The 278387-nt window shown below is 39.8% G+C and overlaps 50 protein-coding genes, 3 non-coding genes and 2 pseudogenes across 70 annotated transcripts; 35 read left to right on the forward strand and 20 right to left on the reverse strand.

Moving 5' to 3' along the window:
• Window positions 1-36836: 36836 nt before the first annotated feature.
• On the forward strand, window positions 36837-39056 carry BDCG_07876 (oxidoreductase). The gene is made up of 5 exons (XM_045423653.1): window positions 36837-37288; window positions 37362-37457; window positions 37547-37941; window positions 38015-38102; window positions 38184-39056. Exons 1-5 carry the CDS (start codon window positions 37003-37005, stop codon window positions 38393-38395), a joined length of 1077 nt encoding a protein of 358 aa, XP_045272536.1. The 5' UTR covers window positions 36837-37002; the 3' UTR covers window positions 38396-39056.
• Window positions 39057-39079: 23 nt separating this feature from the next.
• BDCG_07878 lies at window positions 39080-41814 on the forward strand. Of its 2 annotated transcripts, XM_045423654.1 has the most exons (7): window positions 39080-39899; window positions 39972-40200; window positions 40274-40420; window positions 40474-40591; window positions 40664-40732; window positions 40793-40819; window positions 40937-41790. In XM_045423654.1, exons 1-7 carry the CDS (start codon window positions 39684-39686, stop codon window positions 41421-41423), a joined length of 1293 nt encoding a protein of 430 aa, XP_045272537.1. In that variant the 5' UTR covers window positions 39080-39683; the 3' UTR covers window positions 41424-41790. The 2 variants fall into 2 exon arrangements, with proteins under 2 accessions (XP_045272537.1, XP_045282349.1); XM_045423655.1 differs by lacking the exon at window positions 40793-40819 and having other exon boundaries at window positions 39086-39899; window positions 40673-40732; window positions 40937-41814.
• Window positions 41815-42270: 456 nt separating this feature from the next.
• On the reverse strand, window positions 42271-48895 carry BDCG_07879 (uncharacterized protein). The gene is made up of 3 exons (XM_045423656.1): window positions 48692-48895; window positions 48560-48634; window positions 42271-48469 (listed from the first exon to the last, which is right to left on the reverse strand). The coding sequence occupies exon 3, from the start codon at window positions 43748-43750 to the stop codon at window positions 42818-42820; it is 933 nt and encodes a 310-aa protein (XP_045272538.1). The 5' UTR covers window positions 43751-48469; window positions 48560-48634; window positions 48692-48895; the 3' UTR covers window positions 42271-42817.
• Window positions 46502-48490, forward strand: BDCG_07881 (HPP family protein; the record flags this gene model as incomplete). The annotated part of the gene is made up of 3 exons (XM_045423657.1): window positions 46502-46851; window positions 47488-47710; window positions 47891-48490. Exons 1-3 carry the CDS (start codon window positions 46595-46597, stop codon window positions 48488-48490), a joined length of 1080 nt encoding a protein of 359 aa, XP_045272539.1. The 5' UTR covers window positions 46502-46594.
• A 225-nt stretch (window positions 48896-49120) lies between the features above and the next one.
• BDCG_07882 (ABC transporter ATP-binding protein ARB1) lies at window positions 49121-52885 on the forward strand. Its single transcript, XM_045423658.1, has 4 exons — window positions 49121-49415; window positions 49612-50307; window positions 50391-51532; window positions 51633-52885. Exons 2-4 carry the CDS (start codon window positions 49693-49695, stop codon window positions 51757-51759), a joined length of 1884 nt encoding a protein of 627 aa, XP_045272540.1. The 5' UTR covers window positions 49121-49415; window positions 49612-49692; the 3' UTR covers window positions 51760-52885.
• BDCG_07883 (cyclin Ccl1) lies at window positions 52126-54769 on the reverse strand. Its single transcript, XM_045423659.1, has 2 exons — window positions 54063-54769; window positions 52126-53920 (listed from the first exon to the last, which is right to left on the reverse strand). The coding sequence occupies exons 1-2, from the start codon at window positions 54474-54476 to the stop codon at window positions 52838-52840; spliced, it is 1497 nt and encodes a 498-aa protein (XP_045272541.1). The 5' UTR covers window positions 54477-54769; the 3' UTR covers window positions 52126-52837.
• BDCG_07884 lies at window positions 54770-58056 on the reverse strand. 2 transcript variants are annotated; one of them, XM_045423661.1, is made up of 5 exons: window positions 57517-58056; window positions 56870-57404; window positions 56105-56642; window positions 55696-56000; window positions 54770-55566 (listed from the first exon to the last, which is right to left on the reverse strand). In XM_045423661.1, exons 3-5 carry the CDS (start codon window positions 56363-56365, stop codon window positions 55392-55394), a joined length of 741 nt encoding a protein of 246 aa, XP_045272543.1. In that variant the 5' UTR covers window positions 56366-56642; window positions 56870-57404; window positions 57517-58056; the 3' UTR covers window positions 54770-55391. The 2 variants fall into 2 exon arrangements, with proteins under 2 accessions (XP_045272543.1, XP_045282350.1); XM_045423660.1 differs by having other exon boundaries at window positions 56866-58056.
• Window positions 56707-57860, forward strand: BDCG_07885 (uncharacterized protein; the record flags this gene model as incomplete). The annotated part of the gene is made up of 3 exons (XM_045423662.1): window positions 56707-56747; window positions 56873-57027; window positions 57558-57860. The coding sequence occupies 3 exons, from the start codon at window positions 56707-56709 to the stop codon at window positions 57707-57709; spliced, it is 348 nt and encodes a 115-aa protein (XP_045272542.1). The 3' UTR covers window positions 57710-57860.
• A 132-nt stretch (window positions 58057-58188) lies between the features above and the next one.
• Window positions 58189-60814, forward strand: BDCG_07886 (26S protease regulatory subunit 4). Its single transcript, XM_045423663.1, has 4 exons — window positions 58189-58470; window positions 58557-58622; window positions 58718-59786; window positions 59877-60814. Exons 1-4 carry the CDS (start codon window positions 58468-58470, stop codon window positions 60125-60127), a joined length of 1389 nt encoding a protein of 462 aa, XP_045272544.1. The 5' UTR covers window positions 58189-58467; the 3' UTR covers window positions 60128-60814.
• Window positions 60815-60827: 13 nt separating this feature from the next.
• On the forward strand, window positions 60828-64317 carry BDCG_07888 (AMP-binding enzyme). Its single transcript, XM_045423664.1, has 4 exons — window positions 60828-61810; window positions 61921-62655; window positions 62788-63209; window positions 63328-64317. Exons 2-4 carry the CDS (start codon window positions 62233-62235, stop codon window positions 63887-63889), a joined length of 1407 nt encoding a protein of 468 aa, XP_045272546.1. The 5' UTR covers window positions 60828-61810; window positions 61921-62232; the 3' UTR covers window positions 63890-64317.
• BDCG_17682 (uncharacterized protein) lies at window positions 60905-61186 on the reverse strand (the record flags this gene model as incomplete). The annotated part of the gene is made up of 2 exons (XM_045426771.1): window positions 60905-61086; window positions 61138-61186. 2 exons carry the CDS (start codon window positions 61184-61186, stop codon window positions 60905-60907), a joined length of 231 nt encoding a protein of 76 aa, XP_045272545.1.
• A 698-nt stretch (window positions 64318-65015) lies between the features above and the next one.
• On the reverse strand, window positions 65016-67737 carry BDCG_07889 (uncharacterized protein). The gene is made up of 3 exons (XM_045423665.1): window positions 67002-67737; window positions 65594-66845; window positions 65016-65467 (listed from the first exon to the last, which is right to left on the reverse strand). The coding sequence occupies exons 1-2, from the start codon at window positions 67059-67061 to the stop codon at window positions 66195-66197; spliced, it is 711 nt and encodes a 236-aa protein (XP_045272547.1). The 5' UTR covers window positions 67062-67737; the 3' UTR covers window positions 65016-65467; window positions 65594-66194.
• Window positions 67423-69982, forward strand: BDCG_07890 (sporulation protein SPS19). The gene is made up of 6 exons (XM_045423666.1): window positions 67423-68190; window positions 68294-68552; window positions 68699-68862; window positions 68943-69136; window positions 69272-69422; window positions 69568-69982. The coding sequence occupies exons 1-6, from the start codon at window positions 68136-68138 to the stop codon at window positions 69693-69695; spliced, it is 951 nt and encodes a 316-aa protein (XP_045272548.1). The 5' UTR covers window positions 67423-68135; the 3' UTR covers window positions 69696-69982.
• A 137-nt stretch (window positions 69983-70119) lies between these two features.
• BDCG_17683 lies at window positions 70120-70200 on the forward strand. The gene has a single exon. It is a non-coding gene; the product is annotated as a tRNA-Thr (tRNA).
• Window positions 70201-70766: 566 nt separating this feature from the next.
• BDCG_17684 lies at window positions 70767-70839 on the forward strand. Its single transcript has one exon. It is a non-coding gene; the product is annotated as a tRNA-Thr (tRNA).
• Window positions 70840-72835: 1996 nt separating this feature from the next.
• BDCG_07891 (uncharacterized protein) lies at window positions 72836-75892 on the forward strand (the record flags this gene model as incomplete). The annotated part of the gene is made up of 1 exon (XM_045423667.1): window positions 72836-75892. One exon carries the CDS (start codon window positions 72836-72838, stop codon window positions 75890-75892), a length of 3057 nt encoding a protein of 1018 aa, XP_045272549.1.
• A 360-nt stretch (window positions 75893-76252) lies between these two features.
• BDCG_07892 (uncharacterized protein) lies at window positions 76253-78495 on the forward strand. Its single transcript, XM_045423668.1, has 2 exons — window positions 76253-76861; window positions 76957-78495. Exons 1-2 carry the CDS (start codon window positions 76640-76642, stop codon window positions 77761-77763), a joined length of 1029 nt encoding a protein of 342 aa, XP_045272550.1. The 5' UTR covers window positions 76253-76639; the 3' UTR covers window positions 77764-78495.
• Window position 78496: 1 nt separating this feature from the next.
• Window positions 78497-82752, forward strand: BDCG_07893 (GTPase activating protein). The gene is made up of 3 exons (XM_045423669.1): window positions 78497-79710; window positions 79769-80120; window positions 80183-82752. Exons 1-3 carry the CDS (start codon window positions 78894-78896, stop codon window positions 82326-82328), a joined length of 3315 nt encoding a protein of 1104 aa, XP_045272551.1. The 5' UTR covers window positions 78497-78893; the 3' UTR covers window positions 82329-82752.
• Window positions 82753-83313: 561 nt separating this feature from the next.
• On the forward strand, window positions 83314-91690 carry BDCG_07894 (CNH domain-containing protein). Its single transcript, XM_045423670.1, has 4 exons — window positions 83314-83857; window positions 83919-88728; window positions 88802-89065; window positions 89153-91690. The coding sequence occupies exons 2-4, from the start codon at window positions 84292-84294 to the stop codon at window positions 89897-89899; spliced, it is 5448 nt and encodes a 1815-aa protein (XP_045272552.1). The 5' UTR covers window positions 83314-83857; window positions 83919-84291; the 3' UTR covers window positions 89900-91690.
• A 2424-nt stretch (window positions 91691-94114) lies between these two features.
• Window positions 94115-97428, forward strand: BDCG_07895 (AMP dependent CoA ligase). Its single transcript, XM_045423671.1, has 5 exons — window positions 94115-95315; window positions 95450-96106; window positions 96188-96350; window positions 96436-96758; window positions 96822-97428. The coding sequence occupies exons 1-5, from the start codon at window positions 95040-95042 to the stop codon at window positions 97149-97151; spliced, it is 1749 nt and encodes a 582-aa protein (XP_045272553.1). The 5' UTR covers window positions 94115-95039; the 3' UTR covers window positions 97152-97428.
• Window positions 97429-97493: 65 nt separating this feature from the next.
• Window positions 97494-99565, forward strand: BDCG_07896 (uncharacterized protein). Its single transcript, XM_045423672.1, has one exon. It carries the CDS (start codon window positions 97516-97518, stop codon window positions 98434-98436), a length of 921 nt encoding a protein of 306 aa, XP_045272554.1. The 5' UTR covers window positions 97494-97515; the 3' UTR covers window positions 98437-99565.
• A 29-nt stretch (window positions 99566-99594) lies between these two features.
• On the forward strand, window positions 99595-101731 carry BDCG_07897 (60S ribosome biogenesis protein Sqt1). The gene has a single exon (XM_045423673.1). It carries the CDS (start codon window positions 99843-99845, stop codon window positions 101388-101390), a length of 1548 nt encoding a protein of 515 aa, XP_045272555.1. The 5' UTR covers window positions 99595-99842; the 3' UTR covers window positions 101391-101731.
• A 457-nt stretch (window positions 101732-102188) lies between these two features.
• BDCG_07898 (uncharacterized protein) lies at window positions 102189-102567 on the reverse strand (the record flags this gene model as incomplete). The annotated part of the gene is made up of 2 exons (XM_045423674.1): window positions 102189-102342; window positions 102470-102567. 2 exons carry the CDS (start codon window positions 102565-102567, stop codon window positions 102189-102191), a joined length of 252 nt encoding a protein of 83 aa, XP_045272556.1.
• A 607-nt stretch (window positions 102568-103174) lies between these two features.
• Window positions 103175-104807, forward strand: BDCG_07899 (CCR4-NOT core complex subunit Caf1; the record flags this gene model as incomplete). Its single annotated transcript, XM_045423675.1, has 2 exons — window positions 103175-103699; window positions 103791-104807. 2 exons carry the CDS (start codon window positions 103175-103177, stop codon window positions 104805-104807), a joined length of 1542 nt encoding a protein of 513 aa, XP_045272557.1.
• A 1146-nt stretch (window positions 104808-105953) lies between these two features.
• Window positions 105954-108258, forward strand: BDCG_07900 (primary-amine oxidase; the record flags this gene model as incomplete). Its single annotated transcript, XM_045423676.1, has 6 exons — window positions 105954-106217; window positions 106250-106409; window positions 106522-107358; window positions 107397-107506; window positions 107575-107767; window positions 107870-108258. 6 exons carry the CDS (start codon window positions 105954-105956, stop codon window positions 108256-108258), a joined length of 1953 nt encoding a protein of 650 aa, XP_045272558.1.
• Window positions 108259-108374: 116 nt separating this feature from the next.
• Window positions 108375-111278, reverse strand: BDCG_07901. 2 transcript variants are annotated; one of them, XM_045423677.1, is made up of 4 exons: window positions 109892-111266; window positions 109554-109831; window positions 109210-109458; window positions 108426-109093 (listed from the first exon to the last, which is right to left on the reverse strand). In XM_045423677.1, exons 1-4 carry the CDS (start codon window positions 110389-110391, stop codon window positions 108702-108704), a joined length of 1419 nt encoding a protein of 472 aa, XP_045282351.1. In that variant the 5' UTR covers window positions 110392-111266; the 3' UTR covers window positions 108426-108701. The 2 variants fall into 2 exon arrangements, with proteins under 2 accessions (XP_045282352.1, XP_045282351.1); XM_045423678.1 differs by having other exon boundaries at window positions 108375-109458; window positions 109892-111278.
• An 825-nt stretch (window positions 111279-112103) lies between these two features.
• BDCG_17685 (uncharacterized protein) lies at window positions 112104-112924 on the reverse strand. Its single transcript, XM_045426772.1, has 2 exons — window positions 112399-112924; window positions 112104-112372 (listed from the first exon to the last, which is right to left on the reverse strand). The coding sequence occupies exons 1-2, from the start codon at window positions 112730-112732 to the stop codon at window positions 112119-112121; spliced, it is 588 nt and encodes a 195-aa protein (XP_045282353.1). The 5' UTR covers window positions 112733-112924; the 3' UTR covers window positions 112104-112118.
• A 1381-nt stretch (window positions 112925-114305) lies between these two features.
• On the reverse strand, window positions 114306-116448 carry BDCG_07902 (uncharacterized protein). Its single transcript, XM_045423679.1, has one exon. It carries the CDS (start codon window positions 116169-116171, stop codon window positions 114654-114656), a length of 1518 nt encoding a protein of 505 aa, XP_045272559.1. The 5' UTR covers window positions 116172-116448; the 3' UTR covers window positions 114306-114653.
• Window positions 116449-119798: 3350 nt separating this feature from the next.
• Window positions 119799-121124, forward strand: BDCG_07904 (tetratricopeptide repeat domain-containing protein). Its single transcript, XM_045423680.1, has 2 exons — window positions 119799-119895; window positions 119970-121124. Exon 2 carries the CDS (start codon window positions 120081-120083, stop codon window positions 120714-120716), a length of 636 nt encoding a protein of 211 aa, XP_045272560.1. The 5' UTR covers window positions 119799-119895; window positions 119970-120080; the 3' UTR covers window positions 120717-121124.
• A 153-nt stretch (window positions 121125-121277) lies between these two features.
• Window positions 121278-121349, forward strand: BDCG_17686. The gene has a single exon. It is a non-coding gene; the product is annotated as a tRNA-Glu (tRNA).
• A 77-nt stretch (window positions 121350-121426) lies between these two features.
• BDCG_07905 (GRAM domain-containing protein) lies at window positions 121427-127608 on the reverse strand. The gene is made up of 3 exons (XM_045423681.1): window positions 125969-127608; window positions 123214-125867; window positions 121427-123154 (listed from the first exon to the last, which is right to left on the reverse strand). The coding sequence occupies exons 1-3, from the start codon at window positions 126394-126396 to the stop codon at window positions 122430-122432; spliced, it is 3807 nt and encodes a 1268-aa protein (XP_045272561.1). The 5' UTR covers window positions 126397-127608; the 3' UTR covers window positions 121427-122429.
• On the forward strand, window positions 126855-127553 carry BDCG_07906 (uncharacterized protein; the record flags this gene model as incomplete). Its single annotated transcript, XM_045423682.1, has 2 exons — window positions 126855-126987; window positions 127032-127553. 2 exons carry the CDS (start codon window positions 126855-126857, stop codon window positions 127283-127285), a joined length of 387 nt encoding a protein of 128 aa, XP_045272562.1. The 3' UTR covers window positions 127286-127553.
• Window positions 127554-130686, forward strand: BDCG_07907 (uncharacterized protein). The gene is made up of 3 exons (XM_045423683.1): window positions 127554-128342; window positions 128415-128540; window positions 128609-130686. Exons 1-3 carry the CDS (start codon window positions 128319-128321, stop codon window positions 130439-130441), a joined length of 1983 nt encoding a protein of 660 aa, XP_045272563.1. The 5' UTR covers window positions 127554-128318; the 3' UTR covers window positions 130442-130686.
• Window positions 130687-131112: 426 nt separating this feature from the next.
• Window positions 131113-134584, reverse strand: BDCG_07908 (uncharacterized protein). Its single transcript, XM_045423684.1, has 2 exons — window positions 132805-134584; window positions 131113-132738 (listed from the first exon to the last, which is right to left on the reverse strand). Exons 1-2 carry the CDS (start codon window positions 133841-133843, stop codon window positions 131237-131239), a joined length of 2541 nt encoding a protein of 846 aa, XP_045272564.1. The 5' UTR covers window positions 133844-134584; the 3' UTR covers window positions 131113-131236.
• Window positions 134585-134598: 14 nt separating this feature from the next.
• Window positions 134599-136760, reverse strand: BDCG_07909 (WD repeat protein). Its single transcript, XM_045423685.1, has one exon. It carries the CDS (start codon window positions 136664-136666, stop codon window positions 134867-134869), a length of 1800 nt encoding a protein of 599 aa, XP_045272565.1. The 5' UTR covers window positions 136667-136760; the 3' UTR covers window positions 134599-134866.
• Window positions 136761-138246: 1486 nt separating this feature from the next.
• On the reverse strand, window positions 138247-140356 carry BDCG_07910 (the record flags this gene model as incomplete). 2 transcript variants are annotated; one of them, XM_045423687.1, is made up of 9 exons in its annotated part: window positions 138247-138270; window positions 138335-138464; window positions 138538-138886; window positions 138962-139075; window positions 139133-139222; window positions 139281-139311; window positions 139522-139546; window positions 139924-140080; window positions 140259-140356. In XM_045423687.1, 7 exons carry the CDS (start codon window positions 140354-140356, stop codon window positions 138571-138573), a joined length of 831 nt encoding a protein of 276 aa, XP_045282355.1. In that variant the 3' UTR covers window positions 138247-138270; window positions 138335-138464; window positions 138538-138570. The 2 variants fall into 2 exon arrangements, with proteins under 2 accessions (XP_045282355.1, XP_045282354.1); XM_045423686.1 differs by having other exon boundaries at window positions 138325-138464.
• A 1893-nt stretch (window positions 140357-142249) lies between these two features.
• Window positions 142250-144354, forward strand: BDCG_07911 (X-Pro dipeptidyl-peptidase; the record flags this gene model as incomplete). The annotated part of the gene is made up of 6 exons (XM_045423688.1): window positions 142250-142478; window positions 142637-142776; window positions 142824-142910; window positions 142954-143111; window positions 143341-143411; window positions 144137-144354. 6 exons carry the CDS (start codon window positions 142250-142252, stop codon window positions 144352-144354), a joined length of 903 nt encoding a protein of 300 aa, XP_045272566.1.
• A 1109-nt stretch (window positions 144355-145463) lies between these two features.
• On the forward strand, window positions 145464-147361 carry BDCG_07912 (inositol oxygenase; the record flags this gene model as incomplete). The annotated part of the gene is made up of 2 exons (XM_045423689.1): window positions 145464-146342; window positions 146432-147361. 2 exons carry the CDS (start codon window positions 145464-145466, stop codon window positions 146486-146488), a joined length of 936 nt encoding a protein of 311 aa, XP_045272567.1. The 3' UTR covers window positions 146489-147361.
• Window positions 147362-149102: 1741 nt separating this feature from the next.
• On the reverse strand, window positions 149103-152553 carry BDCG_07913 (parasitic phase-specific protein PSP-1). Of its 3 annotated transcripts, XM_045423692.1 has the most exons (4): window positions 151718-152033; window positions 151577-151637; window positions 150835-151513; window positions 149602-150760 (listed from the first exon to the last, which is right to left on the reverse strand). In XM_045423692.1, the coding sequence occupies exons 3-4, from the start codon at window positions 151123-151125 to the stop codon at window positions 150074-150076; spliced, it is 978 nt and encodes a 325-aa protein (XP_045282358.1). In that variant the 5' UTR covers window positions 151126-151513; window positions 151577-151637; window positions 151718-152033; the 3' UTR covers window positions 149602-150073. The 3 variants fall into 3 exon arrangements, with proteins under 3 accessions (XP_045282356.1, XP_045282358.1, XP_045282357.1); XM_045423691.1 differs by having other exon boundaries at window positions 150835-151637; window positions 151718-152553; XM_045423690.1 differs by having other exon boundaries at window positions 149103-150760; window positions 150835-152419.
• BDCG_07914 (uncharacterized protein) lies at window positions 151854-154542 on the forward strand. Its single transcript, XM_045423693.1, has one exon. It carries the CDS (start codon window positions 152696-152698, stop codon window positions 153356-153358), a length of 663 nt encoding a protein of 220 aa, XP_045272568.1. The 5' UTR covers window positions 151854-152695; the 3' UTR covers window positions 153359-154542.
• BDCG_07915 (uncharacterized protein) lies at window positions 154431-155509 on the forward strand. The gene is made up of 3 exons (XM_045423694.1): window positions 154431-154454; window positions 154559-154833; window positions 154931-155509. Exons 2-3 carry the CDS (start codon window positions 154741-154743, stop codon window positions 155273-155275), a joined length of 438 nt encoding a protein of 145 aa, XP_045272569.1. The 5' UTR covers window positions 154431-154454; window positions 154559-154740; the 3' UTR covers window positions 155276-155509.
• On the reverse strand, window positions 155419-157720 carry BDCG_07916. Of its 2 annotated transcripts, none has more exons than XM_045423696.1 (3): window positions 156364-157720; window positions 156118-156253; window positions 155419-156031 (listed from the first exon to the last, which is right to left on the reverse strand). In XM_045423696.1, exons 1-3 carry the CDS (start codon window positions 156554-156556, stop codon window positions 155902-155904), a joined length of 459 nt encoding a protein of 152 aa, XP_045282359.1. In that variant the 5' UTR covers window positions 156557-157720; the 3' UTR covers window positions 155419-155901. The 2 variants fall into 2 exon arrangements, with proteins under 2 accessions (XP_045282359.1, XP_045282360.1); XM_045423695.1 differs by having other exon boundaries at window positions 156118-156259.
• BDCG_07917 (uncharacterized protein) lies at window positions 156770-157910 on the forward strand. The gene is made up of 2 exons (XM_045423697.1): window positions 156770-157268; window positions 157359-157910. The coding sequence occupies exons 1-2, from the start codon at window positions 156992-156994 to the stop codon at window positions 157631-157633; spliced, it is 552 nt and encodes a 183-aa protein (XP_045272570.1). The 5' UTR covers window positions 156770-156991; the 3' UTR covers window positions 157634-157910.
• A 574-nt stretch (window positions 157911-158484) lies between these two features.
• On the forward strand, window positions 158485-161954 carry BDCG_07918. Of its 2 annotated transcripts, XM_045423699.1 has the most exons (3): window positions 158485-158577; window positions 158660-159374; window positions 159437-161897. In XM_045423699.1, the coding sequence occupies exons 2-3, from the start codon at window positions 159345-159347 to the stop codon at window positions 161228-161230; spliced, it is 1824 nt and encodes a 607-aa protein (XP_045282361.1). In that variant the 5' UTR covers window positions 158485-158577; window positions 158660-159344; the 3' UTR covers window positions 161231-161897. The 2 variants fall into 2 exon arrangements, with proteins under 2 accessions (XP_045282361.1, XP_045272571.1); XM_045423698.1 differs by having other exon boundaries at window positions 158485-161954.
• On the forward strand, window positions 161954-165731 carry BDCG_07919 (poly(ADP)-ribose polymerase PARP). Its single transcript, XM_045423700.1, has 7 exons — window positions 161954-162480; window positions 162601-162714; window positions 162836-162974; window positions 163074-163366; window positions 163436-164284; window positions 164356-164438; window positions 164533-165731. The coding sequence occupies exons 1-7, from the start codon at window positions 162411-162413 to the stop codon at window positions 165106-165108; spliced, it is 2124 nt and encodes a 707-aa protein (XP_045272572.1). The 5' UTR covers window positions 161954-162410; the 3' UTR covers window positions 165109-165731.
• Window positions 165516-171404, reverse strand: BDCG_07920 (WD repeat protein). 3 transcript variants are annotated; one of them, XM_045423703.1, is made up of 5 exons: window positions 171157-171195; window positions 170370-170430; window positions 168954-170270; window positions 168004-168305; window positions 165516-167946 (listed from the first exon to the last, which is right to left on the reverse strand). In XM_045423703.1, the coding sequence occupies exons 3-5, from the start codon at window positions 170032-170034 to the stop codon at window positions 166756-166758; spliced, it is 2574 nt and encodes an 857-aa protein (XP_045282363.1). In that variant the 5' UTR covers window positions 170035-170270; window positions 170370-170430; window positions 171157-171195; the 3' UTR covers window positions 165516-166755. The 3 variants fall into 3 exon arrangements, with proteins under 3 accessions (XP_045282363.1, XP_045272573.1, XP_045282362.1); XM_045423701.1 differs by having other exon boundaries at window positions 165567-167946; window positions 171153-171391; XM_045423702.1 differs by lacking the exon at window positions 170370-170430 and having other exon boundaries at window positions 165605-167946; window positions 171153-171404.
• A 4588-nt stretch (window positions 171405-175992) lies between these two features.
• On the forward strand, window positions 175993-179247 carry BDCG_07922 (MFS drug transporter; the record flags this gene model as incomplete). 3 transcript variants are annotated; one of them, XM_045423704.1, is made up of 6 exons in its annotated part: window positions 176351-176483; window positions 176542-176853; window positions 176944-177479; window positions 177551-177872; window positions 177957-178099; window positions 178277-178495. In XM_045423704.1, 6 exons carry the CDS (start codon window positions 176351-176353, stop codon window positions 178493-178495), a joined length of 1665 nt encoding a protein of 554 aa, XP_045272574.1. The 3 variants fall into 3 exon arrangements, with proteins under 3 accessions (XP_045282364.1, XP_045282365.1, XP_045272574.1); XM_045423705.1 differs by having other exon boundaries at window positions 175993-176483; window positions 177957-179247; XM_045423706.1 differs by having other exon boundaries at window positions 175998-176483; window positions 176542-177479; window positions 177957-179247.
• Window positions 179248-186437: 7190 nt separating this feature from the next.
• On the forward strand, window positions 186438-193159 carry BDCG_07926 (chitin synthase activator Chs3). Of its 3 annotated transcripts, XM_045423709.1 has the most exons (5): window positions 187089-188956; window positions 189030-191264; window positions 191343-191567; window positions 191668-192972; window positions 193132-193159. In XM_045423709.1, the coding sequence occupies exons 2-4, from the start codon at window positions 189314-189316 to the stop codon at window positions 191703-191705; spliced, it is 2214 nt and encodes a 737-aa protein (XP_045282366.1). In that variant the 5' UTR covers window positions 187089-188956; window positions 189030-189313; the 3' UTR covers window positions 191706-192972; window positions 193132-193159. The 3 variants fall into 3 exon arrangements, with proteins under 3 accessions (XP_045272576.1, XP_045282366.1, XP_045282367.1); XM_045423708.1 differs by lacking the exon at window positions 193132-193159 and having other exon boundaries at window positions 186438-188956; window positions 191668-193034; XM_045423710.1 differs by lacking the exon at window positions 193132-193159 and having other exon boundaries at window positions 187149-188956; window positions 189023-191264; window positions 191668-192697.
• On the reverse strand, window positions 188357-188800 carry BDCG_07925 (uncharacterized protein; the record flags this gene model as incomplete). The annotated part of the gene is made up of 2 exons (XM_045423707.1): window positions 188357-188578; window positions 188670-188800. 2 exons carry the CDS (start codon window positions 188798-188800, stop codon window positions 188416-188418), a joined length of 294 nt encoding a protein of 97 aa, XP_045272575.1. The 3' UTR covers window positions 188357-188415.
• Window positions 193160-193580: 421 nt separating the features above from the next.
• Window positions 193581-197117, reverse strand: BDCG_07927. 2 transcript variants are annotated; one of them, XM_045423712.1, is made up of 5 exons: window positions 196273-197117; window positions 195695-196210; window positions 195538-195613; window positions 195168-195478; window positions 193581-195055 (listed from the first exon to the last, which is right to left on the reverse strand). In XM_045423712.1, exons 2-5 carry the CDS (start codon window positions 195908-195910, stop codon window positions 193964-193966), a joined length of 1695 nt encoding a protein of 564 aa, XP_045282368.1. In that variant the 5' UTR covers window positions 195911-196210; window positions 196273-197117; the 3' UTR covers window positions 193581-193963. The 2 variants fall into 2 exon arrangements, with proteins under 2 accessions (XP_045282368.1, XP_045272577.1); XM_045423711.1 differs by having other exon boundaries at window positions 195695-197117.
• Window positions 197118-204572: 7455 nt separating this feature from the next.
• BDCG_17687 lies at window positions 204573-204661 on the reverse strand (annotated as a pseudogene). The gene has a single exon. The product of its transcript is annotated as a tRNA-OTHER (tRNA).
• A 16049-nt stretch (window positions 204662-220710) lies between these two features.
• Window positions 220711-221306, forward strand: BDCG_17688 (uncharacterized protein; the record flags this gene model as incomplete). Its single annotated transcript, XM_045426773.1, has 2 exons — window positions 220711-220732; window positions 220801-221306. 2 exons carry the CDS (start codon window positions 220711-220713, stop codon window positions 221304-221306), a joined length of 528 nt encoding a protein of 175 aa, XP_045282369.1.
• An 18736-nt stretch (window positions 221307-240042) lies between these two features.
• Window positions 240043-240131, forward strand: BDCG_17689 (annotated as a pseudogene). The gene has a single exon. The product of its transcript is annotated as a tRNA-OTHER (tRNA).
• A 17056-nt stretch (window positions 240132-257187) lies between these two features.
• BDCG_17690 (uncharacterized protein) lies at window positions 257188-257418 on the reverse strand (the record flags this gene model as incomplete). The annotated part of the gene is made up of 1 exon (XM_045426774.1): window positions 257188-257418. One exon carries the CDS (start codon window positions 257416-257418, stop codon window positions 257188-257190), a length of 231 nt encoding a protein of 76 aa, XP_045282370.1.
• A 1445-nt stretch (window positions 257419-258863) lies between these two features.
• Window positions 258864-259225, forward strand: BDCG_07929 (uncharacterized protein; the record flags this gene model as incomplete). The annotated part of the gene is made up of 2 exons (XM_045423713.1): window positions 258864-259044; window positions 259098-259225. The coding sequence occupies 2 exons, from the start codon at window positions 258864-258866 to the stop codon at window positions 259223-259225; spliced, it is 309 nt and encodes a 102-aa protein (XP_045272578.1).
• Window positions 259226-278387: the final 19162 nt, after the last annotated feature.

Raw genomic sequence — 278387 nt, forward strand, 5'->3', positions numbered from 1 at the left:
TTGAATCACATCTGATAGCATGTTTAAAAACTAGTGAGAAGTGCAGGCTTCTTCAGAATATGATAATTTCATCTATAAAGTAATTTATAGTTATCATGTCAGTGTGGTTTAAAAATATCTTAAAAAGATAGTGTATAAAGAAGTAATAATGTAAGAAATTCCGCTCCTTGCGGATTCTTTACCTCTATTTCTATCTCTCATGTAATCAATAGAGCTAGCGGCTCTTGACTACACACAACTATATAGACTGGAGTTCATGAATACTATTTATAACTCAGCTTGAATGCTATTATATATTTGATTTCTACATTTTATCTTTCTACTGTGAATATTTCTAGTAGTTAACAGTATATATCACATCAAGCTGCAAATATCTGAATAATCATCTGTGAGTACTTATTCTTACATTTCAAGCTCAGTCAGTCAGTAACTGTCTATTATAACTGAAAGAACTAGAAACTTATATACTCTCATCTCTGCAAACTCTACTGCAAATACTCAGAAGCAGTTATCTGAATCATGAATAACTTCTGTAAAAGAAGTCTCAGAGAACTTATCAATTATTTACAGAATATCATTTTCTGCATCTGTGACAGAGAAATTCTCTGAATCTATGAATAAATCAATCTCAGTGAAGAATATTCTTGAGCATCTTTCACAGAATCAAGCTATTTTTCTATAAGAAATACTTACTGCTTACAAACATTTTCAAACTGAGTCTCTAGACATAATCTTCAGAGATACTTATAAACTGAAAAGAAACTTTCTTAAGCTGTAATTACTTAAGATCATCTATTGAATCACAATCTATAAAAGCTTTTACAAGTTTGTATTTGAAATTAACTCACAAGCTCAGCTGTGTGATATGAAAGATGAAGAAGCTGTCATCTATATAATGACAGACCTCTATTACACTAAAGTCAAGAACTGGCTGAATTATCTAGAGAATGATTATAAGAGATCTCACTAATCTGTTCTCAAGATCTATCTAGAGAATAAGTTGAGAGACTCTGTAAGCTGAACAGAGAACACCTGAGCTGTGATCATCAATATTAAAAAAAGAGGTGAGAAATCTGATAAAGACTACTCACAGTGCTTCATGAAATTATAATATGAATTGAGATCTGTGAAAACAGAGCCCTGAAACAAGACCTGAATAATAATATTTATAAAGAGACTGAATAAAGACATGCAGAATAAGCTCATTGAGTAAGACTCTAAGTTCTTAATTCTGAAGAAACTGATAACTCTTATTCATTACTTACAGATCACTGTGAGAGTCACAGATCTGTGAAGAGCAGATCATCAACTGACTCTGTGAGAGTCAGAATAACAGAGAACAGGTTTATCAGAAAAAGATGATAAGATACAGAGAGATTCATATCTGACTGCTGAGTAGAGAGAGAGAGCTTCATAAGCTTCTATGAACAGAGTGTATAATAGAGAGATTAAGAAAAAGAGACTCTGTTTTATCTATTCTAAATCAGAACATCTCTGCACAAACTGTCTGAATAAATTAAAATAGAAATTTGAGAAGTCACAGACAGAGTCAGTAACAGTCTTCTTAAGAGCTCTAAAGCTGATACCTGAATCTGTTACTTCTCTGATGAAAATGCTTACTTATAAGAAGAGATTATACTGTGATACTACTGCTCTGCAAGTATGAAAAGTATTGATGAACTCAGAATCTCAGATCACTGTAATGTCTCTAAAGCTTACAGAGTAAATGAGCTGAAAGATGAAGACTGAGAACCTGCTCTTATAACAAGCAGAGTGTGAGAACTCAGATCTGAGAACTGAGAGACTTACAAGAGTCATCTTTGAATTGCAAGATCTCTCTGAAATCTGAAGAAGATTTATAGAAACTGTGATTATCACAGATATTACAGATAATATATATTTGAGACTTGTATAACTTCAAAGACACAATCTGTACATAGCTGTTTATGAGTTAGGTTTATACTTCTGATCAGTGTTGACAGACTCACTCACAGAGATAGAATCAGTTAATACTGTAGAGTTAATTAGAGAAGACAAGCTCATCTATATAATAACTTTGCAAGTGTCTGAGAATCTCATAATCATAAAAACTGAGCTTCAGATATCAGAGAAATACTGAGATCTTACAGAGATGTTCAGCTCAGTAAAAGCAGCTGAGCTTTCTTCTCACTGTAAGAAGAATCTGATAATAGATTTAATAGAAGAGTAGAAACTCTTCTGAGAATCAATCTATAAGCTCTCTTATTACAAGACAGAGATCTTGCAGATCTATGTAAAGAAGAATTTGAAGAATGACTTTATTCAATCTTCACAGGCCTCTGTGAGAGCCTCTGTGATGTTTGTAAAGAAGAAGAATGAAGATCTCAGATTATGTGTAGATTATTATAATCTGAACTTCAAGATAACAAAGAGCTGCTACTCTCTGTCTCTGATTGAGAATGTGATCAACTGTCTCACAGAAGCTGTCATATTCATATAACTGAATATAATCAATGTATATGCATAACTGTGAATACAGTCTGAGAATGAATGAAAGACTGTCTTTAGAACTGCACTGAGATTATTTGAATATCTAGTGATGTCTTTTAATCTGACTAATATCTCTACAGCATTTCAGTCTTTCATTAATAAAACACTTTATATATATCTGAATATCTTTGTAATAATATATCTGAATAATGTGATGATGTACTCTGTGAAGAAGAAAGAACACACTGAGCATATGCAAAGTGTGTTGAAGGTCTTAGATAAGACAGAACTGTATATTAAGCTCATGAAGTGCAACTTCAGTATCTACTGAATTAATTTTCTAGAATATGAAATCATTATAAATGATATTCAGATGAAATCTTTGTGAATTGAGACTATTCTATCATAACTGAAGTTAACTAGTATTCATGAGATTCAGATCTTTCTGAGCTTTGTGAATTTCTATAGATAGTTTATCTTTGTATTCACAAGAATCTTTTTAATTCTTACAGACATACTGAAGAGTGAAAATAAGAAGAAGTCACTCTGTAAATAGAGAATGAAAAGATTATTAAGAAGAAAGAACTGTAAGGACTTTCTTATCTCAGAAGCTTATGAGATCTTTATAAGATTGAAATAGATATTCATAGATACAGTAATACTGTTTTACTTTGATTTCTTACTCTTAATCAGATTGAAGACAGATATCTTCTTCTTTGTGATTTCAGAAATAGTCTTATAACTATAGTTAAATGAGAACTGAGTTTCAGTGGTCTTTTTCTCACAGAAGATACAACTCACAGAGATCAACTATAGCATTTATAATCAGAAGCTTCTTATAATAGTGAAATTCTTCTATCACTAGTGTCACTACTTTAAGAATCTTGTAACAGTGATTACTGTTAGAACTGATCATAATAGCTTATAACAGTTTACTTCAATTAAGAAACTCTCACAGCAGTAGATTCACTGAGCTCAGAGACTGAGTGAGTTCTGATTCAAGATAGAATATATCAAGAAAACTAAGAACTCAGCAGATAGACTCTCTCACAGATCAGACTATGTTAAGAAGATCAGAGCAACAGACACAGAGAGACTAGAGAAGACAGAAAAGCTTTGTAAGATGCTCAGACTGAGTGTTGTAAAGAGTAGACTGGCCGGCGGGACCATGAATTTCACATTTAGTCCCATTTGGTCTGGTCTCATACATTTCTTGGCGTGAGTCCCACCAGGACCAAGCCTCAAAAAAATCTGAAAATGGACCATTTCTGAGAGAAATGGCGTGAAAAATGACCAGATTTAATTCAAGAACAGTGAAATGGGAGTAATTTTCCAGGATAAACTGTGAAAGATGATCATTCTTTCAAAATCAGAATGAGACTGAGACTGAAGATTAAAATCAGTCTCATTCAGTTCATTCAGTGATTGCTTATATAATCAGAATTTAGTAACAATTATTAATAACACTCATGAAACAACTAAATACATTCTTGTGCAAGTTTATTCTTCACTTTCTCATCAAAACTACACTTCTCTGATATACTGTGATCAGAGGTATTAAACTGTCTGATAATTCCATGTTTTACAATTATGAGTTTCTTGATTGTTTCTCCTTGTAATTGTCCTCAGTGATAGTGACAAATATCTCAACTTGAGTTGAACTTTCACTTCATTCTCACCTCTGTCAATGGAATTGCTAGAATATCACACGCCATCAGTGCAACAGTTGAATATATACTCTCAACAATTTTTCATAACTCTAGAATTGATTTGACACATAAATTTGTCAGATCATCTTGAAGATAGCAGTCAAATTCAGTTTTACAAGCATGTAGTTTTGCCTGATTTTCAGTTGCAATCAATGTATGTAAGTCCTGTTTCAAAGTTAGTATTATAGTTCTATGTGATATGAAGTGTTATCAAAGATTGTTACTTACTAGAGAATTGTATTCCACTGTCTTCACATCTCAAACATCTGCTCATTCAAATCTCTGATAGTTGACATTGTAGTAGTCTCAGGCTAATTTGACATATGAGTCTCATTTCTCCTCTGTCCAATCTTGAGAAGTGTAGATGTTAACTTGATGAGAGGGATCTAGTAGAGCTGCTACAGCATAGTACTCTGCAAAAGATTATTCTGTTTTGCTGTAGTAATATACCAGTTTATCCCTTGCAGCAACAATAGCCTGCACTATAGCATCATTCCAGACTGAATTTCTTTTTGAGTGATTCAACTGCTTCTCAAGATGAGTAAATAAACTGTTATACACTCACCAGGCTGACTGCAGCATTGGTGTACAAGTGATTGAGACTGTCTTTGTTGTCTTATAAAACTGAAACAGTAAATCAATCACATATTTCAACTGAGTTCACTTCATATCAGAAAGTTTCAATATCTGAATCTTTTCTCAATCAGAGTGTTGCACTCAATGATCAATCATCTGACACAATCAAAGAGTCTGAACAGCTATCTCATATATTGAACTTCACCATGTTCTAACATTCTGTATCATATTCAGTGATGTGACTGATTTGTTTGTTTGTTGAATATCATGAAATCATTGTTGTTATTTAGAAGAGATACAAATCACATTAGCAATGTTTCAAATCTATGATATTTAAATTATTAGTCAATCTATTCAAAATTAACAGTAGCATTATCAAAAAGCATTATCAAAAAGCAATATCAAAAAGTGTTGTCAAAAAACATTATCTTTTGCAAAGTGAATGCAAAAGTTACTTGAGTAATCACTTTCATCTCATTCTCATCTCAAGAATCAGTCATCTCATTATTCTTCATCTTGATGTTAAGATTCTTTATCAGTGTTTGCATCACAAGTTGAACCACATGAGCAATGCAGAGAATATGACCTTGTTTATCATTCCAGGAATGCAAAGCCAATTTTTGCTTCAAGCTCTTCATCATAGTGTAGTTATTTGCAGCATTGTCAGTTATAATTGTAAGAAGACTGAGACTAATATCTCAATAGTCATTTTTAATCACAGTCATTAATACCTCTGTCATATAATTCTCAGTATGACTACTGATCAATGATTCAAATTCAATTAATGTCTCTTAATAAGTTCAGTTCTCATTAATGTAATAACATGTAACTCTCATAAATGCAAGATTGTTTGTACTAGTTCATGCATTCACTGTGAGAGACACTCTTTGATGATTCTTCAACTCTGATTCTAGATGTTGCATATTGACTTTGTAGTGTGTCTCAAGGTTGGACTGAAGACAGGATTGATGTGAAATATGAAGATTTGAATTAAGCATTTGAAGAAGTGTTCAGAATTCAGGGTTTTCAATTGATCAAAGAGAAAGATTCAGAGATATACACATGCAAAGTAATTGTTCACAGAAGTTATCAGATGAGAGTTGTGAAATCAGAGTACTGATACAGGGTCATTTTCACATGATTTTCTTCAAATTAGAAAGTTAGTGTTATCAAAAATCATTATCTGATAGAGTAACTTACCAGCTCAGTAGTAATTTTCTGATTATTTTTCTTTTGTTGTCTGCATTCTGATGACTTCAGATGTTGAGAAATTTCTTCAGAGCTATGATCAGTTCATGATAAATGTTTCTGAATGAAGTTGCAGTGATTGCAGTAAAGAGATGACTCTTCAGTAATCTGCAATACAACCTGTTGATAATTATTTCATAGTTCATCTTGATATTTGTGTTGAGTTTTTCATAAATTTCATGACCTGAAATCAGATGTGAAGAATGAAGTGATTATTCATCATGATTGAAAGAGAGCATTCTGTGTTGAATTGTAAACAACATAGACTTTGTGATTCACAGTGATTTCTTAAAGAGTTTGTGAATCTTCAATAGAAGTAAAAGAAGTGAAAGAAGTGAATTCAGAAGATATGATAATAATTTGAGAAAGATGATAATTTATTTTCAATAACTGATCACTGATGTGTGTAAGAAGAATTAATATAAGAGAAAATAATCTTGTTTCTTAGCTTAGTTATAATTTTAGTACTAACTCAGATTGAATATCATTGATGTATAAAAGTAAACAAATAATCTTGATTAATCTCTATCATATTTCTTGAAATATATTAATATTGTGAAAGAGAGCATTATCAAATTACATTATCAGATGATATCATTAAAAATATATTAATATTGTGAATATCAATGTTGAAAAAATGTTGATACTTATATATTATAGTGATTTGTGAATCATGATAGTTAAATATATATATATATATATATCATTCCTGACTTGATTACAACTTGTACAATAATTTTTGAAAACTCAAAATCAATTTTAATTATTAATAATTAAAAACTTAAACTTACAACTAACTAATATAAAAAGAAAAAAATCTACTTCTTCTCTTCCTCATTCTTCTTATCATTCTTCACAATTCACTTCTCATTCTTCTTCTTCTTCTTCTTCTTCTTCTTCTTCTCCTTCTCATCTGAGGTGATAATCATCTTAAAATCTCCCTCTGCTGTCTTCTCAGAGGAGAATTCTCACTGCTCTCTCTCAGCCAGGTCAACCTGTGCCTCAAAATCCCGCATTTCCTGGTCTGCTGCCTCGGGTTCCACCCCAGTGACAAGCAGATTGACATGCTCAGAGAGCAGGGCTGTCTTCTCAATGTTCTGAATCATGAAGTGTATTCAAGACCTGAACAAGGCCTCAATTCTCTTCTTCTCTGCCAGCTCCTGCTAATCAATTAGAGAACAGAAGTGTTATCAAAAATCATTACCTCTCAATAAAAAACTTACCAGTTTTGACTTCTTTGTCTCTCACTTCAATATCTTCTCAATCTTCTTCTATCATCACTTATTTACAGCAACACTCTTCTTCTCTCTCTCTCTCTTCATCTTGGTCTCAAATCATTCTTAGAACTTCTCCTGGTCTCACTGCTGCTGCATGAGGCTCTTCACTATCTTCTTTTTCAATCTCTTACAGACAGTGTCATCTGTATTATTTCTATACTTAGTTCAGTCTAAATCTATCAGAAGTGTTACTTAAAATTGTTATCATTCTACTCTCTTACAGAGCCTCTTCAAGGCATTATAATGTGTCTTGCAATCTGTCTCCCCGCACTTGAATGCCTTCTTCTTCTCTTCCTTCAATCTGTGACAGTGCTCACGCGCCTTGATAGTTCACAGAACCGCAGAATATTTGAAGAGAGATGACATGATTGGTTTTGATGAGCATTGAGAGAGAGGTGAAGGCAGGCAATGATATGATAATAATGATGATGATAATGATGATAATGATGATGATGATGATAATAATGATGATGATGATGATGATGATGATGATGATAATAATAGTGATGATAATGATGATGATGATGATGATGATGATGATGATGATAATGAAAGAGAGAGTGCATTGAAATATATTATTGACTTATCAAACATAAAGAGACAAAGAAACTATTAACAGCTTTCAGAGATGTATAGAAATGACTATAGTGTTGTATAGCAACATTATCTTCATTCAATGCATGCACTATTGATATTCTTTGTATGCATTTATCATATAATCTATATCAGAGATACATGCAGAAAACAGATCTTTGTTGCTAGAGAGAATGATTGCAGTGATTCTCTGTTTTCATATTATAAAGATAAGTTATTCTCATTTCTTTCTTCTCTCTTTTCTCTTCTTCTTCAACCCATCACTAAGTCCAAGCTGGTATGAAAACTATTAAAACACTCATAGAAACCCTCAAATTGAAGAGTATAAACTAATCAAATTTTAAATGCAGATGAATCAAATTAATTCAACAATACTAATTATTCATCTCTCTCTCAATAAAACAACAGTTGTGTCTTCCTCTTCCTCCCCTCTCAAATGAAACATGGCTTGTGAAAAGTGAGTATCACACCAGGCCATAATGACCAACACAGCCCCAGCACGCAGGGCTGCATACACGCAGTGCATGCTGAACTGAGAGACTGTCTGAGTTGCAAACTGACAGCAGCATCCCAGGGAGAGCTGTGCAGTGTGGGAAAGCTATAACCCTCAGTCATGTGTGCAGAGGGTGGATCACCGCAGTAAGTGCATGTGCATTACATGAAAGTAACACTTTTTGATAACACTCAGTCTCTGATATCATGAAAATAGAGTCTCTTTGTGAGATTCATTTTTATCAGAAGTCAGAGAATCTTATATTCTTCAAGGCCATCTTCACATGTCTTGTCTGTGAAATTGATGAGGGAAATCATTGATTCCAGTATTCTGTTCTTGATGTTATTCAAGTGACAGCAGAGTCCACCCTGGCCACACTTTTTAAGTGTATATTTTCTAATTATTCACATTTATACAGATATATACTGATTATTTATTAGATGATGTTAAGACAATGACTCATCACAGTCATGTTATTCTCACTGTGAGAGATACACAGTTGGTAATAAATATTGTAAAGACTCTGAAGAGTGAGTATTTTGAAGATGCTGCAGCCCTGCAACCTTGATTTTTTTCATTTTTATTTTTTGTTTTTTTCTTTTCCTTTTCTTTTTTTTTTTTTAATGTGATTTTTTCTTATGTTTGTTTTGTTTTTTATTTTTTATTTTTTTTGTATTTTATGTTTTTTTCATAATTAAAATTATATGAATTATGATCTGTGTTCAGAAAAGTAATGATATTTGATAACACTCTCTGTTGAATTTTCAACAAATGAGCACTATGTTATGATATTATGTAAGTGAGAAGTGATTTCATGATCTCATTTAATGCCATTCTCAATAATGAGATCAGAATGAAAATGTGACTAAGAATTCAAACATATTCTTTATTCAGAACTAGATTTTTATTTGAAAAGTGAATCTGAGACCTTTAATATTTGAAATAACATGATTTGGGATCAATGTGATGAACACAAACCATGACCAGGAGTAATGCTTTTAGGCAACATGACAACTGTAAAGTTTGGTTCTGGTCCCAGACACGGTCACACGGTCAGTCTAGTAAAGAGATTAACTGAAGAGTCTCTCAATCCTCTATAAGAGAAGAGAGAAAAGAGAGAGAAGAAGTCTGTATAACTACTCTCTATAACACTGAGAGTCAACACTCTGAGAATCTTTACAAGAATTCTTGAAGAGAGTATCTATAATCTGAAGAGTTTGCAGACTTCAAGAAGTGCTGTGAAAGACCTGATGTAAGAAGAAACAGAGTATAAGTCTTTGCAAGATCTTCTATTCAGATTGTCTGAACTGCAACTGAAGAATGAATATGCTCAGTATATTCAGAAACTGCTCACAGCAGAGATCAATTCTGCAGAAATAAAGAATTAAAGAGACTTAAATAATCTCTTATGAAGAGAGAGCTAGATTTATATGCCTGTGAATGAGTTTCTATGTGTAGAACTTATTAAAAGATATCATGACTCTTCTCTAGTGAGTCATTTTATAGATACTAGAACTCATGAGTTGCTTACAAGAAAATACTTCTAGCTGAAGATGTGAGAACTTGTAAAGAAGATAGTGAATTCTTGTGCTATTTATCAGGATTTACAGATAGTGTGATTTAAATCATATAAAGAACTTACTTCTCTATTCATTCTGTAGAAATCTTGGAAACAGCTAGAAATGAATGCTCTTGTGAGCCTCTCTGAAAGTAAGAATATATATAATGCCTGCTTTGACAGTGTGCTGATGATAGTGAATCACTTTATCAAGATAACACACTTTATACTCACTCACAAGAACTTGAAGTCAAAGGATTTGACTCATATCTTTGTCTGTGATGTGATTCAATTGCATGAGTTGTTTATGAACATTATCTCAGATAGAGAATCAATCTTTACAGAAGAGTTCTGATCTGATCTGATAACTATACTGAAGATCTCATGAGATCTAAGCACAGCTTTTCATCAACAGACAGATAATCAGATAGAATACTTGATAAGTATATTAAAACAGTATCTGCAGTGCTTTATCAATTATAATCAGAATGACTGAGTACATTGATTATCACTTACAGAGTTCATATACAACAACTCAAAGCATGTCAGCACAGGTAAAACCCTCTTTGAGATGCTCACTGAGACTCATTCACAGATGATCTTGATAAACCTGTAAGAGTACACTATAGAGTGTGATGATATCTGTGAACAGGCTGAGAGAATTCAGAAGATTTGAGAGAAAGTCTGTGAATTCTTGAGAAAGACTCAAGAGTATCAGAAGAGATACTATGACTTCAAGCATATTACAAAGAGTTTTAAGAAAGATGATAGAGTCTGACTAAGTCTAGAAAACATTATTATATAGAGATCTAGTAAGAAGCTGAATCTCTTACAGACAGAGCCTTGTAAGATTATGAAGAAAGTTAGCTTACAGTTCTACAGATTAGAACTGTCATCTGAGTTGTAAATACACAATGTTTTTTATATCTCTTTGCTTCACAAATATAAGAAATTCTCAGAAGAGAACTCTGTGACTCATCACTCTGTCTATAAAGCACTAGAGAGTGAAAGAGAATATCAGGTCAAAGAAATTATTGACTCAGAGAAGTGAGATCACAAGCTCTGATTCAAGGTTCAGTGATAAGAATATTCTGATAAGATGAATGAGTTTACTTAAGAATCATTCAGACAGATAAGACATCTGCAGAAGCTGAGACATGACTTTCATACTACAAATTCTGATAAGTCAGAATAATGCAGTCTTCACTAAGAATCTGATTGTAATAAAGATATTAACACTGTCATTTGCAAATCCTAGTCTACAAGATAATAAGTTTCTACTGGGATGAACAGTCTGCAGTATACATAAGAAAAGAAGAAATCATATTCTCATTAAAGTTAAAAAACAGAAAATAAACAGAGTTATAAACATAATTTAGAGATTAACAAAGAAAAAACAAAGAAAATTCATATTCACATTCTCAATATCTGTGACACTCAATCTCCTTATAACTATCAATTTCTCTCTTCAAAGAAGCAGAAAGCATCATGCTCATAGTACAGATAATTGTTGTATTTGATATGAAGATCATCAGAAATGCACAGACTTCAGAGAAGTCAGACATCAAAACACACACAGTTGCAGCAGAGTCTTAAGAGCTGACTGTCTGTATATGTGATTAGATACTTCTTGTAAAGCTGTGTCTGCTTTTTCAGTTATGCTGAAGTATTCAGTCTGAAAATAATTGAGATATAGAGAGAAGTAGACTGGCCGCCAGAACCATGAATTTCACATTTGATTCCATTTGGTCTGGTTTCATACATTTCTTGGCGTGAATCCCGCTGGGACTGACTATCAAAAAACCATGCAAAGTGACTATATATCAGATTTTAAAATGAGACCATGACATGAAAAAAATGAGAAAGTGATCTCATTTGATCCCATTTAGTCTCATTCTTAGCATAAAGTTACTATTTTTAGACATTTTAAGGTTTTTTTTAGACTATTTTTAATTTTTTAAAAAGTAACACTTTTTGATAACACTCAAATGAGATTTAAAGTCATTTAAAGCAATAAAAATAATTTAAATTGAGAAGTGGAAATCATGATCTCATTTGAAAAATGTGATAAGAGTAGACAGTCAGTTTCACTGAGACAGTATGAGACTACTATCTAATGTTAAAACCGTGTAATGGGATCAGTCGAATTGATAATGAGACTATCAAAAAATCTGGTCCTGGTCTCAGACACGGTCACACGGTCAGTCTAGAGAGAAGACTCATCTGTTCAGATTAACTTTCATCATGAATTCATGACATTCACATTGCCTTGATTATCTGGATTTTGCAGGTACTCAGAGACTCATCTCTTATTGATAATGAAATTGTGGAAATGCGCCGCGGTGTGAGAATCATTGATAGAAAACCTAGACATATTTGCATATGTCTGGTCAGAGATTGTGCAGGCAGAAAGAAGGTGATCATAGGCTCACAGAGCTGTAGAAGACACTGACAACACTGAGAGCTTTGCAAGAACTGTCAGCTAGAATCTGTAAGAAATTACTTATAAGAAGACTTACAGCAAAGAGAAGAACTGCACTGCTTGAAGTCAGAGACTGATCTGAGAGAGAAATGAGATAAGCTGCTGACCTGAAGATTGAGTGTGATGACAGAGCTGAGAAGAGTGAAGATACAGTTGTGAACAGCAGTGTCTCTGCTTCATCAGTCAGTAAAAAGTAATCAGAGAAGTCACAGAGACACTCATAAGAAGCTCAGTAGTAATCAGACATCATTTATAAAGATATTAAAATTGAAAAAATTTTTATTCTTAAGAAGTTCTTAAATCAATATGTGAACATTATCAGAAACACTCTCTCTCTGTCATCTGAGTGAAAACACTTCACAGATGAATGAGAATACTCACAGTTTATAAAGATAAGAGCTGTTACAGAAAAGAGAAAAGAAGATGAGATTTCATAAACAGATCTGAGATATTTATACTACTCTAGAGAGATTTGCTTACACTATAAGTGATTCTGTGAAACAGCTAGATCACTCTAGTAAACAAGAGTGATTATGAATTGCAGGCCTGAATCTTTCTATATAACTACAAAGAGTGATTGCAGATCATAGACATCTTGATTCTACAATTCTATAGAGTTAATGAAAGAATGAAAAATTCCTCACAATTCTACAGTGTCAAAGAACAATAATTTATGAGAATGAGTGAAAGATCAACTCATGAATATTTCTCTTTAATGAAGATAATCTCACAGAGAGTAATTCATCTGTAAGATGAATCTGTGTGATAATTATATAAGAATCTTATAAAAATGATTGAGAGTCAATCAGAACTCTTCTGTATAAAAGATATGAGATAAATCTGTGTGATAGTTAGAGAAGAATCTGTAGATTATAAAGAATCTTATGAAATAAGAAACTGAGTAACAGACTCTTTTCTCTTCATGATAACAAGGGATTTTTTCTCACTGAGGTTTTTTATAGATGTGAAGAGTTTTTAGTAAGTATCACTGCAGTGCTGAGCTGATTCTATGAAGTTACTCAGTGAAAGACTTCACAGATGAAGTCTTAGAGAGAAGAGAGTATATAAGAAATCTCACTTCTTACAGATTCTTTATCTCTATTTCTATCTCTTATGTAATCAATAGAGCTAGCGGCTCTTGGCTATACACAACTATATAGACTGAAGTTCACAAATACTATTTATAACTCAGCTTGAATACTATTATACATTTAACTTCTACATTTTATCTTTCTACTGTGAATACTTCTAGTAGTTAACAGTACATATCACGCCAAGCTGCAAACATCTGAATAATTGCCTGTGAGCACTTATTCTTACAAATAAGTGAAAGAGTATCTAATTAATACTGCTCTACTTGTTGAGAGAAAACTTCACACTCAGATAAATATTATGTATGCAAATGTAATAAGATATAAGAAAAAGAAAATAAGAGTAGTAAATCAGATTCAAAGAAGTCTGCTCTTTTGTAAGAAATTCCGCTCCTCGCGGATTCTTTACCTCTATTCCTATCTCTCGCGTAATCAATAGGGCTAGCGGCCCTTGACTACACACAACTATATAGACTGAAGTTCATGAATACTATTCATAACTCAGCTTGAATGCTATTATACATTTAATCTTTACATTTTATCTTTCTACTGTGAATACTTCTAGTAGTTAACAGTACATATTACATCAAGCTGCAAACACCTGAATAATTATCTGTAAGTACTTATTCTTACATTTCAAGCTCAGTCAGTCAGTAACTGTCTATTATAACTGAAAGAACTAGAAACTTATATACTCTCATCTCTGTGAACTCTACTATAGACACTCAGAAGTAGCTATCTAAATTATGAATAATCTTCATAAAAGAAGTCTCAGAGAACTTACTAATCACTTATAGAACATTATTCTCTACATCTCAGACAGAGAAACTCTCTGAACTCATGAATAAATCAATCTCAGTGAAGAATATTCTTAAGCATCTTCTACAGAATTAAGCTATTTTTCTATAAGAAATGCTTACTGTCTGCAAACATTCTTAAACTGAGTCTTTAGACATAATCTTCAGAGATATCTGCAAACTGAAAAGAAACTTTCTTAAGCTATAATCACTTAAGATCATCTATTGAATCACAATCTATAAAAGCTTTTACAAGTTTGTATTTGAAATTGACTCACAAGTCTGACTATGTGACATGAAAGATGAAGAAGCTGTTATCTATATAATAACAGATCTCTATTATACTGAAGTCAAGAACTGACTGAATTATCTAGAGAATAATTATCAGAGATTCTGCTAATCTGTTCTCAAGACCTATCTAAAGAATAAGTTGAAGAACTCTATAAGCTGAATAGAGAACATCTGAACTGTAATCATCAATATTAGAAAAAGAGATAAGAAATCTGATAAAGACTACTCACAGTGCTTCATGAAATTGTGATGTGAATTGAGATTTGTGAAAACAGAGCTCTGAAATAAGATCTGAATGATAATATTTATAAAGAGACTGAATAAAGATATGCAGAACAAGCTTATTAAGTAAGACTTTAAGTTCTTAACTCTGAAGAAACTGATGACTCTTATTCATTACTTATAGATTACTGTGAGAGTCACAGACTCACAGAGAGCAGATCATTAACTAGCTCTGTAAGAGTCAGAATAACAGAGAACAGGTTTGTCAGAAAAAAATGACAAGATATAGAGAGATTTATATCTAACTACTGAGCAGAGAGAGAGAGCTTCATAAGCTTCTATGAACAGAGTGTATAATAGAAAGATTAAGAAAAAGAGACTCTGCTTCATCTGTTCTAAATCAGAATATCTTCACACAAACTGTCTGAATAAATTAAAATAGAAATTTGAGAAGTTATGAACAGAGTCAGTAACAGTCTTCTTAAGAGCTCTGAAGCTGATACCTGAATCTGTTACTTTTCTAATAAAAATACTTGCTTATAAAGAGAGACTGTGCTGCAGTACTGCTGCTCTGCAAGTATGAAAAGTATTAATAAACTCAGAATCTCAGATTACTATAATGTCTCTAAAGCTCACAGAGTGAATAAGCTGAAAGATGAAGACTGAGAATCTGCTCTTATAATAAGCAGAGCATGAGAACTCAGATCTGAGAGCTGAGAGACTTATAAGAGTTATCTTTGAATTGCAAGATCTCTCTGAAATCTGGAGAAAATTTACAGAAACTGTGATTATCACAGACATTACAGATAACATGTATTTGAGACTTATATAACTTCAAAGACACAATTCACACATAGCTGTCTGTGAGTCAGGTTTATACTTTCAATCAGTGTTAACAGACTTACTTATGAAGATAGAAGCAGTTGATGCTGCAGAGTTAATTAGAGAAGATAAGCTCATCTATATAATGACTTTATAAGTGTCTGAGAATCTTGCAGTCATGAAAACTGAGCTTCAGATATCAGAGAAATATTAAGATCTTATAGAGATGTTTAGCTCAGCAAAGACAGCTGAGCTTTCTTCTCACTGTAAGAAGAATCTGATAATAGATTTAGTAGAAGAGCAGAAACTCTTCTGAGAATCAATCTATAAGCTCTCTCATTATGAGACAGAAATCTTGCAGATCTATATAAAGAAGAATCTGAAGAATAACTTTATCTGATCTTCACAGGCCTCTGTGAGAGCCTCTGTGATATTCACAAAGAAGAAAAATGAAGATCTCAGATTGTATGTAGATTATCACAATCTGAACTTCAAGATAATAAAGAGTCACTATTCTCTATCTCTGATTGAGAATGTGATCAACTGTCTTACAGAAGCTGTCATATTCACACAACTGAATGTGATTAATATATATACATGACTGTGAATACAGTCTGAGAATGAATGAAAGACTGTCTTTAGAACTGCACTGAGATTGTTTAAATATCTAGTAATGTCTTTTGATCTGATCAATGTTCTCACAGTATTTCAGTCTTTTATTAATAAAACACTTCATGCATATCTGAATATCTTCATGATAATATATCTGAATGATGTGATAATGTACTTTACAAAGAAGAAAGAACACACTGAGCATGTACAAAGTATATTAAAGATCTTAGATGAGACAGAACTGTATATTAAGCTTATGAAGTACAACTTCAGCATCTGTTAAATTAATTTCCTAGAATATGTAATCACTGCAGATGATATTTAGATGAAATCTTCACAGATTGAAACTATTCTATCATGATCAGAGTTAACTAGTATTCATGAGATTCAGATCTTTCTGAGCTTTGTGAATTTCTATAGATGATTTATCTTTATATTTATAAGAATCTTCTTGATTCTTACAGACATACTGAAGAGTGAAAACAAGAAGAAGTTATCTTATAAACAGAGAATGAAAAGATTGTTGAGAAGAAAGAACTATGAGAACTTTCTTATCTCAGAAGCTCACAGAGCCTTTACAAGATTGAAACAGATATTCACAGATATAGTGATACTGTTTCACTTTGATTTCTTACTCTTAATCAGATTGAAGACAGATGTCTTCTTCTTTACAATTTCAGAAATAGTCTTATAACTACAGTCAAATGAGAACTGAGTTTCAGTAGCCTTTTTCTTGTGAAAGATGCAACTCACAGAGATCAACTATAACATTTATAATCAGAAGCTTCTTATGATAGTGAAATTCTTTCATCACTGATATCACTACTTTGAAAGTCTCATAACAGTGATTACTGTTAGAACTGATCATAACAGCTTATAATAGTTTGCTTCAATCAAGAAACTCTCACAGCAGCAGGTTCACTGAGCTCAGAGACTGAGTGAGTTCTGATTCAAGATAGAACATATCAAGAGAACTAAGAACTCAGCAGATGAACTCTCTCACAGATCAGACTATGTTAAGAAGACTAGAACAACAGATATAGAGAGATTAGAGAAGACAGAAAAGCTTTACAGAATACTCAGACTGAGTGTTATAAAGAGATTAACTGAAGAGTCTCTCAATCTCTCATAAGAGAAGAGAGAAAAGAGAGAGAAGAAGCCTGTATAACTACTCTCTATAACACTGAGAGTCAACACTCTGAGAATCTTTATAAGAATTCTTGAAGAGAATATCTATAATCTGAAGAGTTTGCAGACTTTGAGAAGCACTGTGAAAGACCTGATGTAAGAAGAAATAGAGTATAAGTCTTTATAAGATCTTCTATTCAGATTGTCTGAACTGCAACTGAAGAATAAATATACTCAGTATATTCAGAAACTGCTCACAGCAGAAATCAACTCTGCAGAAATAAAGAATTGAAGAGACTTAAATAATCTCTTGTAAAGAGAGAGCTGGATTTATATGTCTGTGAATGAGTTTCTATATATAGAACTTATTAAAAGGTATTATGACTCTTCTCTAGCAGATTATTTTACAGATACTAGAACTCATGAGTTACTCATAAGAAAATACTTCTGACTGAAGATATGAGAACTTGTGAAGAAAATAGTGAATTCTTGTACTATTTATCAGAATTCACAGATAGTGTGATTCAGACTATATAAAGAACTTACTCCTCTACTCATTCTGCAGAAACCTTGAGAACAGCTAGAAATAAATACTCTTATGAGTCTCTCTGAAAGTAAGAACATATATGATGCCTGCTTTGACAGTGTGCTGATGATAGTGAATTGCTTTATCAAGATAACACACTTTATACTCATCTGTAAGAACTTGAAGTCAAAGAATTTAACTCACATCTTTGTTCATAATATAATTCAGTTGTATGAGTTGTCTATGAACATTGTCTCAGATAGAGAATCAATCTTCACAGAAGAATTCTGATCTAATCTGATAACTATACTGAAGATCTTATAAGATCTAAGCACAGCTTTTCATCAATAGACAGATGATCAGATAGAATGCCTAATAAGTATATTGAAATAGTATCTGTGATACTTTGTTAATTACAATCAGAATAACTGAGTGTATTAATTACTACTTACAGAGTTTATATACAACAACTCAAAATATATCAGCACAGATAAAACCCTCTTTGAGATACTTACTGAGACTTATTCACAGATGATCTTGATGAACTTATAAGAGTATACTATAGAGTGTGATGATGCCTGTGAACAGACTGAGAGAATTCAGAAGATTCAGAAGAAAGTCTGTGAATTCTTGAGAAAGACTCAAGAGTATCAGAAGAGATACTATGACTTCAAGCATATTATAAAGAGTTTCAAGAAAGATAATAGAGTCTGACTAAGTCTAGAAAACATTATTATATAAAGATCTGATAAGAAGCTGAACCTCTTGCAGACAGAGTCTTATAAGATTATAAAGAAAGTTAACTTGTAGTTCTACAGATTGAAACTGTTATCTGAGTTACAGATATACAATGTTTTTCATGTCTCTTTACTCTGTGAATATAAGAAATTCTCAGAAGAGAACTCTGTGACTCATTACTCTATTCATAAAATACTAGAGAGTGAAAGAGAATATCAGGTCAAAGAAATTATTAACTCAGAGAAGTGAGATTACAAGCTCTGATTCAAGATTCAGTGACAAGAGTATTCTGATAAGATGAATAAGTTCACTTAAGAATCATCTGAGTAGATAAGATATCTGTAGAAGCTGAGACATGACTTTCATACTGTAAATTCTGATAAGTCAGAATAGTACAGTCTTCACTAAGAATCTGATTATAATAAAGATATTAACACTGTTATTTATAAATTCTAGTCTATAAGATAATGAGTTTCTACTGAGATGAACAGTCTGTGATATACATAAGAAAAGAAGAAATCATATTCTTATTAAAGCTAAAAAACAGAAAATAAACAGAGCTGTGAACACAATTTAGAGATTAACAAAGAAAAAATAAAGAAAACTCAAACTCACATTCTTAACATCTGTGACACTCAATTCTCTTATAACTACTAATTTCTTTCTTTAAAGAAGCAGAGAGTATCATGTCTGTAGTACAGATAATTGTTGCATTTGATACAAAGATTATCAGAAATACACAGACTTCAGAGAAGCTGAACATCAGAGTATATACAGTTGTAACAGAGTCTTGAGAACTGACTGTCTATACATGTGACTAGATATCTCTTATAAAACTGTGTTCACTTTCTCAGTTATACTGAAGTATTCAGTCTGAAAACAATTGAGATGTGAAGAGAAGACTCATCTGTTCAGATCAACTTCTATCATGAATTCATAGCATTCACATTGCCTTGATTACCCAGATTTTACAGATACTCAGAGACTCATCTTCTATTGACAATGAGATTGCAGAAATGCGCTGCAGCGTGAGAATCATTGATAAGAAACCTAGACATATTTGCATATATCTGATCAGAGATTGTGTGAGTAGAGAGAGAGTGATTGTAGGCTCATGAGACTGCAGAAGACACTGACAACATCAGAAGCTTTACAAGAACTATTAACTAGAGTCTGTAAGGAATTACTTATAAGAAGACTTACAGCAAAGAGAGAAACTGTGCTGCTTGAAGTCAGAAGCTGGCCTGGAAAAGAGATGAGATGAACTGCTGGCCTGAAGATCAGATGCAGTGACAGAGCTGAGAGAAGTGAAGATACAGTTATAAGCAGTGATATCTCTGCTTCATCAGCTGATAAAAAGTGATCAGAGAAGTTATGAAGATGCTCATGAGAAGCTCAGCAGCAGCCAGACATTATTTATAAAGATATTGAAATTGAAAAATTTTTATTCTTAAGAAGTTCTTGAATCAATATACAGACATTGTCAGAAACACTCTCTCTCTATCATCTGAGTGAAAACACTTCATGAATGAATGAGAATACTCACAGTTTATAAGAATGAGAGCTGTTATAAAAAAAGAGAAAAGAAGATGAGATTTCACAGACAGATCTGAGATATTTATACTACTCTAGAGAGATTTACTTACACTGTGAGTGATCTCACAGAATAGTCAGATCACTCTAGTAAATAAGAGTGATTGTGAATCACAGATCTGAATCTTTCTATATGACTACAAAAAGTGATTATAGACTGTGAATATCTTGATTCTACAATTCTACAGAGTTAATGAAAGAATGGAAAATTTCTCACAATTCTACAGTGTCAAAGAATAATAATTTATGAGAATGAGTGAAAGATCAACTTATAAATACTTCTCTTTGATAAGAGTAATCTCACAGAGAGTGATTCATCTGTGAGACAAATCTGTGTGATAATCACACAAGAATCTTGTAAAAATAATTAAGAGTTAACTGAAACTCTTCTATATAAAAGATGTGAGATGAATCTGTATGATAGTCAGAGAAGAATCTGTAGATTATAAAGAATCTTACAGAATAAGAAACTGAGTGACAGACTCTTTTTTCTTTATAATAACAAGGAATTTTTCCTCACTGAGATTTTTTATAGATATGAAGAATTTTTAGTGAGTATCACTGCAGTGCTGAGCTGATTCTATGAAGTCACTCAGTGAAAGGCTTCACAGACAAAGTCTTAGAGAGAAGAAGATATGTAAGAAATTCTGCTTCTTATAAATTCTTTATCTCTATTTCTATCTCTTATATAATTAATAGAACTAGCAGCCCTTGACTACACATAACTATATAGACTGGAGTTTGTAAATACTATTTATAACTCAGCTTGAATACTATTATATATTTGACTTCTACATTTTATCTTTCTACCATGAATACTTCTAGTAGTTAACAGTACATATCACGCCAAGCTGCAAACACCCGAATAATCGCCTGCGAGCACTTATTCTTACATCTTTACTCAGAAGAATAAAAGAGAGATAATTATCACTGAAGTTATATAATAATAACAGAAATTATATAATAATATAATAATAGATATTGTATAATTAATGAGAAATTATTAAAATAAACATCTTTTCTAATTAATATAAATAACACTTTTCTCTACTATCTGAACTGAAAGATATACAGAATCTCTCAGAAGATTTACTCAAAGTAGTGAGAAAAACAGTAAAAATTATCAAACTGAAAGTGAAACTCTGTATATATAGAAGAATTTAAAATAAGATTGAAGTCTTATATACACAGTGACAGACTGAGATGAAAGTTAAGTAACAATTAATATTTATTATAAATCAAGTATTAACTATGAAAAGCTTTACTGATGTAATTATCCCTATTAATAAGAATAGAGAAAATCAGGTCATAGATCTGCAGTAAGAGATTGAATGTTTATACAGACAGATAATTACACTGAATCTGAAGATCTTATTATAATTATTTACAAGTATTAAACGCTTGCTTATACTTGCTTTGCTGCGTTGCGCAGCCTCTTCTATTACTTTCACTCTACTCTCTCTATCATCTCTATTACCTCTTTCACTTCTTTTCTTCTCTATCATCTCTTTCACTCTAATCTCTCTATTATCTCTTTCACTTCTTCTCTCTTCTATCACTTCTTTCACCTCTTTCTTTCTCTTCATCTCTACTCTCTCTATTATTATTATTATCTCTACCGCTCTGTAGTTCTCTCTACTCTCTTTATCATTATTACTGCCTCTACTGTCTCTATCATCTTGCAGCTCTCTCTATTACTTTCATTATACTCTCTCTTATCACTTCTTTCACTTCTTTCACTCTCTTCACTTCTATTCTCTCTTACTACTTCTATCACTTCTTTCACTCTTTATTCTCTTTATTATTATCACTGCTTCTACCGCTCTGCAGCTCTCTCTATTACTTTCACTCTCTATCTCTATCTCTCTATCTCTCTTTTATCACTCTGATCATCTCTATCACTCTAATCACTCTCTTTCACTCTGTATTATCTTTATTATTATTATCAGATTAATCAGAGCTGTACAGACTACAGAGTCACTCTTCAATCTTATCTGAATTCAAAGAAATATGTATAATATTACATGAGATTATATTACAGAGAATTTGATACAATGAATATAGAGAAGAGTATAAGAAATGTAAGTACTGTAGAGAATGTATAAAAGAAGCAGAATAAAAAAAAGAATGAAGATTAATATCAGAGCTGTATAGACTGCAGAGCTAGCTATTCAATTTCATCAAATGAATTTGATAAAGTGTATATAATATCATGTGAGATTACATTACAGAGCATTTTACTCGGAAAAGTTAATTTTTCTAAAATATATAGAGAGATAATCTTTTCAGAAGTGTATACATTATCTAAGACTACTGCATATAATAAGAATTTAAGCATGAAATATATTAAGTCAGATAATCTGCTAAAGTTATTAAGTATTAATAGTAACTGAAAAAATAATGCTCTAATTAGTTAACTAAGTCCGATGTGATCATATTATCAGATTAAGTATAAACTCACAGATAGATAGTTAATAGAATTTTAACAAGTCTTAAGATCTGCTATATTTCTACATAGAAAAGTGAAGTTATTATAAATAACTGATGAAAAGATAAATCTTATAGACTCAGAGCAATATTCATTCTTATAAATATATAACAAGTTTTTCAAATGAATGTTGTATAACTTTGAAAAAGTGAATATATAGAATGAGTATTATAAACACTTTACTGAGTGTAGATAAGTAAGTAATCTTATATTATACTTCACAAACTTCAGATTATACTATCTCACATTAAATGAGAATTATTATTATTATTATTATTATTATTATTATTATTATTCAATTATAGATGTATATAGTCAGAGACTATAACATTTACCTGAGAACTTTTAGTTCTCAGAGTTTTTCTAATATCTATAGAGTTAACTATTATATATTTATTAATTTCAGATATGCAAAATCAGAAAATTTCAGCTCAGAATATAAAAACTCTTTATAAATTACAGTATTTTAACACCTTCTGATACTTTGAAATCATTTGAAAATATCATGATAAAAGAAATGAGAATAAACTCTTAAAGATAGACACATTAAATAAGTAGATAAAAAAGAACAGAAAAGAAAAAAAATTAAAGTAAAGAGAGACTATAATAAAACAAAATTATTAAAAGATAGTGTATAGCTGTTTTAACAGACTATATCTGATTAATTTTCTTCTCTTCATATTCAGATATTTCTGAATTTAGCTATTTTCTTATAGCTGCTTGAGTTTCTGATAGAAAGTCTATTAAGTATTTAATTCCTGTCTCAGTTAAGAATAAGAATCTCATATTTAATTGATTTAGATCATACTTCTCTTTCAAACTGACTGTGAGACTATTGTATAATGTACAGTGTATTATAATATACTCAGAATTCTTATTTGTATTACAGAATGAGCATTCTATTGAATCAAATCTATCATCAAATCTTTGTATATAAAATTTGAAATAGCTATGTTCTAGTTTCAGCTGTATTATAGATGAGAATATTTTCTTTTTACATTTGATTGAACAAGATTTTCACTTGAGTTTTGTTTCAAATCTTGAATAATGTATACTCTTCTTTTGTTTCTGTCAGCTTTTATTTCACTTGTTTAAACAAGATTCTTTTATCTTTCTCTTTATAAAAGACCAGGACATAATTTTTTGAATATATTTGCTTAATTCTGAACTCTTTTTTACAGCTGAATCAGCCAATTGATTGTCATGAATGTTCATATAAGCAGGAACTCAGTGCAGATGAATTATCAGCTTTAATATTCTTCTCTTTTAAATTTTTAAAACAGAGTTTAAAATCAGTTCAAGATTCATTTAATTATTATAAATCTGACTATTTCTAAGTCTTTTTAAAGCAGCTTGACTATCAGAGAATATTCATATCTCTTACAAACTATTTTATCTTTTATAAGATTTTATTTCAATGAGTTTGAAAGCTTTTACTATTATAAATAGTTCAGTATTAAAGACTTCAGATTCACAGTCTAAATTTCAAAAATCTGAGATAAAATTGATATTATCTTCAGTATAAGCAATGTCTGTGTCTAATCTATTTAAATTCTCATTTTTTGAGTCATCTGAATAAATCAGAATAAAGTCTTTTATATTAATTATAGAGATTCTCTTTAAATACTATTCATATTCTCTCTCTTTTAATAGTTCACTTATTTATAACTTTATAAGAGATTCAAGCTTTTCTCTTCAGAGAGATATCTTCTCATGATTAACTTTTTCAACATTTAATGAAGAAAATTGATTTTTAATCAGTGAGTATAGTCTGTATAGTTAAGAGAATATTTTCTTTAAAGAATCATTTTCATTTCAATCAAGAAATCTATTTCAATTCAGTTCATTTTCTGAGTTAATTAATGAAAATAAAGAAGAGACTCTTTCTCTGATTATATAATTTAAGCTTATCTTTATAACTCTCAGAGTACAGTTTATACAGGTCTTTTCAAATCTAATAGTAGAAGAAGATGTAACGTGCGGAACCGAAGTGATGGCTAGTCAGCGGCATTACATAGAGATAGTTGTTTAAGAAGCTGTATGAGTGAGCTTGACTATCTTGCTTGAATAGTGAGCTTGTAGACTACAGAGTTATTATGAGAATATCACAGATGTGATACTTAGTATACTAAGAAAATTGTATAAGATATACAGTAACTCTTGTATATATTTCTCTAGAAGAAAAAACAAATTACTGACTTCTTTTATAAGAAGTCAGTATCTAGCTATTCTATATAGATAATGAGTGAATACTCTTCTCTCATTTCATGAGTGAGAATAGTCAGAGTAATACCTCAGCAGTATCTCACTGTTAAGAAAAAGTAATCTGCTGATCTTGTATAGAAGTAGAGTTCTTATATTTATTAATTAGATCTTTTCATGATATATCTGAATAATGTCATAGAATGGTTGAAAACTGGTTCAAATGAAATGAAATCATCTATATGAAAGCAATGAGCTGTGTGAAATCACAGCAGAGTCTTGACATAGCTGAGAGTATAACAATACTCTTCTCTTTAAGAACATAGTTCTGATGCTCTCAAGATTACTGAATTAGAAATTATCTTTATTATATAGTAATAGTTATTAATTAATTTAACAGTGTATATACTATACATAGTATAAAGAAATAAATGAGTTTTTCTACTGACTGTATAGATCTTTCTTTTCTCATCTTCATTCAAATCAAATGCATGATAAGTGAGTTTCTTATATATTAATTTAAAATATAGAAAATGTAGTTAATAAGTAACTTACAGATCTCTTATTATATTCTGTTCTATATATGAAATTCTCTGCAAAAGTAATATATTTTAGAGACAAAGTTAACAGTAGTGATAGAATTTTTTAAAAAGATCTCTCTCTCTTATAATATATTTTTCTCTTCTCTCTCTCATCTATAATAGTGAGTGTATGAGAGCATTATTCTTGAGAGATAATAAGAGACTTATTCTGATGTTTTTTAGTGAGTAATAAACATCTTTATAATGCAGCTGCAGTCTCTGTGACTGCTAAGAAAGTCAGGTTGAAGACAGAGACAGTAGTATTAATGAGCTGTGAAAGCACTACTCTTATTGTTATATCTTCTCTCTCTTCTGCATTTCTTACAGTTATGACAGTAGTAGCTGTTTCTTGCAGTGAGGTGTTATTTCTTCTGCTGACTAATTCATCTATGTCTGATCTGTTCTCTGCTCTCTTCATCATCATTGCAATGCTGTCTCTCTCTTCAATTAACACAGTGATGTATGACTCTGTGTAGTCATTTGAAGAGAATCTCAGAGAGAGCTTGATTTCAGAGACAGTGACTCTGAGAAGCTTAATCTGTAGTTTCTCTTTCATAGTATATCTGAGCTCTGCTTAAAATACTACTGAGTTGAGTCTGCAGAGTTCTGTGATTTCTTTGTCTTCTCTCTGTAAGAAGGCTTCAGTGCAGTCTCTGACTGACACTGTTACTTATCTGTACTGTACTAAGTAACTGAAGAAGAAGAGAATCTTATATATCTATCTCTTCTCTCACTTTTATTATTTTCATTGTATCTGTAATAATGACTTCTTTCTCTCTATAAGTATTATCTACTCTATAAGAAGACATTATATTAGCTCTGATAAGAAGCTCAGATACTCAAGTAGTACAGAGTAAGAGTCTCAGAGCTTTAAGTATTGATAAATTCTGTTAAGACTGAGAAGATTCTTCTTACTTATCTGTAAAAGAAGATGAAAGTATGAGTCTCTGAGATGAAAAAATATCTCAGAATAACTGATTTTAAGAAGAGATCAGTCAGTACTGCTGTTGAAAGTATTATAAAGATTAATTACTGATTAAAGAGAATCTCACTTTAATTAAAGCAGATAACTGAGATACTTTATAAATTAATAAGTTAATACTTTAAGTATCTCTTATTCTCTTCTACAGCATGCTTCTCTGCAGTACTGCAGTACTAACTTCTTAGTAGATAAAGATATCAGTACTGAAGACTTCAACAGTGAAGAATGAGTTTAATAAGAATATAATTATTAATAAGTAGATTCTGAGATTCTCTCTTTTTACTTTTTCAGTGAGCTACAGTCTTATTAGAATAGCAGCAGCTCATGAATTAATAATATTAATCTTTTTTATTAATTTTAAATATCTCTTTTCTCTAATCACTTCAGGAATTTTATACTTGTATAGTCTCATTAAACTTCTAAAAAATTCTTTAAGAGAAAATAGAAGAAGAGTGCTACAGAGCTTATAAGACACTGACTTATTATTATAAGATTATCTCTAAAAACTCTTTAAGAAAAAATAAGAAGTCTTAAGTAGTATTTCTTATTTAATATCTCTGATATATAATAGAACAGTCTCTACTAGCTGTCTTATAGCTTACAATCTCTTTCTCAGTATTTTTCAAATGCTCAAGCAGTTTCTATGAATTCTCTGATAATGAATAATCTTCTTATTTTATAAGATATTGAAGCTTACTGTAGTATATTCACTTATTTAATATTTTCTTCACAAAATATTCAGTATCACTCTCAATCTCAATATCATTTAGTTAAGACAGCTTCACTTCAGAGTGTTACTTATAGAGCTTTAAATAGAAAATGTAAAAAACAGAATGAATTGATTTCAATTCTGTGAGTAATTTCAACTTATATATCTACTTACTTATTACTCTTATTACTGAGAAAGATTCTAGTCATTACTTACTGAGCTTCTTATACAGTCTTATTATCTTGATATTCTTTGCTGAAAGTAGTACTTGATTCTCTATCAAGAACTTCATTAAAAGATGTTTTTAATTATAGTATTTCATCTACTACTTCTGAACATAGTGAATACTTTTCATCATCTTCTTATAAATTTTATTTAAAAGTTTTAATCTTACTTTTACTTCTGATACTGAGAGATACTCTGTTCTCTGTATCTGTTTAATATTCTGACTGTCTATTCTCTTCTTTGAAATGTTGTTCATAATATCACTGAATAATGAAAAATTATATTTATAATAAGTATAGAAAGAAGATATCTTTAAGATTGTATTCTTTACATTATTATATACAAATTCAGTGATTAGAAGATGTTTGAGTTAATTATTCTGATAATATAAATAGAATATTTGAAGATGCTATTCTAGTATCTGATTCTGATATTCAGTCTGATTATCTATCTGTGAATGAAATATGATACTGAGAAGATATTTTATTATAAGATAATAGTAAAAAGTCAATCAGTATTTACTGATAAAGAGAAATTCTTAATCTGTTATCAATGATTTCAGAGCACTGTGATTATGAATGATAATATCTAAAAATAGATCAGTTAATTCAGAGGCTTTAATCTTTTTATAAGTAGAGATATATCTGATCATCTTCATGAAGCAGTTAATAATAACTAAAATTAAGTTATATTCTTTGACTCTTGTTAACTTCAGCAGATCAACTATGAAATTCATTAATAGATTCTATTATAAGCTCTTTGAAACAGACAGTGATATTAACTCATTATATTATATATACTGTAGAATCTTTATTCTTTGATAGATATTATAAGTCTTAATACACTCTTTGATATCTGTCTGAAGCTTGTCTTAAATATATTTATATTTTAGAAGCTTCTCAGTCTTCTCTAATCTGAAGTACTCTGCATGAGAATTATTATAATAAATTCTCAATAACTTCTAGCATATCATTCTACTATAAGAGATGAAGACTGAATTATTTAGCAGTAGAAGTTTATATTCTTCTAGTTATCAGTGACTTAATTTCTTAGCAGTACTATCTTACTCAGAGTCTGTCTCTTTCAAGTTTAAATCAGATTCTTTCTTCTTTAACTTCTGAATTCAAGCTGCAGTAGAGACATTTCTCTTCTATAATTTATTAATAAATTTCAAAAGTAGTCAGATTGAAAGATTGTAAACTGTTTTATTCTTTATCAATTCAATAATAGTAAGATATAATATGAGAAGATTATGATCTTCAGTGTCAGTTCTCTGCAGAGACTCAGGTTTTCTTTCATCTTCTATACTGAGTTACATAGCTGTCTTATCAGTGTTATTTCTGAGCTTCAGATAATCTCAACTCTCTGCAGTCAGCTTTATTATTATTATTATTATTCTTCAATTATAGATGTATGCAGTCAGAGACTATGACATCTACCTGAGAACTTTAGTTCTCAGGGTTTTTTCTATGTCTGTAAAGTTAACTATTATACATTCATCAATTTCAGATATGCAAAATCAGAAAATTCCAGCCCAGAATACAAAAACTGTTTACAAATTGCAGTGTTTTAACATCTTTTGATACTTTGAAACCATTTGACAATATCATGACAAAAGAAAAGAGAAAAAGAACACAGTCTTAAAGATAGACATATTATCTGCAGTCAGCTTCTTCTGCAGTGATAACAGAGATTCTTTTATAGAATTCTTCTCTGTATTAATAATATTATAATCAGATCATTTAAACAGTGTATTAGCAGAGTTAAGCTAATCTGAACAGTATTGAATATAGAAATCATACTCTGAAAGCAGCTCTGCTCATCTGACTTGATATTCTATCAAGCTCTTTATTATCAAGAAGTAATACAGATTTGTATAATTAGTAAGAACTTACACTGAGTACTTACTACTCTGAAGATAATATTATCAGATGTTAAAGAATTTGATAATTATTAACATCTTCTAATCATGAATATCATATCTTCTCTGTATGAGTGATAACTTCTTAAAGAAGAAGATCACTAATCTTTATTCATAGTATCTTATAGACTCTGTGAAAAAGTCTTCTCTTACAGATAATTTATTATCTATATTCTTAGAAGTGATTATTCTCTGATTCTTTTAATATTAAAAGATCTTCAGTGTTAACTGTGAAAAGATTTCACAGATTTTATTTCTGAATACATCAGTCTCACACTGACTGAGTAAGTTAAGATTAAAGTGATTCAGTATTATAACATCTGTAAAAGCTTATTTCAATTCTGCAAATATCTGTATAATATCTTGAGTGAGAATAAACAGTCTTATTTTCCTGTCTTTCACACTTTTCTTTAACAGATCTGTAAGAGAGACAGTAATCTATGAATATGTATAAATGAATCATCTGTAGAAATTCACAAATTCTAGAAACATCTGCATCTCATGATATATCTGTGATACTGATCAGTTCTTAATGACAGAGACTCAGCTTCTGTTCATTGAAATGCTGTTTATCTTAATAATATAATCTAAGAAATCAATCTCCTGCATGTAGAATGAGCATTTTTCAGTGTTTATATAGAGTTAATACTGTCTCAAGTAACTCAACACTTCTTGAATATGAGTATCATATTCTTTCTCTGATTTTGAGAAGATTAGAATGTTGTTCAGATATACTATACAGAAGACATTGATAAGGCCTTATAATGTTTTATTTATATAGATCTGAAAGATGACTGAAGTGTTACAAAGATCAAAAGATAAAACAAGATATTTAAAATTACTGTACTTGATATAAAAAGCTGTTTTTCAAACATCATCTTCATTAACTCTGATTCTATAATAGATATTCTGTATATCAATCTTTGAGAACATCTTTACTTCAGATAATTGATCAATTATCTTATTAATTAATGATAATGAATAGTAATTCTTAACTGTCATCTTATTGAGATCTCTGTAGTCTATACATAGATGTAGTCTATTATTCTTCTTAAGTATAAAAAGTATAGACATCTCTATTGAACTGTTTGATGAATATATTCAGTTCTTTAATTATACTTCTTCAAGATATTTGTACAGAACATTCAATTTCTTTATAGATAAGTTGTAAAGAGATCTGTACAGTGTCATTACACTGTCTTCAAGACAAATCTTATATTATATCTTGATGTTAGAAAACTTCACTGCTTCTCTTTCTTAAAAGACATTCTTATAATCTGTAAAGAGATATTATATATATCTGTCTTCAATGATGAATACTGCTGCTAATCTTGCAGTGAGAATGATAACTTCTTTATCTATCTTCAAGTTTCAATCATCTGTTACACAGTATATTGACTCTATCTTTTTCTCAAGATTCTTCTGATGAAACTCTTCAGATTTCTCTATCACTGTCTCTTCATCAGTGAGATAATATTATCACATCTGAGTGACTCAGTCAATGAGAGAATTATTTTCTCTCAATTATCAAAGATCTAGAATAATATTCTTATCTATGATATTAACTATATGAAGAAGCAGACTGCTCTTCTTAAAGATTTCTTCTAAGTCTGTGATCATACACTTCTCTTGAATTATGCTAAAACAGTGATATTTTATTTCATTAGTAAATTTCATGTAATTTGACAGATCTATCTTCTTTCAACTCTTTATTAAAGAAAAGAAATAGAATATAAAGTAAGTATCTACTCTGAAGTTAAGTAGATATCTCACTAGTATCTTCTCATTCAGAGTATACATTGTGATTATAATATAAACTCAGAGATATGAGAATTATTAATTCTTTATTTCTTTCTCTTCTTTATCTTTCATAAATATATTTGTCAGAAGAGAAGTTAACTTTGAGAAGATATCTTCTCAGTTTCTTTTCTTCTTCAGTTTCTTATAATCACTGATATAGTGTTCATCAGCTCTGTAGTTAAAACAGAGATCTTTATTAAATCTTTTTTAACATTTCTTTACAGTGAGTGAAGAATCAGAATACTTGAAATTCTTCTTTACTTTCTCTATACTGAAGCTATCATGATACTGTTTAGATCTTATTGTTAATTACTTAGAAGAGATTTATTAGCCTTTTTCTCAGAGAATTGATTATTCAAATAGATTCAGAAAGCCAGGTTGACAAGCTCAGTATAATTGATTAATGAACTCTGATATTATGATATTATTATTCACATCTTGTGAGTCAGCTTTATGAGATAAAGCTGTGTTTTTAATTGATTTAAATTATCAGCTAATTTCTCTCAATATTCTTCAAATCTTATATTGAAATTGAAAGAATTCTTATTATCTTATTAATATAATAAGTTGAACTGCTGTACTGCTGTGAAGCTGTAGTTACAGTAATCTTTGATTTAATTCAGTAGAAAGTTCTTGAATTCTTTCTAAGTTATTACAGCATCAGTACACTCAAGCTCTCTCTTCTTAATAACTCAAGTAGTTGCAGAGATGCCTTTAAGAAGGTTGACAGTGTATATTACTTATATTTTATAAGTATTATACTGGCTCAGATTAAGATAGAATTTCTGTTTAAGAATACAGATAAAGCTGTGAAATTCAGATAATATATTTCTTTTATATCTCAAAGAATCTCTGATCTTAATCTCTCTATCTTCATGATAGATGTAGATGTGTAGAGACTGTGATAATAACAGAGCAGTTGAAGAGCTCATATTAAAATATGCAGTGAGTTCAGAAATCTCAGATTTCTGCTAAGATAGAGATGTACACACTCTAGAGAATGATGTAATATTTCTCTCAGAGAATGAGATCAAGTCAGTCTCAGTATAAGTGTATGAGACTATATCAGTCTGTTAGAGCTTAACTGATTCAAACTTATAATCAGATAAAGTAATTTAAATTGTAATATATAAAATCAAAGCAGTGACTAGTTAGCAGTGTTATATAGAGATAATTATTTGAGAAGCTGTATAAGTGAGCTTGACTATCTTGCTTGAATAGCAAGCTTGTAGACTACAGAGTTATTGTGAGAATATCACAGATATGATACTTAGTATACTAAAAAGAGTGTATAAGATACACAGTAACTCTTATATATATTTCTCTAGAAGAAAAAATGAATCACTGACTTCTTTTATAAGAAGTCAGCATCTAGCTATTCTATATAGATAATAGATAAATACTCTTCTTTCATTTCATAAGTGAGAATAGTCAGAGTGATATCTTAGCAGCATCTCACTGTCAAGAAAAAGTAATCTGCTGATCTCATATAGAAGTGAGATTCTCATATTCATTAATCAGATCTTTCTATGATATATCTGAATGATGTCATAGAGTAATTGAAAACCGGTTTGAATGAAATGAAATTATCCGCATGAAAGTGATGAGCCGTGTGAAACCGCAGCGAGGCCTTGACGCGGCCGGGAGCGTGATAGAAGGAATTGAAGCTTCAATTTTCATTGCTTTAATAGAAGATGATTTGAATACTCTCAAAATTCTTCTCAAAGCTCTGTTTTACAGACTTTGAAAAAGTTCAGTGAAATTTTCTTGATTATTTCATTAAACTTGAACTTCATAATCATCTACTGAGATAATACAGGCTATATATAACTGTTTCATAGTCTGAAAGAATAGATCTTTCTCTGTATTTAATAGTCTGATTATGTTACTTAATAGTCTGATTATGTTACTTAATAGTCTTTCTATCTTAATAGTTCTTTATTAAATATGATATTTAAAATTCAACTTGAAGTTTAATCATACTTCTAATCATTTGACATTTAAACTGAGTTTAATCTCTTTATTTAAAAGAGTTAGGTATAGTTCTTTCTCATTAAATCTAGAAAAGAAATGAATTAACTCAGTTTTATTTATATTAAATTGAATTTAATTAATATCTGCTCTAATAAAGATTTTCTTTACTACTTTTTCAATCATTTCTAAATTCTCTTTGATTGTTTTGAAACTGTAGACTAGATTAATATTATTTATATAACTTAAAGATCTCACTATTTTTATGTCTCTATTCTTGAATAGATATACAGTGTATATTATAAATAAAATGAGTGAGATTGAAGATTCTTACAATACTTCTATTTTTATCTCAGTCTTATCTTATTTTATTTCATTAAAGAATAGTTGTATAATTCTTTTAGATATAAAACAGTTAACTCATTTTATTAGAAAAAGTGGCAGTTTTAACATCTTCAAAGTCTTAATTAACTTTGACTTTGAAACATGATCAAATGCATCTTTTATATTAATAAAAACTACAGTTGAGACTAGATCTTCATACTTTGCTATTTGAATGTTATAAACAACTGAGAGAACAGTGTTAATTGCAAAGTATTGTTTTCTATCTCTCATTTATTCACTAAATAGAAGAGAATTATTAATAGAGCTTATAAAAGATAGTTAAGTAGCTATCATCTTTTCTAAAACCTTTTCTAAACAGTTCAATAGAGATATTACTCTATATAACTTAGAAATTGAAGCTTTTCTATTAAGTTTTGCAAGGAATAGTATATAAGTCTTGATATGCTAAGTATTGCAGAACTAGTTTATATTAGAAAACAGTAATTCTACAGACAGATTACTACTATATTAAGGCCCGGTGGCGTAGTGGTTAACTATGCTATCATGAAGCCTCAATTAGCAGCCTTTTCTTCTGAGAAATGAATATTAAGAGAGGGCAGATTTGAACTCTGTGAGAGCTATCTTAATCACAGCTTTCACTGTTAAGTTATAAAACAGTACTGAAGATTCTCAGATGCACTATAGTGAATTATTATTAAGCTTAAGATGTTCATCTCAGAGATTCTCAGATGCTAATTCTCACTGATCTTAGAATTAACAGTCTCTCAGATACTTCAAGTTAGATCAGTACTAGAGTGATTAAGATCTAGAATATCTGCAGAATAGTGAATTATTATCAAGTTTAACTGATTAAGTCTTATTTCTCTCACTCTAGACACTCACTTCTGAGAAATAAGATTTAAAAATCATTTAATTAGAACACTCTGAGTCTAGCAAGAATCTGGATGAGATGAGATCTAGATACTCTTAATAGATGATTAGTATAAGCAAGACTGTGACAGTCAATCAGTAGGCTGAAATACTGAAATTAACAGCTGAAAGATTAAAGACTTAACTAGAATTGAGTAGCTCTGATATTATTCTTAGTGAGAATCTTACTTATAAATAAGCTAGTTATAGAAGCTAGCTGAGCAGTGACTCTTTAGAGAGAATGATAATTTCTGAAGCAGGTCTGAGAGAACAGAGGCAGCAGTCAGTTATATAGAGTGTTAAAATATGTATATAGCTTAAGATGTAAACTGTAGAGATCTTATTCTGTAGCTCTCTTTATTTTACTTTACTTTTTTCTTTCTGTTCTTTTCTATCTATCTATTTAATATGTCTATCTTTAAGACTGTGTTCTCTTTTCTTTTGTCATGATATTGTCAAATGATTTCAAAGTATTATAAGATGATAAAACACTGCAATTTGTAAACAGTTTTTATATTCTAAGCTGAAATTTTCTGATTTTATATATCTGAAATTGATGAATGTATAATAGTTAACTTTATAGATATAGGAAAAACTCTGAGAACTTTTAGTTCTCAGGTAGATGTTATAGTCTCTGACTATATACATCTATAATTGAAGAATAATAATAATAATAATAATAATAATAATAATAACTACTATATTAAATATTTTCATTATTATTATTCTTCTCTATAAATCATTAATTTATACTCTATAATAAACTATTTTTTTTTAAAAAAAAAATGTTTATGTAACTCATAAACTATCTAATTATTTTTAATAAATTTTATAGTTATTTCTAAGAGACTCTGAACTAGACTGACTACTGAGATCATGAATTTCATATTTAATCTTATTTAGTCTGATCTTATACATTTCTTAGCATGAATTTCTCTGAAACTAGTCATTAAAAAAATATGTAAAGTGACTATATATCAGATCTCTAAATGAAATCATAACTTGAAAAAAATAAGAAAGTGATCTCATTTAATTTCATTTAATCTCATTCTTAGTATAAAGTTACTATTTTTAGACATTTTAAGGTTTTTTTTAGACTATTTTTAATTTTTTAAAAAGTAACACTTTTTGATAACACTTAAATGAGATTTAAAGTCATTTAAAGCAATAAAAATAATTTAAATTAAGAAGTGAAAATCATGATTTTATTTGAAAAATATAAGAGTAGACAGTAAGTCTTACTGAGACAGTATGAAACTACTATCTAATGTTAAAACTGTGTAATGAGATTAGTTAAATTGATAATAAGACTATTAAAAATTCTGATTCTGATTTCAGATACAGACTCAGTCACACAGTCAGTCTACTCTGAACATGATTTAATTTTCTTTGAAAAGAGATATACTATTATATTTGATAAAGACTAAGACTATAATAACAGCAGTAAATTATTTATAGAGAGAGAGATTCTATTTAATAATTATAATGAATTTTTTTTTCTTCTTTTTCTTCTTCTTCTCTTTCTTCTTCTCTCTTTTCTTCATTTTCATCTTTATTTTTATTTTTTTCTCTATTTTCATCTCTTTCTCTATCTTTACTTTTATCTTTATTTTTAGTACTATATGTAGTTAGACTGACTGTGTGACTGTGTCTGAGACCAGAATCAGATTTTTTAATAGTCTTATTATTAATTTGACTGATCTCATTACACAGTTTTAACATTAAATAGTAGTTTCATACTGTCTCAGTGAGACTTACTGTCTACTCTTATTACATTTTTCAAATGAGATCATGATTTTCACTTCTTAATTTAAATTATTTTTATTACTTTAAATGACTTTAAATCTCATTTAAGTATTATTAAAAAGTGTTACTTTTTAAAAAATTAAAAATAGTCTAAAAAAAATCTTAAAATGTCTAAAAATAGTAACTTTATGCTAAGAATGAGACTAAATGAGACCAAATGAGATCACTTTCTCATTTTTTTCAAGTCATGATTTCATTTTAAGATTTGATATATAGTCACTTTACATGTTTTTTTGATAGCCAGTCTCAGCGGGATTCATGCCAAGAAATGTATGAGATCAGACCAAATGAAATCAAATGTGAAATTCATGATTTCAGTGATCAGTCTATATGCAGTCTTCTATTTAATAGAATAGTTTAAATTAACTGTAAAAACTGTATAAATCTGCAGCTATATTCATACAGAATATATAAAAAAAATATATTTACAGTCAATTCTTTGATTGTTTATAAAGAAGAAATCAGAAGATTTATAGAATTAGTGTGAATTATAAACAAAGAACTAGTTAAATCTTTGCAGAGATAGATTATATTACATTTCTATAAAGAGTGTTTTATTGTATTGCAGCAGCAGCAATTGCAGCAATTGAAGCTGGAATTGTTTGTTTAATGAGTGATGACTATCTATACAGACTGTTGTGACTTTCTATACAGGCTGCTGCAGCTTTCTCTACAGGTGGTCACATGGGGTGTGCATTTTTTCAATCAATCATATCACAGAATGGGGCCTGCAAGATCGCATCTTCTATTCTAATCAGGTTTTGAAAACACCTAACATATTGCTTCGCTTCGCTCTGCAAATAAATATACCTTCGGCCTCTCTTATTATTTATATTCATGATGGCATCGAAGCCGTACAATGTCGGCATCATCGGATACGGCTTGAGCGCCAAGATCTTCCATATCCCCTTCATCAGCTCTCTGCCGGAATTCAATTTCTACGCCATAGTGCAAAGAACGCCTAAATCAGATGATGACGCTGAGAAGGACCATCCAGGCATCAAAAGCTATAGATCGGCGGAAGAGATGGTCAAAGATGCGGGAGTCGATGTGGTGGTCGTGACGACTACTCCGGACACTCATTTTGGCCTTGCTAAACTGGCATTGGAAGCTGGAAAGCATGGTATGCCAGCAGCGAGCGTGCTCCTGTTATATATATATATACTAACCAAGCGGTCCTCCTCGCTATTTTATAGTTATCGTGGAGAAACCGTTTACGCCCACTCATCAGGAAGCGGATGAACTGGTCGCGATATCAGAGAAGCAAAATCGCATGATTTCTGTATATCAAAGTAGGTATTGAGAGGCAGGATGTGGAACTCGTATATCCCCGCATATCTATCATTTGGCACAAAATAAACTCTAACTTGAACTTCCATAGACCGTAGGTGGGATGCCGACTTTGTTACAGTCTCAAAACTGGTAAAAAGCGGCGCCCTTGGCCGAGTTGCTGAATTTGAGACTCATTTCGATCGCCATCGCCCTGAGATGCCCGCGACTCGCAGCTGGAAAACTAACACGATACCTGGAAGTAGCGCCCTATATGATCTGGGGACTCATCTTATTGACCAGGTTGTCCATTTGTTTGGTCTTCCAAAGAAAGTAACTGGCTTTATTGGCTCCCAGAGGGAGAGCAATGAGTCCGGGTATGAAGATTCGTTCACGCTGCTTCTCCACTACGATCATATCTTAGCTACTGTAAAGGGAACGATAATCAGCCCTGAAGAGAAGCAGTTAAGATTCTGGGTTCGGGGAGATAAGGGCAGCTTTAAAAAGGTAAATCCTCTCCGCTTCTGCCCTTGGATAAATTACCGACTGAAGGGGCACGATAAAGCTAATTTACTACCAGCACTATCTGGATATCCAAGAAGAGCAACTGAAAACCGGACTTAGACCAGGAGACCAAGGTTATGCCAAGGAGCCTAATGATAGATACGGTGAGGATTTCAAACTGGGACACCTTTTTGCTTCCCGATAACAACCACCCCGCCCACTAATCTTGGATTAATTGACGAAAGGTATCCTTACAAGCTACAATAACGGTGCATTGCATAGCGAGGCATTTCCCACTATTGAGCCTCCCACATATGCAGAGTTCTACCGCAAATTCGCAAAGGCGTTAGCCGGTAAAGGAGATGTGCCAGTAAGCCCTTCACAGGCAAGCGATGTCATCCGGCTCGTCGAACTTGCCAGGGAAAGCTCCAAGTTGGGCAAAACATTGGATGTTTGACATGCATTCGATTGCCGTTGCGTGGGTTACTGCTTCCACCTGCTTGACATGTAGTGAGATACGCAGGTGCCCGAATTCAACAGGGTTCAAAGGTTCTCGATGTAAGGTGATCAAGGTGCTTTTCCGTCTCCATGCTCGTTTTTATCGCGATATTGTGAACTACGCTACTCTGTGACCCAAGGGTCGTCCTCCCTGGTTTAAGTAAATAAACTTTCGCGTTCCCGAATGGGGGCGATCACAAATTTGGGCCCAAACTTAATGTGGTTGGGCGATTGTTTCCGAGATGCGTTTGCACGTTAGGGAGCCAATGCCGTTTGACCTAGAGATCATGAAATGTGATATATCAATCGCCGATCTCCGTTCTCCATTATTCATCGGTTTAGCACATGCATTGCGCAAGCATGATTATGCCTCGACTGGCGGCGCAAGAGTCATCATCTCTTAGGACACCGTCGTACGTATGCACTGTCTCTAGGTTCACCCAGTCTCCGTCGATTGTAGTCAGTCTTCCCAGTAATTCCTGCGCATAATAATGGCGTTGAAGCGTAGCTACGAGGCTGCGAGGTTAGGCGCTGTGGACGACCTGGTTAAATGCTAGAATTATCAGCCTTTGGCCTCTACGGCTCATTATCTTTTCTCACCGATCCTCCCCCCCCCCCCCCCCCGTTTTTTTTTTTTTTTTTTTTTTTTGGCATAATTGCATCTTTGTCCATTTTCCATTTGCAGCAGTTAGACTCTCTACCCAAGGTTCTCTTGCATTTCCGTTCACCAGGAAATGGGTTGAAAGCTGAAGCACAGAAAGGGATCATGCAATCGTTGCTACATTCCACGTGGATTGTGGAAGAAAATTGTCGATACGATTCTCTCAACTGCTGCCATGCTGCTTGTCTTCGAGTTCAGTTCAGAGAAAGGCAAACAGCCACGTTCTGTGATCAAACTGGCTGGATGTCACACCCTTTTCAGAGGACATTCCTGCCATTCGCGTTCCCACGTTCTGCTGAAAACTTGATGGAAATGGAGGTCCCTGATTAGTTGGCGGGAAGGTGATCTACACCAACAAAGGACTGTGGCACTCTTTCTTTGCAGGATGGTCCTCGAGAGCCATCGCCTCCAATGCAGGCGGGATCGCGTGGGACAAACGCTTTTTAACCTGCTTGGTTCTCATAAGGACACCAGAAGAACGGCCAAATTCCTGGCCGTTTTCTTCTTCATCAAATAATCACCAAAATGGTACCTTGCTTTTTTCAAGTGGGAATATCACTTCGAGGATGTGGTATTGGACGATATAATGGCGTTGCTAACACTCACGGTCGAAAATGATACCGGGATAACTAATATCTCGTCAGTATATCCGCCCGTGGATGAAGGTCGTGCACCTTTGATTCTCGGTCTATCGGGGTGTCTTGCTGTGTTGTCTATCCTTGTAGTGGTATTGCGATGTTACTGCCGAGGCCGGATAGAGAGGCATTTCTGGCATGATGACTATCTCATAGTGTTTGCCACAGTGAGACTCAAACCCATCCCTACTCAACAAACATGTTAATGTTCGGGTCGGCTCACTAACATCCTGATTCAGATATGTTCGATTATCGTCCTCGCTTGCTTCATAGCAGAGTCGTACAATGGCTTGGGGCGCTATATTTTGTTCCTTAGCTCTGAAAACCGCGAATATTTGGCGAAAATAGGATACATCCATGGGATATTTGACCTGCTTGGAATCAACGCCGTGAAAATATCTTTCGGCTATTTTATACTTCGGACAACAAGCGGAGTCAAGATTCGGAATTCAACTAAAGGGATGATTGGTGAGTATTACAACCTCAGGGTTATTTATCGGAATATGTATAGAAAGAGGTAGCTAACTAAATCTTGGTCAAGTGTTCGTCCTAGCCTTCACGATATTTACGACAGGCATGGCTATTTTCCAATGCGTTCCAGCTGCTGCCCTCTGGAATGCCGGCATAGAATCCAGTTCCCATTGTCTTTCACTTAAATCCTACGTTACCATCGGCCTAGCCACTGATTGTATGTAATATTCAAAAATTCATGAAAGGTCTTCGGGGCTAATTTCACAACAGCTATGAACGCTATAATCGATCTTATATTATCGACCTTACCTCTTCCCCTCTACTACGATTCAAATGCCAGCAGATATTCCCGAGTGGCGTTGGTGGGAATCGTTGCTCTTGCATATATGTAAGTAAAATATCGTCCGCTTCACTGGCCACGACTTTCGGTGCCTCTGGAACTCTAATTTTCTCGATGCAGAGCATGCAGCGCTGCCATTATAAAAATTGTTCGTCGAGCTCATGTGCTCACGACTCCCAGTTCGTGGCGGTAAGTTAATGCTACGCCCTCCCCTTACTCTGGAGAAAAGCATAGCTGAGAGGCCATTAGCGAAAGCGATTACACCCTTTGGACTAAGTATGATCAGCCTTACAACATCTGTACTCCAAAGCCGCTCCTTACCGTTACTTCTCTTGCAAATAACTCAAAAGGGTAACAGATAACCAAGCTAATCAACCATTTTTCTCCTTCCAGCATCGAACTTCAAATTGGAATTCTAGCGGCTTCTCTACCCACTCTGAACCCAATGTTCACAATCATCGCCACGTTTATAAGCAAGACATTTAAGACACCTAAATGGCCGACAAACAACCCCGACACGCAGGAACACAGTTCAGCCTGCAACCCTATTCCAATGGGTCCAACTCCATTGCGAAGACTTAGCCGATCAACCCTCTATCGTCACAACGCCAGTAGTGTTACCACCGAGCACTCCGACCCGGAACAACAGCATATCACTAGATATCCCTCAAGCCATTATAAAGTCGAAGTTAGCGCCTCAAGACTCTCTGGTTCTAAAAACGGTAGCCGGCGAGATGCTATCCTTGCTGGTGCGCCGTCGGGGTTTCCAGCCATAATGAGAACTACTGATGTATTTATACACACGGCAGATGGGAATAAAAGAGGTATTGACGAAGGAGATGTTGATAGTGCAAGTGCGGAAATTCGATCTGTTAGCTGATGATGGAATGTCTCTTTGATGAATCGATGTTTTGGGAATGGAATGGGTCGGCGCTTCGTGTACGCATGTACGGGGTTCCTGAGCGGTGGTATACGCAGTCCAGACTCTCTTATGTTTGCCGCTTTCTTCCTCTTTCTATAACAAATCTTGCACATATGCTAGGTGCATTCACGTCTGTATGTATCTATATGTATATAAATATGCAGCTTGTATACCTTGTTCTGCAATTTTGACTTCCTTTGTCGGTCTTGTGGATTATATGTAAGCCATGGCACCAAAACATATACCAAAGAGCGTAAAATCAGTACATTTAGGTTGAATTAAGAAAATGAGATAGGTATCTCAATATATCACGCCTCGGGCTAAGTGACACAGCTTAAGTGTTTTGTCACTATCAGTATAAATTATTCCATACCTCAAGTTGAACTGGTTGGGGCGGGGCCAACCCTGGGCGAAACCTAGGATCGTGTCCGGGAGCTATAAAACACTTTACCTAACCTTAAAAAACTCTAAAAAGGGGCCCTATTTCGACCCCAATCAACAACACTGGAACCGACCGAAGTCATCACCTAGTGGACGAGTTCAATACCTTCTGGATAAATCATTTGATATGCATTTTATTCACACTTACATTACCAGCGCACCCATGGATATATCCCTTTCTTTAACTGTCTTGCTATCTTGCGCCCTTCCTGTTCTTTAACGTTTTTTTTGTGTCCAGCCTCGATCTTGATTGGTATGAAGGCCTAAAAACTCATGAGCAAGAGGGCGGAAAATCGTTGCCTGATGGCTCTTTCTAGCCCGTTTGTTCAGGTCATCTCTTCCTTGTATATCAATAGATTATAGCAAATAGCTCATGGGTTGCATATAAGAACGAAATGAGTGTTGGTTGACTTGTGTTCTCTGGTTCAGACATAGGAGCGTAGGAGCAGGAGTGTTTTCTACAAACTCTTCACAAAAAGGGATTTACGAAGTAAGTAATCATTTAATTACAAGGATAGCTATGTATCTATCGTTTGCCACGCGTAAAAGCTCAAGTGACATTGAAAGGCGAAAAGGTGTGGTCGAGTTTGAATAGAAGAACAAGTAGACTGGCAACAAGCTTAATCTCAAAACAACCATCTCGTCATCAGGTACACAAAATAGAACTCCGGTATCCCCCTCCTAAATAAAATAAATGCTAAAATTTGAACAAGAGAAATGGCGTGTATATGTGTCGGGTCTCATAAGGGTCGAACGGCCGGATGTTGATTTAAGACGAGGACAGAGGGCATTCATGAAGAGTACTTGGTGCTTCCACAATATACGATCCAAGGTTGCACAGTTGAATCTTCCCTGCTCGCCAAGATTCAGTGTGATCTTGCAGCCTCTAACCTCAATAGGCTGACCCAAAATCACTCTTCATCACTCCGGATTTGGCGTGCGGCAGCGTCGGGGTTCCGCAGCAACAGGCACAGATATAGAGCAAACACCTTGCTAGCCGCCGTCACTGCAGTCTGCACAAACACCCACACGGTAAGCTCGACAACTGTCACCGCCATTATCGACGTGAATACAAGGGTACCGGCGACATAGTAGATGCCCCAAGCCAGTTGGACAGGCCAAGCTTCATCTGCACCTTGTACCGCGGAGACACTACCAGTTGTCAACGAATCAGACCCGCCCTTCACCTGTGTCCGTCGCATCGCAAACAAGGCATGTACAAATGCCGGGAATACACCAGCGATGCACCAAGTAACTGCAAACACGGGGTATGGACAGCCCAGCGAGCTGCGCTTGGAGTATATTTCCACAACTGCCAACACCCCATACGATACCACCAGAAGCAAAAAGCTAGCGGCCACGCGGACAGTCGTCCAAATGCTCGGGCGCAACCCGACATTGGCGAACATGGCCCCTTCCATCCACTGTAGGTATCTCTGCACATGAACGCCGTCAAGATCACCTACGACCGTCGGCTCAAGTCCCAGAGCGCGAACGATGACCGCGGCAGCAAAGGGCAAGGGAGCGGACACGAGTGCAATTCGTCGCTCAGGCCAAGCGACATCCTTGAGCGTCAGTGGGATTAAACCCATGATTAGCGCAGTGGCGCCAAATTGCTGTTTGCGCGCCTCGTCGGCAGATTCAAGTGCGCATATAGATGTGATCCAGCAGAGTTGGTTGCTGCCGCTGTAGAAGTGGAACCATGGTTTGAAGGGGGAGTACACGATGTCTTCGTTTGGGGGGCATGAGGTGTTATCTGTGATGTTGTCGGCGGCGGAAACAGTGAGAGACAGCAGGAGGAGGAGGAGGAGGAAAAGAGAGACGATTGGGGTTTTTTGACCCATTTTATAATTTCCTTTTTTCACCGTCTTCCCAGCTCCCAACTAATCTTTCGGGCGATCGTTTGGAAAAGTGGAAAATATCGGATTGTGTATGTTAAATTGCGCGGGGGAATCTAAAAGGGCCTTTCCCGGTGATGCGCAAGAAAAGTCAAGAGAGCTGCGATATGCTCGACATGTCAACACAGACGAAGGCTCCTTTTTAAAAATAAAAAATAAAAAATTGAGGGCGCCCGTTGCCCAAATGCAACCGGTTAGTCTGCGCACATAGCGCGCCATCTTTAGGCCAACAAAGAGTCGGGCCTTGTAGAGTCTCGACGAAGGATGATTTGCCGTAGCCCGCCTCGATTTTCACTCTTGAAGGGGCTTAGGTTCACAAGAAGGGGGAAACGGGGAAGGATGGAGCAGGAACCAGGGGCTTTCAGGGACCATTTGAACGATATCTCACGGATTAGACCTGCAGGTTTAAATCGCTTGACACTCTCACTAGTGGATCTCTGCCTCTTGTCTTGCGGATCACCAACCATTTCCTCAGCGTACTCTGTAGGCTCATCCTTCGCTCAAAACCTGAGGGATCTTGAATTATAGATAACTTTCTCATCTGCTTGTAGGACCGTCACAGTTCACGACGTCTCCATCATCCAGCACCCTCTTCGAATGTATTTTGAAGCCATGGATGGCACTGCTGTGGGAAGAGACGCGTTTATCAACGACGGATCCTGGCATCAGCCTCATTCCTGTGGGATTCTCCTCACTGCCGGAAGGATTGCGCCTAATTATTTCCAAGACTTTTAAGGCGGCATCTGAATACGAGACGAATTCTTGGACTAATTCCGCTAAGCTCTGTTCCCGTCCCTAGACTCCTAGAGCTTCCATCCGGCAAAGGATATTTGTCCTCACATGATAAGGTTCTCACGAAGGAGAAAACTCGCACCAAATTAGCGCTTCCAAATCGTGCAAAGCTTCTTCTTTATCTGGGCCCCCCAACAACCGTTTTTCGGGCCTGAAATTAGGGGCCAACGGCTAGCCTAGCGACGGGTTCTTCAAAATCCTTCAGTTCACGCATCCTCTGTTCGAAAAACTGATTTCCGAGCGGATAGTTAATTGGCTTATTCATATCCAGACTGAGTGGGTTAGTCTGGCAGCCTATATAGAATCCGTGTACTCGGTATAGAGAGACCCACAGGTATAGAGATCCCTGAGTATAGAGGGCTTGGGGATAGAGACTCCAGGATATAGAGACTCTCTGGGTATCTAGTAGGCCCCTTAGGTCTAGAGCCATCTTTCAATGTAAGGCTCTATTTCATAACCTCCAATGAGAAGACCTTGATTACGCAGCGTATTAATGCAATCAGTATCATCAACACTACTATATAAAATACGTATTTGACCAAAATGTCACTATAGGCTGCCGTAGTTAGACCGGAGGGGTATGCAATGTCGTCCACACTTCGATATTGAGTTAGTGAGCGAGAGAGCATGATTCGTGAACTTCACATGGGAGGCGCTTTGGCTCCGTTTGCGATAATCGGGAGAAACAGAGCTGAATTTTCCTTCGCTTGTTGCACAGTTCTCTCACCCATCAAGCGGTCAGCTTGCCATGATGTTAGAGACCCTTATTCACCACGTATGAGAAATGACGAATCGTGCTTTACAAAACCTCACAGACCGCTAGATAGAAGCCTGCTATCAACATTCTCGCACAGTCGAACGTATCTGGGTGGTGGTTCTATTACTGCCGTGACGAACCGGAGAAACCCATGTCTCAATCTCAATGTTTTCACATCTGTGATGGACATATTGTGTCGAGTTTGGTGGTGCTGGTTGCTAGCTTGAGGACCATGAGATTGACCCACCGACAAAACAGGGCTCAAGAAGAATCAAGCAGGCAGGACTTTATAAACGCGTTAAACAATGAATAACGAGGGTTACATGTGTACAGAAGATAACGATACTGCATCAGAGGCGAGCTGACCAGCTCAGCGTTTGTAAACAGCTAAGAGAGGATCAGACTATATCTCAATAAGTTAGAGGAAATGATTTGTGACAATGATCCTCCCCGCCCCAACCCAACCCCACCCTCCCAAAAGGAAAAAAGCAAAAAGAAAACTATATAATAACTAACGGAGAGGAGTGTCACGATATATAGCAGCTATTGGCATATCCAACATTATAAAATGGGCTGAAAGTTCAAGAAATTTATTTTCCGCAAGTCTAGATAGATATCTTCGTTCCACAAGGTGCCTTGCAACCATAGATCTCAAAGTTCATTATTCCGTCTTGCCCGAGGAAACACGGGAGAAATGAGGAAAAATGAGGAAAACGAACAAACACCCCGGGGATGAGCATTTGCGTCATTGCTGCACCTATCTAATCTCAAACCTAGACTTCCAAAGAGTCTTCATCATCCGCTTGAGATAGCAGCGATATATGTAGGTCATCGGATTACAGTTATTCATTTGGGCAAAACCATGCGTGGAGTATATCACGGTGTAATCCACTTTTTCCCAGCTCCCTCAATCAGTTTCACCATCCGAGTTCCGGTTGCACTGACCTGAACAACACAGCCGGTGAAATAAAAAGCTTGAATCTGGAAAAAGTTGCACAAACTCAAGCTCTGGCGGCTGGAGCCAAGAAAGGGAAACCTCCAAAAATATTTATATCACGTGATGTTCCATCTTTTGAAGGGCGGATATCAACCGAACATCCGAGAGAACCGATAGAAGGCGATAAATCCGATATCTTTGGGCGTTATCTGTTTCTGTTACATATTGACAAGCATATGTGGCAGTATACCTTCCACTCCTGTAGGCTGTAGTTTTGCCTGTGCGATATCTCTCAGCTCTGACAATGCACGCAATTCGGAAGGTTTGCCAGCCGCAGAATGGTTCCGGCATTGGTAATACGGACGAAGCTGGGCGAGAATCACGTCGTCTTCGCCTGTGTCTGGCCACGATGGCGACAACACCGCTAGACTATTTGCGGTCTTCGACCGACCGCGGGCCGAACGAACCCAATCAACGCGCTCTGGTTGGCGGATTTGAAGCAATGGCTGGGATGTTCCAGGTCACGGGACTCACGCGACGCCACCCTCCGAAGCTTGGCAGGTACGGCGGTCTCTTCTGCCCCAAATGGCCATGAGAAAATCACCAAGCTGCCGCAAAAAACACAAGCAAAAAAGAATGGGTCCCCCGTTGCCTGGGGCCAGAGGATTATTATTATTATTTCAGTCTTTCCTGACACTGCCGTTGCACCGTGCAATCCGCGGAGAAACCGCCCATCGAACCAAGCGGAATAAACATGTCAGAGGGGGGAAATTTTTTCACCCGCTATTATTATGTTGACCGTGAATCTTCAAATCCGGCATGTCATGTCGTAATCCGCTGGTGCTGAGGCGGCCTGTAGTTATCGTTCTATTATCGTTCTGACTCAGCTCAACGGCTTCACGCCCTAGGCATTTTTATCTTTTTTTTTTTTTTTTTTTCTATTCTGTTTCATCTTCCCCTCCTCGAGTTCCCATAGACTCTATATATATATAGAAACTGTTTGACCCCTCCCCAACAGTTGCATGGTGATCCGGGACTTTCATGCCGTCTTTCCGTATTTTTTCCTTATATTTTTTTCTTCCTTCTCCTTGAATGATTCTCTTCTACTCTCTTTTAATCATCTCAACGCTTCCACTCATTCTGAAGACTGGATATACCGATGCCCGGCTTGTACGATTGTGACCTGGATATTGACAGGCTTCTCAATCGTTATGTTCCCTATCCTCGATGGCATCTTATACCCCGCCCGGTGGCCCATTTCTTAGGTCATAGGACACAACCACCAAAAAAACCCGGCAATGTTCTGGTCATGCTCTGGTCCATTGTTGGTGTGTTCTGCGGGCTGGCCATTGTTGCTGCAGTAACAAAAAATATTCCCCGTTTCCAAGCACATGGTTCTTTTACCATGATTAGCAGCTTCGTGAGTCGACGACCCGTCCGAATAACATCAAGAATTGTCCTTCTAGTCCCATTCCAGATCCTTTCATAGTACCCATTGGTTCGGGCAAAAGACGCTGTCATATTCCCTCTTGATTTGATTTCTTTGTTTGATCTCTTGCTTGCTTTGTCAATAGTGAAGTGTTAACCAGTTTATCAACAGGGTGCTACTGCCGTACTTGAATACTGCTCCATAGATTCCCCACTCGCACAACCTCGAAATGCTTTTCTAGGCCAAATAATCGCATCAGTCATAGGGGCCGGGATCGCGAAATTGTTTGCCTTGCATCCTCATGCAGAATCTTGGTTCTGGCTTGGTGGGCCGGTGGCATGTGCAGTCGCTGTTGCGGCCATGATATTCAGCAAAACGATACATCCACCTGCCGGAGCCACTGCGTTGATGGCATGCATAGATCCGGGAACCAGACGCCTGGGATGGCTGCTGATTCCTCTTGTGATGCTTAGTTCTTCGCTTATTCTGGCCACAGCCCTTCTGCTAAACAACATCCAAAGGAGGTTCCCCTTGTACTGGTGGACGCCGGAAAATCTTCGTCCAGCCGAGAGGCCAGAGAAGGACCTAGAGGAAATGGCATCTTCCGATGACGATGAACGCACGCCGACAGGGAGTGCGATAATGATACGACAGATGTCAAAACAGGACCAGTTGATAGTGATACGAGGTGGGCAGGTGATAATATCGGATGGCCTTGTCCTTTCACCCGAAGAAGTTCAATGTTTAGACCTGTTGAGTAAACGGATATAGACGAATAAAACGGTTAGAGCTCTCTGTCAACAAAGCCTATATAGAATAATAAATGGAATGATTTACGACCTTCAAAAGTCTTGCGATCAATGGGGTTTATCTAGGGTCCCTGACTATTCGAATTTAGGAGTATATTACCATTTCCTTCGGCAGAATCATTAGCTAATTCAGGTCCCAGTGAATATGAATGTGAATTCATACCTGGCTTTGAATCAAGACCAGAGTAGTGGCCCGCAACCCCAGTGCCTACATGTAGCCTCCGCACCTGTGCATGTGAATGCACGTATTTGATGTTCCACAGTTCCCTTCCGCAACAAGCCTCACCCCAATCGTAGCCGTCTCACTTTGCCTTTCGATTTCCGCCATCCAGCAGGGCTGTCAGGGTCGAATTCAGAGACAGGCTCACACAACCGACGTCAACACGACCCGCAAGCGCTGCCAATGTCCACCTGGAACCACACGTGACTGACAGTATCACGTGCATGTTCCGCGGCTCAAAATGTTGGGGGTCCCGCGGTTGGTCGGCCCTTCTACCAGCAGGCGCTGGTGGTGATTGAGCTCTTTTGCCCCAGTAGCCTACACAAAACGCCAAGCTGCGCAGTGGCGTCTTACCTAAGCCACGTCATTCCTCGAAATTTCAACCTTTTTTTTTTTCTGTATCAACTCCGACTTCGACTTCAACGTCAACAAGTCTTGTCTGCGCCCAAACACTCTCCCTTTTTCCTTCTTTTTCTGCTAACGAGTTTCCTTCCGAACATACACATATCAGTCTCCTTTTCCATCCTATTAAAGAGACTGCCTCCTCCTGCTTTACTCAAAAGTCATCTATATTTGTTTTTGTGTTAAAACTAGACTTCTCGGGGACCTTGTTTGTTCATCCCACTATTAGGGCTTTTTTCTATCGATAAGGCCAAGACCCCGCTATGTGTGCACTCCCCCTCCCTGTCTTTTTCCATTAATTCATTTTTTTTTTTCTTTTTCCTTCGCCGCCCCTTCTCAGTATCGACATAGATTGTCATACATTTTTCTTTAATATAATTTCGATCCATTTCCATCGAGCACAGTTAGGCATATTCGCTAACGATATTGATCGCCGTTTTATATTTTTCTTAATTTTGAAGAGAAAATCAGGAATTATTAATACTTTGGTTTTAATTCGAGTACAACGCGAAGAAGAAGCAAAAAAGAACACAATCGCAAAAATGGTATCGGCATCGAAGGCTGCTCGTCAGGCAAAGCGTGCTGCGGACGGAAAAGATGACAAGAAGAAGTCCGCCACATCGAGACTGTCGTCCAGAGTCAACTCGAAAAACGCATCTCGAGCCTCATCCGTGAACGGGGAAGAAGAATTTGTCCCCGAAGAGTCGGCAACCTCCGCCTCCAAGTTGTCCGATGTCAAGAAATTGACCTCCCAGATGGATAAATTTGGCTTGTCGGATCGTGTAACCACTGGTGTCCTTGCGTCTCTTCCCTCCAGCCGTGACGTCAAGATTAACTCCGTCTCCCTCGTGTTCCACGGCCGGGTACTTATTACCGATGCAATCCTCGAGCTCACCTATGGCCGACGATACGGCCTCTTAGGCGAGAACGGTTGCGGAAAGTCGACACTGATGAAGGCTATTGATAAGCGAGAGTTCCCCATCCCCGAACACGTCGACATCTATCTGCTGAACGAGGGTGCGCCACCTAGCGACCTGGGAGCCCTTGAGTGGGTTGTCAAGGAGGCAGAGAACGAAATGGAGAGATTAGATAAATTAGCAGAGGAGATATTGGAGAAGGATGGCCCGGAGAGCCCTATCCTAGAAGATCTATACGAGGTGTGTAGTTGCAGCATCGCCACCCGCTTTTTAACCCATTTTTCCTATTTCCAACTGTGAATGCTAACATCTCTTTTTTTTAGCGTATGGAAACCATGGACCCTTCGACTTTCCAAACGAGAGCATCCCTTATTTTAACTGGTCTGGGTTTCAATAAGTATACCATTAAAAAGAAGACGAAGGATATGTCCGGTGGATGGAGAATGCGAGTGGCCCTGGCCAAGGCTCTTTTCGTCAAACCCTCTCTACTCCTCCTCGACGACCCAACGGCCCATCTGGACCTCGAAGCTTGCGTGTGGTTGGAAGAATACCTCAAGAAATGGGACCGCACTCTCGTCCTCGTTTCCCACAGCATGGACTTCTTGAACGGAGTTTGCACCAACATGATTGACATGCGTCAGAGCAAGCTAATCTACTATGGTGGCAACTACGACGTTTACCACAAGGTCCGCCACGACCAGGAAGTCAATCAGATGAAGGCGTACCACAAGCAACAAGAAGAAATTGCCCACATCAAGAAGTTCATCGCGTCCGCCGGTACCTATGCCAACCTTGTCCGACAAGCTAAATCCCGCCAGAAGATCCTCGACAAAATGGAGGCAGACGGCTTCATCCAGCCTGTCGTCCCGGATAAGGTCTTCACATTCCGTTTCGCAGATGTTGAGAAGCTCCCGCCCCCAGTCCTCTCATTTGATGACGTCACATTCTCCTACAGCGGAAAGCCAGAAGATAACCTGTACGAGAACCTCGACTTCGGTGTCGATATGGACTCCAGAACCGCCCTTGTCGGGCCAAACGGTGTTGGAAAATCAACCCTCCTCCGCATCATGACGGGCAAACTCAGCCCCACCGGCGGCAGAGTCTCACGGCACACCCACTTGAAGCTCGGAATGTACAGTCAGCACTCTGCAGAGCAGCTCGACCTCACAAAATCCGCCCTCGAATTCGTCCGCGACAAATACCCGGAGAAGAGTCAAGATTACCAATACTGGCGCCAGCAGCTGGGTCGGTACGGGTTGAGCGGTGATGCACAAACCGCCCTCATGGGAACTCTCTCGGAGGGCCAAAAAAGCAGAATCGTCTTCGCGCTACTGGCCATTGAGGGCCCGAACATGTTGCTTCTCGATGAACCTACCAACGGCCTCGATATTCCCACCATTGACAGTCTGGCTGATGCTATCAACGCGTTCAGCGGTGGTGTCATTGTTGTTTCTCACGATTTCAGGTTCGTATTTTCTGCGTTTCCTTTTAATATTTTAAAAGCTTCCTTTGACCCCGTTTCCTCTCTTCTGTCATTACCTCCGTCCACTAATATGTTCCTATAGACTCCTCGACAAAATTGCAAAGGACATCATGGTCTGCGAACACAAGACCGTCCGCCGATGGGATGGTAGCATCGGAGAGTATAAGGACCACTTGCGAAAAAAGATGTTGTCCGCTGGACAGGTTTAGATAGATTTCATTTGTATGTTGTTTCTTTTTTAAAGTTGGAGGCTTTTTTTTATCCCTCTTATTTTAATTCGTGCCCAGTGGGTTTTATACGCTATCGGTTTGCTGGCTCTGGTTTTTATTTTTTTTATTTATATACATTTTTTTTTTTCTAAAAAAATCAAGCCTGTTGTTGAATTATGGAGCATTGTGCCAAACGGCCACGCGAAATAGAGACTCATTTTTAGTTCATTGAACCCAAAAGATTTCCATGGTTTATTTATTTATTTATTTTTCGTCCACTTTTCATTCTTAGTCTAATTGTTATTCTGCGAAAAAAAAAAAAAAAGAAAAAAAAAAAAAGAAAAAAAAAAGAAAAAAAAGAAAAAGAAAAGAAAAAAAAGAAAAAAAAAAATAACAGAACAAAAAAATCCGCGAGAGAAATGCATATAGAGAATACTCCGTGCTCCGTACTTATTTTTGCCCATATCAGCAACCTTTCTCGCCCATATCGGCGGCCCCCTCCTTCCCCACCCCAATTCCCTTTGTTTTTGCCAACTTATGTGTTTGGGGTGAGGAAAATCTTGCGCGATTACATATATTCCTATTGAAGAGGAATGAATTTATGATAGGTCTATCAAAAGGGCAACAAAAAACAAGACCAAATGAATGAATGAACGCAAGAAAGAAAGAAAGAAAGCAACGAGGTCTTTGCAGTAGGCAAATTCAATTGGATATTAATTAGCAGTTTATGATATGGGAATACTACAGTGTATAAATTTTTCTGACGATATACAGTATGTACATTTCACTCGGTTTCCTCTTTCCATCCAGACAGGGCACGGTGGCAATGAAGCCCCTTTTGTAGTGTGCGTGAAGCATATTAAAAATGGGAGCCATATCTCTCACAATGGTAGATTTTATTCCGATTACTCCATGGGTAGATAGGTGGATAACGGAAGTGTAGGTAGGTGTAGCAGATCTTTTTCCCCCAAAAAACGCACACCACTCCTGCCGGTCACCACAGGGTAACCGTCCTCCGTACTAATTATGAGTACTCAAATGTATATGTACATGTACAGTACCTACTACCGCCCCACCATCAATCCACCGCCCCACCCTTCCTCTTCCTCTCCTCCATCAAATCCCCCCCAAAAAGCCTCTGCCCCTCCCTCTCAAACCGCTCCCTCTCCAACTTCCGCTTCTTCGCCGCCCGCTGCAGTTCCGCCTCATCCTCACCACCAGGACCAGTACCCGCAGCACCAACTTCGCCAGCCGCAGCCGGCGTCCCTGCCCCCGTCGTAGCAGCAGAGGACCCCTCGCGCTTCGCGGTGCGGTTTAAACTGCGCAAATCTATCTTCTCGGGGTTCTGGCAGTGGTAGAGTTTCCTGCCGATGCGTTTGAGGTTTTGTGGCAGGGCGGTTGTGGGGGTGTGGGTTGTTTGGTAGGTGGAGAGGGTTGTGGTGCAGGCGGTGAAGATGAGGGAGAGTTTGGTGCGGAGGGCTGTGAAGAGGTGTGAGGATGGTTGTGAAGGGTTGGAGAGGCTGGAGAGGCTGGAGGAGGAGGAGGAGGAGGTGGTGGTAGTGGATTGTGGTGATAATGGGATGAGTTTTGTGTCGATGTAGAATTCCGCTAGTGGTTTATCGGCTAGGAGTAGGGCGGAGAGCCATATTTGAGAGGGCGTGTAGAGGAAATATACGTCTGTCAACTGTGCGGCGGAACGGAGGATTTCGCGGGTGTTGTGATGTGCCTTGGCGATGCGGGAGGTTATAGAACCACCACCACCACTGGGCTTCGCGTCCGCCGTTGAGGATGGAGGCAGTGGGGCTGGCGGGAGCGATTGGATGGCCTTTTGCAGACCAGCTGCAGTTTGCTCTGGGTGGTGCGGTCCCGGCGCGCCCTCCCCGCGCGCAATGGCGTTTAGTTCCATGATCCCACCTTCCAAGCCGCGGAAAGGGTGGCGGACGTCAAAGGTGAAGCGGAGGCCCTGCGTAAGGAGGAATTCGGGCGCGATGATATCCTCCGGCGTGGAGTTTGGGATGTGTTCTGCAAATGCACGCAGGGACATGTAGTAGTTTTCTGTCTTTGTGGCGAGGAAGAGCGCGCAGGGCATGATGGATTTGGGGTGGTAGGTCATGGGGGAGTTGGTGAGGTAGAAGCGGCGGAGGTATTGGATTGCTGTGGCCTACATGCAACACGGATATTGATCAAAGCACCAGCTCATTAGCAATTGATCCAGGGCCAAAAGAGAAAAAAAAAAAAAAAAAAAAAAAGATAGCTCCCCCATCCAGCGATTTGTCCAAATAAAGAAGAGGACTAATACAGACCCTAACCACCGTCGGCAGCGGCGGCTTATACTCATCTCCCAACTCCATCGTCTTCTCACAATAATACCTCACCAGCTCCAGCTCCTCCTCCGTCGTCAGACACTCAATCTCTTTCTCCTTCTCCTTCTCCGCTACCTGCTCACCATTACCCACCCCCGTCTCCGCCGTTTTGCCATCATCCGCATCGCCAGTTGCGTTTGGCGTACCGCTCCCGGACCTCGGGCCTGTTGTTGTGATTGTTGTTGCTGCTGCTGGTTGCTGCGATCGCACATCCCTTGTAGCCCGCCGTATCGCGGCCCTAACTCGCTCACCGGCAACGGCATTGGTATTGGCCCGTATCGAGTGGAGGGATTCTTCGGTGAAGGACCAGAGGCGATACTGTGAGGAGGTACGGTAGATGTCGTCTTCGAGCATGGTTATTGCAGGATGTGTTTAGGGTTTTTATGTTTATGTTTTTTCGTAAGGGAGAGGTAGAGGTGTGCGGCTTTTGGCGTGGGGTTTAGGTTAAGTTCATGACGTTATTGATGGTATGTATAGCATGGGGATTTTGTAGCCATCGGAGTAATTTTGGGGTGGGGAAGTGAGGAAGAAAGAAAGCTGGCCTGGAGAGGAATGGTTAGCTAACGAGACCCCAGAGTTTTACATGGGCAGCTTAAATATTTATGAGCTCCGTACACACACAACCACACAGACAAAATACGTATCCAAGTATTATTGAAGATATAATTATATAGATAGCCATAGACAAAAATAAAAATTAAAAAAATTCTCAAACCAATCAGTATATCAACTCATCCAATCACTCAAAACCAAATCAGTAAAAACGACGTCAAAAATAAGAGTAATAATAGAGATTTTGCGTGTAATGGGAGAAGCTCAATTCTTTCGGTTTCCTTGCTCCAGACAAACAAAATAAATAAAAATAAAAACAAAAGGCAAAAGTAGAAAAGAACACATATCATTCGCCAGGCACCGTACGCTTGCTTCCCTTTCCCCCCTCCTCCATCAATCTGTTCCAAGTTCGCGTCATATTTCGGATGTGATTTGGCAGAGAGGGATGAACATAATGGTAACAATAGCAGAGAGGAATTATAAATGAAAACATAGAGGCTCAGCCAATAATAGAGGGTTAAAACATGCGTAGAACGGAGAGCTCTCTCGAGACTAGAGGTCAAGGAAGGGGAGAACGAAAAGGCAAAATAAACATAGGAATTCGGCGCTGTGTGCGATGCAGCTCCCCCATACGACTTTCTCCATATATAGATTCGTCAAATGGATCATGCAAGAACCGGGGGAAAAAAATGGGGAAATAATAATAACAAAAAACCATTATGGCTCCCCAAGAAGACGAGCCGTAACGTCACCCATATATGCTTCCTCCAATTCGTAATCCTCGCCGCCCATCCGGTCAATGCCAACATACTTGAATGCGGACACCACCCGGGACACATCGAATCCCATATGGCAGAATCGATCGACAAGGTCTTTATTGTAGCCGTCGTAACTGTAGTTAACACACACACTGGTTAGCAGAGGGTTGTTTAAATATATGCAGCTTTTAAGAGGGAAGGAAACAAATACGCAACCGCTTGACGGAAGAAGAAAGGGTTGAGGAGAGAGTGGGGTTCCATACGCAGCCAATTGCTCCTTTTCCTGCTCTTCTTTCGACTTCTGTTGCTGCATACGGATAGAATCATCCGTGGCGCCCCCGCTGCTTTCACCCAGGTGCTGTTTGGGCGCGCCGGCGTACTGCACGGCCCACTGGCGCGCAACCCGCTCAAACTCCTTGGGGTTCCGCATGAGCATGTTGGCCACCTCTGCATCTTGGGGGTCTTTGGGCTCGGGTGTGCTAAGGAGAGACTGGAGGGAGAGCAGGGCGGATTTGATGGTGAGGACAGGAGACCAGGCGGTAGAGAGGGTGTCGAGACAGATGGCACCCTATGATATATGATGATAAACGGAATTATCCGTTAGCAAAATCCTTAGTATTTCCGTGGGTGGAGATGATGCGCTTCCGGTGGGTTTGCGTGCGTCTGACTTACAGTTTGACTGCTGACATTCGGATGCCAGACCTTGGTTATAAACCTCATCACAGGCGGGCGGAAAGGGTATTCGGAGGGTATCTTGATATCAATGTAGTAAGTTCCGTCCTCGTAAGGAGATCCGGGAGGGCCTCGAAAGGAGCCTCTCAAATGTGTCAAGTCATCCCCGCCCCCAACCGGATCAGCAAAGATATGCGAGTGTTGGTCTGCATGGATATCTGCGAGCTCCTTGGCGATACGGCGGGTACGGTTCGAGGTCATAGTGAAATAAGAGGGGGGGGTAATCGGTTTATTTAGAGAAGTATTTATGTCTTTTCTTTCAGTCGGTACGTGAGATCTGTTTATTCCCGTGCTTTTCGAGCAGGTTGTCGTTGTGGGGGGGTGACGACGATGGCTTTGTAGTTTTACCGTTGGGGCTTATCAAAAAAGGGAAAATGCGGAAGGGCCGAGCACCCCGTTCCAAGGCAGACACGCTAGCTTTTGCTAAATAGTACACCAAGTCGACGAAGGGCCAAGGCGGGAGACTGATTGGTTTACTCTGGTTGGGATATGGGGAAGCCCCACAGTATCAGTCATCAAGGCATAGAAGAAAGTTATTCAAAATGGGGAGAGGTGCAAAGAAGGGAACAACGCTGGGAAAAACGTATGGGCGTTGGAGCATGCAAAAGAGTCAAGGGGAGGAGTGAACAGGGAGGGATGCGCGGGAACTATATATATGTTCTTGGTCAAAGGGTAGCTAGGATAGTTAACTAGTCACTCACATACCAGGCTTTATTCGTTTTCAGTAGCCAACGGACAGAGCGGCAACGCTGGCGGTCAATACGAAACGGAGACCAGGGGAAGCAACTGGCGGGAGTATTCAGACGAGGGTTTCAACAAAATAATGACTGGAAACTCTCTCTCTCTGAGGGCCAGTGATTTGAGTGAGTCACCTTGGTTGGGGCTGGTGATGTGATGGTGACAGGGAGCGGAAGGAGACAAGAGGATGAGGCTATAGACACGAGGAAGAAGAAGTAGAAGGTGGATTTGCTGCAATGCTTGAACGCGAAGAAGGTAAGCTGGTCTGGTGGTGAAGAAACCGTTGGGAATGGTTGAGGGTTGTACAGTACGATGTCGAAAGAAAGAAGAAGAAGAAGAAGCAGAAGAAGAAGAAGAAGAAGTAGAAAGAAAAGGCTTGGGGAAGAAGATCGCTGGCAGTTGGCGTTGGTCTCCGGGTTTGGGGGGGGACAGACAGGAGGACAGGAAGCGGTTTAGGCTGGACAAAGGCTGCGTCCAGACAGAATATACTCAAAGAAGCCAACTAAAATAATTAAATAGTTAAAAGTAAGTTACAGACTGTCTGTATATATAACATCTATGGCCTGAATGAATTCAAAGGGGGAATCATCGGCAGATAGATCTAGATATAATACTTATAATACTGAAATGAAAGCCCAAACTACGGGCAGTTCAGGCAAGACACGACCACGCTGGGCAGCAAATGATGAAGTGGCAGCCTTCTTTCTCGGTCGACGGGATTCTACGACAAAATGCAGCAGTCATAAACCGACTTTTGGGGGCGGGATGCTTGAGGGGGTTGTTGAAGCCTTGCCGTGGGCGAAGTAAAAATGACAGGGCGAACAAAATGGCTGGATGACAGAGCCTGATCTGCAATCGCATCGTCGGAGGTTGATTTGATCTATCTGGGGTGTTGTTTATAAATAAATAGGTGCCTTGACATATGATCCCTAAGAGGAGTTGCTCATATCTAGTACTTGTATCTAGGTTGTGTCACATTGATACATTAACACTGCTAGCTACGCAGGTCTGGAAGAACTATGCGCAGTGTAACCAAGATATCTACATAGGTCTAATAGTATTCCTATAGAGTATAGAGCGTAAAAACCATTACGTTCCATTTTGCTCTGTATTATTATTACCTTGCCATTGTCAGATGTCTGTGTCTGTTAATCCTCACATCCAAATGTATAGATATCTACACTACACTGTATCTGACGTGGGGTGACTGGATCCATCACGTGATTGTGATTGTATACTCTTGGCATATATCTTGGCGGCTGACTAAATCGAGCTGAGCTTGGATGAGGAAATCAAACATCAAACACATCAAACCGACCAAACTGCTATTGCGTTGCTCTTCGCCAGATCACATTCCATTGAGCACGACAAAGATACCAACCTCCTCCCTCACCAACAACTATTTAGCTGCTCATCCCAACTACCAGTACCTCGAAGGATACATTCCGGGTTCATCACCTTGTCTTCTCATTTCTCCTGTTTCGTTGTCCGCTCTTCAACATCCAGGAAGAAGAAAACAACCTGTTGTCGCATCCCCCCCCCGTACCTGGCGTAAGCTTGCCACAATGGTATGTTGACTGGTCCCCTTCATTGCATAGCTTTAAACTATCCGTAATTTCCAATACACTAGATACTCACCTATATGCGTCTACAGGGAAATCAACAGTCAAATATGGGTGGCGGCGGCCCCGGTGAAGGCCAGGATGACAAGGACAAGAAGGTACGCTTTTTCCAATAACCTCCCCAAAAGCTCTCAGCCTCTTCACGCGCCTACTATCCTTACAATCGAGAGTATATATACTAACGCCGGAACAGAAGGAGAAGCCAAAGTATGAGCCTCCTCCACAGCCAACCACCAGAATCGGCCGGAAGAAGCGGAAGCAGGCCGGCCCCAACGCCTCCGCAAAACTCCCTGCCATCTACCCAACTTCCCGCTGCAAACTGAAATACCTCCGCATGCAACGCATCCACGACCACCTGCTACTTGAAGAGGAATATGTCGAGAACCAAGAACGCATCCGCAAGACAAAGGCTCAGGCGTCTCAACGCCCCGCAACCAGCGATGATCTCGAGTCCCTAGATCGGAATGCAGACGAGCGAAGCCGCGTCGATGACATGCGCGGGAGTCCCATGGGCGTCGGTAATCTGGAAGAGATGATTGACGACGACCACGCCATCGTCTCCACCGCGACTGGGCCAGAGTATTACGTTTCCATCATGTCCTTTGTCGACAAGGACCTCCTGGAACCTGGCGCGAGTATCCTACTGCATCACAAGTCCGTCTCCGTCGTTGGCGTTTTAACAGATGACGCAGACCCGTTGGTCTCTGTCATGAAACTAGATAAGGCACCTACGGAATCCTACGCGGATATTGGGGGACTGGAGTCTCAGATCCAGGAAGTTCGAGAAGCCGTCGAACTCCCTCTGCTCCATCCAGAACTGTACGAGGAAATGGGTATCAAACCGCCCAAGGGTGTCATTCTCTATGGCGGCCCGGGGACGGGGAAGACACTGCTGGCCAAAGCCGTCGCGAACCAAACAAGCGCCACATTCCTACGAATCGTCGGTAGTGAATTGATACAGAAATACCTGGGCGACGGGCCCCGATTAGTCCGCCAGATTTTCCAGGTAGCGGCCGAACACGCCCCGTCCATTGTCTTTATCGATGAGATCGATGCGATTGGAACGAAGCGATACGAGTCTACATCAGGCGGCGAGCGGGAGGTGCAACGAACCATGTTGGAGCTGCTCAATCAGCTCGACGGCTTCGATGACCGCGGCGACGTCAAGGTGATCATGGCCACGAATAAGATCGAAACCCTCGACCCTGCCCTGATCCGCCCAGGCCGTATCGATCGGAAGATCCTCTTTGAGAATCCTGATCGTAAGTTGTTTCCTCCTCTGTTTCCTCCTCTCCTACCCCAACCTTGTATTTCGCTATTTTACTAACCACTCACACACCCGCAAAACACAGAAAACACCAAGAAAAAGATCTTCACCCTGCACACCTCCAAAATGTCCCTAGGCGACGACGTCGATCTCGACGAATTCATCAACCAAAAGGACGACCTCTCCGGTGCAGATATTAAAGCCATATGCTCCGAGGCGGGTCTGATGGCGCTGCGCGAGCGGCGGATGCGTGTGCAGATGGCTGATTTCCGCTCAGCGAGGGAGAGGGTGCTGAAGACGAAGAGTGAGGGGGAGCCAGAGGGGTTGTATTTGTAGTCTTCTTTTTTTTTTCAATTTTAATCAGGTTGATTTTTCTGTAGCGGTAGATGGTGAGATAGCCAGAAGGGCATGGATGTGAGGCGACGGAATGGAATGATTAACTTTGAATAAAATGATTAGTTAGCGGGGATCCCCCCCCGTTCTACTGCTTGCCTTTTATATATATATATATTTATAGTAGAGCAGAGAAGGGAGACTGTTTTAGATTTTCCTTTGATGGAAATAATAGCTCTTCTTTGCGTAGAGGGGGCTAACTATAAACTATGTGGGTATTGAGGAAGTATAGAGGAATGAGAAGATGTATGGTATGGTGCTTCTGCTGCGGGAGGGAGGGGAATTACTTTACAATTGTGAGGAAGAGTAGTTGGAATTTTTCTACAGAGGATATTGTTGATAACAAACCCCCTTTCCCCTCCTCCTCCCCCTTCCCCCCTCTTGGGCAAGTGTATATGGCCATAAGGACCTATGCAACTAAAATCATGAGCTACAACTCTGTTTGTAACTCTGTTTGTGCTGGAGATGCGACGGCCCTTGAGCAACCCTGTCTCTTCATCATGTCCTTGCTCAAGCACAGCTTCTTTTCCAAAGCCATTCTTTGTTCGGTGGATGTTGATGCTGATTAGTAATTCCCTGCCTAGTTACAGACTTCTTTGACATCTGCTAACACAATGTCAATCATATCATATCACAGATGGTGCAGAAGCCTCCTGAAGCCAGCCTTGGCCCTCCTTTCTCCTTCCAGTTTGCTAGAGTTAGAGGTTTTGCGGGGAAGCTCTATCCCTCCCATGCCATGCCAAATATTAACTTCATAACTTCAGGAACTCCAGATGTCCGTCCCTCCCCCCCCACAAATGGCCCGGCTCCTCGGCTCGCTGCCATGGGTAGCTCATCTCCAGCCAAGGTCCCGTCGCTCTTTGCGGGGGCATGCGGAGTAGGGAGCAACTCTCCCTCGGGTTCTAATCAGTGATCAGCTTCAGCGCCGCGTTTTCGTCGCATTTGGCGCATACTGCTGCTGTTGTTCAGATAGGCCCCCGCCCTCTCCGGCCGTGCTGCCATTGGGGCCAAATATCTCCTTGCCGGGAATGGATTTGTATTGGATGCTATGAGCATTATTACATGCACAATAGTTAACTAAATGGTTAGCTAGCTTCGCTGCTCGTCTCACGTCATCATAATACGCACAGCGGCACAGGGCTCTTATAGACGCCGATATCCAAATAAATATTAAATGCTGTGTGCTTTCTCTAGACTCGATTTGTTTGCACCTTGCACTATTCATGTATAAACTGTCCGTCTTCTTCTTCTTCTTCTTCTTTTTTTTTTTTTTTTTTATTTTATCTTGACGTTGAGGACGGTCCGTTGTGTTAACAACTACTCCGTCAATCAAACACAACGGGGTTTTGTTTCCTTTCCACTCCGCCTCGTATACGATACCCCCCTTGGAACCTATTAGAGGAGATTTTAGAGCATTCTGCAGAATACGCAAAAGACTCTTATTCTTAGGTTATCTTTTTTCTTCCTTTCTCTCTTCTCTCGCCAATCGTGATATTTCACACAAGCCCTACTTCCCCCCAACTTGCAAACATGGAGTATTTCAAACCAGAACGATACCTAGACTTGCCCTCCAAGGATATACTTTCGTGGATTTTCGACAGTCCGTCGTATGATCAAGATAGACCGGTGAGCCTCAATATTTTTGCAATGTCTATAGTAAATTTTAAGTTGTTGTCTGTATCGATAACAGAAAAGAAAGAAGCTAACTCCAGGCATGTATATTTCTTTCTTTCTAGGTCTACATAGATGCTAAAGATCCCTCTTGCTCGATCTCATTCAATCAAGCTAGAAAGATCATCCGGCAGCTCATTGCGGGGCTGAGGGCTGCTGGGTTCAAAAAGGGCGATTGCCTCAATATACACTCCTTCAACGATGTATGTGGTTCAAATCAAATTGCACTCCTGGCAAACTGCGCTAAAGTTCCCCAAATTGAACCGGGGAGAAAAGCGGGAAATAAAAACGACGGGAATTTAAAAGATGGAGATTTTGGCACCCGAAATTCCTATATATATCAAATGTTAACGGGGTACAAATAGGTCTATTACTCCATGATCTTTCTCGCCGCTGTCGGCGCAGGTGGTGTTTTCGCAGGTACGAATCCGGGCTATACGCAATTCGAACTTGCCCATCATATCAAGACTGCGAAAGTATCGTTTTTGATTTCAGAGCCGGAAATCTTGGACAACCTCGTTGCAGCAGCAAGGGATACCAATATCCCGACCTCGAACATCTGGGTATTCAATACGCAGGGCCGACCCGTACCGCCGAGCCATAGGTCATGGACTGAGCTGCTAAAGCATGGCGAGGCCGATTGGGTTCGTTTCGATGACCCCGAAATCTGCAAGAATACCACGGCTGCTCGTCTTTTCAGCAGTGGGACGACGGGCTTGCCGAAGGCTGCAGTTATTAGTCATCAGAATTTGATCGCTCAGCATATGGTAGCGGAGGAAAATAAGAATATTACCTTTCAGGTACGTTACGTTATCATTATCCCCCTAACTTACTTTTTCCAATAGACAGCAAACAAAATGTCCCCATACACTGAATCATAAATTCACCAGAACAGAAAAGCAAAACATATGTATATCTGACACTTTGCATAGATTTCCCGAGTGGTAGCAATTCCATGTTTCCACGCTGCAGCCGTGCCGGCAGCTCATGTCAGCGCTCTGAAGGCCGGCCATGCACTGTATATGATGCGACGCTTCGAGCTGCTACCATTCCTAGAAGCATGCAAAAAATACAACGTCTCTGACATCATCACCGTTCCCCCCATGGCTGTCGCTATCGTGAAATCGCCATATGCCACAAAGTTGTACTTGAAAAATACGAAAAAGGGCACCGTCGGTGCAGCACCGTTGGATAAGGGTGTCCAGGCTGCCTTTCGGTCCATCATGGGCCCCGGCGCGAGCTACACGCAGGTGTGGGGCATGACTGAAACGACTTGCGTCGCGACAAGGTTTGCATACCCCGAAAACGACGATACGGGATCTGTGGGGAGGCCAGTGGCATCGCTTGAGATGAGGTGAGTTTTTGATCGCTCCTCACCCCTTTCCCCTTTGCCTCCCCTTTTTTTTCTTTTTTTTCTTTTCTTTTCTTTTTGCGCTCTGATTTTTCCAATTCTAAATAAATGTTTTACCTAGATTAATCGACGATGATGGCAAAAACATTTCTGCCTATGGCGTGCGGGGTGAAATCTGCGTACGCGGCCCCACAATTATCAAGGGCTATTTCGAAAACCCCGGCGCGAACGCTGAATCCTTTGACGGCGACTGGTTCAAGACTGGCGACATCGGCTACTGCGACGAAAAGACGAAGAAATGGTACATCGTCGACCGGAAAAAGGAGCTGATTAAAGTCCGCGGGTTCCAAGTTGCGCCTCCGGAGCTTGAGGCGGTGCTACTCTCGCACCCGCTGATTATGGACGCGGCGGTCATTGGCGTGTCGTTTAAGGGGGATGAGGAGGAGAAGATTGAGCACCCGCGCGCGTACGTGGTGCGCCAGCCTATCCCGGCCAGTCGGGAGTTGACGGAGAGGGAGCTGCAGGAGTTTGCGGGGGCGAAGTTGGCGAAGTATAAGTATTTAACTGGCGGGGTGAAGTTTGTTGAGGCGATTCCGAAGAATGCGAGTGGGAAGATTTTGAAAAGGTTGCTGAGGGAAGAGGCGAAGAAGGAGATTGAGCAGGGCTTGGTTTCGAAATTGTAAATTTCTCTATTCTTGAGTCGAGATTGGGTGGGGGGGTCTGTATGTTTTCTTTACCGGACGTGCGCCTGGTGGAAACACGACAAGTTGGACTATTCTCCTCTATCTAAAAATCACGTATGTGGCAAGTTCAATCATAGAATATTGCCGACTACTTGAATTTCCGGAGGAGGGGAATCAGATATTGCGGCTGAATGCCCTTCATTAAACACTATTTTTTCGAAGCGGGAAGTACCGTGCAAACCAACCTTCGGATGAGTGCCATGCTCCCTAGTAGAGCAGGGATGGCTTTCTGATTCTGATACTCCTCCTCCAGTATTCCGCTTTAGTCCGACGGCAAATACCAACCTTCACATTAGTATTGACGTGTTACCTCATTGTTCATAGAACGCCTCTATCACCCTTGAATACCATCCAGGATTCCCCTGCCGATATAGCCTCAGTGCAGAAGCAAAATCTTGCTGTTTGAGAGCAGGCGGGATCGCAGAATGGATCAGTAGGGATAGGTTAGATATCTCGCATGGTGCCAGCGAAGGCTGTCTCCCAAACGATGACACCCGGTAAAGCGGTAGTAACTTGTCGAAAACCATGTTGCACATGTACATGTACATGTAACATACATTGTGTCCAAAAGGTCACCATGGCATAAGGGGGGAATTGGACCGCCATAGCGGATAGAAATATGTGCGGCCATGTTATTGATTTCTAGCTTGAATGCCGACGCAGAGGCCCATTGATTCATCCGCAAACTGGATTATATTGCCCGAACTCCATAACACTTGCCATCTCGTCTGGACAAAAGTTTCCGCCCCGCAACAGAGGGAGACATCCCAAGTCCCAACACCACCAATCGCATTTTGTCGGAGACTTAAGCAATGCGAACCATATGGATCAAACCAAGGCTGAGGGCTAAGAAAAGTTTACATTCGATTCCATTCCATGTCGCGTTGAAGTGAATCCCAATCGGTGGATTCCAGCAATTTTTCGGCCCTTATCCAAAAATAAAATGTCGCCTGGCGAAAGAAAAGTAGGACTACCGGTATAACCCACCGCACGAATCACCGTCCCCTTGAACATTTGGCAGTGTCAAATGCACGGCAGGTTGTAACTGATGGTTGTAAAACACCTACGGCCACCTTTGCGCGTAGAGAGCTAGAGAGGCGGGAATGACCCCCTTCTTCTTTTTTTTTTTTTTAGCAGTGTGGACACAAGCAGAATGAAAAGTGAGGGACTTACTCACTGTAGATCTCATCTGACAAAAGTGGTCGCAGCACAGTTGTTGTAGAACACCAGGAAGGGAAACGGTCTTGCCAGCAGAATCTGGCAAACCCTCCCTCCTCCCTGTGCGGGGAGAAATGGAAAGTTCTGGGCATTGCGCTTGGATTCTAGTGTGGCTGGAAATAGAATTAATGAGGGAGCAATATTAAATGAAGTGCTGCTGAGCACTCTGTGGCTGCTACGAAAGAATGCAAGTGGAATATCTGATTGGGGCGTTGATGGGTTGCCCGTGATGAAGCAGCAAAGAGCGTAGGAGGAAGGCCAGCACATACATCAAGCCGTTGTCGCCGGGTGTTGCGTTTCCTAATAGCAAACAATTAGCAGGTTTACGGTAGGGTTTGTCCGTGGCAACATACACGGTTACAGATGTGCATGTAGCACTGAAATAAGAAGGGCCTTAAAAACGAAACATTGAATCGGCGTACGTACTAGTCAGCTCACCTCTAGGACTAACTAGTGCCAATGACTTTGAGGGAGATATTTTAAACTACCTAATCGGTAGGTAGGTCTCAGAAAGCTCCAATTCGCCCGTGTGCTGATAGCGACCTGGAAACAAAGAGAGAGAGAGAGAGAGAGATAAGAAACGAAGCATTCCATGCTTTAATTTTATATCGTCAAAGATGGGAGATAAATCGTACATGCGAGAAGGCGAGATTGCCATGTAAGCAAGTGAATATATGGATAAGAGCGCGGAAGATACTTCGCAAAAATCATTGAAACATAAAAAAATAAAAATAAGAAGAAAACGACTTGAAATTTCCAGCATTGCTGCTCTCATAAACCTGCATACTAGCTGTTTCCTTTAGTTCATTTTTTCTCTTTTCTTCTCACTAGAAAATCACAACGAATTTGTACATGTACAATAAAGAGAAGGTAATGATGAGGAATATATAGAAATTTGGCGGTCGTCCAAACAATGGGTGGCAGCTTGCTGCTCGCATACACATGTCTGTCCAAAGAAGCCTCATAGAGGTAGACAGAAGCTTAGCACCACCTCCACCAAATAGTGTCATAAATCAGCAGACTCAACTTAGACCCCATCACCCCAGATCCCAACCACACCCATGGAGAAACCCAGGCCAAGCGTCCACATCCTCAGCCTCTGAAACTTGCGCTCTTTCTCCATCTCAGCTTGGACAGCCTCACCATTGACATTCAAATCGTCGTCCGATTGCGGTGTCGCTACGCTCGTGGCTGGAGCACCGGCCGCGGCGGTGGGAGATGAAGCTTCCTCCTCGCCCACAATTTCAATCTCGCTTCCGTTCCCGTTGGAGTCTTCCTCCTCGCTTCTCACAGGTACGGATCCTCCGGTACTAGCGCTCGCACCAGCACGGGCAGATCCCCATGAGATAACACCAAATCCGGATCCGTTGCAACGACAAAATCCACCCAAACTTCCTGATAGCGACCTCCATGTCAGTGTTTCGCGGTTGTACCACCATTCCAGGCCTACCCCGCCAATTAGGGCGGTAAGTGCCGTCCAGATCAGGTACGGGTGTCTTCTACGCGGGGACGACAGAGTGAAGGCGGTGAAGAGAGTAATGGCGGTGATGTGGCTAAGTCTGAGGACATGCTTGCTGGTGCGCACTTGCAGTTCTTTGAGGGTTCGGGAAGCGCTGGAAGCGTCGGGAAGGGATTGGAGGGATGGAATTGCGATCGTGGACGTGGCATATGAAATGCCCTATATATTTGATGATTCGTACATGTGTCAGTCCTTAAACCCGGATTGCCAAGTCTCTATTTATTCTCGGGGGCATTTGTATTCCCCTAGCCCGATGTTCGTTGTATGGCAGTAGGGCCATTGTATGCAGTAATCGTTTAATGGGAGATCACATACGGTTAAGAGGCCCAGGGAAATGGTCCCCACAAACTTGGAAACTGTAATAGGACAAGCCATGGCGGGCGATTGATATCTATTGTCGCATACGATAGACTAAAACTGGTAGATGTGCGCTGATGAGTTTGCCCCGGAGTTCGCCACGCGACGGGCTCACGGATGCTAGGTAGATAGCGGCAGCAACAATGGCTACCCCGCCAATGGGAACTTATGCCCTATAGATAAGAATGTCCTAAGCAGCAAAAAGATGTGGATTAAAGAAAAAAAAAAATCTGTTGAAGGTGTTTTTGCCTGCGGTGTTGTTAGAGGAGAGGTTGATGTCAAGATGCTGGAACAGTCATCTTGGCCTATTTAAATAGCCAATCACAGCAGTCGGGCATTCCATACAGCCAAACCAGCAGGAATCGCATCACATTGCACTCGGAAAACCAAAATATTTCCGTTAGTTCGTTTCCTGAAGAGACTCTGACCCAATCGGATCCTTTATCAGGCATCTCTTTACTCGATATTAGCTCGCTGTCCAGAGGATGCTCCCGACAACGCCAGTTGCAGCGGAACCAACCATCTCTGGGCGCTCACAAGAGCACAAGAGCTGCTCAGGCGGCTGTGCCGAGGCTGTTTTTACCCCAGAAGTCAGCAGAATCGTCATCGCATTGAACCTAAAGATAAGATCGATACTGCGAGTAAACAGAAGCATAGTAGAGGGTTGAATATAATAATGAGATATGGAGCTCCCACCGCTAGGGTATAAGCTTTTGGTCTTTCTCCAGCCTCAGTGCATCAAACAGCTCTTTTCCCGGCAACTAGTTACTCCGTATGCTCTAGCCGGTTGTTGCGCCGAGGTCCGATAGCCCCTAGTTACAAGTTACGGGCGTATAACTACGTCTAGATTCCCCCACACCTGTATCATAACTGTACGTCAACGTTTCGGAGTCCAAGCAAACTGAAAGAGACGGTCCAAATGTCTTCCCTTCGTTCCGGTGGTTAAAGCTCGACAATTATCTTGCCCATCAAACTGTCACATCTCAGGGCTCCTCGGTTCACCCACGTGAACAGACAACCAACATTGCATTGGAACCCGCATCAAATCGCTAGATACAGCTTTCTTCTTCTCTCTAAATCTTCATCTCCAGCATGTCTCTCCCCAAGTCTGCATACGTCAGTGAGGTGTGGAAGGATGGAATCTTTGGTATGCTTCTCCTACCTCCTTATCACCATAGCATAGCTCTCTAATACAGCTACATCCCGAAGTCAAAGGCATCGAAACTAACCATCTCTCTCCGAATCGGCAGATAACAAAGTTGTATTCTGTACCGGCGGTGCCGGTACCATTTGCAGCGCCCAGGTGCGCGCAATGGTACATCTAGGCGCCAACGCATTCATTCTCGGGCGGAATGTCGAGAAAACTGAGGGAATGGCCAAGGACATTGCTACAGCACGCCCTGGAGCAAAGGTTATTGGACAAGGCGGTGTTGACGTCCGGAGCTTTGATAGCCTGAAAAGTGCCGCTGAGCGCTGTGTGAAGGAGTTGGGCGCAATCGACTTCGTTATGTACGTTTATACCCTTCTAGATTCCTTCCCCATGCAATGCAAGAGCCGGGCTAGGAAATTTTACGAGTAAACCTGAGCTTTACGTGCCCCGGTTTCTGGAGGTATGGTGATATGTATGCTAATCTAGATCATTGCCAAAAATTCAGTGCTGGCGCAGCTGGGAACTTCCTTGCCTCAATCGATCAGCTTTCAGTCAACGCCTTCAAATCCGTCATGGACATCGATGTCTTGGGATCGTATAATACTCTCAAAGCCACCCTCCCTTACCTCCTCGAATCCGCTGAAAAACACAAGTCGGACGGAGTTACTCGTGAGTTCTAGTGTGCAATTGTGCTTGCCGCATACGCGTCACAAAATATACTAATTTTACGTTTTTACCGCCAAACACAGCCTCTCCTACGGGCACAGGCGGACGCATTATTTTCGTCAGTGCAACAATTCACTATACCGGAATCCCGCTGCAGACACATGTCGCCGTTGCCAAAGCCGGAGTAGACTCGCTGTCGAATAACGTGGCAATCGAGTATGGCCCGCGGGGCATCAATTCTAACATAATATCACCCGGACCGATCGGAGGCACAGAGGTACGTTGTCCCTGGACTACGTTCTTGAAGTTATTTCTAATTTTCGCGTATATCGCTCTCCAACACCGATTGCACGTACCTAATCATTTTAAATAAAACGATATATACACTTACACTTACCTGCGAAATCACCAGGGTATGCAACGTCTCTCTCGCATGCAGGATGCAAAGAGCCAGATGAGTGGAATCCCGTCAGGGAGATGGGGCACCGTTAAAGAAATCGCAGATGCCACCATCTACCTCTTCTCAGATGCTGGAAACTATGTCAATGGCGCAAATGTCGTCGGTACGTAATACCAACAGACACTATTATCTCCCCCCCCCTCCCCCCTCTTCTTCCCCTCCGTACGAAACAACGGGAAACCGAATTTTATTTTCCGATTATAGAAAATTGTCTAAATACTAACTGTCCTGTTTTCGGTTACAATTAGTGGACGGTTCTGCCTGGCGTTTCCAGAACCAGGCCAGCAAGGCCGGCTTCGAATATCCGGACTTCCTCCTTTCCGGCCAAGAGGTGACGGGTGTGGCAGGATTGAAGAAATCGAAGTCGAGTCTTTAAAATGCTGTATGGATGTATAAATGTTAATATGAGTCTGAATTAAATTGGATGCTAGGGATGAATTAGATATCCACATTGTTGGTCCCTTTACTAGTTATTTCTATTTCCTATATTTTTGTTGTGCCTAAGCATTCAGTACGGAGTAGTTAATATGTGTATATTTTTTGCTCACGGCACTCAGTTGGATTTGAGATGGGATTCTGTTAATCGGTGCGTGGCCGGTTTCCACCTTATCCTATATCTTTAGCCTCTTGAAGATAAAAAAGATAAAATATTGATAAAATATATTTTTTTATATTAATATTAAATGACTCGGCGAAAAATATAGCCGTCCGGCAGCTAACTAACTATCTGTGTTGGCGCTTAGTCATAAATAATGGGACAAAATAAACTAACTGGGCTAGACAGTCAGCACCAATTACATGCCCTTGTAGCTCAGTCGTAGTAGCGCATGACTTGTAGTAATGAGATCATGAGGTCCGCGGTTCAATCCCGCGCGGGGGCAGGTTATCCTTTTTCTTCTTTTTTCTTTTTTCTCTGCGTCCGCTTGATATTTGGAGGGAGCTTTTTTTTTTTTTCCTTCCCTTTGCTTCTTTCCATTTCTTATTTTTTGAAATGACGTAAGTCTGACAAGTCTGTTGGTCCAAAGATATAGTTATATGTCTCCTAAGGTGTACGTACACAGGTTGTGTGTACCCCTTGTCTTCACAGTTCTTTCTTACTTTGAACATATCAGCATCTGAATGCAGGCCTGTTGAAATATGCAATTATTGGAGAGTCTGCACTTGAGTTCACAAGAGGCCAAATCTTCACTTGGTTACTCTGGACTTCATACGGTCGAATCGAAAGGACCAGCGAAAAGGACGAGGTGGAAACTTGATCCCTTGCAGGTCTATTGCCCTAAGCCTTGGTATTCTCAATCAACTCACCTTTTGAGAATCCCCCGGTCCAGTTACCTCGAGAAGCTGGAAAACGGCCATTTAAAAGTTCCCGCGCTAGCGGTGGCTGAGTCGAGCGAGTGGCGTTGAACCCAAACATAACTTTTTCCGGCCCTCGCAAATCAAACAATCAGCGCGCATGGCTAAGTGGTTACGGCGTCCCGCTCGTAACGGGAAGATCGTCGGTTCGACTCCGACTGTGCGCATTTGTCGAGTTATTTAAAATTATCTAGTTATTCCTTTTAATTTTTTGGTTATGCTTCCGCTGTTCATTTTCATTTAACCTCTTGGGCTAGGAGGATTTATATATTTTTTGCCAATCGTCCTCATGTCAATGGCATATCCTAGTATTGCTTTTCGTGGGCGGCTGGCTGGAAAGTCTGTGAAAGTGAATTAATTGTGTTCATTTGACGACGTATTCTTTATTAATATTGAGGAATGTACGAGGAAACCATACATTACCTTTGTTTCCCCGGGGCTTGGGAAATAAATACGGCGGGTATGTTGATGAGAGCATGCTATATCTGTATGCTTATATACAGATATCAACTCAGGTTTCCTCGCTAAGACTAACTAACGCGAAGTTGCATCAGAACACAAAGATTATGGGTATATGCAATTGGAATTTCTGCGGGAAACTGTAGTCATCATTGAATATAAGTCACTTGTATATATATACAGGAGTTGTATCGCCAAGAATAACACAGCCCAACGCCTAGCTTTTTGGGATGAGCAGGATACGACAGTGATGTCCATCGTGCGCTCGGTTCTGTGAAGGACTGAGTGTTGTAGCAATTGAAAGTCAAAGGGAGGATTTCATTCATCGGGGTTGAGATAGGTGAATGGCAATGAAAGAAGAAGAGAAATAAAGGGAAGAAAAGAGAGTGAAAAGGGCTAGAAAACTAAGTAGCAAGGAATGATGAGTTATTAAAGATATAGAATGGATAAATGCTCATATGTTATTCGATTAGTCATTCACAGTGTACGAAGTAGATCTCTGGTCTTCGTTTGAACAGCATGGACTGTAGGGGATGTGAGTGATGGCTATTTTATCTCTATTTTATTCTGAAGTATAGCACTAGGGCATGATCTGATAGCAACACAACGCACTCACAGGTGGTGACAGGGGCACCAGTGCTCAGCCAACAGCAACGGCAAAGAGATGAGAGAGCGGGCCATGATAAAGGAGTAATGGCCTTCTATAGAAGATTTGAAACCACTTCCACCTGGTTGTCCGGATAGCATTGCGCTCTGCCCCTATCCTATCTTAACCTCAATGTTTCCTCCAAAGTCTAGCAAAGACAAGAGAGGTAAAGAAGACCGCCACTCAGCCCAAATGAATCATCATATGAAATGTGTTCTGTCACTGCTGAAAATAGGAGGAGATAGTAACCACGCCAGCTAGTGACAGAGTGAGTGAATGAATGAATAAGTGGACAGATGAACACACCCAGCCCTCTCTTTGTGTTGAGCTTCATTCCCGTATCTTCGAGGGCCACAGATTTCGAGGATATTCTTTCATCTCTTTCTCGATTCCCCCTTTCTAAATTTATTTCATTTCTCCATAGGAGAAGAGAGGTTTGTTTTTGTTCAGAAAACAGCGCATTGGGTTTCTTTGTCTTTGATTTCTTGTACTTTGAATTGCACAATTATTTCCCCCCATCGCTGAGCGAATTTTAACCCACCACCGTCCTTTATTGCCTAGGCTGTGCCTGGCGTGTCTCATCCAAGAAGAAACACAACGTGGAGGCTTGTTTCTTGAGTTATTTCGTCGTTAGTTGGTCATCAAGTCCATTCGTTCAATCTTGCAGCCCGTACCACATTGACACTTGCTTACACCCGAGTTCGAGGCCCATTGACTCGAGCAATCAAAGAGAATAGACAGCAAAGGAAACGTACCTCGATATCACCTGAAAAATAACATCCATTGTCCTCGATTTCGCTTCTAGGAAAGGCTGGGGTGCATCCTTTTGGAGGCCCAAATCCGCCTGGGCGACTAAAGGTGTTGATATTTCCGTCGCCAGCAAAGTCACATCTTCGCAATCGGCGATCTCAATAAGAAAGTTCCTTGTTCGATTTAAACCTATCAACCTCCATATCCGGAGTTTCGGACAACTCTATCCCTAGCAAAGAGGATGAGTCCCTTTTAATCACACACCCCCTTCTCACCTCATATCCCTCGTATTGCCAGTTGACCCTAGGATGGCGGGAAAGACGACCGAGAAACCCTATGGCAACAACATCGAGCAGAACGCACACGTTCAACAAGGCCCAGTGTCTTCGGGAAACCAAACTCAGGGCCGTGCTAATTCCTCAAGGCCAAATGAGAATGCTGCCCTTAAGGACGAGAGTACCAAACGGGAAGCCACACAAGGAAAAGAGAATAGGAATGTTCATGCGTCGAGAACTAACGAACAAACTTCCGACCAGAAGACATTTATCAAGAAAGATGCCACTCACGGAAGAGAAAACCAGCTAAAAGACACAACAAAACCAGACCTAAAGGGAAAGGGAAATGACCAAAACAATGGAATGGCTAAAGGAAACGCCCCAATCACCAGCGATCGGTATACAGTTGGAAGGACAGCGACTCCTCCACCAAATCGACCGGCCTCGTTTGGTACATACTCGGCCAGTCCAGAAAAGATGTCCGATAATGCCGCCAGGGTTAGCAAGAATGACCAACCAGCCGCGTCCAGCTCAGGGCCAAACAGCACCACTGTCGACAAAATGCAGGATAAAGCTAAACCGCAAGATCCACGGTCTAGGGGTGAAATGACAAACTTGTCTGCAAAGGCTTGCCAAAGAGCTGCAACGGACCGCAGTACGCCAATAAGTAGCAGACCGTCATCCCCCAGCAAGTTGACTACTGAAACAAATGTTCAATCGGCTCCACGTTCCACGTTAAAGGGTGGAAGAACGAACAACGTCATGGAAGACGCTACCATCGCATCTGGGCAATCCACGAAGGCAAAAAAGAAGACCCGTAGAGGCAGGAAGAAGAAGCAGCCATCTACTATGGACCAAGAGGATGCAGCAACTGATAATAGTTCAAAATCTGACGCATCGAGCCCGACTAAGTCGGATGCCCCTTCCAAGACAGCCACCGGGAACAAGTCAATGGAGATTGTAGCGGCTAGTATGAACCCAGCGACTGTTATCGGAAAAGTGGATATAGATACGAAGGAGCAATCGAGCAAAGGGAATTGGGTAAGGGGCCGTGCTCCGTCTCCAGTTAAACGAGATGGGATTGAGCGCACTAAGATCGACGATGTTTTCAATGCCAAAGCCACAGCGCCCAAGAACGAAGAGCCTGTGAATAGTGACCAAAGCCCGGCAAACGGTGGCCGTGAAGAAGAAGCTTTCGCAGGTGTCGGCAGCGGCCAGGGTCCAAGTTTCACGAAGGCTGTTAAAAAACGAAACCGGCCGCGGCCTAGCAAGGCAGAGAAGCTTCCAAACAGGCAAGCTGCTACCCAAGCTGATTCTCGAGGGCTTGAGAACAACACCCAAGATATATATGAAAGACCTGGACTAGAGGATGATACGAATGATCGTTCAATGATTAGTATCGCGGATATACCTTCGGACGACGAACTTGGAGCTGAAAAAATGGAAGAGATCTTCGGAAGAAATGACGTGCCTGATTCGAGCAAGCTGGAGTGTGTTAAGGTCATCATGATGAAGCAAAGCCAAATCATCGCGCGAAAAACTCAGCTGGTGAACAAGTATCACAGAGAAAACGAGGAGTTGCAGGAAACAGTGGGGGAGTTAGACTCCAGTATCTTGACTCAGGAGGACGACAACAGCGAGCAACAGGTACAAATCGACAAGCTAAAAGCGATGGTGGACGAATTTCAGCGACGGCTGCAAAATCAAGAGTCGTTCATTAAAATTGCCGAGCAGGACAAATCTCGACTGGAAGAAGAACTTAATTCTAGCTCAACATCACTCAAGAGCATGGAAAACGAGAGGAAGGCACTCAAAGAATCAGTTTCCAAAATGGAAAAGGATATGGTCCTGATGCAAAATGATATAGCACAGCTAATCGGAGAAAGGCACGGGTTTCTCGCGACGATCAGCAACTACGAATCAGATCGGGACATGCTGCTGTGTCAGTTACAAAATGGCCCTACGCAGGAAGAAAATGTTCGTCTGCAGGCTGAGCTCCTGGAGAAAAATGCTGAGCTCGTTGTTGCCAATCAAAACTTCAATGATTTGCAGAGGGAGTATATAGCCCTGAAAAAACGTAGGGGGAAGGAGCAGGGGAAGCGCAGGTTATCGGCATTGAGTACAGAATTGTCGCTTCTGGGGGATGAAAAGGAGGAGGACTGGGAGCCGGACATAGATCAGAGCGGCGTGGAGAGAAACCCTTTCGCCCCGCTGCCGTCTTCAGTCACGACGCCTACGCTTTTCCAATTTGGCGAACTAGCCACCTATGGGAATGGGGTGGAGAAGAACGAGACTAGGTTGAACATCCTAAAGACGTTCCTGCACCAGACAGACGAGGAAGCTAAGAATTCAGAATCTCCTATATGTCTGAATGCCGGCACTCAGACAGAAATTATACCGAGCACCTTGAGCTCCACACCAAAGAATGAGCCAGAAGTGTCGGAAGCTTCGACGCAAACACCGGCATACGTGGAACATGGCACCCACGGCTCAACCCAGACAAACGTGGTGGAAATGTTGGAGGCTTCCACGCAGACCATCGCAGGGGCCGGCGTGTATGAGCTGGGGATGCTTGAAGCTTCCACACAGACAGTGTGCGAACTTGGTGTCTCTAGAGGGAATCAGACAGCTAAACTGGACACTCTGGAGGCCTCCACACAGGCAGTGTGCGAACCTGGTATCTCTAGAGGGAATCAGACCGTTAAACTGGACAGTCTGGAAGCCTCCACACAGACAGAGGTGGGAGCGAAGGTTCATGAAGTGAAAATGGTGGAAGCTTCTACACAAACCGATATAGCGGCTGGGGTTTGCGAGACGAAAGACGTGCTGGTGCAGACGGAGCCAGTAACTGTTACTCAAGGAAGCGAACTAGCACGGAGTCTGAGACTTGCCCTCATAATGTTTGCTTGGGCCGCTATAATACTCTGGGGACATAAGGAGGATCAGCGATTGTGGCTTGATGCCAATGGTGTGTCCCGAGCCGGCCTTGTAGGTATGAGAGACAGGTCCCTGGGCCCATTTCTATGGATAGAGCAGTTGAGGTATGAGCTCATTGTCTGTTTGCAGGTAGACCGGGTCCTCCCTGGATGAGGGGTTGAATGTTGGGTTGGGTTGAGATTGCTTGTCCATGTTTTGAGGCAAGGTGCATGCTTCCTCTGCCAAATGATGTGTTTCAGGTGGAAATGGGAATTTGGGGTTTTTTCCCAATTCTATCGTAACATTGTCGCGTTTTCATTTTCATTGATTAGCCAGCTTGTCCCCCAGTTGGTAGGGTATTCTGGCGTGGAAATATGTTTCCTTGCATGCTGCACATAAACTGTGAAACGTTCTTGCTTGCTTTATTAGATGCTTCTCTATTAAAGTGTGCGGAAAATTGTTAAAATGAATATATGGACATGAATATTTGCTCAACAATCTCCAATTGGATAACATTATCGGCCGTTGAGGTTACGAAGGCGGGCCGACAATACTCCGAAGTGTTTGGCGCTGTTCCAAAAATAACCCTCGGCAACCTTTAGAGGTTGCGTCACCTGGTTTGATCCGCTCGCCTCCGCCCACGGTACTGTACTGTACTGGTACATGGCAGCAGCCTATGAATTGCGTTGTTTTAGTTGTACCACTTAGGCCTCCTTTGTTCCTCTCCTGTTGGCTTCTTCGGCTCCCTTGCCTCATCACTCCCTTGCCTCATCATCCTTCGTTCTTCGTCCACATTTCTTTCTCTTCATCAGCCCTTCGACGAGCTGTTGAAATACTGTCTACCAAAACTTTTCTTATCAACTCATAACTTTCCTCTTGCTGATTACTATTTTCTTTTGTATCGTCTAATTCATTTTAGGGATGATGCTCCCCGCTCTTTTGGCCGCCAGCGTTTTGGCGCTGCCAGCTTCGTCCTTCTTGATCACAGGTCCCGCTTTCCGAGAGGTCAACGGCAAACCGCACCTGGTGTATGATGCCAATGTCAATAAACTCGAACTGAATGTGAAATGTATTCAGTGTCCGTTCCCCCAGTTCACCAGTGAGGAAAGCCTTCTCTGGGATGATGGGTTTGATAGCTTGATGGTATGCCTCCCTCTCCCCTTTGCTTACATATATATAGTGTTACTTAATGCAGCCCTGAAGAAGAATATAGATACTGATCCGATTCTTTACTCCAGGACCTTAACTTCACTACTGAAGGCACCCGACTGCTTGTGAACAAGGGACAGCTTTATCCCATGTTCAACCTCCCTGTTACCCTCGAAACCGTTCTACATCGTCAGTACGATGACAAGACATCTTTCCCTCTGCCCATCGGCTATGTGTTCGAACGCCTGGCCGTTCAGTCTACCAATGATAAGAGTGGTTCTGAACTACTTCATTTCAACTTCATGGTCATCGACGTTGCCGGATTTCCAGTTCCAGCGGATGCTGTCAGCCTACGTGTGCTCAAGCTGCCGGATGGCACCCTCTTCATGCTCGGTGCGGATATTGAAGAAGCGGCCCCGAAGATGTCATGGCGCCAGTGCCGCAGAAGGCCTAAGTGCTTGAAGAAGCTCATCATCGCTCGCATTCGTGCAATTATAGAAGCAGCAAAGGCTAGGGCAAAGGCTGCTGCTGAGAAAATTAAGGGATGCGCTGGCATGAAGGGCGTGACCCACCCAGCTGGAAGCCATCACCATGGTTCCAAGGACCATTCATTTGCCCGGGCATTTGCTCGATCACTTCACATTGTTATTGTTCCTGCTCTTCTTGGCCTGTCAGCGGCCCTCTTTGCCTGCAGTGTTGGCTTCATTGTTGGTCATGGAATTGCAGCTTTGTGGGCTCGTTATCGCCGCTCTTCACGCAACTGCAACAATGCTCGTGTTGAGAATGGTGATGACATTGAGAAGGAGCCCTTATTCGTCCCCGAGGATGATGAGCTCCCGCCGCAGTACGAGGACAAGGACCATGGAGACATTGCTCTTCCCGCGGAAAAGGAGTAGAAGTATTCATGATCAAACTAGCCTGCGTTGACTCGCCTGCAACATACGGATGTCGATGGCTAGCGAGAGATTGAGTGGCGATATATTAAGGGTTTCTACGTTGTTTCTTTTGTTACTGATTGTCTCGTTTCGAAGGCGTTAGAACTGAAATTTCTTTACAAATGTTATCAACTGTCACTCACTGGGCATTTTTCGCCTTTCCTTTTAACTCCCTGCTCTCTTTTCAAAATTCTTTCGCAGGTATCCGTAACTTCTGGTTCCCTTTGTATTTCATCTTGTTCTTCAATATTATGTCTAAACTTTGAGGTAGGTAGTTTCTTTTACAATTTTGCCATGAATCTAGCTTTTAAACACGTTCGAGTTCCCTCAACTGCCCACAGTTTACAAGTAATTGGTGCGTAAATGATAACTGCCTGCCTGTTTCCCCTTTCTGTATATCCTGTCACATTGGATTCCAAGAGATTTGCAGTAATGACACACCTACGCTATATATATGACCGCCCAAGAAAGTGCAGAGTTGATTAGTACTCTCTCTTCGATTTCCTCAAAGTTGTGGAACTACATTAATCTTAGTATTAACAATACACACCCCAGCAAGCACCGGCATAGAGTATGTAAGCATGAGTTAGTTGGCCTAGGATTCATTCTTTATTCGAATGAACAGCTGGACATGTAATCACAGCCCTACCGCCGGAAAGGAATAACAATGTGCCGACTCCACTTTGCTTGAGCCGCATGTTTGATCTAGACTCCACTTCAGCACTCGATGGCCCGAACGATGCGATTTGGTCTCCAGCTATACGGAGTATTCTACACATCATTGACCCCAGACTAGTCCTTGTCACTATCAAAGGACGACCAAGCTAGTGATCATTAAATCTCCTATCGCGACTGGGGACTGGAGATCGGATCTGTGGTATTTATCATGACTTCCAGGAGCAAACATTGTCCTCTTTGACCCCTGACGAACCCCAACTCAAGTGAGGTTGCCCGCTATTGGCAACTCGACGGTTCCCCAGAATACCCTATAAAACCACCCGTCGAGTAGTACAACGGAAATAGCTACCCAAAATTTAGGAACTTGTCAGGCGTGAGGGACCATACTATCCTTGAATATCGGTTGCTCAGTCATGTTCCAACTTTCTTCGCTCGTGCAAAAGGCTCAGGCCTTCATTGACCCGTCCAATTTTCTGCTCCCTACTTCCTCCTCTGACCGAAATCCTTCCAAGGCATCTCTCTTCCGGCAGCAATTCCGCCTCCCGGACTCCCAGAATCCGCTCCAAGAAATAAGCGCTGAGCTAGTCTTACCCATCCCCTTCACAACACCCTCGCGCCCTACCCAAGGCACTAAGGATGCGGAGCGACCAGGAAATCGATACGAAGGCAATCTACATCTGAGTGAGCGATTCTTGTGCTTTTCGACTCAGCATACTAGTTTTTTGTCATCTGCTAGTTTTGGGGCTTCTTCAGCGTTCACGGGCCAAACACATGGGACGGGGCCCTCTGGAAATGGGTTTACATTGCCTCTATGCGCAATTCGGAGGGTGGAGCGTTTGAACAGTCTTGGCCATGTATTTTCACTGGCATTGACGACGTGGAATGGAGCGCTCGTAAAGAATAACGCGAAGGACACGTCGGCGACGCCACAACGGTTCACTGTACACTTGATAGGGAGCAGACACGCATGTGAACGGTTCTGCGATGGGTTAAAAAAGGGCTTGAGAGAAGGAATGAAAGATGTGGATAATCTACGGATGGTTGTTGCAGAGTGTCATTCTGAGTACTTGCTCAGTGGGCGAGCGACTAAGTCTAGTGACGCTCCCGACCAGAACGAACAGCCAAGGGAACCCCCTGACACAGGTCTGGGATTGGTGTTCAGGTATCCTGGAGATGCTCGGAAACTAAGAGATCGAAGTAAAATGAGGTTATGGGGAGAGTATTTTAGAGGTATGTGGAATGTATCTTGTATACGATTTTTGCTTGGACGGTTATTGATTTCAAGTAGAAAACGGCCGTAACGCAACCCTGATTCGTCAACCGACCTTCCACAAATTAATACGCGTTGGCCTTCCCAATCGGCTTCGAGGAGAGATATGGGAGCTGACGTCTGGGTCATTTTATGCACGCATCCGATCCCCAAAATTATATACAGAAACACTGTCAAAATTTTCTGGACGCGAGTCCCTCGCTATAGACGAAATCGAAAAGGATCTGAACCGTAGTCTTCCTGAATATCCAGGATTTCAAATCGAAGAAGGAATTGGCCGGTTACGGAGAGTTTTAACCGCGTACAGTTGGATAAATGAAGAAATTGGTTATTGTCAAGCCATGAATATTGTCGTGGCGGCGTTATTAATGTAGGCTTCACCCTCCGATGCGTTTGGATCTAAGTAAAAAAACCAAGCTAACTTGTGTACAGATATATGTCTGAAACGCAAGCTTTCTTCTTGTTATCGGTACTATGTCAGCGCCTTCTACCGGGCTACTATTCTACAACGATGTACGGGACTCTGCTGGACCAGAAAGTTTTCGAATCGCTTGTAGAAAAGACAATGCCTGTTCTCTGGGAACATCTGGTTCGATCAGATGTTCAGCTCTCTGTTGTGTCTCTCCCTTGGTTTTTGTCACTATATATCAACTCCATGCCTCTCGTCTTTGCATTTCGTGTTCTAGACGTGTTTTTCTTGGAAGGACCAAAAGTCTTGTTTCAAATCGGGTTGGCCATCTTGCGGATCAACGGCGAAGAGCTTCTTGACGTGACCGATGATGGAACGTTCATTTCGGTTTTGAAGTCTTATTTTTCGAGACTCGATGAATCAGCCCATCCTCGCTCAGAAAATCCTAAACTGAGAGCTATTACACGATTCCAAGAGTTGATGGTTGTTGCTTTCAAGGAATTTTCTGCAATAACCCATAGCACCGTTACAGAAGAGAGAGATAGACACAAAGATGCGGTATTAGAAAGTATCGAGAGTTTCGCCAAGCGGACATCGATCCGGAACTTGGGTCCAGAGAGCAAGCGCCTAAGTGTGGATGACTTGGGCGCAATTTATGACCGCTTTTATGAGAGATTATATGACCATCAGGAAAGAGCACGGAAAGCTGAGGAAGAAAAAAGACGAAGGGAGAAGGAGAACATCACAGTTCGCCGTCGTAATTCAATCTTGATGTCAAACCCTGATGCTGAAATAGCCAGAGTCGGCCTTGGCCCCAGCCCTACGCTTATGGATTACGACTGTTTTCGAGAATTCCTAGCCGTCACTGCCAAATGGGCGGCTACAGACTCCCCAACCTCTGGAAGTATTTACTCCACTGAGAAAGGCGCATATTCTAATTCAAGTCTTAGAGGACGGAGGAAATCCTGGGATTCTAGCGGCGCCATACAGGCCGCCGACCACGAATTCATGAGGCGACTATTCCGCAACTGGGATGTCGATAATGTTCAGGGTCTGAGCCTTCAGAATGTCGTGAACGGGCTGGCTCGTATCAAAGGCACCAGGGATATCATGAGCACAATAAACTACTTTTTCGAGCTTTATGACGACAGCGGGACGGGCCAGGTTGATAGGGAAAGCATCCTTAGGATGTCAGAAGCGTTACTCTTCCTTTCGAGAAGGGGATTTGATGGCGCTTTGGTGTCCAGTGATGCGGCAGATGCTAACAACCCCATATCCGCTGAAAAGGGACTTGGAACTACCACAGCCTTAAGTGTCGAAGAGAAGTTCTTGGGAAGCGTTAGCGACTTTATACGACGGTGCTTTGAATATGCGGATCCAAGTCATCCAAAGAACCAGGAGAAGACAACAAGTGAGGTTGAGAGCAAGCTGGATGCGTTTGCCATAGGAGATGACGATGACGACGACGATGGACGCCTTATAGACGTCGAAACGGAGCCCGTCGACAAGAATAAAGAAAATGCACATTCTAATAACCTCCCATCCTCACCAAAATCTACCACCCATTCGCAACCTGGTACAACCACAAACCACAAACAAGCATCTGAATCCGCTAACCTCGCTCTCGACCCTGCCCACCCACTTCACATCACGATCCCAACTTTCCGCATGGTAATCCTCGCCGACGAACTTCTAGAGCAATTCTTCGAGACATTTTTCCCCCAATCCTTCCGCCTCTCCGAGACTCCTGACGTCGCCTCCCTCCGCAGCACCTCGCTCTCCTCTAACCTCACCACTTTCACCAACCTCGGCGTAGGACGCCCTGGCGCTAGCACAGCAGCAAGTGCCGGTGCTACCGTCGCTGGAGCCTCTGGCGGCATAGTTCCACCGGGTCACAAGGGCCTACGTGGAGTCCTAGACAATATAGTATCTGACGGGATGCGCATGGCGGCGGAAGTACGCAAGAAGATGGATGAAGCGCAGCGAGAGTTGGAGGAGAGTGCACATGCGGGGCGGCCGGAGGATGACGACGATGAAGAGGACGATGGGATGTATGATGATAGTAGAAGTGGGCATGGCCCGACAGTACCTGTTGGTGGAAGATCCTCTGCGCGTGATGCGGATCGCGATCTGTTGGAAGGGGCTGAGGTTGCTAGCTTAAAGGACTGAGATGATCGGGCTGGGGAAGAGGATGTAAGTGGAGGTGGCGATGGCGTTAATCATTTTCTCTAGAACCTCGATTATAATAGGGTGCTAAAGCCATTACTGGTGATATTGCGGGTAGAAGGAAGAGCCTCTTCTCCATTTTAGGTTATATTTGTCCTTATGATGAAATGCTATTAGCTGGTCGTTCCCTTTCATTAGCTTGTTTGGTTTAGATATCAACCCTGTTATTATATCTCAATTATTTGTGTTAAATATTCCCCCCCCGCTAGATTATAAGAACCTTCCCGTCAAAAGGAGCTCCATGCATATTCTTGCGAACAAACGGACGGGTCGAGCTGGAACGCTCTCCGCGTGAGTTTACCCCGTCATTTTGCAGTAGTACTTTCGCTGGATAGTCAATTCCATAACTGGACATCGAATTGGATGAGTTATATATACTCTGTAGTGTTTCAGATGGTTATTGGTTTTCATGATGCAGGCATTAAGGTGAGTTATACACCTATTTGAAGTTTTATGTAGTTAGACACGTATTTGGTTGGATTCAGGAGTTAATCTATCATCAGTAAGCGCAAGGGCCACCCGCCACTGTGGAGGACAAAAGTAACTGAAAAGTATGAAACCCACAACGTGGAGGTTAGTTACATGCGTATTGAGAAGCAATTCCGGTTATGTTGATCTCTAAATAAAATTCTTGGGAGGTGCCTACCCTACTCTAGCTAAAAGCCAGCTAAAGAAATCCTAGTCAGTCCTACGCAGTGCTCCCCCAGTGGAGATGAGATGGCCGGTTGATTTTCGCTTGTATTTGCTAGTGGGGTAACCATCCAACCATCCATGGTTGGTTTAACCAACTTAGTTCAATATCTCAGTGATAGATCCGTACTTTCATGTGGAAAATACTGCAACAGCCCGGTCCTCTACATTGAGGCCTGCATTCACAAGACGTAGTCCTTAATAGCCGCTGGTAGAGATATCTTTGGGCTTGTCCTCGGATACCCTGGCAGCTGGCTAGCGGACCAGAGTGGGTTTTGTTCTGGGATAACCGCTTACGTGACTGTCCAACGCAACGGCTCAATGATAGCCCAGACGCCCGACTCAGGAGAGAGGGGGCTCTTGGGAGTTGGAGAAGATTGAGAAGTTATTTAATCAATCTTTCACAGCTTGGGGGTGGAAATAGGTCAATAAAATACCCATGAAAGATACAAGTCGTCAAGCATCGCACGCGGGATGTTGTTTTTCGGTACACTGGCCTTTTGCCATTTCCCTCCTGTAAGGCTGGAGTTCAGCAGTTAGTTTTAGTTAGCCGACCACTAAGTTAGTGACAGCCTAGGATGAGACCAACCCCAACGCGAATAAACTCGTATGAAACACCTCATTCTTACAATAATAGACCTTGGAATCGAGGACAGGTAAATAACTGTCCAAATTCGCTCTGCCTTGCCGGTTATCTCGACGGGGTCTGCTCTCCACACCTGTATACGGAGTACTGTACATGTACTCTCTGTGAGCGCTGTGTCGTGTTGTTTGTTGTTCCAGTGAGGCTCTGCTGGCGAGGTCCTTGCGCCGCACACTTTGCTTGCTGACTTAATCCCCCAGAGGACGCCTTGCCCCAATCAAACGTATGTACATACAGTACCTCGACCACAACCTCACCTCCTCGACTCCGCCTTCTGTACCCTATAACCCCGTTTGGCGGCTGCTGTCGCTACTCTTTCCCCTCCATTCTCTGTCCAACCTCTGCTAATGACTGTCACGCTGTAGCTTGTCGCTGGTTCGGGTACACGGACCGACGAGGCTTCCGGAGTCGGTTTCCATTCCCCTCATTCAACCAGCCAAAACAACCCACATGGTCGTGGATTCAATCTTTCCGTTTAGCCAGGCCCCTTATTTTATCAACAGTTGCTTCTGGCCTAGATCTTAGTCACATTGCGGGTGGGATTGCAGGTTAATCTCTCTTTACTTCCCAAAAATGGCATACCCACAGAACGGCCAGCAACATCAACATTACCATGGCCTCCCAGCGACTCCTTTGCCGCAACATCACCATCACCCGCAGCAGCAGCAACAACAACATCCACAGTCGCCGCCCCTTCAGTACCCTGCGCAGTATGCACAAACGCCTCCACTAGCTAGCCAGCAGACTGCAAACCCATTGCGACGGAACGCAAGCTTCGACGCGGGCGATGATCGGAACTACTTCGATGATGGTCGTCAACGCACGGGTGCCAACCCTAGCTATCCGGGGCAAGCAGGTCATGGTGGTGGATATGCCGGTTATTCGAGCGGAGGCGTGAACAGTAATGCGACGAATAATCTGGGATCAAGGAATTCGCAGTTCTCCGTGGGAAGTTCACGGCATTCCTTGGTCAGCCAGGCTTCATCGCAAGGGTCGTCTGCTTTGTCAGGTTATCAACATCAATATCAACCCCCTGCTTCAACTGCTGCTGCCCAACCTTCCTATAACCCCGTGCAGTTTGCGTATCCCACTCCGCCAGCTCACTCTCAACCGGGATATAATCCACAGGCGTTCGCTGCTGCGGGTACTGCCACGAGCACTGCGAATACGGCGTACAATAGCCAGGCCTACCAGCATTATAATCCTGCAGCATATCAGACGCCGCCATCAGCCACTTATCATGCCTCTCCCACTCCCTCATGGCAAGCCTCAACGCCCGGCCAGTCGTATGGCTTCTCTCCGCAGTCCCAATACCAGTTTTCTCACCCTACGACTCAGCATCCACAAGTACCGCCCCCGCCTCCTCCACGAGCAAATGAGAACACATATAATGCGTATTCAACGCCGCAATACGTGGACTCCTCCCCACGTCCAACGTACGGCTATTCTCCCAATCTCCCCCAGTCAACCTCGTCCGTATCTCGCATCAGTTCACAATCAACATACACAGCTGCACCTACATCATCCCAGGCTGTTTTTAACGTGGAGACATACGGTGTGGATGGATCTGCCTCTGGCCTTCCGGGGAGGCAGTACTCTCAGAGCTCTCACCCTCCTTCCTCGTCTCCTAACCCGCCTCCACATGGCACAATTCCGCATGAATCGTCCCCTCAGCCATCCTCCTATGCCTCTTTTGATTACAGATCACCTATAGGCCTTCAAACAAGCAACGCGGTTCCGACCCCTCCTCTTCACCAGTCACACCAAACTTCACCCAGGAGAACTGACACGCTCAATCGACATCCACAGTCGAGGCCATTACCTGGACCGCCACAGCAAGCTGCGCTATCCAGAGCAGATGGCCGGGAGGGGTTTGAACCAAATTCTGACGATCCCATGAAGCAAGCTGGAGGTCCAGTTACAGAAAACCAGCAATCGCTCTCCACTTCACCGCACGTTCGTGAATCTCCAGATACATACCATTCACACACGAACGGCCATGGACACATCACTAACGCAGGCCCCGGGTTTAATATTAACTATGATGCACATAGTGACGATGAAGACGCCGAGGCTGCTGCCGGCCTGGCAGCCCTACAAATGGCAGAAGAAGAGGACGCGTTATTCAATGCTCAACAGACCACGAATTCGTCGGCCATGAGCGGCTTCGGCCCTCCCTCTGGTCCGCCGCCTGCTATTCCAGCCCCTACAACCCAGGTGGAATCAAGTAGCGATAGTGATTACGCTCAACATGATATGGGACTGTATGGGGGAGGTTACGATGCCCATCTGCACTATGGTGATAACCCGAGCATTAGCTCAGGTACTGACCAAATGGTCACTACTTCTGGCTCATTACGAAGCTCAGATAGGTCCACTGACGACCGGGGAACACATTCAGATAGCTATGATTACCCCAACATTGATCAAGACTCCATTCATCCGTTCCCATCCCATAGTACCCCAGCACGAGTGGATGGTATCTCTACTGGAGGTCTGTCAGAAACCACCATGGAGAACAGAAGGATGAGCTTTGACCATGGGGATGAGGTCTCCATGAACCGATCAACCACAAGGCCGATATCATTCAGCGATACTACGGACAAGGGCGAACCACAGGATTTATTTTTCCACCCAGGAATGTCTTCCCGACCTCTGCCTCCTGCGCCTGTTCCTGCAGCGAGCAATCTCATCCCACACCTCATGCCTGCTGGTACCTATCGGAGCCGCGATCCCATTCCGCAACCATATAATAGTGCCTATTCACAACCTCCCTACACATCCACTCCAGATGAGTTTGTTTCACCCCCATCGGCGGTTCCACGATCGACATCTCTTTCAACTCATACGAATAGTCCTCGCCCTGATCTTATTATCAGGTCGAAAACGGATGCAGACCGGATTAAACTCAGGCAAGGTACTTATGAAACACCAACTTCGACACCTGTCACACTGGATCTGCCCACCATCCCTTCTGGAAGACGGAATAAATTTAACCCTACGAAATTGTCTACGGAGCAATTCCGAAAATGCACTGAACCTTGGGCACTTAGCGCCATAGTCGCGTGGATAAAGGAATTGAGCGAAGATGAGACTGATTTAAAGAAACAAACCGTGATTGATGCCATTGTCGCCTTATTTACTCATAAAGTCCCAACAATGAACACAATTGATGCAGAAGTTCTGGGTGACAGGGTAGTAAAAAATATGTTGAACGAAGGCGTGCTAATTAAAGATGAAGAATGGGTTAAATTTGGACCTGGAACACTATCGGGTGTTTTTTGGCAGATTAGCGGCCAAGGCTGCTACTCGTCCCGTCTACACTTGCAAGAAGGCGAGTATGTTGGTCGCTGCTATTCACATCATTGTATGCGAACCTTGAAGAAGGTCAATCTTCAAGCACAGGCTATGGAGCCGGAGAAAAAAGCTGAAGACTGGGCAACATTTTACAAAGTGGGCAAGGAAGTATTTGATACTCATTCCAAGAAGGAAATCGATCGGCAGAACATCCTTCACGAGATTGTCACAACCGAGGATTCCTATATTGGACAGTTGGACGTCTTACGAACTTTGTATCGTGATCAACTCACAGAATTTGATCCACCGGTGATTAACCCAAAACGCCTCAACAAGTTCTTAGATGAGGTCTTTGGAAAGGTCGATGCCGTCAAGAAGGTCAATGAAGACCATTTACTTGCCCAATTAAAATATCGACAAAAGGAACAAGGTCCATTTATTTTTGGGTTCAGTGACATTTTCCGTGAATGGATTCGACGAGCTAAAGCTGCTTATATTGATTACGCAGCGACCTTCCCGAATGCAAATTACCTCGTCCGGAGAGAGGCTGAAACAAACATGATGTTTAGGCAATTTTTGAACCAAGCCCGAGACAACAAGTTGTCCAACCGATTGAGCTGGGATACGTACTTGAAGGCTCCGATCACACGGATTCAACGATATGTGCTCTTGTTAAACACCGTATTAAAGAGCATGGACAAAAACTCTGAAGAAAAATCCAATTTAATGCAAGCTATAGAGGAAATAAAGACTGTTGCTGCAGAATGCGACACGAAAGTCGGAGATATGGCAAAGACCGTGAGTCTGAAGGAGTTAGGATTGAAACTTCAGTTTAGGCCTGAAGTGAAACAGGAATTCGAACTTAATCTTGAACATTTAGAGATTATTTTCCAAGGAGATCTACAGCGTCCGCGGACAAAACGGTTTAATTGGGTTGATATACGTGCTATCTTGTTCGATCGATATTTAATTCTTGCGAAAATTGTTTTCACTCGAGATGCGGCACGGAAGGAGATCTACGACGTCTCCAAGTTTCCGATACCAATGGATCTTCTAATGCTTGAGAGCACCAATGATGACCCTGTTATGAAATCTTCGGTCAGGGGAATAACAGCAGTTTCAGCACCCGCTGGTAGACTAGCTACGCCGGGGGATCGGGGTAGCCCTACACCTGGGAATCTATCCCACGTTTCTACGAACTCTTCCACCACCTCTACCAATTCATCCGCGTCCAATAAAACACTCGTTCCAGTCGCAGTGCTTGAAAACCCTAGGGATGACAAGATTTTATACCCATTTAGAATCAAACATCTTGGTCAGCCAGACGTGTACACACTCTACGCACCCACAGCACAAAATCGACAAGAATGGTGTGAAAAGATTATCGAAGCGAAAATAAAGCATGCCAAATCTCTACATGCTCAAAATGCAGAGCCTTTCAAGCTTCGTGTGCTTTCAGACTCTGCGTTTGCATATCCAGAGCATGCAGTTGCGCCCAAGACCGCCTTAATTACAGGCACGCCGTTGGATCGAGCCATACGTGAAGTCGAAGCCAGGTATGAAGGAAGTCTGTCGCGGCCATTGCCAGTCTGCAGAGCTTCTGTCAACTGCGCTACCGTCTTTCAGCAACCACATGGACGATTGATGTGTGCAGTTGGAACGGACTACGGCGTGTACATCTCTGAGTACAACAACCCTAGAGGTTGGACTAAGGTGAGTAATACGTCCCCAATGTTTAGCTAGACTTCATCGTTTTCACGGCGTTAGTTAACATTCCCATTCAAAGGCGATCCCGACAACTCGAGTAACGCAGATTGCCGTTTTCGAAGAGTTCAATTTGTTCCTGCTTATTGCGGACAAGTCTTTGATCGCTCACCACCTCGACGTGGTATGTCCACCAAGCGGGGTACCTACGCAAAGCGACTCTCAAAGACGTGCGCCTCAAAAGTTGTCCGGTAACAGAGAAGTTGGATTTTTTGTTGCTGGCCGGATGAAGGATAGGGCTCTTGTGATTTACAAGAAGCGTGATGGAATCACTTCCACTTTCAAGGTATTATCATCCAGCTTGTCTCATAGCAGCGGTATTATTATTTGTATGAATAAACTTGTTCGCTAATCACTGAAACTTTCTGTGTAGGCTCTGGAACCCATTCTACAGAAATCCTCCTCGTCACGCCCGCGATTCATGCCTACGCGCCGCGGCCATACCGAGTTTTTCCGCGACTATGACGAGTTCTATATCCCAGCAGACAGCTATAGTATCAATCTTTTCCATTCATCTCTCGCCATTTCGACATCCCGTGGCGTCGAGGTACTCACTCTGGACAAGAAGCAGCCTTGGTCTGTTCCAAACCTTCGCGCCAGCTCGCCAGAACACCAGCCAGCCCTCAACCAAATCGGCAACCGAATTAACAATCTCCGACCTTTGGGCATGTTTCGCCTCAGCGACAGAGACTTCCTCGTGGTCTTTGTTGATTGCGCTGTCTACGTCGACAAATATGGAGACGTTAACCGTGCAGTAATTATGCAATTCCTCGGCCGCGCCGTATCAGCATGTCTTTACGGAAAATTCCTCATACTTGTCAACGAAGATTTTGTCGAAGTGCGCAACGCTGTGAACGGGCGACTTAGACAAGTCATTGCCGGTCGTAATGTAACCCTCCTTGACGACGCTGGGAACGGGTCTAGCGGCTTTGGCAACCCTTCGCCAGCCAATTTTAACGAGGCGGCCGCGGTAAATCCACTGAGTGGACAGAATGGTCTAGGTCTCTCGACAGCACTTTCAACCGCGGGTCGGACTGTTAAGATTTGTATGCAGCACCCCGAACACGAACGCAGTCAGATCGTAGTGGAGCTACTAGAAAATCAAGGGTTAAAGGAATGATACCGTGTCCGACTTTCATCTCTTATTTTTTTGATTTTCCGGCTATACCTTTTATATCTCTCTTTTGACTTTCTGTTGACCCTTTTCGACTTTATTCTCGCTTTACCTGCTCTAGAGGTTCAATCTTTTTACTTCTTCATTTTGGATTTATGATGGATGATTTTATAATCTGTTTTGCTACCTTCTCTTTCATATTTCTCTAATGTTCCCCATTTTTCACAACGATGATTTTCTTTTCTTCCGTTTTTATTCCCTATTCCCCAATTGTTTTCCTTTTTTCTTTCCTTGTTTTATGCCTCCAATCCTTCATCTTTTGCATTTCTTCCAAATCTCATTGTACATTGTTTCTTCCACGACTTCAATTTCTATACATCCATTTTGGTTCTTCTCCATTATTTACTTCTCTTCTTACGCCGATTTATGTTTCTGATGGCTTTTCTTCCCTCACATTCCCGTTGACCAAGTAGTTTTGAGCATCAAGGTTATTTATTTTATGATTGATTATGTTTTACCTTTCAAAATGATGCGGGAGATTACATTTCAGCTATTGACTTTCATATATTAGGTATCTTGGCGCTAGATACACGGGTGCCCATTAACACGTTACATTCTGGAAGTATGACTTACGAATGACAACTTTTGTTTCTACTTTATTTAGCTGTTTCCTCATCACTTGGGAAAGTAGATTACCCACCATTGAAGACACCTGCGTTGTTCTAGAGTGCGCTAGATTCCTCCCATCCACGACACATTCGCGACGTCGACAATCTGCCGAAGCGCGACTGTGCAAATTTTTAGGTATATGAGACTGCCCGTAGGACGGCTTTGTCCTATAGTTCAACCCCAATCTCTAGGGTTGCGATGGTATCAACGTTTTCGCAATTTTAGATCATTGCCCGTCGTTTTGATCTACCACAACATCTTTTTAAAATACACCAACGCCATGGCAAGATGATGCCCTCATCTCTAGAGTCTAATGGTGTCACCCGCTTGCGGAGCGAAAGGTGAGGCAACAGCATAACATGAGCTTCTACCCCTTCGTTTATATGGTCTCTACATAGCTATAGACAGGCATATAGAGCCCCCCCTCCGGTGGTGACTGGATTTTAAGATAAGGGTGTCCAAAAAAACATTCATATATTCTAGGCATTCACGACCTTGCTTAACTCCCCGCTCATTTGGTGGTCATGGCTGCTGGCTCAGTTCATCACATTTATCATGTGTTAAGTTACATTGTAGCATAAAGAATCTACCGACGCTCTATAGTTACATGTATTATTAATTCACCAGTCCTCTACCCTGGTAGCCTGTGACACCTTTATATTTAATGTCCATGATCTAGCTATTGAAGGAAGTGCTCTTGTTGCTCTACTTGTGTCAATGTGTTTAGCAAATAAATAATCACCTTCGAGCATGGATTGCAGTGGCGAATTATGAGATCAATTCAAAGAACAACTATTACATTAATAACAATAAAAGATGCGATAATTCCATGGTGTGCCAGGGAAATCGGTCAGTGTAACAAGACACCACCAAAGATAGTTGACGACACGTGGGAAATTAGAGCGTTTCGAACACAACATATGCAATCTCAGGTGGGACTGTCTCAAGCATATCTACATGAATATGTAGTCTTCTCACCTGCGAGTACATCATTTCATCACACAACAAAAGAAGAAGGTCGGTGAAGGTTCAGTCCAAGTATAACAGACTCGATGAAGGAGAGGGTATATAAAGCTTCAATTCCACCGCTGAGGAAGCTTCAAGGAGCCACAACAGAACAGACCCGGTCGGCCCAAACTCATTAACATTGAATCGAAGCGGATAGAGCATTCGACGACCATTCGGAGTTGTACCTTTCATCTCTTATTTTACAAGCCCGCAAAAATGAAATACCTGTTGACCCTTCTTCCCCTCCTGGCAGCCGCGCTCAGCTCTCCGACATCCACAAAGAGCAATTTAGCTACAGTAGGTCTAGAAAATCTCCGAATTTCCCAGGTGTATGCGCGGCGCTTCCTTGCTAAACCTTGAATGATAACCTCATTTGGTTTGTTAGGTGGCCCCTTCTTTCAACCCTCGTGACGCGAAAGCTCCACGTTCGCCTTGCCGAAATATTCTGGGATGTAATGGTAATCAGGATGAAGCCTAGTCCCGACAGCGGTCTATGGAAGCTGAGGCTGATGAAGGGAAAGATGAAATGGAAAGTGGGCTGCGTTCTGTGGTGTTGTTAGACGATGAGCACGGAAATGTAAAGTGGAAAATAATCCAGAAGTTGGGCGAGTGTACTCCTGAACGACAGATCAGCCAGTCACGTTGCAAGCCTTCAATCCGATGCTCAAGTTTGCGGTGACAGTGATAAACAAAATATAATTCTCCGCCCGAAGCCGGCTGCAGCAGCATGATAGGAGGAGCAGGTGTCTAGAGGACGGAAATATCTGGCAAACAGACAACCAAAATATACCTAAAAAAATTGTTAGAAAGTACAATAAATATTTGTTAATGGAATCTCCACTCTAAACCAAAACCATCTTTTCAAATTTGAGAATATATCAAAGTATGCGTATATGAATGTGTGAACATTATACAGTGTTGCCTTCAGTGGAACGTCAATCAAAAAGCGACTCACAATAATACCAAGGACTAAGCTTGTTCGCAATAGTCTTCACGTCAATGGAAAGTAGCTGATCAGACTAAGACAATATTCTCTAAGTATTTGGCACGACTAATCTAGAACATAGAAGCCTAGTCGAGCTCAGCAGACGCCGATTAACTTAAGGATTAGTAAAACCAGGACAATCAGAGAGAACACAGGAAAGCCATCCTCTAGGTCTAGCAAGATTTCCCCAAAAGACAGACTTGACAAAATGAGCTTCATGATGATGATGATTAAAGTGCGAGAGCTAGACATGCAGAAGAAATATCTAAGTAAAAAAAGCGGGCGGGATAAATATATCAATAACATATAACGTGAGAAGTTGCGATTAGTGCTAAACGACGGGTAGGATATCGCAGTATGTCGATAGTTGATGTTGGAAAAGAATACTGGTGAGGGCAGGATTTTGGGATGGTAGAACTAGGAATATTGAGATAAAACCTTATGGTGATAATATCGTCATCTCAATGAAGTCGGCGGCGGGCCGCAACGATGCCGAGAGAGTATAAATCCACCCCTGAAGTGTATATTCAATTTATTAGGTTCTTCAGGTAAAATATCCTTTCCGAAGCACCTTCAAGGTGTGATTGGCCGCGAACTTTAAAGTTCTGGTAAGTTTGGTTTAAGGTTTGATATTGAACAGGGATTAAAAAGGCTTGGCAATTAGTTATATCTTGGCGAACGAACAATTCCCCGGAATGTTGGATTTTCAACAGAAATGTAAGGACATATCTACCCATTGGGTCCGCAAACGACATATTTTTTATGCTAGAGTGCACGTCACTGAGTTTTTGAACATCCAAACCAGCAATTGATGATCAAGCAGTCAAAAAGACATTCCAACTGAAAGAATTTTAAAACGAGAAGATGTAGAAATTAGTCAGGAGATATACATGTACCAATTGTTAATCAATTATTTCATTAACATTCAATAGCAATTTGACCTGTCAAGTGATTGTTACTCAAGGTCGAAAATGAAATTCAGTTCTCCCAGTTCCAAATGACAAACATCAGGAGATATTATTATTACACTTTTAGTATATGTTAGAATCCGTCCTATCAGCTTACGGGCATGTATCATGTATGGCCCTGCCATGAAATCCCGTCCTTCTCATGTTCGGTATCTCTTCCGCGTTGCAACTCCAAGAGATGAGTAGGAGCAAGAAATTTCGAATTAGCATCACATCTCGCTATCTCAATCTTTCTTTACGGAGTAGACAAGCTCGCTTTCGTTGTTCGGTTAATAGTTGACTAGCCGAGAGAGCCAGGCCATAGCATTGAACGCTCTGCCCATCCTCTCCCCTTGGTTGTAGGCCTGGGTAGAAATGTAGAATATATATTGTCCCTTTGCTAGAAGGGAGAAATTTTCATCACAGCGAGGCTTTTATGAGAGTACTTAACTGGTAGAGTTGCGGGTACCTCTTAGAAATCGGAGAATTGTCGGTAGCTGGACTGTATCGTTATTTTTCCCGCTTCCATAGCCGAAGAACCTAGGCACTTTGTTCCATGTAGTCAGCCGCAATAATTCCTCAACAGTTTGGTATCCTCCAACTTTCTTGCCAGTCGGCTCTGATGCCGCAATCGGGTACCGGTGACAGGAACTATTCGCGGCATATGATCAGTTATTATTATTATTATTATTGCGTTGCAATAATTTTTCTTGCCGGCTCACTAGGGAATTTATTTTTCTACGGCTCACAAACGGCACCAATTTATCTATCTGTACATTACATATCCGCTGCGGGAAATTCAACATCCATAACGTAGAGCTTGGAAGAGTCGACGGTTCTTTATGTTTTAAAAAGGCTCAGAGGGTTTTGCAATCCGGTGATCCGGTTCTCAGGACAAAGCTCTCCCAACTGAAGATTATTTGTTGTTCAAGCCGGGATTGCAGGCTGGCCCCCCATATTTTGAGACGAGACTACTCGCGCTAACTACTTGAAACTAACCATCGCTGCCATCAGAGTAGTGGGGAGGCCATTAACCGAGGAGCTGCCTCGGAACCCTGGCGTTTCTATCAGTCCTATAACTAACCTATACCTAGCCCAAGGGATACTACGCTGCATTAAGTAGTAGTAATAATGTGAGTGATGAATAAAAAGAACGCTTCACGGATGCTTAAACGTGCCGAAGACAGGATGGGTCTGGTTTGCCCACGGACATAATGGAAAATGCTCCGTCTAACTAAAAACCGACCTGCGAAATACAGGGAAGGTTTGGCAACTTCACGAGCACGATTGCAGTTTGGCCGAGCCGATGGACGCCGACTCGAAATAGACGCCGCCCCTAGGTACCCTCCCCACATGACACGTTTTTCTCCCGCCTGCGCTTCTCTTCGTCTTCTTTCTCTCTGTTTTCCTCTTCCTCTCCTTCTTCCCCTTCTTCTTCTCCAGCTTCCAACCACGACAGCCGGCATTGAGGAACCATTTCAGTCTTGCCTTCCGCTTCTTTATCTTTGTCTGCGTCTTCGGACATAACTTTGGTGGGATGGTCTTCACACCTCCAAAATGGGTTGGGCCAGCCCCGAACATCCCAGATAGCACCCCGATTTCTGAGTTCATGCTTACTGAACGCCATGGCCGCTATCCATTGCGAGACTCTTATGATCCCTTCGTTTGTGGCCTGAGCGGAAAGTCCTACTCTGCCCCGGAAGTTGTAGAGCGCGTGGATGTTCTCGCGCGCTCCTTGTGCAAGGAACTTGGCTGGCGTCCGAATGAAGGGCCAGAGAGCAACCGGGTGGCTTGTATCTTCAGTGTGAACACGGTATGTACCCGTGAAGGGCTTATTTCTGGTCAGCAAGAATACATTGTCTGCAGCTAGCTAGTTATTCTACTTCGTTAAGTTTGGCTACATTGTCAAAGTACCACGATTCAAGCTAATAACCACCCTACCTGTAGATCGACTACCTGACTCTCTGCTGGGCCATCCATCGATGCTCCGGCGTTGCTTCTCCTGCGAATGCGACCTATTCTGCCCCTGAACTCACCCACCAACTCAAGGACAGCGGATCGAAGTCCATTTTCACATGCGTCGTAACTCTTCCCATTGCTCTAGAGGCTGCATCCAATGTTGGCATCCCCAAAAGCCGCATTTATCTTCTTGATCTGCCGCCTCAGCTTTTAGGTGGTGGGAATAAGCCAGACGGATTCAAAACGGTGGACCAGCTCATTAAAGAAGGTCACTCATTACCAGAGGTGGAGAAGCTTAACTGGCAGCCAGGGCAGGGTGCAAAGCAAACTGCGTTCCTTTGCTACTCTTCAGGAACCTCCGGATTGCCGAAAGGCGTAATGATATCTCATAGAAATGTGATCGCCAATACGTTGCAAATTAAGGCGTATGAGTCGCGACATCGCGACAGCTTGAAAGCCCCTGGAGCCCGATTGGACCCCAAAGATGTGGCTCTAGGCCTTCTGCCCCAAAGCCATATATATTCGCTGGTGGTTATTTGTCATGCTGGCCCTTACCGTGGCGATAAAGTGGTCGTCCTCCCGAAATTTGAATTTAACGTATACCTCAATGCTATTGAAAAGCATCGAATCTCAACCCTCTACCTGGTACATTTTATCTTTAAAAAATTTCTCTGCCCCAGCAACCAACTATTCCCTGGCCCGGACTGCTAATATTTAGTCTCCTAGGTTCCTCCGATCATTATCCTTATGTTGCGAAATAAAGTGGAATGCGACAGGAGTGGCCTCGATTCTGTTACTACGATCTTCACTGGAGCTGCTCCACTTGGCGCTGAAACGGCAGAAGAGGTTGGAGTGTGGAAACCTTCCTGGAAGATTAAACAGGGCTATGGTAGGTTATCATTCGTGCAATCCGTTTTAACAGTTCAAGTTCGCCATTTGTAAAACGGTTGGTTCAAATGCTGATGTGGGTCTAGGCCTCACTGAGACATGCACTGTCGTATCCAGCACGAGCAACGACGATATCTTCCCCGGCTCCTCTGGGTCATTGCTTCCAGGCGTCGAAGTACGCCTTGTATCTCCCGATGGCAAGGAGATAACCGGCTATGACCAGCCAGGCGAGCTCGTCGTTCGCTCTCCATCTGTCACGATCGGTTACTTGAACAATGAAAAGGCGACCAAGGAAACGTATAGGGACGGCTGGATGTATACGGGCGATGAAGCCGTTTTTCGCCTCTCGCCCCGTGGTAACGAGCACGTCTTTATTGTCGACCGCATAAAGGAACTCATTAAAGTGAAGGTGTGTTAATATCCTACCTTATATACCAAAAGCTTGATTGAATTTGCCCTAACGTCACGACAGGGTCTACAAGTCGCCCCGGCTGAGCTGGAATCACATCTCCTCTCCCATCCAGCTGTTGCCGATTGCTCCGTAATCCCCGTCCCAGACTATGCGGCAGGAGAGCTACCAAAGGCATTCGTTGTCAAATCTCCTGCTGCGGGTACTGATGATGTGGCTACCATCAGATCAATTCAGAAGTATGTCGAAGACCACAAAGCACGCCATAAATGGCTGAAGGGAGGTGTAGAGTTTATCGATGTTATACCCAAAAGCCCTAGCGGGAAGATTCTGAGGCGGTTATTGAGGGACAGGGAAAAGGAGGCGAGGCGGAAGGCTGGAGTGAAATTGTAAACCTATTTTGCTTCCTGGCTTTCTTCTTTGTTTGCCCTATTGTCTATATAAGGGCTAGGTACCAGATCTTCTGGAAGGGCGCCTGGAACTATATATGCTACATGATATTATATTTAAACTGTATAACGATTATAAACCCGCAATTTTAGATATTTTTATACTTCATTGACACAACCGAGTAAATCACTGGGAGGCATTGGATTAGCAATTCCTGTGTGTATGCAATGTAATGTGCTCCATACATCATAGAAGAATTAACCCTGATAATAGCCCCCATCCGTTTGAGCTCATGACGGCCGGATCCCTGGTTGGCGCTACTAACTAAATTAGGCAATTGTACCCGCCAGCGCTGCACATGTAAGCTATGACGGATACAGTCAAGCTCGAAGGAGCAAATGCATTTCTCATCCGACTCCGCAGCCTCGTCCAGCCATGCATTTCCAACTGCAAACGTTCATTCAATGGCGAAAGGCTAGAAAATATGACCTCTATCCCCAACGCCGGGAGCCATCCTGATGCGACATATGCCAACACGAACTGCCGGAATAACATGCGGGATATCGATGATTCTGCGGAGCCAATCCAAAAACGCCCAAGAGCACGTACTTTTCATGAAGTAATTTCTAATCGTGATACAGATAATGACGATAATAATTCAACTGCCCGTCAGTCATTACCTCAGCCAACACAGCTATCCCAAAGTCAACCTGAATTTCAACTTCAACTTCAACCTCAACTGGAATGCCAGTGTCAGACACTGCCACCCCCTCCGCCCCGGACGTTCGAAAACCTTGAGATTGCTACGACGTACATCGAGACTTGGGCCATCGCAAGCGGATATAGGATAGTCCCTCCGCGTCGCAAGCAACCCGATTCCAAGGATCACTCTATCCATCTGATTTGCGACGGGATTAGGAAATTTTACAAGGATCCCGAAAATGGCGCCCCTATACCACTAGAAAACAAAGGGGTTAGAAAAGGAACGAAATCAAAACAACCTGCTGTGAAATCGCGCAAAATAGCATGTCCCTTTCGGCTGAGTCTACTGCTGAAAATGGGGGTCTGGCATGTAGATGTATCCAACCCTTCGCATAATCATGGCCGGCTACCACTGCAGGCGATTACCACGGGGCCAGAGCGGAAGAGAGGCAGACCCATTGGCAGTCGTACTTGCCGTGGTGGTCGAGAAAAGTTTGTGCAATTAGAAGGCGGTGGAGCAATGATTTCCTTCCGGTTTGATAATGACACCGAAGCGACGAAATATCTCAAGCAGCAGGGACCGTGACTCGGGTACCAGAACGGAGCGAACGCGATACTGAGGGCACAATGTGAAGACACGTTTGGCTACAATAAGAGGACATACTTACATTTCCCGCCTTACGGACGGACGGCTAGAGAACGCGGAGAAGAAGCGCCCTGAACTACCATTCCTCCCTGGAAGGCAATAGGCTAAGCCCTAGGATGTTCAAGCACCCAACAGAAGAGATGCCGGGGAAGTAACGCTTAAAGGGGAAAGATACGCCCGCCGAATTCCCAGAAAATTGCACAGTTATGTGAGCGGGCCAGACAAGCATTGCAGAGCCGGGAAGGAATACGTTCCCTGGCATAAACGTTTGGATGGAACAAGCCAACATTCCAACCACATAAAAGTGACGATTGGTACGAGAGGTTAGGGCCGGAGCTGGGGATTGAAGAGAAGCTGCAGACGCGGCAAGAATAATGGTTGCACGCGCTCGAAATATATCCTATCCAGCCACCATTCCTGGTGGTACTAAATATCGTTATTTCACCCCCTCGTCGACGGCCAGACTGGGCAGAAATAAACATGAGATCTGATTTCCTTTTTATCGATCAATCAATATTTTCTCTGCTTCCCATGTAATTTCGCTTCATAGTCCGCAAACGCAATCCTGGCCAAGGGCCACTTGCTAGCCGTTTCGGAATCTTAATTCATACAGGTGAATAGAAGCGGTGGCATCTAATTAAACTATCAATAACCTACACTACACGTTTCTTGGGTCATAATGGTTGCGTATAACTGAAAGATACATTGGGTGAAATGGCCATAGTTTCACATGGGGCCAGAACAATCTGTTGCCTGTAGGATAATATTCATCAATGCTGCAAGGTATAAATGATGACTAGAACCGCATCGGCATGAAGGCTCGGTTGAATCCCTTGAAGTAGCATCTCAAAAGGCGATGAGGAGTTGAGCGTGATGAGAGTGTCTGACATTCGCGACATGATTCATTAAATATATATAACGGAGACTACAAACAGATATCATGATGAATGTGCAATTTATTATATACAAGTGGTGTATGCGCAACGTCAGTTGAGCGACAATCCAGCCAATCACATGTTCGAGCGTGCCCTAATCAATCTCTGGCCCCATAGTTTGTATTTCTAAGCCAGCAATAGCCATTTTTTTTTTTTTTTTTTGCGCGCCGATTACTGCTGGCTTCTTTCGATCATGAATATTATAGAAAGGGCGCTCTATATATACCTGGATCTATGCGATAATAGCTTGCGAACCTGGGATCGCCGCAAACCTTTAATTCCATGTCAATCGAAGCCCTATTCCCCTAATATCAGATATCAGACCTAATCAACTTTCCATACCCCTCCATTCCCCCCTCCTTTCCCGATTACAACCCCTCCAAACTTGCCCATTTTTAAACAAATTCCAAAATGTCCGCCTCTCAATTTTCACATCCCAGAGAGAACACCGACAATGAAAATGAGGATGACCTCTTCCTCGATGCTGCAGACGCCGCCGAAGAAATCCCCGCTGACGAGGACCAACCGATGGAGGACGTCTCGGAAGACGGCGATGACGGAGAAGAACTGACATTCCAAAACGACTCTATCGCCCATTTCGATCAGCATAAAGACTCTATCTTCTGCATAGCTCAACACCCCATCCACCCTAATATCATAATCACAGGCTCGGGCGACGATACTGCCTTCATATTCAACTCCGCTGCGGAGAGACCGCTGCTTCCTAGGAGCTACGAGTCGAATCCGCAACCTAAGGGCGAACGCGAGCCGTTGCCTGCCATCGCACATTTGGACGGACATACGGATTCAGTGAACGCTGTAGCTTTCACGGAGCCGCGGGGGGAGTATGTTGTAACTGCAGGGTTGGACGGGAAGCTCCGCGCATGGCGTGATACAAGTCCCGGTAAAACCGGGCTATCATGGAAACTTCTCGCAGAGGCCCAGGAGGTGGAGGAGATAAATTGGGTCGCTACGTGCCCAGTGAATGGGGCTGGTGGGGGTGAGGAAAAGAAAAATCTCATTGCCCTTGGCGCCAGTAATGGAAGCGTATGGGTATACCGCATCGACGCGCAGGACGAGGCGGAGCCAATGTCTATGGTGGCTTGTTATTTCCAGCATACGGAATCCTGTACAGCGGGTGCATGGACGCCTGATGGGATGCTCCTGGCGACGGTTGGGGAAGACGCGTGCTTTTACGTCTACGACGTCTTTGGCGCTGCTACGGCGGCGGGAGTGACCTCCTCCTCTGGAACACAGGTAATCGTGGGTCTAACAGCTCAAGATCAACGATTTGCCGTTGAGGGTGGATTATATTCCATCGCCATAGCGCCTACGGGCGCTTTTGCTGCAGTCGGTGGCGCAGAGGGACATATCAAAGTTGTTGGGTTGCCCCGAATCCCATCATCAACTGCTGCTGGAGTGAACAAGTCGAAATCGAAATCGAAAGCTGCTGAGGGTAGTGGCGCCGGTACTCTCCTTGCATCTCTACAGGCTCAAACTGACGGCGTTGAATCATTATCATTTTCCTCCCCGCCCCTGACGCTCCTTGCAGCCGGCTCCGTCGATGGATCCATTGCCCTATTCGACACAGCCCACCGCTTTGCTGTACGACGACATATACGATCTGCCCACGAGGAGACGGCTGTTGTAAAAGTTGAATTTATCCATGACAAGGCAGTGGCTGGCCGACAAACAGTATCTGCTGCTACGAGCAATAGTAGATCATGGCTACTTACGTCGGTAGGCATGGATGGAGTAGTTCGTCGGTGGGATACGCGTGGTGGCACTGTTGCTGCGGGGTATGGCCTGGTGAAGGAATGGCGGGGCCATTTGGGCATGGCTGAGAATGAGGCGGGAGAGCAATCTGGTGGGATCTTGGGGTTTGTACAGGGCGGAGAGGATGGTAAGAGGATTGTCACAGCAGGGGATGATGGGGTCGCCTTAGTTTTTGAGGAATAAATAGGACCAGGCTTTTTTATAAGTAATTTAAACCAGGAAGTATGCAAATGTTTACTAATCTAGAGCTCCGTCATTAACATAGAAAAAAAAATGAATCCGGTTGCTTTATGATTAATGGTACTGTTTGTATCTCATTCTTCGAATTTCCCGATTGTAGGGCTGGAATCGAATTCCGAGAACATGGCTTGTCGTTATTTGCAAACCCACCGCCATCCGCATGTTGCCTACATGTCTCCTGTGAGCTATAAAGGAAGAAAGCAAATGGGCAACTTGACTAGAGGCTGGGTGGGCGATTCATGCTTTTTGTAACCCTATGCTCCGAAGGAAGGCTAAACCTTTAAGAATACGGTATCACACCAGTAGGGAAAAAATAAAATAAAATAAAAATAAAAATAAGGCCTTGTCACCGACGAAGCTCCCTCCCAAACTTCTTTTGTGCTAAATAAAATAGGTAGAAGTATGTGGTAAAAACCATTGAAAATTGACAAGGAAAATAAAACCATAGCGCCTCTTCCCAAATGTATCTATGTATGTATGTACATGTCAAACAGATTTTTTCCTTCACGGAATCTCAGATTTCTCCATCTCCGCGTACGAATTCAACCCCCAATCCTTCATAAAAGCCCATCGTGCGAGAAGTATATGCGAAAGGACTATTATGCGGGGACGGCGTACCGTCGGCAGCCTTCGAGGGATACCGTAACATTAACAACCCTTCCCGCCAGCAAACGCTGCGGCTCAAACCTCGTTCGTATAAATTGGTATTAATTCGAAAGTAGCAAAGTTGGATGGATGGCTCTAATGGTGACCTTCCTCCTGATGCTTGGGGGTGAGGAACGCCCATTCGTAGCCACAGTATGCAGCAAACGCAACGGTGGCTATTCCCAGTCCAGGAAATCCAGTTTTAAATCGGTTCCACCGCGAAAATGGACCTGTGTATCGCCATGCTTCGCTGTTTTTTTGTCGGGAAAGAGTCAGCTTTTGCGTGAAATGCATCCTTGGATAAATATCCCTCCCGCGTCTGTTCTACCAAGAAAGTACATTGCGGATTGGCACATGGGAATTAATTGAGAGCTTACTATCGCGCCCATGGATCCTTCTTTGCCCAGGAAGATCGGGGATGTGCGGCGGCTTTGAAGGTCTTCATGTCGAAGCCGGTGGGGTTTACGCGAGCCATGTTTGGGTTGGATGTTCCAGAATCGGCAGTAGGGATTCGGAAAAGTGATCGACGGAGATCGGGGTTAATTAGGCTCAACAGTAGCAGAATATGCTTCTCAATTGATCCAAAGCCTCCTTCACAGGGAGTTCATAAGCTGTGATGCGGATGAATTGTGGGCGTTATATGCTATATGCTTGAATGTTCAGTCGGGAAAGTTGATCGAGGGACCAACCCCCGCTAGCCATATGTAGTTAGTCTGCTGAACCACTAGTTACCCGGAGCTGGTGAAAGTCTTGGCGCCCGCTTCGAACGAGAAGACAAAGCGATGAACCACGCGGAGGATTATACAGATAGCACACATAAATCCCCCAGCAAAGCCATTTCGCCGCCTCATATCTCTCCCTGCATTATCTGTTTCCCTTCAGAAAAATACTCAGCAGCCTCGTCTATAGCTTCGCAGATATCAAACACCCCCACTCCACCCAACCAGGTGACTCGTGGGTGATAACCGTCCAACCAACCTCCTAGCTATCAATTTTTGTGTGGAAACTAGCCCAAGCAGGCATCTTCATGCTTTGCTCGACTTCGATTCCTCCCGTCATCGGCCGACATCGTAAAACACACTATGCCGCCGCCCGTCGGTAGATACGCGCCCTCAGGACTTGCTGGCCCATTCCCCCATCTCCCTCAGAGCCACCTCCAACAACAGCAGCATTCGCAACAGCACCACGCAACTCATGCACAGACTCCCAATACGGGGCTTCCCCCACCTTCCCTAGGCGGCCACCCTGGCTTTGGTCCTGCGAGTACAAATTCAAACATAAACCCATTCGCCATTCCTGGAGCTAATGGGATGGGCGTGGTGGGGTTCCCCGCGGGCCCTTCTACCGCTGGTATCCCTGATGGAGGAGGGACGGGTCTAGCGAGTCACGCAGCACAGATGGGGTTTGTGAGGGGTGCGCAGATACAGCAACAGCAGCAGCAGCAACAGCAGCAGCAACAGGCGCATTTGGGTCATGACAACCGCTTATCCGTGGATGGAAAAAGTGCTGGTACAAACTCAAGGATACGAGACGTCTGGAAACACAACTTGGCACAGGAGATGCAGGTTCTAAGGTCGTTAGTGGATAAATATCCTTACATTAGCATGGTGAGTTGTATCTTTTGCTAGAGGCCCTCACGATATTCTTCATATATATGTGTCGTAAATTCGGTCGGGCTAACATGCCTTCTTTACTTAGGATACTGAATTCCCTGGTATTGTCGCGCGGCCGATGGGTAGTTTCACTACAAAAGCCGATTATCATTACCAAACATTACGATGTAATGTTGACCTTCTGAAAATGATACAATTGGGAATAACGCTATTTTCGGAAAGTGGTGAAGTTCCTCCCGCCATACCACTAGATTCTAATGCCCAATACGCGGCAAATCTCGGTCCAGCGCCCTGCACTTGGCAATTCAACTTCCAATTCTCATTGGAAGGTGACATGTATGCGCAGGAGTCTACAAGCATGCTAGCGAAGGCCGGCATTGACTTCGCCATGCATGAAAAGAATGGCATTGATCCACATGATTTTGGTGCGCTTCTGATGACGTCTGGATTGGTTCTCATGGATGACGTACATTGGATTTCGTTCCATTCAGGCTATGATTTCGGGTATTTGATGAAGATTATGCTGTGCAAACCTTTACCTGACGACGAGAAGGAATTCCACAAACTCCTCACCATCTTCTTCCCATCCGTCTACGATATCAAATATCTCATGAAGCACGCCGGTCGCAACCAAACCGTCAACGGATCCCCACTCACCCAAAGCGCAGCTCAGATCATTGCAAATCTTGGTCAGAAGTCTGGCCTCCAGGATATTGCGGACGAACTAGGGGTGAAGCGGGTTGGTATTGCACATCAAGCTGGATCAGACTCACTAGTGACCGGCGAAATATTCTGGAAAATGCGTCAGCTGGTATTCAATGGTTCGATTGATGAAGAGAAATACTCGGGCCAGATCTGGGGCTTGAACGGGCAGATAACCGCCACGCCTTACCACGGTGCCAGTCAGGCTCAGCAAACACCCAATCTCAACGGAGCTACAGTCTACTCCAATGCAGGTACGCCAAGTACACCAAATACAGGCCACGCGGGGCTAACAAATGCGCAAACACCCGCAGCTCAAACGCAACATGCTAGCGTTGGTCCATTAACTCCAGGCGGCGGAGGAGGAGTGTTCGGTACCTTCCAATTTGGAAAGTCGTGATTTAGATAGACTACGAGAAAAGTCTTTTCCCTATATTTTCAGTAAGGATGAAAAAATGGGTAACTTCTACGGTTGGGACGGTTCAGGGACTGGGAATTCGTTTCTTTCTTTTCGCATGGTATGTGGTTTTCACATCTATATTTAGTGGCTACTGGTTGTTTTGATTGTCTGCTCTCTGTTTGGATGTGTATAGTGTGTCTGGCGTTATAGCTGGCTTGTGATTTTAGCTTTGTATTTGGGAGTTCACAATTCATTTGCGATTACCGTTTTATTCTTATTCTCTTTGACTACTCGGATTGATTAATTTCTCCTATCCTGATCATGGCATGCAGTTATCCTTTTGGAACAATATCCAATGCCCCATGAATTTCCCCCTTCCTATTCTCCCTAATGCCCAGCAGCACTTCATGAATTGAGAATTTTGGAAATGATTTTCAACCCCTGATATATTTACATTCGGACAACTCCGATATCACTCTCACCTCGTTTTCGCCTCCCTCCCCTGCCAACAACGGCTGTCCATTTCATACATACAAGCCTAACTCTCGCGGATGCGGGAATTCGAGACAAGGATGCCTTAAATAAGTAGGCTCGGGTTAAGATTCCTGAATCGAACGACTTACGCTAGGCCCAATGAGGACAATTATCCCTCTTACAGTACAGTCTTTATCAACCTCGACTCCTTAGCCCTACCAGTGACAGGGTTGGCGAGATACTGTGATTCTTTAAGCAGTCTTGGTTGTTTTATGGTAGGAGGGTGCACGGTGCTCAGAGCAGGGAGCTTGACCTAGTTAGCTATCTCTAGCATTCTCTAGTCTAGGAAAAGTGTTGACTTGATCGTTAACTCGCATTTCTTCATCTAGCTCTTCTTCGTTACACCGTGATACTCCTCCAATAAGAAACTGGCCCGCCACCGTGCCCTGCGGAACTCCCTTATCATGAAGGACCCCAACATGGATAATACGGGACTGGGCTCACCAGTTATGGCGAGCTGTCGAGAGTTCCAATTTCCCCTTATTTCTCGATTGTATATAACCTAGTATCTACCCCTCAGCCAGGAATACCCGATCTATGTCCCGATCAATTTACCACCTTCTCCTCTCTTGCTTCATCCCCAATCAAGCTCCACTTGATCATTTCATGACAATGGCTCTTGACCGTCTGAAGCAACTGGGCCACCAGGTGACTTCCTCCTCTCCTCCCCCTCACCCTTTTGACCCCCTTTCCACGTTGGAGATCGATGCAGCGGTCGCCATAATCTGCACTGAACACGATGGTTCGCTTAGATTCAACGCTGTCACGCTGTGGGAGCCGAGAAAGGTTGAAATGATGGCTTGGCTAGCTAATCCGAAAACCGCTCCTCGCCCACATCGTGCAGCGGATGTTGTTGCCATTGCACCCAGCGGAAAGGTGTATGATGGTATCGTCGACTTGACGGATAGGAAACTTTGCAATGGAAACATGTGGAAGGTGTCCAGCCGTTAATCACAATGGAGGATTTAAATGCAGTGGAACCGTTGGCGAGGAAGGATCCAAAGATTATCGAGCAATGTGGGATTATTGGTATTCCCCCGGAGGACATGCACAAGGTTTATTGTGATCGTATGTATGTATTGCTTTTTCCCAGTGGCATTCAGTATTGTGTTTCCCAAGAGAATGGAAAATCCCCTAATAACGTTGTTAGCCTTAATAAGTAAAAACTAACTGTACTTAGCATGGACAATTGGATATGATGAGAGATTTGGCAGCGACGTCTGTCTCCAGCAAGCTCTGATGTATTACCGCCCGAACGTGGATGACTGTCAGTATGCATATCCACTAGACTTCTGTCCCATCTACAGCCCTGAAACCAAAGAGTTTATCCACATCGACGTTTCTCGTGTGCTGAGACCGATCAGTAAAGCTCCACCTAATAACTACGACGTACAATCCATTGAAAGGCAAGGTGGTTACCGTGATGCCGTGAAACCCATCCACCTCACCCAGCCAGAAGGCGTCTCCTTCAAAGTAGACGGTCGAGTCATTGACTGGCAAAATTGGAACCTTCATGTTGGCTTCAACTACCGTGAAGGCATTGTACTAAATAATATCACATTCAACGACAAGGGAACTATACGTCCCGTTTTCTACCGCCTCTTATTAGCAGGGATGGTAGTTCCATACGGGAACCCAGAGCACCCCCATCACCGAAAACATGCTTTCGACTTAGGAGAGTACGGTGGCGGGTACATGACCAACAGCTTATCGCTTGGGTGTGACTGCAAGGGCGTCATCCACCACATGGGTGCAGATTTCGTCAACGCCGCGGACTCGAGCACTACTATCAAAAATGCCATCTGTATCCACGAGGAGGATGCCGGTATCTTATTCAAACACACAGATTTCCGAGATGATTCTGTCATCGTGACTCGCGGCCTCAAGCTCATCATCTCACACATATTCACCGCCACGAACTATGAATACTGCGTGTACTGGATCTTCCACCAGGACGGTACCATCCAACTTGACATCAAACTCACCGGCATTCTAAACACATACGCCATGAACCCAGGTGAAGACACACTCGGCTAGGGAACGAAGTGTATCCAGGCGTCAACGCGCACAATCACCAGCATCTCTTCTGCCTGCGAATCAATGCCAACGTTGACGGCCCCAACAACACCATCTTCCAAGTCGATGCTACCCGGGGACCCGGTGAAGTTGGTAGTAATGAAAACAGGGAAACGCATTCTATCCAAAGAGAACCAAACACACAACTCCACTACAGGCCATGGCTGACTATGACGGAGCAAGTAGTCGCACATGGGATATTGCAAACACCAATAAATTGAATCCGCACAGCAAGAAGCCCGTTGGCCTCAAGCTAGTGAGCCGGGGGGTGCCCGCACTTCTACCCAGGGAGGGTGGGTTAGTATGGAACCGTGCCGGCTTCGCTAGACATGCAGTCCATGTTACCAAGTGTATGTTTCTTTTTCTCCCTTCTTTGACCTCCTGCCGTCCTTTTCAACCTCGCACATACACCAATTAATAAGCGACCACTAACCTCACTCTTCTCCACGTAGACGCGGACGACCAACTCTACCCGGCCAGCCGCCACGTGCCACAGACATCTGATAGCCCCTCTCTGTCCCCCGGGCTCCCAACCTGGATCAGCGAAGCTTCCTCTGCCCCCTCATTCTCTAACACCAGCATCGAAAACACAGACGTGGTCCTCTGGCACACATTCGGAATCACGCACTTCCCGTCCCCAGAGGATTTTCCCATTATGCCTGCGGAGCCTATGTCGCTATCGCTACGGCCGAGGAATTTCTTCGCTCGCAATCCCGCGCTAGATGTTAAGCCGAGCTGGGCTCGGTCACCGAGTCAGGTTGCCGTGGGAATAGAGGGTGCATTTTGTGGCAGCGGAATGGATCCAGGAAGGAAAGGGGATGGCGTTAGTAGGGTTGTGTGATGATGAAAGAACGAAGTTATGCGGGTGACTTATGGCAAAAGTGGTTTTGATTTCACCGCTTCTTTTCCTTCCTTTATGCTTACATCTACTTCTGTTGAAAATTTGTGCTTTGCAAATGCCATATGAACCGTGTGTGAATGGTATGATAATTCCAGAAATATTATCATGTTTTGATGTAAATTCCTTCAAGCTTCATGTCTGTATCATTGCCACCTTTTTTTTTTAAACATCTCAGGATGGGGTGAAGAATGTTCTGATTTCTTTGCTCTTTGCAGTATTCACAATAATACTCAATGATTAGATTATTGAACAAAAAATGGGTGTGAGAACAGCAACTGTGAAACAATCTCCTGAAAGGATCCCTAAGCGAAAGAAAGAAATGAAATGAATATTCTAAAGCACAGACAAATATCGTACATTTGACTCCAAATTAGTTAAGTTCTTTATCCTACTACATGCTCCTCTAACTTCTGCTGCGACTGCGCCTGCCTCGCAAACCCTACTCTCGGCCCCACGGTATCGAATACCACATACTGACTCTTAAACAATATATCCCCAAAAACAACCTCATGAATCGCTGCCTGCATGCTACCAAAGCACATTGGCGTATCTCCATCTCCATATAAAGGGCGTAGGATAATGTGTTCCGGAGGGATCGTCGCGCGATAATTGTTTTCAATGATGAGAGAAAATGGCGGGATAGTGGCGTTGCAAGGGAACATCCAACCGTTGAAAAACGCATTTGCGAGGCCAGATATTTTTGCGGAACCGGGAATTTGGGAATAGTAATCGTTTATGATGGGCTCGGGGAGGAGCATCAGGGTAGTTCCTGTGTCTGGATGTGTGTGAAGGCAGAGCTGTTAATTTTGTTGACTCCGGGTGCAATGCATACCAGCTTCTACGATATTATATAAAAAAGAAAGAAGGGTTTAATTTATGGATCCTAATTACCAAGAAAGGCTTTAATAGGAGTGCTGGTATTGCTAGTAGAGTTACCAATAGCATACCCCGTGGTGCTGATAGACCAGAAGCCACTGTCATAGACGGGAGTATATGTAATGTTGCCGTTGTATTTATCATCGTCGATAAAGCCAAAGTCGAACGTTCCGGGCTTGTTTTTCTTGAGGGATACGGCAAAAAGGGGTTCGGGAAGCGTATCTTTAACATTGTCAAAGAAGCCGAGTTGTTTTTCAGGCCGAACTGGAATCATAATTAGCAAGTTTAAAGTATCAATGCCATTGGAGAAAGGCTAAAATATGCTGGTAGCAAGGTTTTTTTTTAGTTAAAATTCTTACCGTTATTAACGGAAGGGAAAGCAAGTCCAAGAACGCCGTCCAAATTAGAGTCAACAATAAACGTCTCGCCGACCTTCTGGGCGGCCTGGATGGATTGTGAGGGCGAAACCACATCGTTGATAGAAACTCTATCAATATACACGTTACCGCTTGCGAATGAACCATCTCCATAATTTACCTCCCAAGAAGATCCATTCATGGGTAACTTCCCTGGCAGGGGTGTATAAAAGTCGTGTGAAGCCCTTTCTACCAAGGGTTGTTGCGATGAAAATACCCAGCTAGTGTATGTAGCGTCAGCCCTGTTTTTACTTCTCAGCCATTGCTAGAAGAGTACCTACAGATCTGCAGATCCAGTATCAAGTGCCAAGTTCATAATTTTTCCCGCAACATTCACAGGGCTGAGATATTCGTTATCGTATGGTTCTGGGGTGGCTGAGACAGTCCGATTTACAGACCTTTCGTACATGATGATATCCAGGAGATCGTTGATGATGTCCAGTACCCCTTTTGGTTTGGCATGGTTTGCATGATCTGCCCTCAGAATGGCCACCGCATATTCTTCCATTGGGGAACGAGGAGTCGGTCTGCATTTTGAAACTTGCTGGATTGAGAATCCGCTGCGTTTCTCGATAGATCCAGAGCTGGCCAGAGTAAATAGGAACGCAGCCGCGATGTTGACAATCCCCAAACACCGCATGATTTTCGTAAAACAAGCGTGGGAGAAATGGGGCTCAGGGCTTTTGGGTAGCAAGAAATGCCCGACCCTGTCTGGACCAGAAACATCAACAATTTCCATAGAAAGAAAAGCAGCAAGAACTTGTGGATATATTATATACATCTCAGGCTTGCAGTAATTGTATGCGTCCCGCTAATGCCCCCCCGTAGCATACATACGGTCCGGCATGAGCATGCACTGTCTATATGACACAGCAAAAAGCACACAAATGGACGAAATATCGAGGCACCAGATATATGCATAACAATGCGACTGTGCCACTGCCCCGACAAAAAGTCACCTAGCTGCTGCTGCGCCAAAAAGGTTCTAGAATACATGTAGGTTCTGAATACCGTAACGCCCGGGACTGACTGCGGGAGCCCTCCGGGATAGCCTGATCAGAAGCAACTTGGAGGGTTCAGCCCAAGGGCTAATAATCACATATTCAATTGCAAAATCCCATTGCTCATATGCAGCTTAGGAGATTGTCCTGCAGAGTCGCTCATTAACGTTTTCAGGTGTCAATAAGAATAGTAACAAAGGGTCGGTCAGCTTGGCTGGTTAATTGGTAATAGCAGCACTCGGGCGGCAAAATATATCAATACTCCTCCTTGCCAGCGCAGTAGTGCCATGTTCCTGCGCAGGAGGGATTTGACGGGATGGACATGACACTGTACCCTCATTTAAGAGAGATTTCCAGGGCCACCGTTGCTCGTTGCTCGCCTGGAATATACTGACATAGACACGCTCGAAATCCTTGTCTGCTGCCAAGACAGAGATACCTCAGAAACAAATTATCCAGCAGCAATTAATCATGTAGAATGTGATGTTTCTGTGATATATCTGTCATTTATATTAGATCCTGAGAATTGTAAGAGTGTGTGTTGTGATTTGACAGCTCTACTGTGTGTAATTTGTGAATAGAGTTGATTTCTTCAAATTAACAGATCATTCACTTGTGATAAATAATGAGTTGAGAACTTGAGTGAACAGTTTAAGAACTGAATCTCTTCAAGATTAGAAAATAATATAATGAATGAAAATAATGAGAATATAAAAAAGAATATAAATTTTATATTAAAATAAAGCTATTTACGAGTATTGTGGCGGACATATTACTTGCGAAAACAGAATTTTCCCAGCCCCCTCTGAAAATTAGTAGCAAAACACCACCAAAAAATCAAAATATCTGCATTTCTCTAGAATCATTCAATATCATTCAATACGCGTCTTTTTCAATCAAATATCATCCAAATACGCGTCTTTCTTATCTTTATCATCAAATCCACATATATCAATCAACCCTTTTTTCAATATGCCTCATAACACCTGCTGTCCTGCTGCTTCGCAAGCCTGTACAGAGACTCCTGCCCTGCATCTCAGTCTCCCCAAACTACCTGTTTCAGAAGTTCTGGATAATGGAGAGGATTCAGTCAATGATGAGATGGAGGAGCAGATGAATGAGAAGGATATAGAGACTCAGTCTGAGGATTCTTGATATCCGCGAATCTCTACACCTGAGTCTGACATCTCATACAGATTGTATGAATGGGTGATTATCAATGAGATAAAGAACAAGAGAGATGACAAAATGATTAATGAGTAGAAAGAAGAAGAAGAATTAGAAGAATGAATCTATAATTTCTACAATCAATTCTTCTATACAGATCTCTCAAATGTCAGTGATTATATTCCCTTCTTCAGCTCTGGCAGCTTCAACTTCATTCAATATGACATTCTCAAGTGAGATAATCAATGTGATGATGATGAAATATATGATGAAAGGAATAGAAGAACTGAATTCACAATCTCATTATCATCCACATTCAGATCTGCTGTTGAATCTTCCATCAAATCCACTGTTGAAATCTTCCATCAAATCTGCCGTTGAAATCTTCCATCAAATACACTGTTGAAATCTTCCATCGAATCCGCTGTTGAATCTTCCATTGAATACACTGTTGAAATCTTCCATCAAATTCACTGTTGAATCTTCCATTGAATCCGGCATTGAATCTTCCATCGAATACACTGTTGAAATCTTCCATCAAATTCACTGTTGAATCTTCCATCGAATCCGCCGTTGAATCTTCCATCGAATACACTGTTGAAATCTTCCATCAAATCCACCGTTGAATCTTCCATCGAATACACTGTTGAATCTTCCATCGAATCCGCTGTTGAAATCTTCCATCGAATCCACCGTTGAATCTTCCATCGAATACACTGTTGAAATCTTCCATCGAATCCGCCGTTGAAATCTTCCATCGAATCCACCGTTGAATCTTCCATCGAATCCACCGTTGAAATCTTCCATCGAATACACTGTTGAAATCTTCCATCGAATCCGCCGTTGAAATCTTCCATCGAATCCACCGTTGAATCTTCCATCGAATCCGCCGTTGAATCTTCCATCGAATCCACCGTTGAATCTTCCATCGAATCCGCCGTTGAAATCTTCCATCGAATACACTGTTGAAATCTTCCATCAAATCCACCATTGAATCTTCCATCGAATCCACTGTTCCATCTCCAATTCAAAGCAGTCCAATACCTCAATTTGATGAATACTTCAATTGATTGACAAGGGAACAGTTGCTTCATATGAATATTGACAAGAGTATATTTCAAATTATAAGAGATGGATTAAAAAGTCCATTATAACAGACAAAATTGCAGAAATTCAAATCATCTTTATTCACTATTTATAGTGATGAGAACAGATCTCATACTACTTTCACTTCTAAATTTATATTATAATGAATTGTAATCTGAATCTTTCTAATTATTATAATACTATTCTATATAAGTAGATCTGAAATATTCTTTTATATCTTTTTCTCTTATGAAGTTCTCAACTGCATGATATAAAAAAGCTTCAAAATCTTCATCAAATCTCTTCAGAATTGAAGAGATATCTGATATAATCTTTGACTTTATATCACATGTTGAACAGAGTTCTCTAGCAGTTTCAAAACAGTGAAGATTTCATTGAATTCAATATACACAGGTGATAATCAATGCTTCGCGCGATCTCAGCAGACATATAATCATTCTTAAGGTGTACAATCTTGTTGATAATGAAATCACAGAGTTGAGGTGACATATTGATGATAAAGGTAAGAAAGACGCGTATTTGGATGATATTTGATTGAAAAAGACATGTATTGGATGATATTGAATGATTCTAGAGAAATGCGGATATTTTGATTTTTTGGTGGTGTTTTGCTACTAATTTTCAGGGGGGGCTGGGAAAATTCTGTTTTCGCAAGTAATATGTCCGCCACAATATACAGAAAACTTAACCTCAGCTCTCTCTACCTCTACCACCCTCTTCCCCTACCACCCCTTCCACCCCGTATCACCCCTTTCACTCCCTACTCTACTTCCTCTACCACCACCACCGCCTCTACCGCCCCGCAACCCCCTCTACCACTTTCACTCTCTACTCTCTCTATCATCACTACTGTCTCTACAGCCTCTACCACTCTCTCTCTCTCTATCACTCTCTATCACCTTCTTTCACCTCATATCACTTCTTTCACTTCTTTCACTCCTTTCACTCTCTACTCTCTTACTCTCTACCTTCTCTATCATCATTACCATCTTTACTATCTCTATCACTGTCTTCTTCTATTACTCTCTCTCTTTATCACTCTCTTTCACTCTGTATTACCTCTACTATCTCTTCTACTTCTTTCATCTCTTTCACTCTCTAGTCTCTTTACTGTCTCTATCACTCTTTCTCTCTATCACTCTCTTTCACTCTGTATCACCTCTATCACTATTATCAGATTTAGAGAAGAGTATAAGAAATGTAAATACTGTAGAGAATGTATGAAAAGAGTAGAATGAAAAAAAGAATAAAGATTTGAAGATTGATCTGAGCTGTATAAGTCAGAGCATTTAAAATATTTTAATAGAATGTATATAATGTCACATTACAATGTTTTTCATATGAAAAAGTTGATTTTTCTCTAATAAATAGAGTATATTAATAATGAATGTATAGGCTGTAATGAATGTAGTAGAGAAGAGTATAAAGATTGTAAATATAGTAAAGAACATCTGTAAAGAAAAGAATAAAGATTAATATTATACAGACTACAGAGTCAGCTGTTCATACTCATTTAATAAAGTGCATGTGATATTATATAAGGTTATATTACAGAGCATTTTATATTGAGAGTCTCAGAATCAGCTCTTCTACTAGCAGTGTGCTGATAATAACTGAGCTCTTTTGTCTCAGTAGTCTACAGATTATGAGACTGTTAAGTGTGAGCTCTGCTGTGATCAACATGCATGAGTTCAATTCCAGAATAGACTTAAGAATATAAATTTCAAAAACAAATACTCTGAATATTTAAACAGTACTAAGAGACATTCTAGAAGTGTACTCTAGAAACTGTAATGAATAGTTGAGTTCTACCCTCACTATTGTTCTTTTCCTTCTTTTCTTTGAATTCCTTTACCCTTGCAGCGTTGTAGATCCTCCAATTATCCGGAGCACTGTCTGGATTGACCAACCAACAGTTGCCAAAGTGAGATCTCTCACATTCAGGACATGTAGGTGGATTGCCCGATCCCCGATGGTTTCGGGAGCCCCCTTGTGAACTACCACGACCACATCCAGTACGGCCACCACGGGCCGAATTCGATGTATTGTTGTTAGAATTGGTAGGTGTAGTGGTCGTTGTAGCTGTTGTAGCTGTTGTAGCTGTTGTAGCGGAGTTGGCCGCAGAATCTGTATTCTGTAGATTCTTTTTATCTTTCGGAGGATCAAGCCGCGAGCGGATCTCCTCCATGAGAAGATCAACATCCAATACCACAGCCGTGGATTTGGAATCCTGTATCTCCTCTATCTTCTTTTGAACATAATCCCTCCAATTGTTGGGTAGGACTGAGTAGAAGGTATCAAATATCCACGCATCTGGGGGGGAAGCATCCATCATCTCCAATTTCGTGATGGCGGACCGGAACTTATCAAAGAACGTGTGTAGATTGGTGACCTGTGTGCCACCAAGTGACATGAATTCCAGAACTGCCTCACGGCGTAACTGTGTTTTTGGGATAGAGTATTCCTGTTCGATCGCATTCCAGAGGGTATAAGCGATCCGATTTTCATCATATTTGGAGAAACATGGTCTGACACCTGCACCCAATGAGTTCGAGATGAATGTATAGAGCCACCGGTTTCTGGCGTCCCAGAATGGTGCCCATTCAGCATCTCTTTGTAGAGGGTTCTGTGTCTGTCGTTTCTCTATCATATACCAACACTGTGCATCAATCAGTTTCGCTTTCATGAAGATGCTCCATGTAGTGTAGTTGGATGTGCCAGTTAGACTGTTTGGCCTCACAGCATTCTTGACATCTTCCTTGAATTGGGAGATTGCCTTGCCAACTCGGCTATCCGGTTCATAAAGGTTGAATTCCAACCTTTCACCGAGATTAGGATCCCATGTGGCTGTACGGGCTGTTGAGGTGGTGGCAGGATGATTGTTGACATCCTGTGGTCGATCCGTAGAGGATCTCTGTTGACGGAGTTTTTCCAGTTGTAATTCGAGTTCTAGGACTCTTCGCTTCTCCTTCTCCATCTCAAATGTCATCTTGAGATGTTCCATCTGTTGGTCTGATATTGCCTCGCCCGAACGGTAGACTTCATGAGAACCAGCATCAAGCTGTTGAGTAGATCGGGGGGCCGGCCTGACCGTGTCAGGAGCTGTATTCAAACCAGCTTCGAATCGAGAGGGTGTTTCGGGGTGTTCATCAATGGAGCTTTCAAATGCTCCAGGAGGATGTCCACTGGCAGATCGTGAGTGTGAAGAATCATCATCAACTGAACCAGTGGGTAGGACGCGAGATCGCGAATGTGTGTGTGGGCGAGATCGTGTTGAATCCGCCATCTTGAAATTCGTTTATTGGATCCTTGCCAATATTGTTCTCTTTCTTTTCTTGCTTTTTTGCAATGTGGTGTGTTTTCTGCAAGCCTCTTTTTTAAGCGAGCAGTAGTATTATTGATCAACAAGATCTCAAACACATCAATACTGATAGAATAAGACAATTTTAACACCTGATGGGTGTATCGAATGAAGCAGTAGTTAAAATAATGATTATTGACAAGGAATCCCGAATTGGCAGCGATTTTTGCGCAAAACAGGTCTCATAACCTGTGGAAGGTGTAAAGCTTGTGTGATTGAAAGGTTGCTAGCTTGTGGGAAGTTATATGGTGGAAGGATTAGTAAGCCGGATCACGTGATCTGACAGTAAGCTCTTGAAAGAATGAGCTCTAGAAGTGCTCAGTCACCACCAGCGCACTGCTGGTAGAAGGGCCAATCAACCCAGAACTCTCAACATCCCCTCTCAGATCAGCTATCACAGAGTACTACATTTTACTCGGAAAAGTTGGTTTTTCTATAATATATAGAGAGATAGCTCTCTATCTTTTGTATGAAATTAGATATAATAGATAGTGCACGGATAATATAAGAAGCAGATCTTGATACACATAAGATTCATATGTCTTCAACATATTCATCCGTGATATTCATTCTGACACAATGTCACTAAGCAGGTGCTACTAATGAGGTGCATGTGATGTTACAGTGTTTTTTGCACGGAAAAGTTGGTTTTTCTTTAATATATAGAGAGAAAACACCAGAGGGCCTCCAACTTAAACACCCTCAAACCACTTGTGTGCCAACGCCTCGCGAGCAGTGATCCTCTTTTCCAGATCAAAATTTTTCATTGCACTTTTAAAATCATCATCAACACTCTTCCAAAGGAAAAATGATCTGTGCAGGTTGTCTTTGTTGAAACCATCCTGAATTACTTCAAAATCCCAAACCCAGGGATTATCACCAAGGTATCTCAAAAACCCATTCAGTGCATCTTCATCTGCAAAGTACGAAATTTGGCGCTCAATTACAATAGCCAAGGGATCCACACCATCGTCCAACTACTCTTCCCCAACAGGGATGGTGTCTTGGACAAGGCGGACATGATTAGCACTGCTGTGTAGCCTATTATTTATCTCTTGAAGGTCCCTGGAATTAACCATGTGAATATACTTCAATATGACCTTTCAGTTGCCAGCACTGTGGAAGTTGTGAGTAAATAATCTCAAGAAGGGGTAATCAGTGTCAACTCACGCAGCAAGACAAATCTTCTGTGAGGGAGATGTCTCTTCCTGAAGCACCTGTTCAATCCTATAACTTTGGCCAGACTGGCTAACGTACTCCCTAGAGTCTGCTAGGGCAGTTGACATTGTGTTTATTCTGCAATGAAGGGTTGGTGATTGGTGTAACACCAGTTTGCATTTGGAGAGGTTCCATGTTGCAAGATTTAAATATCTGCATGAGCGAACAGCCAGGAAAGGGAATGAGCCTAATGACAGCATGAGAGGCAACAAATTCGAAGAAGATGCTGTTGATATTCGAGCAATATTTATCTGAACATGGATTATTCTTCTTTTTATCGGCGCCAACGCGCCGGTCGACAAGCCTCAGCAGGCGCTAGTCTCTTTCAGTTGAACCCACCATACGCTGCGTATAGAACAGGAGGCTCCCCTTGCTCAGTTCGCTTCATATTCAGAATCTGCATGGGACTTGCCGGGGCCCTCGTTTTCAAGTTTTGGAGAATATTTTTGAAATGAGGTTCAGGATGGTATCTGGTTTGGTTCTGAAGTACAAAAGTCTTTCAGAACGTGGTAGGCGTTTATGCTATACTGTCTCCTAGGGAGCAGAAATTTCGTCCTTTTCGTTCAATTTCAATATCCCACTTCTAAGGTAGCAACCCAAGGAGGTCTATATCTTGCCTATCGTTACACTACATCATCCGGCGGGGCCAAACCTCAACATCGAGATACATAGTGATCAGTGTTTGAACTCTCCGACATGCCTATCGCGTTGCTATCGACACCGGCTCGAGCTATGAGCCAAATACTTTCTAGTGGAAGTCTTTTATACGCTTCCTATTGAGGACTCTCAAGGCGATGGTGGCACCCAAATATCATCGGTTCAGTATCGGCTAATTGTCCTCACGTTACACATCCCTACGGCGAATATGAAACGTATGGAATTTGCCGTTGAGGGGGGTCTTACCTCCTAAAGTGACACCCTCTTTCCGAAAAACCTCAATCACCAATCTCTTGGGCTCTACCGGAGAGTGTTGGCGTTGATATTAGGGAAAAAAAGAATATATTTCATGGCCGGATATACCAGCATTCAGAGACTTCCGGGCATTAGGTTTTATGTATCGAAATATGGGAAAATTCCAGGTTCTGTCGTATCCACCTGAGCCTAGCCGTCTCTAGTTTTTCCGCATGCTTAGAAGGGCTTCTCATTACAGTCGATTCTCCTCCCTGCAGTGGTCATGATTTATCGTCAGATATCACTGTTCACACATCGTTCCATCATCGCACTAAGTTTCCCTTTTCATTTTTTACAGTCAGATCAACATCCCACTATGACTCCGATGACGACCTGTCCCTTAGAGATCTGCTTTGCGACCACCGCTCTGGGAAAGCCATGGGAGAGGATAGATGGGAAAAGCTACAATCAAGAGGAAACTGGTTCTAGAGGTAATCCTATCTCGAAAGCACCGTTGTGAAATATGTATATAAACTGAAAGCCGTTATCACTGACGCTTGTATTCTTACCTCCATGGAAGAACAATTTGAAACTAGCAGCCGTCTATCCCCTAGCACATACAATGATGCGAAAGTGTATTTCATGGAATTCTGCAAGGCCCTCCTAATCATAAAAAAGTGTGTTTCGGAGGACATCGGAATTTCAGACCTGATGCAGATTTGTATGGATGAAAACTACGCGCTTTACCTTATAAAAGAGCATCTACGATTCATTGCACACTACCTAGAATGCCATAGCTCGTCGGAAGACGGGCAAGTGCCCCCGAATCGCTGGCACATATTTCTTGCTCGCGCACAGAACCTATGGAAAAGCGATGTACGAAGCTGGCCCGGAGTCAGTGGATTGTCATGGAGCGGTTATCATCACCTAATCATGGAGGTTGCGGATGAATTTCGCTTGAGACAATAACGAATTGACGAAGCGCACCCCGGAGGTCATAAGACACTTTGAGATTCTACCTCAGGGAAGTTCGGCCTAGGAGGAGGAAATCCAGGTGGGGAATAGCTGAGCGAGGAAGAACAACTACGCAAATGTGGAGGAAAGCTGGAACAAGCATTGTCTAACTACTAGTTACGGCGCCCAGAGGGACGGGGGAATGGTATGGATACACTTGTCGAGTATGCTTCTTGGGAACAAGTAGAGCCTTCTATCTCATCCACAACCTAGTTAGTTGCTTGTACTCGCTGCTTAATATCGGCTCGGAAAGTCTTGTATGTCGGATATTCTATCAGTTAGGGGCACTGCAAGAAAAATAAACAAATAAAAAAAATTAGCAGATCTGGAAAATAAGATTCTCCACTCCCATGGTAGCGCGGCTGAGTTGGGTCCTTCGTGGCTTACTAACAAGCGACCGCTTAGTTAAATATTTCAGGGCCAGTTGGTCAGAATGACAACGTTGCTAGATAAACAGCAGCAGCTCTCTATCCATCCGGACCTCGACCTGAAAAATTCTACTGCGGAAGGGATAGATTAAGAAAAGGTTAGTGGCTTGTGGCAGTCTTTGTACGTACGTTACTATAATAATTGCTCAAAAACCGTGTTCTTATCCAACAGCTCCCCCAATTCAATCCAAGTTAAGAAGATATACATAGAACTTGAACATATTTCCGTCCAGCATACTCCGCAAACTCCAGAACGAAACAAATCGCTTCGCCTATAGAAACAATGGCATCTCCCGGTGCCGATATCTTCACCCAATATCCCCTCCACCTGGACCCAACCTCAAAAGCCATCTCCGCCCCCTCCTGCAGCTCCGCCGCCCTAGACCGCGAACTCGAATCCCTAAACCAACTCCACCGCGCTCTCCTCAACCTCGACAGCCCTAATATACCCCCACCCCCAAAACCTGTGAACCCCAAACGCAGCGCACAAATCGCCAAGCTGCGCGAGACGGCCAACACAGCCTTCCGCAAATCCTCCTTCGCCGAAGCCATCAAGCTCTACACATATGCCATCGACATGGCCCTAGGCAGACCTACGTGGGAACACGTCGGGCTCGTGCGCGATGAGCTACCGCCACTCTTTACGAATCGAGCACAGGCATATATGGCTCAGCAGCAGTGGGCGGAGGGTTATGTGGATGCGAAATCGAGCGTTGAGATATCGCCGACGAATAATGGGAAGGCGTGGTGGAGAGGGGGTAGATGCTTGATTGAGATGGGAAGATGGGAGGAGGCTAAGGAGTGGATTTCTAATGGATTGGATGCTGAGGGGACTAGGAGTGAACCGGCGAAGGAGCTGAAGGGCCTCATGGTGGATGTGGAGAGAGGGTTGGAGAGGGAGAGGGCTTCGAGGGAATGAAAGAATGAAGGAATGGGCGTATGAGGCCGGGCTTTTAATTTTCGTGTGTTTTAATTTGTTTCGATAGTGAGGGCTTGGCTTGTCCAATATCTGCATTGTGGTTCGCGGCTTCCTCCATGTTTGCTATGAAGTATTTGAGCTCGGTAGCTCCTTTTTATATATATCCCTGTCGCCTCCTGTCTTTTTAACGGCGTTTTTGAGCACTCTGCATTTGAGTTCTAATATCAATACTTTGTACTAGGATGGTGCATCACTATGATTCCCTCGTGATACGTGCGCGCTTTGGCAACTTCTTCTCTCATTCTTAGTCTACATAGAGCTTGTGCAAAAAAAAAAAAAAAAAACCCCTATATAAATCAATCTATACTCCATACTCCTAGCAGCAGATCTAATCAACACCAACACCGCCACACCCATCGGACATTTCAGAATTAAAAATATTTTGTGATTACCCAGCATAAAATATCTTTATTTCGGCTTTACTCTAAACTGAATTTGCAAGAGCACGTGATGAGGATCCTATAATTTCCAGTGGGAGTCAGCTCCCACGTCGAAGTCACATCCCATATGGTGTAGTGGCTAACATCAGCGTCTCTCACACGCTAGCCGGGGGTTCGATTCCCCCTATGGGAGAAGATTTTATTTTTTCCACTACAAGTGGATTTATTTATTTTGGATTTATATATATATATTTCAATTTAAAACAGATCTATCGCATATGGAGTTTGTGTAGGGTAGGGCAATATGCTCCCAGAACGAACATTGCCACACAACACACGTAACGGCGCCGGTAATCAAGATAGTATGAAAATATAGCTGCTTAATTCTCACTCCTGCAACCCCATCACCAACCCAATACTCCTTAACACAGACATATAAATAGAAAAGCACTATCTATCCAGAGAGACAGAGCAAGCAGTCAAAGCTGTCATGGAACTAGTGAGACCCAGAAGCCGCGCCTAAGAAACAACGAACTTTTCTTTATAAAAAACACAACATAGGATAAATATCGATATCACACGCAGTAAAAGGAGGGGCGAACGAAAATAAGCACGTATGACCAGAATGAATATATTTAATTACTACCACTGATCAATTCGCCCTCCCCTACCACTCTTGGAAGAAGAAATGACAATCCGCTGGAGACAAGAGAAAAAGGAAATGCAAAGCCAGAAGTGGTACAATCAAGGGTGACCAAAAATGAGGTGCTTCGGAACAAAGGCGGAGGTTGGTATATAGTTTCACACAGTAGGAGCAGCATGGCTGTTCTGAGGAAAAGAAGCTGGGAAATAAATAGAACAAGAAAAAAAGAAAAAGAAAAAAAAAAAAAAAAACAATGAGAGAGAGCACCAAGTAGACGCCGGATGTCGACCAATACGCAAAATGAGAGAGAGAAGTGAAATGACAAACAGAAAAGAGTTGAAGAACGCCTCAGGGTGTCACTGGGAAAAAATAACGAATAGGGCGGACAAAGACCAAGGGTGCAATTACCAAATACAGAAGAAGACAATGTGAAAAAAATAAATAAGAGAGAGAGCAGTGTGCAGAAAACAAAAGAAATCGTTAAAACGGCTTGCAGTATTTCGCCTTTTCCGTTCATGCTTTTCTTAATACCAGAGGCAATAATGGCACTCGAAAGTTAAAATTCGACGTCCTTGAACTACTATTGGTGTTCGTGTTTTCGATGATACTGTTTGGGTAGGGCCTGGGTTATCATTCATCCTCGCGTTTCCGCTTCATAACAGCCTTGAGCATATCAAGCCGTTCTTGAGTTATACTAATCGCATCCTCCATCTCGAGCTTTGTCATCTTTTCATTCCTCAGGCGCGCTTCGAGCTCCTTTTCGCTCATAAGTTGTTGTCTTTGCCGCTGCCTCTCAGCTCTTGAATGGTCGACAGTGTCGCCTTTGTCAGATGAGGGAAGGGGGTTTACGACCGGGTATGCGAGCCCGTCCATTCCAACTCTCTCCTCCAGCCAGTTCCATAATTCGCTTTCCTCTCGCTGCCAAAGTTCTTCATACGCAATAATTCGTTCCGGGATAGAAAGTAATGGGGAGCCGACCCCTGACGGTCCCAGGCGAGATGGAGGCGGACTGCGGAACCAAACCATTACTAATACTATGGCGATAACACCAGCAGCAACATTACCACTCCAAAAGGGCTTGAAAATGTTGACTATCGGGCCGAGAGGACCACGTAAAGGTTCCAGCATTCCCCAATCCTCAGCTTGTTGTCTCCCTGATTCTGAAGCAGCTTTTCCGCTAGCTGCAACTTCGAGTTCGACAGCATTTGCTCCCTTCCGCTTACCTTTGACTCCTTTCCCAGCACCTTTCGGAGGGGTCGTGTCGCGCGAACGAGGAGCTACACCCACTCTAAGTGCCTTGACTAGGTCGCTTCCAAAAATCGTCTGACCATCGTTTGCACCCTTCTCGATAGGACCTATTGTGATTTCGTAAGCATCGCTTGTTACTGTTAAGAAATGCGGGGAAGAGACAAACCTTTGAGCCAACTCTTGCCCGACCATTCAATGGCGCAAGTCATGTAGAACCTGGTGGCATTGTTTGGTGCCCATGTAAACAGGTACTTGGTCTTCACACAGAAAATATTCCCACTAGGCACATCAGGAGTTTGCGTCGTTAATGTAACCAAAACAGCCTTCTCCAAGTCAAGAAAGTCTAAATTCTCGGTACTGATGCATTTGGTTTGCTTGGGTCCGATGGGCGCATATAGTGGCTTTGTATACGAATACACCCGGGTTTTGTTGTCCACGGATAGCCCCTTCTTGTCATCTTCAAACTGCAGATCATTCACTTTCTGATAATCGACAAGAAACTTTGACATGAATGCACCAGATGCGGGGCCAAAAACGAGGGCATAAACAAGGCCCAGTGGTGCTGGTATTATTTCATCTTTCATCACTTTATCGTAGCGCCCAGAGGGATCCGTAAACTCCGTTGGTGGATGGGTAGCCGGGCCGGGAAACTGTGGAAGAGAAGAGTACACTGACGCAGCTCCTTTCTCTAGTACTTTTGCTTCACTCTTAGAGGTAACTTGGGGAGTCGAGGAAGGCCCCACCAGTGGAATTGTGGATGCTTTGCGGCTGATTCGTTTTATATACTCTGATTTTTCACTGCTAGTAGTACTTGCGTCAACGGCGTCCACAAAGTTTGTGCCTTCATCCTCCTCATCTTCGTCATATATCTCGTCCTCTTTGTCAGAGGGACTCTCACTCGCAGCATCACTCTCATCGGTCTTCTCCGTTTTGTCACCGGTGCCTTGTTCTATCCGGGTGCCATTAACTGAGCTCTTGAGAGTCGGGTGGTTGATTTTCCAGATATTAACCATTAAATCGTATGTGGCTTCTCGACTCAGCAGACTTCGGAACGTATGCCGCGCATGCAGAGTTTGAATTGCGATTGCATTCGGAAAAACCATGGCCGTAGACTCCTTCTCAACGGCCATAATTTCATCGAAACTGATTACTAATGTCGTTACCCAGCCGAGGATATTACTTGAAAAGCAGATATGACCTTCAGATATGTATATACGGCCAGCCAGGATGATTTCTCTTTGGAGAGCGCAACTGTAGTCTTCGATGAGATAATCGTCTTCCGGAACACTTCTGAATAGCTGATGAAAGTCGCGATTTCGCTTTTTGCTCGCCACAGCAAAGCCCGTCAATCGCGGAGCACTGGTATTGGCACCTGGAATACCCAAGCCAAATCCAGCAGCGCCAAGCGCACCAATTGTCGCACCAGACGATCCTCGATGCCTGCGTGCAAGGCGGCTACGTACGCTACCGCTGCGCTTGATACCAGAACCGACTTCTCCTTCGAAAATACTGCCACCTGGAGGAGTTTGTTCGCCAGTACTAGCTCTTCCGAGGCCATTTAAGGGGAGACTGGAACGAACGTCGGCAGTAGGTTGCTCAGGGACTGGTTGGGACGCAGATGCGCCATCTGCCGGCTTCTCATAGGCCATGGAAACTGCACGAGCGGCACGCATATCTTCTATCCTTGCAGAGATCTCATCTCTTTGGGATGCAGTTCCTCTACGAGGACGGGAAGCAGCCTCAGCTTTCGTAAACACAACACCATCCTTTGTAGTTATCTCCCCGCCCGCCGATGCGTCAATCCCAAGATGACTGAAATTTAATTCACCCATCCCGAGCGTTTCCACAGCCAGCTCCTTCTTCTCCATTGCATCCTCATCTCTCGATGAATCCGCGGCCTCTTCGCTGCTAGGAACATCAGTACTTGATTTTTCTGGCTCCGCAGGTTCTGGTGTGGACTGTGTGCGAGCCTGGCTATTCAAACTGTTTCCAAAGTTAGAAGCGGCATTCTGGGCCGCAGAGAGCATGGAGGAAAAGAACCCTGACGCGGTCTTGGCTTCTTCCACAGTAGGCGTTAGGGGGGCTGTCATGGAGTTCGAAAGTTTACTAGGGCTGTGGGCAGCAGATGCGGAACGAACACGTCTATGAGATATCATATTCCCTGACGGACTCACAACGGCATTGGGAGGTAAGTCGTGAGACTTTGAGGCGGAGTCGCTCTCTTCCACAACATTTGTAGACGGCAGTGCTGGACTTTGTGAACGACTACCAACTGGAGTTGGTGGAGTCACCGTCGTAAGGGGGCCAGGTATAGAAGTGGCAGGAGGGCTCGTGGGGGTGGAGGCCATGCCCGGTGGTTTAGCAGGGGTGGAAAGGGAAGTATTCGAAGTTCCTATATGTTGGGGTATTGGAGAAGGCAAAGGGGGAGCCTCTTCTGATGGTTTTCGGCTATTTTTGGCTAAGGAGCTTGATCTTCTTGACCTAGATCCAAAGAGCCCCCTACCAGTTTTTGTCGCCGGCGACTTCGGAGCTTCGCGCTCAGGGCTTGGGCTCACACTTTTTTTCGTGGGTATAGGACTGAAAGCTTCTTTAAGGTTTCGACTTTTTCGGTTTGCGCTGGATGATCCAGAGTAATCTCCCATATCCCCAGTGGTGGCAGCACGGATCATATGGCGACTACTATCGGAAGACGTGTCCGACGGGCCGTTGGCGTCTAATGCAGTTTCCGTTGGATCAGAGGGAGCAGTGGTCGTGATTATTAAAGGGGAGGATGAAGGCTGGAGCGAATCCCGAGAGAGACCTAAATCAGGAGACGAATGCCTATTCAAGATGGGGTTAGTTGGCCATGTAGATAGAGGCGTCGCAGGAATAGCCAAAGCTATCTCTAAGGAAAATAAGGTGGATTGGAGGAAGAAACCCACCTTCCAGATTCCGAACCGTTACTTGGGCCACGGTCCGTAGTATCTACTGTAGAGGTACTATGATTGCCTATGGTTGGTGTATCTTCAGATTCATTGGGGATACGATGCAGTTCCGTTCCACTCCCGTTGTCCTGAGCAATAGAATTTTCCGATTCCATCTTCTTCTTGCGTCGACGACGTGACCCTGGAATCAATTTCGAGATGCCAGTAGGCGGGCCATCATAACTGTTTCCGCCTCCTCCGCCTGCCCCGCTAGTTGAAGGCCGCGGGGATTCATGATTCGAGTCGATTGAAGGAGCGGCACTCCGCCCTGACATGGAGCCATCGAATTCGCTGAGGGTGGTCTTGCTGCGATTCGACCTTGTAAAGGTCTTTTTGAACCCATTAGTAGAGGGAGCAGGGGCTGCTTCACTCGTAGCGCCGTCCATCAGCAGAAGGGAACGGTGAACGCTCCTGATGGAGTTGACTGAATCTTAAACGACGGAGACCTTCTAGTCACTGGTTTGCAACGGGAATGATTTGGGGAGAAATGTAGTTCAAGTGAAAGAGCTGAAAATCCCGGGCCATGGGATAGAGGACTGGAGGTCACAAAGAGCGGGGGACATGGGGAGGAGGGTTAGACCAACGCTGAAACAAGCAGCGGAAGCGCAGATGGATGGTGAGAGGTTGGTTGGTTAGGAAGAGGCGGGCGGCGTGGGTGCTCGGGGAAGTTCACGCAGCAGAAGTCTAGGAGTAGGAAAGGGGCTGACTGTGCCCATTTGGTGTCAGCATGGGTTGTTAGATCAGCAGGCAGGCTGACATGAGTATAGGAGAATTGTAGCCCGTGGAGGTTGTCAGGACGAGCGGTTGGGATGAAGTTGGTCTTCCCTGCGATTGCTGTGTTGGAATGTTCGGAGCAAGCTTGGATGCAGTTGCCGATTGGAAATACGAATACGCCAGTACGGGGGGTACCGATAAATTACGCCCTCTGCAACGCCTGATTGGCCCCCCACTTCGCACCGTGTATTTTACAGAGTACGGTACGTGCGTACTAGGTATGTACATACAAGTGATACAGTTTCAGCGATACGACGAACTACATACATCGACACATTTACAAGCGGCTCTTGTTTTGTCGGCGTGATTGTTACCCCGGCGTCAGTCAGCTCTGTTCAAGCAGCTGGGGCCGGTGACACTGCTGCTGTCTTCAAGAATTTGGCAGTTTTGACAGGTAGGAAGGGTTGGACAGAAGTGGATAGGAAGCTACGCAGCGTCGAACCAGACCGCCGCATGGAAGGACCTGGATCCTCCCTTGACGCTTGTGCAATTTCGTGCTGAGCTGCATGAAGCAATTCCCATACGCGGTGATCCATGGATATGGAGAGGAAAACCGTGGTGGGGGCTGATGGGGCTTCGAAGTTCTATTTCTAGATTATTTTGAAGCACATCGCCACATATGAACAATTCCCGACGGGCACAATTTCGATCGAAATGGTAGGGCGCCATCGGTAAGTGCATGGGGCAACAACCAATCTCGCTTCCCAGAAACTTGAAAGTTGATACTTGTCGTAATAATGACATATCCTGGAGAATATCAAGATCTGCAACCACGGTGATATCTCTCCCCCTCCAATAATCCGAATAGCTATTGGCTGCGAAACCCGCTAATTTCGAGGTATCAAGATCGTGCTACGCCTCTTGAGACATACATGGAGAGCAGTCATTATTGCTGACAATATTAATGCTGAAGTGGGATTACGAAGTACGGCGTATCCAAAGTCGTAGCCTGATAAAAAGCGATTGGAGATTGTTGTCTCAGCCTGCGGCTGACCTTAAGCCACTGCCACGATGGAATCAGCGACGTGATAAATAAATACATAGATACATTTTCCATGGTTACTTATTTACACTGCCAATGGTATAGAATACCAGACCAACAAACAGGTCACTGTTTACTTACTTACTAGATGACTCGAGACTCTCGAGTAAGAAGACTCTAGTTAACTATAGTATTATTATTGTTTTTACAGACTGACCGAGTCCCTCTGCAAGCAATGCCTTGAGATCTATTTACAGAGTAATCTTGCATACACGTACCATACATGTATTCGGTGTATGTAAATAACGCGGCGCGACTCTGTCCCGCTTGGGCCTGCAATAGGTGACTAAGCAATCTGATAAGTGAAGGCTGCTCTCGTGACTTCATCGACTCCAAGCTCCAGCTCGAGAGAATCAACATTCGATATTCCGAGTCCAGGCACAAAACTCATCGCCACAGCTCTTCAAACCTCTCGAGTCCCACTGATTTCTTCGTAATACTAAATTTTCGATTTGCTGAAGGGCGTATTGAAGAGGCCTTGTCAGTGGAGATATGGAATCGTCGCCGTTGACTTTGGTATGTGGAGTGTTCCTAACCCTACCTGGTACTGGACCTCGAAGCTAACCTGACCTCCAATACTGTGTCTAGGCGCATTCCCATGCTCGAAATGCCCTCTTCGAAACACGCAAATCTAACCCGGTAGCGGCCAGTGAGGAACATGACCTTGCTGCTGGCGAGTTTTCGACCGCAGCCCAAGGCACCCTCGACCCTGATGTATGTGGATTCTTGCCTCTGTAGCTATACACACAATCGTACATATTCTCATATGGATGGGATTCTAGGCGCTGCGGACCCTTCAGCTCCTCGAAAAACACCACAAACGACTTGCGGAAATCCTCAGGTTCCAACATGAACACCCTGTAGCCTCTTGTCCCGAATCCGTAAATTCGCCGCCGTCAACCCTTTCAACTGCCCAACATATTAAATTTATCTCTGAAGGTGTAGGTGGAGGATCGTCCTCTGTTGCAGCTCCATCCCTGGAAAATACCCACCAACCCCCTCGTTTACCCACTCAACATAGATCTCCCCAGCGCGATACAAGCTCAATAGCAAGCAATTTGGCTTCCGCACGTGGTATTCCTTCCCACCCACCCCGAGGCAGTCTTGTATCTCCAACTGTATCAGCTCAGAATGCTGGCGCGCAAATGGCCGGCGCTCCATTGCGGACAAGACTTGAAGACACTAGTCTCGATACCGTAAACGCCGAATTAAAGGCTCTCCCTAGCATGTCTTCCAGACGTAAACCGTCTTGGGCTCCAACGGCAATAAGCCCTACAGATATCGTCGACCAACAAGCAGTCCCACCAGAGCCAACTGAGACACGTAGACTCGGTTTTGGATTCCCAAAGGATGAATCGTTCCAGCGATTTTATTCAACCTTTGAAGGCCTCATATCCAAACTCTCTGGACCCCTAGCTTTTGCTAGTTTACCTCTGGGCATTGATCCAGCCAGCCAGAAATCCGGAGCAGATACCAAGCTCGACCGCAGCCCTGCATCCGCAGATACTACCAGCCATTTTACAGAGCAACCAGACGTGAATAAGCTAGTATCAGGAGCCGCACTTCGGGCTCTTCGAGGCAGAGAGGGCTCAAATGGGTCAGCTGGCCACACAAACCCGGCAGAATCATTCTACGTTGTCCCTACGGCGGGTGGAACGATATCGTACGCGGGCATCCTTTCTCGAGCTGAAAAGGAAGCCCGTAGAAACAGCCTAGGCGACAGCCACGACGACGACTTCGTCGATGCGCGTGAAAACCCGCTGCCCCCGGAATCTTCTGCAACCGCCACGGCATCAAACAGGGATCGAAAAGCAACTGGGGGACGGAGGAGAGGAGGAGCAGGGGGCGCACTGGAGCGCAGCACGGCACAGGCTGCACCACACCCAAACACAAAAACCCTAGAAGAACTGCAAATGGAGAACCAAGCGCTGAAGCACCTGTCAGACACGCTTTCCAAACGACTGCACATGTGGGAAGTCAACGCGCAGTCGTCATCATTGGCATTGCAGCAATCCCTCAAAGCGATGCAGCACCAATCCGCCAGCTCGCCTGCACGCCAGCTCTCCCCCATGTCCTCTGCTACACCTCAGGTATCCCATGCCCAGGGTACACAATCAACATCACCGCTACCTCCAGCGGAGGGTGCTGCTGCGGGACTCCAGCCATCATCACGGGCTGGGCCTGGTGCTGACGCGGCCCGGCTTATGGAGCTAGAAGAGCGCGCGCGCCGGAGTGAAAGGGAGTTGCAGCGCGTGGGCCGCGAGAACGAGAAGTTGAGGGATGTGGTGGGGCGGTATCGGGATCGGTGGGAGAAATTGAAAGAAGGGGCTCGAGTGCGGCGGGAGGGGGGGAATGGGGGCGGCGGGAATACTAATAATGGAGGTGATAAGGGGAAGCCGGTGGAGAAGAGTAAGAGTGCTGCTACAGCTGCACCTGCCAGCACGACTGCTGTTGAGGAGGGTGCAACTGCGGTTAATAGAGATGGCGCTAATAGCACTGCTGCTGGAGGAGGAGCAGCCGGAGGAGGAGGGCCGGGTGGTGGTAGTGGTGCCGGGGAAGGTGAAAGAAAACGACGAGATGAAGATGAAAGTGCGAAGGGTTTGCTTGATGACTAGCCTTTTCTTTCAATTGAATGATTGGAATCCTCCTGGCAGGTGCTTTAGTTAATTCAAAAATGTATCCATCCCATGATGATTGCTGGCCATATCTGCATAAAAGAAAAGTTCCTTTTAGACCCGCTACTACTTCTGCGATGGAGCTGGAAACATGTAGCATTTAGTAGAGAAGCATTAAAAATCAATGTGTTCTAATTTTTTTATTTTTTTACTTTATTTTTTTACTTTATTTTATTTATCTCCACAAGTAAAGAAAGAATGCTGCATATAACAACAGCATTATGTATTGGGGGGGGGGGGGGCACATTGATTCAAAATAGGAAGAAAACAGAACCCGGAGCAAAATGCCGTTAAATTGATCGCGGAAAAGAAAAAAAAATACAGTAAGGCAGAAGAAGATACCATGCATAATGCAATGGCTCTGTAGGAACAAAAATCTGCTTTGTAAGAAGGGGTCTGAAACCTGGAGAGCAAAGGCGACATAGACAATAATCCGCCGATCGAAAGCGGAGACAAAAATGAACATTGAAATAGATGAAAACAGAGGAAGAATGGTTCCGACCATACACGGCATGCAGTGTGGACGAAAAGGTTGAAATTTAAAGTAAAGTAAACAAAGTCGCCAGAAGGAAAATATATATGCGAAGGTGATATAACGAGAAAAAAAAAAAAAAAAAAAAATCACAAATCAATCCACTGTACCCAGATATGTACTATGCGCTCATATTAGAATGTATTCCTTATCTGTGGCGAGCAAGGAGAAGAAGGTAGATGAAGGGGAGATAGAAGGATTAATCAGTCTCTCGATGGCCTGGCGTCGTCGCCATCGCCAATCTCGCCAGGACCGCCAGCAGCCGAAGGCCCGGCCTTACTTTTCTGCTTATTTTTTGCATTCCCTCGGATACTGCCACTGAGCCAGCCCAACCCGCCGCTCCACGAGTCGCTAAGACTACGCGTTCGAGTGTCATCTTTATTCTTCTGCCGCGGTGACGCAGACAGTGTTGGGATTCTCTCTTGCGTGCTGGTTCGGTTCGTGGTGCTTGAACCGGGGAGTCTTGGGCTCACGCGGGCACCTCTGCGTAACACCTCGTCCTCGTCGGCACCTGTTATGCTGGTGGCCGTTTCATACTCGGTTTCTAGCGGGGTTCCTTCTTGGTTAGACCTTGTCGCTAGGCCTTGGTCGGTAGGATATGGGATGGATGCTCTCTTTTTGCCTTTTCGTTTTGACTTCGACAGGGCGCGTTCGCGCTGACTGCGAGGAGACCCTTCTCCCCTTAGAAGAGAATCTGCAATAACAGCGCTCAAGGTGCCTGAGAATGGTTGGAGTAGTGGACCAGGCGCGAAGCGTTTTGAAAACGAGCCTCGTGATCCAGTGTTTGGTGTTCGAGAAGATGGAGGTTGGCGACCTGTTGTTGGGGGTGTTTTTGGTCTTGATCGTGCGGCTTGCGGGGGAGTATGTGGGGAGCTTTGTTGGTTACTGTCTGGGTGAGATCCAGTGAGGCCTGGTGCAGATGGGAATTGGAGGAGGACTTGGGTTGGAGGGGGGTATATGTGAGTTGGGGTTTGAGGCCCAGAGACAATCGCTGATTCGCCATGGCCTTCAAGGGTTGTTGCCCATGGATTTTCGGTAAATAATTGCTTTGGGCTGGGGGTGGGGGATGCGGATAATAAGGATGCGCCAGAAATTGATTGTGTGGAAGAGGCAGGACCGCTAGACAACGGAGCTCGTGGGGTATGTATCCCATCGTCTTCTGCGTAATCGCTCTCATCACTAAGAAGAGAACGGGGATGAGAGTCGGCAGCTTGAACAGCCGGACCGGCAGTCCCATCCAATATTGGCGCTGCGTGGCTTTGATCCCTTTCACGTTGCGAATCAATGCTGTCGCGATAACGTTCTCCATCGAAAAGACCGATTGCCTCCTCGTCGCCATCGGACTCGGATTCGGATTCCGAACCATCTCCACGATTTCTACCGCTCGTGATAAGATAAACTCCTAGGAAGGTGAGTGCACAGCCTCCAATAAATTTCTCTGCCCGTGCAAGGGTGGTGGACTCGAAATCACGGTAGAGGACAGCGCTTCCGAGAATCACTGAAATAGTAAACAATACAAACTGAGTAGGGATAACTTGGGTAGAATCGAATCTTTGTAAGGCTCGATTGATGTATCGGATCTGCATGACGGCACTGAAAACAAGTACGGCCACTAGGGCGTATGTGATAGGGAACGTGATGACATGCCATAAAGTGAATGATAGTAACGACGCAACGCCCTTTGTCGATAGAGCAGTATATCCACCTGGTAATATGATAAGCTGGAGATTCATCGTTATATGGGGTCTGACGCAGGTACATATATACTCACCAAACAATCCAACCAAACCCAGATCAATTAGAATAGACTGCCTCCCATACTTCTGGCTAGCCCACATCAAACCAAAGATAAGAGCGATCGTGAGGCCAAGGTATAATTCGAACTCCCACCTCGTTATCATGCCCCAAATCTCGCCGGGGCCTATTTTTGTCTCCGAGGTTTTAGCGCTGAGCACAATTGTAACTGCACCAGCGATAGAAACCAGTACACCAAGTAGATCTCGTCGACGAAAAGTCTCCTTCAGCATGAATGGAGCAATGAGACAATTCGAAATCAATGCCACGACTCCTAGAGGTGAAACGATAGACGCAGGTGCAAATCCATAAGCAAGGAAATTACCAGCTTCTCCGACGGTCATAAGAATGATGCCCGTCCACCAGTACGGAGATCGAAGATACGATTTTCGTTCATTGGAAATTTGACTCTTCTCCAGGGGCGTTAACGTCCGGTCTGACATGAAGGACTGTTGGAGCCTGTCAGAGTCCGGGTTGCTATCATCGAGGAAGTTATCCCTCTCCCTCTCCCCCTCATCCTCGTCTGTGTATGGATGAAATCCAAATCTTGAAATTTCCTCAGACCTAGTAGATCTTCCATTTGTTTCCGCCCGAGCCGTGCCTGCACGTTCATGCTCATTCGCGGCCTCGTCCTCATCTTCGTTTGCAACGGCGACAAAATTACTAGACGATAACCGTCCTGACGGCACTGTGGTCCTGGAAGCACCTCTCTTCCAACCATTCCGTTGACGGTTGCGTTCGTATTCCCGTTCAATCCGTATGTGTGCGTATCGTTGGATATTCAGAGCAAAGGAAATAAAAACGTTCCCAACGATGGCGGTAACAATGCCTATCGTAGACGACCACTCGCTCATTGGACTGTCACCACCGTCCCCATCGCCTCCAGTATCTCCGCCGTCTTTCCCAGTATTTCCGTCTCCTAGCAAACCGATCGTGAGGGGTGATAAAGGTGTGGAGACGACCGAGTCAAGGAGAAAGCCGAGGGCAAACACAACTAGAACCCTAATCTCCATCATTGCACCCTCTTTCCGGTATCGACCACCAGGATTTACGATAGAGGAGAGCTCTAAGAGGAGAGAGATATCTACGTAGATATCCTCCGGCTTGCCCAGCCTCTGTTCAATCGGAAGTCAGTTGCTCCTCTTGGTTTTTGCCGTGATCGCTTACCCGCCTTCCCCAGGCGAAACTCTGCATTGGCTGTCCGTCCTCGCAGTGATGGCTTGGCTGAAGAGCGATCGGTGCTGTTGATCACCACAACAATCTCCACCCGGATGTCAGTCAGCCGGTGCGGGTGAGGTGGCGCCGATACTGTGGTGATATTTGGGTGCTATTGCGTACTTTCATTGACGGAGTGGAAGGATCATAGCCATCATATACAAGGTACAAAACATTGCTAGAGCTTGAGCGAGGGTGTTCGATGAAGGGAGTGATATCCGGCAGGTGTGGAGAAAGGAGAGGATGGTGCGTCGCGAGGTATTGATAATTTGCTTGAACGCCACTAAGGAGGGATATCCCGGTGGTCTACTACCCGTTCTACCGAAGATGGACAAACAATATTTTCCTTGGATTGGATGGCGGGGCTTCGATAGATGGTGAGCCTTGTTTCAAGCTTGCATTGAGCCCGGGAGCTGTCAGAAAGTTGGAGGCTTGATGCGGCTGTAGTTAACCAACTCCTGGTAAAAATGGCTTGGCTTGCTTGTGACAGCAAACCCTATCTAGGTATTTAAGCGCCAGAGGGTCCCAACGACACATCGAAACGAGACGATTCTCCCTGGACTTAACAAAAATAATATTTTTTTTATATTTTTCATTGATGCGGATATCTCTTGATTCCAAATTAATCCATAAAATGATGTACATGTACAGACGGAAACCGTCTACTGACAAGTCGAATCCGACACACCAAACTAGTACATACGTTTATTATCATTAAACAATTTGCATCAAACGCCTGTCGCCATCAATATCCGTATGCTCTAAAACGAAAGAAGTAAAAAAGGATACCGTATATAAAGAAATAGAGCCAAAGTTGTCAAATTCTAATCCCGCTTCACCCGTTTCCGCTCCGGCTTCTCCCCTTCGGTTTCCTCTTCACTCAACTCTGCAAAGATAGGGTTGGGTTGGGTTTGCTTCCATACTTTTGTAAATACAGGCTCTTTCTCCGCCTGTTCTGCATATTTAAGTAGTGCCGCCCGTGGGTCCTCATCTCTCATAGAGCTAAGCGGGATGTTTTCCTTGATATGCTTCTCGTCCGGCTGGCTCTGCGCAAAGGGAGTTTTGTTGGGTAGGTGAGGTCTACGTGGGTCTCGCGGTCGGCCCGAGGCAGTGAGTCCGATTGTTGGATGTCGGCTGGAGAAAGAAGCACCTGAAACGATTTGGCCCGTAGTGCTATCTGCGGATAGACCAAGGGATAAATCTGTAGTAAAGTTTGGATCGTCGTCGACGTGCCTCCGTTTCGGCGCTTTGGACATGACAAGGACGGCACCGTTCCGAGACATTGATGGGTTATATAGCACATGCGTTTCCCCGTTTGCAGAGCCCGCAATTATCTGGTTCAGTTTCTCGTGCCAAAGCACAGCAATAATGGGAGACCCTGGCGTGACTGACGTGGAAAGCTCGGGCTTTAAGGTCGCAGGATTCAGGATATGGAGGTCTCCAGTTTCGCTGCCGGTGATGACATTCGCTCCGCTGGGAGAAAACATGATATTTGCGTTCTGAGAATACTTGGACCCAGAAGTATGGGGTACGGTTGTGATGGGGGTTTTGAATTTTCTCGTATCCCATAGCTTGATAGTATCATCCCCTCCCCGGGTGACAACTAGTCTGCCATCGGGGCTAATATCAAGACCGCTTGTCCAAGTATCTTTAGTATGTGCTCCTTGAATTTGAGCGCTTGGTCTCAGAAATGGACCGTCGCCTCCCCACATCACCAGGCTCCCATCGAGAGCACTCGCAACGAGAATATTTTTGCCTCCTTGGGCGGGAGTACCCCAAGCCACCGCAGTCATCCGTGTCCTGCCCGCACACCCAGCCGCCCTTGACTGGTGAACAATAACGTCTTTTTGTGACCTCCCCACATTCACGTCCCATATCCTTAATGTGCTATCAGTTCCCGCCGTAACACATAAATTATAGTCCGTAGGGCTCCATGTGCCGCTTGTGATCTCAGAGATGTGGCCTTTAGTATTGCGCATATCCCGAAGGTACATATCCCCCTTAACAAACTCCGTAATCATGTCGCCATCGCGGTCGAATATTTTCGCTTGAGGCGTTGCGGATATGACTAGAACCTGGCTTGGGTACAAATGGTTGAATCGTACGGCGTGGACAGGGTGGATTTCCGATGCTGCGGACTGCTTTTTTGCTGACGGTTCGACTGATTTGAATGCACGGAGAGTGGTCGGTGTCATCGAGGCAAAATCATGTAGTTTTATCGTGCAGTCTGTGGAGCCAGTTATCATTCGCGACCCGGAGGGATCAAGGGTTACTGTCGTCACCGCGCGCTCATGTGTCTTGAAAGTAAGTTCGTGGGATGTTGGAAATTCATCTTCATCCGAATCGTCCGAGTCGTCTGAATCTGAATCTGACTTTTCATTTGACATTGAATCAGCGTTTGAAATCATAGGGGTTGTTCCCTGTTCTTTTTCTTCGACTTCAACATCATCGGCTTCCCGAGGTTTATCCTCGAATTTGGATGGCGATTTTGATTTCGCTTCACCTCGTTTTGTCCGTTCAATCTGCGCTTCTACATTAGTTGACTTATCTTGCTTCCCGAAGCCACTAGGGAAAAACTTTTTAAAAGTTTCTTCGTCGAATCCGTCCATAGTAAGTGAACACATTTGTGCATCGGCGAATCTGAATGAGAAGAGCAGAGCTGATGCGAGAGCTTGGCAGCTCTTCAAGTGACGTTAGACTTAAAAAACTAAACTTTAAAAGATACTAGCGGTTGCGCCATTCAGTAGCGCGGTTAAATAATGGCGCTTAATATATTTACGCGCCGGGCGAACCTTAAGCTGTACGCTGAACCACAGTAAGGTTGTCTTGGCACTGACACACCATTTACACCGCTGTAGTACTATATGTAAAAGGAGGGAGGAAAATGGGAGCCGTTGATAAGGCAGTAATGTTTGGTACTGAGATATATTTCAAGACTATAGATACTCGTTTTGTCTCTACACCTTCTGAGAGCTTCAGAGTTAAATTCAAAGGTTTCTACTTCGCCACAGTCAGGAGAAAATCAGCTGAGTTGAGTGTTAGATGGAGAGAGAGGAAGCGAAGTGACGATGAAAAAAAAGAGAACTCTTATTGAGCTCATTTCACAGCTTCCAAGTTGTTGGGCCAAACGCCTCACTCTCACGCATTGTCTTTGGCGTCGCTTTATGCATATAATCCTAATCCGAAAAGAGCAGAAGGAAAACATGTTAGCTTGATCACAAACGAATTCCAAAATGAAGTTGTCACTTACCAGTGTCTCATGTGGCACTCGATTTTCCTACCAGCCCGGGAATTCCACTTTTGGAAAAGTGAGGGCGAAGAAGATAACGATAGTTGCAAGTACTAGCCCCGTATACAGAGCGGCGGACGTTATGTAGTTATAGTTCTGCCACCATCCCGGTCAACGACGACGGATCCAGTAAGTCTGTGTGTAAACCAAAGCATGGGAGACAAAAAGACAAGGCAGAGGGAGACGCGGTTATAACGGCTTTGGTGAGAAGAGCCGTTGCGTGGGAGGTGGAAAAGTATACTGGAGCGTTCAAGAGACGGGCCGGAGATCGGGCGAACATGCGAAAGAGCACGTAGAAGAGAACCGGGAAAAGTGCACCGAGTAACCAGAACCACTGTATTGACTCGTATAAAGAGCCAGGTCCAAACATTCGGTCGGGACCACTAATACCTGAGATAATGGGAGATTTGAGTACAGGTTGCGTTTCGGGAAAGGAATATATATATATAAACATATCCCAGACAATAGCAGACGAGAAGAAAGTTTTCCCATTATGGCAGGTAAAGTTTGCCGATTGGGCACTTTGCAACCGGGTTTGGCATTGTCATTAAACATATAGATGCACACAAACTAGGAATGAGCTTACGGCGTGCAAACTTCGTCGATATTCCCAAGAGTCCAATTCATGGCCGACCGCAATTTGAACAAATGCGTTCCACATAACAGCAAATACCTGACAAGTCAAGGTTGTTCTTGGACGGATTTTCATATAATGTACTAGCTGAGGAGTGTATCAGTTTCCACGGGCTCTTCACGAAGGGCGCCATAGATTTCCGCCATTGGCCATTAAGAACGAACTTTTAGATCCATAGAAAAGGTTTGCCTGTGGCGGAATTAGTCAACATCTAGGACTGAGAGTGTTTGTGGCAAATACTTTGAAGACCATAGCTTTTCCGGGGATCAGGTAGCCTCCTATGAAAGGAGACATAACATTAAGCGCTGAGACGGGTTAGCAGTCGAATGGGGATCTCGTGGCTTGGGCGGGGACTCAACAAAGTCTAACGTTTGTTATCTCCATCAACATGCAAGTTTGGATCTGTTCGATTTAGTAGAAGTTTGCTAAGTTAACAAGGGGCTTAGGAGCACATACAACAAATACCAATTCGAGACGACTGAAACGAAGAAAGCTCACCCTATGACAGCCACATCATTCAGAAACCTGACTTGGACGCAATCGCGGATGTATAGGATGGCCAGTTGGCTTACAAGGCAGTTGTGAAGCATATTCTTCGCCGGTAGCTAGACTTGGAATAGAGCTCCATACCACCATTCAGGACATTCCGGGTAGTTCCGCATCAACTTCATGTGTATATCAGATTCCTGATTTTTCGCAGCCTTCAGTCTGTAAATGATTTCCTTCCGATGGAAAAGAATAATGCGCACAACAACAGCGGTGAGGGTGGCAAAGGAGAGTCCATAGTTCAGGACATATGTGGGGACCAGAAACAGAGGCGAATACTCCTTGTACTTGGCTACGTCGTCGAATGTAAAATCTGGCCCGACAATACGGGAGGCATTGTAGAAATTTTGGGTATTGTCAAAGGTGGAGGATGTGCTGATTGGCAGATATTCGGCGTACCTATAATTAATGAGGTTCGTGATAACCATGCGTTGATATCTGCTTACTTACAGCGCCCCTGAAATGGTGATACCGATATATGTAGCTATTACCAAGTCTATTAAAGTGTTCACATGCGAATGAGTTGGCGATAGCATAGGGCTGAGAAGGTAACTCGATATGTAGCTAATGTAACGGTTTAATGGTCGCTCCCACCAATATGTGAGGGAGAAAATAACTCACGTCCAATCGAAGGTCAATGGGATCAATGACAACCCTGTAAATTCACCAAATTGCTGATTGACAACAACATTATTTGGTTTGATCCTTGAACTACGTTTAGAAAAATTTTTAAAACTATAACTGACTCACACGTTAAGAAGGAAAATACTGCGAGACCCTCTCAGATGATTCCAGGAAACCTTTTTTCCCGCACAAAGAGCATTAGTTTATATAGGTGCAATTGATTGCAAAGGGCTCGGGGAGTGTTTAACTAACCAATAATATACAAAAGACGCCAGGCCCAAGTACATGAACAAGCGATGACGTGAAATACTCCACCCGTTTGTCATGGAAGGGTCTAGCCCTCTCTTGTCATGGAGGGCATATAGAAGGCTTCTACAGGAAAATACCGTTGGCCACATCATGGAAGATAGCCTAGGAAAAATCGAGTTAGCGGGCTTCTAGTATATAATGGCAAATACCAATACTTATCAGACACAGAATCGGCGAAAAAGACCCGCTAACCAAATTCCAATGAGCTGGCTACTTAGGGTAAATAGTAGCTGGAATCCCCAACCATTATCGACGTTGAAATATTTTGTTCAAGTATGAGATTAGCGTTGTGGAGGACTAGGAGAAAAGTGTATGCATCAACAAGGGTGTTCTGACCGTTTCCTTTCAATGCAAGAAGCGCATCGGTACTATAGGCATAAGTAATTAAGTAATGGAAACACTGTTGACATTCATTCCGCTAGTCCTCATGTTCGGTTTGCGGCCATAGTTACACGAGAAAGGTTCGTCGTAATACTTACTTGGTTATAAGCTATGACAAAGGTTTCATTAACAAAGTTCCCCGTTTTGCTTAAAGAACATTTGTGGGGCGGAATATCATACAGTAACAACTGTGTCCACCTTAATTGTGAAAGGTCCCGGGTTAAAAATTCAACGAAGCGCAAAGTGTTGAACACTCTACGGGGAACGACATTAGCCCAAAAACAACCCATGGGGAACACCAGCCTGATTGTGAGCACTATCGTGAGTACCAGTATGTTGAAAACAAAGATTAACTTACAACTGAACAACAATGGACGGAAACCTTATGGCGGGACTCCTGTATATCGCTCGAGGGTTGAGGAGGATAGGCTACCTCATGCTCAAGAACATGTTCAAGCCGCCACCAAGTGTAGTGAAGATGAATCCCAGTATCCATGCGCGGACCGTCTTAGCAACCAACTCCTCGTCCATGTTTTGAACAGCTGCACGAACTTCAAGATACGGGGAATCTTCAATGAGTTCTTGCTCGAGTGCAGTGGCCTTTCAGTATCGCCTGCTTCGGTAGCATGGCGAAGGGCGTCAATATGCTCTTGGGGCAATTTTGGATCAAATTGATGAGTTGTTTGAACTTCTGTATATCCTCAATGACAGTCGAAGTAACATGCGCCCCTAGCTCAGTAGAAATTCCACCATCGTGATCTAGCTATTGGCCTCTCATGCGAGCGCGCATTGCTTGAAATCCCTTTGAAGCTTGAACCATTTCGCAACAGTCACAAATAACAAAGCCTAAGAAAGATAAATTTGTTCTTTGTGAATATGCCATCGCTGGGTGATCAGTTCTATAAAACATCAACGTTGAAATGAGAACCCTTGGAAGTGGTGCATTTTAGCTCACCAGAAAGCTATCAACAATCTAAGGTACAGGGGGCATGGTACTCCTGTAGGGTAGCATTGTCCAGAAGGGAAGACCACATCGGTTAACGGAAGTATCTGTTCAGCGGATAGCTGACAGTTGCCCAGCAAGGAACGCGATCTCTCTAGATGTGCGAAAGAAGGAGGGTAGCTATGCCTCCTATTTTTAGGGGTAGATGACCAAAGGCGGGGGTTGTCTGAGAGGCGCCGCCGAAACCGGAGCGCCAGTAGGGGACTCCTCGGGGACGTTGCATTGCTTGTACGAAACATACATCCAGGTCTTCTCCCCGCACACACACTCGGGTGCTTATTCTCCGACGCCTCACTCACGCCGTTGTGTATGACAGGCTGCCGGGATGAAGGCACCCAGCAAAATGCAAAAACTGGGCGTGTCCGTTAATATCCTGTGCTTTCATCTTCAAGGAAGATGATATTGTCAATCCCATGAGCCAAAACGGAAGAGGTAGACTTTTTGGTGGTTTTTGGAGCATGCTCCGCATCCATGTAGAGTGCTAGCTCTTCAGCAGCTCAGATAAAGGTCCGGCCGCGCAATGGGGTATCTATCTTTCGGTCAGAAAGCCGCCTGCGTTGGTGGTACTGATACAAAGAGAAAATATTGAGGAAACTTGCCAGATACATCCGATTGTCACTTCCTTCCATAGCACATACATAGCAAGTTTCCTTTGTTTGACCAGCGGTCAACTGTCAACACAGCGAGCAATTAAGGAGAGACGTTGTATTGACGGGGCGCCAAGCCGACCGAGTAGGCGGCTAGGCAGGCGCTTGGCTGATGCGGTGGAGTTACAAAGCCACAACGACGTCGATCTATCAAGCTTAGCACTCCATACTCCGCAAATGCTAACGAACGCTTCAATCTTGTGGCACAATAACCGACGAGCTGGAGGCTGGGCAACCCCGAAATGGTTTATTTTTGCCTGGTTTACGGGCCAGAGATGAAAGTTTGTCGGCTCGATTTCTGAGAGGGGCTGCTGGCCTCGGGCAAAAAGGCTTGGATGAGACGGTCGAGAGGTATTCGGATGCTAAACAGCCATGTAAGGCCGGCTTATTTCGAGCTGCGGCTCACTGGTGGTGGCTTGACCGGACGGAAAGTGAGTGTTAAGGTCGGGAATACCCTCAAGCCTGCTCGACTGGCGCGAAAGGTGTGGTTGTGGCTCTGACGACTCTTGCGATGTCGGCATGACAGCAAGCAAACAGTCCGGTAAACACATCCGATGGTGCCATTTGCCTCATGTTCTGCTGCATATAAAACACCTGCCGCACCCTTGCCATTGGTAGGGCAGGTTTCGTACCTGTTCTTTTGCTGCACAGCACGTACACGACAATCAGCCCCCAGCCATCCTCGCTTGTCTTTGCCCTATTACCATACGCTGTCGAATTGAGGAGTTCATCACCGCGGTGACATCAGACCATACTGTTTCTGTTTCTGAGAAGATGCAACAGCGTATTGAACGGGTCGCGGAAGACCTAAACTGTCTCAAAAAGTTCTACAACATTCCCTTTTCTCCCGAGAGAGTGAGCCGGCTTCAGGCATACTACAATGAGCAGCTCAGCGATCTTAGCAAAGAAGGCTTTGATAGCCATTCTCAGGACGGTAATATTGACTACTTGCTTTTGCAAAACTACCTGAAGCGGAACATGAAACAGCTCGACACCTTGATGCGTAAAGGAGCGAGAAGATGCAACCTCTTCTCCCATTCGCCTCCATGATAATCAATCTTTGTCAAGGTAGGTAGAAAATGAACCCAATAAACGGGTAGGGAGCCGCTGGTGACCTAGACTACGCCACCAAAGTCATCTCCGAATTAAAATAGCGCGTAGAAACCGGGAAGGTAACAATTGACAAACCAAGTGCTTCCCGTGCCGCAAAAGCGGCAGACCAGCTCCGCAATCACTTACAGGAGTGGTTTGGTTTCTTCAATGCCTACGATCCGTTGTTTACCTGGTGGGTGAACCATATGGTAAGATCGCCAAGGCACTAGAAGAGCTCACAACTTTTATTGGCGAGAAACTCATGGGCACCACCCCTGGCGACGAAGAGGACGCTATTGTTGGAAAGCCCATCGGCCGCGATGGCCTGCTTGTCGACCTTGGTGTGAGGCTGAAATGATAAAAGTAGCCACTGAGCTGGGCTATAGCGGCAACTGGCACCAGGCTCTCGAGTTTGTGAAGACCCTCCAGGTAGAGCCGGGCCAACAGACCACTTGTGCGATCTCACACTCGAAGCAATCGATTACGTGACAAAGCAGCATGGCCTCGTTACTGTTCCACCCCTCGCGGCGGGGACGTGGAGAATGTTCATGATGTCGCTAGCATAGCACAAGCAAGCCCCTTTTTTCCTTTGCGGAGAGAAAATCATGGTGTCATACCCTACAGCGGATATGGCCCATGAATCCAAATTAATGAGCATACGCGGGTACAACATCCATTTCGCCCGCGCAACGGTCTTCCACGAGTTGATCGCTGGCCATTATTTGCAAACGTATATGCGTGCGCATCATCTTCTCCTTAAAGTTCCAACTGAGATTGATGACTGCACAGGAGTGCGCTGATCAGCTTGTGAAACGGGTGGGCGACGAGCTGGCAACAGCGGAAGGTGAGTTAAGGAGATCATTTGATGGAGACTATACGCCGTTATACCAAGCGGGCTATATGTTGGGAGCGTTGTAACTCTATGCATTGAGGAAGGAAGTGGTGGATGGGATGAATGATGCCTGAAAAGGAATTTCATGCTCGTATATTGAAGGAGAACCACATGCCGATTGAGTTGTTTAGGGCGCTTTAAAGGACTTGCCAGTAGGGAGAGATTTCAGGACAAAATGGCGTTTCTATGAAAAATAACTGGTTGGTGTGTTCTGAGTGTTGGGGCGGGTGATCTTCCGGATGGGGATGTATATTACCGCATTCTACAAGTGCTTAAAAACCCACGCGTCGTGTGTTTCCTGAAGCGGGAAGACAGCCCTGAAGTGAGGTGAGGGAAACGTTATATGATTGCAAATATATTGAAGCTGCCTAATATTAACATGTAGCGTAACGTTCCGTTCAGACAAACATTTTCTGCAAACCAGTGAGCTACGTTTGACACACGCCCCACTGACGGGAGCAATAAAGCTTTTCGCACTTGAGGCGACTCGCTTCTCGGGATCAGAGGAGTTAAATTGCCAAGGTGCTAGAACCATGCGCCCCTCCGAAATGGCGGACGGCTTCATGCCCTGCTGTTATCGAATTTCCAGCATAGGTCGTTCTACCCGCAAATCGAATCATTGTCCGATGAGTCACTGAAAAAATATACCAATCCGTTTCGCGATGTGCCTAGTCTAGCCCAGGGTCTTTTATCGGATATAGTATTTTGCGAAGAACCTTTGTTATACAAAATGAAACATCCATATGGTTCCGAGTCAAGTTATCGCAACATTCGGGCCTCGAACCAAGAGCTCCGGCCACGTTACGGCCTCATGACCGTTATGCGGGAGGTTGCGTGCGGTGCGTCTATCCCAGTGGGCGCGATACAACATGTGGAGCCGTTAAGACCTCGATAATGCGTAACCTATTCGCTGTGAATTATGAATCTCCGGATACATATGTGCCACGATTAACGGCCTTACCGCTCTTTTGCTGCGCCTGCCGCCGCATCACAAGGCAAACGGTTCAAATTGCGCGTTGTTATGGGGAGGGAGGGTTATATGAGCATGGTCGCCGACTGATGTCCGCTTCTATGTGTAATAAGATCGATAAAGACTTGGAGAATAGGGCGGTAAACATGCCCAATAATGTTGGTGCATGCGTGCGGTCTTTCGGTCGTTTCTAGTGCGAAAGTCCTGCAGAAGAACAAAGGTGCCCAATTCGCCATCTCATGTTGCTACCCGTGGGATCGGCGTGGATCCGAAGATGGAGCCTTTTACCCGCTTCACTATTCGACACGCTAGAATTCTCCTGTCTTCCATGCATGTTTCGATTATTGACACCGTTTAATTATGGTAGAACGTCCTTGGATATGCACGCCTTTACCAAAGTTTGGCCGAACAAAGGTTTTCGTTTTCTCTCTCTCTCTCTCTATCCCTTTATTTTTTTTTATCTTTTTTGTTCTTATTCTTGTTTACCTTCCTCCGGGTTTCATACTTGTAAACGTGCTTTAGTTGATCGTTTTGTTTTTGTTTTATTTTTATTTCTTTTGCCTTGGACTTACCCGATATCAATATGTTTCGTTGGCAGTACGACTCCGTACAGTGCAATTAATTTAGATCGTATGCAGGGTCTAACTGCAATGAAGCGTGCAAAATGATCGTATCCCAACGAAGGGCAGCTGCTTCTCTAAGCTTGCGTTAACTTCATGATTTCCTGCTAGACTGTGTTGTTTGCAATAATGATTTGCTGTCAATCAACCTTCGTTCTTCGTTCCTCCTGCTGGTGGCTTTCTATCTTCTGCACAATATACCTGCCCAGACACTGTCCAGGGTAGGTACTGTACATAAGTATATATAGGCCCACACCTCGTCTTTCTCTAGAATGTTTCTTCTCGTTAACAACCTTAATACTTCATCTTGACAAATTTCTTTCCACTCCGCCCCTCTATAGCATACTAGAATTTGCAAATTCAACTTCTTATCTCTCTTTCTTCCCTTTTTCAGTCAAACTTCCCTCCGCTAACATGGCTCCCGCAAGGATTGACAACGTCACGTTTGATGTGACACGCGACGGCGGTGCCCTCGACAAGACATCAGATGATATCGATATTGTCAATGTCTTGAAAGCAGAACTCGAGGGATCTATCCCTTATGATCAGCCCAAATTTGGAGCAGACAAGGACAAGTCCAAGTTCCGGCAATACGAGACTGCCTGCGAACGGGTCAAGGCTTTCTATCGAGAGCAGCACGAGAAGCAAACGGTTGCATACAATCTGAAAGCCCGTAACGAGTTCCGGTCCAGAGTCAGAGCTGAGATGACAATTTGGGAAGCAATTGAGAAACTCGATACCTTGATCGACGAGTCAGATCCGGACACCTCCCTCTCCCAAATCGGCCATCTTCTCCAATCCGCTGAAGCCATCAGGCGCGACGGAAAGCCAAGATGGATGCAACTCACTGGCTTGATTCATGACCTAGGGAAGCTTCTCTTCTTCTTTGGCGCAGAAGGCCAATGGGACGTGGTAGGAGATACATTCCCAGTTGGATGCGCCTTTGACGAGCGAATTATCTATCCCGAGACATTTGCAAACAATCCTGATCTTGGGCACCAAATATACGGGACCAAGTTCGGCATATATTACCCCAACTGCGGCCTTGATAATGTCATGCTTTCCTGGGGCCATGACGAGTATCTGTACAATGTCGTCAAGACCCAGTCGACCCTCCCCAAGGAGGCACTGGCCATGATTCGCTATCATTCGTTTTATCCCTGGCACACGGCTGGTGCATATAGGCACCTGATGAACGACGACGACGAGCGCATGCTTGAGGCGGTCAAGGCTTTCAACCCGTATGATCTATACAGCAAGACTGATGACGTTCCGAATATCGAAGAACTAAAGGTATGTCAATTATCCGTCTCTTTTTTCAGGTCCATCAATAGAATAATGTGATCAATTAGAAAAGTACTAACTTTGCACCAATCCTGCAGCCTTACTACCTCGAGCTCATCGAAGAATTTTTCCCGCAACACGTTGTGAAATGGTGAAAGAACCTTGGAAGTTGACACTGTTGAGTGCGCTAATGCATGAGACTACCCTAGGTTAGGCAGGGCCATACATCAATTATGCATGCAGTTATTAATTCTATTGGTTCTTTTACCCTGATTTTTTCACCCTCCTACCCAAACACGAATTTCCCATTTAATAATATTGTTTTTTTTATTTTTATTTTTTTATTTTTTAATTCCGTTTGTCATGCGTGATTCTATCCAGCGCGTCGGGTTAGATATTTTACTTTTTTTACTTTTTACTTTTTCCCCCCCTTTTTTCCCCGATCCCCGTGTGTAGTTAGCCTTAAATGGCTTGATGTCCAGGTTGCCCTGGATTTAATAATAATGCTCCTCCTCCGTTTTATCCGTTAGTTATCCGTTTTCTTTTTCTTTTTCTTTTCTTTTTCTTTTTTTTTTCTTTTCTTTTTTGTTCATTCAGGGCATCCCATCCTACATTTTCCACGACTGACATTGCGCAACAACTATTCCGAGAGTGTGGTTGATTGTGTGACAAGCCACGCCCGATATCATTTTCTCGTCCTTGGTCCTTGTCACTATTTAATATTGCATACTTTGAGTGGTTGTCCAGTCTGAACGTGACTGATTCCCGCGTTAACTTTCCTTTATCTCTTGTCTTCTTTCTTTTTTCCCCCGTTTCTTTTGCTTTTTCGTATCCATTTATTACTCGGACATAACAGACCTTACTTATTTAATTATATTAACAAAAGTTGTAGTGTTAGTTACTTTACTATATCAAGAGTCCATTCCTTGGAATTTAAAAGAACGCTAACGACATGCGTTTACCAGAGCCTTCAGTGAATACATTGCATATTTTTGCCCACTTATTATTCTTTGTTTGTTTTTAGTATACTAGCCTTATTTGATTTCCATTCAATAGCCTCACAAGCCAATTGTGATCAAGGTGTCAAGATATAGTTTGAACAATCCAGGTTAACACACATTTACATGGATATTGGTTGTTTTATTCCCTGCCCCTTGCGCCAAAATACAAAATAAAAGATTGCACCTGCAGCGTATTGCATTTTTTGGATGATTCTGAAGATCCATCCCCGACAACAACAATCATTGTTCTTCTGTATTTAAACCCTTAATTGCTCTTCCTGAGTTTCTCGTTACTGAAATATTCGGGCTTTTACCTTTAACCTCCCTAGCCTACTGCACTTCTTTCGGTGTTTAGGGACAACAATTGACTCGCCTAAACCCTAAACAATACTGATTCCAAGCCTGCGGTTTTTGGTGGAAAAGTAAAGCCCGGAAAGATCTAAACTTTGTTGTAGAATAATATCTTTGAAGCCAAAGTATTCCCCCTATAGGTCCATGTATGTATGTCTGTACCTTGGTAAGTAGATACTAAGTATGTCGCAGATCCCCTTAACGCCTTCGCTGTTGCTCCAAACGTTTAAGTTTTTATATAAAATATTTTTGAACAAAGGGAATTATGTGATTTTTCATTGAATTGCTTTGGCGATACTCAGAGTGTTTGCTTGTGTGCTCAGTTTTATCCATGTCCATAGTGAAGGAGTGGTATACGCAGCCTTCCTTTTAATTGTTCATTTTCGGAACTGGTAAGGTGACCCAAGCCAGATGCTCCCTAGGCTAGAATCAATTCTCTGTCGAACTATGAGCCTCTACTATATTATACACGATGCTTGGGGCCATAGATCGGGCCCTCGGCGCTGTGCGAAATAATTCTATAGAATATTACTAGGAAATATACCTATGAGTAGTTAATGGTCACCGGGAGGTCCACTATTCATCGTCAACCCAAAAGGAGGACGCGGTGCGCAGGTTAAGAGGTGTACAAGAAATTGAGAAAAAGTTGGAGTTTAAACCAAGTTTTAAGCTTAATTGGACCCGCTTTAAGCCCCGCGGGGCCGATTAATTCTAACTAACCCAATTAGGTGTAACTACGTAACCGCCAAACCTCCAACATGCATCCGGCAAGAGAAGAAAGGGAAGCAAAGAGAAAATGATACAACCACTGCGCGGGGATTTCAGCAATTCAGATACAGTAGGATAAGAGGATCGGAACATGCTCCCGGAAAACCAGAACTACATCTATTCGTTTTGATAGCGGGCGAACAATTGAAAGAGAATACATGAAATCTGCTAAAAGGATCTTTGGTTATCTACTCACTCCCTTTTGAGAATAAATAACTAGCATATTGTTCATTCTCTTAGAGAGATGTGACAGGACCCAGCATGAGAAGCTTCCTCAAAGCTCTCCAAGAAATCAGTGAGCGACATTTGAGCTGGCCACTCCATGAATACTTCACAACAGTTTTGCTTGCCGTGTTAAAAGATGAAAAGGACACATTGCTATGAGGGTTATCATAGTTTAACAATGAAAGCTCCGTCGCCCCGTGGCGGGCGTTTCTTGATATCGATCATTTATGAGCGAGTCCTGGCAGCCGATCCTTATTTCACTTTTAGTACAACCAGAGAGCGCCTGGAGATTTATAAACAATCTTGCAGGGACATTGATGAAGACACCTACTCTAGGACGGGTTAGATGCAGAGATCCCGCCACTTTGCTAGGGGTGGCTGATAGTTTTGTCTGCCCTTGCCGATTCGATGACTTTCAACCCTCTCGTCACGAAAATAGGGCTAAAAACGAAGTTTTTCCTTTCTTTCCTTCAGCTACACAGCTGGTGTTTTCTCTATTGCTCAGCGGGTTAGGATGGATATGGTCTGGTTCGCTGTTGAGAACATAATTGACGCGTCCTGTAAAAGGGATTTATCGAGTGCCCGTGCTTTATGAGCTTGCATTTCGTAGCGCCAAAGGGACTCATACACCATCACTGGCAGCGAGCACTAGGAATACGATGCCAATCAGGTGGTGATGAGGGGGTGATGCGGCGCTGCATACTCCGGAGAAGGCAACACTACTGTGGTGAGGGTAGCCATGGTGCTGACCCCAAAACCAGGGACAGACATCTGTTAGCAAAGCGGTTGATAGAATGCAATTGCGGCGGACTGGGGATATCCTGTCGGAGAGGAGGAACGATTTACAACTCGCTCCAGCTGGATGGAAACTTGACTTCTGCAGAATGCCACAAATTCCTATCTCGTTTTCTTTGTGGCTGCCAGACGACCTATTCTTCTATTGGTCTTCATAATAAACCTAGGCTTACATACGAACATGAGGGTATTTTTAGACCGAATCACTAAAAATGAAATATTTAAATAGGACGGAGTATGCACTTATAAGTGTTCAACAAAGACTTCCACCGATGAGGATTAGGTACCAAAGTTTTCATTATATTTACATTCGTGGTGTTCTATTAATTTAACAAGGAATTAAACATTTTTGGAAATATGATAGGGAATCTCGAAACCCGCTAGGTCGACAAAAGGAGATAGATAGATATGCAATGGACATCATGCCCAAGGGGGAAAAAAAGGAAAAAAAATAAAACAAGGAAAAAAGAGAAAAAAAGAGAAGAAAAAAAGACTGGTATGCAAACGCCGAACAAAATTAAATGGACCGTTGCTAACATAAACCCCATGTGCCCCCTTAGGAGTGACTTATTAGGTCAGTCGAGTGTACTCGACTTGCTACTATCGTCTGCTCCCGATAAGTTCCATTTGAGTGGAGTCCCCATCTTGGGATATATGGCCTTTTAGCTCCTCACCGTGAGTAGTAGTTTCTGTGCCAAAGCACCGACCTGGATGGAATGCGTTAAGAACCAACACAGCAAGAGCAACCATAACACCTTCGAGGCCAATAAATAGGGGTTCATCTTTGAGCAGCGGTCCATCCCAACCACCCGAAAGCTCTGCAATTCGATAAACACATCGGGTAAAGATGAACAGAGTAGCCAGCGAGAGGGCAGTAAGGAAGCCACGGAAGGCAAATGACGAACGGAGCATAGCATGCTTGGGGTCTAGAGCTTCGACGCCAATTGATTGCATGCGGAGCACGGTTCGGATAGCGAAATCCATAGCGAGTAGGATGAAAACGCCTAGAATGACGACCTGCCAGACAACACCGGCAATCATAAGGTTCGTACCGACATCTGCCGCAGAAGTTCCGTGGTCGGCGGAGCTAGCAAGCCCTCCTCCAGCGCCTTGAAGCGCCAGCGCGAGGATGTCGCATGGAATGAAAATCCGTGGATACCAAACTGCGGGGATCCGGGAATTTTCGCGGCCGAATGTTGTGACGATTCTTGAGAGGCAGAAATAAATACCGGCGGCGAGGAAGGCCGGTCCAATTGTCAGGCAGCAGATTTGGACCATAAATGGATTCTAGGGTTGGGGGAATGTTAACAAACATGGGCAACATCCCTCTAGAGATATTTATATTGAAATCATTCACGTACCTGTGCCCATGGATTGTCGTACATCAATATCCGACCGATGTATCCGATAAGCTCGCACAGAGTACCAAGGACCATTGCAATGGAAAATCCTAGAAACCGCCTCGAAGTGAAGGCTTGTACGACATATGCAAGAAATGAGACGCCGAAAATTACAGCAAAAGCAATGTTTGCCGAACGTGTCGGGCGGTAGCCATAGTATGAATTTTCAATATCACATATCTCGAAAGTGCATGAGTCTCCAGTCATATAGTCTTGACGGCGGACAAGCGCCGACAGAAGGGAGGCAGACATTGATTGATGATCGAGAGGGAGGAAATGTAGGTTAAGAACAAAATATGTCGAGAAAATAAATAAGTTCCCGAACTATGAAAGAGAAAGACTGGAGGATGATTGTTTGTAGTGAAAAGATACTTCCCATCTCAAGGGACAGTCATGATATTTATCTATTTGATATCAAAGGCACAGTTTGCTCCCCTGGTCTAAATATGGCAATAGGTGGGAACATGAGACCTGTCATGGCCTTGGGCATCTGCCACAAATACAAGGTATCAAATTCGATTCTCATTTCTCCGAAGTTGAGCATAGCAGCAAAAGACTTGGGCCTTTGACATCTGTGCTTGTCAAGGTGGATGAGCCAATTGGAAGCTCACATCAGCGTCTAGGGGAAACGTCATGGGTACTTGAACATCGGACTTATTATTTTGTGTTTTCTGTGATTGAGGTAGGTAACTAACTAACTTACTCGCACGTAAGACGGCTCGAGGAAGAAGAAGCTCCAAAACAAAACAGAGAATCTGCGCTGCCTAATTTAAGCCACCAAGAAACGTCGTCAGCATCAGGCCTGTCCGTATGGTAGGGTTTTCATTCGTCTGAGATGGGCTACCGGCCGATCTAAAAACCCGCAGCCTATTCCTGTTGTGGTAAAAACTGGGAGAGGGCTGAAGGGCCAAGGAGTTAAAGTTGATTTAAGCTGCGTAGCTAGCGCCTGGCTTCGGTCCCCCGATCCGAAAACGACACAGCGTGTATTTATTTAACTGGTCGTTGGCTGATGATTGGAACTAGTTAAATTAACGAGCAAAGCAGCAAGCGGTGCGTGCCAGGAGAGAGCGCCAAGTATGTCGGAAATATTGCAGCCTGTTCGACATTCCCCGCCGGCATCCTTTTGAGCACGACGAGACATAACTCTAATCGGACGAGGCGCATGCGTGATTATTCTACAGCGATTCTAGCTCGCTGAGCCACTGGTCCGTCCTGGCTTGTCCAACAGCACTTGTTCCGGATCCTTCAGGATGATGAAACCAGCGTTGTCATGACTCTTGTGGTCTAGATTTCCAAGACCGAAATGATACGCACGTACTCCGTCCGTACTTTGTACTCGTTGAAATTGTGATGTGCCGATTTTCTGGTCCAAGAAGGTCTTGCTGGTCAATGAACACTTGTTCGGCGGCGGGAATTGCTACTATAGCATTGTAAATACTCAACTCGGTAGTTACATGTTCATGCTAACCTGCGAGCGAGCCATCCCTCTGAGAAAGAGGATGCCTTTCAATCAGAGCATTTGGGACAGCGTTCAGGGATGTACCAAATTAGCTCGCCTGCAGATGATTGTGAGTCCATTGACTCTCCACGCCTGACTAATTATGAATGGTGAAATTTTTATCGACGTATTCTTATAAAAATGGGCATCGTATTCGGACGTGCCCTTCCCTTGCACTCAAAATAAAGCCAGTGACGGCGGCTCAACTCCCCCTTTGGCCGATCAGAGATCAAGACAAGGTCCAGGTTCCTTACTAATTAGAACCCCGCCAAATTCGTCCAAAATCTAAACTAAACAGCCACCTAATAAATTGTTATCAACACCATGTCGTCCCTCCCTAACGAACCTTTTTCTCTCCATGGAGGGTGTCATTGCAAGGCGATTCGTTATACTGTCTCATTCCCCAAGTTCGACGAACGGCCGGTTCTGAACCCAAATCACCCACCGGAACAACCTGACGTTAAAGCCCCCCTGATATGCTTTGACCACTGTAGCGACTGTAGAAGCGCTTCAGGGGTGCCCGTGCAGATTTGGAACATATGCCCGCAAAAGTTCATAGCCTTTTCATTACTGCGCCGGTGCGATGATGCAAGCGGTTCATCTGGCCCCTGCAGCGATTCCAGCAACGCAAGGATTGATATCACCGGTGACCAGCTTGTTCACCCGAGCGAAACAGCGAAGGAAACTTATTTGACTTATTACGCTTCTTCCAAGTCAGTATGGCGCACATTCTGCTCCAGATGCGGGACCAACGTGTCCTTTGTAGCCTTTGAGGAGGTGGGGTCGGAGACTCTCATGGATCTGGGGACGGGGACTTTGGACCACGAAAGCCTTCAGCTAGTTGGGATGCCACAGCGTCACATTTGGTGGGACTCTGGGGTCGATTGGGTGAAAAGGCTGATGGCAGAGGGGGAGGCGGGTTCTTCGCAAAATGCGCTGCCCAAGCATTCAGGGGGGGATATTTACGAGATAATCCAAGAGAAGTGAAACCGAATTGAGAAAAGGGAACACTGTCACGAATAACGAATAGTTACCGCTTGAATTCGACCCAACGAGAACAACGAGCCGTCCCTAACGGCTTGTTGTATTCTTCCCTTCGTCGCCGCGCCGCCGCGGTATCGTTATTCCCAGCATCTTAACATATGTGAATAATAATACTAGATGCTGTATGCCATTTTAATTCCTTCAAGATGTGATGCTACAACCTTTTAGGACTCGCTCTCAAAATGCACAGCATACAGAGGGTCATAGAATTTCATGGATAAACCCTTCACCGCAAGGACAGCTCAACAATAGCCCCATGATAGCAAGCGTCTGCAATACATGCACACCCTTTCAAAAATTTTCCACTTAGATATTCGTCTGATAGGAGGTATTTAGGCGTTGATAAGCTAATGCAAAAGCCTCCTCGTTCACAGATACCTGACACTCCGGGCTTCAATAGCAGGGGCATAATTATATCTATACAATTGCTCCAGGGCTTACAGTCATTGGTTCCGTAATCGTTTTCAGTGCAAAGCAGTGAGGATTACCATTCACACTCCTTGCAATCTTACTGAGTCCCCTTTTTTGCCTTTTCCCCCCTTGAATTGTCACCGTTTATCAACTCCGGCGCGGCCTATTCCAGCTCCATGTTATTCTGTTATCTAACACAGATCGGATTGTCTACCCTGGCTACAAGCCACAACCTCTAACTATCCGCGTTCCACCTGTTTTCTTATTCGGACTCAGACGTATCCTTCCCCTACCCCGGCACTTTGTAGTATTCTCCTATTTACTGAAGAGCTGCCAGCACCTGCAAATCCAGGGGGTTAACTGCTAATTGTGAGGGAGAACCTAAAAGTGAGCTCTTGCAGCTGAGATTTGAAGGTGTTCTTGAATTCCACTACTTGGTCAATTCCTTCGTATCATCATTGACTAAGTTCATCTAGGAAAATATCTGCGCGGTTTGCTAGCCTTGATTGTCGTTAGAGGCAAAGTGCAACAATGATAGCAACTACATACCGAAAACCCGTTTCCTTGCCGGAGACCTTCTGTTGAGTGCTGTGTGAGGAGAGGCAGAAATTCCCACCAATATACCTAGGTATGAGATATTCCACAGCCCATGGATTTGGTTGTTTGTGATTCGTAGAACCATCTCACCAGCCAGAGCTAAATGTGACATAACCGTGATATCATATCGATTAGTTCTCGAAAGGCAACCTTCAATGATTGGCAGGTCCTTATATAAACATATATCAACCAAAACGGACACCTCTTTCGACTTCTGAGCAGTTAATCATTTTCATATCTTGAGAACAAATCTACTAAAACCCCTACTTTTGACAATTGAGAACCCTGCCTTATCCTCGTTGTATATAGAAGACATCATGTCAGCACCGCGCGGCTCAGAATCCATCAACAATCCCAAGGGTGAATTTCATCCGTCAGCTCCGCGTTCTCCCCCGATGGAGACACATGGTGTAAGTAAGTGGTGAATATTTTGGATTCTTAGAGAGATGCCCGCTTCACTAGAATTTTGCGCGCTGAAAATATACTTATGATTTGAATCAAATCTAGCATAAACCGGGAACAAAGGTGTCTCCCGCAGACTACGCGCCTGAATTTCACGCACAGACTCTACCTGCTGGTAGTGCTCCCGAGGATCGAACATTTGTTTCGCACACTGGCGGCCAGCCGCCGGAAGAACGTACCTCGGCCGTTGATGCACTTGGGGGTGCAGACTCGCGGGAGCTGAATAGGGGTCTTGGCCAACCCGTCTGGGGAGAGACTTCAGCGCAACTGCATCATGATGGCCAGACCCATCAGAAACACCACGGTTCCGGGTTGGAAGGAGTGGGTGCATCGAGTAGGGAGTACGTGGAGGAGGAGAAGGAGATGCAGCAGAGGCGGGATTTTGAGTAGGAGGAACTCAAAGAGAGGGGAATCGATGTGAATAGGGAGTTGATTGTGGGCGTGAATACTGGAATGATCGCGTCTAAAAGATGAAGGCCTGTGGCTTGATCTTTGCAGATTACTGAATCTGATGATGAAAGATGATTTTAAAGCTTGGCTATGTTAACTATAACCCTACTTTTCTACTAGCCTAAAAATGAACTTATTATTTGGGATCCTAAATGAATGAATAAGTGTTAAAACAAGTGAATATGGATCATGAAGGGAAATATAATAGTATAGGAGGTAAGAGGCTGCGTCAAATTCGGAGTTAAGTGATAAAAAGAGGATGAAAAAGAACCGAACTCCCGTAAGTTGCATTCCCACGCTCTGGTCACCTTTGATATCTCATTCACACACATCAAACCTGAATTTCCACATCACCTGAATATATTTTTGACCTGGCTTAGATGTTCAAGTGTCCGGCCTCTTCAAATAGCATATTACATCAAACTTGCATTGCATAAAGCGCTGCATGCAATTTCAGCCCATTCTGTTCAAAGCTGTCTGCCTACCTTTGTCTTCATATCAACTCTGAAAAAAAACCCCACTTAATATGTTTCAAAAGATCCCCAAACAAACCAATACTGCACCATCTACTCCTGTGAATGTTTCAGCGGCATACGCCCAGTCGCCGTATCCTGATCTCCAGATCTGCTCTCGGTTTCCATTCTCAATGTATCTTCTGACCCCCCTTGTCCAAGAAAGTCCTCCCCCTTGGTTAAACTATGATCAAGCACTCAGGTGTAAGTCTTCTTTTGTATTTAAAACGAAAGCCATTAATTTGAGGTAGTTGGGAGTTAAGAACTCACTGTCCGCGGTCATCATATCGTCCTCCTTCTTCGGGTGGAATTATGCGATGATCGCTCCCACTTGCCGTGGATCCAGGGCCGTATTTCACTTGAGAGCCGGGGAATTTGTATTCTACGCTGGCATCGACGCCAGATTCTGCGGCTAGATTGTTAGAGTTAGCGGATGATTGTTCTCTCTCTTTCGTTTTTTCCCTCTCCTGCCCTAATATCAATGCATCAAGAGCGGATAAGATACCTTGGACTTACTTGTGTCACTAACGCCCTCTTTGGCCCTCCCCGTCTTTGCTTGGTAGGTGTTCAGATCTCTTTCGGCTTGATATGCTTCTTGCGACATTTTTTTCGTTGTTGAAGGCAGATGGTATTCTATATTGTGTGGTACAGTAAGGATATGATAGCGACTGTTGAGATGAGTTTTGAAAGGGATATCGTTTGATTCCATAGCCCTAATTGCTATGCTTTTGCATACATGCCTGTTCTGCCTGCCATATCTTATGATATCATAAGTTACTTGCTGTCCAAGTTCCTACGGGCAGCATTCATTGCATTTGTGAATTATCCACCTAGCGCCACGAGCAATTGCAAACTCTATAATCCCTATAGTGCAATTCCTTCGCAGCAGTTTGTTGTGAAGCCACCAGGTCTGATGTCAGAATAGCTCCAGTTCAACTACTTCTCAATGACGTCATCGATCGAGAAGCTTATATAGCTACAGCTAAACTATCAAACCTCGTCAAAGGCAATAACCATCATGAACCGTTCGCCATAGTTGCATTGATCGAAAATCCGCATTTCCTTCCCAATGACCGATTAAACCCAGTTATATATATACATAGCTTATCAGGCTGAACGGGAAAAATATACACCCAGAACAATAATGCCCGATTCGCTCGCAGCCTTCCGCGGCACGACCCGCCGGGAGCTTGCCGATCTGGCGCGGGAACACTTGAAACATAATCTCCAGCAATCGGACCGTGATACACTGAATTCCGCCGCGTCAAAGCTTGCCACGCACACTACCCTTGGGTCGATCATCGGTATCGGCCTGGGAATGTACCTTGGGCTACGCGTCCGGCGAGTGAGGATGGATATGTTTACTGCATTCCGGGTTGCAGAGAAGCCCACGCATGTGCAGTTTGCAAACGGCCGGCTAGGTAGGCGTGCGGAAAAATATGATCTTACATATGGGGTTTGTTAGGCGGAGTTTTTGCTAACGTTTTCCCTTCGTGCCTGTTGTTAAACAGAGCCGGTTCCTGATCTGAGCCCTATGCTCCGACCCACAACGCTGGGTGACATGGCGATGTTCGCATTGTTTTCTGCTGGGGGCTTGTTTGTGGGTGGTGAATCGGGGCTTATCACTGGCGTTTATTCCGCCCGGAAGACAATAGGGAAGGACCCTGAGTCAAAGGAGAGGATCCAGCGAGCGTTTGCGAAACTGAGGGCAGATATTCTTCGGCGGCAGGCGGATAGGCTTGACGGCGACCAGTCAGTGACCGAGAAGGTGTCGGAGTTATTCTAGCAAGTATGATGGTGCTCTTGGGTGCTTTGGGCTACTCGAGTCTTGCTCAAATTTCGCATGTAATGATTTTTCTTGTCGCGATTCAATCAAATAGGCAGTAGTAAACTTCTTATCCACGCACGTGGCTTCATCAGCCCTAACAAATGGATCTGATTATCTCATCCTTCATTTTAATTACCAACCATCTATATAAATACTTCTTCAATCGTTATAAAACTAATATATTTAGATTCTTTATCTCTCTAGCTTTATTTTATGATATCACAGAAACTTCACTATGTGAAATAATATATATTTATTGAGATATTATAATTTGAAGATATAGAAATTAGAGACTGTCTTGCCTCTCTATATTCACAAGATTGTAGAGATTTCTAGAGTCACTACCACCGGCCTGCCTGATCATATGAAGAATTTTTGATATTAATAATATTAATACTTGGAGGTGTATAAGATTTTCAATATAAGAGAAGAGATGCAGATCATAGATGATTCTATCTTAATATTTTAGAAACATCATAGCGTTTATTTTTAACTGATCTTTTTTGAGCTGACACTATACTCATCACTGAGATATGAAAATAAAAATTATTTTATCAAAAGATCATTGATTTATCTTGCTCTTCTGGTAGCACTGAAAATATTGAATTGATAAACATCAACAGAGTTACTAACAAATTGGAACTTTTTTTCTTAGACACTATTGATCCTGATTTCCTATTTAATACTAGTGTGTACTATTTGGGACTAATGTATGCCATATAGGGGTTAGCAGGGCTTGGCAATATCTATCTTTTAGTGATGACATAAGATCTGGGCCCCAGATAGATGATCGCCATCAGCGAGCGCTTCCTGGTGATGCGGTGGCTAGAGCTAACCGGCCGAAGTACTCGTGGTCCATATTGCATGTTTTTGCGATGCAGTCATGTCCCTGGAAGTCCTAAGTCAGCGTCATGATTCTATGTTTTCTTTTTCTTAACTCTCCGCAGGCGGTTGAAGCTGACCCTGAAGAAATTTGTATAAAAGTCTCGACCGCAAACAAATTGATAAGAGATGTTTCTCTCATACAAGCTCACCAGCAGTGAACCAACCTTCGTTCACACCGTAAATAATATAATTTTACCCACCACCTATTAGGTACTTGCGGAAGTTGTTAGCAAGGCAATTGACATGTTTCCTTATTGAGGGGCTGTTTCATAGTTCGCAGTTTTCTCCTCCATTCTTCTGGGCATGAACAGTTAGTTGTATTTCATTCGCTCGACTCTCTTCTCATCTCATACCTTTTTCCGCTCTACTTATCCTTTGCGAGATCCCCAATGCGAAGTACAGATTTGTTCAACTTATTAACTTCCTGGACTGCCGAGCCGCTCCCATCGCAACTTACCGTGAAACCTTCGCCCGAAGTTTCGCCTTACGTAAAGCGTTTGCTTCCTTATTTGTGTCGAGGTTCTTCGAACAAACCATCTTTCCACCTCTATCATCTGTTCCGGTCCCAATCGGCAAGAAACAAATGGTACAATGTCGAACTGGAAATGGGAAAAGACAAAAGTGTATCCGAAGCGCGGGTTTGATAAGCCCTACAAAACCATTGACCAGCCCGGTCCGCCGGTGAATCGTCTCTCGAACAAGCTCGGTGCGGAGGCATTCTGGCCCACGACTCTAGATAAGGAAAGTGATAAGGCGGCTCGAATATTGCGAAGTTTTTGTAAGGATGGGTTCTACGCGGAGATTAACAAAGAGAGTGAGGAGGCAAATGGAACGGATTCGCGTGCGAGCTCAGAAGATCGGGCTAACGAATATAAGAATACTGATCAGGACAACAAGAAGGAGGTAATTGACAAGCCAAAAGGGAAACAAAGGGTTGTTAAAAAGATACCTCCTGCTGTTATCAAGCAGGCTAAGGGCTTGGCAATATTTACTGCGATGAGAACTGGCCTTTGGTTCAGTGGATCTGGAGGTGGTGGAATTCTTGTCGCCAGGATAAAGGAAACGGGAGAGTGGAGTCCTCCTTCAGGAATCATGATGCATACTGTTGGGCTTGGGTTTCTGGCTGGTGTGGATATCTACGATTGTGTGGTTGTCATAAATACTTACGAGGCGCTAGAGGCTTTCAAAGCGGTACGACGTACGCTGGGTGGGGAGCTCAGTCCAGTTGCTGGTCCGTTTGGTATAGGAGGTGCAGTGGAATCTGAGGTACACAAGCGACGGGCTCCGGTGTGGACCTATCTGAAGAGTCGGGGTGTGTATGCGGGAGTTCAAATGGATGAGACGATCGTAATCGAGAGGACCGATGAAAACGAGCGTTTCTATGGTGAACGAATCCGCGTGGCTGACATTTTGGCGGGCAAAGCAAAGAATCCACCGGCCTCGATAGGAACATTAATAGAGACGATAAAGGCGGCTCAAGGTGATGCAGATGTGGATGAGACTATGCTTCCTCCTCCGGGAGAAGCTCCCGGAGATGCTGATATCGAAACCGATCTGTTTGGTGTCCCCCCACCTGACGACCCGGATCCGTTTGGGGTTAAAGCACTAGAAAGGGAGGGCGTTATAATTCGAGAAGCCGGAACGAACCGCATACCCAGTGACGACATGTTTGAATTCCGGCCCAGCCCAACGAGCCCGCTATATAACCGTTTGTCGCGATTCAGTATGGAGAGTTCTCAAAGGGCGAGTTGGCGGACCAGCGTCCAGAGCACTGCAAGCGCTGACAGAGCCACCCAGACAGATGATTTCATCGACGACCAACCCCCAACCGCCCCAATATCGACGAGTCGGTCTTCTTCAGATAATCTCCATATCTCGGACAGGGATAACTCCACTAGAACCCAATGCACAACGCCTTTGCAAGAAAACACCACCTCCATAACGCGAGGATCCCTCGTTATCCAGGATCAATCTCTCCCTGGGGACACGAGCCAAGCTCGCCCTACCAGCCCGACTTTCACCCGTGCTCGCCTCGTTACCATTGCCAAACCCATACCTCCCCCGTTGCCGCCTCGGAATACTGCCCGTATCTCGCTAGTCAGCGGGTCTAGTTCTAGGACATCAGAAAGAGAAGCAGAATCCCAAATTGAAAGATATGAGGATGTTGATAAAGATGAAGTACATGGCAACAGCAATGATGATGGCAAATGTACGAAACCTGGCTCCGTTGGAGAGGGAGCATCAAGTGTAGACGATGACTCCTTGAATAAATGTGATTCGATTCAAGATACATTTAAGAAACCTGCAATTACCAAAGAAATAAAATGCGCAGAGCAAGAAGAATCGTCCACCAAGGGAGGTATTCAGTTGGAAGACGTATTACAAGAAAGCACATTCGCAGAGGAAGACTCGGATAAAAATTTGACAGAGATGCAGACTAAAGAAGAGGACACAGTCGAGGATGCATCCCTAAAAGGTGCGGAGCCCATAGTAGAGGAACGATCTGGTGGGGGAACCGAATCCACAGACGAAGCTGAATTTGGTACACCTACAGAGCAGCCGCAACAAGAGGGGTCTTTGGATGAGGACAAGGAGGAATTCCATTCAATTTCGACGTCTCCTACTCCTCCAAAAACGAGAAAGAAGCCCCGGAATAGAAAAAAGCGCTAGGCTTAGTAGAAATGAAGAGTTGCTGGGGATATGATGAAACGGTTTGGTGGTTTGAGCGCTGTCTTTTTGCTTTGGAGAAGTAGCAGTCGGCACATCTCTATTCGGCAGAGCTTTCACCTTCCTCGTACTGTTCTCATTTAGAGCCAGATTGTTTGTGTATATGTATGTACATATATATGTATTTATGTTTCCTGAGCGTCTTCTCTTCTCAGAGTAGTCCTGAGTTCAGCGATATAGGTTTACTGTGTAAGTATGCTTTTTCTCTCTCCAGTTGTAAGGACGCCATCAAAGCAGTTGAATCGAAGGCATGATTGGAGTCAAAAGTCTTTCTGGTGGTCACAGAGGCCCGAAGGCTTCCCCGGTTTTCCAGCGTCATCTTGTTCAAGGAACATAGTGAGATATGATAAGCCTAAGAAGAAAATTTCAGGCCACAGCGCCGGATGACGGACCAATTTCAGGATAACTGGTGAGGGAATGGATTTTACTTTCCACGACGTAGAGAAGATTGAATATAGAAACCATAGTTTAGAACTATTTGATGTCGTGGTGGGTTTTTCCTTAGGCAGACATCGAGCTATGCCCGGCGCGATATCACGTGGATCCACATTGGCCCTGAAGATCACGTGAAGCTCAACCAATCGCGGCGCGTTGTTGCCTTGTCGTTTCAGCCTCTAGATAGTAACGTAACTGGAAAAACATCTCGACTCTGGTCGGTCGTGTTTGCAACAACAGCAGAACATTTAATATCAATATTATTATTGATTCTCGATAGTCCTGCCTTGGCGCCACCCACTGCTGTGCTGAAACCGGAACCGTGGAAGCTCCTCTCCTGCTTGGTTGGAGCCAGTTGATGTGCGGGCGCCACAGTAGCTTTGTCCCTGTGTGAAGACCTCGGAGTGTGCGGCCACCAGCGCCGATAGATCAGGGGGGGCTTTGTTTGCTGCAGCCAATCACTGCGGTGCTGCCGCCTGTGCTAGCGTCCAAACATGACAGCCAGCACCAGCTCAAAAAAAAGGAAGAGACTGCCCAAAGGTATTCCTCAAGGGTTGTTTAAAAGGGCCATCGGGCGACCCTGTGGAAGACAACCATTCATTCTTTAAAATAACCCCTTCCTACGACTCTGTTGGATTTTGTTTCAATTGCTGCCCATCTTGTTTCCCTATATTGTCTCGTAAGCCTCATGAAAATGGCGACCACTTTCAAAGACCACATCATAGCCCTCAGTGGCACATTCCCAATGCATAAACAAGGTGTGTTATTTGAAAACGGAGCAACAAAATGAAATAAATCAATGCAGAAATAGAGAAAACGGAAAGAAACGATCGTGACCTGGTCTTTTGCACTTGAACATGCTAACCTGTCGCCTATAGCCGTTCTTATAGACAAAATTGAGTCTGGCGGTGGCACCTATAGTGCAAAGGTCATTGATACATGTACACATCTTGTGACCACTCAAAAGGACGTAGATGACAATAAGCTAAAGTGTAAGGAAAATTGAACCCCTTTCTTATTTACTTTCCAATCCTTCAGTTGTCGTTCTACGTCTAGGAAGATTTAGCCTATACGCGGTAATTGGTACATTGCATGTTGCTAACGATACATCAGGTAAACAAGCTGCTGCGCTCAAAAGTATAAAAATTGTGTCCTGGAACTGGCTTCTAGATTCAGCAGCAGATGGCAAACCAGCTTCAGAATCTTCCTATCTCTTGACAACCCCAGCACCGACGCCAGCCACCAATGGCAGGCCTCTGAGATCATCCAGAACCAAACAGCAGTCTAATGGTTCCACGACCAATGGTATCCAGGACGATGATAAGAATGATGTGCCAGCCACCAATGGCAGGCCTCTGAGATTATCCAGAACCAAACAGCAGTCTAATGGTTCCACCACTGTTAGCCAGGACGATGATGAGAATGATGTGCCAGCCGCAAACGCAGCACCTTCCAAAGGCAAGAAATCAGCAGCCAGCTCAAAGGCCAAACGTCCTATACCGGCGGATGATGATGATGAGGAGGAGGAGGATAATGCCACCAAACCCAAGTCCCAGGACGAACCCCCAGCGAAGAAGAAAAAGGATTCCAAGCAGGCATCTCCAACGTTAAAGGTTCCAGTTGATGAATTTTCACCATACTGCTGTAAGTACCATTCTAATCCAGGACGTGCACCCATGCTTCATGAAATAGGTAGACTGACGTTCCACTTAGCAACTCATGAGGTATTTATTGAAAAGAATGGAGTCATTTATGACGCAGCATTGAACCAAACCAATTCCAGGAACAACAACAACAAATTTTATCTCATTCAGCTGCTAGTAAACAAAACTTCTGGGAAATATACGACGTGGACGCGGTGGGGTCGAGTTGGCGAAATTGGACAAAAAGCTGAGTTCCCCGGACTGACTCTAGACCAAGCGCATGATGTGTTTGCCAAGAAATTCAGCAGCAAGACTGGCCTTTCCTGGAGTAACCGACTCAGTAGCCCAAGAGCTGGAAAATATACCTATCTTGAAAGGAATTATGAGGACGATTCAGAAGACAACGGCAAAAGTGAAAAGAAAGCTAAGAAGGAAGTCGAGGAAGATGTGAAGATGCCTGAATGCACATTGTCGCAGCCCGTTCAGGAGTTTGTTAGTCTTATCTTTAACCAGAGGCACATGCTCTCAACCATGGCTAGCATGTCATACGACGCAAATAAACTACCATTAGGAAAGTTAAGCAAACGGATTCTCATGGCGGGGTTTGAGGTTCTGAAGAATCTTTCAGAATTAGTTGCAAACCCATCACTTGCCATGCAAAACTATGGTCAGCCGTATGGGCAGCTCACGGAGGATCTGAGTAACCAATATTTTACCCTCATTCCTCACGATTTCGGACGTCGTCGACCTCCTGTTATCGGCACTCTTGACCTTATCAAGCGTGAAGTCGAACTTCTCGAAACTTTGACCGATATGGAGATCGCCAACGAGATCCTGAAGGGTGCCAAGATGTCCAAAACTGGTCTTCATCCTCTCGATGTTCAATTTGCAGGCCTTGGGCTGGAGGAAATGACACCACGTGCGTACTCGAAGACCGTTTCTTACTTCCCTTCCAGGGTCACAGTGCTAACAATTCGTTTGATCATTCAGTGGAGTCAGCTACAACCGAATACAAGGAATTAGAAAACTACCTCGTGAAGTCTCATGGCAAGAGTCACTATATCAGCTACAATGTAAAGTCTCCCTCTTAAGTCCCAATCCCCAGAGAGGATGAATCCCCCCTTCAAAAAAAAAAAAAAAAATATCCCGAAACTAACAAATTATTAGCTGAAACATATTTTCCGCGTCGAACGCCGTGGTGAAAAGCAGCGCTTCGAAAGCTCTCCATTCGCAAACTTACCAAACAGCAACCGTCGTCTCCTCTGGCACGGTTCCCGCAGCACTAACTACGGAGGCATCCTCAGCCAAGGTCTAAGAATCGCACCGCCCGAAGCCCCAGTAACAGGCTACATGTTCGGCAAGGGGGTTTACTTCGCCGACATCTCCAGCAAATCTGCCAACTACTGCTGCGCGCACAGCAGCGACAGAATCGGTGTGCTGATGTTGTGCGATGTCGAGTTGGGCAACCCGATGCTAGAACTTGTCAACAGCGACTACGATGCGGGCGAGAATGCGAAGAAGCAGGGATGCCTGTCGACGCTGGGCAAAGGCCTGACGGTACCGCGGGGATGGAAAGATGCGGGTTGTGTGAGCGAGAATCTGAAGGGGGTTCTTATGCCGGATCTTTCCTCACCGCCGAAGACGCTGGATCTTACGGATGCTTGGTTGCTGTATAACGAGTATATCGTTTACGATGTAGCCCAGATTCAGGTTAAGTACTTGCTATACGTGCACATGTCTTGAGGATCGATCTTTGTATGAGATTGACGTATTTACTGGCGAGGAGGGATATGAGGGCTGTCCACGGGAGACAGGGGAATGGTGGAAGGTGGGAGTCTAGAGACGATCAAGGAATGCCAAGTGCGACATTCAACGTCAGGGGTTGTAGGAGTATATGCTTTGTTTGAAACCGTTACTACCTTTTCTCGCTTTTTAATTTCTCAAACTCTCATTGTCCCTTGATAACTTCGATGTATTTCTGCAAGCCAATGTCACTGAACCCTTTATAGTTTTTACTGCTGACATTTTAAAACATAGATACACATTCCTTAGATACGGAGTAAGGTAGAGATGTGTCATCTGCTACCATCGAGGACACTCAAGTGGCGAGCTAATCATCTGGCGCTCCTCCACCTAACTAATTCTTTCACCTGCTTTCCCTGATGTGCTGTACAATTGTACTGTTATCAATTCCGATTGAGCCATTTACGATAAACTCCTCATCTGCTGAAAAAGAAGGGGAAGGGGAGGGGGGATTGCATCAGCCATTCTCAGTCCTCAGATACTCAGTTAATGAAACAAGATGTTTGATTTTAACTAAGTTTTCAAAAGCTAGCAAAACAAACATCAACGCAGATCACGCCCATGCCATGCCATCACTCCTGCTATCATGAAACTGCTCTTAAAACCGTATTAAACCATCTTTCCCAACTGCCCAATTACTAACTTGGTCTCTCATTTGCACTCACAATAACGCCCTGCTTCAGAGAGAAAGGGGAAAAAATGTAGGAACCATATGCGGATAAAATAAATTGCAAAAGACGTTTGAAAGAAGAAAGGAGATAGACAAATAAAAAGGAAAGAAAATAAAGCAAAGAAGCGACAGCATGAGAATTAACGTCAAAAACAAAAAGTAAAAAGTAAAAAAAAAAAGCAAAGAGGAAGAGAATGTGCTTTGTTAATTACTCAAACAAAATTCCCAAATCCAGACCCAGTATTCCCAACCATGCCTTTTTCCATACACCAATTCGCCGTAATCTTGGCCTGCGCCTTTTTTATTTATCCATCTCTCTTAACAGTCCAGGAAGACAAAAACAAAAAAGAAAAGAAAAGAAAAGAAAGAAATCAGTTTCCAGGTATCTCGAGTCACCACCATACGGCTGGAACAGGGTCCGGTGGCCACCTCAACCAATTAAGTCGAAATAAGAAACAACAAGGAGGAGGAAATACAAATGCACAAATAGATTGAAAATAAAAAATGCCAATCATAATTTTCCCAAACCGGGGTTTTACTCCAACATAACACCATATGCGTGAAAAAAAGTGAAGGCAGGAAAACAGAAAAAAAGTGGGGAGAAAAGGAGAAATTTTAAAGGCAATGCAGGAAATTGGTGATGATTACCAAGCCTGAATTACTCCAATAGATGAACCCTATGAGACCGGAGTAGAGCAAAAAAGAGTAGTGATCCAGGAATAAAAGGCAATTCTGTCAATGTACTCGCGAGGAAGGGAAAGAAAAGAGAAGGGGGGAAAGGATCGCGCGCTTGCAACGCACTACAAGCGGGGCTATACAGGCAATAAGCAAGAAATGAATGAGTGAATACCACGATCAATGGGGAAGAAAGCACGCAAAACTATGCAAAGAAACATGCTTTAGAAAAGGCTGTGTAATCATAGGCGAAGGAGGTCGGCATGTTCTCGGTTGCTCATCAAGCGCCTGTAGCGTAACTTTCTCTCTCCAGGTCCGAGCACACATCTTTCGTCGTCATCCAAATCCGCTTCGGGAAGCCATTCGTTAGGCAAATCGGGGTAGTAAGTATCAAGGCGCTCCTCTATATGTCGCTTCCTCGTTCGCCCGATGCCAAACTCCTGACCCCACTGGCATCGATCGAATTCCATCAATCCGCCAAATGCATAATCCATATTAGCGACCCAGATCCGGCCGCCATCAGGAGTGTAGTCAGCTCCGCCAATTTCGCCAAAGAAATCATGTACTTGACGAGTTTGGTATGTTTGCGCGTTGACTATTGCGATGCGGTCGGCTGGTTCGCACATGAGAAGCGTGCGTGGGCCACCTCCGACAGGAGAATATCGCAACGACCGGTACCCCGCTACATCAGACTCAATGAATTGAAGTATTCGCCACATACGAGCATCCCAGATGTTGACTGTTCCATCCTGATTACTAGTTGCAACGTGAAGCATATCAGGTGACCAAGCGCATGCGAATCCAAAATCTTGATGGCCGGATAGTGGTTGAACCGGTTTCCCACATTCGCTATCGATTATCCACGCCTCCCTCGCATCGCCGACTATAACACGCAATCGGCCATCTAGTGATGTGTCGGTGCAGTTAATTGCCCGAGCAAACTTGTGGCGCTGGACAACTTTGTTGGTCTCACAGTCGAGGACTCGAAGATATTGATCATTCGACGCGATAATTGCCTGAGGGCTACGACTCGTTCGATGCTTAGCAATATCGATATGATTTGTGATTCCGTTCTGGCTTTTAGTGATATAACCATCCACAGTACTGTGATCAGTCACGTCGCCTCTCATCGCATATTCGCCACAGAACCCCCCAACTATAGTTACGCCGTGCTTGGCTTTCATAATCGAAATTCTCACTGGCTCAAAGAAAGTCGCGGACTTGGAAGTATGAGAGAGATCAATTAGGCAATTCTTTTGTTTGTGAAACGGGGTTACAGAGTAAATCTTTGACCGATGGGCATATTGCACCGTATTCGACGATGTCACGGACATAAGATTACGCAGCTGAAAATGCGACATTGACGCTTTATATTTGGTATACATGGTTTTTGCCTTGAAGAATTCCTCTGTCTGTGGTAGCCGCTTCGAATACTAAATCATAGCTTAGTCATTTTTCCCAAACAAGAGCGAAGCGATATTGAAATTTACCCCATGTGGATCGAACACCAAATTCCGGTAACCCTTGTACCAGCTATCGCGAAGGATCCTGGCATCCGACCTCCGGACATTCATCTTTTTCTGCCAAGGAATTTTCTGGATATCGTAGGCCTTGAATTGGTGGTTTTCGGGGCGCGTTATCCTTTGGGGTCGTGGCCAATACGAGGCGTTCGCAGCTGCATCCGATATTGGAACATGAGGTCGATCCTTCAGTGCAAGCTGCTGGGGCGGTATTTTGGATCGAATAAGCCATTGCTTAATGAACATATCGATTGAAAGGTTCTTTTCGAAAGCTGGAAATTCAAGACCGTCAGCAAGTGTGTATGTATGGCCTTCGCATGGAGCGAGAGGCGCAGCAAGAAGCACGCTGGCAATATGGGAATTGAAATATTTTAAAACCAATGATGGAGGGACAAAGTATATTGACTGTTCGGAAGGGCCATGTATGTAAGTGTACTGATCCTCAGTTAAAAGGCCACCAGGGGGTGTAACTGCAGTCATTCTCTGATTGGGTGGAGTGACTTGAGGACAGGCTGAAATCCTTGGCCAGGGAAGAGATTGACAGAACACAAAGTGTGGAGAATCTTGGGTATGATCATGAGACTTCAAGAAGGTGTCCGTCATCTCAAGGCCAGAAAGGAAAGTGATTGTAGTGTCATTGACGAAAAGCGCGTTATGGGTACCACGAAATAAGAAAATTCCTTTAGAGGGGGTTGCAAGAATGGAAAATTGAGAAAAGAAATTTGACACGGCTTGCAACATGATGCTGTCAGCATTGGGGTAAAGTTCTCGTGGCTGGTTGACAAAGGGTCCAGATGAATATTCAAAAGATTTCGTGTGATCAAACGCACGATGGATGATTCGTTGGGCCTTTCCAAGAGCCTGTAGATTTACCGGAAGAAACAATGTAGAAGGCGGGCTAATAAAATGTAAATTCATACTTTCTGGTTGTGTAAACGCTCCTAAATCGAGGTTATCGTCATCATCCGCCTCGGGATTAAAGGTAAAATTTGAGCCGTTAATATTGTCGAAGGTCGTAAACGATAGAGGTTGAGAATGTCCACCGGTAGCAAAGGTTGGAAGCTGGTCTTGATGAGATCCGCTATCGTGTAAATCGTTGCCAAGGGGAGACCGTGTGTTGCTGTATTCAGTAGGATCACACCAGGATAATTCATCGTCGGTTATGTAAAATTTCTCGGTATCGTTTTCCGAACAAGAGTCATCGTACACACTTCCTGTGCTGCCCAAAGCAGAAGACACCCCGGGCAATCTGTCATCGGAGAAACGGGATAGTTCAGACTCTTCAATGAGGTTACTGCGGAAAGCCGGGTTCTCCTCGTCGTCATAATAACCGTAATCATAATGCAAGTCTTGGTCGCCGCTGAGGGAATCCATTTCATCATCATCAGTGCTTTCTAAAGCGTGAGGAAAGTCTTCTGGGTATATTGGGCCGGTACTCCCGTTGGTGAGATGAGTAATGGAAGCAGAGACCATCGAGTCGCCTTCCTCTGTGAAGAAGGATGCCGTGCCAATTTGCAAACTGAAAATCGGTTGACCCGCAGCATTAGTAACGCTAGAAACAGGAAATATATCATCTGCAGTCTCATTTTCGATGCCAGCAGGCGGAGAAAATGAATCTAATAGAGGGGATGTTTGGCTAGAAGTAGAAAGCTGATCCGGCTGAGAACCTGATGTTTGGGAATCAGAAGTGGCTTGTTGGGGCCCTTGCTGGGGGGCAAAAGGAGAGGACAACGCTTGATCTAAGCTATAGGAAACTTCGTGAGTGTCGTGGTCCGTCGGTCTGAGAGGGGAATTCAAGCTATGAGGTAGGCTAGATAAGGAAACAGGGCCGTTCAAACTTCTGGAGTCACCATCTGGTGAGAAAGCTGCCATTTCACCTTGGACTTCACCCGGCAACGAACCCCGATCCGGGTTAGAATGAGCTTCCTGTTGATCCATACTTGTTGATCGGTTGGATGGGTTCTCTTGTTTGTTGCCGTCCGGCAGAGATGGGTCAGTCATCACATCAGTAGCCTAGACCAGAGGAGAGTTTGTTTGATCATAAACTGTGTCACTTTTGTTGACTATTATGATTGTTCAACTGAAACTGAAGAATCACTGCAAAGAGTTTCACCAGAGAGATTTAATTCTCATTATGTGTGTGTGTGCGCGCGTGTGTGTGCATATGTATATGTATATGTGTGTGTGCGTGTGTGTGTGTATGTGTGTCTCAGTAGAGATATAAATGAATCAAATATCTGTAGAAAAATAAATCAGTATCTCATATAACAAGTTTACTCTGAAAGTGTATCATATCTCTGCACTTCTTTTCAATTGTATCATAGAAATAAACTCACAGAACTCAGTTTGCAAGTTGCAGTTTTCAGTATCAGTTAAGACAGAATATAGAGATGCACTCTAGAACACAAGTATATGTTAACAAATTAATGAATCAAATTGACTGTGACAACTGATAATTTGTCAAATGAAGCAAATAAACAAGAAAAAGATCTCATATGCAGACTTGAAAAGAATGTGTAAGCAGCAGATGCAAAAACTTGATACTGAATGAATAATTAATGAAAGATGAAAAAGAAAAACACACACAACAGAAGTAGAAAAATCAGGAAATTGAAGAATTATAGAGAAAATCAAAGAATATCAGATGTTTCATACCATGATTCTGTTTTGCTGCAAAAGATTGATGAAGACACACATAAAGAACTCTATAAAGGTGTTGTATAGTCATATCACAGATATTCAAAGTGATGAATCTTCACACAGAGCTAAACAGTTCTGTCAAATAAAAGAAATAACATAAGAAGGAAGCAAACAGTGCATTATTCAGCATGGAACAGATATATTTCAAGAGTAGATACCTGCAAGAATGAGCTTCAGAGAAAAGAGCATGGATGTGAGTGAACAGCTTCTCTAGCATGTCTCTTGCAAGTAATCTTGACATTACAAGCAGTGGTTTCAGAAAAGACAGTTGCAGAAACCCAATATTCTAAAGCAAATCAAGCGGAAGCAATCCATAGAGAAAGATATAACAATGTAGATACTGAAACTGCCACTGATCTGCAGGGAAGAGAGGAGAGAGTGCACATCATTTTGCAAGCAGGATGCTAGAATATACTCACTCACATAGTTCTAGTTCACAGAAGAGGAAAAGCGGGGGTGAACAGCAGAAGAGCTTAAGGGACGTTCTCCAAAAAGAGAAAAGAAGAGAAGAGGAGAGGAGAGGGGAGGAGAAGGCAAGAAATGAACAGCGCGCAGAGGCGTGTTGGGGATGGGGAGTTGTTGTTTACGTGTGTGTTGTTGTTGGCGGAGAGAAGAAGCAGAGAAGAAGTAGACAAGAAGTAGTTAGACGGTGTTGAGGTTGAAGTTGCCCGTTAACTACCTCCAGTCAGTGACCGTCGAATTAGTAAGTCTATTTATTAGTTAAGTTCAGTGTTAGTTAAGTTACCCGCGTGGAATCCCGAAGGCACGGGGCACGGTCGGGGCTCGGGGAAATGTGCTGCATTCGGTTTAGCCCCGGTTGGGCCTGGAACCTAGTTTTGCGATTGGATCACATTGGGCAAATGCTGCTTATATCAAAGTTAACTACTTATGTCTCTTCTATACTACTCTAACTTGGTCTTTGCTCGTTTTAACCTTGAGAAAAAGAGGGAGAAAAAACATAAAAAATAAATAGAGGCAGATCAGTGTTTGGCGAGTCATGTCAAATGCTGCACCTGGCCCAACCCTCGGTACCTCCTGCAGGAAAGCCGGTCGTTGGCGCCCAATGACCCAAACAAAGCCTTTCTCCCGCCAATTCACGGGTCGAGGCAGAAGCGGCTTGCTACTTGGGGACCTCCATGCCACTGACAAAACACCTCTGATCCCTGATCGTCCCATGCGTTGGAGGTGACGTACCACAGGATCCATGGTTATTTTGGGAGATTTCCCTTTGACGCGTTTTGATCGAAGGGTGTCCCGACATGTGCTGCCGCCTGTCGGATTCGCAGACGCCAACGGGTGTTTCCGTCGATCTCGGGGAAAATATGCAAGGAGAAGGTAATTGTTACGTAGCTTCGCTGTCGATAAGTTGCGCTGACGTGCTTTTTCTGCAAAGGTCATTTATCCCTACGACTTAAAATGGATGCCGTTTTTGCACCACACTTAACACCTGGCTTGTTAAATCAACATCAAAACCATCTCCGCCAAGCCATGAGCATTTGGGCCACTTATCAACCTCCCAGCAGAATGGGCTCAAATCGGAGATTCCCATCAAAACCGAGCAAACCCCGACAAACAATTTAAAAGGCCGAGCCCTGCAAGCTTTCCGAGTTCCCGGAAATCCCCTGTAAGGCTGTAACCAAACTTGGCTCTAGTTATCTGGTAACTAAGGCAGCATGAGAGGGAGGGCATTCGAGAAATTTACGGAAGGTAACTATTATCATTTCAGCTCAGGGCACGCTGTGGCCCTGTGGGGAAACGGCAAAGCGCAAATCGCTAGTCCGCTAGTTCGTATCCGTACTAGGCGTCGGCATGCAAGACATCCCATTCGCGCGCGAACCAGGTGTGAGATCTGTCATTTTTTTTTTGCTTTTTTGTTGATCCCAGCGCTTTGGACCTGTCAACTTTCCCTGAGCCAGCCATCTCTTGGCAGTCCTTGACCCAGGGAATGTCACGCGGCAGATTTCGTTGCCGAAAGGAAATTTTATATTGTTCATGAATCAGAAGAGCCGATTTGTGAATTCCAGGTGGGGATGGAAGAATACTGTACGACAAGCTGGGTTTGGATTTTAGCAAAAGACGCTCGATTACGAAAGGGGGTCTATGCGTCTGCCACTCCACCCTGCGAACTCCATGCGAAGAGCTGTTAAACGGTTGCAGATTACTGCTAAACTAGGCCGAAGATAGCTCTCAAAACCCTCTACAATGGGGTGTTCTCAAATGCCGATTATCTCAAAAATGAGAATGTCCCATAGCGCGCTGGTCAAAAAAGGGTTACCTAAAAATGGCGAAAGGGACCTGGCATTTGATAAGGCTGTCATTTACCGGAATAACTAATAGATGTCCCGGAAGGTTACTGCACAAAATTCCCCCACATATCCAACGTCTCAACCCTGCAAGGCGCTTTATCCGGCCCAACTCCCATCTATGGCTCCCCAGTTCTGTCACGCCTGCGGCTCTATTTTAGACATATCTGCCGAACCAAGCATTCCATGCGATGTGTGTGGAAAAACAAATCCGAGAGAGCATTCCTCGCACTGAAATGCGAGAGCCAGCAGCTAATAAGGACTGTCCAAAACCCAAGACAAGTTAATGGACCGCCCGATAATATCCACATCAAATAATTTTCCGTCAAAACTTCGTATCAAGCTGAGATCTCATACACGGGTGAATTGACGGTCAAAGACCGCGAATCGAACCGCCGAATTCAAGTGGATTGCCAGAAATGCGATTTAATGAAGGTTACTTGGAGTGAGATGCAGTTGCGAAGCGCGGATGAAGGAAGCACTATCTTCTATCGTTGCCCGAAATGTGGGAATAGGTACGCAGGATCCAATGAAGCAGAATCGACGCTCAAATCTACTTAGAATCCCACCGGTGCTCTCCATTTTCTAGCAGACATTCGACTATCATCTCTCGCATACATACACATACATTAAAACAGAATGACCTCTGCTCTCTTCCTTCAATCGAAAAAAGGATGACGCCAAGATTGCTTAAGACGAGATGCAGATCGATCCTAGGGCAGACAGTTAAGAGAGTTGTTTATGCGGTTGCAAGTGACACTGAGGCTGGAAAGGCAAAGGGCAGCCCGACAGTTCTGAAAGAGCGTTTGGTACCAGGGCCGAGAAGCGCTGGCCCCCCGGGAAAGGAATCCTGCAGAAAAGAACCATCGCATTCTATCTTGGTATTGAGGGGCTTACCATCATGGGCATTGTACCTAAGGCTGGGTCATACGCCTGGAGAGGGAAGTGCGCGAATCTGACATGCAACCATTGTATGCGATGTCATGGATTGTGCCGGGCGGAAGTGCTACCTGCGCATCTAGGCGTGCTTATTGACTGCGAGGCGCAACCGGTTGTCAGACGTGATCAATGACAAATCCTAACTTCGTACAAAGCGAAAGGCAATTCCAAGAAAGTCTTGTCCTATCAAAATTACAATCCTGTCGCTTCGCGTTTAATCGAAACGAATTCTATTCATACGCATGGGTAGGCTGCGCCGCAGGGCGTTGCTCTAGCTAGGAGATCAATTGCAACAACAATAGTTTCTTCTGCTCATCCTTCAATGGAAGGGGTGATCCCCGTGCATCCCAGATCTGCTTTTTGGCCCATACGAGTGAAGATATAAAAGCGCCCCCGTTTCCGTAGGTACTCCACAAGATCCTCAACATACATAGATGCTTTGGGCCTCTTTTCGACCTGATATTCCCAGAACTAGTTCCTTCCGCACGCCCTCTTGAGAAACAAGTTATAGTGTGTATACAATCTTCCGCTTCGATACTTTTGTCAACGAATCGTTCTATCCCACTCAAATCCCGGCTCTTCTCCACGAAGCCTATCGACCACCACGTTCACATTGAGCTTGCTCGAACCGAACCCCTGTTCAAAGTCACGAACAACTTTTGCTGCTGGCTGTGTTAATGGCACCTGAACTCGTCAATCTTGTTCTGGACTAATGCTTGTTTTGAATTCGCTCGCTCTAGTCCTCCAATATGTGTGTCGACCATATTATGGTGTGGTCCCGCGGCCTCGAGGCTGTGGTCAGGCTCGCCGAATGCAAGCGCGATGCGGAAACCTTTGGCAAAGTTACTGATTTACGTCACGGCAGCCCTTGCGACGAGTGTCAGGAGTAAGTTATTAAAGCTCGGCAGGCGGAGACTATGCGGGGGTGGGTACGGCGATTGGGACCAACTCTGGAAAGGGTAGACGGTGTTCCATGTACCAGGTCTATAGCCTGCTGATGAATAGCTAAGAATTTGAAGGTATGAATTGTGTGGCCTGATTAGGCAATAAGATCTTCGTGCTTCATTCAATCATATGGCATAGTCAGTCCAGTACAAAGTAAATAGAGAAGATTGATTTCGTGTTTAAGTTAGATTCTGGCTTACGAAATGGATGCACTAGTTAGTACGCTGTAGTCTTAGGCGAGCACGCCCAAGTTATACAAAGGTAATCATATAAATATTAGAACCCCTATTGTTGATCTGCCACTTTCCCCAGGATTGGACTTCCAAACTCTGCTGAACTCTAACAACTCTATGCAAGAGTCCTACATTGAATCAATACAAGCTTTCCCATCCCGCACCTCTATCTAACAACTTTTTGTTCAGCTTTTGGCTTGGCTTGGATTTTTCTCCATATCATTGGGGGATGGGAAAAAGGCTTTCTCAGCCTCCACCAGCGGAATCGGCTGGATGCGTCCATGTGCACCACAGCCATCTGCACGTCCAACTGCAGGATGTTCCTGCAATGGAACGCTTATTGTCGCCTTGTAAACACGTTAAAAAGGGTTTTATACCAACCATCATTCCTTATCCAACTCTCGTTTGGTATCGTTTTTGTACTGTATATCTCCAGAAAGTTTGTCGGGCACCGCGGAATTGAATTCGACGGTTGTACCCAGGCTGACGTGCTATATGAGTCTGGCCTGCCTGCAAAAGCTTGAAAGAGGGGCTGAGATCTTGTCACCAGTAGCTTGAAGCCACAGTTCGTGGTCATTGGGGAACGATTGCGCCCATGGGCTGTTGTATGTAGTAAAAATTCACTATTCATGGGCGAAGAGGTTGAAGTCCCCTTAATATTGAGACTATGCATACCATGCATCCAGTACTGCAAGAGCGGACTATCCTGGAATTTGGATGGAGGGATCTATTTTTATAAATAGTAGCATCGGAGATTGGATAGTAAGCCAAGTAACCCATGCAGATGAAAACCTTCCCCTCTGATATGGGCAAGCAAGAATTTGCGTAATTAAATATTTTTCTATTTTATCAAGCATTTACCCTCATCTCAATTCCACCTATTATGTTGGGCGCGGTCAAATGGATTGATTTACGCTTGAGTAACGGCGTTAGTCAGATTTAAATATCAATTTCTGACTAAACGGCATAGTGAAAAGATCATCATCCATCAGCGGGGAAATTTATGAATCCCACACAACGAACGATATATCGATCAGGAACAGCAACTTGCCTTGGATGGGAAATATTCGAAGCACTGACGCAAAAACTCCGCCGACAACATATTGAACATACATTTCTACGAGCTCCTGTGAGCTGCCCTGATAAAGGCTTAATTATTGCCGTGAAACAGCAGCAGTTGAAGAACCGGGCAACGAGATGGAGACATATGTTGGAGATGAAGAACGAGAAGGGTCTGTAGATGCAAATATGGAGAGCGAACCCTTTCTCACACCAACCCCCAGTAGTACACCCTGGGTTGCTCCCAAAGGTTTTGTATGGATCGAAGTTGGTACGAATCCCTCGATTCCACGCAAAACGATCACCATCGCTAACCCGCACATCAACAGCAATTTTTGCAAATGTATTCCTATCGGGCTTTGATGGGACCATTACAGCTTCAACCTATGCTGTAATCAGCTCAGAGTTCAACGCTGCTAACAATGCCTCCTGGCTGACGACCTCCTATCTGATCACAAGTACTGCGTTCCAGCCCCTCTACGGCCGCTTCTCTGACATTTTTGGTCGGAGATCTTGCTTCTTCACCTCTACCATTGCCTTTATGCTCGGTTGTTTGGGCTGTGCTCTAGCCCCAGACATCGTGTTTCTAAATCTGATGCGTGCGGTGACTGGACTGGGAGGAGGTGGGCTGATGACTATGGGTACGTAGAGCAAGCTAAAATTTCCGTTCACTTTACGCCCCTGTGTATTCATTCTTGCCTCACACATGGAACAAAATAATGCCTCTCTAGCGACGATAATAAACTCAGACATGATCCCATTCAAAGACCGAGGAATGTATCAAGCAGTCCAAAATGTCCTGCACGGGTTTGGATCAATCTGCGGTGCCTCGTTGGGCGGGTCGATTGCAGACACAATCGGATGGCGATGGTGTTTCCTACTCCAAGTGCCAGTGTCAATTCTTGCTCTCATAGTCGGTCATCTGGTAGTTAAAAACCAAACGCACTATGATAACTCGGATTATGAGACGTCGCCCAAAGCAACACTGTCCGCGATTTGGAACCGTGTCGATCTGTCAGGTGCCTTCTTGTTAATTATAGGATTGAGTATCCAACTTGTGGGACTCAACTTGGGCGGCAACGAGCTACCCTGGAGCAGTCCCTGGGTTATTTTATCCCTCGTTGCCAGTGTCCTTATCCTAGGACTCTTTTTATACGTTGAAGCAACCACATCGGCTATGCCGGTGATTCCACTACATATGCTACGAGGAAAGCTAGCGGTGTCGGCGCAAATTAGTAACATTTGCGTGGGATTGGCGGCCTATGCGGTATGTCAAGCTCCCATGTCCTCTCTATAGCCAACAAAAAAAGAATCAACTAGGCCTAACATTAAAAGCAGTTCCTTTTTATGTTACCACTGTTTTTCCAAGTCGTACTGAAGGATTCCGCCTCAACCGCCGGTGCACGACTGATAATACCCTCCCTCGCCGCCCCTGTGGGCGGTGTTATATCTGGTTTCGTCATGTCGCGCTGGGGTCAGCTAGCCAATCTTGTTCGCCTTGGTGCATTGCTCATGTTCATTGGCAACGCTCTCGTCATGCTACTTGGATTCGACTCTGCCAAATGGAAGTATATCACATATATAATTCCCGCCAGTCTTGGGCAAGGGATTGTATATCCGGCTATACTGTTCACCGTTCTCGCCGCTTTCGGCCATTCTGGTATGTCTACCAGAGAATATTTCATATTTGTTGTCCATATCGCTCTTTTTCTTAAGTTCTAATGCTGATGAAACCCATCACCAGACCACGCCGTCTCGGCTTCAACAGTCTACCTGATCCGTTCCCTAGGAACCGTTTGGGGCGTCGCAATCACGTCAGCAATAACACAGAACACACTAAAGAGAAGGCTCCCTGAAGCCCTGATCGGAATACCAAACAAATGGAAAGTAATACTCTTTTCTTTTAGTTCTTCTCTATTTCTCAAACCAACCACCCTACTCCTCTCCTCGTTCTCCCAACCCCACCCTCCGGTATCATCTTTCGTTCAGCAAACCTAGCTAGAAGCACCGCAGCTGACCAAACCATCCCCACTTCCCCCCCTCTTCCAAAAACCTTTATTCTAGATCATCGAAGAAATCAGACACTCCGTTCTGACAATTGGCAAACTACCCGCAGACGCCCAGATGGCCGCACGCCAGGTCTACCATGACGGCATAAACCTTTCGTTTGCAGTCTCCGCTGGCTTCGGTTTCATCGCGACGGTTTCCGCACTCTTTGCGAGCGGAAAGGGATTGTCGCGGGCGAGCAGCGGCGACACGAGGATGGCCGCGTCCGGTTCTTAGAGGGGCTGGGGTTCGAAAGGAATTGGGGGGGATTCAAGGAGGTTACCGCGGTTACCGCACTGAGAAATGAGTTCGTTGGCTATTTTCTCGCTCACTGCACCGTGGGTAGAATAAGGTAAGTGATATTTTTCTTCTTGGAAATGCGATGCGACTTTGCTAGAATTGGAGGTTGGAGGTGAAGAGAATGGAAGCTGGTTAAGGGCGTGCTACACAGGTGGATTTACTGATGGCAAGATTTCCTGGAATGAGATGCAAGGTCAAATGTGGGCCGTTAGCTGTTGTAAAAATAAAAAATGACGGCACCACTTCTCCATTCACCTGATAGTAAGAGAACAAAAGGTAGAAAAAAAATAAATAAATTGGAGCTGCAAAGAGAACACAAGGCTGTTTAAAGAAAGAGAGAAAGAAAACAAATCATCTACAAAGTACATTACATGGCCCTAGCTGTGAATGGAGACAAGCAGAGATATAAGAACTCTCAAGGAAATGTTTTTGTCATATTAGCAAGCCACTGAAAAATTACAAAATATTGAAAGGAGAGTGATACGATGAACAAAGTAACGTCGAGTTCTAGCAAGCAGAGTAAAACCAATAGTTTTGCTGAGAAGGCAGCATGGAAAGTCGGAAGAATACAGAAAATTAAGGTGAAGTGCAAAAAGAGCGTTTGTTGGGTTATATAGAAGCTGTATGTAGGTATTAGATAAGAAAAATACAGGTATTATGATATCATATGGCTGATTGATTTAAGATGGGGAAAATAGAAAAAAGTAAAACAAAATACATGGCGAACAAAAAAAGATACAAGGAAACGCAGAGCAAAGCATGAGTGGGAGAGGGACAGGGGAGAATTTAAAATTAAAATAAAAGAGGAACATAAATAACGCCCTAAATTGCAATGAATATCATGGCTCATGCAACGGCAAGAAAGGGGGAGGGTTGAATATGAAGGCAATGCTGTGGTGGAAGAAAATCGAAGACAAGACAAGAGACATGTTAGAATGTGTTTGACATGACCTCTCGGAATATTGAAGAGGCGGAAATCCACCGGGAATGAAATTAGTATATCTTTTCTATTCTAGTAGTCATAGGGTTCGTAGACGGATTGGTGCGGTGGATAACCAGATACATTGGTCTGCGATTGCGACCATGTGGCACCCATAAGTTTGAGACGGCGTTCTAAAGCAAGGAGGGTGGAATGTTAGTTCACCAGCTGCTCTCAGACACGAGTTCCATCTGTAAAAACAAAAGAAAAGCAAGAAGTAGGAAAATACATACCCCTCTCGAAATCACTCCATCGCTTCATTGTAATCTTACTACTGTCAAACTCTCCCTCGTACTCGATTCCAGCCTTCTTCGTCTTCTCCCCCGCTGTCTTACGAGTATCACCCCAGCTAAAGTCATCGAATTTCCAGTAGGAGTATGTAGGCAGGACAAAGTTCCATATGGGCAACGAGAGCAGGTAAATGAACATCCACACGACGTAGGAGAGACGGTGGGCGGTCACAACGATCAAGACAGCCGGCAGGCCTAGAATAAGTGCCAAGAGGATAAGAGGAATGATTTGGACAGGCTTCCTGATAATAGAAATGATAACGACGTAGAAAGTGAAAGCGATCGCGGCGGGCAGGACCAGTGTTCCCACTAGTTCCATGAATACCACGAACTGCATGCTGAAGCAGAAGGTACCACAGAGATCGCGTACAAGGATAAGTTCCATGAGGTTATGTACGGTACTGTTGATCCACCGGCGGCGCTGGGATAGAAGAACGCTGAATTTATCCGGAACCGTCGTTTTGCAGACTGCTTGAGGCACGAAAACTTGTTTTCGTTTGGGGAAAGTTTTCAACATAAGCGTCGACAGGTATCGGTCCTCACCAAGTAAGAGAAGATTCTTCTTATGGAGAGTGTCGACAACATTCTCCGAGTAATGCTCTACTACGTCAGGGTTTGCAAGAATGGGCACCCAGTAATTCTGCGCTCCCTTGGGAGCTTTGATTCGATACATGCAGAAGCAACCTGGCAAGCAAGTGACACCACCGAAGACAGACTCGAACGACTTGGAAAGGTGATGGGAAATGAAATACTCGAAGACTTGTATCATCGTAACCCAACTCTCCGTTTTATTGGCGATCTTTGTCTCACCACAAAGGCCCATGATTTCTGGGTCTTGGACCATGGCCGAGATCATGTGCGTCAAGCTGTCTGGGAATACTTTTGTGTCTGCATCAACCATGAGAACGACCTCGTAGAAATCCGGAGATATGCCCGTAATCTTCCATAATCCATTGAACATCTCAAACTCGAGCTCCGTCATTCGTTCATCGAACATGACCTTTTGGAGGAACGACATCAAAATAATTTGGCTGTCACGTTTGCCTCTGTTGCCCGGCTTGCTATTCTGGGCCTCGTCGGGTGTTCCGCACTTCACAACAACCATCATTGGCACCCGCTGCTGTTTGTCGCGAGGTACAACGGATTGTTCGCCGTAGTCATAAAATCCAGTATAAATCTTGGCCATATTGTGTCTCTTTGCTCCGCTGGCAACAGCAACATAAGAGAAAGCCTGGACATCCTCGGGAAACACAGTAAAATCTTTCATCATGCTAAGAGTGATGTCAGGGGTAGTGACAGTCTCGCCTGCTCCTTTAATCAAGCCGTCGCAAATGACAACAATCGTCTTGTGGCTGTTGGGGTAATCGGTCATGGCGATAGAATCTAGTGTCGTGCGTAGGCCCTCCGCGCCTTCAGAGTAGGCTGTCACTAAACAAATTGCGTGGGCCAGAGGATACCCGAAGGGCTGCCATTCCGGTGGAGGTTGGGGAACAACCGATTCGTGAATAAACCCTGTCAGACCTGGTGGATCAGCCTCGCTAACTGCTATAGAGTATCGTCGATCTTGTGCACCAAGCATTAGACTGGTGCGACTACCAACGATACTCTGGCTGTACGGGTCGGCGCTTAGAGTTCCCCGGCTGGTGTTTTGACCCGTCTTGTACATTGGGCTCGCAAGCCCCGCATTCTGGCTAACCATGGTAGTGGGTGCAGCGCGCTGTTTTGACGCTCCGCGATCCATTGCATAAGGGCTAGTGAACCTAGACGTTGTCGGGAAAATGGCACTGCTGAGTCTGCTTCCACGTCTGCTGCCGCGATCAGGCCAAGAAGGTTCTGTTAAACGCGGGCCAGGCTGATAAATGTCGTCGGACCAATCTTCGATTTGCTTCTTCCGCATTGTCGAACTAGGGTTTACAGAGGTCTTCGCAGCGAAACGGCTGGCCAAGAACCACTGGAATGCCAAAGCAAGGACAAATTTCGCCCCAACGACAGCTAGAATAAACGCCAACGAGATATACAGAACTACCTTGGAAGCGATGCAGCCAACGGAATCCGTGTCGATGGACCCAACCTTGATGATTTCGGTCAAACATTTAGCTAGTCGTTTGTCAGGGGCAGATTGGAACATATGCGTCACGTCAACTCCTCTAACCGCCAGATTTGTCTTGAGCTCGTCGAATTGTCGGGGAACGGAAACTTGGCTTCTATCAAACCAATCCAGTAGATTCAAATCAAGAACACTTCCGGAATATACCATCAGGTTTCGAGATTGGTTCTTCAACTCCTCCCACGTGAAATATACATCTGCCGGAGCCGTTAAGCCGTGGTAGAAGGTATTTCTCGCACGGCCAGAAGTATGGCATGCGTAACCAAGGTACGGTGGTTCGGTAAAATTGGGCCGGGAGGAGCCATCCTGTTTAAAAGGAACACATGGAAAGTACCAGGCCAGTTCCCCTTCGCTGTTCGTGGGCACATTTGAGTTCGGTGTCGCGGTAATAAGGCCTTTGCATGCGCCATTTACGTTTTGGAACAAAAAGCTGGCATCCAAACCACCATATGAAACAGGTGGATAAGCGACGTTCGTTCTATGGGGGATACCAAGAGCTTCCGGATGCTTGGTGTCCAGCATACTATATGCTTTTCCGTGGAAGATGATATTTCCGATATCGACCTCGTTTATTTTAAGCCGCACGGGCGGACTGCCGCAAACGACCTGAGTGAAACCGAAGGTGAGAAATCCAACGAAGGTACAAATAAGCAGGATGATACTGATAAGACCCATTTTCTCTCGCCAAGCTCGTCGTTGGGCCTTCGCGGGCATCCCAAAACATTTGAGGACGAAATCAGGACACCAAAAAGTCACCATGCCGCAATATACATTCCACAAACTTGGAGGTTTTATTGTATCTAGCTCTTCCTGGCGCCTCTTTTCTGCCTCCTTGGCAGCTTTGGATTCCTTTCGCGATAGTTTTCTATGCGTATGTTTCCCTATATCCCGTTGTGATGGATGGCGTCCTCGTAATTTCGCCGAACGCTCTCCATTATCAGGATAGTCGGCGCCCGAATTATTCCGGTCTCCCCTAGTTAGGCTCTTTATATCTGTGCTTCCTGAGCTCATTGTGTCTGCCTCTCCATTATCATGAACTGGCTCGTTGCCAGTTGTGGAAGGAAATGTAGCCATATTTTGCGCATGTTGGCGGTAGTGATAGTTCGGGTGGTGACGATCCATGCGGGTCCGTTCCGGTCGAATCAAACTCCTTTTCCGATTCAAATTCTTTGAATTCCCTGTGCCAGGTTCATCATTTCCTGAGTTTACCCGAGGAGACGCATGAGGGTTAGCATAGTAGCCGTTATTGCTCTGTGAATTAGGCGGGGGTGTCAGGGGGCTATCTGCATATGCACCGGATTCGAGGTCAGGACGACGCCGTTGTTGGGATGAGTCTCGAAATCCAGGTGGCTGGACATCTCGTCTTGAAGATGAATCGTTTGGTCGCTGAGGTCGCTGAGGAAGCGACATGTTGGCGTGTGAAAGATTCTGTAGGGGATAAGAGAACAAAGCTATCGATTAGCTGCGATTTCCGGATCGATAGGTTTATAGATTTCAACAATCTCCGTCATTGTAAAGATATAACTAGCCAATTTCCACATACCAGTGAGCAATACCAAGGGCGTTACTCCTGATTTAAAAGGACCGAACTCGTTATACCACCGCTCCAACACCTATGCTACCCACCACGGACGCACGCAGACAAAAGTTTGACAAGATCAGTCGATAGCGAAGGTGTTGTCCAACCAGCCCTCGAACGGAGATTTCTAAGAATCGCAGAGGCGTTTAGCCAACCGATATTAACTTGGACTGGCAGAGATACTCGGTTTAGCTCGGGGCGAAAACGGGAGGGGTTTACGAGGCAATGGCCCCTGCTAGGACGTTTGTTTCTAATGGCCTGCGGCTGAAAAACGGACAGGAGCAGTGAGGAAGGGGCTTTGCGTGGAGGAGAAAAGGAATAAAAAACAACAGCAGGCGTGTATGGATATTATTATTATGGGAACGAATGGACAACACAGAGTGAGGGAGAGAGAGATGGGAGACAAAACATATATCTAAAAAAGGGAATAAAAAAGGGTCTTGAAATAATTGATTTCAGGGTATCGCACCCAGTGGGAATATATTCGACGCACAAAACGAGTGGAATCGCCCCAGCATCGAACGTCGCAGAAGATGAGGTTTTCGATGCTGACAAGGCTTCAGGAACAGAACAGCGACTGGCGGCCAGGGACAGGCGACGTTGGGATGGGATGGGAAAAGCGAGCGTTGGCTGAGCTGGAGGAGGTTTGAGGCTTTGTCCGCATTGGGCAAGGTTTTGAGGAAAGGCTATGTATGGAAACAGCGTATTGCTGTGACCAGCTGTGACAGATTGTGACAACCATGACAGGGTATGACATCGGGGGGACATCTAGCGACAGGAGCAATGTCTCAGTCGTGACCTGTATTGTACATGTACATATATGTACAGTACACGTAACGGTTTGTTCGAGCAATACGGTACGTCTATTTTTAGCGTCCCATCCCATACGACAAATGACCGGAGGCAAGTTTAAAGCCGAGCGGAGAATTTTAGCACATAGCTGAGTACCCTTTTTAGAGGCGATATTTTACTGTGCATAGTCTATACGTGCATTTCCATCTTTGAATATATATAATTATTGCTACTACTAAATCCAAGTTGCTTTCAGCCTCCAAGTTTGTCAAAGGTTGGTTGTAAGGGTACATATACGACGACATGACGACTGTAGTTTTCAAGGTTCGACTGCGCACAAACAACCCGTAACAATACAATACTAAGCAATGTTTTCTTCGTGTTTTCAATACCGAGGTACGTAGGTACGCACTTTCAAAAAAAAAATAAAAAATACCGACGGGTGTATCCTCAATACCAACCTCCTGATAAAATACGACCTACAGGGCCTAGATCCTGCCTACTGCACTGCACTAGCTTTATTATTATTTACACGCCTGAACGAGCAAGTATTGTTTACCACGGTATAAATTTGGACGCCGCCACCGCCGCGACGAGCCATCCCACGGCAACTAGGACCGCTCGCTCGCTGTCCATACTGGAACCTGGTATTTTAGATTCCTCTCCAATTTCCATATCCTAATCCTCAGGAGTTGTCGGCGTCTATCTGTGATCATTATTTGCTGCCAGCCGCTGACTCCCTGCATAGGTTTACCTGCCTTTCCGATAAAACAAGCTCACCTTACCCAAAGTCTGGAGATACTGTAACCTCAGGACCAAAGAGCACACACCATGGCGATGGGATGTGTGGCTGCGGCTTGGCGGGCAGGTTTGCAGCTTACCCAGATTACATTTCAAGATCTCTCTTCTTCCGGCGGGGTGTGTTCCAACAATAAACAAGAACAAAAACTTATTATGATTGAGTCTCCCGCCATTCTTCTGGAACGCGACACCTTGAAATAATAATAAGGAATGTCCGTAATGATAAATCAAGAGCCAGCGCCCCGCTCACAGTACATGCATTTTACCTGCAACATAATCAGGGTCATATAAGCCATCCAATTACTTTTCAGGAAGTGTGCAATCTGTAGAGATTGACATGCTAAGTGCTGCAGGCTCTACATATACGTGTTCCTACATCCAACATTGTCCGTTTATTTGAGAATTCACTGCTGTTTTGTTTTTTTTTGTCCTTTTTTTTTTCCATGGTTCTAAACCCAAATTAAGAAACACAGTTGCCGCCCGTTGCTAGATAATAATTGTGGTAAGTCAATTCCCCTGAGCTAAAGTCTTTGTTCTCTCCATTTGCCCTTTCGCTTCACTCACCAATATATGGTTGAAACACCCTCTCTCTCAACAGTCTGAGTGAGCTTAGAAGAAAGAGAGAGAGATCTATAGAATGAATGCAGAAAACTAAACTAAGCTTTTGTAATAGCTTTCTCAAGAATATACATGTGATGCTTAGGTATTGTTGACATGCGAATCGGCCACTTTTAACTACCAGTACTGAGTATAGGCTGGGCTGGCAATTGAGCTCTTTTGCCTAGTATTCTCCAGGTTATGTTATCTCACCATGAATGCTTCATTAATACCCTCAGTACTCTCAAGAGATTTCTTGAATATGATGCTAGACTTTCATATTTTGTTTTCATCTGGTCTAACTCTCTTCTTCCTTCATACACTCTCTCTTTAAGTGCTCTCTATAAGAATAGAGACTGATAGCTTGTGGAAAGTTGGTTAACTATTTATAGTATTTTTAATTAAATTGTCAACATCGCTGTGCCAACTTAGTAGTAATTCAACTCTGTAGAGATTTGGCAGCTGGAAATTAACAGGCACTTACTCTGTACTTATGAGAGAGAATGATCCTTTCTTCCCTGCAATCTTCAGTGGAGGCGGGGTGAGTGGCTCGTTCAAAAAAGAATTCCTAGTCTGTGGCGGGTTCTAGGGAGTACAAGACACCACAGAACGTAACCCAAGCCCCTCTAAATTTTGCTAAACTGATTGGCGTCTTTTTTTATTTTTATTTTTATAGTTATGTTATCCTCTTATCCGTGCTCGGCTCGAGTTTTCACCTCTAAAAATATACTCAACGACGCTACTCACGCATCACTGGCCCTTTCTATTATTATTATTACATCTTCACCATTTCCAGGGCAGGCTTAGGAGCGGGTTATGAATCCGGGACTATGGGGTTGATTCGGGATAAGGGGCCCTGGTGAAGAAGAGGCTTTGGAGAAATGTGTTTCACGCATGACATATGGTAGTGGAGCGTGAACCACTCGCAGGGTGAGACCACACTTATTAAAAAGAAATAATGTCATGATTCGACTTCCACGCCGAAAGGATTTTTCTCTGCAAAATCGTGGCCGACAAGAATTGATTTTGCCCGACCCACCATCCAGTCGTCATATGGAGTCTTTGGAGTCTCTACAGTCTACCAGGCTGTTCTCCGGACAGTTTAACGTGGTTCTTCCGATTATCCGGGAAAAACTCTGGGCTGCCTCAAGCGCGAGGAACTTCACACCAAGGCTTCATTCACTATATCCGATCGAGGTTTGAGTGGTGCAGATGTATTCGTAATATAATTATGTGACCAGGATGCAATGCAAGGCAGGTCATCGTCCAAAATCCCTTAGTAAAAATCAGGCCCATAAAAAAGGGGACTTTTGAACCAGGATTCAAGTCTTTTTTTTGTTTTGGATCATCCATGGTTCACGATACATCATATCGAGGGACGTTGCTTTGGTTTTCCTGTTTTGCCTTCGAAACCAAAGTAATCAATAATAAATTAATAATCAGCGCTTTCGGGTTCTCACGAGGGTTACAAGGGAGACTGTTCGGGCGCGTTGTATTTGAACCCCTCCTCAGCCATTCCTCAGCCACAGGAGAAAAAAAGAAAATACTTCCAAGAAATTCTTATTTTAGCGCCTGGGCAGGATTTGGGTCTGCTTTTGAGCGTGAGGCTGGGTTGGGTGGATGTCCCGTTTAGCGAGGGCAAGAGGAAGCAAGCTGGGTCCCCCGAAAGCCGCCACAGACGCCGCCACGATGAGGACAGGAAAAATTCTGACCGGAATTAAAGGAGTTAGTTAGTTGGCCAATTAAGTGCAGCGGCGATGAGCTTTTTCGTGTCGCGCATAGGTGTGCATTAAGTACTCAGTAGATGACTGAGAAAAAAAGAATCCGACACAGAGATAGACATTCATATGTCAAACCACAACCTCACAACAACTGACGTTATTACACTTGTCTCTGGGCTGGGATCTGAGATATCCGGATAATAAGAACAGTAGAAACGTGTTCTGTGTAGAGTTCAAAGTTCAAACCTGGTAAAATAATCCTGTTTTGTTATCACCAAAACTGAACCGCTGGCGGCCTGCCTGCGGAGTAAGGTACGTACCAAGCTACCCGTCATATCGCTCTGTACCCGGGGGAATGGCAGGTTTGGCTGGTTGAAATTCGCGGGGCAGGTCGCTGCGGTTAAGCTTAGAACTTAGGGGGGGGGTTTTAATCCATGCCCGTGAGCGCTGCAGGCGGTCGTATCACGAATGCACGATGCGCGCCATATAATTGGAGCAAACGTGTTCAAACAACGAGACCAAAGGGAACGATTGAAAGCCTTGACCTCAATTGAACCCACCCAGGAACCTCAGCTCGGATCACGGAGGCATTATTTTTATTCTTGCATACAAGAAAGGAGCGAAAATAGTATCATCATAATGATGGAAGCTGGCGCTGGATCTTGACATCTTGAAAGAGCCGCATCGGCCAAAGCGAACCGAAGCCCGGCCGCCATCAGTCATCTTGAACCTTCACCGTCAGCTTCATCCAATCTCGAACCCACCTCTTCAGCTCATCGTTATTACAGACTATCCCTATTGTTATCAATTTCTTTCTTGTTCTCGCCTCTCCAGAGTCTCCACTGCTGCTTTCCATTGTTCGTTCCATTGGCTTTGTTTCCCCATACCTCTCACTCTTTTGTCATTGTTGTTTCATTGTCGGGCCCGCACTTCTCCAGGCTATCCCTAGTGGAGTGGATGGGATAATAACCCCCGAGATCGCAGCACAACCTCACCGACGCCGCGCTGTTCCGGACCCCCAGTGGCCAGTTGTATCGCTGTTTGCCCCCAACCTCTCGCTAGTCAACTCAATCGTCACTCGCTTCTCCACTCCCCAAATCTTGCGACTACTTCTGCACGCTCCAGGCGACTTGTTTCCTGCTTGTTGATTGCTTCTATTAGTATATTGAGAGGATTCAAGATTTATCCCTCTGTTATCCCGTATTCAGCACTGTCGAGAGTCTCGATCGTGTTGTGATTACACACCTGGGGGTCCTCAAGAGCGAAGCTTTGACGATCATCGGGTCTCCGTTGATATCATCTCTTGTACGTGCAACTGGCTGAATAAAACTGGGCCTGCGCTGTTGATCTGCTGCTCCATTGAATGTGGAATTCATCTCCTGCCACAACAAAAACTTCCAAAGAGAATAACTGCGAATATCAGGAGGACTTGGATTCCTACAGCCTGACTGCGAAGCCCCTCTGGCTCATTCTGGATCGTGAATGCTTCCGAATCCTGGCATGACCATTTGACGAGAATATCCATTCAGAGTGTAAATTTTCTCCACCTCTTGAGAGCGCTGGCTGCAGCTTTTTAACTTTTTTTCCTAACTATCTAGTTTACAGAGCTGAACGACAGGGCTGTGATAACAGATACTCCTGCCTTCCCCTCGCTTAAGCGCCTCCCTTGCGTACAAATTCCCCGACTTTGCGAACCGCCTCATTGTGGCCCAGATTCATTCCGCAAGTTGCACGCAATATCCAGTTATCCCACACACATTTCCTCTTACAGCCGCGCTCCTTTTGGAAATACTTCTTTCTGCTTGGATAACAAGAGGTCAATTGTCCAGGAGATACCTTAAGATATCATTCACAATACTGCAGGAGGAGAGCGAACGACGCCGCCAAACATGGCAACCGTAGTCGCCCCGGAACAGTCACAGCACACCCTACCTCCTCTCCTTCCAGCTCCATCAAACAGATCGCCCCCCCCTCCAGACTTCAAGCAACAAAATCTTCCTCAGCTTCCGCGCCACCCTCCACCTCCTCCACCTAATCATGATCTGAGTCAGATCCTTAATTCTGCTCCCAAGAGAAAACCTCTGAAGCCCCCCCCGCTCGAGGTTCTCGATAATGCTATTGTCCACAATTCTCCTGTCTCTCCTGTAGTCATTGATCCTCCGTCAACCCTGCCCCAAGCTTCCAGTGTCCAAATAGAAGATGATGTGAGAACCTTCCCTTCTAACTCCTGGCGACCGGACGAGTTGATGCTGGATAGTCCTGGCACAACACAGCTCCCACCACGCCAGAGCTCACTTTCACCTACGACCAACTCCACCCTCTCTTATCAAACTCTCCCGTATCGCCACAAACTTTCGGATAGCGTACCGGAATCTTTACAAAGCATCCCAGAGCGCAAGGATTCGCTACATCCTGACCAATCTCAGCAAATGACATATAAAATCAATCATAGCGGAAGCCGTGGTGGCTCATCTCGAGGTAGCCTTGAAAGCATACCCCAAGAGAATGAGTTATATCAACCATTACAGTATCACCATATGGCTTTCGAAGAGAATGTATATGATAGAAGTGTTAACCGTGGGTCAAAGAGCTCCATAAAGTCTGCCTCTGGCTCTTCCTTGGGAGGTGAGCCAGGACCAGGGGTATATTCGCAAAACTATTTGGCGCCAGCACGAGGCTCAACGCATGGACTTACAATTCCACGACCCATTTCAGCATACTCGTCTTCGTCGGATCTTGCAGCGCGAGGCCGATCTCCACAGCTCTCCCCTAATATTCATGCCCGTGGTGTCTCTGCACATTCCGCCGCGTCACCAGATACCCGACCTCTCTCTTTCGTAGACCTCCTTAACGTACCATACCCTCAGCCTGAGCCAGGCGCGGGAACCTTGGAACATGCCCATCTACGCCCGTTGGTTGGAAACAACGCATCCCTCCTTAGCCACAAGCAAACTTTTGACATGTATTTGGCCAATGTTAAGAAGACAAATGATCCTGCCGCTCAGTACGAATTTGCTGTGTTCATGATCAATTCCAGCCAAGCAACCGAGGACAGCCAAGCGCCTACTGACTCAACACAGCCGGAGAAATCCAAAGATATAACTAAGGCTAGCCTATTACGAGAAGCTAAATCAATCCTCCAACGCCTTGCTGACCGTAGTTATCCCTATGCCCAGTACTACCTGGCAGATGGCATTGCGTCCGGTCTTCTTAACAAGGGTAAACCCGACTATGATAAAGCGTTTCCGTATTTTGTTGCTGCGAGTAAGCATGGCCACGCAGAGGCTGGCTACCGTGCTGCCCTATGTTTTGAATTTGGCTGGGGAACCCGAAAAGATGCAGCCAAAGCTGTCCAATTCTATCGCCAGGCAGCATCAAAAAATCATCCGGGAGCGATGTCAAGACTCGCCCGTGCATGTTTAGATGGTGAAATGGGCCTCGTTAAACGGTACCGGGAAGGTATTACTTGGATGAAACGGGCAGCAGAATCTGCAGATCACCAATACAACTCTGCGCCCTATGAACTTGGCCTGCTCCATGAAACCGGATACGGGGATGACGTTTTCCAAGACGAAACGTACGCCGCGCAACTATTTACGAAGTCTGCGGAGCTAGACCACCCCGACGCCGCTTATCGCCTAGGAGACGCTTATGAACACGGCAAGCTTAACTGTCCTGTCGATCCAGCGCTCAGTGTGCATTTCTACACATGCGCTGCGCAATTGGGACACCCCATGGCGATGATGGCATTGTGTGCGTGGTACATGGTTGGCGCTGAGCCTTTGCTTTCAAAGGATGAAAATGAAGCATATGAATGGGCTAAGAGTGCGGCTGAACTAGGTGAGCACTCGGAAGTCCTTATTTACACCTCACTGCCCAAATCAAACTTAAACTAATTTTAATCCCCGTTGAACGCAGGTCTCCCCAAAGCACAGTATGCTGTTGGCTACTTCACTGAAATGGGCATCGGATGCCGCCGCGACCCCCTCGAAGCCAATGTTTGGTACGTCAAAGCAGCTGACAAGGGTGACGAGCGAGCGAAGCACCGCATGGCAGCAATCCGGGCAGCAGCATCTGGTGCAGATCCCAAGTCCGCGGCGTCCAAACGACGAAATAAAGGAGATCACCGAGCTGCCTCTCCAGGTGAGGGAGCATTTCTTTTCCCCCTATCTTTGACAATTAGTATACTTGAAATTCCATGAACTTTTTACTAATTTGCGAAATTTTTTCGGTATATACGCAGATGACAAAGGCAAAAACAAAAGATTCATGATCTTTTGATTTATTTTGAATTTGAATTTTGAAAAGTTCGTTTCTTCTTGAAATCTAGTTTTCACGCCTCGCATATACGATTTCTCAGATTCATCCACGGTGCCTTTCTTGCCTCTTGAAAAATCAATCAGGTCTGACGTTGGATACCGCCGCATATATTTGATGTCGTAATATTTTGATATCTGCCCGCTCATACATATACTTTTACACTAATATCTCTCGTCAATTTATCTTCCTGGCTGTGTCCCACTATCTTGTTTTTATCATTCACTACGATACCATACTTTATTTTACTGATCATATACTAATTGAAAGCTAACTTCCCATTTTCCCGCTGGTTGTTTTTTTCTTCGTTGAGAAAAACGCCTTTCCTATGCCTCTTTCCCCTCAGGTCTATGCTCTCCTAGAACTGTATTGTGCGAATTTTCGTTCACGCATGATGCAAGATATGGCTCTATACCTCTCCGTTTATTTATCCTGCTCTGCTAGTTTCCTACTTAAACCCTTTCTTCCCCCGCCATCTCGTCATTTTCCTTAGAAAATGGCCACACCTGTCGACATAGCGTTCAGGTAATGAAGAGGCTCTCAGATGTTTGATACAGCGCAGAAAAAAATAAAAAATAAAAATCGAATCCGGGGTCCATATATAAAGGGGTCAACTAATCATCTCTCTTAAAAATGCTTACTTGTTATTTGAATTCTTTCGGTTTCGGTTTCCTTGCCCTCTTGGAGCTAATTGTTAATGCATTGATCTGATGACTCTTGGTTCCTTCTTTTGTTATTTCTCTTTCTGTTCCGGCATGGCTCTTGACTTATCTTTTATTTCTGTTGTTGCTCTTACATCCTCTTTTTCTTTTCTTTTCTTTTTTTAACTTTTACTCTGGATCGTTCATGTCTTGTTTCTTCGCTATGATTGGTTTTATTAGGTCACATACACATACCCATACACATACACTTAAACAAGACAATTTAATCCTGGTTTTTAACCATATCAACACAAACCCTCCCTTAAGTCGGTTGTTCTCTAAATCGCAGACAACTTTGCAAGAGAGCCAAAGTAGACAACACCCAATATTTTCATCATGAAATCTACACTTCTGACCCGTGGCCCCTTTTGAATTACTCATCATGTGTGGCTTATACCCTTCGGCATATAGAAGCAAAACGCTGTTCCCTTCCATCTTGTGTTCGGGATTACGTATCCCTCAGGTTCGGTTTGGATGGTAAGATACACGGATGGATATCAATAGCCTTGAATGGGAGGTACACGTGGCTGGTGAGTTTGCTCAATGGTCTTCTAACATTTAATAGCTAATCACTTTTTATCTTGTAATGCACATGTACATACATAATCTATTTTCTCTTCTTAGTTGTTTTTCTCAGGTGTGTTGCTCGTTCGTTGATGGAATAAATAGTAGGCGGCTAACCAGCGCAGGATTTCCTTTCTCGGCATCCTGCCAACGCTCACGCACTACGCTACGTCAAGAAAGCTGAGGAGGTGATTTAGATTTAGAGGTATCGTTCCCGTGCAGCAAGATCTGATCTGTTGGTTGTTGATTTTGGGAAGACCTTACCTATGTTTGAGAGTGGTCCAGTACTCGCTACAGCAGGCTCAAGCTAGATTACACGCTCGCAAGAATGTTCTTGGCTCCAGGGTCACAACATACATCTATCCGCTTAATCGACTACTAGGCCGCCTGGTTAGAAAGGAAAATCCAACATTCCGATAACCCTTGGGGCTATTGCAATAAGTACGAGATTGATGCTTGCTGAATGGTCCCCCAGTTTAACCCACCAGCTAGGATAACTTGAGGGGTTAGAAACAAACCACGAAAAATTGAGGATGAAGAATTTTACATGGTCTGTATGGAATAGCTGTTCCCTGGAAGATATTACAGAAAATAAATGAGATAGATCTATTAAATGTTCTATCTAAATTCAAAGACGTTATTCTAAGCCCGCGCCCCCCGGAAAACAAATGCCAGCGCTGATTTATCAAAGGATAGAGGAGATGCCCTTTTGCCCTAAAGAAAGAAACAAAATTAAAAGCAATGAAGGGAGATCTGGAGTAGGAAAAAGGGCGCTACGTCCATATGCTGCCCAATGGGAATAACGTGACGTATACAAGGGCAAACATATCCGAGTACAGATACATCAAACCCAAGGAAGATGGGGGAGGAAGAGATCATAGAAAGGTTATTATATATAGTAGGTCGCTGATAAAAAGAAAAAAGAAACAAAATATCATCACACGTGATTTGTTAGGACTAATCCGATAGCCCTTCCTCCGGATTTTTGGAGATGGTCTTCTTCTCCCTGATCGTCTGATCCGAGTCGATCACCATGGTCAGTGAATAGCTTTCAGTTAGGGTGCTAAGAAGCCCAGCAACACCAATGAGGGCACAGCAGACAGCCCATACGATGCGCAAACTGTCCGTGTACGCCTCTTTAAGGTGCAGCTTCTCAGGCCCATCTTCCATAGCCAGAACCACCCGAACAAGCCCAGCAGCGTCTTTGCTCAATGTTGCCGCAGTGGTAGCGAATTCCGGGTATCTGAGCAAGTTCTTTCGCATCTCGTTTTGGAAAATGACACCACCCACGGCAACGCCGATTGCCTGGCCGAATGCGCGGAAGAAGCTGAAAAACGCGACTGCAGTGGCCATGTAGCCAGGTTTTGCGGATGCCTGGATTGCAAATCCAAGGGCAGGGAATAAGAGGCCCAATCCCATACCGGCGGGAAGCAGAAGAAATATCCAGGCTGCGATGCTGGTGTTGACGTCGAGAATGGTGAAGAGTCCCAAACCAAGCGTAGATAGGACGAATCCCAACCAGACTGCCCAGCGCCAATGGCCTGTTTTCGTCACGAGAATACCGGCGATGGCAGCGATAGGGGCGACGGTGAAGGTCATCGGGAAGAGGGAGATTCCGGCGACTATGGGAGTGTATACTTTGACAGTCTCAAAATAGAGGGGCATGTAATACAGGCCACACCAAAGGACAAGGCCGTGCAAGGTTGTCTCTATGTAACTTACGATTGCTGTCCTGGTTCCAAAGATGGCTATGGGGAGAATGGGATCGTGGGCCAATTTATACTCGTAGATCATTGTCACGATGAGCCCAACGAAGCCGATGAGAAGTGGAGCCAGCGTTCGCCAAGAATCCCATTCATACATCACACCACCCCAGGTCACCGGAATTAGGAATGAGGTGGTGCTTCCAATAAAGAGAACCGTTCCGATGTAGTCGATACGGCGCAGTTTCGACAGCAGCGAAGAAGGGACAAAATTCAACTTCAAGAAGAGGAGGATCAACACGGCTCCGACACCAATGAATGGAAAATTTATATAGAAGATCCACCTCTGTAATCCAATAAATTGAGGCTATTAGCGAACTATTCCTTCCAGGCAAAAAAATAATTCTAACTGACTTTAGATGAGGAAAAAAAGCATTGGCGGGATTCAATAGACTTACCCATGAAACATTTTGGGAGAAACCACCTCCAAGAATTGGGCCAGTAACTGAACCGACACTCCACATAGCACTAATGATACCAAAATAAGTACCTCGCTCCCTCAGTGGAATAAGGTCAGTTATTACAATCTCAGTGAGAGCAATAAGCCCACCACCACCGACTCCCTGGATGGAACGTCCAACTAGCATGTTGGTGAAGTTGTTTGAAAGGCCAGCAATAAGGGTCCCCACAAAGAATAAAGTGAGTGAGACAAGTATCATTGGCTTGCGGCCGAAGATATTAGAGAATGAAGCAAAATTGGGTTGGAAGACTAATCACGGCGGTTAGTCGAGTCATTATAAAAAGGGATGTATAAAGTTTGATATTTACCCGTAGAGCACAGTAAAAAGGAAGTTCCACTCCAAAACGCTTCAATAGCGGTACCTTTTAATTGCATTGCGATTATCTATTGATGTGATTTCAGCAAGAACCTTATACATGTTGATGGAAATGGGTGGGAGTCAGCAGGTATTGTGTACAAACTTACCGGTAGAGCGACGGATATGGACGTGCCATCCAATGCGACCATCAATGTGAGTACCGCGAGAGTCATTAAAACAAGCCATGTCCGGGTAGAAGGGTGGAAAACTTTGACATCGCCAGCATTGTCAGACAACGAGGACGAGGAGGGGGTGGCGGCAGTGTTGTTCATGTTATCGGATCTTTCTTTGGAGTAATCTTCGGAATTCCCTCCTGAGGGCATAGTATTTTGGTCTGCCCTTTGAGTATGCGCTTCAGCCGTCGTAAGTTGAATAGGAAGCAGTCGTGGTTCTGGCCAATATAGAAGAAGGAGCCAAAGGCTTTTCAGTCTTCAATTTGTCAACAAACGGAAGTTCTCGATGCTATGGCGTGTTCTTATAGTTGTCAATGGAAGTCAGTATACCGTAGAAGAGGAAGAGTGCTTGAGTCAAGAGATAGGCAATTTCAATTCCATCTGAGGTTTGTTGAGGCATATATAACATTTAGTTATACAGAAATGGGATAAACTTGAACAAGGGCTATTCTGCAAGCACGGGCTTTGCATTAGTCCGTAGACAAGCTCTTGAGACTGGCGGGATAAGTTACAATATAACGTTATGGACCAACTCCTCGTCATGGCAGCAGTTCAGATTAGGCAGACCCTTTTCTTGTTATTTCTGGGATCTTTGAACAACAATAACAATCGGGCGCATAGAAATCCCCTGACTCCGGAAACTCGGCCGAAGTTTCCACCAGCCTCGCAGCTCGAAGGCCGGAGCGGTTGAAGGATAGCTACCCCAGCGCTTCAGCATCCTTTAACAACACACAAAGACAGTTCCATTAGTTAGTCGGTCCATGAGTACCTGTTAGACCGGCATTGTTCATCAACGGCAAGGAAAGGAATTTCGTTAGAACCCTCCATTCTCAGTAGAGGGATCAGAAGTAGTCAACAAAATTCTCAAGAGCTATCGCATGTAACAGCTCAACGTACACCCATGAGCCATCTCATCTCCTAGAGGAACCGTCCAGAGTGTACCGGGCAGGCATTCAAAACAAGTCAAACTCGTATCCAGTTTGCCAGCCAGAGTTAAAACTGGGTAAACAGCCCACTGCAACGATAAGGATCTCGACGCGATCTGATAACTTCTGATCTTCCGGCAAGGGGGGTCCCGAGCTCGGGAAGGCAGCCATATTATTTTGGCTTTGAGCTTGTCCATCGCGGGTCAATTTCTGTGGCCGATTTAAGTTGCCCCGATCCCATAACCCGTACGGCGCAATATTCGTCCGATTTGTACAGAGTACTGAGGCGGTGGTTTCTCAACTCAACCCGGGTCGGTTGGTTTCATATTCTCTTTTATTTGAATGAATGCAGCTGAATTACTCACGCTTTTATTAGCTTTGTTCAAGGATTCCAGTTGTGTATTCATTCTCAAACTCAGATGCTTTTCATGTTAATTTGTAGAAAGAAAGTGTTTAAAATGTTTAAAACAGTTTTTATAACTTAATTTTTTCTCTTAAAGTAGTTTTCAATTTATAAAAGTATGTTTCAGATGATTTTCTTCAGTAGTATTAAATACTTTTTGTATTTTGAAGTATATTTTTACAAAATTGTTATTCTGTTTCTTATTCTTATTATTATTTATTATTATTTTTCAATTATAGATGTTTACAGTCAGAGACTATAATATCTATCTGAGAACTAAAGTTCTCAGAATTTTTTAGTATTGTTAACTAGCTAACTAATATACATTTATCAATTTCAGATATGCAAAATTAGAAAATTTTAGCTCAGAATATAAAAACTCTTTATAAATTGTAATATTTTCAACATCTTTTCAATAACTTGAAATTATTTAAAAGATATAATAAAAGAAACAGTTTTAAAAATAGACTTAATTAAAAATAATGATAAAAAAGAAAATAAAAGAAAATAATAATAGAAACTTTAAAAATAGTAATTAACTATTTAAATAAATTACATCTTAATTTCTTATATTTTTTCATATTTATAAAATTCTGAATTTAATTATTGTTTTATAATAACTTCAATTTCTGATAAAAAAAATCTATTAAATACTTAATTTCTATCTCAGTTAAAAATAGAAATTTTATATTTAATTAATTTAAATTATATTATTCTTTTAATTAATTATTATTATTATTATTATTATTTAATTATAAACAAGTTTTAATTACTCACTTACATTTGCTTATTCAGCTTAAGAAACATACTGTTTAATTTCTCAGATAAATGTAATAAAATATATAAATAACTATATATAATAAGTCAGCTATCTAACACATCTGAACTGATCAAACAATTCACTAACTATATATATAGTTTCAGATGTTTCAAACAGAATAATGATCATTACTTATATCACATCTCTTTATTTAAGCAGACAGAGACTACAAAGCTGTCTGTGTCTGCTGCAGAGATAGCAGTGATTCTCTCAAGTATCTTCATAATAAGTAAGTTACTGATTCAGTGTATAACAGAAGAAGAAAGACTATCAGCACTTATAGCAGAGTACTACATTGATAAAGACTCTTATTATATTAATCACTGTCTTAAAAAAGAGAAGAACAGTAATTATTCAGTGAATCAAGTTGAACTGAAGAATACTGAGAAAGATAATAATAAGCTGCTGAATTTAGATCTCAGTCTAGATTTTAACAGTGAGTTGAAAAAATAATCAGTAAGATAGATACTGAGAAGCTTATCTTATCTACAGATATTCTCTCAGATAATTATCTGAATATCTTTAATACTGATATATATATAGTTACAGTGTGTGACATCTCTATAAGTGATTAAGAATATATTAGCAGACTATAGTATTTGTCTTATATCTTTCTTATTATTTCTGTTATTACATCACAAGACAATCTCTCTGTCTATATAAATACAGATACAGGTATATCACTTATCAATGCAATAATAGCAAGTCTATTCTTTTCTTATTATCAACTGACTTCTATGTCACATGATCAATACATGAGTATTTGAGAAGTTGACTTAAGAGCAGATGAATCAAATCTATTCATAATAACAAACCTTATTTTAAAAATGAATGACAATTCTCTTTTCATTGTTGAAGACAAATTTCACTTAATGTAACATCTTGAATACAATATAATCATAGTTAATGATGTATTATTGTCAGTGAAAGCAACTATTAACATTCATAGTAAGTAGACTGATTGTGTGACCGTGTCTGAGACCAGGACTAGATTTTTTGATAGTCTCATTATCAATTCAACTGATTTCATTACACAGTTTTAATATTAAATAGTAGTTTCATACTGTCTCAGTGAGACTTACTGTCTACTCTTATCACATTTTTCAAATGAGATCATGATTTTCACTTCTCAATTTAAATTATTTTTATTACTTTAAATGACTTTAAATCTCATTTAAGTGTTATCAAAAAGTGTTACTTTTTAAAAAATTAAAAATAGTCTAAAAAAAACTTTAAAATGTCTAAAAATAGTAACTTTATGCTAAGAATGAGACTAAATGAGATTAAATGAGATCACTTTCTCATTTTTTTCAAGTCATGATTTCATTTTAAGATCTGATATATAGTCACTTTACATGTTTTTTTAATAGTCAGTCCCAGCGGGATTCATGCTAAGAAATGTATGAAACCAGACCAAATAAGATTAAACATGAAATTCATGATCTCAGCGGCCAGTCTAATAGTAAGCTTGTTATATTTCATGAAAGATATTTCATAAATATCAAGATCATCAGAGACACTATTCGCGCGGGTAGACATCTGTTAAACTCACAGCTATCTTAGCAGCAGAAGAAGATTGTCATTTATACTGTCAATGCTGATATCATTCATCATTTCAACTTGAAAGATTCTCTGTTTTCTATTTCATACATTAAATTGCATCATCTGTGCCCTGCCTTGTTGATGAATGTGAAAGACCAGAATAATCTGCTTCAAATTCTCACAGCAGACACTCTCACTGAGTGAGTTTAAGTGAATGTATCAGATCACTGAGTGACAGAAGACTGAGCAGTCATTTAAGCAATTATCAACTAATATCATAAACTATTTAGCTTCAGCCTAGGTTTATTTTCAGATGATATTAAAATATCACTGCAGTTTATCAATAAGAGTAACTTTTCCAGCCTGAAACAGAGACTCTGTTCTCTGTCTTGAAGAGATTGTGAAGTTACTGATCAGATTCTGAATCTGCTTCTACAAGATAGAAGAATTGAATATATTTTTCTCAGAGACAGAAATCTCATTGCTTTATCTGTCTTTGTGATCTAACTTAGAAAGAAGCTGAGAGTGATGATTGATTTGTAAAAAGTAAACACACACTTACTTCTCAATACATACTTTCTATTAATGTAATAAGATGTATTGCAATCACTCAGCAGTTCTACAGTATTCTTATTTATGAACATCTGTCAAGACTTCTTTTAACAAGTGATTAAACAGAATGATCATTTCAAAACTATGTTCATGACTCTGTACTAAGGTCTTGAATGTTTTACAGTTGTTACAATGAGATTGATAACCTTGCCTGAGTTCTTTCAACAGTGTATGAAGAAGATTCTAGCGAAATTTCTATAGCAATTTGTGTTAGTCTATGTAGATAACATTATCATCTTCTTTTCAATCAATCTTATTTCTAACTAACTATTCAGGTTTGCGATTGAGTCTTCTTGAACCTTGCTTAAAAAGCTTAAAAGAGCTACATATTAAAAGAAATATTCAAGCTATCACTCTTACAGATAGGCTCATTTCATGTCCTTCAGAAGGTATCAGATGCCGCATTTCAATTGAAACTGTCAGTCAGTTAATAAATGCACTTAGTAATCTTCATCATTTATCTGAAAAAGACTGTATTAATAGAAGTGAATATAAAGTACTCATCATCAGAGTCAGTACTCATTAATAATCAGTTACAATTTGAAGTTGAAAACATCATAAGAAAGTGCACAAAGAACAGTAAGACTTATCTTTAGATTAAGTAAAAGAGATATAAAGATCTGATCTGAAAGTCTCTTAAAGTCATTACATAAGACATTTCACACCTGGTCAAGGTCTTCATGACTAAGAAGCCTCACAGTCGGCTGAGTAAAAAATAGAAAGAAAAGTAAAATAGAGAGAGAGTGAAAGAAAGAAAGAAAATGTATTATAATCTAATTTTAGCTATTGAATGAGAAGATAAAGAAAATAAGAAAATCACCTCTTCTGTCTTTTTCCTCTCAATATTCTATCTTCAAGCTGTAAGAAATTAAACCTTTTATAAGATGAATGCAGAGACATTATCTTTCACTCTTTTCATCATTTATCTTATTTCTTCTTATCAATTATCTTCAAGCTCTTTCTGCAGCTTGACCTTCTGTTCAGTGAGACATGCATCTCAGAGTGCAATATCTGTCAACAATCTCTCATTTACAAGATCACTTGTGATTCAAAGATTGCTTGAGCCAGCGTACGATTACAGGCGTACACCGGCTTCTTATATATTGTATGCTAAATTAATTAGTGGCTGCTATGGTTTCTTTACACTCATAAGCAAGTTCAGAAGCAGCCGCGTTATTATTCAATGATTGTATGTTCTTTCAAATCACATCCTCTCTCACCAGATTCAGTCACACTTATGTGATCATGTCATACATTCTAGCTTCATGCGGATTAGCTCATCACTAGTGTTTTATAATTATATGATCTATCTCTGATTCAGCTAGTGTTCTGCATACACTCTTACAAAGAAACTTTCACTATATTACATCTCTCATTCACTAACTTTTCTCATTCTTCAATTATCTTCTTCATCATCATCATCATTGAATATTATTATTATCTCATTTCTATCTCTTCTTCTATTCAACTCTTTCTATCTGTTCATCTATTATATTGTATATATTTCTGGCAATGACTCTCTGTTCTCATAATAAGTATCATTGTAGTATTCATACTGAGTAGTTTATTAGCAGTAAGTGTAACATGTTGTAAACTTGTGAAATGTGATCAGAACTTGTTTATCTTCTAATAATTGCTAGAATATATTATCATGAATAATACATTCTCTTCATCTTCTTATACATTCTTGACTGTTTTTCTTCTCAGTGAGTTTCTGATTGTGTTTTCTGACATAATTTTATATGAATGCAGATGCTGATATATTTGTTTTTATTTATATAGAATCTTCACATGTTGACAGATTTATATCTGCTGATAATAGTGAACTCAATATTGAATCATTGATTGAGAACTTGAAGAATATGATAATGAAGAAATTACTTATATTATATATAACTGAGTCTTCTGTGTTCTTCTCTGCTCTCTCTGTTTCTTTTTCTGCTACTTCTTCTCAATCTTCTACATCTGCTTCTGTGTCTGATTCTCTCACTTCTACTACCTCTGTTTCTGTGATTCTCACTTCTGCTACTTCTGGTTTTGCTGTCTCTGCTTTCATTATCAGCTCTTCCTGTTTCAAGAAGATGTTATATAGACTTAATAAATTATATTTCTCAGTGTGTATACTTCTGTTCTTCTTACTGACTCTCAGAATAATTTATTATATAAAGACTGTGTATAATATAACTATCTGAAGCTCAGTCACAGACACTGATTATTATATTTATTTTAAATATTTATAATGAGATAATCATTTATTTATATCAGAGAATCACTTTTCTCTTTAACAGTATTAAGATTGTAAGTCTTTTTCTTTTTCATCTTTTCTTTCTAATGCTGATTTTTCTATTCTTAGAAGAAATTGTTATGAGTTTTACTGTGTATAAAGTTATAATATTCACAGATATCAAGAAGCTTTTTACAACTATAAAGTTCAATATTGTGAGAATATCTACTCTAATGAATTTCTTCAGAATAATAGATCTGTATCAGTCTATTCTCTAGCATCTGTTATTCAACTTTGTGATACAGGTGAAGAATATTCATATTTTCAGAAATAAGAATACAGATGTTATACTCTTTTACACTTATAAGTGTGAGACTTATATGTCTTGTCTGAGATGTCATTGTAGAAATGAGCTGTTTGTATACTGTGTTCTGTTTTCTGTATTTCTTCATGTTTCTCTCTCTCTTTCTGAGAAGTCTTGTGCATGTTGTAATTACATGTACAATTCTAAGATCAGTGAGTGTTTATTCAGTAATTATTACTTCTGCTTTTACAGTTTTATATACTAATAATGATTCTTAGTTACTTCAGTGTCAGAGATCATTCTAATTGAAAATAATAATACTGCTGAGACTATCTTCTCTCACTCTTAAGCTTCTTCTATCACTTTCTCTCTCTTCTCTGTGAGAAAGATTGTGCACACACTGAGTTATAAGTATTCAGTCTCAGATGACTCTCATTATTATTCATTCAGTTCTGTATCTTCTTCTTCTTTCATTTCTTCTGTCTCTATTCTCTCTGCTCTGACTTCTGATTCTGCAGATTCTGTGCTCTTCTTCAATTTTTCTACATGTATATATACACATTTCTATATTGGCATTTCAGTCAATCTTGTGATAAATGATATTAATGTTGTACACAGAGTAGTAGAGAAATCAGAAATATATGTGATATTATTATAAGAGCAGCTTACAGCTCTCAAATCTCTTATAAATCTTGAGTTTTGAGATTTTCTTTATTTTTGATGTTTTTCAGATGATGTGGCATTGAAAATAGATTAAATATATGATATATAAAAATGAATGAGATGTGTATGATAATATTTGTCTTTTATAACTGACTCTTATAGTTGATGATTAATTCATTATCTCTTTTCTTTTCTTATACTTTTTCTTTATCTGCTAGTCACTACTCTTACATAATCTCTATATGATACAGTATTCAGTGACTAGATTCAGCAGCTTTCATCTTTTGTGATTCTGTCTTATGTATTATACTGTCTCTCTTCACCTGCTCAGATCACTACAGTAAACAGCTCATTAAAACTAATCTCACTCAATCTCTGAGCATTTTCAGAAGTTAAGATGACTTGGTTTCACATGTCTGTGAATGTTTCAGATAGTTTGTCCTCTATAATCTCTGCAATTGAACTGATATAAACAGTTGAATTCAACTCTGAATTTCTTTTTCTTCTGTAATCTGACTTATATACAAGTCTGCTGCTTTAAGATCACTCTTTACTATATTGCATTTACTGTCTGCAGTGTGTTATCATACAACTGACTACAGTCTCATCACTTATTGAAGTGTAGTATTCATCTGATTTCTTTATTACTTCTCATTCTTTTCTTAAAATTATGAAAAGATCAGAATAAGTGAGATTATCTAATTTATAAGTGTCTATGATTTCTCTTACTTCATGAAACTTTTTAATTATAAGTCTCTTCTTTTTCAACACTGATGATAGTGCTGTGAATAATTATAATTCACTCAGATCTTGCATCTTTACTTTCATAAGTTATGAATTATTAATTAAGTTTTGTAAGATCTGTTTCTCTGATTTCTTCAATGTGTAAGTTCTCAGAGAATGTGATTTGAGTATTTTATAGAGTTCAAATCATCTAGATTGAAACTTCTCAGAACTCTTATTGTATACAAGAACTCATATTCTCATCTTAAGACTTAATTTCTTAACTAGTGAGTCTTGTATTCTTTTCAATTATTATTATTATTATTATTATTCTTTCATTATACTTATATGCAAGCGGAGCTTATAATGAGTCCTTGCGTGATGTTAAATACAGGTCAAGTGTTGATTATACAGGAGGAAATACAGGTGTTGAGATCACACCAAGATAACAAGAACATAGGAAATACAAAGAAGTGACAATTAGATACATGCGATAATAACTTCCCAGCCCAGGAACATAGAGCGATTCATTGAAGTGATTTGTACACCTCTGTATTTATTAGGAACCTGAGGTGCTTGAGTTCCGGATTTAATGTATCCCCTGCGGGTTTCGAACTCACGCGCCTTGGTTTCTCACACCAAGGCGCTACCAGGTGACCGCATTAACCATTCGGCCACCGGGGCTATTCTTTTCAATTGAATTGCTCAGTTCAGAAGTAACTTATTAACTTTTGTACATGTGTGACTGATCTCTTTCAATCTTGATTCTGTGTTCACAACTGCTGTGTTTGCAACTGCTACTACTGTGTCTGTAACTGCTGTTTTCTCTCTCATCTTTTCTGAAGCATTCTTCAGAATGTGTGAATGCAATTCATATAATAGATAGAATGATGAACACTTGAAGACTGCATGCTGCTGAATTCATATGACTAATAGTGCCTGATCAAGATATTCATCTTATAATCTTATAGACTTACTCACTAGATATTTTGTCAGCATATTGCTCAAGATTCTATTCAAGTGTTTCATCTTTTCATTTATTTATAAATGATATGATGTTGTTCTATGATATCTTGTCTATAACTGACTTATGAAATGTCTTATCACTTCTTCTACAAGATTCACACTGTTATCAGTTAGAATCTCATGCAGCATTTCATAGTTGATATAGATCTTATTATGTAGAAACTTCATCATTATCTTCTCTGTTATCTCTGAAACTGCTTTCACAACTGATCAGTCAGTAGTGTAATTAATAGCAGTGATTATTCATTAATTTTCATTTGACATCTGTGATAATATGTCTATAAGATTCATTTCTCATTATTTGAACAGTTGTATTATACACTTCATCTGATGTTATACTTTCTCATGTTCTAATCCTTTCTTAGATTCTTTCACAACCTGATAATTCAGACACTTGTGAGTGTATATCTGAATATTCTCAGTCATGCTTGATCAGTATACTCTTGATTTGAGTATATTCATAAGTTCAGAGCTTTTTAAGTGACTGAATTCCTTGTGTATGTGAGTTATTAAGTTGCATTTAAATAGAGATTTCAGATAGAGAGCTTCTGCATATTCTAGATTGTGATAAAGTATAATGTTATTTTTCAATTTTCTCAGCTTGAAGTTTGAAAGCATCTCTTCTACTACTCTCATGAGATACTTATTATCTGATATCTTATCATTCTTCAAGTGAGAGATTATAATGTTCACTCATTCTGATTTCTTACACTCTCTCAGTGTGTTTAATATGAACTTCTCTTATACCTGATTCACAGAACTCTTATTCATGAAATTGAGTCTGTAACTGATTGCATCAGACATTACAGTGTTCAATCTCTTTTAATATTTGATATGAAGATTGTATACTTGAAACTCTGAGATTCAATATGCTAAGCATTTAAAAGGTTTTATTATTAATTATAGATAGATAAGACTTTTATGATCTGTAATCACTGTTATTATATATCTATTATTGATATATCTATCTTATAATATCAGTGTATGCTTGATTACTAGCAATTTCTTTTTATGTACTGAATAATTGAGCTCAGTGTCTGATAGTTTTCTATTATTATATATCATCAGATGCAGCTTGCTGTTCTTACTTATCTGTAGAACAGTGTCTCTGATAGCTCATTCAGATATGTCTGTCTTAATATAGAAAGGTTTATCATAATCTGATTGAATAAGTACTGAGAATGTTATTACATATTCTCTCAGTGTGAGAAAAGCCTCTTTACACACAGCATTTCAGATAATTGAATAAAACTTCTTCTTTTGCAGATTTGTATCTATTTCTCTTAAGAGATCTGAGAGTGATGCAGATATTTATGTGAAATTCTTGATGAATCTGCAGTAATATAAGATTAATTCAAGAAACTGTCATATATGATGTATATTTCTCAGCTGCAGTTAATTTACTATAACATTTAATTTCTCTGAGATGAGATGTATACAGTTATCATTCACTACATATTCTATGAACTTCAACTCTTTCATTTCAAACACATACTTGATTGATTTAATATAGAGCTTATACTCTGTCAGAGTTATAAGCACTTTATTGAGATGCTTCAGATATTTGTTATATGAGTTTGAAAAGACTAGAATGTTATTGAGATATACAAGATATAAGATTTTATTCTATTTATAAAGAATTGTATTAATCATTATTTGAAACATAATAAGTGTATTTATCAGACTGAATGATATTATCAGAAATTCAAACTTTCTTTATTATGTATTAAACATGGTTTGCAGAACTGATAGTTTATCTATACAGATCTGTCAGTATTCTGAGAGAAGATTAATCTTCAATAGATATCAGATGTTTTCAACTGTATTCAACTATTATTGAATTCATAGCAGTGAATATTCATTCTTAATCATAAGCTTATTAAGTGCTTGATAATTGATACACATTCATCACTTCTCATCTGCCTTTTTCATGAATAGAGCTGGAAAGCCTCACACACTTGATGAGAATTGTATGAGATTATATTCTAGAAGATTGATAATCTGATACTTCTGTTCTTCAAGAAATATTTGTAATAGAGAGTACACATTCTGATTGACTGGTTTTACATTCTCTGTGTCAATCTCATGTACAAATCCTCATTTCAGCAGTAATTTCAGTGAAAGATCTGTTCAGAAGATCTTCTCATACTTCTTCAGAAGCTTCTTTATATACTTATTCTTCTATATATTCTTTATCTTGGTTTTATTCACTTCTGAGTTCTGTATGATATACAGAATGCTTTCAGATGAGATCTTGTAAATCATTCTCTTTGCTTATTAATATATAAGCAGATTTAACTCTTCTATATCAGAGATATGAAATGTTCTTCTCATATCAGTTGATAGAATTATATGAACTGTTTTCTTTCTATCAGTCAATTACATATGATATATACATTATTGAATCTGTGAATTAAACATTTGAAATTAATTGAGTTTAAGAATAAGATTATATTTCACATTCTGCAGCTCTTGTGCTCAAATATAACAAGATTATTCTTTGAAGTACAAGAGAACTCTTACTCTTGTAAGTAATATTAAATATCAGTTATCAGATAATCTTATGTATCAGAGATTCTTCACTCAGCAGATCTCTTTCAGTTTTTAAATTATATAATTATTAATATATTGTGTAGAAGCTTCTATATCTGCTAACACTTTTACAGTTATCTCTTGATTCTTACTCAAGTATCTCTTATACATTAACATTTCAAGTCTCAAGGTATTGAGATGAGTGTTCACTTCATTCTTACCTGCACTTCAGTCAGAAGCCTGCTTTCTCTTGATATTCACAGAATTCAGAGAATTATCTAACACAGATATCTTTTTCACTTTGAAGACTTTTTATAGAATATCAGTGTGGTTCAGAAGAACGTATGACCGTCGGATAATAACGCGGCTGCTTCTGAACTTGCTTACGAGTGTAAAGGGGCCATAGCGGACACTAATTAATTTAGTGTACAATATATAAGAAGCCGGCGTACGCCTGTAATCATACACTGGCTTAAGCAACCTTTGAATCACATCTGATAGCATGTCTAAAAACTGGTGAGAAGTGCAGACTTCTTCAGAGCATGATAATTCCATCTACAAAGTAATTCATAGTTATCATGCCAGTGTGGTTCTAGAACATCTCAAAAGATAGCATATGAAGAGCAGTGAGTGAAAGAGCATCTGATTGATGCTGCTTCACTTGTAGAAGGAAAACTCCATGTCCAGACAAATGTCATGCATGATATGTGAACAGATGAGGTGTGAGAAAGAAGATAAAAGCAGTGAACAAGATTCAAAGAAGTTCACTCTCTACTTAAAAAAAGAATAAAAGAAAGAAGGTGATCATCACCAGAGTTATACAATAATAACAGAAATTATATAACAATATAGTGATAATGATACAGTAATATAACAATAGACATTATACAATCAATGAGAAATCACTGAAATGAATACCTTCTTTAGTTAATATGAACAACACTCTTCTCTGCTACCTGAACTGAAAGATATGTAGAACCTCTCAGAGAGTTTACTTAAAGTAGTAAGAAAAGCAGCTGAAACTGCTGAACTGAAATCAAAGCTTCATACATATATAAGAATTCTAAATGAGATCAAGGCCTTGTATATACAGTGACAGACTGAGATAGAAGTCAAACAATAATTAGCATTCACTGCAGATTAAGCATTCACTATGAAGAGCTTTATCAACACAATCATTATCATTAATAAGAATAGAGAAAATCAGATCTTAGATCTGTAATGAGAGATCAAATGTTTATACAGATAGATAACTACACTGAATCTGAAGATCTTATCACAATTATTCATAATCTCTTCAGAAGTGTACACATCATCAGAGATCACTGCACAGAATGAGAATTCAAGTATGAAATATATCAAGTCAGAAGATTTGCTGAAGTTATCAAGCTTTAATAATAACTGAAAAAATAATGCTGTAATCAGCTGACTAAGTCAGATATAATTATATTATCAGATTAAATATGAACTCACAGACAGACAGTTAATAAAATTTCAATAAGTCTTAAGATCTGCTGTGTTTCTATATGAAAAAGCAAAGTCATTATAAATAACTGATGAAAAGATAAATCTCATAGATCTGAAGCAATATTCATTTTTATAAATATAAAATGAGTTTTTCAAATGAATCTTATACAACTTTGAGAAAGTGAATATATAAGATAAGTGTTACAAATGCTTTACTAAGTGTAGATAAGTAAGCAATCTTATATCATACTTCACACACTTCAGTTTATACTATTTTATATTGAATGAAGAGCTTTTAACATCTTTCTGTTTACAGATCTTCATTCATGATCTTACACCTGAGTTGAGAGCAGAATGAAAATGCTTAATCTCATAGTCAGACACAGTGAAGAAAGCATATAATATTCTTATTATACAGAAACAAGTGAGTCAATTATGACAGAAAATACTGTAATCAAGTATATCTCAGTGAAGAATAGATAATCAGACTTCTATAATACAAGTTACACATTCAGATGTAATGAATCTAGATCTGAATACTATTACTAAAGTACTGAATTCTCTGAAAAAGAGATCTTCTGAGTGAAAATCTTGATATTATAAGCATCAAGCTTGCTTCAACTGTAGATGTCAAAATCATGATATAAAAGATTGCACTCAGCATGCACAGTCAAGAGAAGTAAGAGAGTTAAAAAACTAGCAGAATCAGTGAGCTCAGAGACACTCACTGATATTCTATGAAAAGTCTTTAAAGTGAAAGAGATGCTCATATTAGATGACTCTCTGAATTCTATAAATATAAAGAAGAAGCAGACTTCTGAATGAGATGTAAGTGAGAATGATGAAGTGAATACTCATCTCAATACCTTGAGACCTGAAATGTTAATGTATAAGAGACACTTGAATAAGAATTGAGAGATGACTGTAAAAGTATTAGCAGATACAGAAGCTTCTATACAATATATTAATAATTATATAATCTGAAGATTGAAAGAGGTCTGCTGAGTGAAGAATTCTCAATATATAAGATTATCTAATAACTGATATTTGATATTATCTGCAAGAGTAAGAGTTTCCTTGCACTTTAGAGAATAATCTTACTATATTTAAGTATGAGAGCTACAGAATGTGAAATACAATCTTATTCTCAGACTTGATTGATTTTAAAGATTCAATCTGCAGATTCAATAATGTACATGTTATATACAGTTGACTGATAGAAAGAAAACAGTTCATACAATTTTATTAACTGATATGAGAAGAACATTTCACATCTCTGATATAGAAGAGTTAAATCTGCTTACACATCAATAAGCAAAGAGAATAATTTGTAAGATCTCATTCAAAAGCATTCTGTATATTATATAAGACTCAGAAGTGAAGAAAATCAAGATAAAAGATATGTGAGAGAACAAGTGTATGAAGAAGCTTCTGAAGAAGTATGAAAAGATCTTCTAAACAGATCTTTCATCAGAATTGTCATCAGAATAAGAATTTATACATGAGATTGACACAGAGAATGCAAAATCAGTCAATCAGAATATATACTCTCTGTCACAAACACATCTCAAAGAACAGAAGTATCAGATCACAGATCTTCTAAAATGTAATCTTATACAACTCTCATCAAGTATGTGAGACTTTCCAGTTCTATTCATGAAAAAGACAGATGAGAAGTGACAGATGTGTATTAATTATCAAGCACTTAACAAGCTTATAATCAAGAATGAATATTCACTGTCACAGATTCAATAACAGTTGAATATAGTTGAAAATACTCAATATCTATTAAAGATTAATCTTCTCTCAGAATACTGACAGATCTGTGTAGATGAACTGTTAGTTCTGTGAACTGTGTTTAATATATAATGAGAGAAGTTTGAATTCCTGATAATATTATTCAGTCTGATAAATGTGCCTGTCATCTTTCAAATGATGATGAATATAATTCTTTATAAATAGAATGAAACCTCATATCTCATATATCTTAATAACATTCTAGTCTTTTCAAACTTATACAATGAATATCTGAAATATCTTGATAAAGTGCTTATAACTCTGACAGAGTATAAGCTCTACATTAAATTAACTAAGTATGTGTTTGAAATAGAAGAGTTAAAGTTTGTAGAATATATAGTAAGTGATGACTGTATATATCTCATTTCAGAGAAATTGAATGTTATAGTAAATTAATCACAGCTGAGAAATATACATTATATATAACAGTTTCTTGAGTTAATCTTATATTACTGTAGATTTATCAAGGATTTTATATGAATATCTGTATCACTCTCAGATCTCTTAAGAGAAATAGATGCAAATCTGTGAAAGAAGAAGTTTCATTCAATTATCTGAAATACTGTGTATGAAGAGGCTTTTCTCACACTGAGAGAATGTGTAATAACATTCTCAGTGCTTATTCAATCAGATTGTGATAAACCTTTCTATATCAAGATAGATGTATTCAAATGAGCTATCAGAGACACTCTTCTAGAGATGAGTAAGAATAGCAAGCTGCACTTAGTGATGTACAATGATAGAAAACTATCAGACACTGAGCTCAATTACTCAGTGTATGAAAAGAAATTGCTAGTGATTAAGCACATGCTGGTGTTATAAGATAGATATATTAACAATGAGTATATAATAACAGTGATTATGAATCATGAAAGTCTCATCTATTTACAATCAATGATAAAACCTTTCAAATACTTAGCACATTGAATCTTAGAGTTTCAAGTATATAATCTTCATATTAAATACTGAAAGAAATCAGACACTGTGATATCTGATATAATCAGTCACAGACTCAATTTCATGAGTGAGAGTTCTGTAAACTAGATACAAGAAATGTTCATATTAAACACACTGAGAGAATGCAAGAAATCAGAATAAGTGAATATCATAATCTCTTACTTAAAGAATGACAAGATATCAGATAATAAGTATCTTATGAAAGTAGTAGAAGAGATGCTTCTGAACTTCAAGCTGAGAAAATTGAAAAACAACATTGTGCTTTACTGTGATCTAGAATATATAGAAGCTCTCTATCTAGAATCTTTATTTAGACATGACTTAATAACTCACATGCATAAGAAATTCAGTCACTTAGAAAGTTCTGAACTCATGAGTGTACTCAAATCAAGAGTATACTGACCAAGCATAGCTGAGGACATTCAGATATACACTCATAAGTGCCTGAATTATCAGGTCACAAAAGAATCTAAGAAAGGGTTAGAATATAAGAAAGTACAACATCAGATAAAGTATATAATACAATTATTCAAATAATGAGAGATAAACCTTATAGATATATTACTGTGAATATCAAATAAAAATCAATGAATAATCACTGCTATTGATTATACTACTGACTGATCAGTTATAAAAGCAGTTTCAGAGATAATAGAGAAGATGATAGTAAAGTTTCTACATAATGAGATCTATATCAACTATAAAATGCTGTGTGAGATTCTAACTGATAATAGTACAAATCTCATGAGAGAAGTAGTGAGACATTTCATAAGTCAGTTACAGACAAGATATCATAGAACAATATCATATTATTCACAGATGAACAGAAAGATAAAATGCTTGAATAAAACCTTGATCAATATACTGATGAAATATCTAGTGAGTAAGCCTATGAGATTATAAGATAAATATCTCAGATAGATACTATTGACCACGCGGATTCAACAGCATACAGTCTTCAAGTGTTCATCATTCTACCTGTTGTATGAATTGCATCCGCACATCCCAGAGAATGCTTTGAAAAAGATGAGAAAGAAAACAGCAGTTGCAGATGTAGCAGTTGCGGACACAGAATCAAGATTGAAAGAGATCAGTTATACATATACAAAAGCTAATAAGTTACTCCTGAACTGAGCAATTCAATCAAAAAGAATATGAGACTCACTAGTTAAGAAATTGAGTCTTAAGATAAGAATATAAGTTCTTGTATACAATGAGAGTTCTGAGAAGTTTCAATCTAGATGATTTAAGTTATATAAAATACTCAAATCACATTCTCTGAGAATATACACATTGAAAGAATCAGAGGAACAGATCTTACATAACTTAATAAATAATTTATAACTTATAAAAGCAAAGATACAAGATCTGAGTAGATTATAATTATTCACAGCACTATCATCAGCATTGAAAAAGAAGAGACTTACAATTGAAAAGTCTTATAAAGTAAGAGAAATCATAGACACTTACAAACTAGATGATCTCACTTATTTCAATCTTTCCATGATTATAAGAAAAGAATGAAAAGAAATGAAGAAATCAGATAAATATCACACTTTAATAAGTGATGAGACTGTAGCTGATTGTATAATAACACACTGTAGACAGTGAGTGCAATGCAGCAAAGAGCAGTCTCAGAGTAACAGACTTACACATGAATCAGATTACAGAAGAAAAAGAGATTCAGAGTTGAATTCAACTGTTTACATCAGTTCAATTGTGAAGATTACAGAGAATGAACTATCTGAAACATCTGTAAACATGTGAGATCAAGTCATCTTAATCTCTGAGAACACTCAGAGATCAGATAAAATTAGTTTCAATGAGCTATTCACTGTAGTGATCTGAGCAGGTAAAGAGAGACAGTATAATACATAAGATAGAATTACAAAAGATGAAAGCTGCTGAATCTAGTCACTGAACACTGTTATTATTATTATTATTCTTCAATTATAGATGTATGTAGTCAGAGACTATGACATCTACCTGAGAACTTTAGTTCTCAGGGTTTTTTCTATGTCTGTAAAGTTAACTATTATACATTCAACAATTTCAGATATGCAAAATCAGAAAATTCCAGCTCAGAATACAAAAACTGTTTACAAATTGCAGTGTTTTAACATCTTTTGATACTTTGAAATCATTTGACAATATCATGACAAAGGAAAAGAGAAAAAGAACACAGTCTCAAAGATAGACACATTAAACAGATAGATAGAAAGAAATTGAAAGAAAAAGATAAAGAAAAAGATAAAGTAAAGAGAGACTATAACAAAACAAATTATTAAAAGAGAGTGTATAGCTGTTTTAACAGACTATATCTGATTGATTTTCTCCTCTTCATATTCAGATAATTCTGAATTTAGTCATTTTCTTGTAGCTGCTTGAGTTTCTGATAGAAAGTCTATTAAGTATTTAATTCCTGTCTCAGTTGAGAATAAGAATCTCATATTTAATTGATTTAGATTATACTTCTCTTTCAATCTGGCTCTGAGACTGTTGTATAATGCACAGTGTATTACAATATACTCAGAATTCTCATTTGTATTGCAGAATGAGCATTCTATTAAGTCAAATCTATCATCAAATCTTTGTATATAAGATTTGAAATAGCCATGTCCTAGTTTCAGCTGTATTATAGATGAGAATATTTTCTTTTTACATTTAATTGAACAAGATTTTCACTTGGGTTTTGTTTTAAATCTTGAATAATGTATACTCTTCTTTTGTTTCTGCCAGCTTTCATTTCACTTGTCTAAACAAGATTCTTTTATTTTTCTTCTTATAAAAGACTAGGACACAATTTTTTGAATAGATCTGCTTAATTCTGCACCCTTTTTTACAGCTGAATCAGCCAATTCATTGCCATGAATATTCATATGAGCAGGAACCCAGTGCAGATGAATTATCAACTTTGATATTCTTCTCTTTTGAATTTTCAAAACAGAGTTTAAGATCAGTTCAAGATTCATTTGATTATTATAAATCTGACTATTTCTAAGTCTTTTTAAAGCAGCTTGACTATCAGAGAATATTCATGTCTCTTTCAAACAATTTCCTCTTTTATGAGATTTTATTTCAATGAGTTTGAAAGCTTTCACTATTACAAATAGTTCAGCATCAAAGACTTCACATTCAGAGCCTAGATTTCAGAAATCTGAGATAAAATTAATATTATCTTCAGTATAAGCAATGCCTGTGCCTAATCTATTCAAGTTCTCATTTTTTGAGTCATCTGAATAAATCAGAATAGAGTCTTTTATATTGATTGTAGAAATTCTCTTCAAATGCTGTTCATATTCTTTCTCTTTTGATAGTTCACTTATTTATAAGTCTATAAGAGATTCAAGCTTTTCTCTTCAGAGAGATAACTTCTCATAATCAACTTTTTCAACATTTAAAGAAGAAAATTAATTTTTGATCAGAGAGCATAGTCTGTACAGTTGAGAAGGCATTTTCTTTGAAGAATTATTTTCATTTCAATCAAGAAATCTATTTCAATCCAGTTCATTTTCAGAGTTAATTAATGGAAATGAAGAAGAGACTCTTTCTCTGATTATATGATTTAAGCTCATCTTTACAACTCTCAGAGCATAGTTCATACAGGTCTTTTCAAATCTAATAGCAGGAGAAGGAATTGAAGCTTCAATTTTCATTGCTTTAATAGAAGATGATTTGAATGCTCTCAGAATTCTTCTCAAGGCTCTGTTTTGCAGACTTTGAAAGAGTTCAGTGAAATTCTCTTGATTATTTCATCAAACTTGAACTTCATAATCAGCTACTGATGTAATACAGGCTATATATAACTGTCTCATAGCCTGGAAGAATAGACCTCTCTCTGTATTTGATAGTCTGATTATATTATTCAATAGTCTTTCTGCCTTGACAGTTCTTTGTTGAATGTGATATTTAAAATTCAACTTGGAGTTTAATCATACTTCTAATCATTTGACATTTACACTGGGTTTAATCTCTCTATTCAAAAGAGTTAGAGATAGTTCTTTCTCATTGAATCTAGAAAAGAAATGAATTAACTCAGTTTTATTCATATTAAATTGAATTTGATTGATATCTGCTCTAACAAAGATTTTCTTTACAGCTTCTTCAATTACTTTCAAATTCTCTTTAATAGTTTTTGAGCTGTAGACTAGACCAATATCATTCATATAACTCAGAGATTACACTATTCTCATATTTCTATTTTTAAATAGATATGAAGTGTATATTATAAATAAAATGAGTGAGATTGAAGATCTCTGTGATACTTCTATTTTTATCTCAGTCTTGTCTTATTTCATTTCATCAAAGAAGAGTTGTATAATTCTTTTAGATATAAAACAGTTAACTCATTTTATTAGAGAAAGTAGCAGTTTTAATATCTTCAATGTCTGAATTAACTTTGACTTTGAAACATGATTAAATGCTTCTTTTATATCAATAAAAACTGCAGTTGAGACCAGACTCTCATGCTTTGCTATTTGAATATCATGAATAACTGAGAGAACAGTGTCAATTGCAGAACACTGTTTTCTATCTCTCATTTATTCACTGAATAAAAGAGAATCATCTATAGAGCTTATAAAAGATAGTTGAGTAGTTATTATCTTTTCTAAAACCTTTTCTAGACAGTTCAAAAGAGATATTACTCTATATGACTTAGGAATTGAAGTTTTTCTATTAGGTTTTGCAAGAATCACTTCAGTGACTTCTCTCCAGCATTCAGAATGATATTCATTTTTTAAGAGATTGAAAAAGAGCTCAAAATATTCATTCTTTAAGTAGAAATATGTATTTTGAATAATCAAGTGATTAATTAAATCAGGATCTGCAGCAGTTTTAACAGAACTTGAGAAGACAGCTGACTCTAATTCATCTTGTGTAAGATCAGGTCATTCCCAGTCATTTTCATCAATGTAGTTGAGAAGTGATATATTCTCTTTCTCTGAATCTGAATCTGAATCTGGTGAGTTCTGAAAGAGAATTCTCATGAAAGCTTGACATTTTTTCTCAAAAGAGTTTGCTGTATATGATTCATTCTGAAACTTATATTCTAAGACTGGAAGTTTTGCTACACTTCTTGTTTTAGTATAGTTAAAAGCTTTAAAAACTTTCTTTTCTTATGCTTCTTCAAGAAATTTATTCCAGCAGTCTGTTTTAGCTCTTTTAATATCTGAAAAATATTCATTTCTGACAGCTTTGAACTCTTCATCAGATATTACATCATTCTTTCAATCTCTTCTAGCAGTAGCTAATTCTTTCCTTTTAGATGAGATATTCTCATTTCATCAAGGTTTTGAATACTCAGAAGATTTTCTTTTTGAAATATTATCTCTAACACTTGTTAGAATAATAGATGTAATAAGCTTCACTCTATTCTCAAGCATTTCATTTGAGATATCTTGACCAGAATTCCAATATAGCTCATTCTGTCTTTCAGATTTTAACAGTTTTATGCTTTCTTCAACTGCTTTTCAATCAGCTTTTTCAAAGTTATACTGATTAGAGAGAAGAGGATTTTCACTTATTTATTTTTCACTCAGTTCAATATCAAATTGAATAATCTCATGATCTGATTCTGATGTCTTATTTGAATCAATAAATCAGTTTACAAGTCTTCTTTTCATTAGATTTTGTGACATGAAGATTAGATCTATAATAGACTTCTGTTTCATGCCTTTTCTAAAGAATGTTTGTTGATCAGACTTATTAACCAAATCTATTGAATGCTTAAAGGTTCATTCAATCAGATTATCAGCTCTCACTGCTCTCTTGCATTCTGAATTCTATCAGAGATGATATGCATTGAAATCTCCTGCAATTATAGAGTTTCTTAATGAAGTTATGTTCAGAAATCCTCTATTAATTGTTCAGATATTGTTATTTTTCTTCAATGACTTTTCATTATAGATATTTATAAGCTGTATAGTATTAAACTCATTTTCTTTATCTATAATATCACCCATCAGAATATCAGAGTCAGACATAATATTAAATCTTAGATTAAATTGATATCTTGATCTCTTTCTTTCATAGATCACTACTCTTGACTTTATCTCAGACTTTTGAGGTAAAAAGCAGTAGTAGCTTGAATGAGAAATGACATATTTTTACTCAGCATCAAAATTCAGCTTCTGAAGCAGTATAAAATCAACTTTTTGTTCAAATGCAATTTGAAGACAAGAATAAATACAATTTGAGTTTCTATTCACATTATTTTGAATAAATGTGATTTTTGAAGAGTTTTTAAACTTTTTTTGTTGTTTTTGTTGTATATTCATACTAAAAGAGAGTAGATTAGAATCTAATCACTATCATCAGATAGTAGATTATAACTGTTCTGAAAAGTAGAAATCTCAACTGCTTGCATTATATCTAGTTTATTATCAGAGTCATTTCTCAATTCTCTAATCTTAACAGAAGTTTGAGAATTCAAATTCTGTTTACATTTAGCTGGAGAATTGAAGTTTGAAGACTTAGATAGTTGAGAGTTTCTTCTTTTTGAGCTTACAGTTGTAAGTCTACTGACTTGACTCTTCTCTTCAGTTCTAGATTGACTTTGAGCTTCATCTTTTCTCCAGTTCTTTTGAGTTCTAGGAGCAAACATACATTCTTTTGAGCTAGATGCATGTTTTTCTTTACAATTAGAGCACTTAAGCAGAGTATGTTGACAAATTTCATCTCTTTTTAAGCATGTTTCACATTTATGCTCACTAGTTTTGTGATCTCTGGCACAGAATGCACATTTTGAGTCTCTAAAACATGAGATTGCAAAGTGTTCATATCTTTGACAGTTTGAACACTGTGTTTGAGCTTTGAGATTCATTCTTGAGTCTTTGTATTCATGAACTCTTGTTTTCAAACCTGCTACTCTTACTTCAGAGATCTTTGACTGTTCAAGTGTTTTTATATATACTAGAACAGAGGCATTTCTCCTGCTTTGTCTGAACTCAATTGAATTTAGTCATACAGGCTTCTTTCTCAGTTGAATAGAGTTGTATTCTTCTAATTCATTTTTGAGAAGTAGTATTCCTTCTTCACAGTCAAAAATTTCAACTGAAATATCATGAAGAATGAATTTGTCTCACTTTTCATCTCTTTCAGATAGAATTGTTGTGTTTAGCAAAGATTCTACTGCTGACTTTCAGAGATTCTCATTCTGAATAAGGAATTCAGCACTGAATTCAGGCATTGTAGTCAGAATGATGAAGTTTTTAAAGAATGATGACTCAATTGAAGCTATAACTGGTTTTTGAACTTCAATATCAGTCATCAACTAAGAAAAGAACTGCTGATTAATTTCATTTCTGATTCTGAAAATGAGATTTGAGTTTAGCTTGTTTCTTTGCAGAATGTCCTGGTTTGAGACTTTGAGAATGAGTCTTCTATTTCTGAAGATTTGAAAGTTTTTCTCTTTTTGCATTTTCTTTTTCACTTTTCTATGAATAGAGGTATGAGCAGTATTCTTCTCAGTTTTCTCAGGATTTTAAGCAGGTTTTGAGACAGCAGGTTTAGAGACAGCAGATTCAGCTGCTTGAGCATATGTTTTCTTCTGATTCAAAGAAGAAGAAGAAGTAGGAAAAAAGAAAGAAGAAGAGCAAGATGAAGAGTCAGTGATTGTACTAGGAATTTTCAAGGTTTTTTGAACTGTGTTTGAGATTCCAAGTTTAAACTTGATCATCTCCTGTAGTTGTCTAGTCTGAGCATGAAGAATTAACAGAACTTCTTCATTCATCTCACTCAGACACTGCTTTTCAAGAATCTTGCTTACTTTTTCAAGTTTCTGTATTTCAAGAACTTGTTGTTTCTCTATTTCTTCTTTCTTTCTTCTCTTCAGAATTTCAATCTCAGGAATAGCATTTGAGAAAGCATCTTTTTTCTCATCAACTGAGTGTATTTTTGAACTCATTGTTTTCACTCAATGAAAAGTTGGTCAGACTGTTTCAATTGAGATATTTCTAAGTCTGTTTTCAATTGAAAAGTTGATCAGACTGTTTCAAAAGAAGAATAAAAGACTTTTATGTATAAAATACCTGATTTTTTTCACACTAGTTCAGTAACTAGGTTAGATTTTTGAAGAGAATCTAATAAACTAAAATTGATTTTTAAGATAAATCAATAAAATCTTTACAATCTCTTTCTTGAGATACAGTGAGGAAAAGTATGATATCAATTGATAATAAATCAGATGATATGACAGTTTTTAAGAGAAAAACTGACAAAAAATAAATTAATTTTTTGCAGAGAAATTGATTAAAACTATTCAATTTTATTCTAAATCATTCAATTCTTCTCACACAACAAGTATGCAACTCAAATCAGTTAATAAAGAGTGTAAAAAAGAATTAAGTATTAATGAAAGCTCTTCAGTCACTGAGAAAGTAATTCTTACTTAAAAGAATATGAAATTATAACAGAAAATAACTCTGTTTTTAATTCTTTGTAAGAATATTGTGTAAAACCCAGAGAAAAACACCTTACTTTTTCAAGAGAAGTAAAAAACTATTTCTAAGATCTTTTTTTTGCATTAACTGCTGCAGAAGAATGAGATAGAAACTGCTAAGATATGCACTACTGTATACTCTCTATCAAGACTTTCTCTCTTCAGAGTCTTGATATTATAGAGAATATAAGTCTATTTCTATATGATAATATAAATATTGCCAGTGGGATGTAGAGGAACTGGTTATTTATATCTCAAAATAGAAGACTTTGTCAATGATTATATCAATATAGAGTTAATTCTTAAATTCAATAGAAATCTAGTATTGCTGTTCTCAATCCCTTGCAGAATCTATTGAATATTGAGGTATTAAAACTAGATTTAATATATCTCACTGTGCAGGGATCAAAGGCTCAGTCAGACCTTGAAGTATACTGATTTTATAGTTGTTGTGTCTGCTGATTATGTATCGAGTACAGTTGCTGAGGTATCTTTTTGTACTTTTCTGTTGGGGATGGGCCAGATTGAGAGGGGTGGTACGAGGGTGAGACTTGGCGTTGATGTCTAGATACACTGACGACAGACCGTGGAGGTTGCACTTCAGAAGTGGCTGTTGATTATGTGCTTGATATTATCGCCGAGGTATCTTTTTGTATTTTTCTGCCGGGGATGGGCCAGATTGGGAAGGGCGGTACGAGGGTGGGACTTGGCGTTGGTGTTTTGGAACATCAAAGATGGACAGGGTTTTCGCGGAGGTCGCTCCTCAGATATCTCCACAACTACAGATCGGGGATCTTCCAAAATCGAGAAGATTGGCGCATATGGCTAGGTCTCTTCACCTTACAATTTGTATGGCAATTTGGCCCGGGGTTGTGGTGTGGTAGGGGAGAATGGGGGATAATCCCACGCAGGAGTTCTGAACGACGTCTGGTTCACGTTTGGCTGGATAACTCCACCACCACACGGGGTATGCGGTCGGCGATGGGGTCAAAATGCTCGTATGATCGAGGGCTTTTCGATGGATCTATCGGCGGGTTCTTATTCGAAAAATCGAGCGAGTTCGTGGTGGAGCGGTTGAGTGTAAGATGCACTGAACACTGTATTATATAGAGATTATGTAAGAGTAGTGACTAGCAGACAAAGAAAAAGCATAAGAAAAGAGAAATAAATTAATCATCAATCATAAGAGTCAGCTGTAAAAGACAAATATTATTATATATATCTCATTCATTTTCATACATCACATGTTTAATCTATTTCCAACATCATATCATTTGAAAAAACACTAAAAATAAAAGAAATCTCAAAACTCAAGATCTGTAAGAAATTCAAAGGCTGTAAGCTGCTCTTATAATAATATTATACATATCTCTGATTTCTCTATCACTCTGTGTATGACATTAATGTCATTTATCACAAGATTGACTGGAATGCCAATATAGAAATGTGTACACATATGTGTAGAAAAATTGAAGAAGAGTACAGAACCTGCAGAATCAGAAGTCAGAACAGAGAAGACAGAGATAGAAGAAACAGAAGAAGAAGAAGATGCAGAACTGAATAAATAACAGCAGAAGTCACTCAGAGCTGAACACTTATAATCTGATATGTGCACAACCTTCTCTGCAGAAGAGAAAGAGAAAGCAATAGAAGAAGCTTAAAGACAGAAGAGAATAGTCTCAGCAGTGTTATCATCTTTGATCAGAATGATCTCTGATGTCAGAGCAACTAAGAACTATTATTAGTATACAAAAATTGTAAAATCAGAGATAAGAACAGTTACTAAATAAACACTCACTGATCTTAGAGTTGTACATATAATTACAACACACACAAGACTTCTCAGAAAGAGAGAGAGAGACACAGAGAAATATAGAAAGTAGAACACAGCATGTAAACAGCTCATTCTCATAATAACATCTCAGACAAGATGTACAAGTCTCACACTTACAGATGTAAAAGAGTATAACATCTGTGTTCTCATTTTTAAAAACACAGATATTCTTCACCTGTATTACAAAGTTAAATAATAAATATCAAAGAATAGACTAATACAGATTAATTATTCTGAAGATATTTATCAGAGTGAATATATCTACAATATTGAATTTAACAGTTGTGAAAAGTTTCTTAATATCTGTGAATATCATGACTTCATACATAGTAAAACTTATAATGATTTTCTCTAAGAACAGAAAAATCAGCATCAGAAAGAAAAGATGAAAAGAAAAAGACTTATAATCTTAACACTGTTGAGAAGAGAAGCAATTCTCTGATATAAATAAATAATTCTCTTATCATAAATATTTAAAATAAATATAATAATTGATATTCATGACTGAGCTTCAGATAGTCATGTCATATACAGTCTTTGTACAATAAATTATTCTAGAAGTTGACAGAAAGAGTGAGAGTGTACATACTGATAAACATAATTCATTAAGTCTACACAACATCTTTGCCAGCGTGGCTCAGTTGATAAGACTGATAATCAAGGCCGCACACATTAGAGATGCGTGAGTTCGAATCTCACTGCTAGCATCTGTCACTTCTTACTCATGAAAGCTCTCATGTAATAGAGGCTGAGTCTAATTAGTAAAGCTTAGTACGGGGTAGAACTCTCTACTGTAAGTCAAGTCACTAGTTAAGTGAGATTCTGTGAACACTTATCAGAGTCAGTATGAGATGTCAATGTCTCACTATTCTACTGTGCACCTGTCAAGGTTCTAACAATATAGAGTCAAGTCTAATATAGTGATTATACACTACTTAAGTGAGTCTCTAACTAGAACTGTCATTGAAGTCTAGCTCTCTCTTAAATACAGAGAATGATTTTGAAAATCATCTGACTAGTAGGTCTAGATGTGTATCTAGGCTCTAGGCAGAGTACTCTGATAGACTAGAGTCTGCAAGCTCTCTGTCAAGCTCTAATACTGGCAGGGAGAACTGCAATCATTGAGTCTATGATTAGTCTCTAACACAGAGTGAGGTCACAACAGCTGATTGATAGATCTATGAGTATCTAATAAAGCTGAGATCAGCAATCAGAAGCTTGATGTGTATCAAGTGAGCAGTGACAGCCACTAACTAACGCCTCTGGAAAATTAGTGACTGGCCCGAGAGGACGGACGCGGTGATCGGTTAATTATAGGGGGTTAAATGTAATTAGCTTAAGATGCATCCTGCGGGTGGCTAGCGCCCGTAGAAACTGTCAAGGCAGAAAGACTATTGAACAACATAATCAGACTATCAAATACAGAGAGAGGTCTATTCTTTCAGACTATGAGACAATTATATATAGTCTGTATTACATCAGTAGCTGATTATGAAGTTTAAGTTTGATGAAATAATCAAGAGAACTTCACTGAACTCTTTCAAAGTCTGTAAAACAGAGTCTTGAGAAGAATTCTAGAAGCATTCAAATCATCTTCTATTAAAGTAATGAAAATTGAAGCTTCAATTCTTTCTTCTGCTATTAAATTTGAAAAGGCCTGTATAAACTATGCACTGAGAGTTATAAAGATGAGCTTAAATTATATAATCAGAGAAAGAGTCTCTTCTTCATTTTTATTAATTAACTCTGAAAATGAACTGAATTGAAATAGATTTCTTGATTGAAATGAAAATAATTCTTTAAAGAAAATGCCTTCTCAACTTTACAGACTATACTCTCTGATTAAAAATCAATTTTCTTCTTTAAATATTAAAAAAGTGAATCATGAGAAGTTATCTCTCTGAAGAGAAAAGCTTGAATCTCTTATAGACTTATAAATAAGTGAACTATCAAAAGAGAAAGAATATGAACAGTATTTAAAGAGAATTTCTACAATCAATATAAAAGACTCTATTCTGATTTATTCAGATGACTCAAAAAATAAGAACCTGAATAGATTAGACACAGACATTGCTTATACTGAAGATAATATTAATTTTATCTCAGATTTCTGAAATCTAGACTGTGAATCTGAAGTCTTTGATGCTGAACTATTTATAATAATGAAAGCTTTCAAACTCATAGAAATAAAATCTCATAAAAGAGGAAATAGTTTGAAAGAGATATGAATATTCTCTGATAGTCAAGCTGCTTTAAAAAGACTTAGAAATAGTTAGATTCATAATAATTAAATGAATCTTAAACTGATCTTAAACTCTGTTTTGAAAATTCAAAAGAGAAGAATATCAAAGCTGATAATTCATCTGCACTGAGTTTCTGCTTATATAAATATTCATGACAATGAATTGACTGATTCAGCTGTAAAAAAGAGTGCAGAATTAAGCAGATCTATTCAAAAAATTATGTTCTGATCTTTTATAAAGAGAAAAATAAAAGAATCTTATTTAGATAAGTGAAATAAAAGCTGACAGAAATAAAAGAAGAGTATACATTATTCAAGATTTGAAACAAAACTTAAGTGAAAATCTTGTTTAATTAAATGTAAAAAGAAAATATTCTCATCTATAATACAGCTGAAACTAGAATATGATCATTTCAAATCTTATATACAAAGATTTGATGATAGATTTGACTCAATAGAATGCTCATTCTGCAATACAAATGAGAATTCTGAGTATATTGTAATGCACTGTGCATTATACAATAGTCTCAGAGCCAGATTGAAAGAGAAGTATGATCTAAATCAATTAAATATAAGATTCTTATTCTCAACTGAGACAGAAATTAAATACTTAATAGACTTTCTATCAGAAACTCAAGCAGCTATAAGAAAATGACTAAATTCAGAATTATCTGAATATGAAGAGGAGAAAATCAATCAGATATAGTCTGTTAAAACAGCTATACACTCTCTTTTAATAATTTGTTTTGTTATAGTCTCTCTTTACTTTATCTTTTTCTTTATCTTTTTCTTTCAATTTCTTTCTATCTATCTATTTAATGTGTCTATCTTTGAGACTGTGTTCTTTTTCTCTTTTTCTTTGTCATGATATTGTCAAATGATTTCAAAGTATCAAAAGATGTTAAAACACTGCAATTTGTAAACAGTTTTTGTATTCTGAGCTGAAATTTTCTGATTTTGCATATCTGAAATTGATGAATGTATAATAGTTAACTTTACAGACATAGGAAAAACCCTGAGAACTAAAAGTTCTCAGGTAGATGTCATAGTCTCTGACTGCATATATCTATAATTGAAGAATAATAATAATAATACACAACATCTCCTTGAAACAGGGAGAGCTGATAATGAAAGCAGAGACAGTAAAATCAGAGAAAGCAGAAGTAGTGAGAGTGAGAGTCACAGAAACAGAGGTAGCAGAAGCGGGAGAATCAGACACAGAAGCAGATGTAGAAGATTGAGAGGCAGCAGTAGAAGAGGCAGAGAGAGACGCGGGAGACCTGGCCACACATGATACAGACAATTTCTTCATTATCACGTTCTTCAGATTCTCAATCAATGATTCAACATTGAGTTCACTATCATCAGTGAACATGAATCTGTCAACATGTAAAGATTCTATATAAATAAAAACAAACATATCAGCATCTGCATTTATGCAAAATTGTGTCAGAAAACATGATCAGAAACCTGCTGAGAAGAAAAAACAGTCAAGAGTGTATGAGAAGATGAAGAAGAAGTGTCATTCATAATAATATGTTCTGATAATTGTTAGAAGATAAACAAGTTCTAATCACATACATTTCATAACACATTACACTTACTGCTAACAAACTGCTCAGTATGAGTACTACAATGACACTTGTTATAAGAATAAGAGGTCATCACCAGAAATGCATACAATGTGATAGATAAATGAATAGAAGGTGTTGAACAGAAGAAGAGATAGTAATCTTAAATGAAATAATGATGATGTTTAATGATGATGATAATGAAGAAGATCATTGAAGAATGAGAAAAGTTAGTGAATGAGTGATGTAATATAGTGAAAGTTTCTTTATAAGAGTGTATATGAGACACTAGTCAAATCAGAGATAGGTCACATAATTGTGAAATGCTAGTGAGAAGCTAATTCACATGAAGCTAGAACAGATAACATAATTATATGAGTGTGACTGAATCTGATAGGAAAGAATGTGATTCAGAAGAACATACAACTGTTGAATAATAACACAGCTGCTTCTGAACTTGCTTACAAGTGTAAAGAAGCCATAGCAGACGCTAATTAATTTAGTGTACAATATATAAGAAGCCGGCGTACGCCTGTAATCATACGCTGGCTTAAGCAACCTTTGAATCACATCAGTGAGTGTCTCTGAGCTCATTAATTCTGCTAGTTTTTTAACTCTCTTACTTCTCTTAACTGTGCATACTAAGTGCAATCTTTTATATCATGATTTTGATATCTACAGTTGAAGCAAGCTTAATACTCATAATATTAAGATTTTCACTCAGAGAATTTCTTTTTTAAGAGATTCAGTACTTTAGTAATAACATTCAAATCTAGATTCATTATATCTGAGTGTGTGACTTATGTTATAGAAGTCTGATTACTTATTCTCTGCTGAGATATACTTGATTACAGTATTTTCTGTTATAATTGACTTACTTATTTCTGTATAATAAGAATATTGTATGCTTTCTTCACTGTGTCTGACTATGAGATTAAGCATTTTCATTCTGCTCTCAACTCAGATATAAGATTATGAATGAAAATCTATAAATAGAAAGATGTTGAAAGCTCTTCATTTAATACAAGATAGTATAAGCTGAAGTGTGTGAAGTATGATATAAGATTACTCACTTATCTACACTTAGTGAAGTATTTATAATACTTGTCTTATATATTCACTTTCTCAAAGTTATACAAGATTCATTTGAAAAACTCATTTCATGTTTATAAGAATGAATATCACTTTAAGTCTGTGAGATTTATCTTTTTATCAATTATTCATAATAACTTCATTTTTCTATGTAGAAACATGACAGATCTTAAGACTTATTGAAATTCTATTAACTATCTGTCTGTAAGTACATATTCAATCTGATAATATAATTACATCTGACTTAGTCAGCTGATTATAGCATTATTTTTTCAGTTGCTATTAAAGCTTGATAGCTCTGACAGATTTCTCAGCTTGATATATTCTATGCTTGAATTCTCATTCTATACAGTGATCTCTGATGATATGTATACTTCTGAAGAGATTATAAATAATTATGATAAAATCTTCAGATTCAGTGTAGTTATCTATCTATATAAATATTTGATCTTCTGCTGCAGATCTAAGATCTGGTTTTCTCTATTCTTATTAATAATAATAATTACATCAGTGAAGCTCTTCATAGTGAATGCTTGATTCACAGTAAATGTCAATTATTGTTTAACTTTCATCTCAGTCTGTCACTGTGTACATAAGGTCTTGATCTTGTTTAGAATTCTTATACATATACAGAGCTTTGATTCTGATTCAGCAGTTTCAGCTGTTTTTCTTACTACTTTAAGTAAACTCTCTGAGAGGTTCTGTATATCTTTCAGTTCAGATAGCAGAGAAGAGTGTTATTTATATTAACTAGAGAAGATATTCATTTTGATGATTTTTCATTTATTGTATAATGTCTATTATTATATCACTGTATTATTATATCACTATATCATTATATTACTATATTATTATATAATTTCTGTTATTATTATATAACTCTGATGATGATCACTTTCTCTTTTATCTTTTTAAGTGAAGAGCAGTCTTCTCTAAATCTGATTCACTGCTTTCATCTCTTTTCTCACATCTCATTCATTCACATATGTGGTATTCATCTGAGTGTGAAGTTTTTCTTCAATAAGTAAAGTAGTATTAATCAGATGCTCTTTCACTTATTACTCTTCATATACTATCTTTTGAGATGTTCTAGAATCACACTAGCATGATAACTATAAATCACTTTGTAAATGAAATTATCACACTCTGAAGAAGCCTGTACTTCTCACCAGTTTTTAGACATGCTATCAGATGTAATTCAAAGATTGCTTGAGTCAGTGTATGATTACAGGCGTATGCCGGCTTCTTATATATCATATACTAAATTAATTAGTGGCCGCTATGACCTCTTTACACTTGTAAGCAAGTTCGGAAGCGGCCGCGTTATTATCCAACAGTTGTATGTTCTTCCGAATCACACACTGAAACACACTCTGCTGAGTAACTTAAAGAATTGAAGATTTCTAATTCACTCTCTGTTCAGAATTCTAACTCTTTATTCTTATTATTTTCTTTCATCTCATTCTCATCTATCTTCTCTTTATTAGTCTTCTTATCTGTCTTTTCATCTATTGTCTTATTTGTCTTCTCTTCTCTATTACTTATATGAAGAAGAGTATTATACTTCTTCTAACTTAATAACTGAAATAATTTCTCTAAGATCAAGGCCTTTTTCATCATACTTACTGCACTCATCTTCACAGCTGTTAACTTCTTCTTGAGATTCATTGTTTCTATAGTCTAATCTTTTATATGTCACAATTTTCACTAATTCTGCTATATTCTTACTGAAATTTTAGCAAAATGATGTGAGAAATAAGAGAAGAGTAAGAAGAAAGTGATTGTAATATATATATTAATGTAATTATTTATCTACATAATCTCAGTCTTCTGACCTCTATTATTCACAGAATCTTCTCTCTATTACAATGAAACTTTCACTCTTATCTATCTTATCAAAGAACTCTTTCTCATTCAAGCTTCTTATAATTTCTTTACACTCTCTTTCTTTTCTTATGTGATTCAAATGTTGCTTAAGCCAGCGTACGATTACAGGCGTACGCCGGCTTCTTATATATTGTAATATTGTATGCTAAATTAATTAGTGACTGCTATGACTCTCTTTACATTTGTACACTAGTAGTTCAGAAGTGGCTGTGTTATTATTCAACAGTCATACATTCTTCTGAACTACATTCTCTCTCACCAGATTCAGTCACACTCATGTGACCATGTTATACATTCTAGCTTCATGTGAATTAGCTCATCACTAGTGTTTCATAATTATGTAATCTATTTCTGATTCAGCTAGTGTTTCTTATACACTCTTATAAAGAAACTTTCACTATATTACACTACTTATTCACTAACTTTTTCCATTCTTCAATCATCATCTTCATTATTATCATCATTGAACATTATTATCTCATTCAAGATTTCTACTCCTTCTTCTATTCAATTCTTTCCATCTGTTCATCTATCACATTATACACATTCCTGGTGATGACTCTCTGTTCTCATAACAAGCATTCTCATAGTGCTCATACTGAGCAGTTCATTAGCAGTAAGTGTAACATATTGTGAAATGTGGCCAGGACTTATTTATCTTCTAACAATTGTCAGAATGTACTATCATAAATGATACATCTTCTCTATCTTCTCATACACTCTTGAATGTTTCTTTCTCAGCGGGTTTCTGATTGTGTTTTCTGGCATGATTTTGTGTGAATGCAGATGCTGATATGTTTGTTTTTATTCATGTAGAATCTTCACATGTTGACAGATCTGTGTCTGTCAATGATAGTGAACTCAATGTTGAATCATTGATCAAGAACTTGAAGAATGTGATAATGAAGAAATTATTCATGTCATGTATGACTGAGTCTTCTGCATTTCTCTCTGCTCTCTCTGTTCCTTCCTCTGTCACTCTCCTTCAATCTCCTACATCTGCCTCTGTATCTGGTTCTCCCGCTCCCGCTACCTCTGTTCCCATGACTCTCACTTCTGCCACTTCTGGTTTTGCTGTCTCTGCTTTCATTACCAGCTCTTTCTGTTTCAAGAAGATATTGTATAGACTTGATGAATCATGTTTCTCAGCATATACACTCTCACTCTTCTTACTAATCTCTAGAATGATTTATTATACAAAGACAGTGTACAACATGACTATCTGAAGCTCAGTCACAGACACTGATTATTATATTCATTTTAAATATTCATGATAAGATAATCATTTATTCATATCAGAGAATTATCTCTCTCTTCAACAGTGTTAAGATTATAAGTCTTTTTCTTTTTCATCTTTTCTTTCTAACACTGATTTTTCTGTTCTTAGAAGAAATCATTATGAGTTTTACTGTATATGAAGTCATGATATTCACAGATACTAAGAAGCTTTTCATAACTATAAAGTTCAATATTACAGAGACATCTGCTCTGATAAATTTCTTCAAGATAATAGATCTATATCAATCTATTCTCTGATATCTGTTATCTGACTTCATGATGCAGATAAAAGATATCCATGTTTTCAGAAATGAAAACATGAATGTCATACTCTTTTACATCTGTGAGTGTGAGGCTTATACACCTTGTCTGAGATGTCATTGTGAGAATAGATTATTCACACACTGTATTCTGCTTCCTGTATTTCCTCATGTCTCTCTCTCTCTTTCTGAGAAGTCTCATGCATGTTGTAATTATGCATACAACTCTAAGATCAGTGAGTGTTCATTTGATAACTGTTCTCATCTCTGATTTTATAATTTTATACACTAACAATAGTTTTTAGTTGCTCCGGTGCCAGAGGTCATTTTAATCAAAGATGATAACACTGCTGAGACTACTCTCTCTCACTCTTAAGCTTCTCTTATCACTTTCTCTCTCTTCTCTGTGAGAAAGGTTGTGCACATATCAGATTATAAGTATTCAGTTTCAGATGACTTCTGCTATCATTCATTTAGTTCTGTATCTTCTTCTTCTTCTGTTTCTTTCATCTTCACTCTTTCTATTCTGGCTTCTGATTCTATGAGTTCTGCACTCTTCTTCAATTTCTCTACATGTACACATGCACATTTCTATATTGATATTTCAGTCAATCTTGTGATAAATGACATTAATGTCATACACAGAGTGATAGAGAAATCAGAGACATGCACAGTATTATTATAAGAGCAGCTTACAGCTCTTGAATTTCTTGCAGATCTCAAGTTTTGAGATTTTCTTTATTTTTGACATTTTTCAGATGATGTGATGTTGAAAATAGATTAAATATGTAATATATGAAAATGAATGAGATATATATGATAACATTTGTCTTTTACAGCTAACTCTTACAGTTGATAATCAATTCATTATCTCTTTTCTTTTCTTACACTTTTTCTTTATCTGCTAGTCACTACTCTTACACAATCTCTATATAATACAGCATTCAGTGACTAGATTCAGCAGCTTTCATCTTTTGTGATTCTGTCTCACACATTATACTGTCTCTCTTCACCTGCTCAGATCACTACAGTGAACAGCTTATTAAAACTAATCTCACCTGATCTCTGAGTGTTCTCAGAGGTTGAAATGACTTGATTTCATGCATCTGTGAATATTTCAGATAGTTTGTTCTCTGTGATCTTCATGATTGAACTGATATAAACAGTTGAATTCAACTCTGAATTTCTTTTTCTTCTGTAATCTGATTCACATGCAAGTCTACTGCTTTAAGACTGCTCTTTACTATGTTATGTCTGCTGTCTGCAGCATATTATTATACAATCAGTTACAGTCTTATCACTTATTGAAGTATGATGTTTATCTGATTTCTTCATTTCTTCCCATTCTTTCCTTATAATGATGAAAAGATCAGAATAAGTAAGATTATCTGATTTATAAGTGTCTATGATTTCTCTTACTTTATAAGACTTTTTAATTATAAGTCTCTTCTTTTTTAACACTGATAATAGTGCTGTGAATAATCATAATTCACTCAGGTCTTGCATTTTTACTTTTATAAGTTATAAATTATTGATTAAGTTGTGTAAGATCTGTTCCTCTGATTCTTTCAATGTGTACATTTCCAGAGAATGTGATTTAAGTATTTTATATAGTTCAAATCACCTAGGTTGAAACTTCTCAGAACTCTCATTGTATATGAGAACTCATGTTTCTATCTTGAGACTCAATTCCTTAACTAGTGAGTCTTGTATTCTTTTCAATTGAATTGCTCAGTTCAGAAGTAACTTGTTAGCTTTTACATGTGTGTGACTGATCTCTTTCAATCTTGATTCTGCATCTGTGACTGCTGCATCTGCAACTGCTACTGCTGTGTCTGTAACTGCTGTTTTCTTCCTCATCTTTTCCGAAGCATTCTCCGGGATGCGCGGATGCAATTCATACAACAGGTAGAATGATGAACACTTGAAGACTACATGCTGCTGAATTCATATGACTAATAGCACCTGATCAAGATATTCATTTCATAATCTTGTAGACTTGCTCACTAGATATTTCATCAGCATATTGTTCAAGATTTTATTCAAGTATTTCATCTTTCTGTTCATCTGCAGATGATATAATATTGTTCTACAATGTCTTATCTGTAACTGACTTATGAAATACCTCATCACTTCTTTTACAAGGTTCACACTGTTATCAGTTAGAATCTCACACAGTATTTCATAGTTAACATAGATCTTATCATATAGAAACTTTATCATCATTTTCTCTGTCATCTCTGAAACTGTTTTCATGACTGATCAGCCAGTAGTGTAATCAATAGCAGTGATTATTCATCAATTTCCATTTAATATTCACAGTAATATATCTATGAGATTCATCTCTCATTGTTTGAATAATTGTATTATACACTTCATCTGATATTATGCTTTCTCATATTCTAACCCTTTCTTAGATTCTTTCACAACCTGATAATTCAGACACTTGTGAGTGTATGTCTGAATGTCCTCAGTCATACTTGACCAGTATACTCTTGATTTGAGTACACTTATGAGTTCAGAGCTTTCTAAGTGACTGAATTCCTTGTGTATATGAGTCATCAAGTCATGTCTAAATGAAGATTCTAGATAGAGAGCTTCTGTGTATTCTAGATCACAGTAAAGCATAACATTATTTTCTAATTTTCTCAGCTTAAAGTTCAGAAGCATCTCTTCTACTACTTTTATGAGACACTTGTTATTCAATATCTTGCTATTCTTTAAGTAAGAGATCATGATGTTCACTCATTCTGATTTCTTACATTCTTTCAGCATATTTAATGTGAATATTTCTTATGTCTGATTTGCAGAATTCTCATTCATGAAATCAGATCTGTAACTGATTATATCAGATATCATAGCATCTGATTCTTTTCAGTATTTAATATGAAGATTGTACACTTGAAACTTCAAGATTCAACATACTAAGTGTTTGAAAGATTTTATTATTAATTATAGATAGACAAGGCTTTTGTGATCTGTGATCACTGTTGTTATATACTTATTATCAATATATCTATTTCACAATGTCAGCACATGCTTGATCACTAGCAATTTCTTTTCATACACTGAGTAATTGAGCTTGATATCTGATAGTTTTCTACCATTGTATGTTATCAGATGCAGCTTGTCATTCTTACTCATCTGTAGAAGAATGTCTCTGATAGCTCATTCAGATATGTTCATCTTAATATAGAAAGGTTTATTATAATCTGATTGAATAAGCACTGAGAATGTTGTTACATATTTTCTCAGTGTGAGAAAAGCCTCTTTACACACAGTATTTCAGATAATTGAATGAAACTTCTTCTTTCACAGATTTATATTCATTTCTTTTAAGAGATCTGAGAGTGATGCAGATATTCATGCAAAATCCTTGATAAATCTGCAGTAGTATGAGATCAACTCAAGAAACTGTTATACATGATGTACATTTCTTGACTGTGATCAATTCACTATAACATTCAATTTCTCTGAGATGAGATGTATACAGTCATCACTCACTATATATTCTATGAACTTCAACTCTTTCATTTCAAACACACACTTAGTTAATTTAATATAGAGCTTATACTCTGTCAGAGTAATAAGCACTTCATTAAAATGCTTCAGATATTCATTATATGAGTTTGAAAAGACTAGAATGTTATTAAGATGTATAAGATATGAGGTTTCATTCTGTTTATGAAGAATCATATTCATCATCATTTGAAAGATAGTAAGTGCATTTATCAGACTGAATAATATTATCAGAAATTTAAACTTTTCTCATTGCATATTAAATGCAGTTTATGAAACTGACAGTTCATCTACACAGATCTGTCAGTATTCTGAGAGAAGATTAATCTTTAATAGATATCAGACATTTTCAACTGTATTCAACTGTTATTGAATCTGTGACAGTGAATATTCATTCTTGATCATAAGCTTGTTGAGTGCTTGATAATTGATACATATTCATCACTTCTCACTCATCTTTTTCATGAATAGAACTGGAAAGCCTCACACACTTGATGAGAATTGTATGAGATCACATTCTAGAAGATTGATAATCTGATGCTTCTGTTCTTTGAGATGTGTTTGTGACAGAGAGTATGCATTCTGATTGACTGATTTTGCATCTCTCATGTCAATCTCATGTATGAATCCTCATTTCAGCAGCAATTTCAGTGAAAGATCTGTTCAGAAGATCTTCTCATGCTTCTTCAGAAGCTTCTTTATATACTTATTCTCTTACATATTCTTTATCTTGATTTCCTCTGCTTCTGAGTTCTGTATGATATACAGAATGCTTTCAGATGAGGTCTTGTAAATCATTCTCTTTACTTATTAATATATAAGCAGATTTAATTCTTCTATATCAGAAGTGTGAAATATTCTTCTCATATTAGTTGATAGAATTATATAAATCATTTTCTTTCTATCAGTCAACTGCATATAATATGTACATCATTGAATCTGCAGATTGAATCTTTGAAATTAATCAAGTTTGAGAATAAAATTATATTTCACATTCTGCAGCTCTCACATCTAAATATAACAAGATCATTCTCTGAAGTGTAAGAGAACTCTTACTTTTACTGATGATATCAAATATCAGTTATCAGATAATCTTATGTATCAGAGATTCTTCACTCAGTGAATCTCTTTCAATCTTTGAATCATATAATTATTAATATATTGTGTAGAAGCTTTTGTATTCACTAATACTTTTGCAGCCATCTCTCAATTCTTACTCAAGTGTCTCTTATACATTAACATTTCAGGTCTCAAGGCATTGAGATGAGTGTTCACTTCATTCTTGCCTGCATCTCATTCAGAAGCCTGCTTCTTCTTTACATTTACAGAATTCAGAGAATCATCTAACACAGACATCTCTTTCACTTTGAAGACTTTTCATAGAATATCAGTAAGTGTCTCTGAGCTCACTGATTCTGCTAGTTTCTTAACTCTCTTACTTCTCTTAACTGCACACACTGAGTGCAATCTTTTGTATCATGATTTTAATATCTGCAGTTGAAGCAAGCTCAATACTCATAATATTAAGATTTTCACTCAGAAGATCTCTTTTTCAGAGAATTCAGTGCTTTAGCAATGACATTCAGATCTAGATTTATCATATTCAGATATATGACTTATGTTATAGAAGTCTGATTACTCATTCTCTGCTGAGATATACTCAATTGCAGTATTTTCTATTATAATTGACTTACTTGTTTCTGTACAATGAGAATATTATATACTTTCTTCACTGTGTCTGACTGTGAGATTAAGCATTTTCATTTCACTCTCAACTCAGATGTAAGATCATAAATGAAGATCTATAAATAGAAAGATGTTGAAAGCTCTTCATTCAACATAAAATAGTATAAGCTGAAGTGTATGAAGTATGATATAAGATTACTCACTTGTCTACACTCAGTGAAGTATTTATAACACTTATCTTATACATTTACTTTCTCAAAGTTGTACAAGATTCATTTGAAAAACTCATTTTATATTCATGAGAATGAATATCACTTCAGATCTGCAAGATTCATCTTTTCATCAGCTATTTACAATGACTTTGCTTTTTCATGTAGAAATGTAGCAGATCTTAAGACTTGTTAAAATTCTGTTAACTGTCTGTCTGTGAGTTCACATTCAATCTGATAATATAATTGCATCTGACTTAGTCAGCTGATTACAGCATTATTTTTTTCAGTTATTATTAAAGCTTAGTAGCTCTGACAGATCTTCTGACTTAATGTATTTCATACTCAGATTCTCATTCTACACAGCAGTCTTCAATGATGTGTACACTTCTGAAGAGATTATGAACAATTATGATGAAATCTTCAGATTTGATATAGTTATCTGTCTGTGTAAATGTTTGATCTTCTACTGTAGATTTAAGATCTGATTTTCTCTATTCTTATTAATGATGATGATTGTGTCAGTGAAGCTCTTCATAGTGAATGCTTGATCTGCAGTGAATGTCAATTATTATTTAACTTTCATCTCAGTCTGTCACTCTATATACAAAATCTCAATCTTATTTAGAATCCTTGTACATGTACAGAGCTTCAATTCCAGTTCAGCAGTCTCAGTCACTTTTCTTACTACTTTGAGTAAACTCTCTAAGAGGTTCTGTATATCTTTCAGTTCAGATAGCAGAGAAGAGTATTATTTGTATTAATTAGAAGAGATATTCATTTCAGTGATTTCTTATTAATCATACAATATCTATCATTATATCACTGTGTTATTATATCAGTATATTATTCTATTGCTATATCATTATATCACTATATCATTATATGATTTCTGTTATCATTGTATAACTTCAGTGATAACTACTCCTCTCTTTTTATTCTTTCTTTAAGTAGGAAGTGAACTTCTTTGAATCTGATTCACTGCTCTCATTCTCTTTCTCACATCTCATCTGTTCATATACATGGCATTCATCTGAGTGTGAAGTTTTTCCTTAACAAGTGAAGCAGTATTAATCAGATGCTCTTCTGCTCACTGCTCTTTATACACTATCTTTTGAGATGTTCTAGAATCACTCTGACATGATAACTATAAATCACTTTGTAGACAGAATTATCATGCTCTGAAGAAGTCTGTGCTTCTCACCAGTTTTTAGACATGCTATCAGATGTGATTCAAAGATTGCTTAAGCCAGTGTACAATTACAGGCATACACCGGCTTCTTATATATTGTAATATTGTACACTAAATTAATTAGTGGCTGCTATGACCCTCTTTACATTCGTACGCTAGTAGTTCGGAAGCGGCCGCGTTATTATCTGACAGTTGTACGTTCTTCCGAACCACACTTATAGCTGTTTTTAGATTAAAGAACTTTTATCTCTTTCTTATCATTTCTTTTCAAGCTGTTCTTATATCTTTTATTCTTTGTATGAATAAGCAATTCTATCACTCAGTCTCTTCTTTCTATAATATCTACAGTATATGATTTCTTTTTAAGCTGTTCTTACATCTTTCACTCTTTATATGAATAAATAATTCTTACATCTGATCATTCTTTGTATGAATAAGCAATTCTATCACTCAGTCTTCTCTTTCTATGATATCTGCAGTATATGTAAATGAACTAGCACTTCTGAATAATATTCACGTCTTTGAACCTAGTACTTATAATACTCATCATCTTCTTTTAACATCATTTTTTCTTCTCTATGAATGCATTCATTTGAATAAGAGAACTGTGATATGCTTTCATCTTCTATTCAAGTCAATTCTCTATTCAACTCTAGCTTTCACTTCATTTCTTACTGTTTTCTGAAGCTTTCACTTCTACTCTCTGCTCTTTTCTTCATATGTGATTACTTCTTCTATGAGAGCTTCTGCTTCTTCTCTACAGAGTCTCTGTTCTTCTCTTCATATGCAATTACTTCTTCTATAAGAGCTTCTGCTTCTTCTCTACAGAGTCTCTGTTCTTCTCTTTATAGATAATCACTTCTTCTACAAGAGTTAATCTCTATAAAACAATCACTGTATATATAAGAGTGTACACTCATCTCCCATCTTTTAGAGAATCAGACGAGTTTTTACCCTTATATCTGACTCTACATAGCGGCGTACGCTACAGTACGCGTTCGTGGCGACCGAGAATCAGCGATTGAGAATGGCCGAGAATCGGAGCGTACGCGATTGAGAATGAAGCGGTTGAAATCTGTGAAGTGTAACAGAATAGTCTATATAATTGATCAGACGCAGCCCGCCACGGATACAATTATATTATTAAATTAAGTATGAACTTACAGACAGACAGTTAACAGAATTTTAATAAGTTTTAAAATCTGTTATATTTCTATATGAAAAAGTAAAATCATTATAAATAGCTGATGAAAAGATGAATCTCACAGACTTAAAGTAATATTCATTTTTATAAATATGAAATGAGTTTTTCAAATGAATAATGCATAACTTTGAAAAAGTAAATATATGAGATAAGTGTTATAAATACTTCACTAAGTGTAAATAAGTGAGTAATCTTATATTATACTTCACACACTTCAGCTTACACTATCTTATATTAAATAAAAAGATTTTAATATCTTTCTATTTATAGATCTTCATTGTAATCTTATATCTAAGTTAAGAGCAGAATGAAAATGCTTAATCTTATAATTAGATACAGTGAAAGAAGTATATAACATTCTCATTAAACAGAAATAAGTGAGTCAGCTATGATAGAAAATACTGCAATTAAGTATATCTTAGCAGAGAATAGATAATCAGACTTCTATAACACAAGTTACACACTCAGATGCAATAAATCTAGATTTGAATACTATTTCTAGTCAGTGTGGCTCAGTTAATAAGACTGATAATTAAGACTGTATATATTAAAGATGTGTGAGTTTGAATCTCATCACTGACATCTGCTACTTCTGACTCATAAAAGCTCTCATGTAATAGAGACTGAGTTTAATTAGTAAGACTTAATACAGAGTAGAACTCTCTACTGCAAGCTAAGTTACTAGTTAAGCAAGATTCTGTAAACACTTATCAGAGTTAATATAAAATATTAATATCTCACTATTCTACTATGCATCTGTCAAGGTTCTAATAATATAGAGTCAAGTCTAATGTAGTAATTATACACTACTTAAGCTAGTTTCTAACTAGAGCTATTATCAGAGCCTAGCTCTCTCTTAAATATAGAGAATAATTATGAAAATTATCTGACTAGCAGATTTAAACATATATCTAGACTCTAGACAGAGTATTTTGATAGACTAGAGTCTGTAAGCTCACTATCAAGTTCTAATACTGACAGAGAGAACTGCAGTTATTAAGTCTATAATTAGTCTTTAATACAGAGTGAGATCATAATAGCTGATTAATAGATCTATAAATATTTAACAAAGCTGAGATTGAACTGATTGACAGAATTATAAATTTCATATTTAATCTCATTTAGTCTGATCTTATACATTTCTTGATATGAGTCTCATCAAAATCAAGTATTAAAAAAATCTGAAAATGACTCATTTCTGAAAGAAATAATGTGAAAAATAATCAGATTTAATACAAGAACAGTGAAATAAGAGTAATTTCTCAGAATAAACTGTAAAAGATAATTATTCTTTCAAAATCAGAATAAGACTGAGATTGAAGATTAAATTCAGTCTTATTCAGTTTATTTAGTGATTACTTCTATAATCAGAATTTGATAATAATTATTAATAATACTTATAAAATAACTAAATACATTCTTATATAAGGTTATTCTTCACTTTCTTATAAAAACTACACTTCTCTAATATACTGTGATCAGAGATATTAAACTATCTAATAATTTTATATTTTACAATTATAAGTTTCTTGATTATTTCTTCTTATAATTGTCTCTGATAATAGTGATAAATATCTTAGCTTAAGTTGAACTTTCACTTCATTCTTATCTCTATTAATGAAATTATCAGAATATTATATATTATCAGTATAATACTTAAATATATACTCTTAATAATTTTTCATAACTCTAGAATTGATTTAGTCTGTAAATTTATTAAATTATCTTAAAGATAGCAGTTAAATTCAGTTTTATAAGTATATAGTTTTATCTGATTTTCAGTTGTAATCAATGTATATAAGTTCTGTTTTAAAGTTAGTATTATAGTTCTATGTGATATAAAGTGTTATTAAAAATTATTATTTATTTTTTACCCCGGTGGCTGAATGGTTAATGCGGCCACCTGATAGTGCCTTGATGTGGGAAATCAAGGCGTGTGGGTTCGAAACCCGCAGGGGATATATTAAATCCGGAACCCAAGCACCTCAGGTTTCTAATAAATACAGAGATGTACAAATCGCTTCAATAAATCACTCTATGTTTCTGAGCTGGGAAGTTATTATCGCATGTATCTAATTGTCACTTCTTTGTATTTCCTATGTTCTTGTTATCTTGGCATGATCTCAACACCTGTATTTTCATATGAGAAGAACGTAGGGTTAATTTACAGTGATTACACTGTGAATTCATCATTTTACCTGTGTCACGTGTTGCTAATTGTAACACATGTTCTATCATTATATTCAGTGACATGTCACTGAATATTAAATATCAAGATAGTGTTAAGACAGTGTAGAACTTTCTAATATTATTATAACATTACTCAGTAACTGTGTAATTGATAGATGTTATTATCAGAATTAGACTGACCGTGTGACTGTGTCTGAGATCAGAACCAGAATTTTTAATAGTCTCATTGTCAATTCAACAGATCTCATTACACGGTTCTAACATTAGATAGTAGTTTCATACTGTCTCAGTGAGACTTACTGTCTACTCTTGTCACATTTTTCAAATGAGATCATGATTTTCACTTCTCAATTTAAATTATTTTTATTGCTTTAAATAACTTTAAATCTCATTTAAGTATTATCAAAAAGTGTTACTTTTTAAAAAATTAAAAATAGTCTAAAGAAAACCTTAAAATGTCTAAAAATAGTAACTTTATATCAAGAATGAGACTAAATGAGATCAAATGAGATCACTTTCTTATTTTTTTCAAGTCATGATTTCATTTTGAGATCTGATATATAGTCACTTTTAGACTGGCCGCTGAGACCATGAATTTCACATTTGGTCCCATTTGGTCTGGTCTCATACATTTCTTGGCGTGAATCCTGCTGGAACTGGCTATCAAAAAAACATGTAAAGTGACTATATATCAGATCTTAAAATGAAACCATGACTTGAAAAAAATGAGAAAGTGATCTTATTTGATTTCATTTAGTTTCATTCTTGGCATAAAGTTACTATTTTTAGACATTTTAAGATTTTTTTTAGACTATTTTTAATTTTTTAAAAAGTAACACTTTTTGATAACACTCAAATGAGATTTAAAGTCATTTAAAGCAATAAAAATAATTTAAATTGAGAAGTGGAAATCATGATCTCATTTGAAAAATGTGATAAGAGTAGACAGTAAGTCTCACTGAGACAGTATAAGACTACTATCTAATGTTAAAACTGTGTAATGAGATCAGTTGAATTGGCAATGAGACTATCAAAAAATCTGGTCCTGGTCTCAGACACAGTCACACGGTCAGTCTAGTCACTTTGCATGTTTATTTAATAATTAGTCCCAGCGGGATTCATGTCAAGAAATGTATGAGATCAGACCAAATGACATCAAATGTGAAATTCATGGTCCCAGCGGCCAGTCTAATCAGAATACTACTAAGATACTATAAGATACTGTATACTGTTCTGTCAGTGAAATCAATACTATTAAGCTAGTTAGTTACCTATTACTCAGTACAATAGCTGCTATTTATCAACTATCTATTCTATCTAAAGAAATAAAACATCTTAATTGTAATATAAATATCTTATTATCTGAGACTTATATACTAAGTAATTATCATTTTTATCACTATTCTGTATCAGAATATTATATAATACTGTCTTTCAAATTATCAGCAGTCTGATAATAGTGTAATTATCAGAATTCTCTTATAAAATCAGTAGATTCAGTAGATGATTATACATGACATGATATAGAGAAATAAGTGTAAAGAAAATTCACTTAACTTCTCTCATTTCATGAATAAATATGATTGTAATTCAGTCAAGCTCTGTCTCTTGATATTGAATAATATTCTCTTTTATGAGAGAGATTCAGTGAATGTGATCTCTGATTTATAAGTTAGTAATAAGTTAATAACTGATTAATTAATAGATATACTGAACTGAGAATATTAACTTATTATAGAAAAGAATTGAACAGTGATCTAGTTTTAAAACTGAGAACTTATTTTAATTAGTATTGTAGAATTCTTACAGCTTATTAAGAAAGAGATGAAGAAGTTCAAGCTTTAAGAGATTTATAAATTATATACTGACTTTCTCTAATATCTTATTTAATAATAGATGACTAAAAATCTTCAGAGTAATATAATTTTTTATTAACTCTAACTTGATAGAGTAGTTCAGTGAATTATCATCATTATCTAATTCTTCATTAATTCTCAGAAGATTATTGAACAGTACTGAATAAACTGTATATAACTGTTGAATCTTCTGTGTCAGATACAAGTCAGATCTGTTAAAAGAATCTCTTAATACTAGTTATAAAATACAGTAAAAGCTCTTCTATAAGAGTAGTATCTTCTTCACATTCTGATAATTTATTCACTGCATTAGATTCTTATAATCTCAATGCTTATTCTTCTCTATCAGAATATTATAGTTATTAGATACAGTATATTCTTTAATCAGCTTAATATAGTGTAAATTAATATATATATTCAGTCAACTCTTTATATATCATATAAGCTTTGCTTTTTTAATATAATCACTGATATGTGTAGCAACTATGCTCATTGTTAAAGCAGAGAATGACTGATAACTAACAACTAAACTAGCTTGAGATGATTCAAATATCACTGCTGCTCTTATCATGACTGCAATAAGAAATTGTAGCTGTTGATAAGCTGTAAGTATGATTTGATAAGTCACTTTAGAATCATTTTCTCTCAGAGATTGAGATATCAATAGATTATTACTTCTTATAATAACTGTATATATCTGAATAATAAGATTAATACATGATTGATTTGATGCTGAAAATGCTGCAGAAATAATCTGCTTAATTACTGAACTGAGTCATTTCTCTCTGAGCTTACACTGTAAGACAAGAGATATAATGATTGAAGCTGAAGTATGTTTTTGAAGCTGATACTTCTTGAGATGAGTGATCAGTGACTGTAGATGATTTCAACTGTGAGAAAAAGAAAATATCTGCAATATTTGAAAGTATTCTAGCTAATCATGCAGTGATAAGTATTAAATACAGAGAGAGGTCTATTCTTCCAGGCTATGAGACAGTTATATATAGCCTGTATTACATCAGTAGCTGATTATGAAGTTTAAGTTTGATGAAATAATCAAGAGAATTTCACTGAACTCTTTCAAAGTCTGCAAAACAGAGTCTTGAGAAGAATTCTGAAAGCATTCAAATCATCTTCTATTAAAGCAATGGAAATTGAACTCAGTTATATATAACACAGATAATTTCTTTATTATCACATTCTTCAAGTTCTTAATCAATGATTCAATATTGAGTTCACTATTATTAATGAATGCAGATCTGTCAATGTGTGAAGATTCTATATAAATAAAAACAAATATTAGCATCTGCATTCATGCAAAATCATGTCAGAAAACATGATCAGAAACTCACTGAGAAGAAAAACAGTCAAGAGTGTATAAGAAGATGAAGAAGATGTGTCATTCATGATAATATATTTTAGTGATTATTAGAAGATAAACAAGTCTGGTCACATTTCACAACATATTACACTTACTGCTAATAAACTGCCTGGTATGAGCACTACAATAACACTTGTTATGAGAATGAGAGATCATCATCAGAAATGCATACAATGTAATAGATAAATAAAAACACAAAACCAACCGCTCTACCACGAACTCGCTCGATTTTTCGAATAAGAACCCGCCGATAGATCCATCGAAAAGCCCTCGATCATACGAGCATTTTGACCCCATCGCCGACCGCATACCCTGTGTGGTGGTGGAGTTATCCAGCCAAACGTGAACCAGACGTTGTTCAAAACTCCTGTGTGGGATTATCCCCCATTCTCCCCTACCACACCACAACCCCGGGCCAAATTGCCATACAAATTGTAAGGTGAAGAGACCTAGCCATATGCATCAATCTTCTTGATTTTGGAAGATCCTCAATCTGTAGTTGTGGAGATATCTGAGGAGCGACCTCCGCGAAAACCCTGTCCATCTTTGATGTTCCAAAACACCAACGCCAAGTCCCACCCTCGTACCGCCCTTCCTAATCTGGCCCATCCCCGGCAGAAAAATACAAAAAGATACCTCGGCGATAATATCAAGCACATAATCAACAGCCACTTCTGAAGTGCAACCTCCGCGGTCTGTCTTCAGTGTATCTAGACTAGACTGACTGTGTGACTGTGTCTGGGACCAGGACCAGATATTTTGATAGTCTCATTACCAATTCGACTGATCCCATTACACAGTTTTAACATTAGATAGTAGTCTTATACTGTCTCAGTGAGACTTAATATCTACACTTGTCACATTTTCTAAATAGAATCATGATTTTCACTTCTCAATTTAAATTATTTTTATTGCTTTAAATGACTTTAAATCTCATTTGAGTGTTATCAAAAAGTTTTACTTTTTAAAAAATTAAAAATAGTCTAAAAAAAACCTTAAAATGTCTAAAAATAGTAACTTTATGCCAAGAATGAGACTAAATGAGATCAAATGAGATCACTTTCTTATTTTTTTCAAGTCATGATTTCATTTTAAGATCTGATATATAGTCACTTTATATGTTTTTTTAATAGTCAGTTTCAGCAGAATTCATGCCAAGAAATGTATGAGACCAGATCAAATGAAATCAAACATGAAATTCATGGTTCCAGCGGCCAGTCTAATCTAGACATCAATGCCAAGTCTCACCCTCGTACAACCCCTCTCAATCTGGCTCATCCCTGGCAGAAAAGTACAAAGAGATACCTCAGCAGCTGTATTTAATACATAATCAGCAGACATAACAACTATAAAATCAGTATATCTCAAGATCTGACTGAGCCTTTGATCCCTGCACAGTGAGATATATTAAATCTAGTTTTAATACCTCAATATTCAATAGATTCTGCAAGGGATTGAGAACAGCAACACTAGATTTCTATTGAATTTGAGAATTAACTCTATATTGATATAATCATTGACAAAGTCTTCTATTTTGAGATATAAATAACCAGTTCCTTTACATCCCGCTGACAATATTTATATTATTATATAGAAACAGACTTATATTCTCTATAATATCAAGACTCTGAAGAGGAAAAGTCTTGATAGAAGATATATAGTAGTACATATCTTAGCAGTTTCTATCTCATTCTTCTGCAGCAGTTAATGCAAAAAAAAAAGATCTTAGAAATAGTTTTTTACTTCTCTTGAAAAAGTAAGGTGTTTTTCTCTAAGTTTTATACAATATTCTTACAAAGAATTAAAAACAGAGTTGTTTTCTGTCATAATTTCATATTCTTTTAAGTAAGAATTACTTTTTCAGTGACTGAAAAGCTTTCATTAATACTTAATTTCTTTTTACACTCTTTATTAACTGATTTGAGTTGCACACTTATTGTGTGAGAAGAATTGAATGATTTAGAATAAAATTGAATAGTTTTAATCAATTTCTCTGCAAAAAATTGATTTATTTTTTATCAGTTTTTCTCTCAAAAACTGTCATATTATCTGATTTATTATCAATTGATATCATACTTTTCCTCACTGTATCTCAAGAAAGAGATTGTAAAGATTTTATTGATTTATCTTAAAAATCAATTTTAGTTTATTAGATTCTCTTCAAAAATCTAACCTAGTTACTGAACTAGTGTGAAAAAAATCAGGTATTTTATACATAAAAGTCTGTTATTCTTCTTTTGAAATAGTCTGACCAACTTTTCAATTGAAAACAGACTTAGAAACCTCTTAATTGAAACAGTTTGACCAACTTTTCAATTCAAAAGAGTTTAATAAATATCTCAATTGAATTAGTCTGATCAACTTTTCATTGAGTAAGAACAATGAGTTCAAAGGTACACTCAGTTGATGTGAAAAAGAATGCTTTCTCAAATGCTATTTCTGAGATTGAAATTCTGAAGAGAAGAAAGAAAGAAGAAATAGAGAGACAACAAGTTCTTGAAATACAGAAACTTGAAAAAGCAAGTAAAATTCTTGAAAAGCAGTGTCTGAGTGAGATAAATGAAGAAGTTCTGTTAATTCTTCATACTCAGACTAGATAACTACAGAAAGTGATCAAGTTCAAACTTGGAATTTTAAATACAGTTCTAAAAACTTTGAAAATTTCTAATACAATCACTGACTTGTCATCTTGCTCTTCTTTCTTCTTTTCTACTTCTTCTTCTTCTTTAAATCAGAAGAAAACATATGCTCAAGCAGCTGAATCTGCTGTCTCTAAACCTGCTGTCTCAAAACATGCTCAAAATCCTAAGAAAACTGAGAAGAATAATACTCATACTTCTATTGATAGAAAAGTGAAGAAAAAAATGCAAAAGAAGAAAAACTTTCAAATCTTCAGAAATAGAAGACTTATTCTCAAAGTCTCAAACCAGGACATCTTGCAAAGAAACAAGCTAAACTCAAATCTTATTTTCAGAATTAGAAATGAAATTAATCAGCAGTTCTTTTCTCAGTTAATGACTGATATTAAAGTTCAAAAACCAGTTATAGCTTCAATTGAGCCATTCTTCTTTGAAAACTCTATCATTCTGACTACAATGCCTGAATTCAGTGCAGAATTTCTTATTCAGAATGAGAATCTCTGAAAATTAGCAGTAGAATCTTTGTTAAACACAACAATTCTATCTAAGAGAGATGAAAAGTGAGACAAATTCATTCTTCATGATATTCCAGTTGAAATTTTTGACTGTGAAGAAGAAATACTACTTCTCAAAAATGAATTAGAAGAATACAACTCTATTTAACTGAGAAAAGAGTCTGTATAACTAAATTCAATTGAGTTCAGATAAAGCAGAAGAAATGCCTCTGTTCTAGTATATACAAAGATACTTGAACAGTCAAAGATCTCTGAAGTAAGAGTAGCAGGTTTGAAAATGAGAGTTCATGAATACAAAGACTCAAGAATGAATCTCAAAGCTTAAACACAGTGTTCAAACTGTCAAAGATATGAACACTTTGCAATCTCCTGTTTCAGAGACTCAAAATGTGCATTCTGTGTCAGAGATTACAAAACTAGTGAGTATAAATGTGAAATATGTTTAAAAAGAGATGAAATATATTAATACACTCTGCTTAAATGCTCTAATTGTAAAGAAAAACATGCATCTAGCTCAAAAGAATGTATGTTTGCTCCAAGAACTTAAAAGAACTGAAGAAAAGATAAAGCTCAAAGCAAATCTAGAACTGAAGAGAATAGTTAAGTCAGCAAACTCATAACTGTAAGCTTAAAAAGAAAGAACTCTTAACTATCTAAATCTTCAAACTTCAATTCTTCAGCTAAATGTAAACAGAATTTAAATTCTCAAACTTCTATTAAGATTAGAGAATTGAGAAATGACTCTGATAATAAACTAGATATAATGTAAGCAGTTGAGATTTCTACTTTTCAGAATAGTTATAATCTACTATCTGATGATAGTGATTAGATTCTACTCTACTCTCTTTTAGTATGAATATATAACAAAAACAATAAAAAAAGTTTAAAAACTCTTCAAAAATCACATTTATTTAAAATAATGTGAATAGAAACTCAAATTGCATTTATTCTTGTCTTCAAATTGCATTTGAATAAAAAGTTGATTTTATACTACTTCAGGAGCTGAATTTTGATACTGAGTAAAAATATGTCATTTCTCATTCAAGCTACTACTGCTTTTTATCTCAAAAGTCTGAGATAAAGTCAAGAGTAGTGATCTATGGAAGAAAGAGATCAAGATATCAATTTAATCTAAGATTTGATATCATATCTGACTCTGATATTCTGGTGAGTGATATTATAGATAAAGAGAATGAGTTTAATACTATACAGCTCATAAATATCTATAATGAAAAGTCATTGAAGAAAAATAATAACATCTGAATAATTGATAGAGAATTTCTGAACATAACTTCATCAAGAAACTCTATAATTGCAGGAGATTTCAATGCACATCATCTCTGATGAAATTCAGAATGCAAAAGAGCAGTAAGAGTTGATAATCTGATTAAATGAATCTTTGAGCATTCAATAGATTTAGTTAACAAGTCTGATTAACAAACATTCTTTAGAAAAGATATGAAACAGAAATCTATTATAGATTTAATCTTCATGTCACAAAATCTAATAGAAAAAAGACTTGTAAACTGGTTTATTGATTTAAATGAGATATCAGAATCAGGTCATGAGATTATTCAATTTGATATTGAACTGAGTGAGAAATAAATGAGTGAAAATTCTCTTCTCTCTAATCAGTATAACTTTGAAAAAGCTGACTGAAAGGCAGTTGAAGAAAGTATAAAACTGTTAAAATCTGAAAGACAGAGTGAGGTGTATTGAAATCCTGATCAAGATATCTCAAATGAAATGCTTGAGAATAGAGTGAAGCTCATTACATCTATTATTCTAGCAAGTGTTAAAGATAATATTTCAAAGAGAAAGTCTTCTGAGTATTCAAAATCTTGATGAAATGAGAATATCACATCTAAAAGAAAACAATTGACTACTGCTAGAAGAGATTGAAAGAATGATATAATTTCTGATAAAGAGTTCAAAACTGTCAGAAATGAATATTTTTCAGATATTAAAAAAGCTAAAACAGACTGCTGGAATAAATTTCTTGAAGAAGTATAAGAAAAAGAAGTTTTTAAAACTTTTAACTATACTAAAACAAGAAGTGTAGCAAAACTTTCAACCTTAGAATATGAGTTTCAGAATGAATTATATACAGTAAACTCTTTTAAGAAAAAATGTTAAGCTTTTATAAGAACTCTCTTTCAAAACTCATCAGATTCAGATTCAGAGAAAGAGAATATATCACTTCTCAACTATATTAATGAAAATGACTGAGAATGGCCTGATCTTACTTAAGATGAATTAGAGTCAGCTATCTTCTCAAGTTCAGTTAAGACTGCTGCAGGGCCTAATTCAATTAATCACTTGATTATTCAAAATACATACTCATATTTAAAGAATGAATATTTTGAGCTCTTTTTCAATCTCTTGAAAAATGAATATTATTCTGAATACTGAAGAGAAGTCACTGAAGTGATTCTTGCAAAACCTAATAGAAAAACTTCAATTCTCAAGTCATATAGAGTAATATCTCTATTGAACTGCCTAGAAAAGGTTTTAGAAAAGATAATAGCTACTTAACTATCTTTTATAAGCTCTATCAGTAATTCTCTTTTATTCAGTGAACAAATGAGAGATAGAAAACAGTGTTCTGTAATTAACACTGTTCTCTCAGTTATTCATGATATTCAAATAGCAAAGCATGAAGATCTGGTCTCAACTGCAGTTTTTATTAATATAAAAGAAGCATTTGATCATGTTTCAAAGTCAAAGTTAATTCAGACATTGAAGATGTTAAAACTGCCACTTTCTCTAATAAAATGAGTTAACTGTTTTATGTTTAAAAGAATTATACAACTTTTCTTTGATGGAATGAAATAAGACAAGACTGAGATAAAAATAGAAGTATCACAAGAATCTTTAATCTCACTCATTTTATTTGCAATATACACTGTATATCTATTCAAAAATAGAAATATGAGAATAGTGCAATCTCTGAGTTATATGAATAATATTGATCTAGTCTACAGCTCAAAAACTATCAAAGAGAATTTGAAAGTGATTGAAGAAGCTGCAGAGGAAATCTTTGTTCAAGCAGATATTAATTAAATTCAATTTAATATGAATAAAACTGAGTTAATTCATTTCTTTTCTAGATTCAATGAGAAAGAACTATCTCTAACTCTTTTAAATAGAGAGATTAAACCCAGTGTAAATGTTAAATAATTAGAAGTATGATTAAACTTCAAGTTGAATTTTAAATATCACATTTAACAAAGAACTATCAAGGCAGAAAGACTATTGAACAACATAATCAGACTATTAAATACAGAGAGAGGTCTATTCTTTCAGGCTATGAGACAGTTATATATAGCCTGTATTACATCAGTAGCTAATTATGAAGTTCAAGTTTGATGAAATAATCAAGAGAATTTCACTGAACTCTTTCAAAGTCTGTAAAACAGAGTCTTGAGAAGAATTCTAGAAGCATTCAAATCATCTTCTATTAAAGCAATGAAAATTGAAGCTTCAATTCCTTCTTCTACTATTAGATTTGAAAAGACCTGTATGAACTATGCTTTAAGAGTTATAAAGATGAGCTCAAGTCATATAATCAGAGAAAGAGTCTCTTCTTCATTTTCATCAATTAACTCTGAAAATGAACTGGATTGAAATAGATTTCTTGATTAAAATGAAAATAATTCTTCAAAGAAAATGCCTTCTCAACTGTACAGACTATACTCTCTGATTAAAAATCAATTTTCTTCTTTAAATATTGAAAAAGTTAATCATGAGAAGTTATCTCTCTGAGGAGAAAAGCTTGAATCTCTTATAAACTTACAAATAAGTGAACTATCAAAAGAGAAAGAATATGAACAGCATTTGAAGAGAATTTCTATAATCAATATAAAAGACTCTATTCTGATTTATTCAGATGACTCAAAAAATGAGAATTTGAATAGATTAGGCACAGGCATTGCTTATACTGAAGATAATATCAATTTTATCTCAGATTTCTGAAATCAAGGCTGTGAATCTGAGATCTTTGATACTGAACTATTTACAATAGTGAAAGCTTTCAGACTTATAGAAATAAAATCTCATAAAAGAGGAAATAGTTTGAAAGAGACATGAATATTCTCTGATAGTTAAGCTGCTTTAAAAAGACTTAGAAATAGTCAGATTTATAATGATTAAATGAATCTTGAACTGATCTTAAACTCTGTTTTGAAAATTCAAAAGAGAAGAACATCAAAGCTGATAATTCATCTGCACTGAGTTCCTGCTTATATGAATATTCATAGCAATGAATTGGCTGATTCAGCTGTAAAAAAGAGTGCAGAATTAAGCAGATCTATTCAAAAAATTATGTTCTGATCTTTTATAAAGAGAAAAATAAAAGAATCTTGTCTAGATAAGTAAAATGAAAGCTGGCAGAAACAAAAGAAGAGTATACATTATTCAAGATTTAAAATAAAACCCAAGTAGAAATCTTGTTCAATTAAATGTAAAAAGAAAATATTCTCATCTATAATACAGCTGAAACTAGAACATGATCATTTCAAATCTTATATACAAAGATTTAATGATAGATTTGACTCAATAGAATGCTCATTCTGCAATATAAATGAGAATTCTGAGTATATTATAATACACTGTGCATTATACAATAGTCTCAGAGCCAGATTGAAAGAGAAGTATGATCTAAATCAATTAAATATGATATTCTTATTCTCAACTGAGACAGGAATTAAATACTTAATAGACTTTCTATCAGAAACTCAAGCAGCTACAAGAAAATGGCTAAATTCAGAATTATCTGAATATGAAGAGGAGAAAATCAATCAGATATAGTCTGTTAAAACAGCTATATACTATCTTTTAAGAATTTGTTTTGTTACAGTCTCTCTTTACTTTATCTTTTCCTTTCAATTTCTTTCTATCTATCTATTTAATGTGTCTATCTTTAAGACTGTGTTCTCTTTCTCTTTTCCTTTGTCATGATATTGTCAAATGATTTCAAAGTATAAGAAGATGTTAAAACACTGCAATTTATAAACAGTTTTTATATTCTGAGCTGGAATTTTCTGATTTTGCATATCTGAAATTGATGAATGTATAATAGTTAACTTTACAGATATAGAAAAAACCCTGAGAACTAAAAGTTCTCAGGTAGATGTTATAGTCTCTGACTGCATACATCTATAATTGAATAATAATAATAATATTAATAATAGATAAATAAATAGAAGATGTTAAACAGAAGAAGAGATAGTAATCTTGAATGAGATAATGATGACATTCAATAATGATAATGATGAAGAAGATGATTGAAGAATAAGAAAAGTTAGTGAATAAGTAATGTAATATAGTGAAAGTTTCTTTGTGAGAGTGTATACAGAATACTAGTCAAATCAGAAATAGATCATATAATTGTGAAATGCTAGTGATGAGCTAATCTGCATGAAGCTAGAGTGTATAATATAATCATGTGAGTGTGACTGAATCTGATGAGAAAGAATGTGATTTGAAAGAACATACAACTGTTGAATAATAACATGACTGCTTCTGAACTTGCTTACAAGTGTAAAGAGGTCATAGCAGTTACTAATTAATTTAGTGTATAATATATAAGAAGCCGGCGTACGCCTGTAATCGTATGCTGGTTTAAGCAACCTTTGAATCACAATATAAATCAATATTTACTTATCACTTATCAGACATAAGTTAAGAAAACTATATCTGATAAAAAGATGAACTACTTCATTAGTATAATATATAGTAGATCTTAAGTTTCATACTGTTTTCAGTGAATAACTGAATTCAGCAGTTAAATTAAACAAGAATGAATCATTTACAACTGTCATACATTGAAACTCTGTATACAGAAAATATAAATAAAATAATTTAAACTGAAAACCTCTTTCTATATATTCTGTAAGCTATTGATTATTATCAGAAAATAGTAAGTTATTTACTTATTTAATTTTCTCTCTCTGATTTAATTTTCTCTCTCTGAATATGTACTGACAGTAAGTTATACTTCTCAAACTAAAGAAACAATTATATTATAAATTAAATAAAAATTCAGTATATTAAATCTTTATTTATTTCACACTTCACTTCACTTCACTGTAGATATCATGAAGATTACTGATATTAAAGAAAATTGATTAACTGAGATTAATTATATATCTTATTTAAACTAGAAGTGCAGATGAGTTGTAGACTTTAAATTAATTATCTTACTCATCTAGCTCGCGCTTGACCAGATTGATTTCAATATCATTTATAAATAGAAACTACTTGAAACTAGACTAACTGTGTAACTGTGTCTGAAATCAGAATCAGAATTTTTGATAGTCTTATTATTAATTCAACAGATCTTATTACACAGTTCTAATATTAAATAGTAGTCTTATACTATCTCAGTGAAACTTACTATCTACTCTTATCACATTTTTCAAATAAGATCATGACTTTCACTTCTCAATTTAAATTATTTTTATTGCTTTAAATGACTTTAAATCTTATTTAAGTGTTATCAAAAAGCATTACTTTTTAAAAAATTAAAAATAGTTTAAAAAAAACCTTAAAATGTCTAAAAATAGTAACTTTATATTAAGAATGAAACTAAATGAGATTAAATAAGATCACTTTCTTATTTTTTTCAAGTTATAATTTCATTTTGAGATCTGATATATAGTCACTTTACATATTTATTTAATAATTAGTTTCAGTGAGATTACACTGACTACTGAGATTATGAATTTCATATTTAGTTTTATTTAATCTAGTCTTATACATTTCTTGATATGAATTCTGCTAAGACTAATCATTAAATAAACATGTAAAGTGACTATATATCAGATCTTAAAATGAAACTATAACTTGAAAAAAATAAGAAAGTGATTTCATTTGATCTCATTTAGTTTTATTCTTAATATAAAGTTACTATTTTTAGACATTTTAAGGTTTTTTTTAGACTATTTTTAATTTTTTAAAAAGTAATGCTTTTTAATAACACTCAAATAAGATTTAAAGTCATTTAAAGCAATAAAAATAATTTAAATTGAGAAGTGAAAATCATAGTCTCATTTGAAAAATGTAATAAGAGTAGATAGTAAGTTCTACTGAAACAGTATGAGACTACTATCTAATATTAGAACTGTGTAATGAGATCTGTTAAATTAATAATAAAACTATCAAAAATTCTGATTCTGATCTCAGACACGGTTAGACTGGCCGGCGGGACCATGAATTTCACATTTGGTCCCATTTGGTCTGATCTCATACATTTCTTGGCGTGAGTCCCACCAGGACCAAGCCTCAAAAAAATCTGAAAATGGACCATTTCTGAGAGAAATGGTGTGAAAAATGACCAGATTTAATTCAAGAATAGTGAAATGAGAGTAATTTCTCAGGATAAACTGTGAAAGATGATCATTCTTTCAAAATCAGAATGAGACTGAGACTGAAGATCAAAATCAGTCTCATTTAATTCATTCAGTGATTGCTTATATAATCAGAATTTGGTAATAATTATTGATAACACTCATGAAACAACTAAATACATTCTTGTGCAAGTTTATTCTTCACTTTCTCATGAAAACTACACTTCTCTGATATACTGTGATCAGAGGTATTAAACTGTCTGATAATTTCATGTTTTACAATCATGAGTTTCTTGATTGTTTCTCCTTGTAATTGTCTCTGACAATAGTGACAAATATCTTGACTTGAGTTGAACTTTCACTCCATTCCCACCCCTGTCAATGGAATTGTCAGAATATCACGCGCCATCAGTGCAACAGTTGAATATGTACTCTCAACAATTTTTCATAACTCTAGAATTGATTTGATGTGTAAATTTGTCAGATCATCTTGAAGATAACAGTCAAATTCAGTTTTACAAGCATGTAGTTTTGCCTGATTTTCAGTTGCAATCAATGTATGTAAGTTCTGTTTCAAAGTTAGTATTATAGTTCTATGAGATATAAAGTGTTATCAAAGATTGTTACTTACTAGGGAATTGTATTCCACTATCTTCACATCTCAAACATCTGCTTATTCAAATCTCTGATAGTTGGCATTGTAGTAGTCTCAGGCTAATTTGACATACAAGTCTCATTCCTCCTCTGTTCAATCTTGAGAAGTGTAGATATTAACTCAACAGAAGAGATCTAGTAGAGCTACTACAGTATAGTACTCTGTAAAAGATTGTTCAGTTTTGCTGTAGTAATATGCCAGTTTATCCCTTGCAGCAATAATAGCCTGCACTATAGCATCATCCCAGACTGAATTTCTTTTTGAGTGATTCAACTGCTTCTCAAGATGAGTAAATAAACTGTTATACACTCACCAGACTGACTGCAGCATTGATGTACAAGTGATTGAGACTGTCTTTGTTGTCTTATAAAACTGAAACAGTAAATCAATCATATATTTCAACTGAGTTCACTTCATATCAGAAAGTTTCAATATCTGAATCTTTTCTCAATCAGAGTGTTGCACTCAATGATCAATCACCTGATACAATCAAAGAGCCTGAACAGTCATCTCATATATTGAACTTCACCATATTCTAACATCCTGTATCATATTCAGTGATGTGACTGATTTGTTTGTTTGTTGAATATCATGAAATCATTGTTGTTGTTTAGAAGAGGTACAAATCATATTAGCAATGTTTTGAATCTATGATATTTAAATTATTAGTCAATCTATTCAAAATTAACAGTAGTGTTATCAAAAAGTGTTATTAAAAAGCAATATCAAAAAGTGTTATCAAAAAACATTATCTTTTGCAAAGTGAATGCAAAAGTTACTTGAGTAATCACTTTCATCTCATTCTCATCTCAAGAATCAGCCATCTCATTATTCTTCATCTCAATGTTAAGATTCTTTATCAGTGTTTGCATCACAAGTTGAACCACATGAGCAATGCAGAGAATATGACCTTGTTTACTATTTCAGGAATGCAAAGTCAATTTTTGCTCCAAGCTCTTCATCATAGTGTAGTTATTCACAGCATTGTCAGTTGTAATTACAAGAAGACTGAGACTAATATCTCAATAGTCATTTTTAATCACAGTTATTAATATCTCTGCCATATAATCCCCAGTATGACTACTGATCAATGATTTAAATTCAATTAATATCTCTCAATAAGTTCAGTTCTCATCAATGTAATAACATATAACTCTCATAAATGCAAGATTGTTTGTACTAGTTCATGCATTCACAGTGAGAGATACTCTTCAATGATTCTTCAACTCTGATTCTAGATGTTGCATATTGACTTTGTAGTGTGTCTCAAGGTTGGACTGAAGACAGAATTGATGTGAAATATGAAGATTTGAATTAAGCATTTGAAGAAGTGTTCAGAATTCGGGGTTTTCAATTGATTGAAGAGAAAGATTCAGAGATATATATATGTGAAGTAATTATTCACAGAAGTTATCAGATGAGAGTTGTGGAATCAGAGTACTGATATGTGGTCATTTTCACATGATTTCCTTCAAATTAGAAAGTTAGCATTATTAAAAATCATTATCTGATAGAGTAACTTACCAGCCCAGTAGTAATTTTCTGATTATTTTCCTTTTATTGTCTGCATTCTGATGACTTCAGATGTCAGGAAATTCCTTCAGAGTCATGATCAGTTCATGATGAATGTTTCTGAATGAAGTTGCAGTGATTGCAGCAGAGAGATAGCTCTTCAGTAATCTGCAATACAACCTGTTGATAATTATTCCATAGTTCATCTCAATGTTTGTGTTGAGTTTTCTATAAATTTCATGGCCTGGAATCAGATGTGAAGAATGAAGTGATCATTTATCATGATTGAAAGAGAGCATTCTGTGTTGAATTGTAAACAATATAGACTTTGTGATTCACAGTGATTTCTTAAAGAGTTTGTGAATCTTCAGTAGAAGTAAAAGAAGTGAAAGAAGTGAATTCAGAAGACATGATAATAATTTGAGAAAGATAATAATTTATTTTCAATAACTGATCACTGATGTGTATAAGAAGAATTAATATAAGAGAAAATAATCTTGTTTCTTAGCTTAGTTATAATTTTAGTACTAACTCAGATTGAATATCATTGATGTATAAAAGTAAACAAATAATCTTGATTAATCTCTATCATATTTCTTGAAATATATTAATATTGTAAAAGAGAGTGTTATCAAATTATGTTATCAGATGATATTATTAAAAATATATTAATATTGTAAATATCAATATTGAAAAAATGTTGATACTTATATATTATAGTGATTTGTGAATCATGATAGTTAAATATATATATATATATATATCATTCCTGACTTGATTACAACTTGTACAATAATTTTTGAAAACTCAAAATCAATTTTAATTATTAATAATTAAAAACTTAAACTTACAACTAACTAATATAAAAAGAAAAAAATCTACTTCTTCTCTTTCTCATTCTTCTTATCATTCTTCATAATTCACTTCTCATTCTTCTTCTCCTTCTTCTCCTTCTCATCTGAGATGATAATCATCTCAAAATCTCTCTTCACTGTCTTCTCAGAGAAGGGTTTCTGCTGCTCTCTCTCAGCCAGGTCAACCTGTACCTCAAAATCCCACATTTCCTGGTCTGCTGCCTCGGGTTCCACCTCAGCAGTAAGTAGATTGATATGCTCAGAGAGCAGGGCTGTCTTCTCAATGTCCTGGATCATAAAGTGTATTTGAGACCTGAACAAGGCCTCAATCCCCTCCTTCTCTGTCAGCTCCTGCTAATCAATTAGAGAATAGAAGCATTATTAAAAATCATTATCTCTCAATAAGTAAAAAACTTATCAGTTTTGACTTCTTTGTCTCTCACTTCAACACTCTCTCAATCTTCTTCTGTCATCACTTATTTACAGTAATACTCTTCTTCTCTCTCTCTCTCTTCATCTTGAACTCAAATCATTCTCAGAACTTCTCCTGATCTCATCACTGCTGTATGAGACTCTTCACTATCTTCTTCTTCAATCTCTCACAGGTGGTGTCATCTGCATTATTTCTATACTTAGTTCAGTCTAAATCTATCAGAAGTGTTACTTAAAATTGTTATCATTCTACTCTCTTACAGAGTCTCTTCAAGGCATTATAACATGTCTTACAATCTGTCTCTTCTTGCTTGAATGCCTTCTTCTTCTCTCCCTTCAATCTGTGATGGCGCTCACGTGCCTTGGTGGTCCGCAGGACTGCAGAATATTTGAAGAGGGATGACATGATTGATTTCAGTGAGTGTTGAAGAGAGGTGAAGGCAGGAGAGGCGGCTAGGAATGATATGATGATGATGATGATGATGATGATAGTGATGATAATAATGATGGTAATGATGATGATGATAGTAATAATGTTGATAATGATGATGATGATGATGATGATGATGATGAAAGAGAAAGTGCATTGAAATATATTACTGACTTATCAAATATAAAGAGACAAAGAAAATATTAACAGCTTTCAGAGATATACAGAAACAGCTACAGTGTTGTATAGCAACATCATCTTCATTCAATGCATGCAGTGTTGATATTCTTTGTATGCAGTTATCATATAATCTATATCAGAGATACATGCAGAAAACAGATCTTTGTTGCTAGAAAGAATGATTGCAGCAATTCTCTGTTTTCATATTATAAAGATAAGTTATTCTCATTTCTTTCTTCTCTCTTTTCTCTTCTTCTTCAACTCATCACTAAGTCCAAGCCAGTATGAAAACTATTAAAACACTCTTAGAAATCCTCAAATTGAAGAGTATAAACTAATCAAATTTTAAATGCAGAAGAATTAAATTACATTCAACATTACTAATTATTCATTCCTTCTTAATAAAATCACAGTTGTGTCTTTCCCTCCCCCCTCAAATGAAACATGGCCCGCGAAAAGCGAGTACCATGCCAGGTCATAATAATCAACACAGCCCCAGCATGCAGGGCTGTATACACACAGCACATGCTGAACTGAGAGACTGTGTGAATTGCAAACCAGTGTCAGCATCTCAGAGAGAGTCATGCAGCGTGAGAAAGCTGCAACCCTCAGTCACATGCACAGAGAATGAATCATTGCAGTAAGTGCATGTGCATTGCATGAAAGTAACACTTTTTGATAATGCTCAGTCTCTGATATCATGAAAATAGAGTCTCTCTGTGAGATTCATTTTTACCAGAAGTCAGAAGATCTTATATTTCTCAAGATCATCTTCACCTGCCTTGTCTGTGAAATCAATGAGAGGAATCATCAATTCCAGTATTCTGCCCTTGATGTCATTCAAGTGGCAGCAGAGTCCACTCTGGCCACACTTTTTAAGTGTATGTTTTCTAAATATTCACATTTATACAGATATATACTGATTATTTATTAGATGATATTAAGACAATGACTCATCACAGCCATGTTATCCTCACTGTGAGAGATACACAGTTGATGATGAACATTGCAAAGACTCTGAAAAGTGAGTATTTTGAGAATGCTGCAGCTCTGCAATGTTGATTTTTTTTTTTTTATTTTTTGTTTTTTTCTTTTTCTTTTCTTTTTTTTTTTTTTTCTTGTTTTTGTTTTGTTTTTTGTTTTTTGTTTTTTTTTTGTATTTTATATTTTTTTCATAATTAAAATTATATGAATTATAATCTGTGTTCAGAAAAGTAATAATATTTGATAACACTCTCTATTGAATTTTCAACAAATGAGCACTATGTTATGATATTATGTAAGTGAGAAGTGATTTCATGATCTCATTTGATGTCATTCTCAATAATGAAATCAGAATGAAAATGTGACTAAGAATTCAAACATATTCTTTATCTGAGACTAGATTTTTATTTGAAAAGTGAATCTGAGACCTTTAATATTTGAAATAACATGATTTGGGATCAATGTGATAAATACAAACCATGACCAGAAGTAATGCTTTTAGGCAATGTGACAACTGTAAAGTTTGATCCTGGTCTCAGACACGGTCACACGGTCAGTCTAGACACGGTTACATAGTCAGTCTAAGCAGAATTCACATTAAGAAATATATAAGATTAAATTAAATAAGATTAAATGTGAAATTCATAGTTCTGACAGCTAGTCTACTTAAAACTACTCAGCTAACCTGCTCAGAATATAGATCAATGAGCTGTTTATTATTAAATAATTAAGAAACACTCACTAAGATAAGTGATAATGCTAAAGAGTAGCTTATGTAAGTAAGACAGCACTTTTTTCACTCAATCTGATTCAGAAGCAGCTGTGATCATTTATCATTGTAAATGCAGATAATTTCTTTTCATTCACAGAATGAGTAAGTAACAGTGTCTTACTGAAATCTAGCTTCTAATAACATTTGATGTGGCTGAGCTTTCCCCTTATCCGACTGTTTGAGAACTGTGTGATTTGAAAGAACGTACGATCATCAGATAATAACGCGGCCGCTTCTGAACTACTAGCTTACAAGTGTAAAGAGGTCATAGCAGCCACTAATTAATTTAGTGTATAATATTATAATATATAAGAAGCCAGCGTACACCTGTAATTATACACTGGCTTAAGCAACCTTTGAATCACATCTAATAGCATGTCTAAAAATCAGTGAGAAGTGCAGGCTTCTTCAGAATGTGATAATTCTGTCTATAAAGCAATTTATAGTTATCATGTCAGTGTGATTCTAGAATGTCTCAAAAGATAGTGTATAAAGAGCATTGAGTGAAAGAGTATTCAATTGATACTGCTTCACTTGTTAAGGAAAAACTCCACACTCAGATGAATATCACATATGTGAATGAATAAGATGTGAGAAAAGAAATGAGAGCAGTGAACCAGATTCAAAGAAGACTGCTCTTCACTCAAAGAGATAAAAGAAAGAGATGACTATTATCAGAGTCATACAATGATAACAGAAATCATATAACAATATAGTAATATAATAATATAGTGATAGAATGATATACTGATATAATGACATAGTAATATAGTGATAGACATTATACAATCAATGAGAAATTACTGAAATGAATATCTTCTCTAGCTAATATAAACAACACTCTTCTCTGCTATCTGAACTGAAAGATATGCAGAACCTCTCAGAGAGTTTACTTAAAGCAGTAAGAAAAACAGCTGAAATCACTGAATCAGAATCAAAGCTCTGTACATATACAAGAATTCTAAATAAGATTAAGGCCTTGTGTACACAGTGACAGACTGAGACAGAAGTTAAATAATAATTGACATTCACTGTAAATTAAGTATTTACTATGAAGAGCTTCACTGACATAATTATCATTATTAATAAGAATAGAGAAAATCAGATCTTAGATCTACAGTGAAAGATTGAATATTTACATAGATAGATAACTACACTGAACCTGAAGATCTTATCACAATCATTCATAATCTCTTTAAAAGTATATATATTATCAAAGATCACTGCACAGAATGAGAATCTGAGTATGAAATATATTAAGCTAAGAGATCTGCTGAAGTTATTAAGCTTTAATAATAACTGAAAAAATGATACTGTAATCAGCTGACTAAGTCAGATACAATTATATTATCAGATTGAATATAAACTCACAGACAGATAGTTAACAGAATTTTAATAAGTCTTAAGATTTACTGTGTTTCTACACAGAAAAGTGAAGTCATTATAAATAACTGATAAAAAGATAAATCTCACAGACTCAGAGTAATATTCATTTTTATAAATATGAAATGAGTTTTTCAAATGAATCTTGCATAACTTTGAGAAAGTGAATATATAAAATAAGCATTATAAATGCTTCACTGAGTGTAGATAAGTGAATAATCTTATATTATACTTCACACACTTCAGCTTACACTATCTCACATTAAATAAAGAGCTTTCAACATCTTTCTGTTTACAGATCTTTATTCATGATCTTATATCTGAGTTAAGAGTGAAATGAAAATGCTTAATCTCACAGTCAGACACAGTGAAGAAAGCATACAATATTCTCATTATATGAAAATAAGTGAGTCAATTGTGACAGAAAATACTGCAATTGAGTATATCTCAGTAAAGAACAGATAATCAGACTTCTATAATACAAGTTATACACTGAGATACAATGAATCTAGATCTGAATATCATCACTAAAGTATTAAATTCTCTGAAAAAGAGATTCTCTGAGTGAAAATCTTGATATTATGAGTATTGAGCTTGTTTCAACTATGAATGCTAAAATCATGATGTAAAAGATTACACTCAGTGTGGTTCGGAAGAACGTACGACCGTCGGATAATACCGCGGCCGCTTCCGAACTACTAGCGTATGCATACAAGTGTAAAGGGGCCATAGCGGCCGCTAATTAAATTAGTGTATGATATTACAATATATAAGAAGCCGGCGTACGCCTGTAATTGTATACTGGCTTAAGCAACCTTTGAATCACATCTGATAGCATGTCTAAAAACTGGTGAGAAGTGCAGGCTTCTTCAGAGTATGATAATTCCATCTACAAAGCAATTCATAGTTATCATGCCAGTGTGGTTCTAGAACACCTCAAAAGATAGTGTACAAAGAGCAGTGAGCAGAAGAGCATCTGATTGATACTGCTTTGCTTGTTGAGGAAAAACTTCACATTCAGGCAAATGCCACATATGAGACATGAACAGATGAGATGTGAGAAAGAGAATGAGAGCAGTGAACCAGATTCAAAGGAGTTCACTTCCTACTCAAAAGAAGGATAAAAGAGAGGGTGACTATCACCGGAGTTGTACAATGATAACAGAGCAATATAGTGATATAATAATATAGTAATATAACAATACAGTGATATAGCAATATAATAATACAGCAATAATAATAGATATCATACAATTAACAAGAAACTATCAAAATGAATATCTCTTCTAGCTGATACAAACAACACTCTTCTCTGCTACCTGAACTGGAAGATATGCAGAACCTCTCAGAGAGTTTACTCAAAGCAGTAAGAAAAGTGACTGAGACTGTCAAACCAGAATTGAAGCTCTGTACACATACAAGGATTCTAAATGAGATCAAGGTCTTGTGTATGCAGTGACAGGCTGAGACAGAGATCAAACAACAATTGACATTCACTGCAGACTAAGCATTCACTATGAAGAGCTTCACTGACACAATCATCATCATCAATAAGAATAGAGAAAACCAGATCTTAGACCTGCAGCAGAAGATTGAACATTTACACAGATAGGCAACTACACTGAACCTGAAGATTTCATCACAATCATTTATAACCTCTTCAGAAGTGTACACATCATCAGAGACTGCTGCACAGGATGAGAATTCAAGCATGAAATATATCAAGCTGAGAGATCTGTCAGAGTTATTAAGCTTCAATAGTGACTGAAAAAATGATGCTGCAATCAGCTGGCTAAGTCAGATGTGATTATATTATCAGATTGAATGTGAACTCACAGACAGACAGTTAACAGAATTTCAACAAGTCTTAAGATCTGCTGTGTTTCTATGCAGAAAAGTAAAGTCATTATAAATAACTGATGAAAAGATGAATCTCATAGACCTGAAGTGATATTCAATTCTACAAACATGAAATGAGTTTTTCAAGTGAATCTTGCACAACTTTGAGAAAGTGAATGTACAAGACAAGCATTATGAACACTTCACTGAGTGTAGATAAGTGAGTGATCTTACATCATACTTCACACACTTCAGCTTACATTATCTCATATTAAATGAAGAGCTTTCAACATCTTTCTGTTTACAGATCTTCATTCATGATCTTACACTCAAGTTGAGAGTGGAATGAAAATGCTTAACCTTACAGTCAGGCACAGTGAAGAAAGCATACAACATTCTCATTATACAGGAATAAGTGAGTCAATTATGACAGAAAATACTGCAATCAAGTATGTCTCAGCAGAGAACAGATAATCAGACTTCTATAACATAAGTCACACACTTGAATACAATGAATCTAGATCTGAATGCCATTACTAAAGCACTGAATTCTCTGAAAAAGAGATCTTCTGAGTGAAAATCTTGATATTGTGAGCATTGAGCTTGTTTCAACTGCAGACACTAAAATCATGATATAAAAGATTGCACTCAGCATGTGCAGTTAAAAAACTAGCAGGATCAGTGAGCTCAGAGACACTCACTGATATTCTATAAAAAGCCTTCAAAGTGAAAGAGATGCCTGTGTTAGATGACTCTCTGAATTCTGCAAATGCAAAGAAGAAGCAGGCTCCTGACTGAGATGTGAATGAGAATGATGAAGTGAATATTCATCTCAATGCCTTGAGACCTGAAATGTTAATGTATAGAAAGCACTTGAATAAGAATTGAGAGATGGCTGCAAAAGTGTTAGTGGACACAGAAGCTTCTACACAATATATTGATAATTATATGATTTAAAGATTGAAAGAAGTCCACTGAGTGAAGAATTTCTGATGCATACAATTATCTGATAATCAATATCTGATATTACCTGCAAAAGTAAGAGTTTCCTTGCACTTCAGAGAATGATCTTACTATATTTGAGTGTGAGAGCTGCAGAATATGGAATACAACCTTATTCTCAGACTTGATTGATTTCAAAGGTTCAATTCACAGATTCAATGATATACATATCATATGCAGTTGACTGATAGGAAGAAAATGATTCATACAATCCTATTAACTGATATGAGAAGGACATTTCATGTCTCTGATATAGAAGGATTAAATCTGCTTACACACTAACAAGCAAAGAGAACAATTCACAAGACCTCATCTGAAAGCATTCTGTATGTCATACAGAACCTGAAAGCAGAGGAAATCAAGATAAAGAATATATAGAAGAATAAGTGTATGAAGAAGCTTCTGAAGAAGTATAAGAAGATCTTCTGAACAGATCTTTCATCAGAATTGCTGCTGAAACAAGAATTTATACATGAGATTGACACAGAGAACATAAAATCAGTCAATCAGAATGCATATCTTCTGTCACAAACACATCTCAAAGAACAGAAGTGTCAGATCACAGATCTTCTAGAACATAGTCTCATACAATTCTTATCAAGCATATGAGGCTTTTCAGTCCTATTCATGAAAAAGATGAGTGAGAAGTAGTGAATGTGTATCAATTATTAAGCACTCAATAAGCTTACAATCAAGAATGAATATTCACTGTCACAGATTCAATAACAGTTGAATACAGTTGAAAACACCTAATATCTATTGAAGATTAATCTTCTCTCAGAATAGTGACAGATTCATGTAGATGAACTATCAGTTCTGTGAACTGTATTTAATACACAATGAGAAAAGTTTGAATTCCTGGCAATGTCATTCAGTCTGACAAATGCATTCATCATCTTTCAAATAATAATGAATACAATTCTTCATAAACAGAATGAAATCTCATATCTTGTATATCTTGATGACATTCTAGTCTTTTCAAACTTATACAATGAATATCTGAAGCATCTCAATGAAGTGCTTATAACTCTGACAGAGTATAAGCTCTACATCAAATCAATCAAGTGTGTGTTTGAAATGAAAGAGTTGAAGTTTGTAGAACATGTAGTGAGTGATGACTGTATACATCTTATTCTGAAGAAATTGAATGTTATAGTGAATTGACCGCGGCTGAGAAATGTACATCATATATAACAGTTTCTTGAGTTAATCTCATACTATTACAGGTTCATCAAGAATTTCACACAAATATCTGCATCACTCTCAGATCTCTTAAGAGAAATAGATGCAAATCTGCAAAAGAAGAAGTTTCAGTTAATCATCTGAAATACTGCATGTGAAGAGGCTTTTCTCACACTGAGAGAACATATAATAATATTCTCAGTGCTTATTCAACCAGATTGTGATAAACCTTTCTACATTGAGATGAATGCATTTGAATGAGCTATCAGAGATGCTCTTCTACAGATGAGTAAGAACAGTAAGCTGCACTCAGTGATGTATAATGATAGAAAACTATCAGACACTGAGCTCAATTACTCAGTGTATGAAAAGAAATTGCTAGCAATCAAGCACATGCTAGCATTGTGAGATAGATATATTAACAACAGACATATGATAATAATAATCATGAATTATGAAAGCCTCATCTATCTACAATTAATAACAAAACCTTTCAAACACTTAGTATGTTGAATCTCAGAGTTTCAAGCATACAATCTTCATATCAAATACTGAAAAGAATCAGACACAGTGATGCTGAATGCAATCAGTTACAGACCTGATTTCATGAATAAGAGTTCTATGAACCAGGCACAAGAGACATTTATGTTAAACACACTGAGAGAATGTAAGGAATCAGAATAAGTGAATGTTATGATCTCTCACTTGAAGAATGACAAGGTGTTGAATGATAAGCATCTTGTGAAAGTAGTAGAAGAGATGCTTCTGAACTTCAAGCTGAGAAAATTGAAAAATGATGTTGTGCTTTACTGTGATCTAGAATATGCAGAAGCTCTCTATCTAGAATCTTCATTTCAATGTGACTTGATGACTCACATGCATAAAGAATTCAGTCACTTAGAAAGCTCTGAACTTATAAGCATACTTGAATCAAGAGTGTACTGATCAAGTATGACTGAGAACATTCAGACATACACTCATGAGTGCCTGAATTGCCAGGTTGTGAAAGAATCTAAGAAAGGATTAGAATATGAAGAAGTATAACATCAGATGAAATGTACAATACAACTGTTCAAATGATGAGAGGTGAATCTCATAGACATATTACCACGAATGTCAAATGAAAATTGATGAATAATCAGTGCTATTGATTATACTACTGACTGGTCAGTTGTGAAAGCAGTTTCAGAGGTGACAGAGAAGGTGATAGTGAAGTTTCTATATAATGAGATCTATGTCAACTATGAAATACTGTGCAAGATTCTAACTGATAACAGTGTGAACCTTGTGAGAGAAGTGATGAGACATTTTATGAGCCAGTTACAGACAAGACATTGTAGAACAACATCATATCATTCACAGATAAACAGGAAGATGAAACACTTGAATGCAATCTTGAGTAATATGCTGATGAAATATCTAGTGAGTAAGTCTATGAGACTATGAAATGAATATCTCGAGCAGGCACTGTTGATCACACAGATTTGACAGCATGCAGTCTCCAAGTGTTCACCATTCTATCTGTTGTATGGATTGCATCCGCGCATCCCAGAGAATGCTTTGAAAAAGGTGAGAGAGAGAGCAGTTGCGGATGCAGCAGAAACAACAGTTACAGATGCAGCAGAAACAGCAGTTGCAGACACAACAGTTACAGACATGGAACCAAGATTGAAAGAGATCAGTCATGCACATGCAAAAGCTAACAAGTTACTTCTGAACTGAGCAATTCAATCAAAAAGAATACAAGACTCACTTGTTAAGAAATCAAGTCTCAAGATGAGAATGTGAGTTCTCATACATAATAAGAGTTCTGAGAAGTTCCAACCTAGATGGTTTGAATTATATAAGATACTTAAATCACATTCTCTGGAAATGTATGCATTGAAAGAATCAGAGAAATGAGTCTTACACAACTTAATCAATAATTCATAACTTATGAAAGTAAAGATGCAAGATCTGAGCAGATTATAATCATCTGCAGCACTATTATCAGTGTTGAAAAAGAAGAGACTTATAATTGAAAAGTCTCACAAAGTAAGAGAAATCATAGATACTTATGAACTAGATAATCTCACTTATTTCAATCTTTTCACAATTATAAGAAAAGAATGAGAAGTAATGAAGAAATCAGGCAAACACTACACTTCAATAAGTGATGAGACTGTAGCTGGTTGTATAATAATACACTGTAGACAGTGAGTACAATGTGATAAAAAGCAGTCTCAGAGCAGCAGACTTGCATGTGAGTCAGATCACAGAAGAAAAAGAAATTCAGAGTTAAATTCAACTGTTTACATCAGTTCAATTACAGAGATCACAGAGGATGAACTATCTGAAACACTCACAGACATGTGAGACCAAGTTATCTTGATCTCTGAAGATGCTCAGAGATTGAGTGAGATTAGTTTCAATGAGCTGTTCACTGTAGTGATCTGAGCAGATGAAGAGAGACAGTATAATATATGAGACAGAATTACAAAAGATGAAAGCTGCTGAACCTAGTTACTGAATGCTGTATTATATAGAGGTCATGTAAGAGTAGTAACTAGCAGACAAAGAAAAAGTGTAAGAAAAGAAATAATGAATTGATCATCAACTATAAGAGTTAGCTGTAAAAGACAAAATATTATTATACACATCTCATTCATTTTCATATGTCACATATTTAATCTATTTTCAATGCCATCTGAAAAACATCAAAAATAAAGAAAATCTTAAAACTCAAGGTCTGTAAGAGATTTGAGAGCTGCAAGCTGCTCTCACAATAACACTGTACATGTCTTTAATTTCTCTATCACTCTGTGTATAACATTAATATCATTTATTGCAAGATTGACTGAAATGCTAATATAGAAATGTGTATATATATGTGTAGAGAAATTGAAGAAGAGTACAGAACTCACAGAATCAGAAGTCAGAGTAGAGAAGATGAAGATGAAAGAAATAGAAGAAGAAGAAGACACAGAACTGAATGAATAACAGTAAGAGTTATCTGAGACTGAATACTTATAACTCAGTGTATACACAATCTTCTCTGCAGAGAAGAAAGAGAAAGTGATAGAAGAAGCTTGAAGATAAAAGAGAGTAGTTTCTGCAGCATTATCATCTTCAATGAGAATGATCTCTGACACTGAAGTAACTAAGAATTATTATTAGTGTATAAAAATCACAAAAGCAGAGATAATAATTACTGAATGAACACCTGCTGACCTTAGAATTGTACATATAATTACAACACATATAAGACTTCTCAGAAAGAGAGAGAGAGACACAGAGAAATACAGAAAGCAGAATATAGTATATGAACAGCTCATTTCTATGACAACATTTCAGACAAGATATACAAGTCTTACACTCACAGATGTAAAAGAGAATGATATCTGCATTTTTATTTCTGAAAACATGAATATTCTTCATCTATATTACAAAGTTGAATGATAAATATCAGAGAATAGACTGATACAGATTAATCATGTTAAAGATATTCATCAGAGTGAATATATCTGCAATATTGAATTTAACAGTTGTGAAAAGTTTCTTAATGTCTGTGAATGCCATGACTTCATACACAGTAAAACTCATAACAATTTTCTCTAAGAACAGAAAAATCAGTGTCAGAAAGAAAAGATGAAAAGAAAAAGACTTACAATCTTAACACTGTTAAAGAGAGAAGTGATTCTCTAGTATGAATAAATAATTTCTTCATCATGAATATTTAAAATGAATATAATAATCAGTGTCTATAACTGAGCTTCAGATAGTTGTGTTGTACACAGTCTTTGTATAATAAATCATTCTGAGAGTCAGTAAGAAGGGCAGAAGTGTATACACTGAGAGATGTGATTCACTGAGTCTATGCAACATCTTCTTGAAATGAGGAGAGCTAGTAATGAAGACAGAGACAGCAAAACCAGGAGTAGCAGAAGTAGGGGTCACAGGAACAGGGGTAGCAGGAGCGGGAGAACCAGACACAGAGGCAAGTGTAGAAGATTGAGAAGCAGCAGAGAAAGGAACAGAGAGGGGAGCAGCAGAGAAAGAAGCAGCAGAAGGGGCAAGAGAGAATGCAGAAGACCCAGCCACACATGACATGAGCAATTCCTTCATTATCGCGTTCTCCAAGTTCTCAATCAATGATTCAATATTGGGTTCACTATCATCGGCGGACGCGGATCTGTCAACATGTGAAGATTCTACATGAATAAAAACAAACATATCAGCATCTGCATCCACACAAATCGTGCCAGAAAACACGATCAGGAACCTGCTGAGAGAGAAACAGTCAAGGGCATACAAGGAGGTGGAGAGGGCATACAAGGAGGTGAAGAAGGTGTGTCATTCATGATAGTACATTCTGACAATCATTAGAAGATAAACAAGTCCTGATCACATTTCACAATGTGTTACACTTACTGCTAACAAACTGCCCAGTATGAGCACTACAATGACGCTTGTTGTGAGAACAGGGGGCCATTGCCAGGAACATGTATGATGTGATAGGTGGACAGATAGAAAGAGTTGGACAGGAGGAGGGGTAGAAATCTTGGATGGTGATGGCATTCAATGATGATGGAATGAAGAAGATGGTTGGAGGATGGGAAAAGTTAGTGAATGAGTGGTGTAATATAGTGGAAGTTTCTTTATAAGGGCGTACACAGGACGCTAGCCGAATCAGGGATAGGTCACACAATTGTGAAACACTAGTGGTGAGCTAATCTGCATGAAGCTAGGGCGTACAACATGGTCACATGAGCGTGACTGAATCTGGTGGGGGAGGATGTGGTTCGGAAGAACGTACAACTGTCGGATAATACCGCGGCCGCTTCCGAACTACTAGCGTATGCGTACAAGTGTAAAGGGGCCATAGCAGCTGCTAATTAAATTAGCGTACAATATTACAATATATAAGAAGCCGGCGTACGCCTGTAATCGTACGCTGGCTTAAGCAACCTTTGAATCACATCAGTGTACACAGTCAAGAGAAGCAAGAGAGTTAAAAAACTAGTAGAATTAGTAAGCTTGAAGATACTCACTGATATTCTATGAAAAGTCTTTAAAGTGAAAGAGATGCCTGTGTTAGATGACTCTCTGAATTCTGTGAATATAAAGAGAAAGCAGGCTTCTGACTGAGATGTGAATGAGAAAGTGAATACTCATCTCAATACCTTGAGACTCAAAATGTTAATGTATAAGAGACACTTGAATAAGAATTGAGAGATAACTGTAAAAGTGTTAGTAAATACAGAAGCTTCTATACAATATATTAATAATTATATAATTCAAAGATTGAAAGAGGTTCACTGAGTGAAGAATCTCTGATATATAAGATTATCTGATAACTGATATTTGATATTATCTGCAAGAGTAAGAGTTCTCTTACACTTCAGAGAATGATCTTGCTATATTTAAGTATAAGAGCTGCAGAATGTGAAATACAATCTTATTCTCAGACTTAATTGATTTCAAAGGTTTAATCTGCAGATTCAATGATGTACATATCATATACAGTTTACTGATAGAAAGAAAACAGTTTATATAATTCTATCAACTGATATGAGAAGAACATTTCATGTCTCTGATATAGAAGAGTTAAATCTGCTTATATATTAATAAGTAAAGAGAATGATTTATAAGACCTCATCTGAAAGTATTTTATATATAATACAGAATCTGAAAGCAGAGAAAACTAAGATAAAAGATATGTAAGAGAATAAGTATATGAAAAAGCTTCTGAAGAAGTATAAGAAGATCTTCTGAACAGATCTTTCACTGAAATTATCATCAGAATAAGAATTTGTACATGAGATTGACACAGAGAATGCAAAATCAGTCAATCAGAATGCATACTCTCTGTTACAAACATATCTCAAAGAACAGAAGTATCAGATCACAGACCTTCTAGAACATGATCTCATATAATTCTTATCAAGTGCATGAGGCTTTTCAGTTCTATTTGTGAAAAAGATAGATGAGAAGTGATGAATATGTATTGATTATCAAGCACTTAATAAGCTTATAATCAAGAATGAATATTCACTGTCATGAATTCAACAACTGTTAAATACAGTTGAAAATACTTAATATCTATCAAAGATTAATCTTCTCTTAGAATACTGATAGATCTGTGTAGACAAACTGTCAGTTCTGTGAACTGTGTTTAATATATAATAAGAGAAGTTTGAATTTCTGATAATATCATTCAGTCTGATAAATGCACTTATTATCTTCTAAATAATAATGAATATGATTCTTTATAAACAGAATGAAATCTTATATCTTATATATCTTAATGACATTCTAGTCTTTTCAAACTTATATAATGAATATCTGAAGTATCTTGATAAAGTACTTATAACTCTGACAGAGCATAAGCTCTATATCAAATCAATAAAGTATGTGTTTGAAATAGAAGAGTTAAAGTTCATAGAATATATAGTGAGTGATAACTGTATACATCTCATTTCAGAGAAATTAAATGTTATAGTGAATTAACTGCAGCTGAGAAATATACATTATATATAACAGTTTCTTAAGTTAATCTTATATTACTGCAGATTTATCAAGAATTTCATACAAATATCTGCATCACTCTCAGATCTCTTAAGAGAAATAGATGCAAATCTGTGAAAGAAGAAGTTTCATTCAATTATCTGAAATGCTGTATATAAAGAGGCTTTTCTCACACTGAGAGAATATGTAATAACATTCTCAGTGCTTATTCAATCAGATCATGATAAATCTTTCTACATTGAGATGAATGCATCTGAATGAGTTATCAGAGATACTCTTCTACAGATAAGTAAGAACAGCAAGCTGCACTTAATAATATATCATGATAGAAAACTATCAGACACTGAGCTCAATTACTCAGTATATGAAAAGAAATTACTAGTGATCAAGCATGTACTGATATTATGAAATAGATATATTAATAACAGATATATGACAATAGTGATTACAGATCATAAAAGCCTTATCTATCTATAATTGATAATAAAACCTTTCAAACACTTAGTATATTAAATCTCAGAGTTTTAAGCATACAATCTTTATATCAAATACTGAAAGAAATTGAACACTGTGATATCTGATGTAATCAGTCACAGATCTGATTTTATAAGTGAGAGTTCTGTGAATCAGATATAAGAGATATTTGTATTAAACACACTGAGAAGATGTAAGAAATCAGAATGAGTGAATATCATGATCTCTCACTTGAAGAATAATAAGATGTCAGATAATAAGCATCTTATAAAAGTAGTAGAAGAGATGCTTTCAAACTTCAAGCTGAGAAAATTGAAAAATGACATTGTACTTTATTACAATCTAGAATATGCAGAAGCTTTCTATCTAGAATCTTCATTTCAACACAACTTAATAACTTATATAAACAAGAAATTCAGTCACTTAGAAAGCTCTGAACTTATAAGTATACTTGAATCAAGAGTATACTGATCAAGCATGACTGAGAACATTCAGATGTACACTCACAAGTGTCTGAATTATCAGATTGTGAAAGAATTTAAGAAAGAATTAGAATATGAGAAAGTATAACATCAGATGAAGTGTATAATACAATCATTTAAATAATGAGAGATGAACCTCATAGATATATTATCATGAATGCTAAATCAAAATCAATGAATAATCACTGCTATTGATTACACTACTGACTAGCCAGTCATGAAAGCAGTTTCAGAGATAACAGAGAAGATGATGATGAAGTTTCTACATAATGAGATCTATATCAACTATGAAATGTCATATGAGATTCTAACTGATAATGATGTGAATCTCTGTGGTTCGGAAGAACGTACGACTGTCGGATAATAACGCGGCCGCTTCCGAACTAGAGTACGAGTGTAAAGAGAGTTATAGCGGCCACTAATTAATTTAGCATACAATATTATAATATATAAGAAGCCGGTATACACCTGTAATCGTACACTGGCTTAAGCAACCTTTGAATCACATCTGATAGCATGTCTAAAAATCAGTGAGAAGTGCAGGCTTCTTCAGAGTGTGATAATTTCATCTACAAAGTAATTCATAGTTATCATATCAGTGTGGTTCTAGAATATCTCAAAAGATAGCATATAAAGAGTGATGAGTAAAAGAGCATCTGATTGATACTGCTTTGCTTATTGAGAGAAAACTCCACACTCAGGCAAATGCCATGTATGCAAATAAATAAGATGTGAGAAAAGAAATGAAAGCAGTGAATCAGATTCAAAGAAGACTGCTCTTCACTCAAAGAGATAAAAGAAGAAGTGACTATCACTGAAGTTGTACAATGATAACAGAAATCAAATAATAATATAGTGATAGAATGATACAGTGATATAATAATAGATATTATACAATTAATAAAAAACCACTGAAATGAATATCTTTTCTAGCTGATATGAATAACACTCTTCTCTGCTTTCTGAACTGAAAGATATACAGAACCTCTTAGAGAGTTTACTTAAAGCAGTAAGAAAAGCAGCTGAGATCACTGAACTGAAATTGAAGCTCTGTACATATACAAGAATTCTAAATAAGATTGAGGCCTTGCATACACAGTGACAGGCTGAGACAGAAGTTAAATAACAATTGACATTCACTGTAAATCAAGTATTTACTATGAAGAGCTTCACTAACACAATTATCATCATCAATAAGAATAGAGAAAACCAGATCTTAGATCTGCAGTTAAAGATTGAACATTTACACAGATAGATGACTACATCAAATCTGAAGATCTCATCATAATTATTCATGATCTCTTCAGAAGTATATACATCATCAAAGACTGTTATACAGAATAAGAATTCAAGCATGAAATATATCAAGTCAGAAGATCTGCTGAAGTCATCAAGCTTTAATAATGACTGAAAAAATGATGCTGCAATTAGCTGGCTAAGTCAGATGTAATTATATTATTGAATTGAATATGAATTCACAAACAGACAGTTAACAGAATTTCAACAAGTCTTAAGATCTGTCACATTTCTACACAGAAAAGCAAAGTCATTATGAATAACTGATGAAAAGATGAATCTCATAGATCTGAAGAGATATTCATTCTTACAAATATAAAATGAGTTTTTCAAATAAATCTTGTATAACTTTGAGAAAGTGAATATGTAAGACAAGTATTATAAACACTTCACTAAGTATAGATAAGTAAGTAATCTTACATTGTACTTCACACACTTCAGCTTATACTATCTCATATTAAATGAAGAACTTTCAACATCTTTCTATTTACAGATCTTCATTCATGATCTTATACCTAAGTTAAGAGCAGAATGAAAATGCTTAATCTTATAACCAGACACAGTGAAAGAAGTATACAACATTCTCATTATACAGAAACAAGTAAGTCAATTATGATAGAAAATACTGCAATTAAGTATATCTCAGCAGAGAATGAATAATCAGACTTCTATGACACAAGTTATATATCTGAATATAATGAATTTAGATCTGAATACTATTACTAAAGCACTGAATCCTCTAAAAAAGAAATCTTCTGAGTGAAAATCTTGATATTATGAGTATCAAGCTTGCTTCAACTGCAGATATTGAAATCATGATGTAAAAGATTGAACTTAGCATGCACAGTTAAGAGAAGTAAGAGAGTTAAAAAACTAACAGAATCAGTGAGCTCAAAGACACTCACTGATATTCTATGAAAAGTTTTCAAAGTGAAAGAGATGTCTGTGTTAGATGACTCTCTGAATTCTGTAAATATAAAGAAGAAGCAGGCTTCTGAATAAGATACAGATGAGAATGATGAAGTAAATACTTATCTCAATATCTTGAGACCTGAAATATTAATGTATAAGAGACACTTGAATGAGAATTGAGAGATGGCTGCAAAAGTGTTAATAGACACAGAAGCTTCTACACAATATATTAGTAATTATATAATCTGAAGATTGAAAGAGGTTCACTGAGTGAAGAATCTCTGATATATAAGATTATCTGATAACTAATATTTGATATCATCTGCAGAAGTAAGAGTTCTCTTACACTTCAGAGAATGATCTTGCTATATTTGAGTATGAGAGCTGCAGAACATGAAATACAATCTTATTCTCAGACTTAATTAATTTCAAAGATTGAATTCACAGATTCAATGATGTATATATCATATACAGTTGACTGATAGAAAGAAAAAGATTCATACAATTCTATTAACTGATATGAGAAGAACATTTCACACTTCTGATATAGAAGAATTAAATCTGCTTACACATTAATAAGCAAAGAGAATAATTCATAAGACCTCATCTGAAAGCATTCTGTATATTATACAGGACTCAGAAGCAGAGAAAATCAAGGTAAAAGATATATAGAAGAATAAGTGTATGAAGAAGCTTCTGAAGAAGTATGAAAAGATCTTCTGAACAGATCTTTCATCAGAATTATCACTGAAATAAGAATTTGTACATGAGATTGATATGAGAGATGCAAAATCAGTCAATCAGAATGTGTACTTTCTGTCACAAATGTATCTTGAAGAACAGAAGTATCAGATCACAGACCTTCTAGAACATGATCTTATATAACTCTTATCAAGTGTGTGAGACTTTCCAGTTCTATTCATGAAAAAGACAGATGAAGAGTGATGAATGTGTATTAATTATTAAGCACTCAATAAGTATATAATTAAGAATGAATATTCACTGTCATGAATTCAATAACAGTTGAATATAGTGAGAAATGTCTGATATCTATCAAAGATTGATCTTCTCTCAGAATACTGACAGATCTGTGTAGACAAACTGTCAGTTCTGTGAATCACATTTAATACATAATAAGAGATATTTGAATTCTTGATAATATCATTCAGTCTGATAAATGCATCTGCTATCTTTCAAATGATGATAAATATGATTCTTCATAAACAGAATAAAACCTCATATCTTATATATCTCAATGACATTCTAGTCTTTTTAAACTTATATAATAAATATCTGAAGTATCTTGATGAAGTGCTTATAACTCTGACAGAGCATAAGCTCTATATTAAATCAATTAAGTGTGTGTTTGAAACAGAAGAGTTGAAGTTCATAGAATATGTAGTAAGTGATGACTGTATACATCTCATCTCAGAGAAATTGAATGTCATAGTGAATTGACTGTGACTGAGAAACATACATTATATATGACAGTTTCTTGAATTGATCTCATACTACTGTAGATTTATCAAGAATTTCACATGAATATCTGCATCACTCTCAGATCTCTTAAGAGAAATGAATACAAATCTGTGAAAGAAGAAGTTTCATTCAATCATCTGAAATACTGTGTGTGAAGAGACTTTTCTCACACTGAGAGAATATATAATAACATTCTCAGTACTTATTCAATCAGATTGTGATAAATCTTTCTACATTGAGATGAATGCATCTGAATGAGTTATCAAAGACATTCTTCTACAGATAAGTAAGAACAGCAAGCTGCATCTGATAATGTATGATAATAGAAAACTATCAGACACTGAGCTCAATTACTCAGTGTATGAAAAGAAATTGCTAGTGATTAAGCACACACTGATATTATGAAATAGATATATTGATAATGAGTATATAATAACAGTGATCACAGATCATGAAAGTCTTGTCTATCTATAATTAATGATAAAATCTTTCAAACACTTAGCATGTTAAATCTCAGAGTTTCAAGTATATGATCTTCATATTAAATACTGAAAGAGATCAGACACTGTGATACTTGATACAATCAGTCACAGATCTGATTTTATAAATGAGAATTCTGCAACTCAGATATAAGAGATGTTCACATTAAACACACTGAGAGAATGCAACAAATCAGAATGAGTGAATATTATAATCTCTTGCTTAAAGAATGACAAGATGTCAGACAATAAGTATCTTATAAAAGTAGTAGAAGAGATGCTTCTGAACTTCAAGCTAGAGAAATTAAAAAACAACATTGTGCTTTATCACAATCTAGAATACATAGAAGCTCTCTATCTAACATCTTCATTTTAACATGACTTGATGACTCACATGCATAAGAAATTTGATCACTTAGAAAGCTCTGAACTCATGAGCATACTTAAATCAAGAGTATACTTACCAAGCATGACTGAGAATATTCAGATGTATGCTCATGAGTGTCTGAATTATCAGATTGTTAAAGAATCTAAGAAAGAGTTAGAATATGAGAAAGTGCAATATCAGATGAAGTATATGATACAATCATTTGAATAATAAGAGATGAATCTCATAGATATATTACTGCAGATATCAAATGAAAATCAATGAATAATCACTACTATTGATTACACTACTGACTGATCAGTTACAAAAGCAGTTTCAGAGGCAATAGAGAAGATGATGACAAAGTTTCTACATAATGAGATCTATGTTAACTATGAAATATCACATGAGATTCTAACTGATAATGATGCAAATCTCATAGAAGAAGCAGTGAGGCATTTCATAAGTCAGTTACAGACAAGATATTATAGAACAACACTATATCATTCACAGATGAACAGAAAGATGAAACACTTGAATGAAATCTTAGACAATATACTGATGAAATATCTAGTGAACAAGCCTATGAGATTATGAGATGAATATCTCAGTCAGGCACTATTAACCACACAAATTCAGCAGCATGCAGTCATCAAGTGTTTATCATTCTACCTGTTATATGAATTGTATCCACGCATCCCGGAGAATGCTTCAGAAAAGATGAGGAAGAAAAGAACAGTTACAGACATGAAATCAAGATTGAAAGAGATCAGTCACATATATATAAAAGCTAATGAGTTACTTCTGAACTGAGCAATTCAATCAAAAAGAATACAAGACTCACTTGTTAAGAAATTGAGTCTCAAGATGAGAATATGAGTTCTTGTATGTAATGAGAGTTCTGAGAAGTTTCAATCTAGATGATTTGAGTTATATAAAATACTTAAATCACATTCTCTGAAAATGTATGCATTGAAAGAATCAGAGAGATGAGTCTTATACAACTTAATCAATGATTCATAACTTATAAAAGTAAAGATGTAAGACTTAAGCAGATTATGATTAT

Source organism: Blastomyces dermatitidis, assembly GCF_000003525.1.
Source record: "Blastomyces dermatitidis ER-3 genomic scaffold supercont1.10, whole genome shotgun sequence".
NCBI lineage: Eukaryota > Fungi > Ascomycota > Eurotiomycetes > Onygenales > Ajellomycetaceae > Blastomyces > Blastomyces dermatitidis.

Bases quoted from the DNA above. Each gene is read 5' to 3' on its own strand.
- BDCG_07914 (XM_045423693.1), top strand. From the start codon at position 152,696: ATGTCGTCCCTCCCTAACGAACCTTTTTCTCTCCATGGAGGGTGTCAT.
- BDCG_07883 (XM_045423659.1), bottom strand. From the start codon at position 54,476: ATGCTCGAAGACGACATCTACCGTACCTCCTCACAGTATCGCCTCTGG. The intron at 53,921-54,062 runs GTCTGTATTAGT...TGTTGCATGTAG, and splicing joins CGCTGCCGACGGTGGTTAGG to GCCACAGCAATCCAATACCT.
- BDCG_07884 (XM_045423661.1), bottom strand. From the start codon at position 56,365: ATGACCTCGAACCGTACCCGCCGTATCGCCAAGGAGCTCGCAGATATC. The intron at 56,001-56,104 runs GTAAGTCAGACG...CATATATCATAG, and splicing joins CGAATGTCAGCAGTCAAACT to GGTGCCATCTGTCTCGACAC. The intron at 55,567-55,695 runs GTATGGAACCCC...TGTTAACTACAG, and splicing joins GAAAAGGAGCAATTGGCTGC to TTACGACGGCTACAATAAAG.
- BDCG_07888 (XM_045423664.1), top strand. From the start codon at position 62,233: ATGATCTTTCTCGCCGCTGTCGGCGCAGGTGGTGTTTTCGCAGGTACG. The intron at 62,656-62,787 runs GTACGTTACGTT...CACTTTGCATAG, and splicing joins ATAAGAATATTACCTTTCAG to ATTTCCCGAGTGGTAGCAAT. The intron at 63,210-63,327 runs GTGAGTTTTTGA...TGTTTTACCTAG, and splicing joins GTGGCATCGCTTGAGATGAG to ATTAATCGACGATGATGGCA.
- BDCG_17685 (XM_045426772.1), bottom strand. From the start codon at position 112,732: ATGGAAGATTTCAACGGCGGATTCGATGGAAGATTCAACGGTGGATTC. The intron at 112,373-112,398 runs GTGGATTTGATG...AGATTTCAACAG, and splicing joins ATTCGATGGAAGATTCAACG to TGTATTCGATGGAAGATTCA.
- BDCG_07905 (XM_045423681.1), bottom strand. From the start codon at position 126,396: ATGGACGGCGCTACGAGTGAAGCAGCCCCTGCTCCCTCTACTAATGGG. The intron at 125,868-125,968 runs GTGGGTTTCTTC...CATCTTGAATAG, and splicing joins AACGGTTCGGAATCTGGAAG to GCATTCGTCTCCTGATTTAG. The intron at 123,155-123,213 runs GTTTGTCTCTTC...AAATCACAATAG, and splicing joins GGGCAAGAGTTGGCTCAAAG to GTCCTATCGAGAAGGGTGCA.
- BDCG_07915 (XM_045423694.1), top strand. From the start codon at position 154,741: ATGTCAGCACCGCGCGGCTCAGAATCCATCAACAATCCCAAGGGTGAA. The intron at 154,834-154,930 runs GTAAGTAAGTGG...AATCAAATCTAG, and splicing joins CCCCGATGGAGACACATGGT to CATAAACCGGGAACAAAGGT.
- BDCG_07909 (XM_045423685.1), bottom strand. From the start codon at position 136,666: ATGTGTTCACTTACTATGGACGGATTCGACGAAGAAACTTTTAAAAAG.
- BDCG_07913 (XM_045423690.1), bottom strand. From the start codon at position 151,125: ATGTCTGCCTCCCTTCTGTCGGCGCTTGTCCGCCGTCAAGACTATATG. The intron at 150,761-150,834 runs GTACGTGAATGA...CCCCAACCCTAG, and splicing joins ACGACAATCCATGGGCACAG to AATCCATTTATGGTCCAAAT.
- BDCG_07926 (XM_045423708.1), top strand. From the start codon at position 189,314: ATGGCAACCGTAGTCGCCCCGGAACAGTCACAGCACACCCTACCTCCT. The intron at 191,265-191,342 runs GTGAGCACTCGG...CGTTGAACGCAG, and splicing joins TAAGAGTGCGGCTGAACTAG to GTCTCCCCAAAGCACAGTAT. The intron at 191,568-191,667 runs GTGAGGGAGCAT...GTATATACGCAG, and splicing joins TCACCGAGCTGCCTCTCCAG to ATGACAAAGGCAAAAACAAA.
- BDCG_07916 (XM_045423695.1), bottom strand. From the start codon at position 156,556: ATGGAATCAAACGATATCCCTTTCAAAACTCATCTCAACAGTCGCTAT. The intron at 156,260-156,363 runs GTAAGTCCAAGG...CTAACAATCTAG, and splicing joins AGAGGGCGTTAGTGACACAA to CCGCAGAATCTGGCGTCGAT. The intron at 156,032-156,117 runs GTGAGTTCTTAA...GCTTGATCATAG, and splicing joins CGATATGATGACCGCGGACA to TTTAACCAAGGGGGAGGACT.
- BDCG_07902 (XM_045423679.1), bottom strand. From the start codon at position 116,171: ATGGCGGATTCAACACGATCTCGCCCACACACACATTCGCGATCTCGC.
- BDCG_07908 (XM_045423684.1), bottom strand. From the start codon at position 133,843: ATGATGGAGATTAGGGTTCTAGTTGTGTTTGCCCTCGGCTTTCTCCTT. The intron at 132,739-132,804 runs GTGAGTATATAT...TCATATTACCAG, and splicing joins GGGTTTGGTTGGATTGTTTG to GTGGATATACTGCTCTATCG.
- BDCG_07897 (XM_045423673.1), top strand. From the start codon at position 99,843: ATGTCCGCCTCTCAATTTTCACATCCCAGAGAGAACACCGACAATGAA.
- BDCG_07876 (XM_045423653.1), top strand. From the start codon at position 37,003: ATGATGGCATCGAAGCCGTACAATGTCGGCATCATCGGATACGGCTTG. The intron at 37,289-37,361 runs GTATGCCAGCAG...GCTATTTTATAG, and splicing joins ATTGGAAGCTGGAAAGCATG to TTATCGTGGAGAAACCGTTT. The intron at 37,458-37,546 runs GTAGGTATTGAG...GAACTTCCATAG, and splicing joins CATGATTTCTGTATATCAAA to ACCGTAGGTGGGATGCCGAC.
- BDCG_07894 (XM_045423670.1), top strand. From the start codon at position 84,292: ATGGCATACCCACAGAACGGCCAGCAACATCAACATTACCATGGCCTC. The intron at 88,729-88,801 runs GTGAGTAATACG...TCCCATTCAAAG, and splicing joins ACCCTAGAGGTTGGACTAAG to GCGATCCCGACAACTCGAGT. The intron at 89,066-89,152 runs GTATTATCATCC...CTTTCTGTGTAG, and splicing joins GAATCACTTCCACTTTCAAG to GCTCTGGAACCCATTCTACA.
- BDCG_07890 (XM_045423666.1), top strand. From the start codon at position 68,136: ATGTCTCTCCCCAAGTCTGCATACGTCAGTGAGGTGTGGAAGGATGGA. The intron at 68,553-68,698 runs GTACGTTTATAC...CCAAAAATTCAG, and splicing joins GGCGCAATCGACTTCGTTAT to TGCTGGCGCAGCTGGGAACT. The intron at 69,137-69,271 runs GTACGTTGTCCC...CGAAATCACCAG, and splicing joins GACCGATCGGAGGCACAGAG to GGTATGCAACGTCTCTCTCG.
- BDCG_07895 (XM_045423671.1), top strand. From the start codon at position 95,040: ATGGTCTTCACACCTCCAAAATGGGTTGGGCCAGCCCCGAACATCCCA. The intron at 96,107-96,187 runs GTACATTTTATC...TTAGTCTCCTAG, and splicing joins GAATCTCAACCCTCTACCTG to GTTCCTCCGATCATTATCCT. The intron at 96,759-96,821 runs GTGTGTTAATAT...ACGTCACGACAG, and splicing joins AGGAACTCATTAAAGTGAAG to GGTCTACAAGTCGCCCCGGC.
- BDCG_07886 (XM_045423663.1), top strand. The intron at 58,623-58,717 runs GTACGCTTTTTC...ACGCCGGAACAG, and splicing joins AGGATGACAAGGACAAGAAG to AAGGAGAAGCCAAAGTATGA. The intron at 59,787-59,876 runs GTAAGTTGTTTC...CGCAAAACACAG, and splicing joins CCTCTTTGAGAATCCTGATC to AAAACACCAAGAAAAAGATC.
- BDCG_07918 (XM_045423698.1), top strand. From the start codon at position 159,152: ATGTCGAACTGGAAATGGGAAAAGACAAAAGTGTATCCGAAGCGCGGG.
- BDCG_07907 (XM_045423683.1), top strand. From the start codon at position 128,319: ATGGAATCGTCGCCGTTGACTTTG. The intron at 128,343-128,414 runs GTATGTGGAGTG...TACTGTGTCTAG, and splicing joins AATCGTCGCCGTTGACTTTG to GCGCATTCCCATGCTCGAAA. The intron at 128,541-128,608 runs GTATGTGGATTC...ATGGGATTCTAG, and splicing joins AAGGCACCCTCGACCCTGAT to GCGCTGCGGACCCTTCAGCT.
- BDCG_07889 (XM_045423665.1), bottom strand. From the start codon at position 67,061: ATGGCTTGTCCTATTACAGTTTCCAAGTTTGTGGGGACCATTTCCCTG. The intron at 66,846-67,001 runs GTATGTGATCTC...TCAAATATATAG, and splicing joins TTTCCCTGGGCCTCTTAACC to GGCATTTCATATGCCACGTC.
- BDCG_07893 (XM_045423669.1), top strand. From the start codon at position 78,894: ATGTTCCAACTTTCTTCGCTCGTGCAAAAGGCTCAGGCCTTCATTGAC. The intron at 79,711-79,768 runs GTATGTGGAATG...GATTTCAAGTAG, and splicing joins ATGGGGAGAGTATTTTAGAG to AAAACGGCCGTAACGCAACC. The intron at 80,121-80,182 runs GTAGGCTTCACC...ACTTGTGTACAG, and splicing joins GTCGTGGCGGCGTTATTAAT to ATATATGTCTGAAACGCAAG.
- BDCG_07892 (XM_045423668.1), top strand. From the start codon at position 76,640: ATGATGCTCCCCGCTCTTTTGGCCGCCAGCGTTTTGGCGCTGCCAGCT. The intron at 76,862-76,956 runs GTATGCCTCCCT...TCTTTACTCCAG, and splicing joins ATGGGTTTGATAGCTTGATG to GACCTTAACTTCACTACTGA.
- BDCG_07879 (XM_045423656.1), bottom strand. From the start codon at position 43,750: ATGGGTCAAAAAACCCCAATCGTCTCTCTTTTCCTCCTCCTCCTCCTC.
- BDCG_07904 (XM_045423680.1), top strand. From the start codon at position 120,081: ATGGCATCTCCCGGTGCCGATATCTTCACCCAATATCCCCTCCACCTG.
- BDCG_07896 (XM_045423672.1), top strand. From the start codon at position 97,516: ATGACGGATACAGTCAAGCTCGAAGGAGCAAATGCATTTCTCATCCGA.
- BDCG_07920 (XM_045423703.1), bottom strand. From the start codon at position 170,034: ATGACTGACCCATCTCTGCCGGACGGCAACAAACAAGAGAACCCATCC. The intron at 168,306-168,953 runs GTATGAATTTAC...TTGAATTTCCAG, and splicing joins AGCGTTTACACAACCAGAAA to CTTTCGAAAAGAACCTTTCA. The intron at 167,947-168,003 runs GTAAATTTCAAT...GCTATGATTTAG, and splicing joins TGGTGTTCGATCCACATGGG to TATTCGAAGCGGCTACCACA.
- BDCG_07917 (XM_045423697.1), top strand. From the start codon at position 156,992: ATGCCCGATTCGCTCGCAGCCTTCCGCGGCACGACCCGCCGGGAGCTT. The intron at 157,269-157,358 runs GTAGGCGTGCGG...GTTGTTAAACAG, and splicing joins GTTTGCAAACGGCCGGCTAG to AGCCGGTTCCTGATCTGAGC.
- BDCG_07927 (XM_045423712.1), bottom strand. From the start codon at position 195,910: ATGCCCTCAGGAGGGAATTCCGAAGATTACTCCAAAGAAAGATCCGAT. The intron at 195,479-195,537 runs GTAAATATCAAA...CGCCGTGATTAG, and splicing joins CTTTTTACTGTGCTCTACGG to TCTTCCAACCCAATTTTGCT. The intron at 195,056-195,167 runs GTAAGTCTATTG...ATTGGATTACAG, and splicing joins TCTCCCAAAATGTTTCATGG to AGGTGGATCTTCTATATAAA.
- BDCG_07901 (XM_045423677.1), bottom strand. From the start codon at position 110,391: ATGTATATAATATATCCACAAGTTCTTGCTGCTTTTCTTTCTATGGAA. The intron at 109,832-109,891 runs GTAGGTACTCTT...TACATACACTAG, and splicing joins GATACTGGATCTGCAGATCT to CTGGGTATTTTCATCGCAAC. The intron at 109,094-109,209 runs GTAATTAGGATC...ACACACATCCAG, and splicing joins TCCTATTAAAGCCTTTCTTG to ACACAGGAACTACCCTGATG.
- BDCG_07878 (XM_045423654.1), top strand. From the start codon at position 39,684: ATGGCGTTGCTAACACTCACGGTCGAAAATGATACCGGGATAACTAAT. The intron at 40,421-40,473 runs GTATGTAATATT...ATTTCACAACAG, and splicing joins CATCGGCCTAGCCACTGATT to CTATGAACGCTATAATCGAT. The intron at 40,592-40,663 runs GTAAGTAAAATA...TTCTCGATGCAG, and splicing joins ATCGTTGCTCTTGCATATAT to AGCATGCAGCGCTGCCATTA.
- BDCG_07919 (XM_045423700.1), top strand. From the start codon at position 162,411: ATGAAAATGGCGACCACTTTCAAAGACCACATCATAGCCCTCAGTGGC. The intron at 162,481-162,600 runs GTGTGTTATTTG...TGTCGCCTATAG, and splicing joins ATTCCCAATGCATAAACAAG to CCGTTCTTATAGACAAAATT. The intron at 162,975-163,073 runs GCCTCTGAGATC...CACCAATGGCAG, and splicing joins ACGCCAGCCACCAATGGCAG to GCCTCTGAGATTATCCAGAA.
- BDCG_07882 (XM_045423658.1), top strand. From the start codon at position 49,693: ATGGTATCGGCATCGAAGGCTGCTCGTCAGGCAAAGCGTGCTGCGGAC. The intron at 50,308-50,390 runs GTGTGTAGTTGC...TCTTTTTTTTAG, and splicing joins TCCTAGAAGATCTATACGAG to CGTATGGAAACCATGGACCC. The intron at 51,533-51,632 runs GTTCGTATTTTC...ATGTTCCTATAG, and splicing joins GTTGTTTCTCACGATTTCAG to ACTCCTCGACAAAATTGCAA.